The following is a 253446-nucleotide window of genomic DNA, read 5'->3' on the forward strand; positions in this document are numbered from 1 at the left end:
GCATCATATAAAAAAATGAATATGACCTTTTTTATTAAGAATTTATTAAGGATTATTTCTTTCATTGACACTTTTTTCCTAAAATATATACTTTCCTCAAAAAATGTAAAAAACTGTGAACCGGGACATATTTCATGCAAAAAGGGGGGGTTGCGTCAGGGGGAGGGGAAGGTACGCTAGTGTGCGTAAAGCACCATACCCTAAGGTATCATACTACATTCATAAAAGGCTGGCTATAATTAGTTTGTCTTCCCCATACATTAGAACACAATTTAACCGAATCATATTTCTTGTTCTTGTCTCTCGATAATTTAATCAATTTGCAACATAAGTAGAAGAATCCTCATATATCCATAAATATCAAAATATAAAAGGACATACATTTTCAGAAGATTTCCCCGCGTGCGACGTTGCCAAATGGTTTAAAGTACAACATGCTCGCAACGTTTGGAGTCAATAAGTCGACAATGAAAAATTATATTTCAAATCAATTCAAACTTGATATTTTTGACAGTAATGGGTTACTTAAATAAGAAGGCATTTTTCGCCAGGGTCTACTATGGTCAAATGGTCTAGTGGCTTTTAGCTATTGAGTATAAGTCTAACAAGTTGAACAGCATGACAGGGTTCAAACCACGAACAAAGACTCATTTCTTTTTGTATTTATTTTATTTCATCTTTTTGGTAATTTTATATGCCTTATTATAAAAGTTATTTTAAGTAAATGTGTTGTATTTGATTATTTCATGTAGGTATATCATTTCAATAAAATTTTGGAAACTTTTATTTTATACCTGGTCAAGCAAATCTTGTCAGTAAAAAAAGGCGCGAAATCCAAATGTTCTATGAACGATATCCCTTTGCGCCTACATTTTTCAAATTTGCCGCCTTTTTCTACTGACAAGATCTGCTTGACCAGCTATACTTCGTCGATAGTTGATAGTTCTTATGTACCTATTCTGCGATCCTAATTAGCCTCATGCATGACTTTTTTTAAATTATTTTAATCATTATTTATATCCTTTGAAAACCGGAAAATAAAAATACTTTTATATGTCTTGCCATAATATTATTAAAAAATAATCAAATTACTGAAAATGTTTTACTCACGTAAGTTTAGTTTCGAAGAATAACATACGCTTAAAATAATTCAAAAGAGAATGCTAAAATTCTAAAATAAAAAAAAAATGGTATTGTCGGGGTTTGAACCATGTATCTTAACTACAATCTGATTTTTTTCAAAATAGAGGCTACGGGTGCCACGAGCACATGACAGTTGATGGTCGAAAACATTAGTTGCTTCTGAATGCCTTGTAATTCTTAATCGTTGCTCAAACAAGAATTTATTTCCAATCTTTTTTCAACAATAAACATTTCATCCGCTGCGCCCTCTAGGTTACTTTACTGTAACATTACGAATCTGCTGACATTTGACACTGACTTTAAGGTGACTTTAAGTACGTAAGTGTGCGTGAATGCAAGAAATTGCAATATTTTGCAGTTGGATTCCGGTAATAACGAAATGAGACAATGTTGAGTTGAACATGTCTCGATTTGGATGTAGTATTTTTTATAGTTTTCGCACATATCAACACATCTTATGAAACTTTGTATTTTGGGAGAAATAGTGAAAATCCACAATTCGTGCACAGTGACGCCATCTTTTGGCTGATAATCGGCATCCCATCCCTAGACATCCACCTTAAATGACTGGGTGAATTTGCGCGCGATCTCACGAATTTGTATGCAGATTTAAGGAGAAAGATGTCTGAGGAGACAATGTGTTTTTTCGTTCGTGCAGACAGATTTGTTATTTATTTGCCGTGCGAGTTTGCTTTTATTTTATAAATCTTCCGCACTCACACTTATTACACGTTCTCGCGAGAGATTAACGGGCCTGTTTATTTACGATAAAATGTGTGTCTACTCCGGAAAAAATACCTAGAACAAAGTTAATTTAACGAAATTCTTTATATCCGCCTATACTTATTTAAATGTACTCATTATGCAGATAATAAAACATAAAACTAAATAACTTAGTTAAAAGCAGGTTGAAAATCAAAATTGCGAACATAAACTTGCATTGAAATCATCCTACAAAACAGTCTAAATTAACGTTAATAAAACAGATACCCATAAGCCCCATAACTTAAACTACGACACTCAGCAACCCGAATTTCCGCAACTACACATAAAATATCCTAGTAGGTACATTAGGTACAAAGTCCTTCAACAAACCTTAACTATAGTCTATGCTATGACAGACGTTGGGGAGGCAAAAGTCCGGGCCCCGTCATCCCATAAATATTAACCGTCTGAGACATTGTCAACCGTCCACCCTAATTTACTGCTAGTAATTAGGAGTTTGCACTTTGCTCGAAGCCATTTGCTTCGATCGTGTCATAAATCGACTTTAATTTCTCACGTACTGGAAATAATGATCGTCTTTGTTTAGTTTTTAAATGTTTTTTCTCTGTTTCCAATTGAAAATGTTTGATCTTAGAGAAATGGTGTTGATGTTGTTGAATATTGTAAAATGAGGTTGTTAGCGACATCTATTAGAATAGACGATCTTCAGCGATAGAGTTTTAGAATGAGGAGCCTCAAGTTGGGTAATTAGTTCGGACAGACATTGATAGATGGCGCTGTTATTTATTTGTCGTTAGTTTCTTGACGTTTTATTTATTAATTTTTTCTGCCCGTACCTACGTAAAATATTGTAAGTGTAGAGCTTACCAATATATAAATTTAAAATAAAAATAACAGTATTATTTGAATCAACAACCGCTACAGTCTGCATTAAAATGAACATGAAATGAACGCGTCTTTATTTTCCCGCGCTTGTTTCTTTGACATCTAACCTCACTGTCAAAACTGTCAAATCAAACCTGCTTTCCGGCTTTTGATAATTGTTTATTTACTTATTTTACTGATAAAATTGCAGTGTGAAAACTTGAAAGCGAGTAGACAATGGATCCTTACGAAATAGAGTTCATTGGTGAGAACCGAATAGTTAGTATCATACCAAATTTCACTTACGACAAAATCTACTTGATTTGCGGCGAATTTGGGCCTTTCCGGGCGGGCTTGCCGATGAACGTGCCCCTGTGGCTGGCTGTGATGCTCAAGCAGAAGCAGAAGTGTCGCATGGTGCCTCCTGACTGGATGGATATCGAAGTTTTAGAAGGAATTAAAGAGGCTGAGAAAACCTCCAGGTGAGTTTTATTTTTGTTAAACAAAAATATTTTGTTGAGAATGTGTCTTGTTGGCATTATAGGGTAATTGTGTCTGTTTGCCGTCCAGTGCCTGTTTCCGTCCACTTGGCGGAGTTGCTACAAAGAATTGCGGAAAATTTGAATATAAACAAGCCTTCTCACACATGTTTGGATTTGTTGCAATCCATAATGTCTAAGCAATATTTTTACCAAAATAAAAGTGTTATTTGACAAATAGCGGCTTAAATAAAAATTATGTAAGTGGCGGCATTGCACCCAGAGCTTGAAAACGTAATTTTGCAAGAAAAAAAAAGTGTTAGCGGCAAATGTTCACGGTAAGTTTATTAATTAATTTAGCTAGTTTAAGTTACGTTATTGGCACATACTGCAACTTAAAAGTATAATAAACGCAATTTTAAGTGTTTTTTATAGTTTTTTCATAATAATCTTTGATAAATTTAGTGGACGAGTACTGACATACTAATTTTGAAAAATATTTAGTTTCCGACCACACGGACGGTAACTGGAACAGCTAGGTGAGTATTTGTTATGGTCGTTTTACTTCAAAAGACTTATAAACTACTAAATATTTTCTCTTAAAATGATGTTTCTTGCTTATAAGATTATACATTTTAGTTTTCGTCCACGATTTTGTCACTGTTGCTTGATTAAAATCATATTTAAAATACGTGGTCGAAAACTAAAAATAGCTTTAAATATTGTTTCAGTTTCCGTCCATGTACTATGAGTGGTGTAGGCGAGATTTATTATTACATGATTACAGAGGGCGAAAATAGCAATTCGTGGATGAGTTTCGATTTTGTTCGACGAAATGAAAGAATTGAACTGAGTCCGACAATGAGACGATTCCACGAATTGCTATTCCCACCGGAGCATATAGTGCTTTGCTCCAAATATGCGAGGAAATAAGTTAAAATAGGCAATTAATTATTTAAGCATCAAGCATTACTCGAATCTTAATATAAAAAATGTCAAATACTTTCGATTTTCCCTCCTTAATATTAAAAAAATAAATAAAGCAATTTTAAGAACGCGTATCCAGACTAGTCAATTTTTTGCCAATCTGATTAAATTGCCCGATCGAATCAGGACGTGCGGACGCAAACGACAATTTGGCTCGCCGAATTCAACCGCCGATAATGCCCGATATTACCGATAAAATGAGATGCAAGAATACTATATAATTTGTGATGCCAGTATTTTCGTTCTGGGGTATTTTTTCAATTTAGAGGGCTCTAATATTACCATAAATCTAAAATTGGTGATTATATTGGAGATTGACGCCAATTTCATTCCTGATCAAATAGGTCGATTTTATCATCCCGTCTCGATACCGCTTGTTTCGCAAACCAGTTAACCTTAAGCCCGCTCCACACTCTTGCGCGAATCGCGGCGCGAAGCCGCGAACGCAAGCGTGGAGTCGAGATCAAGGCCTGTTCACTTCCTAAGAAAGTTATGTCCCCAAATAATTGCGCATGTGTGCGACAAAGCTTCTATGTGTGCGTTGGCCTCCGAGAAAAAGTTGCGAGTAATAAAAATAAAAACATTTTTCTACAGCAACATTGCTCCCAACTCTGATTTAAATTATCACGAATTTTATACATAATTAATCATAAAACGGGACTTAAAACGCTTAAAACTTAATTACACGCGATTAAGTTTTATAATGAATATTTGCTTCCAACTGTCTTTATCAATATTCATAAAATATATGGAGGGTAGGTACGTCTACCCACCATAATAAAAAAATATATTTGTCAATGACTCTGTCCAACTGCTGTGGTTAAAGTTCATAACGAAAATTTTATTTATTAAATATTTAAATAATAAATACAACGTAGCGGTACAACCACTTAAGACTGTAAGTCTGTACCTACATAGATTACAGCAATGCACATAGAAAATGTGCTAAATGCGGAGCAACGGCTGTTGAAGCAGCCAGAGTGAAATTTATACAGCTTTAGTGGGTTCAGAAGGAACCGAGTCATAACGCATCTGGAAAGCGTATTAATTAAACGTGAAGAAATGTATGAATGAATACAAGTTAGAAATCTGTGTAAAATGCCGTGTAAGTGTAGTGTATCTGTGTGTAAAGTGTAATAGGTAGGCCTGCCTAATGTTATTTGTATAATACTGAAAACTTTGTGAATGCGCTTTATTAATGTCTATTTTTATTAAGTTGTCAGGGTTTAATTTTCAGTGTATATTTCTATATGTAAAACATGATACAATGTTATAAACATAAATATGCCTTTTATTTAAATCAATAGATAATACCACAAACAAGGGGTAATATTTGCATCTTTCATATATTTCGTGATATGAAGATAACAAATATGTTTATCAACATAATTACTATATACCTATAATACCAATACCCGCCAGGCTAAACCGGTTGTCAACTTTAGTTCCATTGGTACACATCGAGGGCGCCAGTAGTATAAACGGTTGGGGACATTTTTTTGTATGGAGTTACCGTTCTTCTCCTAGTGAGTATTATATTCTTTGGTCGAGATCACAGATCTGTGAAATCGACTCCACACTCGCATTTGTGGCTTCGCACCGCAACTCGCGCACGAGTGTGGAGCGGGCTTTAAAATAATTGAAATGTCTATGATTATTAAGCAGTATTTACACGATGTTACAAAATAGTCCTGCAAGAACGAGACATATAAAAATAAAAATTAACTGTAACTGTGTTTCTCGTGTTTATATTTCTATGTACAATAAAGTAAATACATACATACATACATACATATTATAATTGTCTCCCTATCTCGCTCTATATCCTACAGCATGAACTGATAGCTGTACCAGGCCGTGTGGATGCTGGTTTAATAAGTATCTGTTTTTCGCTCTTACTTAAGCCCCGCATTCACACTCCTACCTTGTAGGCCGCCTCGTAGTCCGCCTCGTTGGGTAGGATTGTGTATGGGGGTTGCAAACTACGAGCCGTCCTACCGTTTAGCCGTTTGTAGGACGGTAGGAGTGTGAATGTGTGGCTTTATAAAACTGCGTCCTTAAAAGCCATCTCTTTCTCGCTCTCACTCATGGGTGCGGTTGTCTATTACACGGCTTTAATGGACGTACATACGGCGGATCACCTTACACACGATCGAACGTGCGCCGGACCGCAAAGTCGCGGTCTGGGCGTCTGTAAGGCCAAGCGCGTACCACGATTTTAATTTTTGCGACACGATTATAGAATCGCGCTGTAATTTATCGCAGAAAATTCACTGCGCGCACTGCGATGAAAAGTCGACGATTTGTTCATTCTCGACATGGATTTCGTACCAGTCGCTTGTCGTGAAACAATATGCAATCGCTGTATGACTTTGAGTATTTATACCACAAAGGTGATCTCCTTTTATTTCTATAATTAAACGGTCAACATCTAGCGTCTCATCTTGGGACTCCATTGGAGAAGCAGGTTCCGATATGTTGACTCTTGGAGAGCGAAATGCCGACTGAGGTCCGGGTGCGATTTTATTATCGCAGTGCGCGCGGGGCCATACAACTCCGTATGCTGCAATTCACTTTGTGACAATCACGTCGCGAGCAGTCGCGGAAAAATGTGACAAATCACAATTTTAAAATCGCTGCGATTTTTTTGTCGCATATGCGCGCACTGCCGTTTATATGACATACGTTACATTTCTGCGACTAAATTATCGCGCGACAAAAAGTCGTGGTGCGCGCTTGGCCTAATATTTTACATATGATTTATCATAGATTCTTTATAAGGCACCATCATACACGACACGAGCTGTTTTTCTAAAGAATTTCAGTGCCTAAATCTCTATGGGCAATTAATTAATTCAGAATGAACTCCCTCACGACTATGACCATACATAGAGATCTTTTCCTACAAAAAAATAAATTATTGAATGACCACGTATATTCAGACTCTGAATTTCTCAAATAATATAATATAAATAATATTATCTAAAGTTGATAAATAGATTGTATTAGGTTGTTAGTAATTTAAGAAAAACAAGTTAAATATCTGTTATTAATAAAATAAAAGTGGGTAGGTATTATAATTATAACTGGTGTTTATCTTAATAATGCATCTGCATTAGTTTTTCCTATACATAAATTAACACAAGAAAAGAAATAACTATCATACATTTAAGTGGGTATTTCATGATAAATTTTATTGTCCAGCTACTCTGGCAGCTCCGATAAGTTGATGAAAACTAACGCAATGACCCTATATACAACAAAACTAAGCCGGTACTAGTAACGTACATAGCTTAAAAATAAATGAATCCTTATTATATTGATATTATATATTATAAATGCGAATGTAACACTGTTTGTCGGTCTACTGAGGAAGGAAATATATATAAATATTTATCACGAAAATAACCATTCTACGCGGTCGAAGTCGCGGGCAGAAGCTAGTAACTAACTAAGAATTATCTATATAACATAAAAACAAAAAATAAAGATAGGTATAATTGATGTTCAATGCAATAATGCACCCTACAGTACTTTTTCATACAGTGGACGAAAACTGACTCATACGTGGACGAAAAGTAGCTCACAGGCGGACGGAAACTGAAATAACCCTACTTTTTCAAAATATATTTTTTATAAAATAAACCGTAAATATTATTTAAGGTCACGTAATATTAACCTAAAATAGACAATATGAGCAATACAAACAAATATAGCACATTTAAGTAAGACTACTTAAATATTTTTTTTTAGCATTTCAAAGTAGGCATCTCCTATAATTGGACGGTATCTGACACAATTACCCTATTATGTTTGTTTGATCATTATTTGCGAATAATGATTGCGAATATAGAGCTCTGTTTTTTAAATCTGTTTGGTATAAATTTCTTGTTTATTAAATAAAATTTCATTTACATTATAGTTGGAAGTTTTGCCTTCTATTTGGAGTCTGTGCATTACAATGTACTGTTTAAAAAATAGTAAACTAGTAGACACTCTATTTTGTAGTTTAAGTAGGTACTCTGTGTGTGTGTTACAAACACTACTCTTAATACCTTCTGAAAATGTTAGGACGCTCCTTTATAGTCTGATGTCAGCTTCCTAGTATTGTCATGATGTAGTAAAATAACTTGTATTTACCTTTTCCAGGTTCTTCACGAAAATGCCCAACGAACACTACATGGTAGAAGCCAAGCTCATCCTCGGAACAGCTCCAGAAGACGTCCCCCGAGCCGCAGAGATTAAGACTATAATCAAAGACATTTGGGACATCCGCATGTCGAAGCTCCGAACTTCTATGGATGCTCTGATGAAGGCGGGGGGGAGCTACGGTAGGCTAGACCACTTGACCATGATGGAGATCAACTCGGTGAAGCCACTGCTGCCGGAGGCTATGGATGAGTTACATAGGATACAGATGGTGAGTACCTACTTACACTTCTCCCCTGTCCCTAAAATAGTTCTAGAATTTTGATATTTTAAGGAGCCAAACAAATGAGTGGACTTGAAATTAGGGAATATTATCTAAGATTAAAAAACCTTCAAAACCTATATTCATCCTGTGGAAATCGTCTACACCTAGGCCAACTTGCACCATTTAACTATCCCAGGGTTATAATCGATTAAACCTGAAGTTGCCATTGTTACCAGAACAATTTGACACTAGGTTAACAATTTAACGCTTAACCCCGGGTTAGTGGGATGGCGCAAGTGGCGCTTAGAGGTGCAATTGTGCTTCTAGTCACGCCTTACCACTCAAAACCATTTAATTATTTTTTATTGGTATGTTTATACTAATCATTCTTATTATATACATTGCAGATGACATCAAAGAACATCCCCTCGTCCAGCCTCAACACCAGCTCTTTCAGCCAGTCCGGGAACTCACAGAACTTATAATCTTAAGCTTTCCTAAACAATTTCGACATATAAGTATATTTCTATGGTTATTGATAAGAATGATAAGTTAAAATACCATCTGGAATTTAGTGATCTTTGTTTATTGTTGATATGATTATAGCATTTTAAGATTTAACGCAGCAACTTTTATTTATTGGAGGAGGCCTTTTGCCAATAAGTGGCACACAGACAGGGAAAAAAAAATACACAAGACCGACACTGACCATACCCGTCGCGTGCCATGCACGGACCGGCAAAAATAGTCGGCGAGGATATTTTGCCGGTGCCGAAACGCTCCGTGCATGGCACGCAACGTTGCCAGAACGGTGCGTGCAGGCGGCGAAACGGTGGGCATACGGGTTTTAACCGCGTATGGTGACCGTTCTACGCCCGTTATAAACGCGTTGCTATATTTCTTGCTCGCTCTTACCAGTCTGATTACTATTCGCTGGCTCTTTCTGACGAGTATTGCTCTCGCGAATAAAACGCGGGTACTAAGGGTATGAAACGCGGATGCTACTGTGCTACGGGGATTATAAGCGGATGCTATGGGGATGATGCGCGGTTACTACGGGCACTAAACCCGTTATGTACAATGTGGACACGGTGTAGTGGGCATAATAGGCCGTATCGCGTTACATTCCGTGCCTGATACGTTCATGGCACGGTCAAGGTATGATACGGTGTAGTGGGCAGAGACCTTTAATCTGCCAGATAATTTGTAATTGTTTTTCAAAAGCGAGGTTGTTGATTAGTACAGTCAGCAGCAGAAGTTGCTAAGCGAGCGAGGTGTTCAAAATGATCTTAACACGACTTTATTGGTAAGAGAATAAGAGCGTGTCAAGGTGATTTTGAACACCTGCGGGCGCAGCACGGTTCCATTTTTATCGACTATCACTATGCGCGTCCCTTTCGCACTTACAAACTTGTTAGAACGTGACAGGCATGGTGACAAGGGATAAAAACGCGACCGTGCTAGGCCGCCTGGTCCACATAGCAACTTCTGCTACTGACTGTACTTTTTTGCAGTGAAGAGATAGTACATAATATTTTACTATACCAGTCCAAACATATACATAGATATAGTTGATACTATACATACATAGATATAGTTGTTGGTTGTGACTGCAGCCTGCACCTTATTAAACTTTGTCATATTTACGATTGCTAAAATGTAATTGATTCCTTTATCTACTGTCCTGCTCCAATTTTGCGTTTCTAGTTGCATGTCAACTTTCTGAGCCTAATAGATAACCTTTTATTAGTTATTGCCTATTACTGCTCGTTGTAAGTATTGTAGAGTATAGATAAACTAGTAAGATGGACAATAATGCCTTCAAAACAATATAACTTGTTATCGTTCAGTGATAGTTAATAATTATGCTAGTTGCCCAGTAAAATTTACAAAGTAGTGCAAGATGGAACTGACCGCTGAAACAGATGGCGCTGTACGGGCCTGTACAGTAACAAATTTATCAATCGTAACGTTTGACAATTCTAGGACGTATAGCGCCATTTACTTAAGCTGTCATATTTGCTGCTACATTAAAGGTCGGGTGCACCAAACCTACTGTCACCGTCAAAACGTTCGTTAAATTTCATTGTATAGGAAGTTCCATAATTTGCTGCTGAGTGATGCTGACCAGGCCGCTAATAGTGGTTGGTGCAAACCGGCCTTGGTTGGGGTCATTACCTAACCAAAGATAATGTTTATTATCTTTCCTTGGTTTTAACTGAATTCCTATATAGGGTACAACTAATGCTTGGTCCCCGCCAATTGCTGGACCTTAATGAGATCCCTAGTGAATTTTCTTAAAATAAAGACCAATGATAGTATCGAAGGACCAATGACTGCGTAGTTTACCCTAAATATGTCTGTTTCATTTTATAAGGAAAAGTAATAAAATACAAAAATATTTTAAGAAAAAAATATTATATTTTTGTCTTAATTCAAAGTCATGTACAGTCCTTAATGCTAAGCGTAGAACTTAACTTTAGCTACCTATTCTAACTTAACTACTTTGTTAGTCTTATGTTCGTTAGCTAATACATTACACTAGTATATTGCGACATGAGGAATGAAATGAAAAATAATATAACAGACCAAATTGACCAAAATAAAATTGACCATTATATATAAAAAATTATGTTATGGTATTTGTACCTATGTTTCCAGATTTTGAAATAGCCATAAAATAATTTTAGATACCTTAGTGAAAAAAACGGCCTTCCTAGTAATAGCCAATTAAATTTGTTCATGATGTAGGATGTAGGATTATTATACTATTTGAATGTTTTAGCGTAAAAAACTATTCAGAACTAAAACTTTAACTAATGGTGGGCTTTTTGATAGTTTTATGTATGTAAATACTTGTCACATTCAGGAAAGCCATTAAAATACGAGTTTATGAAACGTACGAAGTTGGGTGAATATGATCACACAAGTTTTAATGTCTTATTATGTACAGTTACTTACATATACTGCTTTCTCTGATAATAATGTAGGATTGGTTAGCTAATCAGTAAAACAAAAGTAAAAATATGTAATTTGATTTGAGAAAAAAGGAAAACTGTTGCAGAACTTATTATATGTTTTAATTGGAATGTACAATTACCATTGAGATTAGTTTAAAGCGAGCTTACAAGAGATCTGACAATTTAACAATTTAAAAAACAAAACACACTAATCATAGAGAAATACCAATTATTAGAAAATTATATACAATAATAATCATGAACGCTCAAGCATTTTTCAAATAAACATTTCTGTGTTTAAATGATTTTGATAAAGGAAACAATGATATTGATAAATGCCTAAATATACCTATACATATAATACAGCATGTCGCTGTTACATGTTGATGGACTTTGCTGTAAGAAATGTATGGCGCGCCTTCAATTTGTGTTTGCCAAGAACCAGTTCTTGCAATAAACGATATTTTTGAAGAATACGCCAATACAACTATAATTTAAGCTATTTATCCGACAAACATAAATCATTGGCGCCATTATTTCTCTCTGGCAAAGTCATCACTTTGGTCTATCTCCAGCCTTATAACACACAGATAATGAGACTTTTTAAAAAAGTAGAAAAAAAACATATTTACAATCTTTGTTCTTCGATAGTATTGTATTTACAATAAATTTCTCAACTTTTATGGATAAATTATTTTTTTGTTAAAACAGAGTTCTATGTACAAAGATCTGCCGCGGTAACGGAACTTGTCACGTTTCAAAGACAAATATTTTTAATCTGTGGGTCAGGGGTCGTCGGCGTTTTTCAAAAAGCCTTTAATATTAGTTTCAAGGCTTACAAAAACGCCTAAACGAAGCTTATTTGACAACACACTATTTTTGCAGTGTCCTATAAAAACGTGTGTCCTTTCTTATGGCACGTATAACATCCGAATTGCATTAATTTATCAAAGCGATTTAAACTATTTGCGTATAATAATAAGGTTCAATTTTCTTTGAAACAGCTCAGTTCGTTACGTCCGTCTGCCGGCTATAAAATTCAAGAGATCTTTAGTGAAAGGATAACAATGCATCAAATGTGCTTCTACCCTACGATATTTACAAATATTCACATAAATAACCTAATTATAATATAAACTTAATTAATATTTACATTAAATCTATGACTTTTAAATATTTTAATACTAAATAACGATGACTAATTTAATTTTGTGCGGTATTCTTTAATTTTCAATAATTATAATGTCAGATGTCCTACTAAAAGTACCAAAAACTTATTGACCGAAAACAAAATTAGGTACTAATTAGTATATAATAGCAAAATCATTGATTCTAAACAAAATTATTGTTCCCAAAACTATCAAATTACTGGTTTACTTAATCAAAATGTTCGACAGATCTTATTTATCTTACCCTAAACGGCGACAATTTTGCTCGGATCCACCTTAACCCTCAAAAACATGACGTCATCCTTCACAAAACTCCTCTTCTTCAGCATCTCATGCGACACGAACCTCGGAAAACCAAATCCAAGCGCGTCCGGCTCTTTCGACGGTCTTTGGAAGTTCTTCCACGTGGGGTCGGGTACGAAGGATTCCACGATATTGCAGGCTCTGTCTGGCGAGGCGCTCTGGTCGAAGAGAGTGAAAGAGACTGTGTGAGCGAAGGGCCAGCGGAGCAGGGCGTCGTACTCTCCTGGTAGGATCTTGATGTAGACCGACATGTGGGTGCCCTCGCCTGCTCCGTTGCCGTTTAGGAAGAGAGACGCCTGGAAAGAAGAAGTTAGGTAAGAAATTGTTTCATGTCACATACTTGGGTGTAAAGTTTATCTCATGGAATATGTGAATACTTGACTATTCAAACAAATTTCCATCAGAGGAAAGACCATGGGGCATCAAACGCTTCCGAAACGAAAGTCTCCATGCAAAAAGCTAGTTCACGAGCTCAAACTGTAGGTACTTACTGTTCAACAAAGAGGATAAATATTTTTTTTAGAAATGTTTTTTGTTTGTATTTTTGAATAATTGTCATGAAAGCGCAGCATTAATAATATATCATATTACAACAAATATCATATTATAACAAAGATATCGTAACAGGATTTATGAGCCAACGATATAATGTTGTTACGAGTAAGTGTGTCATCGTTCTTTGATAGTCGGTTTATATAAGGATCAGTGAGTAAGCGGTTAATTTTGTCGTGGCAACAGTGAGTCAGTGAGCGTGTTGGTAAACAAAGAGCTTTGGGGTGTCATTGCAAATTGTAATGATAAATGAATGTGGTATGAGACTGAATTATACATTGCTTAAATGTACCTACTATTTTATATAAGTATATAAAATATTGATTTACCTAACGTAAAAAATGTCTGAAGCTTAAAACAAAGCGACATCGATAGATATCAGCCCAGGCGAATTGCATAAAAGCTAAGTAACCGAGTCTGCCATCTCGACCACCCTGTCGGACGTGCCATATCGATGCTTACGAACAGGTACCTAATAGAGAGGCGGGCGAGGGGGGATAGGTACCATTAGCTCTTCAATAATAGTACATTATTGTCGAGGCTCGGAAGTAGCTACTTGCAGGCTGAGGATTCGTTTTAAACGGACGACCTTGGGAGTCCGTTTAATTGAATCCGAAGCCAGCAAGTAGCCTTCCAGCCGAGTCATATATAGTGCTTTTCTCAAAAATGGTGCAAGAAATATAAATATCATAGAAATATTTTACAAAAGCAACATTCTTACGTATATATTTTCACAGAACAAAGCCCTTGCCGCCTTGATATTTTTTTTAATAAAAAAATAGAAGTGTATTTTTCTGCCGAAAATACGCCAACCTATTTGAGACAGCTAAATAGTCGCGGTACTAATCATCTGTTTGGCTGTTTAATGGGCCTGTGCCTTCATTTGATATGGCCATTTCAACTTTTAAAAAGTTTGGAACTCGACAAATAATGGAATTTGTATGCAACATTGCAGTCCTAAAATCGAGACTGGAATGTTTTTAACTTTTTAATTTTTGACTGACCATAAACTCCGCGCTTCGCGACCTATTTTTTACACGGCAAAGTCGACTTTGACGTCCATTTTTGAGAAAATTATCTTAACAACTCACCTGTAACTTATATCCGTACTGGCTGGTGTAAAACGCGGGCGACACGAGCTCGACGCCGTCCTTGCACTTGGCGTCGGCCATCTTGGCGGCCCAGTCGGCGACGCGCCACACGAGCGCGCCCTGGCAGTGCGCGGCGCGCGCCAGCCGCGCCACCGCCCCCCGCAGCGCCTCCAGCGCGCGCGCCTGCCGCGCCGCCAGCCCGCACACCAGCGCCAGGTGCTGCGGGCACGACTCCTCCGAGTGCCGCTCCAGCGCCTGCCGAGTGCCCTGCGATCGTCACCATTTGTTAGTATGGTCACGGATAGAGATAAACTGTCGAGTTTCACCGCCTCGCGACATCTTTATGCTCGCATCGTGGATTCTCAACCTATCGGGCGTCTCTATCCTCGAATATTTAATAAACCTACTTATTTCTGGAGCTCGGATCCTGCCGGATCGACAATGGACTCACCTTAAACCGACAGCCGGCCTCCCTAAACGGGCAAGCGCCGGCGGCCGAGCAATGATCTCTGAGATGCGTCTCCAGTTCGTCCCTGGTGGCCGCCGCCGAGCACTGCGGGCACGGCACCGGCGCCCGCGCGCAGGTGGCGCCGTGCGCTGATACTGTGTCCTGGAAAGAAAAAAGTTGTTTAGTTAACAAGTTTTCGTTATCGACAACTTAGATCAGTCTCACCTTAAACGCGTCTATCTTTTTCAAAATACAGGTCTACAAAGTACAGGCTCAGTTGTGAGGCAGCATCAGCAGTGTTGCGTCGAACATTCAAGCATGCAAGTTTGAATTTTTTACATGAACGACGATGGAAAAGAGATGAAGCCAGCAATTAGGTACCTAAATTAGGTCATAATCAGGAAGACCTCATTACCTGTGTGTACCGCTGCCCGCAATGCCTGCAAGGCACGAGCCGCTTGCTGCAGTGCTGCTGGATGTGCTGCTGCGTGTGTCGGCGCTGCACCTTGGCGCCGCACTTGTTCTCGCAGTACACCGGCTCGTGGCCGCAGTTGCCTTGGTGTTCCTGGAATTAGATACAATTGATGGTTTAAAGAAAGAATGGCTGAATTTATATTATAAGAAAACTCATGAAGGACAATCTACATAGAAAGGTAATTTTATAGGTCACATAGGAACTTTTGAATAACACTGGTTGTGTTGTAGAATACTTAAAGGACAAGAGGGAATTAATATTACCCACGTTGTTGTCAGGTAGAGGACGAAAAACCTAAGAGTGTTCAAATGATATACGCAGAACCCATCAATCAAGCTATTCAGAGCAATGTCTTGAGGCTCTATCTGGTGTTTGAAATAGTGGAACAACAACCATCGAGGTGTTAAGGATTAATTACTGCACCAATGCAACAAAAAATTTACGACGTGTGCTTAGTAAATAACAGTGCCTAGGGAGGAACGGATCTTCAACAGAAGACTTTGTGTAATGACCTTCGGAACCACTAGAGAAGCATGATGATAAAAATTTCACACAAGTCACACAAGATATAGGTAATATTAAAAGATAAAAAGTCGTTACCTCAAGAGCGCTCCCGGAGAATTCCTTCCCGCAATGATCGCAGTTAGCCCGCCTGCGCGGACAGGTGTACCGGAGGTGATCTTGCATCAGCACCCGCGGTATCATGGCACCGCACTGCGCCGCGCAGAGCACCGCGTCATGCTTGCAGGTGTTCAGGTGCGCCTGGAATATGGCAAGGTTGCTTTTAAGATCGTCATCTACATATACCAAATTGTGTAGAATTTTAGCCCTGAAATAAAATTAACTTACTACTTACTGTTATTTACGAGCCCCGATGCAAATGATTTCGTCTAATTCCGCGCAACAATTTTGTTTATTTTAATAAATTTTACACATGAACATATAATGTAATGGGAACCATAATAGCAATGTTTAATGTAGTTTATTTTGATCGTATAATAAAATTGCATGAGACTTTTATTCCTGAAAAAAAGGACTTTTCAAAAACGTTGTCCAAATCATATTGTCCTCTCTTACAGCACTGCTGCATGCATGGGCTCGAAACAAAATTTTCAGTACATTGGCAGAGCCCTATTGCTTTCCCTGGTAATAGCCCTTTTCACATATGTTGTAATCCTACCCGTCAAAAAAAATATAAAAAATCGTTATTTTTTTTCTTTCAGTACAAACGGTATTTCTTGTATTTGGATTTAGTTATTGCAGAGTATTACCATATAAAATTAAATTACATTAGTATAAGCATTAAATATTAGTAATTTTTAAACAAAAACATTATTTTTGAACAAACGCGAGAACCCCAAAAAATGGGGTTACCTGACGAAAACATATGCATCGGGGCTCGTATCATTATCAATGCAAGGTAAAATAGGTACCTAGGTATATATTATGTACCTACATATGTACGGATGTGCGGTTATTCTTCATCAGGTAAATAAATGGCAAAAGAAGACGAAACAATTATAGCTTTATTAAATATGGGCTTTTCGGTCGACGGGTCTGTCGGGTCTTTTAGCAAAAGCTAACCATAATAAGTTTCTGTCCAACGCTTTAGAAAGCCAGAAGTTTTAAGATCACATGGAAAATTAAGTTAACAGATTCCAAATTTGTTGCTCTATCAACATACTGCATCCGAAAAAGGTGTTCAGGAGAATGATTCCACTCCAAAATCGGAATAGTTATCAGTTACATGACTGAGTGCGTTAGATTGTGAAGAAAGCGTCTTAATCTGCGTAAAACTTTGGAGAAACTTCACTCGTTCGTGCGTAGGACCCATTTTAAATTTCTCCAATTTGCTACTATCACAGACTCAAACTTGATAAGAAACGAAAGTAGTACTTTCTTATGTATTTTTCAAGGAGTAGGTATATTCTGTAGAACCTATTCTGCTATTTTAGTTGCTTATGTTACTTAAATGAAGCAATGTCGAGAGATAACTTTGAAAAACTCTTATTATAACCAATTAACACCTATTCTGATGGTCCACCTTGCTCTTCCGAACTTATGTTCGGAACTTGTGTCGAAGATATTTATACCATAAGGTATTACATATTTAGTTTAAAAATATATCTTGTAGTTTCACGTTGATTATTGCTGTTAGTTCCAGATTTAGGAGGTGGACCAAAGTGAGTATTCTAAATTCGAGACCATGGCATGGCTGCTAAGACACGGTCAATAAAAGCCAGGATCGGAATTCAAATCCGTAAATATTAGACATGTTCCTCAACAAATACTTCTACGCCGCGTTAGCGTAATTGACCGTCAAACTGATTTGTGTTGGAATGCTGCGATACCGTGTCTTATCGGATATTTTTGGTATAAAGCACCTTCTACTGATGGATATCAGACAGGTACAACAAATTCAGCAGAAATAAAATGATCCCTAGAGTTGCTCCTTGAGGGACTCCAAACAACCAGAAAAGAAAAATACACTAAATTTGAATTGGAATTTTTGGAGAGCGTATTCTTTGTGTTTATTGAATGGAATTCAAGTGTTACATTCTTAGATAAAATAGGTCCAATCACGGTTATACCAATAAATAGTAAAACTCAACTGAGAAAGGGTTCCCATGCATTTATCACGGAATACCGAGACTAACGAAATTAACAAACAATTTATGTCGTAACTTTTGTTTAAAGCCAAAGTCATTACCACGCCAGCCATTATCCAAATTAACATAAACATGTAAAGTAAACACGATAAAAAGTAACTTAACAATAAAGCGAGATAAGTGTGCCTAATAGTGACGTTCCTATTGATAGGTACCTACATTATGAGATTCCTCGTGATCTAATTTCACTATCACTACTGTCGCATTTAATACTTACTTCTGTATTCACTATCACAATAACAAAGCCTAGAAACCCAGTTCAATGGAACAAACCTGCCAAAGAGTGACACTAAAATACAATTCCACAAAAAATGTCACGATTTCATACAACTTTAAGTGTCACTATATCTAGGAATAAAAAGTAGCAATGAATAAAAGGAACACGTTATAAAATGATGACTTGCTTTACTGTTGCGCTGAGATGATCCAGTAAATATTATCTCCATCACCGTCGTTCTTACAGTAATTAATACTTCTATATCGAAAAAGAGAGCAGTATGGATATTCAGCCAGATATAATCTAAGTTTAAAAAAACTGACTGTTGAACTGCTGGTTCCTGAACCTACCTTCTAAGCTGTACAAGTCACTAGGTATTGAACCCATTGTCTAATGCTCACCTTGAGTTTGCGAAGCTCGTCGGACCACTGGCATCCCTCCTTGTGGTGGATGCAGTACACCACGGAGCCCATGATCGCCTTCTCCGACTCCGGATCCGGGTATATCTGGAACAAGACAAACAAACCATAAACAAATGTCGCCGACGAACGAACAAAAACTGTCATTAACAAACTCACTTTTGACAAATTAGTCACTTTTTTAATTTTAGAAACTAGTAGTTTAAACATGTTGAATGAGAATGAGAAAACACGCGTAGTGAACGTTCACGCTGAGACTGAGCGCTGGCATAATGGATTAAATAGGACAACCCGATTATAAATAAACTCATCTCAAAAAGAGAATATAAAACGAACGCTCGTACGCACCGCGCGTTCGAATATGGAACACATCGAAATGGCGGCTTGAATTTGTTTTTCGCGCGTAATATTTTCAACGCGCGCTCACTTCGGAACGCTTGTACAAAATGAATGCACGCGTACGTTTTATCTTTATGGGTGCAACGAACATCTGGTCGGAGACCACCGCTGCCTGTTTGTATAGAGATAAGCGTGATTTTTCACTTCCCAAACCAGCTGGGTAATGGAATGGGCAAATAAACTCGTTCGAGCCTTTGAACTCGGTTTCTTCACATAACTTAGCTAATTCTTTGAAGCACCAAAGCGCAACGTTTTAATATGCACTCACCCTAAAGAACTTTACGCTTTGTTTCTTTTGATTTAATATAATCTATGAACAGCGACGCGAGAAGAATTTTTCTTCAATGTTAGATTTTTTCCTTCGTGATCTATTTGCATTTGCAGATTAGGTACATTTTCATTTTTTTATTTTACGACTCTAGTTTTTATGCTCAAAAGATAGACATATCTTATCTATCAAATCAAGACATAAATGACAATCTCCATCTATTACGTATCTAGTAAACAATAAACAAAAGTTGTTTGTAAACAATCCAACTAGAGATCTGTTAACATCCGAAGCATCCCCACTAAGCGTTCGGTGTCACCGGCCAAACGCCTGCCTCGCGCTAAATCCATCACCTAACGACAACTACCTGCACTTCTACTTACACTAACGGCTTTGTTCTCGTTAGTAATATAGTCTCTAAGACGAGCAGCCGATGGACGTAATAGTACAGAGAATGAGAAGCGACCGAAATAGTCTCGCCATACGCGGGTTCTATTTACAAACATTGATGCATGTGGTCATCGGCAGGACTGCCGCATAACCATACCACCTTAAGATGCATGTTCTACAAAGTAAGCCACGCACCTGATCCTCCTAACATTGCAAACTATTATAAATCCTGTTGCTAAGTTTTAAAGGTGAGAGTTCTGTGAAAGTTTCAAGGAAAAGGCTGCTCACAAAGTTTGTGTATAAATTTTCAAATATAGAATGTTATTTGTGTCGTATTCTAAAAAGATAGAGTGCGATGTTGAACTCTCCCGCATCGCTCAATTATAGAACTCGTTGTATCGTGAAGGAAACAAGACGGGAACATCACATCTCCAACATAATGCGGCTTAGCTTATGGCCCTTTCGTGTCATTAGTCTTGGAAAGGGATAGAGGATGAAAACGAGGATGTTACGATGACATTTGTAAAACATAATTCAGTTGGAGATGTTGCTACTGGTTTATTTTGATCAAAATGGTAGGGATTTTGTGCTGGCAACTTTCCTATTCTGGAATTGTTATAGGTATGGATGGAAATCAAATTCCTAGACTATTTTAACTCGAAGATGCCATGTAAGACTACATTACTAAATGTAGTTGGATTCACAAATATCTTTACAGTACAAGGCCAACGTTCCAAAAATATATTAACACGTCTATAAGATACTGACAATAAGATCGAGTAAAATTAATATGTGTTTGGAATGTTGGCTTTTGTAAAGATGTTTGTGAACTCGACCGTACCTACTTTATGGTAACCATAGCAATGGAACACGGTAGTATTTTTTTAAGATTTTACCATTTTCCGGAATGACTGAAAAGAATCCGGTTCGAAGGACCAACCGGCCCAGAGCTGCGCCGCTGCGCGTGGGCAGCCGTAATCAATCAAATATCGACGCAGTGAATGCAAATGATTAGTGCTGCGTTTACGAAACGCAATAAGAGAAATAGTAACCTCCCGCCCACGGAGACAACTCGGCGTAGGCAACGAGACCTAATCAACGATTGTTTAAAACATATACTATATATGTACTGGTAAAACCGTTACTTGGAAATAAAAGATCGAAAACAAATATGATATGACTGGTTTTCTGTTATGTCGACTTATTCGGTATTATTTGTTAGAATTGTTCAAGAAAGAAATTGTTTACTATAGATATTACGTATTGTCAACTAGATTTCCTTTAGATCCATTTTCTTCACCTACTTATTTCATACTAGCTCTCCCACCCACTCCCTCTTATTAATCTAGTACTAAATAGTTAATTTCAATCCCATTGCTAAAGCTTTTTAATGTAAAAATAGTATCATGTCTTAAATGCCAAATCCGTTCAGTTTTTGGGTAATTGAGGAATGTCCCAACATCGAATGCTTACTTGATGTGGTCATACTTTGCTTTGTATCAAGTGACACAATTATTTTATTACTTTAATGTGTTAATCACACTCTTGACTACCCTATAAGGAATATCAACATTTGACAAGTGGCAACATTGTCTGTCAAGGCTCGGCGAAGGTCCGGCGTAGGCGCCGATGCAGAGGCGTGGGAGTCCTATAACTATGTAATTAGATACTATTTAGTACCTTCTTATTAGATAACGATCAATTCCATGTTATTTAGAAGCGTTACTGCCATTTTTGACGTACCTCTAGCAACACTCTTACCTAATTGTAACGTTTACGTGTCGGTTAAGGCTTCTACAGACCTTGCAATGAATGGCATGCGATTTTAGATAATTGCTGGCTAAGTAAGAGCAAAGAATTCAATCGAAATGCTGTAATGTATTGTAAATCGCATGCTATTATTGGGTTCGTTTGGTAAGGCAATTATTGTGCATGGTACTATGACGATTTTGAGATATTCAAATTTAAACAACAACTAAATACAAACTATTCTACTAGCTCTAAACAATGACGGAAATTAAACGTGAACATTAGAGACGTGTCTTTTATTTGCTAAAGTTAAATTAACATTAATTAGTCTTAACGGTTTCCAAGTACAGCGATGTTAATTAAACAAACACAAATAGACATTTCTAATTTTTAGTGTTCTGTCATGTTCGAATTAATTAACAACGAACATTAATCCTCGTAACCTGCCGGCGTATTATGGATAGCTTTATCCATCTTTATCCACGTGATAAAACAACTGTCACTTTTTAACACCGTGGGATAGAAAGTGACGGATACCGTTTTATCACGCTGTCACGTAGACAAGACCGACCATCATATCCGTACTGTTTTCGAAAAAAGGTATTAAAAGAACAACTTGTCATGTTCTTGTTTGCAAATTTTGAGTCAATAAAAAAGTTATTTTAGTCGTTTCAATGTATTCACATTTCACGTTGCAAGTTGCAACACTGACCGCGGGCGACAAATTACCCAACATTATAAACCACTTGACATTATTTTCAATGTTTAAATCTCAATTTCCGAATTATGTTATGCGCATTTTTTAATTTTACACACGTTCCGTTGTACGCAAATCATTTGATTGTTTCAACCTCCAGCCGCCCAGAGACCTATATCTAATTCCATATCTAATTTGAACTTTGTGTTGATAAAATAAAATTTCATTTTGCTTGGCAAGGTTTGACATATGGGCGGCTAGAGGTTAAAAGCAAATCCAGACTTGATGCATTTGGATATGGTAACTTAAATTCTCTAAAAATTGTACTAATCTATCAAAATCTATTACCAAAGGGAGCCGCTTTGAACCATAAATACGATCCAACGTAAACAACAAATTAACTTATTACTTTAGATCCCATAAACAAACTGTTTTCGAAACTTGTAAATGATTGACAAGTGACGGCGCCTGATGCACATCCACAGCCGAATTATTATCAACTTTAATCTTTAGGCGCTACAGCTTAGATTGTAATGGCAAATGAACAATCGATAGCATATCAGTGTCGATGGTGACATGGGAATGTAAACAGAGTTCCCGAAATATCTGGTCTCACACAAACCATTCTATTTTGACCTCTCACTTCGTTGCTAGCTTAAGATCTCGAAGGTCCGTGATAAATAGACGCAGTTTAAAGTATTTTCGTAGTAAACTGTGAACTGTGGAGGAACTGTTCGTAAGCCGTTATTGCGATTTGAGGATTATTCAGTATTTAGTTGAAAAATTTGTGTCGTTTTCGGTTTTTCGTGTGTTCTGGAATTTAAATGTTTATTTAATGGCAAATTATAATTCTTTCCAACAGACTTTAATAAGGAAAAGGATATCTTTTTTAAACTTCAAATTAATCCTTATTTTATTTAGGTACCTTAATACTGTCTTAAATTATACGACATGTTGCAACATGGGAATTGTTCTTTATGTATTAATATTGTTTTATCTTTATTATTTCTCTTAATCCCTTAAATCTTCAGTGTATAAGCCAGAGTTGCAATTGCCCATACAACTAATACGTAAACATAAATCACAAAATCATGAATAAACAATTTAAAACACGAGCGAAGAGTGTCAAAGACAATAGGGAATAAAGAGGTGATTATCTATGGGCACGACGGAAGTTCGTCGGCCGCGCGTGAGATTACGTGTTAATTATTGTGATCGTTACTGTTTTGTTTACATTACTTCTTAACTAACTTAAGGCCTCTACAAAGTTGCAACAAACGGCATGCGATTTAAGATAATTGCTGGCTAAGGGCCCCCCCACATCTAGCGTCTTTCGAGCGTCGGCGTCTACAACTCTATGGCCACTGCTCGACGCAACGTCGACGCAACTGCGCAGCGACGTCATTTTCCATAGCGCTGACCAGACGCCAACAGACGCCGACGCTCGAAAGACGCTAGATGTGGGGGGGGGGGGGGGGGTAAGTAGGAGCAACTAATTCAATCGATCGACGTAAAAGTAGGATAATTAGTAGTAAACTGGCATCAAATCTAAGTGTAGTATCTAATACCTATATAAAGACAAGGCAATAATTGTGACAGTAAAAATATGACTGAGACTTATCCATGCCATTTATTCATGCCAAGATTATCTGCATTTCATACTAACAAGAAACAATTGGATAATAGAAGTCGTAGGCGTAAAATAGAGTCATTACAGCGATTTGTATCAAAGACATTTAATAAGCATTTTGTTTAGAAGCAACACAACTGACAATTAGAGAGACAATAGAATTTTACAAGCACATCGTGATGTAATGAAACAAAAGAATGATGCGTCTTATTACTTATGAGTTACAACTGAAAGTTACACGATTATCCAAGTGTTTTTGAAACATTAGATATTTTGATTCAACATTAGAAATCTACATTTGATTTCTGCACTGCACAGTGTTGCTCCAAAAAAGTTAACTACGTTATGGATTCATCTTAAGTTCTTAACATATTTGGCTTTAAAATATTTATTTAGAATAATGCATAAATCGTAATAAAAGCTAGAAACATTTGCGTAAGGGTATCCGAAATCCATTATTTCATTCACGTAGCCAATAGAAAATTAAACCTTTTAGTCGACATAACGACGCATCAGACTTCAAACCGTGAAGTCAGATACGCCTCTATTCAATTAAAAAAAAACGGACATTACCGATAGGATTACTGGAGGCAACGCTAATGCATCGATTGTTTACAAACGTCATTTCAAACGTCAAAATTTATTTTCACGCTGGCAACCCAGCCGCAGCCATGTTAATTAGAAAAAAGAAATCCATTTGTTTTTTAAAGAATAAAAGGTGTTTGAAAATAGAACACTTCATTTGAATGTGGAACATGATATCAATTAAGTTGGTTGTCGTCGAGACGTCGGGTGTTCGGTTACAAGTTTTAATTTCAAGTACGAGCACCTATTTGTTCTATTCTCTAAATAAAGAGTGTTGACATGCTAGCTACCTATAGCTGTTAGGATCGAATTTATAATCCCGTTGCTTATGCCGCGGGTCGAATAATACTTTACTATACACCTGTCACTAGTCAAGATATTTATAATGTGTATTATAATTAGGTAATCAAATGTCGCTAGTCAACATTTCCCACTTCTATTAATCATATAGACCTGGAGTTTTTAAAGCATTATATGCATTATACATCTGATACTTAATATTGCAATTGTAATAATATAGTAGGTACCGTTACCAAAAAATTAGTTTTACAATAACAAACTTATTTTAGGTTACTAACCGACAAAATTAACGGTTTTTTACTTATAAAACCCAGCCTTTATTACATTAATATAATTAGCATTGTAGGTAGCTATCTTACGACCAACAAAAGTAAATATCAAAGTAAGTATTTAACCTCTTGATCCTAACCGAATTTTAGTCATCTTTTTTCTGCTCTACCTATAATGGCACAACCGTGTTTGACCCCCGAAATTTTTAAACAACCACCACAGACATATCAAAGGTTAAACGAAAAAAATACCACTGATTGTAAGTACATATTTGCTAAACAATTTTGCTACCTACGCATAAGTCATCAACTCATCATAACAGGAACCCAGCCAACCACTTCAATATGCAAAACTCAGTGAGCGCCATTGTAAATCTTTGCAAGCTTGCGAAATATATTCTTTCTTACAATTCATTCTAAATTCAAACGAGACCGTTGAAACGTTTGACAGGCCTAGGTATATAGGTAGGTATCTAGGATTAAAAAGGCGCATCTACACGAAAATAACAAGACACATACGACTTTATGCCTAGTGTTTTTTTGAAACCGCAAATATGCGCGTACGTTCGCCGCTAGGCACGTAGGTATTGTAGCGGTTCATGAAAAAATGATAGTTAATGGGTTAACCCACTTGCTTATCTGATCAAGATTATCGAACTCTATTGATAATTTAATATTTTACCGATTTAAAGATACGTTTTGGTTTTAGTTGTATTTAGTCATAAAAATCGACATTCGGATACATACTTAGTTTATTTTCAATTGTAACTACCTACCATGTTGATTATGTAGGTATATCAGTGCCCTTTGATTCCTAGATACGTTTCGAAGTAAAGTCGGAACTGAACAGCAAACAAATTAAATCACAAATGTGTTTCGAAATTTTCTTTTGTCGGCCTGACACGACCTTTCTTCCGACTTGTAATATATTTAACAATATCGATTATTGGAATCGGTAACTTTGAAGATAATATGTTGCGTAAATGTGTTTGATTTATAGGCCTTATCTGACGCGAGCTTACGAGGTGTAAGGACGTATCTGCAATGCTTTTAGGAATAATATGCGGCATTTTATTAAAAGGAAGTTGGTGGTGCGTTCTGATAACGGTTAGTGGTCAACACAAAAGTTCATTTCATGTTATTGTTCTTTCTGTACATTTATTTTAAAAAAATTAACTCACATGACATTACATATATATATACCTATCTGCTGAAAAAGTAACGGTCAGATTACTGTTATCAGCATCAGAAATAGGATAAAATGACAAATTTGTTTGTATACGTAAATAAAAATGAAAAAATAGTTAACACTGAACGGTGATATGAGAAGATCCCCCTTACTTAGCCATTTTTGCCTTGTCCTTAGTTGACAGTTATTTTCTGAAACTAAAAAATGCAAATTACTGTCCATAATGCCAGTAATCGTCAAACGCCGTAATAAAATATTACGTTACAGTAACTACAGGCTGTGTATTAGATCCGTGGTGTTATGACGACGTATTAGATTTACTGTTATTCTTACTTATAAACTTTACAAACCGACCAGCGTAACTCGCATCTTCATCTAGATATGATTTAAATAAATCCAGCGACCAATCTACACTATCAGCCGCCGAGAATGTTGCGAATATGGATTGATCGCGTAGCTGTCAATGCGTTTGCGCCGACCGCGAACCGCCATCTTTGATTTAGTTTAAACTTCCGTATGATTGGATTGATGCGTGGGAGGCGGTAGAAATACTTACGGGACTGTTTTAGAAACTTCAGATTACTTTGTACCTGCATCTTATTTAAGATCTGCATCATTTTCATCTCGTAGTTTATGGTTATCCTTGAATATGATTCGTTTCTTCTTAGTTACGCCTTTATTAGTCTCATAATCATTTTTTAAATCTGCAAGCGGAGATGCGTTCTGTTTATTTTAGACGCTGCTTCGCGTCAATATTTTCGCAATATCTGCTATTATGGTAGAAGAATCTTCACTTAGCCACGCTTCTATCTTGTTTCAAGTAATTTTTGAGTTAATTACATGAATATCGTGTTTTGTGTAAATTAAGCTTTATAAGGCCCCCCCCCCCCCCACATCTGGCGTCTTTCGAGCGTCGGCGTCTATGGCCGTTGCTCGACACAACTGCGCAGCGACGTCATTTTCCATAGCGCTGACCAGACGCCGACAGACGCCGACGCTCGAAAGACGCTAGATGTACGGGGGCCCTAAATTTACTAAAGACACAACACCAACTACAATATCATAAACTCTTTACAATTTTGAAGTTTTCATACAATGTTTTGGTCTATTCTTCATATCAACTTCAACGAAATGAGTTAAGTTGAACTTTAAAAGTTTTTTCGTCAGCCTCGACTATTACCTACAGCATTATTACGATAAAAGCAATTGCCATTAACAAACGCCATCACATCAAATCGCAGTTTGCACTTCCCTTGTTTTACGACCACTTATAATACTTTTAGGGGCGATTTTTCCCTTCAACCGCACAAATTGAATGGGGCGCAATTTTTTCACCCTCGGTGATTCCCATAAGAATAAAGGCACACCCAAGGGTGATTCAGACATTTGTATAAATCGATATTCTCCTGAGGTCTCAAACAATGGATAAATTTAGTAAGGGCGTGGAGAAAATACCTATGTAAAATAAAAATGTTTATTAATTTAACCGAATATTTTGCCTAATTTATGATATAAGTACCTATGATTCTATTGTGTTGGGTTTCTTATAAGGTATGTATTTATGTATTCATTGATTGAGCTGTGTTAACAATCAGGGATACTCATTTGTTTTTAACCTAATAAAATACACACAGTTTTTGAAAAGGTCCATGTATGAATTTCTATTTTGATGCGGAAGTGCCTGTGGTTTCCATCAGTGTCAAAAACCTTATAAAAGTGATCGAAAGCGTAATTTGCAGCCCCTACACGTAATAAAGCTTGAATTGCTCGGTAACTCGCTAAATATTTAAAATGGATCGTCATTCCGGACACAAGCGCTGGTTTCCGGCGATCGATCAATCTGCGCGGGCGACGCGCTAACTTTTGAGAGTAGAAAAGTCGCATGTGCAAATGCGACTTTGTGTCAATATTATTTGTACTGGCCGCGTAGCCAAGATGCCGATCGCTTACGCTCCGTAGCGATCGAAACGCAACTGTCACTGTCGCTCTAATATGGAAGAGTGATAGAGAGACATAATGCTTTTCGTTGTCGAAGCGATAGCGATTGTGACCTTGGCTAGGCCGGCTGAGTATTATGTAGCTACGCATACGCATGGCATGTTATTAAACTTAGCTGTAAAGGTCACGTGCAGCACTAAAATTCCAAATACATATTTTGGTGTATTTTCACCATAGATGACTGCCACTTATTCTGCCGCGCTAGTCTAAAAATTGGCCGTTTGCAATACAAAAAGTCGCATTTTAAGTAGGTACCTATGCATAAGCAACAAATTAAAAAAAAGCGGGTGGAGGAGTTTTTAAATGTGTTATTAAACAGTATACATAATTAGGTAATTAAAGACTCTACTCTTTTATGCCAGCTTCCAACTAAAACACAAAGATTTATAACACAAACTACACCCCTATGACATATATACGTCTTTTACGCCATTGTCTTTCCGCAGCGCAGATCCGACCTTTCGAACCAGAGTGTCAATTACCCTTTAGCCAGTTTAGCCCATCATCCAATTCAGCTGAGTGGTTCGAGGCTCACAAAGGTCAACAGATCGCGATTTGATTTGATCACATTTGTTCTGTGTTACTTTAGTGTGTATGCAATGTATGGTCGTTAGTTGTTGACGGATTAAACGCAAATTTTTCAAATGACAGCTATGTAGAATTGTAGATATTTTTCTTTTTTAATCGACTGATAGTTCCTCCTCAGTCGTTCACTCTTGACAGAGTGGTAGTGGTTGTATGATGAGACGTATCTATCGTGGATAACGCAGTCCTCGCAATGCGCCTCCACTTGCCACGGTCTTCAGCGTGACGGGAACATTGGACTATGGTGGTTTGTGTCGCAAATTTTATCAGGTCTGATAGTTAGTGTCTTCGAAATGTCAGTTGCGTTGTTTTCATCCTATTTCTCAAGTAAATACGGTAGGTACCTAACTGACGGACTCTAAAGTTTAGGTTATTAGTATTTTTTTGTTTTTGGTAACGTTTGACGAATTTTATATTAAAGTAAAAAATCAGGCTTGAAACTTTGGAATATAGGTAAGTACATACATTAAATGTGCCTTACTCACAATATTGCAATAACTATATGATTGATTGATACAGAAGTCTACGAGGATAAGATATGAGGTAAGTACCTACTTTCAGAACAACAATAGGAGACTGAGACGTATAAGCCTGAAATGGGCGTTTTCAGAAATAAATATTAAAAACCTGATTCTTTCTGTATACTAATACTGAGATCCAACAGAAATGTAGAAATGTTTCGACCGGTAATGTCTATTACTTTCCATTTATTTTGAAGACGAACTAGCAAGTGTTAAACCAAGCTTCAAAATCATAACAACTATCCAACTCAGCACCTATTTATAATCCACCTTACCAACCAAAACTTGCCGTTTACGATCGCTCTATAAGTAGACGAAACGCAAATAGACATCTTTATTACTTTTGAACTTGTCTTCCTTGTTTCTCATGGGCACTAGAAAGAGAAGGCAGCATTCAGATACCTATATGTGACGTCCCACGGGCAAAGGTACCTTATGGCGGGTATGGAGTTATGCATACTCCAGTAATCTACAATAAATAAGCTATCGATAACACAAAAGATCAACCTTCTAAGTTGCGTAGTTACAGAGATATGATTTTTTGAAAAAAATGATGTGAAATGAGCAACTTTACGATAGAGAAGTTTTAAGTTTAGCCGTCTAAAAAACTATGTTCCTGAAGTAAGTTACATAGTTGACTACAAATAATAATACCTTATATATCTGAGATTAAAAAAATGTTGCGACTTGTTCTGTAATGCAAATAGAAACCTTTGATATCGACTGATTTATGTGTATACTAACCAATCTCTTGAAAATAAAGTTTTATTTCATTTTCACGATTGATTGCAATGAGCTCTCAAGATTTAAATTGTATCTATTAGAAAACGACACTGACAGACAGTTTAAGCAAAAAACAATACCGATTTAGAGGTGAAAATGTATTTTCTGACTTTTTCATATAAAATCAGAAAATTGAATATTTTTACTTTTAATGTAACACACAATCAATTTTTCTGAGCACATATGAAAGAAATTCTGTTATTCAAATGAAATAAATCCTAAAACCCCAACTAAATACTATATTTAACCCCTTATGCCACTTTAAACTTACATAACAATTACAGTATTTGCTCCATACATTTACGAAAAGGTACCTTATGGAAATAAATCTAATAATACATCACTACAAAACATCAATCACATTGAAGTTTATCTTTTATGAATAGAAAATATTAATTTACATTAAACTGCCACAAATTTAATTAGTTCTTCGTCATAATAATCTTAAAAAAGACCAATAATTTGTATGTAATGAAAAGGTACCTTGTGGTTAAGTTACATGATGAGGCATGATGATGATGGAACAGTTAGGATAAACTAATAATATTTTTGGGTAAAGATGGTATAAATCGTCTATTTCTTATCAATAATATATTTTGGTTGCCATTGAAGACAAGCGGCATTGAGGTTCAATGACCTCAGATATTCCATAAGGTAATGCGTCGGGTATTGGCATTTTTCAGCAAACCAATGGCTGATTTATTGCATGCGACCAAACTAAATGAAGATTATACTAGTTAAGAAAGACTTGACGAGAGTAAATTTGGTATAATAGCAGGCTACTTGGATTTGTAATGTCGGTCGATGTACGGTTATAATATTTGCTAGGCGCCCCAACCAGAACTGAAATTATCAAATTAGTTTTGCAGAATGCTAATACAGTTCTCTACCAAACTTCTTTTCCCGTATTGACTAGTTTTTTTGGGAATTTTCAACCTTTTTTCCATAAGGTACCTTTTTACTAAACTCTGAGACGACATTACTAGGCTTATAACTAACTTATAACAAAAATAAAAACAGGTAAACAAACGTTACGCATTAAGGTTTCAGATCACACAATAAAAAAAATTGAGCATTTTTTCACCTCTTTACAAAACATTTCATATCTCCGAAACTAGAAACCCTCATAAGGTACCTTTTCCCGTGGAACGTCACATATAGATTCTTAACTTGTTTAAGAAGAACCAATATAAATAAGAACCCAAGATCACAACCAAATACGGTTGAGCATAGATCACGCTTACGCTGGTCGAGTCTAAGCTACTGAAAATATGAAGAGGTGTTAATAATATGGATTTTTCAGAGGTGTTTTTAAATTGTTAAACTTTCATCTCCTCGTTTATAAAGCTTAACTTGTCTGCAATGTAGAATGATTATAGTCTTGCTATTGCCTATAAATCAATTAAACTTATACTCTACTGCAACGCTTACCAAAGTATCTTGTTCACTGTTGCAGTTGCTATAGTAGAAACTAGAAAGTGCTTCTAGTTTAGTCGATGTTAGATTTTTTCAAAATTATCCTGTATTGAATGTTACTCCAATGAACTAAATAAAATGTTACTTAAATGTTGTTTAAACTCGTAATTTTATAGTTATCTTATAAAGATTACTGTCGCTACTTCATTACAGCTAAAGAGTTACGGAAGGTACATAGTTAATTAGTAACTCTCAACGTAACCAGTTACGTACAGTAAATATTACTCGGACGTAAAACGGTTATAATTGCCACCGGCTTGCCTTTGGCGAGACATGAACGACGTAGAGACTTCAACATTTAACTTATAACACTTAACTTGTACCTACCACTTAACTCACACGACACTAACCTAACTTATACCAGTTAACTTATAGCAGTTATAACTGCTAGTAAATTTACATATACTGTAACTGATCGTTAAATTTCGAAATATACCTAAATAGATGGATGCACAATCTTTTTTCATGTTCAATCACACCTTAAGTATTCACACCCACAAAATGTTATGCCTAAGTTAAGTTTAGCCACTGACCACATTTTAAATAAGCGGATTTCAAATTCTATTTAAATTATTTAATTTTCAAACAAATAAGTACTGATTTCTCTTTAAAATAAACGGCAAGAACACAGCTTGTAAATTTTATGCCTTGATATTTTTGATTGGTACCTGCTTAGACATATAGGTAGGTTAATTTTCGTAAGTAATTGGTTTTATAAGGCCATTATTAAAAATAACATAGGTATATCGTAGGATTACGAAATTAAACATTCTTTAGGTATCTGAGATATCATTTTTCGATTTTCCAATGTTTGCAGTAGGCCTTTAAGTTTCCTTTCAATAAAACTTTGTCAGCCAATCACATTAGCGTATTTCCTAGTTCATTGATTACTTTTGCTAAATCCACAAGAAACAATGGTGTCCTCGCACTATCATGTTTAGGAGTGGCGTCAAAAGTAGTGCTAGCTCGCTAATTCTGACGCCCGGTGAAATTCAGGTCACCTTGGTCGGATTATAGCTCAACACATTTTGAGTGCAAACAATAACACGTTTCTAGACATCTTATTGTTAGATGGTACTGTATACAAAGAAAATATGAAGTAGGTGCATATTTTCCTATTACTTGCCTAGCTACGAAGTACTCAAGCTACTGGAAGTTATAATTATTATAATAATGACAATGATTACTAGATGACTTAATTTAAAGTTAAAGCGAGTTCTAAATTTCCAATTTCTAATAGTGAATAGAATCAGGCGTTACTTTGCGGAAATCCATACCTATTAATTAAAACCAAAATATTACTTTGCTAATCCGCGTAAAAACGCGCGATTACGCGGATTAGCAAAGTAATATTTTGGTTTTAATTTCTAATAGTTTTATAAATAAAAGCTAACGATACATGTGAAGGGGGAGGCCTATATTCAGCAAGGGGGAGGCCTGTGTTCAGCAGTGGACGTCTTATGGCTGAGATGATGATACATGTATACTTACATAAAACCAAAGCATATTAGTTACAATTTTAAAATTGTAATTTATTATGTTTTGTACTCTACTTCCGTCATGACACTAAGAACACGATTTTCAAATTAAGTTCAATTAAAATAATTCAGTAGGTAAGTAATAATGTCATAAATTAAAATATATCAATAAAGTACATATTTATTTATAAAATAATAATAACAATAATTCTACATGACATTAAAGCTCTCCAAGGGGCCTCTACGTGTTGGATCTGTGTCCCCACGCAAGCCTATCAAAAAACCGGGATTATAGGCCCGTGATATCCAAGGAGATACAAACAATACAGTGACATATTTACACTGTTGAACGAAGCTAGCAACATTGTAGTGTCCGAGCTTTATCAATGAGTCAAGTGATTCACGGTCAATGAATCATTCGCAACATTCACTTGTTTTACTAGCCGCCGCCGTCTGCGCAACTTCAAGCGTTGTTTGTCATATGTTTTTGGGTTAATACTAGGTTGACGGTCAGTTAGCTAGAGCGACTACAAAAAGTTTTCGCACGGCTGTCAGTACTGGTCTATTGGCAAGAGATGGCGCCAGCAGCGTCTATCGTGTCATTCGTGTCTTTGATTACACTGACACTTGACAGTTTCAGTCTTAACATTGGCTCGTATGAGATGTATTTTTCTTGGATTTATTAATACGCGAGGAGTCATTACAGAAAAAGTGACTTAGGTTATGGGTTTATAATACATATCTATTTATCTAAACCCTGGTGGAATTAAAAGAATTGCCTATTTAAATAATCATATGCATTTGTTTGATTAGTCATAATTGCAGTGCAAAGTGCAACCCAGAAGTGAGTGACCGGACGTCGCAGCCTCACCGGAAACGGCGCCATCTTATCGCCGGATGCGCAAACGCAGCGTTATCAATTCTTATTCAAAATCATCTTCTTTTTAACCGATTTTAAAAAGGAGGTTATATTTCCACCCATATCATCAAGCAGATCTGAACAAATGTGGCTCTTAAAAGAACATTTCAACTATTTAGGTATTACACATAAAATCGAATGTGAATCAATTTGAGCCTCTTTAAATTACTGTATTATATTAACGGACAGTCTGATTTTTCTCTAGAACTTGCTTAAAGTCGAAAATTTGCTGAACACATTTTTGTTAAGGAAGTAAGAGAGTAACTTGTCATCGTACAATACATAAACAAGATATTTTTCCGACTTTTCAATTCCACACAGCTTGTACGATGGTAAAGTACATTGGTTGTCGCTTCATCTAGTTCTCACACTCTTATCTCACAGTTCATCGGTTACGTTACATAACGTTGTTGCTGTGTGCCCGTAGATGCTATCCTGACTACCGTTCGACGAAGACATAAGCAGTTTTCCCTCTCTCTTATACGTAAGATGTAGAAGGAGACAAATGCCTGCCTAATAGGTGACAAGACCCAAGTAATAAAAATTTTAAATATTAAGACACAACACATGGCAAAAATACCGAGTTTGGTTTGGTTTGTGTGTGTTACATATTTAGATGTGAATGGTTTGGTGGGGCACACAGTTTAAAAGTTGCCATAACCTGCTTGTAACATAATTTTACCAATTTAACCTCCTATTTTAATGATAACCATCATCGTTACCAACAGTGGCGCTAGTATTGCATTCCCCTACATTTTCCTATAGCCAATTAGTTCCCATTTCGGCCACCGCGCGGTTTACGTTTAATATCTTTGCGCAAACGCCTATCGAGAACGGAAGTTGGCTAATCACTGGGGCCGAGAATTCCTCGGGAAAAGTACCTGTGGCAGATTGACTGGATTCCAGGGCTTTAAAAAGTTAGGGTAATAAATGTTTATGTTGGTCAAACTGAAAACTTGAAAAATAAGATAAAGCCATAGACAATATTTTAATAAAATTATCATTTTAACGAATGAGCAATTCATCCGTTCTAGTAACTTTAAAAACCGATTAAAAAGTTGGTCACATAACTCCGGCATGTCACAACCTGCCGAGACCAGGTAACGACCAGAATCCATAATCAGTCGCAAAGCTAGCTTCACGTTTGCTGTTTACGATACAAACTTGAGTTAAATCTATTTATGCAACATTGCGTTATTTTATAGAACAAATTCTTCTTTTATTAGCTAGGAAGGCTAGTTACACTTGGTGCTTTTATAGATATGCCGATATTACATTATGTATGTCAGTCACTCGTTTTTGCCAGGTAAAATTCTGTCTGACTATAACTAATCGGTTTTTATATTTCTCACATTCTAATATTATATACTCCATTGATATAATGCTCAATAAAAGGGGTTTTGCACGTAAAACTCTGCTTCCAGTATTTCTTTTATTACATCATTACACAGTCAGCATTGAATAAATCAGATTACAAAGATCAATGTACCTATCCATCATCACCATTGGCTTGGCTTGGCTTGGCTTGTTGTAGCACTACTTAAGTATTTGTTATGACTTTCTTTATTAAGAAAAACAAAGATAAACTCAGTTTGAAGACAATAACATAGCTACCATGCCGTCATCAGCGTCACATTTAATCTCGTCCAAACACGTCATTTAATATTTATCACAAAATTCTAATTAGCCTCAGTAATTGGTGTGGGATAAAGTGCATCAAATTGCTGATTTAAAAGCCCCAAAAAGGGTAAAATTTAATTGGCCTCAACTAAGTAGTTGTCATTAAGATGTCTCCTGCATACATATTTGTCGCATTTATAGGCAAAATGCTTGACTTGAGTCTTTCTGGATTTAATATGGCAGAATTTTCTCACGCTCAGCTGACTGCTTCTCTGAAGTGTCTTTTAGACTAATTAGACTAATGAGCACTAAAAGACTTTAATAACATTTTAAAGACAAGTAAAACTAGACTGTAAAAGAATGTATTAAGGTACATTGTTGTTCGTTCAGAGATTGATGTTATGCCTAACTCCTAAGTTGTTTGTATAGGATACACTACACCTGCTGATTGGCCTGTAATATCTTATCATGTTAGAACATGTTAATTTAGTATAGTTATGGTAATATAATATAAGACAAGTACACAGAAGCCTTTTCATGTAGGTTTTTTGTATAGGTATTCAGAACAAGCTAACTCCGCACAGATTTTTCAATAACAGAGTGTGGGAGCGTCACCGTACTAGAGATGGGTAGTGAGTAAATACTCACGGCTAAATACCGAGTAAATACTCAGTATTTACTCAATATACCCGTATTTACTCGTTTATACCCAAATTGGTGGGTATAAACTATTTAGAGTGCTGAAAGGGATATATAAATTTGAAATATAGGTGTATTTTGTAAGCCGCTACTGGATTAAGTACTCAAAATTGTAAAAAATGTATTTTTAAGAGGAGCACTCCATACATGTAACTAATTGTCACAAAAAAAATCTCAGAAACCACCAACATGTTGCACGTCATTAAATGGGTCTTTAAAAATAACTGGAATGTTTTTAAGAACATTTTTGGATAAGTTGAATATTTTTGGAAAAAGACCGTTTCGAAAGGCCAAAATAATGTTTACCTCTCTATAACTTTAGAACCAAAGATCAGAAAAAATATGAAAACATACCGGGAGATTAGCCGTATAATAGAGTACAAAAAACAATATTTTGAACATCATCGATTGAGCCATTTTTGAGTTTTCTTTAAAAAACCCTTAATAAAAGGTCGTAAGTGCCGCGTAAACACGCACTTTTGGGCGACATGCACTTACCTAGAACATCGGTAGAATTTAAGTACTCATATTTTTAAAGTAAATACCTTCTTATTTAAAACAAAATCGTTAACAAAATTTGCCTCTCACTAATAATTACGTTTTTTTCCTAAATTAAGCGTCCTCTATGCTTTTTATTTTATAGATATTGTTAATACACGTTAGCACTCTTCAATAAAAGACAATTTTGTTCTTAAATCTCACTTTTTGAATATTTTATAAGCAATCGTTTTTACCCACCTAAATGAGTAAATACGGGTATTTATCGGGTGCTTTGAGTAAATACCGAGTAAATACTCAGTATTTACTCACCCCTACCCATCTCTACCGTACACGACAAATTTCTCATTCAGCTTAGACGGACTCTATCAAATACTGCTGTATAACACGCCTTTTACAAAAGAAGGTTAATTCTACAGTTTTTAGACTTTTTAGTGCCATATCACGCTTATTGCTAAGTTTTATTAGTTTTATAGTCAGTAAAAAGGTCGAATTACTTTTATTACACTGACACCAAGATCAAACAAAGAAAACTCGTTGGACCGGTTTTGGTGCGATTTGGCTCGATGTAAGTAAAATATGCAAACAAATTTGCGACGATTTTGACCCACTTTTACTAATATGAATCGGCGAGTCATTTATATACAATGAAAGTTAAAGTAATTGTCATATACTCCTAACTCTTGGCAGAGACATGGTTAGCCTATTTGTTCCAACATAATTCTAGACATATAATAAGGTATTCCAGCTATCCCAGAAAAACTAAAAATTAACTATTAACACCAACCTTCGATGGAATCGCAACAACAGGGCATTTGATTACATATGACTTGGTATAATAGCTATGGATTGGATGTTTGCTCAAGGAATTTTAGGCTGCCCTTCTCTGAAGCGAAGATGAGATGTGCGGAGATCCACCAATAGCATTAGTTATAATTCAGCGGAGAAAAGATGCTTTTGCTTGATTTCCGATTGTCTGTGCTGTGCCACTTCGTACCTTGGCATATTATGTTAAATATGATTTCTATTTCTAGTGACTTTCAATTTTATGACTTGATTGTCAGTATTGCCAATATGACTAAATAAGAAGTTGCACAGAAACCAAATAGGTACCTATATGAATAATATGAACATAACATACCTCTAAAAGTTCATATAGGAACTCCACGTAACTCGTTTTACACATTGCTGGGTAACTAAAATCGGTAAAATATTGACTTGTGCAAGAACCCTTGGGGAACTTGCAGAATAAACTTTGAATTTAGAATTAAATGTTTTGTTACTTTTCTTTTTTTAAAGATTCGTACAACGCGTTGCAACCTGACACCGACCGTCGGAAGAGTGGCGAATTGACCAATTTACCCACCTGAGCTTACGGGAGGTTATGCCTCACCCATGCGCCTACGCAAGGCCTTATAAGGCCGCTAATCAGCTTGCCGAGTGGAACGTGTTTGAATAAAGAAAATATTTACAGTTTTGACGGATTGATAGGTGTGCGGTTTGTTTGTTAATCTCTAAAGCAGAATGCGAAAAGTCATAGTCATAACTTTTACCCAAAATAATATAGTACCCTTGGAGTTTCAGGCGTCCATAGACTACAGAAACCGCTTACTACCAGAGAGTGCCGAGTGTTTAAAAAATGTTGTATAAGACCATCATTTGATTTAAATGAAAGAACAAAAAGTTCAAGGCGAGCCGCAAAACTAAAGTGAAGACAATGTTATGCATCGCCGATTAGGTAGGTACGGGATCACTATTTGATACAATAAGAGGAAAGCCTTCAACCTGTCCAGACACGTCTCCCAACAAGTTAGAACTCGGAGCAACGCGCATATTATCCAAACCATTAAATAAAACACTTTATACTTAGGTACTAATATGTTGTAAGGAAGTGTGTCCTTTCGTAATGATAGCTACAAATAGTCTAGCTCTTAAAGTGAAAGACTTAAAGCTTTGCCGAGAAGACTTGAAGAGGCAACCGGTTTATAAAGTAGGCTTGCAAAATCTCGCGGTGTTAATGTTGGTAAACAAGAAAGGCTGTTGCGAACGATCCACGTTGACCAACCACTTCAGGATTTTTCTATAGTCAGGTAGTTATTATGGACATAGAGACTCCGGTATATTGGTTCCACTGATTTAACTCGATAGGTTTTAAAAATGAGAATAGTTCAGGTAAAAAGAGCATTAAATTCTTGCTCGTATGCGTCGTTTCCCTTTCTTACGGACTTAACGCCACGTTTAGAGGAGATTGCGTCAAACTAATGTGGGTTTAAATTACTTTTCTTTGTATGATCTTGTTCGCTAAAAGCTAGGTAATATAGGTAGGTACACACTAGTAAAATATATGTGGTAAGATCTTTGGTGCATGTACTAAAATGAAACGCCTACCTGTTGTAACAGGGATTACTCAACTGAATCTAAGTATGCAAAAATGTAGTTTGTCAGTGGGATCCAACCGAATTAATAAAATAAAATAAATAAAAATAAAATAAAAATAAAATAAAAATCATTTATTTCGGACCACAAAAATCCATAACAAAAAGGTTAGTCGAACGTGTACATGCAGGAACTTGTTTAAGACTATGTTAGTACTTACTCAAACTTATTAGGTATCTAACTACTACATTTCATAAGGAGCTAAGGAACGGTGCAAGTTCGACCAGTGCTGCATATAGCGACTATCGGGCCTACCCGCTATCACACTCAGGATACTGTTGCTACTGTCAAGCACTCTGCGACGCGTCGCGGCGGCACGCTTTCTTATTGTAGCAGAGAAACTGTCTACCTGTGCGTCCGCGAACATGCCTGACGCGCTGCAGAAGCGTGGCAGACGCAACAGCACCCTGAAGGCGTTGTTGAACTGAACCCGTAGGGCGCTGATCGATCTTTGCGAGTAATTAGCCCATAAGCTGCAGCTATAAAGAGAGGTACAGTAGGCTCTAAAGAGTGTAATTTTGACCTGAGCTGTACAGCCTCTGAACCTATGTGCTATCATATTCGCTCTTATCGCCAGCGCCCTACGTTCCCTATCTATATCTGCGTCGTCACGCAAATTTTCATTGACTAAGTGGCCTAAATACTTTACACATGTCACTCGTTTAAGGGGTGTGCCATTTAGATATAGCGGTGGTACAACAGATGGACTTTTGGTCCCAGACTTAAAAACCATAAGTTCACTTTTAATAGCATTATATCTCAGGCCATGTTTACATGCATATTTCTCACATAGTTTTAACAATATTTCAAGCCCTCCTGGTGAGGGACTCAACAGCACCATGTCGTCTGCATAGCTAATATTATTCATACATACACCGCTAATATGACAGCCGACATGAATGCTGCTGAGTTCCTCGATGAGAGCATTTATGTACAGGTTGAAGAGCTTAGGAGACGTTCTCCCACCCTGTCTCACTCCGCACTCCAACCTGTATTCCTCTGACATGTCTTTTCCCCATCTGACAACATTAACTTGACACAAGTACCAACTCCTAAGTGTATGCACAATATCCATAGGGACCCCCGCCTCTTCTAACTTGGCCCACAAGAGCTCATAGTTAACCAGATCGAACGCCTTGGAGAGATCCAGGAAACATGCATATATAGGAGTCTTCCTGAGTGTATAGTATTCGACGGTGTGCTTGAGGCTCAGTATCGCGCTCTCGGTAGATAGTTTGGGCCGAAACCCAAACTGCGCATCACTGATTTGTATATATCTATCAAGAATTAAACGTAATAGTTAGTCTTAAAAAATCATGTACATACTTAACTTTATAATTTATATTGATATGATTAAGTCGTAAAAATATGGTTATGAATGACATCGAACGCTCTAAACAAGAACGTGGGACGATTTGTCGATCTGTCGAATATGGAAGACAATAAAAACTAAACGTAACAAGTGTACGGACAGACACTACTAAGCACATAATGAACGTATTGCAGTGTAAGTAGTGTGGTGCATTTATAAGAAAAAAACACTCGAATAAAAGGGTCTAATTTGAACAGAAGTTCCTACGCCATATGGACGCTGAGCAATTTGTCTAGAGCGTGATAATAAATCACGGTACTTACACACGTCAAAAAGTGCTTACGCATCTGTGGAACACGGTTAATAACACTAATGATAGACTGCCACGGGCCAACCGGCAATCAAACGACTATCAAACGAAAGCATGACGTTTTACTTTTTTAAATCGCCTCGGGCACGGATATGTTAAGTTTGAAAACAAAACAGTCGCGTGTAGGGTTCGTGGGAAAATAATCTGGGTTGCCAGTTTCGCGAAATTTAAATTGTTGTGTTGGTAGATTTAAATGTTTTTGTTTTAATGTTGGTAGTCAAGGGCGTTGTCTACGGTCAATGAACACAATGGCGGTGCGAATGCGACAGCGATTTGGCATAAAAAGTGGCGGATGTAATCAAATAAATGCGGGAGTTGGGTTTGATAAGTACATTTCTGTGTCTGATGATAAATTTATTGTCATTGCAAGGATTATTATTACAGCAACTCCTATTTATTTCTTAATAAAAGGTTAATGGTACACAAATAATCATACAAAAGTAACTCAAATATATCTAAATATTAAAATATTTTAATCTAAAAGGCCTCCATCCTTTCTTAATAAATTGCAACTGGCACATTCGCCTCTGCTATGATTAAAAGATTTACAAAACTGGGTCGGTTATCTTAAAATGTTTAGACTTATTTCCGAATTTATAGATTACCGTTATCCGTCATCATCGTATTTTAAAATTCAGTACTTAGGTACGCAATAAATAAAAAAACACATTCGATGTAACGATGTAAAGTTCAACAGAATCAATCTTTTTGCATAATGTCTCTGGTTGATTCGTTCCGAATGGGTCCCGTACAGGGTCAGTAAATTAAACCGAAGTGCGTGTGCGCATAACAACACGATGACTAAACCAGTAATGATTAATGTCCATCGACGATTTTTATCCCGAAGATCTATATCTCCTAATAATGTTATTATTTATAAAGTCACTTAAAAAAAATGAAAAATTGTGCTTAAGATAAGAAATATGTTTAAGATCTTTAAGAAGAACGGTATAAGGCGTCTTTTCCTTCTGAATAAAATAGGTATTTATAATAATGAAATACTTTTACAGGTAAGGTTTTATGGGCAAGTGCTGTTTTCTTGTTTAATTTGTACACCTATGAAGTTTATACGTTACGTCACATGACATCTAGCTTAAATCTCTAACTAAATCTAAATCATCTAGCTTAACAAACGTTAGTAAAAACCTATTAATTAACTTGAGTACTTATATATAATAATTAATCCATAGATAATATGGTTATTATCGTAATCAGTTTAGGATCAAATAAGATAAAGATGCTCTGGCGTAGAATCTGAGAAATAGATAAAGTTAGCCGTTTAACTAAAAGCCCTCTTGGTAAATGTAAATAAACCGGTACATTGCTATAGAATATACCTTAAAACCTACTAACTACTAATGACATTTGCGTAATGTGTGCACAAGTTGAAAAGAGCAGTAAAATTTCAAACCAGGAAAATAGTCACTAACTATTTATAGTAGTTTCCTTGCTTCAAGCACTCGGAAGATATCTTTGTGGTTTGATTTTTGAATGACACCATTGTTTAATCCTATCCACGTCTGTTTTTATGGAAATTCTCGGTAACTCAAGCGTAGCCAAACAGAAGAGCCATGACATTGAGAACTAAAAAACTAAACAATGAAGATATTTATTACTCGATTACTTGACCGTTAAATCGCAGCCCAAATTACCTTGACAATGAGACATATCTCAAACGTTTCAACATACTTAAAGAATAATGACGCGACAATTTCGTTCGCCTTCGAATTGATAAAATTCGACAATTTGAAACGCTCGTTACGCATCAGGCATTCTCCCACGGATTAAATAAAAACTATAGGATCCACTAATGGATAGGTACTGGCAACATTGTAGAATATAAACGAAGTAATTTGTGTTTTATTAATGTTGTTAAAAAGTCTAAATTGGATTGTGACGTTGCCGAAGGAGTGGCGAAGGACGACGGAAATCAAGTGCGTAATGCGGTACGACTTTTAAATATTACCCGACATCCGGCCAACTGAGTGTCGCGGCCATATGGATAATTGGAACCCATTTAAAAGAGCCAAGATCTCGATCAATAAAAAAATATTTGGATAGTTTTGATCGCATCTCAAATATTCGACCGCCGTTTTCGTGCGGTCTTAATGAATTTTTGACCATTTTCACTTCTGTTTATCTAATCGGGCGAATAATAAAGGGTTTTACAAATTTTATCGTTTTTGTTTCTTTCCAAATATGCACTGTACTCGTATATCTGATTGGTCACTTTATTCCTATAAGAAGTCATCAATGGTCATTGACCAGTTTGTTCTAGGTTTCACAGAGAAATAAGTTATTGGCAGATCATATGTTACTTGCGATTCAAATTTAATGTGATATAATATCATCATCATGCACCTAATGTAGCCTAACCAACAATTAAGATATCAACCGCCTACACTGCACCATGATCAAAATTTTAATTAACCTAAATGGCCCTTCATCCCTAAAAGATGTAATCGTGGAATAAGTATTCTTGTCATGCAACAAAATGTGGGTCCATCAGATAAATTAACAGTGATGCTTCCGTGCTCGGTCACAGTGAAGAGATCTAATGAAACGATAGTATTTAATAGCCCTAAATTAGATTAGCACTTAGCTTGATAACATTTTTGAAACAACTTTGATGTGAAAAGAACAGACACAACGAATGAGTCAGAACATACGAGTAGACGTAGATGTGAGTCATTATGGACTAAATTCAAAGCACGTAATATTATTGAAGAAGACAAGCAAGTAAGAAATACCTACTTGTTAAAATACATTTAAAAGAAAGAATCAAAACAACTGATGATTTAAATTGACAACATGTGTATTGAGCTAAAACAAAAAAAAAATTGTGATTTCTAAACGTTTACTGTTTCTATAATGGATGTTCATTATTAAATTCCCATGGGATCGATAAATCAACAAAAGACTGACAACTTAAGCATTGTCATGTCCAATTAAGCTGCTCAACCTGCTTAAGTAGCCGACGACTAATAGGATAAGTGTTCAGCCATTGGTTATTGACAGCCTATTAACTGCTAAAGCTTCGATACCTTAATAATGTCTGCTCGAACACTCCAGGCAGCAATCAAATAGACAAGTTTAAACAGACTGACGTCTCACGGAATAATCACATCTGCGCAAGTACGTTACCCTTTCACGCTCCAATCATCCTCCATTAACAATAAAGGCTTATGATTATTATAATCATTAACACGCCTAGCAATTACACCTAACGATACAATAATTAAATCAATTTCGTCATTATCATCGGTTACTGATCCGAATTCAAATGATGCCCTGTCAAGTATTATGTGATCGTTACAATCCTTTCCAGTGATTAAAATGTTATAAATTTAGAAACTTGCATTGGGCCCACTAATTTAAGAAAAAAAGGAAACGCTTCGACCACTTAAAGGTGATTTGAATTTTGTTCACTTTTTTGCTTGAAATGCTTTTGGTTTCCCAGACCCGTTATTAGTTTGAGGGTTTTGAACATAAAACCTATCAAAATAACAGTGGCATCCGAAAGGATCAACCTTAATGGGTTATATTAAATCAACGAACAATGTTACCAAACTTTAGCTCTTCAAAACCATCCAAATTGTTTCGAAATTCTTTTTTATAATTGCTATCTGATTTGAACGAAAAATAATATTAGGTTCCAATCAGAAATCCATCCCAAGCTATACATTTACTGCATGTAGGTTTAAGTATGCCCTCATTTTACTTATGGGCTATCTATCAGTAAACACAAGACACGCTGGAAACATCACCCACTTCTGTACAAAACAAGATTGACATTGAAGTATGTTTACAACTTAAAGGTTACAAGGGGGAAGGCTCCCTCGGACTTGGATAATAAACAGTTGGGATACGAACCAGACTTCCGACTAGAAAGGGCTTTTGTTCCTTTATAAATAAACCTCAAGTACCTTTGAGTCGCTTAATATGGCTCCATAAAAAATATAATCTAAACAAGGATGTTCTTGATTTTGTTTAGAATATTGTTTTTTACGTTATATTTAAAGCAACCTAGCTTGTTAAAGATCAGATGCCTTCCGGACTGAAATTACATTTCAACAATAATATTTCAACGATTCCCGAGTATATAATGCATTCACTTTGCAACTGCTAACTTTTTCAGGATTAAAACATTTTGACACAAAGCACATTCCTGCGTGCATCACACATTTCGCGACCTACCTATAATTTTTTGTAACAAATCAGAAAGGTTTTTAATTCGGAAACCATCTGCTCAGCTGATCGACAAGCATTGTTGATTCCTCTCAAACCAGGTACTAAATTTTTTTTTTCACCGTCAGCTGGTCTTTGGTGCGTGCGCCCAAATTTTATACATTTAAGCATGGCCTTCCTTTCATTATGCCAACATCTGCTCCCGGCAGGTGCCATTTTGGAATTTCGAATTTCGAACTCTGTTTAAATTTTAGTGTTACCACTGGACAATTATATTTTCAAGTACGCCTCTTAGCCTGTCGTAGGGTGTACTTATTGTCTTGTTGAATACACCGCATTGTTATTAACTTGTTAAGTGTGCTGGAGTACTTTCATTAAAATTAATATTCTTTATGGTAGAAAAGCTGCTGGGTAATTTTACTAATTAAACAACCAACATTAATCATATTTTTAAAGTGGTTTTTTGTATAGTTACATATTTAAGCTTAACCCTAAACGGATGATGTATTGTCAAATCTTATCAACTCCCAGCAGTTCTAACCATTTGACGTCCTTTCTTTAGGAATAAATTCCGGAACCTTTTTTTATCATTTTTTTATATCCGGCATGGAGAGGGTCATATTGATATCTTGACAAGGAATATCGGATATCGCATCCGTTACTCGCCGATGATATTTGATATCGTGAAGACGCATTATGTGTGCGATTATTTTTTGCAAGGTTTATTTGATAACTTTATGCAATACTAAGATATATATTAGGTATGTTCGCTTGTTTGTATACTTAAAAAAGTAGATACTTAAGTAGAACTTTTATGAAATATCGGCGGTATCAAGTAAAGAAACTGAAATAAATACCAAATAAAAAACTATGCGATCAATATTGATTTTATCCTGATCAACATAGGTTAATAAGTACTTAAATAGAAGTTTCGAATATACATAGTTATATCTCTATCTACGCTTTCTTCAAAAAAACATACGCGTCACAAGAATAAAGTATAAAATTGTTGCCACCCGCAAAAAAAGGCGTTCAAAATCTCTATTATGTATGCCCTTTGTAAGAGTGGGTGTCGGGTTCCGCAACACTGATGAACAGCTGACGGCACAAAAAACACCCTTCCTCGTCTATGGTTCACTGCTTCATATTGTACGGAGGTAATTACATATGATATGTGGAATGTTAGCTCAAGTTTTTGTCTTAATCGTGGTTCTTTACTCGTAATCATTCTTTTAAAAGAATTGTAAAGCAACTAATAATGGGAGTACAAATGGCGTAAGCAAAGAAAAGGAGCATAAAGATGTATGAGATACCTTATTTATGAAAACGCGCACAGTAGTCCGTTATGGGCAGATGATTATACATTAATTATATCATAATTTTGCATTAGTTTGTAAGATTTAAGAGCATTGTTACATGAGCTGGCCTACAAGTTGTCTGAAATAAGTAAGTTTTTTATTTGGCACATAATATATATCTATGAATAAAAACATTGGCTAAAATTCACTCTAATTTTACGTTTAAGCCTTCGTATAAATTACAATGGATTATAGTTAACTATAGTATTATAATAATCTTCAATTAATCTTTATCCAATTCCATCTAAAAATTATTTATCAAACTTTAAAATCTATACAAAAGACGGTTAAAAGCATAGACAAGCGAGCCCAAAACCAACAAAGCACGACGTTCCATTTTCGAATCTACATAACTTTATATTTCCAGTCATGTGTGCGCTCCGCGCTCCCACCGCTTGCACATGGCACTATGGAATTTGACACGCAGATGTTTTGCCGACTGAATAAAATACCTAATAAATATGGCCGCTGCACTTTCTGTCTTAGCGTTAAAAAGTGTTGCCATGTCGGAAATAGAACGTGTTTTACAGCGAATCATAAAATGTATGTGGATGTGTGTGGAATGGTCTATGATTTTGTTCTCGATTTTATTCTGCCGTTAAACGTATAACATTTAAGTATTTTGTAAAGGCAGTGTACGGTGTTATTATTTCGTTTAGAAAACTTCTATGATTTCGTTTAGTAGCACGTATTAGTGACCCGAATCGTGGACGATTGATCGACGCAGTGTAACACATAGTCGTGTTATTTTGCTTTAATGATGCTTGCTTTGATGAAGAAAAATGTTCTTGCATTAAAGTATTATCATTATCAACCACAAAGAATATGTCAAAGCTTTAAAACGAAACTAATGTTTCTGTTAGCAGAGGCTAAGGTCCATTAAAAAATTAAATCCATATATTTTATCAAGTTCGTGAAAGTCAAATCTAGTTGGCATAATGTGAATCACGGCGTAGCCATGTGACCGATTAAAGAAAGTGCCTGGGATGTCCATTAACGACGCGTGCTTTACCCGTAACGTATTGAACATTTGACATGTCGTTTAGAATGGTGCCTGTTGTAAAAAAATCATTTAAAGGGCTTTGACACACTAGAATCACTAGATTATGAAACTTATGAATCAAACACAAATGGAAATCAGTGTTTACGAACTGATTTGAATGAGCATTACATAGTTTGGCATTTGTGTTTAGCATATCTTAGGATAGGCAGTTTTTATTATGGAAATCATCATAATACGCAGACAGCCGAGATCAATAAAATTGATCCTTATTTTTTTTATTATTGTTTTATCTCTCGTTGTAATATTGACAATTAGGTATAAGTATTATATGAACCCTAACACTTGTGAAAGCTGTGTACAATGTCGCAGAATGTCAGTGAATGTAAGTACATATTATCGAAGAACGTCGCCTTTCCCAGCCGGAGGTTTAACGGCAGCATTATGGCAATCAAACGCATTCCACGATAAAGGAATTCGCCAGGTTATGGACACGCCGTGCACCGAGCCTCTGCTTATGAAGCTTTGCGTAACAAACTAGTACTTTAATAAAACTTGTGTAATTTTTAAACAAAAGGTACTTTCTTTCAGTAATGTGTAAGGCGTTACTGCTATAAAAGTTCGTTCGAAATTATTGACAGCCGACAATTAGCTGGGATGATCAACGATAATAGTTAAAGTTAAAGGTCAGCTTCAAAATATTACATTTATTTAATGCGGTATAGACCGATTGGTATAAAGAATTAACTTTTAGCATCCTTTACGATTTGTGCTACTAGTAGTCTTAATTTTTTGTTGACGGAACATTGATAAACATCAATAGATATCTTACACGGCACCGAATTCCAGCACTGAGCATTTTCTTATGAAGGTTTGCGAAGTTTTGTAACCTTAGACCAATTGTTGTAAAGGTCGATTAACTTATAATGTCCATTACATCAGTTGCATTTAGAGAAATGTTTTTTTTTTGTTTGTACTTATGCTGAAACTGATAATCATTTATTACTTACCTACTTGAAAAAATGTCTTAATAACTGATAGGTATAAATAATGCAGCTTAAATATCGGAAATTTTTTAGTCATAAATAATTTAGGTACTAATAATTTATTCAGGATTAGGATTCTGTTATTAAGAAGATAATAGAATTTTTTTTTTATTATGCATGGGTTTACTCATGGCCACAGACTAGCCGAGGCGTAGACGTGGCCTACGATGGAGCGAGCTCGCCCAGAAGGTGCCTGTTCACTCTTGATTTGAAGGTTGCCGGGTTATAAGAGCACGGAAATATAGACGCCGGCAAGGAATTCCATTCCTTGGCAGTGCGCATAAGGAAAGTAGAAGCAAAGCGCTTAGTGCGAATTGGCGGAATATCTACCAAGTAAGGATGGAAACCGGCCGTGCGTCTAAAAGTCCGATGGTAGAATGGGGACGGTGGAATGAGCTCGTGTAGCTCTTGGGCACACTCCCCGAAGTGCAACCTGTAGAATACCGACAGGCTGGCGACTTTCCGCCGATGGGCCAAACTGGCCAAAGTCTGAAGCTTAGCCGTTAGCTTCTTGTCGCCAATCATCCTCCTGGCTCTGCGCTCCACTGAGTCCAAAGCGGCGAGTTGGTATTTAGCTGAGCCATCCCACAGGTGGCTGCAATACTCCATACACGACCGGACTTGAGCTTTGTAAAGTGTTAGAAGCTGTCCAGGTGTGAAGTATCGCTTCACCTTATTTAGGACGCCCAGCTTTCTGGCCGCAGTTTGTGCTTTAGACTCAATGAAGCTGCCGAAGCCGAGGACTGAACTCAGCTCCATGCCGAGGAGTTCCAGGCTGTCGGTAATAGGTACAGATGCACCCCGGAAAGAAGGAGTCAGGTCGAATGGACTCCGTTTAGCGGAAAATAGACACGCCTGCGTTTTGGAGGCATTGAACGTGACCAGATTGTCATCACCCCACTGGGAAACGAGACTAAGGGTCAAGTTCATTCGCTCAACCATGGCCTCTCTCTGTGAACGTATATCCTCCCTGCTGTCCCCTGCACTAGCCAAATATCTCTCAACAACCGTACTGTCATCTGCATAACCTACAATGCTGGGTTGCAGCATGTCGTTAATGTGGAGCAGGAAAAGGGTTGCGGAGAGAACAGACCCCTGAGGAACACCGGCGTCAATGGCCATGAGGTCCGAAGAGCAGCCATCAATAACTACTCTGATCGACCGTTCACTCAAGAAATCAGATAGCCAGCTACAAAAATCAGCAGGGATGCCGTAAGCAGGAAGCTTGCTAAGGAGACTTGCGTGCCAAACCCTGTCAAAGGCCTTCGAGATGTCCAGTGAAACAGCAAGCGCTTCACCGTTCCTCTCGATGGCCTCGCCGCAGTAGTGCGTGACATACGCTAAAAGATCCCCAGTAGACCGACCTATGCGAAAGCCATATTGACGGTCACTGAGCAGATCATTTGCTTCGAGGTATGCCAGCAGTTTGCCGTTAAGTACCCTTTCCATGACTTTACAGAGCATGGAGGTAATGGCGATTGGTCGGTAATTGCAGGGATCAGCACGACTACCCTTCTTGGGTACTGGCTGCACGTTTGCAAGCTTCCAGGATTTCGGCACCGTTCTTGTTGGAGAGAGAGGCGGTACAGGCGTGTCAGTACAGGAGACAACTCAGGCGCACACTGCTTTAGTACACGTGCAGGTATACCGTCTGGTCCATTGGCCTTATTCACGTCAAGATTCAGCAGAGCTCGGCGTACCTCTTTTTGATGTATAGCAATTCTCTGCATAGAGGAACTGCAATGAGGTAGCGTAGGTGGAAGTTTTGAGCCTGCATCTAGACGTGAATTGCTCGCAAACAGAGAAGCAAACAAGTTAGCTTTCTCTGTCGCGGAGTGGGCCAGTGTCCCATCAGGTTTCTGCAGAGGTGGCAATGTGGGTCGGCAGAAGTTGGATTCGACCGCTTTCGACAGGGACCAGAACCGCTTGCTACCAGGAGGGTAGGAGGCGAGTTTGGCCCCTATTCGACTGACGTGGTCGAATCGAGCCTTTCAAAGCACCCGTTTGCAGGACTTGGCAGCTGAGTTAAAGGCTTTTTTCTTCGCGCGAACCCTCTGTGCTCCAGCTTTGGTATCGCGGGCTAGTACCCAAGCCTGGTATGCAGACTGCTTAAGAGCCTCGGCTCGAGCACAGTCCGAATTGTACCATGCTCGGGTCTTGTGATCGAGCGATAGGTCGGAGAACGGAATGAAATATTCCATTCCCTGCCGAATCACATCCGCAACAGCCTCAGCAGAACACGAGGGGTCACCCGAAGAAAAACAGACCTGCTGCCAGGGGAAAGACGCAAAGAAATGCCGCATCTCATCCCAGTCCGCTGACTCGTATCGCCATACTCTCCTCGTGCCCCTAGGGCAGAGATCAGGAGGAGAGTGGATCGACACGGATTTCACCAGACAGTGATCGGACGATCCTAGCGGAGCTGAGACCGAAACCGAGTGCCTGTCTGGATCAGTTGTCAGCAGAAGGTCAAGGCAATTGGGTGTATGGTCAGTAACATCCGGTATCCGCGTCGCAACATTTACCAGCTGGGTAAGGTTTAGGGATACAGCAAATTTGCGCGCTTCCCTCCCAGCGTGGCAAGTATTCTTGTACGGGAACAGCCACTCCTCGTGGTGGGCGTTAAAGTCCCCAAGGAATACGAGTTGAGCCGCGGGGTACCGCTGTTGGGCTTTATCTGCCATCTCAGTAAGGTGGTCAAAGAGCCTAGTTGTCTCCTGGTTTCCGCTGTGCGATCGGTAGACACAGGCATACAGAGTTTTCTCTGAGCCCGAGTCGACCATAATCCACAAAGTGGAAAACCCGGCAGCCTCAAAGCAACGGAGACGCTTGCAGCAAATGTCGTCGCGGACGTACACACAGACCCCAGCACGTGCTCTGAACTTATGTTCCAGTGAGTAGCCTGGGTAGTTGAGGTACGACGCGTCCGCTGGCGTTTTGATTTGCGTCTCCGTCAAAAAGAATAGGTGCGGTTTATCGGTTTCAAGATGGTGGTGGACCGGATCGATATTTGAGTGCAACCCCCTGATGTTGGTGAGGTGCACTTTCAATGGGAGGAAGTGCAGCCGGTGTTTAACCCTATTCTTTTTTCTTTTTGTTTTCATATTTGTGGAGTGTGGGATGGGTGAAAAAATGCCTGTCGAGGTGTTGCGTTTACCAATTGGATCACTTGAGCTAATCCGGACAATGAGGAGCTCACTTGGAGACTGCGGGGACGCCCGAGCCCCCCTGAAATAACCCACCGGGTCCTCCCGTCCAGTCGCCAACTGGCACGGTGGAGCTATTCCAGGATTTTTCGCTAGGTGGCGGGGCAGCCTCTCGCACGTGGCTGTCGTACAATTGGGCCCCCAACTTCCTGCGGTCGGCCACCGGCAAGACCGTGCCTCGGATCCCGCTACCCTCCAGCGAGAGCTGCTCGGCCCGACGTCACTCAAGGATCCAAAAACCGGCATTATGCAACACAACTGACAGCAAATCATCCCCCAAAGGCACTGGTACTCCCGCTCATAGACGAAACGCAGCAAGGCTGCTTGGCGCCTGACTCCGGCGGGAGGGTGGTAGCAAACCAGGCGGCCCCTTGCGGGACCTACCACCGCTGGTTTGGACGTAGTTTAAGGACATACCCGGGTCCAATAAGAAGAATGTTAAAGCTGGCATTCGAGTCAAGTTCAATGTACTTGCACAGCGACCTTTACAACTTTATCGTCAATAACTGAAACGTTAAACAACTTTTTAAATTTAACTTTTTTTAATTCGTTGTAGCACCGGCGTGCTATAAATCGAAATGGCGGATTATTGATGGCTTTCTTTTACGGCTTCAGTTTTATAGCTCTTATTTACGGTGTCATTTACTGTCACGAGACTTGACAAGTTATTGTAGTGCCCTGGATGATTGTTAATACTTAGTATATTTGTAAAAATAACCGCTCAAAACCAATCTCAATATATCAGCTCAAAAGCGAGAGTGACAACTTTTTAAACTCATTAAACGACTTCATGCGAAAAGTCGTAAGGGACCAAATTACTTTTAAAGCCCTTAAAAAACTTTATTAGTCTGATGATATCTTAAGATTTTATTTTAGGTACTTGGTTTGAGATATTTACTGCGATTTCTAGACTTAATACATTTGTATTAAGGCCTGGGTGCCTAGAATTTTCTAGGCATGTATTTCGGCAATATAAGAGGGGATGATTTAGACTTCACTAAATTGGATAAAGTTCCCGGTCGGTTTATTCACCATTCACTGGCTGAGTTTCTTGTTTGGAGGATGAGATGGTATTTTTTTTGGTAAACATTTATATATTTTTTAATTGACTTTATAATGAACGAAAGTATAAAATAGTATACACAATGTTTTTATATTGGGGGTAGGTTGGGATTAGGAATCCATAATCGTCATTAAAGTCAATCGATTAAAAGTTTATTTACAACATATCGTTAAAATAATTACTTAAATCTAAAGTTTAAAATAAATTAGCAACACTTATGTAAAACTTTAATTAAACGGTAGCACTTTGATCAGTATTTTATTGTGGAAACTACAACACAACGGAGTGTTTAGACAAGGGAAAGTGAATTATGTTATGTTATCTAAAATCTTCGTAATTAGTGATTCAATGGCCACAATTCACAAAGGAGTTATCTGTAGTACAATGAAAGTTACGTTCATTGTTTTATTCTACATTAAAATTGCGTAAAACCATAGTGATTACCATTGGTATTTAGGTACGTGTGCACTAGATGACTATCTAATCAAGAAGTACATCCTCGGATACTCTGCTCAGTCAAAATAAAGTTTTATAAACATTTTTTTACTATGACAACATAAAAGCAGCTAGATAAGTATCTGTATGGCTACTATGGCTATATATATTTTGTGTAGTAGCGATAAAACGGCACCCTGCTACCTTCTAGCGACTAAATGTTTTTACTTGTCTTGTAATTCATATTAGTAAGTGTAACTGGTCCATTCAAATTGACGTAAACAACATCAAAATGTATCGGTATAGGCAACTGGACTTTGAAGTACCTAACCTTTTAACTTAATGGTTGCTAGGTAGGTTATTTCTTTAAAGTAAGAGCTTTCTAACCAGATATGTACAAAATTTCATATCCCAGCAAAAGGCCTGAAACATTTAGAAAGGTGTCTCCAGCGGTGAAAGTCATGTGCTTGCAAAAACTCGCATCTCAGCGGCCTTGCCAAGGTAACTGCAAGGGGGGCATAACGGTTACACCGGCCCCGCACACCACGACACTCCATCACCATCGTTACTTAACACCAACACGTTATCCAACGCCTGTTTGACAAGGTACACCAAGCGTACCATTGAACAGACACAGCATTCTATAACGCATGAATAGATTTAGTCGCACCTGTTCCCGATTTACTTCCTTTATGGATTGCTTCGCAAATATGGAATGCATATTCGGATTTGAGACACGTAGCAAACCTTTTCAGGATGTGGATCTAACTGTGCCACAACCTTAAAGGATGTATATATAAATAACTTGTTTATTAGACGGTTGCTATGTGCCAAGAATTCAAAGTTCCATTGAAGTTTTTTGACGAAATAGAATTGTGTCAACAATAACAAAAGGTAGATTTCAATTGAATTCGGATCCTAATGATGAGTCTTTTTGCAACGTCAGAATACCTTGACGTAAACAATTGCGTTAGTCCAGTAATGCACAATGTGATGTCGCCATATGAAGAGTTAATGAGCCTGGGCATCATCATCACATCACAAATTAAGGTGAAGGATAGCAAAACACGTCGATGGAATTTTGGCACGTTCTAAAATACATTGATAAGTGAACTTGATAGTAAAGCCTTGTTTGGATGACGTAAAGGACATTTTTGGCAATATTAATCGATTATGGTGTAAGAGCCGCATTATTAAATTTTTCGCATATCGTTGGGCAATTATTGCTCAAAAAATACATTTGCAAGTAATTTTAAAACTTATTAAGCATATTTTTGTAAATAATATAAGGGTGAAGTAAAATAACCGAATTATTAAAATTTTAGTCATAAAAACAATAAACAAAAAAGTTTTAAGTCATCAAATTCGAATACAAGCGGGCAACGTGCCTATTTAGATGCAAAACGCATCGCATCAAAACCTTAATGAAAATTCTAAGAGGGTGAACCGTTCGGTAGGTATAGTAATCACTTACGATTTGGCTGATCTCCGTGATGGGGATAGGGGAAACTGTTTTATCCGATCCTTGGGGGAGCGAGGAGGCGCTCGGAGTCGGAGACACTCCAGGGGAGCCCGGCTGCACGTTGACCACACTCTCCTTGGAGGTGCGGTTGGGAGACAACCTCGCTGGGAAGCTGAGGGTCTTCGTCCACTGAGACAGAGAACGCACCATGATGGCTGTCCATGAACACTGCACTTCACAACGCGTCACGTTCGCCCGGCGCGGGGGTCGGCGGCCGAATGCCGGATACTACAACAGCCTGCAAGTTGCGACCCGACTGGAGGGGCGCGCCGCCTCCGACAGGCCGTATGTCCACTGCATCATGGAAGCACTTACGTCATTGTGTAGGGTGTAAGTGCGCGTGTGTGCGTCGGTGCAAGCCGTGCACTCGTGCAGTCTTTTGTTTATTGATATGCGTTCGCGTTTAGCCTGAGTTTAATTGGTACGGTAAAGTTCAGAGCTAATAAGGAATTCGCTTTCGCATTTCTAGCGTTTTTATGACACCTTGGATAGTTACAGCCTATCGCACAGGGTATAAATTATATGAAGCATTGTTAAATTGATAATGGACTACGACATAGGGCAAATTTTTTATTTTTAAGTTTTAGTGTTTTTGTAAAGTTGTAAAAATGTTATCAAATATTAAAGACGTTCATATAGCTAAACAAAAGCAAATGTTAGTATGAACATGTAAAACATATGTATGTGTGTGTAGTTATTTATTAAGTTTTATGCCCGACATGTGGTGAAGCAAACCTCTGTCCGGCAGCTGCTGGCGGAACGAAACAATAACCAATATAACTGGCCACATAGATCCCCACATAGACTGTAAAATGACGTAAGGGCCATTATTACCTCGTATACGTCGCAATTAGCTCCTTTAAAAGAATTCCATAATATTACTTGACATTTATCATGCCACGGGACGGTGTATTTTGTATAGAATTTCAATAACAGTAAAAATTACATAATTAATTAATCATCTGCTATATGTATTGGTACATAACTGCATTTTCTAATATAAAACATTGTAAAATATTAGAGGTAAATAAATAAGGCCATTGTTCTTACCTAACCTACAAGTAGGGTTTGCACGACGGATCCGAAATGTATGGGAAGATCCGCGGATCCGGATAATTTCATACATTTCGGATCCGGATTGCAAACCCTACCTACAAGATATTATTTCCTTATAAGTCAAAAGCCTTGAATCATCACATTCCTTATAAGCAAACTGTCAATATTGATGTTTATTGTGTTCCTTGTAAACCACCTAACAAACAATCAAATACGTCACCTAGTTATCAGTATACATACCTGCATTAAAATTCAACAAATTCATCGTGTCTAATTCAAGCCCAACCTCTAGTAATATCGATTTGCTCTTAGTATTATGAATTTTTATGATAGATAATTACATGTCACTTACAACATTTGATTCTTACACCATTTGGCTTCGACCCACATCTCGGGAATTAGCGACGGTCGTAAAGGTTCGAAATAACACTCATTTACGACGGGGTGGCACCCTTGGACTCAGTTTTAAACTTGGACATTTTGAATTTAAACGGTCAATGTATAAATAACTCGCCTCAATGGTGGAGCTGGCTGTTATTAACGTTGCATTGTATTGGACTATGCATACGATAAAAAAACAACGTAAGGGACCATAGTAATTTAATGTCATTTGCATTGATTTGTTTTAAAACAGCTTAGGCTTCATAATGTACTTATTACTCTTATTAGTGAAAAACTGGATAAATACTTTGTTTGAATTGTAGTTTTAATTATTTTCTATTGTATTTCGAAAAGATAAAGGTGTAGTATGAAAATCATTTTTTGCGTAAATTATTGGAAATCATGAAGTAGGTATATTTAAGAAGCGTAATGAGTTAGGTTTAGTTATTTTTAATGATTAAATTGATTAAGTACCTAAGCATGCACAGCACAAGGTCCTAAGTTATCATTTGTTTACTCAAATTCTCATGATCATGACAACAAATAAAGATTTTTTTTAAATAGTTTAATATTTTACTCATTGCACAAAATACAAAAAAATGGTGCAACGAGAAAATCAATTTCGCTCATTCAATCAATCAATATTTTATTGATAAAATATAAGTGCTTAAATATATTTTATATTTCGGTTAATAGGTAGGTACTTACTACAGCTAATAGGAACCACATATTATTACATTATTATTATTTTATTGGTATTGTAATATTTTTAAAAGGCAGCTTTTACTATGCTAAAAAGTGCCCCCCGGACACGGATCTTTGCGCCCGCGCAGGCCACCGTGGCAACACGCACGTGCGCGCACAGCTGCCACCCGCAGCGGCAAAGACATCAAAAAAATGTAAGATTTTTGAGGTTTAAGAGAGATCTTATGGCAGATTCCTTTCGGTAAAGGCTCTTCTTGAAAGTAAGTAGCTCTAGTGGCAAACCGCAGAACTTGAGAACTTCTGTGGACATAATTAGACTTAAGCGTATACCAAGTAGGTACATACCAACTAACGTCATCCCTTTTGTTTGCTAATAAATTAATACGAATAGGTATTATCAGATCAAACCCACGCTTTAGCAATAAAATAAGCAAAATGACACTTAAGTAGTTATTTCTGCTGCCTCTTTAGCACATTTATCTGAGTATTTAGCTATACCCACATAGTACCTAATAATACCTAATCCGACCAACGATATATTACTAACTAAACACAAAATATGACATAATCAGACAATACGGTAATGAAAATAGCATAAACGTCGAAAATTGCGCTTTACATCCCCATATCTCTATAGTCCTGCAGCGCTGGCTATATTTTGAGCCCTAACTTAAAGTAATATTAAAGTCAAATTTTTTTTTCGCTTACGAATGCTGTTTATGATGTTAATCTTACATTTTGTTTTGTGTCACAGATATTATTTGCTTTTTAAGCTATTTAATAATTTGTGGTAATTATTTTTATTTTGAATTATTTTGGAGAAAAGAATATTCGAGAGAAAACATGTAACTGTGTCGCATTTAGGATAGTTTTTTTAATGTGAAAACATAGTTTGTGTCAATTACGTCCATTGCAATCGGATACTATGTCATACTATTCAAAATGACTCAAAAAATAATTAAAGTTAAAATAAATTGCTGACGTCGCATTTAATCGTATCAATATGTACATTACATGTTTTTGTGTCTTATTGAGGCACAGCTTCATAAGATTTTTGATAATTTTGTTCTAACAGGCTATTACCATAACAAAAGAATATTAAGGTTACTAGAGTTCACACCTTATTAATATAAAAGGCGGGATAAATAAGAAATATGAATTTGTGTCAGTTTTATCCATTGCATAAACAAATAATACAAAAATAATGTTCGCGTTCATACGACGCTAGCGGGTGGCTCTTAACGGGCAACGCGGGCCATGCACGGGGAGCGGGCGCGGCGCGACCTTGGCGTGACGGCGGGTAAGGGCCTCTCTCTAAAAACCACACGTTGCGTACGCAACGCATGTTTACTTCGCCTGCGCGCCAAATTAACGCAACTTATGCAAAGTTATACTACTACAAAGAGAACTTATAGATATTGTACATGTACATTATGTCACCATTTAGCAAAATAACTGTGTGTAAGTAAGAAAGAGAATTAAGGTCTGTTTATATCTATACACATTGAGAATGTGAAATTCCTCTTTGACATTCGTTACGTAATGTTGATTAACAAATATGTGACATATCCATCCTGAGGGCCTACCGCGAACATCGCAATTCGCAAATTGCGGACATCTTTCTCTGTCACTTTTATTACGTCTAATTGGAGTAAAAGAGAAAGAGTTCGCAATTTACAAACTTTAGTGTTCACGGTTACGCATCATATACTTGTGACAATGACAGGGAAAAGGTACCACTTGAGTAAAATTTGCTTATTAATGCCGTGACTTGAGGTAACTTTCATTCTTTGATAAAAATATTACTTCTTGAATTTAATTTATATTAATGTTATTCAAGGGCCCAACGTTTTCTGTTCTCTTTCACGACGCAGCAACTAGTATCATTTCTCTCTCCTCGCTCTTTTAAAATGCCGTTATTCAAAAAAGGACAACCATACTGTTGACAAGGTGGACTTCAAATCAAGTGTTGCCTTTCTTGATGCGCCCAGGCTGTGTATGTGTGCGTAAAAGCGTATATGTGTGCTCTTTTAGGGATGTGAAAAGTCGATTTTAATCATGTTATATATCGATAAACGCTACACAGCGGAACGAAATAGCGATTAATTGAAGCTTCAATATCTTCGTTAAACATAAACATAATTGAAATGCTAATGGATAATGAATATATTATAATATAATAATATAATTCAATTATTGCGGAACACCTATTTTAGGAGGTATTTATGTATTTTAATTAAATATCTGAACTTTCCCTTGGTTCCCTGCTGGGGCGTGACTATAAAATTGTGATCTGAATTCTGATAACCACAATAAAGAATAAAAGCGTTTTTTGTCATTTTAGGTATCGTTAAGCCTTTGAAGTAAAATTAAAATTGCAAGAAATGTCGATAGTTTATCGATATGACTTTATCGACATGGCTACAGCAACGTGGGCCTCATTGTTAATCGTACACTAAACAGAAGTGGCAACAGTGACAGCTCGCTGAGACACCGTCTTTATATATTATAAGTCTATGATGTTATTAATATTTTGATTTCTATATCTAATTATCTAATCAAGTCTAACTTCAATATATCTTAATTATATGGACTAATAAATTTTAATATAAACATTTTTTTTTCATTATAAATAGCACAAACCAGTCTTTCCATACTTAACGTAAATTATGCATATTATTTTTTTAATGTATTTTTTTGTTCTTAGCATTTTTTTACAATAGATATTATTAATTACACGTATTGAGGTTATTTAAAGCCTGTTTATTCTTATGTTTTAAATACATTTACCTTAAATAATAATTACCAACACTTTTGATAGTTCAAGCTTCTTGGATAATACCTTTGGGTTAAATGGCGTAAAGGACATTTTGGCGAAAATAAGTTATATCCACTACCGTAGCCTCAAAGGGCTTAACTGACAAAACACGATTTTCCAGGAGAGCCAAAAGTCAGTTTTGTTTTGAGAAAAAAATCAGACACTTTTGTTTGTTTGAATTAACTGATGCCTGTATGTGGCTTATTCCTAATTTTTTGAGGTCTTTTAAACTGATTTCTTGAATACAATGCTTATTTACGAAAATAGCATGTTCGTTACGCCAAAAAACACGACTATTTTTAAAAAGGCGTCCCTTACGCCTCTTCTTTGCAATATTGGCAACTTGCATTTACATTTTTTTTTCCGAAAAATTATAGAGATGTATTCACTGTCAAGTTTTCCCCATTTTTGTTATTTTGGATACTTAAACGTGGAAAAGGTCGTTTATACCCACAAAAACAATGTTTTTTTTTTATTTGTTTATATTACTTCAAGTATATTAATTTAATTTAATTTGGTAGGTGACAAGAGATCTCTGCTAAAAACAATTGAAAACCGAAGGGGAAACATGTTGGGGCACATGATACGTCACGATACTTACATAAACTCTATAATTGAAGGCAGAATAGAAGAACAGAGAGGCAGATGAAGACCGAGACGTGCATATATTGACCAGGCCAAAGAGAAAATTAATGTAGTGACGTGACGCATCAGGAGCTCAAAACAGTGGCAGAGAAAAGAACGGAATGGCGAATACTCCACCAACAAGAGCTAGGCTACTATGAAGTATTTGAACAAAAATTGAAGTATTATTATTATACATTTACCCTCAATAATAATTACCAACACTTTTGATAGTTCAAGCTTCTTGGATAATAATTACCTTTGGGTTCAATTGGCGTAAAGGACATTTTGGTGAAAATGAGTTATATCGACTACCGTAGGCTCAAAGGGCTTAACTGACAAAACGCGATTTTTCAGGAGAGCCAAAAACAGTTTTGTTTGAGGAAAAAAATCAGACCTTTTTTGTTTGTTTGAATAAACTAATGCCTGTATGTGGCTTATTCCTAACTTTCTGAGGTCTTTTAAACTGATTTCTTGAACTTACAATACAATGCTTATTAACGAAAATAGCATGTCCGTTACGCCAAAAAACACGACTGTTTTTAAGAAGGGCGTCCCTTACGTCTCTTCTTTATTGTTTATCTTATTAGAAAAAGGGCGTAATGTACTAAACTTTAAACTGTTTTAGTACCATTTGGCGTAAATCCAATAATTTCGTTGCAATGTTGCCAATATTGCTACTACTTGCATTTAGGGAACACTATACTTCTAAGTACTTACTATAATTTACATTTTTGTTCCGAAAAAATATAGAGATGTAGTATTCACTGTTAAGTTTATCCACATTTTTGTTATTTTGAATACTTAAACGTGGAAAAGGTCGTTTTCTAAGCCACTAAAATAATTCTCTATTTATTTGTTTAGGTATATTACTTCAACAGAATCACTGCTGTCCTACCATTGATGTATATATACAACAATTTCTAACAAATTAATTTAACTATAGAAAGTATTATGCGTTATTTCTGTTTGTAATGTTAATTAGATTATAAATTTTACTTTTACATACTAAAATACTATTAGGTACAATAGTAGTTTAGAAATTTCATATGCCTATTCAGTAAAACTTAATGAATATGATCGCATATTTATGACATTACATTAGAGTAGAAAAAGGCCAGGCTTACGTACTTCTATGGATTTAAATGCAAACGTTAATTTAACTAAACAATAACTTTCATAAGGGTTATCCTGTAAATTAGGGTTTAAACAAAAAAGTATTAATGATACGTTTTAACCAATAGGTATTACCAATGACCCAGTCACAAACAAAACTAAAAGTTATCAGTCTTACCTTAATTAAACGCCATAATTATCATTTGAATATAGTCATGTTTTATTATTTTCATAAAACTGATGAAAAAGTACCCACTAGTTCAGTTTAAATTGTCAAAATTTTGTAACCCTATAAATAAAGCAATGAGCACATGAGCAGGTAATGCAAGTACCTACTTAATAAAAAAAATCACAAGGAAAGTATAACTAGCTCATCCCACTTAAACACAAAAAAACAACAATTATAAACCCGAAATTATACATAGTATGGGGGCGTATCTCGTACATTGAATTATCTAACACTCGTGTAAACATCCATTAGTTGTGGGCATAACGTACATTTAGCACTCAAAAGGCGTAACAGACAAAAAATTACCACATATTTATTTAATAAAATTTCCGATGCAAAAGACATCCACGCAAATCGTACACAAAGGTGGGAGTTACGCCAAAATGTCTCACAATTTTTTTTTGAATTGGCAGATACGGCCAAATGCGTTGGAGAATTGTGTTCAAGCATTGATTTTTCATAGTGCTTAACGGACATTTTTTTCAAGTTATCGAGACGTTAAATAATAATATTCGATAGAAAAAAAAATACTGAGTATAACTGCATTTTCGCAATTTTGTCCCTTACGCCCTTTGAGCCTACGGTAGTCGTTATATACAGTTTTGTTCAGAATTCCAAGCGCTTTCGTTCGATATCTCTTAAAAAGTTGCCTTTACGACCCAATTTTTGCACTATGAGCTTGCAAAAACAGCTTATCTCAATGGTAAATTACCAGTTATAAATTAGAAATATGGATATTATCGTAAAGGTTACCGCTATAAATATTGTTGTAAATGACTTACATGTGTTTTGTCGTCCTTTAAACCCTTCATTTGTCTTAATGATTTTTCATATCGTATCTCGTATGGTCAATATGGTCGTAAAGGACATATTATACTACATATTGATATTATTTTACTTGCCCTTTATTTTCGTCCCTTTTGCGGAGGAAACTGCGGGCTGCTGGGGTGCTGACGCGAAACAATTTGTGCGTGACATAGGCAAAAGGGAGAGGATCCCCACTCTGAATCTTTTCTGGTGCAGAGGCTGTCCATAGCCATCCAGCGGGGTAATGCTGTGAGTATTATGGGTACTTTTGCACCGGTAGCGATAAAGAACGGGTTTGACTAATAGTTACTCTATAATTATTTTTAAGATGTAAAATTCCTATGTATGAAAATTTTAATAAACAAAGTTCTTAGGATTTTAGATACTATACTATTATAACTCTAATCGGGATATACCTGGCATAATCAACTACCGTTTGATACATTTTTAAGCTTCGTAACAGTAAATTATGCTAAGAAAAGTTAACATGTGTACCGTGACTGGTAACTAATACACCCCGAATTTGGAATAAAATAGTCTGATAACGTCTCTTACGTCCCCCTAATAAACAAGATTCACTAAATTATCAAAAATTTCATGGGCGTAAAGGTCATTCATAGTGTTTTTGACCAATTTTAAAGGAAATTAACTTCTTTCGTATTTAATTTATAGATATGATTGCTAATTCAGGTTATACATTTTGAGTACTTTTCCAATACACATCAAAAACATAGCTCGATAAACCACAAAAATATATTATAAACATTTAAAAAAAATGCAGTTTTTCGCGTCTCCTGAAAAGTAGCATTTTGTCCTTTACGCCAATTGAACCAAAAGGTATCGTAATAATATATATTACTAAAATTAATAAAATCAGTCTTTATATTATGTATCAACTAGGTACATATTATAGTTGCACATGCAAGTGCAAATATTTTCATTGCATTCAATTCATGCTATGTTGTGGGGGGCGTGGCTAACGATAATCACCAACATTTTTTCTCATAATTATACCAACCCGGTGGAGCCCGTAATATCACCAAAATAATTAAAACAATTATATTCTGCTCCTCAAACGAACATACTTTTTTTTCAATAACTTTTATAATTTATGAAGTCTTGTATTCAATGTACATCATCATCATTATAATTGACGTTGCTTGCCAGGCTTTATTCATCACAAAATTAGCAATACATTGCGTCTTAAAATAATCTTAAAAAGTGTTCTAAATATCGAATAAAAGTTATTTTTAAAAGTCGCTGATGTGACATTCTCATTCAAAAGCTAGGGACCACTTTGTCGTTTACCATAAAGACGAAACTTTATTGTATCTTTATACAAATAACCTGTCAGAGAGTCCTTATGGCAAGGATAAAGTGGTACCTTTTGATTGCGAACTTCACGAATGTTGGTCAGTATGAGGAGCCTATGAAAAGATGCCTCCGAATGAAATAAATACACTGTAATGGCTCCTCTACACAATGGGCCAATGCCGGCCACTCCAAGGGACACATTTATGCGTTAGAGGGAGCAAGTGATATTGCTATCTCATTCTACCGCATGGCTGCGTTCCTTGGAGTGGCCGGCGTTGGCCCATCGGATAGAGAAGCCATAATGTTCATCTAACAAGCACCCTACCCGCGTAGGTAGCCTTCCCCGCGTACGCCGTTCATGCAAAGTTTTATTTTGCCAAATAGTAAAAAACCGTGGTTAAAAATGACCCAAATTATAAATGTTGTCTCGATGTGGCATTATAATAATGTGGACGTAAACTTATTAACATGAATTTTTTTTTGTGGCAGATACTTGATTTTTATAAGAAAAAAAAATATTAAAAATAGAAGCGGTGGATGAATTTGACACACATTTGTTTGAATAACATATTATAATATCCTGTGAAGTACAACACTTCACTTACCGACTATAATTTTATTTTAGGCATTTTAGGCTCACTATTAGGTATTTATTAAATGTCATTATACCCGTGGATGAAAATGACACAAAATGCGTGTGTATGTCGGAAGCCACTTCGCTTTTACAGGGAAACAAAGAATTTCATCTCGAATATTGTTTTTACCGAATGCTGTTTAAAAAAAGAAATACCTAAATTTCTACCTAAGCAAATACCTAGGATGACACAAATTATTATTATTAGGTTTAGTATGTGGTCTGGAAACTATATGTAAAAAATAAGCAACATTAATAATCTTATAACTTCAAAAGTTATTGCTACCGGACTATAGCCACGGGAGCTTAGATACAATCTCAATAGCCAAACCTTCCTAATTACTTTCTCCCCTGATGCAACTGCAAGGGACCCTCGAGAACAAAGGAGCCCGAGTGCCCGGCTCGGAGCCCTCGGGGTCCGCGCAAAGGGGTAGCGAGTGTAGCGACCCCTTTTTGTTTGAAGATGCTCTGTGTTATGATAGGTTAGAGATATTGGACGTAGCGTAAACTATATCTTAGAGAATTATCCGATATAGACACATATTTACTTAGATAATGTAATCATTCATATTTTTTACCCCTGTATAAATAATTTCACAGTATTTGGGGCATGATTGTCATGTAAGGTAAACGTACTGGTGCTCGACGCGGTTCTATATACATGTCATCTTAAAACTTAAGTCATTATCAATAGAGCTGACAACAAGGTGTCATCTATTGGGCACTAGCATGTCGAGTACTAGTACGTTTACCTTATTATTTGTTACCTATCGTGACTATTCAACACACGCATTTTATTATTTTATTACCTTTAAGTACACGAAATTGACCCACATATTGCTACCCTAGCTACATATTGTACTATCCTATTGTTTGAAATTCTAAATCAACAATACGTAAACAAATTCCTAATTATATGTTCCATCCTAACCCTCCTATATTCCAATAACCCTTCCATTACCATCCAAAACAGTACTACGTGTCAGTAGCACCTTGTCACGTTAACTAATCTGATGCAACGAAACTGTCTCGGTTCATTATTGTAGTAACAACAACTTTCTTCATTGTCCATTGATAGATCTTATTATCATTGCAACAAGGCTCAGGAAAGTCACGACTCGTCAGTGAATAGTGACGATGGCACATACGACAAAGAGCTAAAAACTCGTACTTTGTCGCTGACTACACGAGATTAGTCTTACGTCAAAAGCGTTGTAGCCGAAATGAGAAGACTATTTCTGGGCCCATAAATTAAGGAGGCAAAGCGTAAAATGCCGCGTCTGTTGCCTATGGGATAATTATTTGTGGTTCCTGATTGATTTGGAATATTTGGATAACATAGGTTAATTTAATGTACAACATCTTTGTAAAGATAATTTAGTTAATTACTTATTCTAGTTTTTTTTTACTTTTTATCAATTTTGTGAAGGCATTCCGAAACAATAAAGGTAAATTTCTTTTTTTACATAGGTCAATAGTTTTAACCATTTCAATAAAAGGACGTAAAATAAAAATAGATGACTATGGAAACTTGTCCATTACATCAATTTGATACCTAAGGAGTTGCTAAAACTTTTGTCCCTTACAACAATTGGAAACTGTGGCATCTTATAAATCTTATAATGGATGGTTCTTGAATTAATTATACTCTGCATTTATTTTGTAAATAGTTAAATACCTACTTCGTTTGGTGAAATCAAAAGGGAAAAAATATAGAGAACATACTTTTGAGTATGTCAATTTGTTTGAAGTATGTATTTAGATATTTCAAGGGCTCGTTTCGATTCTTATTATTATATATTAACAAGGTCATACTTAGTAGTTTGTCACGGTTGTTTTTAGCTATTGACATGATACTAAATATTGCCTATTGTTATACATAATTTAGTCGTTATTATTTTATAACTGTAAGAACAGTAGGTAATAAAACATAGTACAGCTTCTCGTGACTGATTATTTTGTAATTATTAGCAGTAAAACGCCGAGGTCGCTAAATACATACTGATTCATAAAAAAACTGTAAAAAATCCAGAGGAATTACGATGAGAGACATTATTGTATTTTCTAATCCGAAGACATGCATTTGAAAGTACGAAATAAAATAACTATAAAAATACCTACTTCAAAAGGCCATGGGGAAGATTTTCATTCAATCTTCCCCGTAGCATTTAATTACATTCAGTTTCCCCAGATTCTAGCCTTTTATCCTAATTACATGTTCTTCTGTACATTTAGTTACGGAAAAAATACGTCATTACTCTTAGATTAGGGATCTGAGGACAAATCCCAACAGTCATTTAGAGGAACTTAAGGAAAACAACTGAACTAAGTAGGTACATTCAAGTAATTAACTAATGACAAACCAACAATGATCTGCAACGGTTTTTGGATTCCTGCATAAATTACACTGTATGTGTTTTTTGCTGATTTTTAACTCTATTTCTTCACAATTCTAACTTTTCAAAGTTGTTTATAACAAATATGAAGAGCCCTCGATAAGGATAAGGGTATTAACACTTTATTGCACTTAACGAGGGTTAAAAATAATTTCCGGCCCAGACAATAGAAAAAAAAAACAATTTATCCTTAAAACAATTAGTAACGAAACAAAGCAACAATTGAACAATCCTAAATCAAAAAGTCATAATAACCACTAACATTTTCTTCAATTTTAAATCTTCTCGCTATTGTACTAAGGTTGATAATATAAAAAATAGAAATTATAGGTAGTTAAAATATTTTAAAATTGTTTTGTGTACCTATGGGGGTAACATGGGACTGCACACGTGTTTTTATTTTAATTATTCTGGGCTATGCCGTTAATGTGACAGTCGATAAATTCAGGAAAACAATAAAATTAATGCTTTGTGGGAAAAGCAAATATTGTTAGGGGAGATATGTATTAAATGTCGATGATGTATCGTAAATGAGTCTATTATCGTATGGGGTAGATAATCATTATCATAAACTTAACAACAAAAACCGACAATTAACTCAAATATATATTATGTTCAATTGTTCATGTGCGATTTACCTCCTGTTAAACGGATGTAAGTAAAGTCCTATTTTACGTGATTAATTAAACTAGGGTTAATCGTGATAGTAAAGCGTATAAAATGCAAATAACAAAAATGTGCAAGTAATATTAATGCCATCTACATACAACATCGACGATTTTCGCAGCACTGTATGACTTGTATGAGGGCTGTGTCTTCTTTATTCTGATGGTACATAAAAAATCAATCGAAACCACTTTCATAACCCGCAGGCCTCAATATCAACGGCCAAACGGGTCTCGACCGGAAACGTGACATTTCCATCTCTCTCCACCATTCCCACCACGCCTGTCGAGTAAAACAGACGGCAATAGTCGAATATCGGTCCGGGGTCCGGATCTGGTTAGTGAACAGCTGATCGACCTGTTCTTGTATTTATGTTGTATGTCGGTTATTATTAAGTAGGTATACTGACCTTTCGAACGTTATGTTTATATCATAGCTATTTTTGAAGAGGCGTTATGATGCGTTAGATTGGAATGTGATTGGTGCAGAGTTTCCTTCCTTGCAAAAAAATATACTTAACGTTTTTTTTAAAACCTTTTTTATTTTAACTGCGGGAATAACTTATATACTTATACATAGTTTTAGAAGTTGTTCCCGTATAAGTAAGTAAGTATATAAGTTATAAACTGAAATAGATGTTATATACCTACTAAAGACAAAGCTCTCCTCAACTTTAAGTAAACTGGCCATTATACGAAATAAAACGCCCTCTTCTATTCAAATCCCAAAAGTCCCATAAAGCAATTAATAATCATTAAGAAAAATTATTCTTTATTAATTTGTTATTAAATAAATTACCTTGTATTGTATTGTAGTACGGGCGATTTTCCGCAACTCGACGTCTTGCGCCTATTTTGCGTGATATGGGGTGGGCTAGTCTTGCCAGCCCAGCTCCTCGAGGAATCCTATCAGACCTTTGATGTTGAGTAGGACCTCGGGGAGGTCTCTCGGGGATCCGAGATGTTTTGCCCTGTATGGGGCCAATCCGCTGCACTCCAGCACCACGTGAGAGGCTGTTTCTTCTTTCTCCATGCACCCACGGCATAGGGGACTGTCTGTGACACCTGTTATAAAAAGATGTTTGTTAAAAAGTCCATGACCTGTTATGACACTGGTTACCATACTCAGTCGAACCTTTCCTAGTTGAAGGAGCGTCCTTGTGAGCTTACCGTTCATGCTAGGCATGGCTTGCTTGGCCTGTCTGCATCCAGCTTGGTTCAGCCAGTGTTCTGTGTGTAGTTTCCCTGTACGTGCCAGCAGCATTGAGCGATAAATTACCTTACATCATTAAGAAAAATTGAAAATGATGTACCTAATCCTCTGCAGTAAGAGGCAGCAACCAACGAATACAAGTAAGTACTTAAAGTAAAAGTTACTTATACAAAAGCAGCTATTTACTACATATTACTTTGTTCCGATACTACTCCACAAGCTTTCCTTGAATACGACACAGGAACTGTCATTTACCCGTGAGTGCCGTGACAGGCCACAAAACATCCAAATGGATCCATTGTCGGCCTACCGGGCCACCGCTGCGCCAGTTAAGTTAAATACAAATTTAATATCTTACATACATGCTCTAACTAAAGACTTCATTATTACGGCGTTAGAGGATCGGCACTGAATTTACTTAAGTCCTACTTAAATGGTAGAATACAAAGGGTCGATGTGAATGGACAGCGATCACCTGGGTCATTGGTCTCTATGGGTGTACCACAGGGGTCAATATTGGGGCCTTTCCTGTTCTTATACAATGTATACCTAATTCCTTTGACATGTAACATTGGTGTTATCAATAAATATTTGTATTTGTATATTTGTATTTGTTCCTTATCTACATAAATGACTTGCCATTCCTTGTTAAGACCCACCATGATATAGTATTGTTTGCAGACGACACCTCACTTATTTTCAAAGTCAAACGACAGCAACAAGCTTACAATGATGTAAACAATGCTATTTCAAAAGTAGTAAATTGGTTCAATGTTAATAATTTAATGTTAAATGAGAAAAAAACTAAATGTATTAAGTTTGTCACTAGTAGTAACGTAAGGCATGTGCAAGCAAGTGTCATTGTGAAGGATGAGGAATTGGAATTAGTTGATAGTACAGTTTTTCTTGGTATAACTTTAGATTCTAAACTCCAGTGGGGTCCCCATATTGCTACTCTTTCGAATAGACTGAGCTCTGCAGCTTTTGCAGTGAGCAAAATCCGTCAGTTAACTGATGTGAAAACAGCTCGATTAGTATATTTTAGTTACTTCCATAGCATTATGGCATATGGTATTTTACTGTGGGGGGTGCTTCAGAGATAAATACCATTTTTGTTCTGCAGAAGAGGGCTATTCGAGCAATATACAAAATGAATCATAGAGACTCACTTAGAGATAAATTTAAGAAAATTGACATAATGACAGTGCACTGTCAATACATTTATGAGAATATTCTGTATGTACATAAAAATATTGTAAATTTTAGGAAAAATTATGAAATCCATAATATTAATACTAGAAATAAACATAAGTTCGCAGTGCCCTTCACTCGGCTCCATAAAATTAAAAAATCATTCATGGGTAATTGTGTAAGATTTTATAATAAACTTCCAAACCATATTACTGAATTATCTATTAATAAATTTAAGAATTATGTAAAGCGTAAACTTATTTCCAAAGCTTATTATACCACACAGGACTACATGAATGATAATACAACGTGGGATTAATTGTTATTCGAAATGATTATTTATTTATTAGGTATATTTGATTATTATGTATGTATGTATGTATGTATTTACTTTATTGTACATAGAAATATAAACACGAGAAACACAGTTACAGAGTCAATTAAATACAACAAAGGCGAACTTATCCCTGAATGGGATCTCTTCCAGTTAACCTTTGAGGAAATGAGTAGAACAGAAGTAACGATGAATGACAAACAAAAGCAAAAGTGTACAATCCCTAAAATAAATAAAATGCACGTTTTGAATACACATTACTCCAAATATAAATAAATAGAAATATAACAATACAAGAGTACATATACATATAATATATATAGGTATAAATAAAAATAAATAAATACTCAACATATAATATAAATAGATATATAGATATTAATTCGAACCAGAAAAGTAAAGGAAATGAAAGAAATAGGTACTTAATCGGATTATTGATGAGGAAATTGATATTCCGATGTAATACTATCTACTTGTTTGTTACTTATGCTTTTTTTGACATTTAGATTTTATTCTAGAAATTCTAGACTAGTATTTTTTTATACAATTTTTTTTTTAATGTTTGACGATCCTTTTGTGAAATTCTTAGTGTTAAATTTGACATGTATAATAATCCAATTTTATTATGGAATAATATTAACATCAATAAATTGCTCTGATAATTAGATTAAGATTAATTACGATTCATAAGAGCTTGTTGCTAGGCCTACATGAATAAAGTATATTTTGATTTTGATTTTGACTCTAAAGCCTAAAGGATTACCAAAACATATTTAACACAAGTTAAGACCTTAAACTAGTAGCCATAAATAGCAAAAAAACGTGTGTCAAAATCTGAACATGGGATGTTATAATTTCAAGACAGTAAACTTAAAGTAACCGAAACCTACGTGAATATTCAACCATAAGTTGTTAAAATTAAGCATTACTTCAGCATGTGCAGCAAAGTGGACTTGGGACGTTATAGATATAAGATTATATTGAAAATATCATATAATAGACCTTAATTGGGACAAAGATTAACCTGAGATAAAATTCTTGTGATTGTCAACAATGGATTGAATATGAGGATATTTCTTTATATTGGGAGTTTGTGGTTGAAATGGAATTCCGATGGCGCGTCCATAATAGTACCTAGTCGTAAGAATGAGTAAATGTTGTTTTATGTCGCATGTTATGTTTTTACTTTTTTACTCGACTGCGGCAAATTCAATAAGTAGAAAGGATTATAAGAAGGATAAATGACATATGACTCGCTTAGGAGTTAATACCCAGTATGTATTTTAAACTTAAAATTTTGTTAGGCTAATAGGAAACAATTCCATGTACCGATTGGTGTTTCAAGGTTGTTACAGACTAGAGAGGAATCCCACATGATCGATATCGATATTATGAATGGATGTTCCCTATCAAATGATCTCTCGCAATTCGATTGCGATCTACATGCAGCCAAAACGGAGACATGGCGGAGAAGGCACACGAATAGAACAGTAACTATAGACTGTAGGTATCGTACCGTACGAAGAGGCTAATTCTGATATAAAATTTTGTCATTATAGAGCCATCTCACGCGCACCAATCAGCGTATCAAAACTAGTTCAAATCCCTTAACAAATGGTTAAATTACAATCGGCCTCCGGTAGAGAGCACCACAAGATCCAGTTTATTTACTTTGAGTGTTAATGTCAAGTTTATGTTTCCGATTTAGGCCACAAGGTGGCAGATCATCTAGTACGCACGGCCTCTATAGAGAGAGAATACTCATCTAACAAGAAATTATTCGAAAGTTAAGTAAGTAGTGTGTCAATGTTTATGTAGGTACTATTATTCTATTAAGAAGCCAATAAAAACAGTACCTAATAATTTAATTTAGTGTCAACTTAAGTGGTTTATAGCGTGGGCGTATATAATCAGTCTATTAAATACCCTCATTAACCACGTTTCCTCGTTGAAACTAATGTTATTAGCATAATATCGATCATGCTCCATTTGCGGTTTTTTTTTAATTTATGATGATATTGGTTACACGATATTAGTAAAATCATTATGTCTCGACATGCAATGCAAAACACAGGTACGTTGGCTTATTATATTATCATACTTATCTTGGGATGTCGAGTTGAACCAAATGGTGGACTTACCTGCAAATAAAAGAGTAATAATATTAATTTTGAAATATGTTTTAACTTTAAAAATCAGCCTTTATACGTCCAACTGTGCTAAAACACATCTTTTTCGATTGTCATCTTGGCTAGACCCGCCAAGATGACAATCGTACATCGACAAACGTCGAACTACAAGAAAAAATACTTAGAGCATATATATAGTAACGGAGACGCTTTACCTGTCATTTTCTGTACAAAACAGTTTGCCGACTATTTGTGCAAGGTTTTCGGGAGAGGGGTAAGCTTTTAAACCCGACTCCTTTATTTCCGATTAGCTCAGGACCGGGACAAGTGGTGTACTCGAAGAGAGGCCTATGCTCAGCAGTGGACAATAAGTGCAGGATTGAAATACTGGTGTTACGCAATGTCTAGGATTACTCGAGTCACGACCATGACAGTGACAGCGTCATATGTAACTCATGATCGCTGATCTTGGCCTTCTGTCTTGAATTACAAGACACATTACATAACACAATTTCTACGAAACAATGCAGTCGTAACAAAAATATCGGTCACAAATACCTATAGTTAATAAATTTCACTATGTCTATTGCTGTGAATAGAAGACACCTTTGAATTTGAGAAAAGTTAATAGAATTAGACATCTTAGTTGTACCTATAAATTTTAGATAAATCTTATCGTCAATATAAATACAAAAGTCGACATCGACCTACAATTCTCAAAAACTAAACAACTTTACAAAGGCCCCACTGCATTTGCTGCTTCATTGCCGGTGACCCAAGGATGCCAGAGATTCATTGTCCGGTAAGACCTCATACAGTTGACCCATAGACCCTAACATAAATTACACCCCCAACTGTCATTTTGAAATGCGAATGTCATGTCGCGTCAGCTGATTTTGCCAACAGCTGTTGCGATGTGTATTCCCATAGGTTACAGAGTAAAACGCTCGGACAGGCAGGGTACAAAAGTTACATATTTATTATGGGTATTAGGGTACAAAAGTTACATATATATTATGTAGCTTTGCAAATGCGTTGTCGGCTTTTAAGATGGGAATACGTTCTATTCTTGAAGATTTGAAGGTGACATTGGTCCGGAAATATGGCGGGCCTTAATTTCTTTCACATTTTAACTGTACGAAGAAGTTTCTAAAAAAACGCACAGGTAGATACATGATTGACATGACACAGCCACGATTTGTAAAAAATAATATGGAGCCCAGAAAAATAGCCACTTATCCACCACGCACTTGCTCATTGGCCTGAGTGCTCGACTCTTTACGCGGTTGGAATTGTAGTGTTCTGACTTCTGATCAATGGGAGACTTATTGACTTTGCAAAATGATGTAAATGTATAAGGATGGCTAAAGTGTAAGGTCATTTTGGAAGTAATGTTAGTATTGTGAGCATATGTGCACGCGCAGGAAGGGCGTTCCTTTTGTGCGCGCCCGACACCGACAGTTGTCCAAATGTTACGGTTTGGTGTTAATGAAGTGCAGGGTTGATTAGTTTTCTGCAAAATCGACGACTTGATACAAATAAAAAAATATATATTATAGGACATTCTTACACAGATTGACTAAGTCCCACAGTAAGCTCAAGAAGGCTTGTGTTGTGGGTACTCAGACAACCATATATATAATATACAAATACTTAAATACATAGAAAACATCACCAATGACTCAGGAACAAATATCTGTATCATCATACAAATAAATGCCCTTACTGGGATTCGAACCCAGGACCATCGGCTTCGCAGGCAGGGTTACTACCCACTAGGTCAGACCGGTCGTCAAATTAAGGATATTGACAACTAGAGCGGCGGCGGCGACAAGTGTTAGAGGGCCTACCGCGAACACCGAAGTTCGCAGATTGCGTGCATCTTTCTCTTTTACCACAATTAAGGCGTATTTAGAGTGACAGAGAAATATACCCGCAATTTGCGAACTTCGTCGCGCGGTCGGTATATAGGCCTTTAGAAGTGCCTTATTTGAAATAAAGAAGTCATGAATAAATAAGTTATTTCTTCATAACTTCTTTAAAAATATTCTACCTACAATTATGTAAATGTAACCCTATACCTTAATAACCTATAACTGTAGTTTTCAGGATAAGCAAGATATATTAGGTATATTACAAATAATGAAAATCAAAATCCCTTTTACTTCGACTGTTCTAGTCATATTAAGAGCTATGTAACATTATGACCCTGAGTGATTTAAGAACATTATCTTGTTTATTAAACAATTATATCAATTCTATGGCTATTGCCCAATCACTCCATTTACCGGATATTGGGCTAATCGTTCCTTCCGGTCGATTTGACCATTCGTTCACCATTCGTTTTAGTTCAATCTGCTAATGCGGATGCTGGTAATTAATATCAGAATGAACTCGTTAAAATATTTAAATAAATTATTTTTATGTCAACTTCTCTCGTTTAAAATGAATATGTAATTTTAATTATATTATTCGATTTCTAGTATTTTCATCAGCCACTTATGTGATGTAATATTTAAGTCCTTAAATTGCCCTTAATCTATTCCTTTGACAGAAAAATACAGTAAACGTTAAAAAGTAAAACATCCCAATTCGAGGGCACCCCTAATCTCACCAATTACCAACACCTTTTTGTCAAAGTTTAAAAAAAGTTTAATAGCCGGCATTATGATTGTCAGCCTGTGTCATCAGAAATAAAATATAATGACTAACTACTCTTAAATCTCTTTACTCTCCTTCGTGTTATTGCTAAAGCATTCTATGTTACATCTGAATAAAGTTCAGTTTTAAACGCAGGATGAAAGAAAATGTGACATTCGGAAAGTAATCTGAAATTAAAAAGTTACGGCGCCAACAACGCCCGCTAGGGACGTGCGTTAGCTCAATTATGATTACGGAGATTTACTCGACTGTCGACTGTCAAACGAATTAGTCGGCTAAAGATTATTCAACGTCAACTTGTTACAACAACCATTTGATTACTTATAGCCCTTAATGGAATGTAATAAGGTTCTTGTTATAATCCCGAGTTCTGGTTTAGGGAGTTTAAGCCACAAACCACGTTGTCAGCGTAATTAGTCCAGTTAACGTTTAAAAAACGTCAAACAAATAATGTTTAAAAATAGAATGTAATAGGAGGTCCTTTTCCTTTTTTACTGGAGTTTATCGAATGTCAACTGTCATCGATAATTTGAATTAAGGAGATTATTTTTAAAAGATTGGTATTTAATTTATATTTGATTGATTTATTATTGGAGTGACTTGTAATTTCATGTTGATGTTATTTTAACAATAACAGAGAATTCCTACATAATCTGCCTTTGTTTGTCACTAACGTTATTACTATTAAACATACATTATAATACGTATGTACATATCTATTTAGTATTCGTTTTCTTAAAATTACATACATACATCTACATACGTAGTTACTGAAGTAAAATTTATATAACACATTTTAATTGAGTTAAATTTTGCAATCAAGTTGTCAAATTGTTTATATGACAACGGTTTCACTCACTTGAATTTTTATATAGTCGCTATTGGCGACATGTTTCGGGCCCGTCGGGGCGTTGTCGTACAAACAATTTAAAATATGTCTCACGAAAGTTTAATATCAATCAAGTTGTCCTAAAAAATGGATTTATTTTATTTTATTTTCACTCTTGTTTAGAAACAGCTATTTCGATTCAGCCATCAATAAATTTCAAACCGAATTCCCGCCTTCACCCAGTGAAAACAATCAGAATGCCCGCCATTTCATAAATTAACTGTCACTCTCGGAACGCATTATCGACCGTTATGACGATTTGTAATACTCCCCTTTGTCTGCCGCGTAAACATTCTATTTTCAAATCTCAAAACCGTTGCGTCACTTTCTCAATTTGAAAATTCAAAACAAAGAAAGGGCAGAGAACTTTTAAACCATAGCGTGAAAAAATATAAAGCCGGTGACACATTTATTAGAAGTGTCAGTTGGCTTAGTTTGACAGCTCATAAGTTTCTACCTCTAATTTGTGATAAGCTGAATATGTGGTTTAAGTAGAATGCTGGCGCTACCGGATTATTGCTTTCACTGACCTTTATGTGGATCGAAGTATGATAAACACCATTACTTGATACACCTTTGTCTCTTACTAAGCTACTTAAGTAAGCAGGTAAATTAGATAGTTTGAAACATTATTTTTATTGCTAAGTGATGTAATGCAACATAAAACGAGATTTTTATAGCTTCACTTAAAAATTCGAAAGAGGTGTTATAAAGTACTTATAAAAGTTAGAATAGGAATGTAAAATAAAGAACATTATTAGCAAATTAGCCATTTTTAACGGAAGACAATTCCAAACTTGTCCAAACAAGAATAGTTGGGATTTATTCTAAAAAGCCGTAAATGGTTTTATTGAATGAAGGCAGGATTTAGCCTAGACGGTATCGTTTTAAATATCGTTCATTAGTTAGTTACCGAATAAGGAGCCCGTCTGTCTGTGTGGGAGGCTGCAATTGAATGCCAAATGGATTGGGCAGAACCCGGCACATATTTCTTAGTAGCTTGTTTACATACTTAATGGCGTTATTTTCTTATATATACTTGTAAATTAAGTTGTTTGGATTAATTGTATCTAACCTTAAGTAGTTGTTAGTATTAATTGAATCTAACCGAAAAAAAGTCATGAATATTCATAATAGGTAAGTTAAATAAGTCGTGGTTTGCAAATTTGCTTAAAAATAATATGTTACAAAATTACGTATAAATATTCAATGTCACACCACCGTTGTATGAACACTCACATGCAAATACCTACAAATGTACGAAAGAGGTATCTTAACAGGCATCAAGTCTAGTCCTACCGCATTTAGAGAGCTTACCGCCAAAACCTAAAAATCGCTCTTGTGTATTTCGAGCGATATTTTGAATTTCGTGTTTTGCGGTAAAGGAATCTGATTGCAGTTAAAGGAAACGATCTGCATAATCTAGCAATATTCATGTTCACGACACCATAATCGACGATGCCCCATCTCTATTTAAAACAATCGAAATTCAAATTCCAAAAACACATTAGGAAAATTTAAATCTAATTATTCCAAATTTAATATCCCAGGTTCTTTACAAAACTGTCACGTACTTACCTACTGGCGTGCAAGACGATCAAAACAATATGGCGCCTCGCAACCTCACATGGAAGGAAATTATACAATTCTGTGGGCGAGCGGCGCGTGGCCACGATTTTTCTGATTGTCGATTGTTTATTAATAATGCAAGAATAGCGGTTCCTGTCGGCTGGTACTGGGAATAGTCGTGCTTTTTGGTACCTACCTTGTTATTAGGTACAAGTTATAATCCGTTATATATTTTTTTATTTACCTACACTATTTAACATTGTCGGGTTATGCTGAAAAAATTCCCTGCAGCTACTTACAATATGCATACAATACAAAGTATTAATTCCTCAAAATCGATTTACGTTTGTGTAATTTAAATAATCCCATAGCACTTATTACTATCAAATAAGGATCTCATGTATGGAGGGAGCACTCTAAGGATCGGTTTTTCAGTTACCATTCAAGTCGTCCTATCACTGTTTTCAACGAATTATTTAAGTTACGAGAATGACACATGAAAATCGTGTTATCAGCAGCTCTTATAATTTTATGCCTCATCTGAATATAGCTGTATTTAAGGACCTACAACTACAAATGCCTTACACCGTTTTGGAAAAGAGCTTATACTCTTCAAAGTGCTGGATCGATTTTTATCAAACACAGCTAAGAACCACCTCAAGGAAACTCGCCTTCACGTTTAGATATTTCATCGAAATCGGTCCATCCGTTTGAGAGCCAAGAGCCACGAAGCCACATACAGACACACAGAGAGACAGGACAGACATTGATGGCTTCAAATGTATAACACCCTCTTTTTGCGTCGGGTGTTAAAAAAATGGCCAGCAACAGAAAAAACGCGGTAATCTTCAGCATTCATGCAGTAGGTAGGTATATGTTATACCCATGCCTTCTGGAGTTGAAGTTTTTTCCCCCAAAACTCCCAAAAGGGCAATTAGTCTGAGACCGCTGTTAAAACAATACGTCTGTCCGTTTGTTCAGGCGATGCTCTGATTTATGGGCCCATGTGTTGCTAAACTGGCCTTAAAACCGAAAAGTCTAATCTCCGTTGTCGTGAAGTCAACTACTTACTACGAACTTAGCCGCCACCATACAATCCAAGTTACGCTCTCATTGTAAAACGACATTCTGAAATAATATGAAAATTCAATAACATAATGAGTATATCTATGTCTGATACCAGTTTTCGACCTTCGTTGCTATATAGAAATGGTATTAACTACCTACAAGGAAATCAGAGCGTGTAGAAGTGTTACATATTTATGTTAAGTACATTAACTTATTTTATTTGTATGTATAACAATTTCTTGCAACGAAATTTAGTCGTACCAGTTAAAGATATATGTTTTTTCAATGTTCATGCCAAGTTTCATGTGATTCAAGCATGTAGTTTTTAAATAAGAGCGCAATTTCGATTGTATTGACTATGTGAGCGGCTTTTTTGGATTCGTACGACTGTTAGGTCTCTTTGATTTTACGGCAGGCATGCAATCGTGACACATATGGCGTTTGTGTGAATAGGCCTTATTAATGGTGTTTGGGGAGATTCTTTTACTGGTTTTGTTTTGGGAGATCAGTGGTAAATTCGACTTGTTGTAATGACTGGTTGTGACATGGCTTGCAATTAGACATTATTAGCTGTGGCAAGATAATGGAATTAACGGGTTTTAGTGTAAAATCAAGGGTTATCTAACTGTCTCAAGTTTTCGAAAGTTTGTAATATCTTGAAATGTTCAATGCCGCGAGCTGCTAGGGATAGGTTACCTACCTACATAATTAACCTGTGTAATCATAAAAATAATAGATAAATATTGAATATATTAGTTACCTAACGTAAAGTGTAAGTGTAAATTAAAACATATAGGTTATTATAGCTTTTGACTCTACTAATTTTATTCTAAACCTTAAAGTCAACGTAATAAACTCAAAGACGATCATGATATTTATTATACTACATAACATAACATAAGTACTACATTTATTATTATTTTGGGATGATGACGAGGGCCTTTCAGTGTCGCGTCGACCAGCATTGATCTATTGTGACGGCCCTTGAAAGTTCATTACTAACGTTGCATTGCATCCAGAAAATTCCAGATTCTTTGGGCTGTAATGTTCTGTACGTCATAAGCCCCCTCCAGACTATGTGCGTGAATCGCGCCGCGACGTCGCGGAGCGAACATATCGCGAAGTTGACGTATGACTCCACTAGATATGAGCGCCGATAGGCATTTAGCCGGCGGCGGCGCGCCGGTCAAAATCGGTCGGCGGCGGCGGCGAATCGGCGGCGTGGCCTTGAAACACCTTTGATTAATGAAAAAAGAATTAGAACCAAAATATTACCGAAAATACATATTTTTGCTGTAAGAAAGTTATAAAATAAGTGCATTTCCCAATTTCAAGTAATATTTTTTGAATAAAGGTACGAAATTGTTTTATATAGTACAGTGTATAAACAATATCGCGCAGCATCAGAGGCGGTCTTAATCTTGGCGAGGCCCTCGCCGGAAGATCTTTGCGTGGCCCTTATCTTTTGTGCTAAGTAAGAAGTAGCGGATTGACCGTATCAGGGAAACGTCTGGTCGACAGTCCAGAGCCGAAGTGAGGAAAATCAAGGTCCGTCATTAACCAATATCGACCCAATAAACCGATTTATGGCCAAGGCCGAGCTCCACCTAACACCGAAGACCTGATTCCGACGCCTTCGACGCCGTTACAACTGAGCTTCTGAAAGCGGGAGGCAAACCTGCACTGAAGGAGCTCCAGAACATCTTTAACGCCGGTCTCTTCGATGGGAGAACTCCAGAGGTATGGAGTAGGAGTGCTGTCGTGCTGTTCTTCAAAAAGGGAAATAAGGCCCTATTGAAGAACTACCGACCCATTTAGCTCCTAAGCCACATCTACAAGCTGTTTTCGAGGGTCATCACGAACCGCCTAGCATGAAGACTCGACGAATTTCAGCCACCGGAGCAGGCCAGATTTCGAGGAGGATACGGCACTATAGACCACATCTTCACAGTGCGGCAGATACAGAAGACTGAGGAGTATAATCGGCCCCTGTGCTTAGCATTTGTGGACTATGAGAAAGCCTTTGACTCCATTGAAATCTGGGCTGTTCTGGATTCCCTGCAGCGATGCCAAGTCGACTGGCGATATATCCAAGTGTTGAGATGTCTGTACAACGCAGCTACCATGTCTGTCCAAGTCCAAAACCAGCAGACTAAGCCTATTCCCATGCATCGTGGTGTGAGACAAGGGGATGTGATTTCCTCCAAATTGTTAACAAATGCATTGGAGGATATATTATGTTTAAAACGCTCGACTGGCAGGAACATGGTATCAACATTAATGGCGAGTACATCTCACACTTGCGATTTGCGGACGATATCGTCATCATGGCTGAGACGTTGCAGGATTTAGAGCATATGCTGACCTGTCTAGCTGATTCTTCTCAACGCAAAGGTCTCCGGATGAATTTGGACAAAACAAAAGTTATGTTCAACGAACGTGTTGCTCCGGGACCTATTGCAGTACAAGGGGCTGTTCTCGAGGTTGTTCAGGAATACGTCTACCTAGGGCAAATACTGCAGCTAAGAAGGAACAACTTCAAGAAAGAGTCGAATAGAAGGATACAGCTGGGCTGGGCAGCATATGCGAAGCTTTGTCGAGTCTTCACGTCATCAATCCCACAGAGTCTGAAGACAAAAGTCTTCAATCAGTGCGTCCTACCCGTGATAACATACGGAGCCGAAACGTGGACACTCACGGTAGGACTGGTCCATAAATTTAAAGTCACTCAGCGAGCTATGGAAAGAGGGCTATGCTCGGAGTCTCTCTGAGGGATCGTATTCGAAATGAAGTCGCGTCAGAGAACTAAAGTCGTCGACATGGCCCACCGGATTAGCAAGCTGAAGTGGCAGTAGGCAGGTCATATTAGCCGTAGAACCGATAACCGTTGGGGTAGACGAGTTCTCGAGTGGAGACCGCGCATCGGCAAACGTAGCGTAGGACGCCCGCAGACTATAGTTCGTTTTTTTTAGCATTAGAAAGAACTTGCAAGAAGGTAAGCGATTTTGGCATGTCTTTTAATTTAAAAACGCTTTTTAAAAATCAAAGACTATTACTTCTGAAAGCAGGAGAATATAAATGATCGTATTAGATTCATAATTGTTACGTATTTGCCGTAACTTATTTTTAAAATGTGTTTTTCAATTAAAAGACACATCAAGATTGTTTACCTAATTTCTAATGCTAAAAAAAACGAAGTATAGATGAAGCGATGACCTTCGCAAGGCGGCTGGCAAGAACTGGATCAGAGTTGCCGCAAATGACGCTAATCGTGCTCAATGGCGTGCTTATTGGATCTAAAATACCTTTTGAATGTCTATTCAGACTAGCCCCGTTAAAGATCTAAACTACATAAAATATATATCATCTGATTCTGAAAGTAGTAATATCTACAAGGTCACGCCGATGCCACGCCGATAGCTCAACGTCGGCGGCGGCGGCGCGAAAATTTTGTCGGCGGCGGCGGCGCGCCGGCGCGGCGCTCATATCTAGACTCCACACTCGCACACTTCACGGCGATTTCGCAGTTTGGTTTGCGGCAAGATGGCGGAAAAGCATCAACTGATCGAGTTTAACTGTTAGTTATCTATGGCATCATACGTGATTTAGCTGTTTTTCCATTTTGTTTTCTTGTGAAACCGTAAAACATAGCTGATTAATATAATATAATCATAATACTCGTATAATTATCTTGCCACAGAAGAGCCAAATAGTGTGTAATGTGGAGTCTTGCAAGTTCGCGCTTCGCGTCTCCTTTGACGCGGGCCGAAATACCGACAAAAAACGGAGAACAAGGCGCGAAGGCGTGAACAATCTGCGAAATCGACGCCACACTTGCGTTCGCGGCTTCGCCCGCGATTCACGCGCATAGTCTGGAGGGGGCTATAGGGGCATGTATATTGTATATGTAGGTACCTAACTACAAATTGAATTTAAAACATAAAGCTCCATAAGTGTCGGTAACTTCAAAAGACAGACAACATTCACTGATTGAAATCCCTGATTTCAATAAATCCTCTAAGATTATTGACAAACGCAATTCCTGACTTCTCCGAACCTCCATATTGGACAATAAAACACATGTCAACACTGATTTACCCCAGACCACACAACGGCATACCGATCGCACCAACATACAAGATCTAAACGATTATTAACTATACGATCCATTACTTCTTCACTTAGTACAATTTAAAAACACGCGCTACAGGCGCGGCAATGGAAAAGCAGCGGAAAAAAATTCAAGCATCAACAACAGTATTACAAAGACCCAATTCACTACTGGCTTTTCTGCACAAACTGACGCCTGTTAGTGTACAGAAACCAGCAATGGATCGCACGTATCAGGTATTTTCTTATACATTGTCTGTTAGAAAGGAATCCGTAGGGTAAACACCACAATAAATGGACACTAAATTTCGAGAAGTTCGGTGCCTTTTATGAGTCATTACTAATCTACTCTCAACGTAGAAAACGTTCCAACTTCATAGGTCGAAATATAGAAAGTCAACCTTATTTTCTACTAATTATAGTTTATTTTTGAATGATGGTAATGTGATGTTATGAAGATTGAATATTGAATCAGACAGATGGACGCGCAAACATATTGTTGACTGTAATAAAATGTGTTTTATTAAGTTTAACGTTTTAATAGATGACAAATATGGATTTAGCTGTATTTCAGATATGACTGTTATTATCTTAAATATACCTCATGATTTAATAGTTTTGAGAAATAGTTATTTGTTTTACAAGGGGGCCGCTCGTGCTAATATTGATACCCGAGCAGGCGAAAGATTCCATAATTGAACCACGAGCGTAGCGAGTGGTTCGAGAAATGGAATCTTGAGCGTTGCGAGGGCTTCAAAGCACGAGGGTTAAACAAAATTTGCCCCCGAGTGAAACACAAAATTTTTCACCACACCAACCCGAAGCAAATATTAAATGTAAAATATCAAACACAATCAAGCCAAATCAAATCCAAATGAATGTTATTAAATATTTATCATCCCAAATCATCATTTAAAAGTCAATTCAACCAGGAAACATAAGATAACAACTCAAAATTTGCATTTGATTACTTTGCCTCACATGTGAATAAAATGCAACTTTGCTATCAGTTTTTAAAGCGCAAAGTAAGCCTTTCGGAGCTGGTGTGGTGAAAAGATAATAAAGGTACAAGTACATGTACATGCGTATATACCTATATGTCTGAGTACAGTTTTTAATAATCATTTATTAATCCACGGTGACATGTGAAATTTAATCAACATCAATGACAATGGCTTCATGGCATAAAACTCACGTATTTCATGTTAGGTACCTGTTTTTCACTCGCGCGAGATGTTTCGGTTGGAAAATGAAATGGAAAATGAAAATGGGGACCCTAGCCATTTTCAAGCACAAATAGTGCATGAGCAGCAATCACGATAGCATTTCAATAAATGATGAGATCGAATCTAATTACAATGTGCCTTCTATACTGCGCCTACTGTATGTTGGAATTGGAACACACGAACTACAGACATATTTCTCTACAATCTCTACATACCATTTTTTTGTCATCTCAAAACCCCGTGTAGGTATTTGATAATTTTGGTAACAAGGTCTTACTCATACCTATAGGTAATTGACCATAAAGACGCAGACGGGTTCAATTTCCATAGTAAAAAAAGTTTCTCCGAACATTTCGGCCACCAAAGAGATCGTAAACCGATCACTTATTGCGATCGACAATAAATTACCCCATAGCTGTCATCGACGAGTTACTTTACCCTACCGCCACCAACTTATCTTTAAACTGTCATTCTAAAATGCACTTTAATACAAGGACAAAAGGGTTAGAGAAATGCAAACTTAGTTGTGTATTTCGACTCCGGTGGTGCAAGACACCTGTATATCACAGTTTGACACCTAAGACACCTTGTTACTATCCTAAAATAGGTAATCCATTTTTAACTCTATTACCTTAGCCATAAACTCCAAATTTCATTGAATTAGAAGATTTCAAAATTTTTGTTGAAATTGAACTTAATAATCTTAAAAATAAGGTTGGTTTTTGCTAGTATTTCAAAATGTTTGTTGTGAACGATGTAGTAGGCGGCGCGATTGAGATCCACAGTGGGTTCTAGTTAACTGATTGTGTGTTTGTTTGTTTGTTACGTGTCGGGAGGTCGGACAGTTCCCGGTAATGAAACTGTCATCTTCGGGATCTAGTTTACCGGTATTTGACTTTGTCGGTTTTTGCTTTGAGCGGGCGATTAAAAGGGAAACATAAGAACTTTGGACACAAAATAAATTAGTATTATGTTACAGAAAGTTCACTTGTCGCTTTAGCAGGCAGGCCCACTGGTCGCAGCTACATGCCACATTATGTAAGAATTTGTATTAATTAATTTTAAATACTAACCCTAGATATAAGTATTAGTGTGTTACACAACCCGTTATGGAATTCATCATTTAGATTTAGATACAAAGTTACAAAATAAATTATCCTCAACTAATCTACTTACACGCATTTATATTATGATCGTCATTAGATATAATATACATTATTTTATAAATTCAAAAAATACAATTTCAATTTTGCTAGAGCTGAAACCAGTTTTTATTTATAATTTTAGTTTCTGCAGTTAGGTAGTTGTAGTTTTATGTAATTTTTAATTATTTGTTTATACATATTACTTGTTATTGCTTTATGAATTTAATAAACTTCATAGACTACAATTTGCTAGAAATAAATTATTTTTGATTTTATTTCATACAACTGGGGGCCTAGACAAGATGACAATCGTTTGCAGAAAACGAAACGAAACGCTAAGATAAGTAAACGTGAGGAATATACTATTACCTATATGAAAATGATAGCGTTTCATTTCACTACACACTCACGCCACTATAGTCTCGATTACTCAATTTTCGACAATTTATATTTATTTGCATGTTGCTCCAAACTTTTCAATCTAAAAAGAGCGACATTGTATGTAACTCCACACCTCCACTGGATTCACGTTACGCGCAACGCAACGCAATGTTATGAAATAATACTAAATACCTAACTTAATATTATATTATCTAGAACCGTACGAGATGATATCACTACAGGCATCTAGGCAAGGCCGTCCATTCGCCTTTACCCCCAACCAAACTACCTAGACCTCCAACATTTACATAAAACAGTACAATATCATTACGCGCACACTCGTCATCCTTATCTAACACTAACCATCAGACAAAGATACGAAATGACCAGTAATTAGACATTCTTTAATTATGGTAATTGAGAGATAACATTGTGTTTTAAAAGAGTTTATGTGGATAAGGTTTATATGGGCAGGTCTCGGTAAGTGGTCGTGGAGAACAAAAAATGTGTTCGCTCGCAATGGGCAATGACATTTGGCTACGGTGGATGGAACTTGTTTTCATTATATTAATGTATCCATATTGGATGTAAGGTATAAGTAGGCACTACAAAATTATATTCTTCCATGTTAGTCAAGTCGTTGATGTCTATTACTAATAGGATTTTCTAAGATGTATCATGCTCAAGTTCGTATGCGGTAAGAATCTTTGATCAGAACAAGAATTCTTGGTCTAATAGCTTTAGTGTAATATAACTCGATTGCATGCAATAGGTATGGCTACTTCACAAAACAATTGACGTAGCTCCGATAATTGCTAATATGTACTTACTACTTACATTACCTACGAGCCTACGACGACGTAGTACCTATTACAATTTCTAGCTTATCATCTATAGGCGCTGGCGTGAACTTGGTTGTAGTCAAATCATTGGAATGGTTTTTATGGCTTGTGTCAGTTGTGTTGAATTACTTTTATTGGTATGATATCTACAAACTTAAAGTAATTTACTGTAAATCCAGTAGACTCGAAGTAGACCCGTAGATAGAGCCCGTAGACAACAGTTGCTCTTTTAGTTGAAAATTCAAATATATATCAATCATTCATTTTGAGGATTTATTTCTCTATCAAGTTACTCGATGGCACACAACTATCTTTTGCCAACAAAAAGAAAAGTTAAAGGCCTTCACATTCGATCCGACCCATAAAAGGTCTAATTGTGTTCAGAGCGCGACTTGTCGCGACATGTTGCTTACCTGTCCGACCTTGTTCGACCTCGACCGTCTGTCTGTCCGTTATAACGGCGTGAACGTGAATTGGATCTAGTAACAACTTGTGAGTGTAGAGTGTTACTGGAAAACTGGAAATGAACACCCCCGCGACTGGCCACGAGACGTGATCGTGTATTTCCATTTATACAAATAGGTGTAGGTATTCATATAAATCATTCCCATTCCCATTTGTCCCCGTCTCATGCATGGCGGCGGTTAGGTACCTACGTGAGGCGGGGACAAATGGGAATACACCGACGTGATCGAGGTTAGAGGGCGAAAACTATGAGCACGTTTATCGTGATTAGAGACTAGTAAATTTTCAAGACGAGCACCCTCCAGTAGGTACCAAATACCTCCACACGACACTACGTTCTTCGGGCACCTTTAACCTTTTTACCCTACTATAACCCTATTCCCTACCAATAATCATAATATAAATGTGAAAAAAGTAACTCCATCTTTCTGTTTGTTTGTTACCTTTTTATCACGCTTAAAACACTGAATCTATTTACATGAAATTGGGTATAGATATAATTTGACGCCCGCCGCCGCCGCCGCCCCAGCAATGACATAGGAATCCACGTAGACAAACACGCGTATTCGGGAAACGAGATAATCACAAGATCTAGAAACGATATAGAGATCAACTAGATTTACATTAGATATCGACTAGATGTGACTTGGATATCTAAGTCATAACTTGTCGAAATCGTTCAAGAGGACCTCCAGAATCGCGGAAACGTCAAATTTGACATATCTATCTTACAAATATCTTTAACTTATCCATATCGTAACTTGTTGACGTCTAGTAGAGATCTATTTAATTTTCCGAATCGAGCCGAAAATCGCGGGCAGGAGCTAGACGGCTTCGGTTATTAAATATACCTTGCTATTTATTTCACTCTTTTTAATGGTAGAAATTAATAGCTTTCTTCCTACCTACAGTACCTAACTAATACCTACCTCCTAAGTAGCATTTCCAAAAAAACAACAAAACAGTCAATAGAGACATGTTTTACAATGCTCGTGTGGCAAAACAAATGCAATCCGTTATCACGCATAATGTGCAATACTAAACCAAAATGGCCGACCTATTGTGTCAAAAATTCCAAACAACTTTATCTTTGCGCTTCTCTTCATAGTGTCATTAAGTGTAATTTTAGAAAACGTGATTTTGAGAATCGCAAATGTAACTTTGGCATGGTTACAGTATACATAAATATAGGTGAAAGAATCCGTTAGAGAAACAAAAGACGACTCCTGTAAAGGATCTTACCGTTGTTATGGTCTTTTGCACGGTGAAAAGAAATTGATGACACGGTCTTAAAACAAAACACAATGGAAGGCTTACCTCAGCAGGCTTAGTTTATGATGCCTATAATTGTAAATAATACTTGTTTAATTTGGTAATTTTGGATCTTATTACAACGGAGTAAGCTGTAGTATTTCGATGAATGATAAATGTTGAAATGCAACGGTTAGTTGGGTAAAATAGTGTGACAACGCGTGCCTACTTACAAAAGGCATAAGTTGTTGCAAATATTCGTCTGTAAAGCTCTTTCGTAGATGAAGCGCTTTGTTTTGTAAAAAAAAATGCTTTTTAGTGGACTTTTGGTTTCTGTCATTGTGTATGTAAGTACCAGGTAAGTATTGACTTTACAGTAGTGGGTGGTAATATTGGGGAAATTAAGAAAATTTAGCAATAATGTAACAATTAGTCACAGATCTTATATGATTAAAATTTATGTAATAATTGAGGGATATGGTTTTATCTGTCGTATTGTAAGAAACAATGGGCGCGATTCGGGAAATGAATTAAAGATTAACTAGATACGATATAGTAAACATATGTGACGTCCCACGGGTAAAGGTACCTTATGTCGGTTGGCGCTTACTTACGCTATTATTAACGCCGCTCCAATATTATTGCGGCGCTATGCGACGTAAGCGCCAGCCGTTATTCGGTACCTTTTTTTGTGGAACGTCACATATCTTTACTATTTCATATCTAGTGAGTCTCTAATTAAATTCCCGAATCGCGGCGCCAGTCACCATAAGGTACCTTTTGCAGTGGGACGTCACATATCTTTACTTTTTCATATCTAGTGAGTCTCTAATTCATTTCCCGAATCGAGCCGTAAGTAACACTAGTGTAAACTCTATATTACTCGTATAGGGACACTCGAGGGACCGGACGTTTTTTGACGCTATATAGTTCGTTTTTTTTAGCATTAGAAATAAGGTAAACAATCTTGGTGTGTCTTTTAATTGAAAAACACGTTTTAAAAATAAGTTACGGCAAAATGTAACAATTATGAATCTAATACGATCATTCATATTCTTCTGCTTTCATAAGTATGTAATAGTTTTTGATTTTTAAAAAGCGTTTTTAAATAAAAGACATGCCAAGATCGCTTACCTTCTTGCAAGTTCTTTCTAATGCTAAAAACAACGGACTATAGAGTGTCGCTATAATATAGAGTTTACACTAGTGTTACATTGTTTCTTCTTTAGAAAGAAAAAAGTAACTAGGCGAACAATGAGAACAAAAATAGTAGTATCTTTCTTATTATTAAAAAAAACCAATGATACCCCTTCAAAGAACTTAATTTTACCTGTTTTACGGTGAATGTTTGATTTAACGAAATTAGCCTACCTACCTACCTAGGTACCTATAGTTGCCTATAGTGCTTAGTTGGGTTGGGAAACTTATGGAATTGGAGTTCCAGACGCAACAAATAGTCTATAATGTATGTATGTGTGTATGAAATAAACATAAGTAGATTTTAAACAATTGGCTAGCTGTTATCGTCTACGATCTGTGAGCTGTGGGTCCTGTGTTAATACATAATTCAGGTGAATTTTGAGTTGGTCGGGGCTGACCTCTGTTTCTATGCGTTTATTCAATTTATTCATAGTGCCTTCAACAAAATGGGGATAGAGATTTGTATACTTAGTATCATCATAAATCAATTTCAAACGATCTGACTGATGTATGACTATGTATAATGTGATATGAACATACTTGATATTTTCAGTACCTGCGTAAGTATACCAGTTTGTATCTCGTGAGACTCCATATCGTATAATAAGTATGTATGTAAAATAAATTTAAAAAATAGCACACCATCGATATATGTACATTCATAAAAATTCCAATACTAACCACCTAGTGAAGAAAGCCCTTAAAACAAAAATAAAAACTATAGCATATCCTCAAACCACTACTTACCAACTTTACATTACACCTAAACTCCTCCAGTGTCGCACAAACTAACTGTATAAACATTGTTGTAGATTTACCAACTTATCTCACCAGTTAGATTTCTCCAGTGTTAACCAAACTAGGTGTAAAATGAAGTTGGTAATGAAGGTCTTCGCACACGTGCTAGGCCACCTTGCGCAGATGGGCACGCAGCTGCCGCCGCCGCGCCGCATGTGAAATGAGTTGAAATCTCATGTCGGTTGCACCTTTTCTTTAATGATTGTTGTAACAATCTGACGCGTGGCCAGTTCGGGAGAGATACGGTCAGAAAAGTTTCATTTTTTGTACAACATTTTTGGTCTTTTTATCGCACTGAGATATAAGTACCCACTAAGTATAGACACGTAGAGTAGACCAAGCTAAGTTGGAAGCGATTTTGATAGCCCAGACTGTGCAAGTGTTATTTTAAACGTCGAACTACTATAAAATGATGCCGTTTATTATTCACTGAACAAGGCGTTACTATGAGGTTACTAATAAGCTAGCTGCCGATTTGTTAGCCAGAGTTACACTGAATGAATTCACTTCATTTTCATGAGATTTTTCATGAGACAGAGTGAGATATGTTTCAGGACTTTCAGGTGATACATATTACGTAATATGTATTAATATCATAAGCTAAAAAACAAACTTGACCTTGTTTATACAGATAAAGTAACTATTTTCGTAAAAATACAACACAAAACAACTTAATTATTTTATGAGAAACTTATAAATGAAATCAAGAAAATATTTACCTTCATTTCTTTTATTCTCCATTGTGGATATTTATAACAAGTTCAAGAGAGTTGTTGGAAATAGCTGGCGCGTACCGAGCCGTGTCAATGTAATCAAATTAACTTTAGCTTCACTATGCCTTGCTTATCTGAATCTCTATGGTAATCATCTAGCTGTCCCTCTCTATCATGTTTAATGAGCGGGATGGAAAACGCAGGTGGCAACATGGTACAGTTGATGTAATGTTTCATGGATCAGATCATTGTTTTGTGTGTTATTTTGTTTGTCTCTGTCGGACTATTTTAATGAGATAAGGACGCGGGTAACAGGCAAATCTACCGACAATATCTGGGTAATTTTTTTACATATTTATGAGTACTGAATTGTGGATTTTTAAAAGCGTTCGTATTATAATTATATTCAAATATAAATAAGTCAAGATACCCCCAAAATCTGGCATTTTTATCTTGGAACTAAACAAGACGTTGTGTTTCAACTCGTTCACATAAACCTCACTTAATCGTAGTCTTTTGTTTTAAATGGTTTAAATTATACATTTGATACGAATACCGGACAGTTAACTTTATTTAAAGTCAAGTCATGATGAGTGAACGTTACGTATTTAAACATAATATCACACGAGATGGATCTCCCAGAGATAACCTAATAATCCCAGTTCACAGAACTCGGACAGTAACGGGCTCAGGCTTTCTCACGTAATATTTACACAATGTATTGTCATTTCTCACAGAGGCGAACGCTCAAGGAATCCATCTTATGGTCTGGTGATGCGGGTGCCCAGTGCCCATGGGCGACGGCGATTTCCTATTTAACCCTCCCAGAATAAGGATCTATTCCAACCTGCCAAATTTTATCTAAATAGGTAGGTATGTATAAGGAAAAAAAAATTCAACAAAAAAAATGAATCAGCCGAAGTAGATTACGACAGTCCGTCACTTGTTGAGCGTTTATTAACATGTCATGCGTTTGCGCAGGGTGAAAGCCCCTAATTGAGCTTTCTCACTAATAAAGGTCGTATGCGTCGTATAAACGTTCTTAAATACACGCCCTTTTATCATCTTCCCTGGCAGTGTAGATAATGTAGATACAAAAATTAAATATGGTCAACCGATACGGTGTATATTGATAAGATTAATCTAAGAAAGGGTGCACCATGAATGTGTAATCTGGGAGAACAATTATTTGTTAACTGTGGGAATCTGTCAGCTACCTCAACGGTTTTTCATTATCACTAGCTGTGATAATTGACCAAATTATTTAAATATAATGTTGATTCTCACTTATTTCAATGAATGAATGACATGATGGCTACATTTTTTTTTTGAATTTGTGTTGTTTTTAATAGTAATTGACTAGCAATAGTTATTTTATTACTCACTTAGAGGTAGCAAAGTTAACTCCCATTATGTACACATAACCCGTAATGACACCCGACCCGTTGAGACCCGTCGACTAGCATCACAAACATTACTTAATTAAATTGTTCTTATTATGTACATACTTACCAATTTTGTAAGTACTTATACCTATCCCCAATTCCAGCTTTCCAATTTAGTACCAGTATTATTTGTAGGTAGAATAATTAGGTAGGTACTATGTCCTCTTAAAGTGACATTCCATTTCCAACTGCAGCTGCAATACTGTTCATTTTCTATGGAAATTGACAATGGCAGCGACGCGTTTCCATAGTAAAATGAACAGTATTGCAGCTGCAGTTGGAAATGGAATGTCACTCTTAAGCTGTGCACGGAACCCTACGGAATGTATGAACATTGTTCTTTGACAGACACATTCCTGTCGGCTTAACTACATATCTCGTGCATCGACTGTAAATCACGCGTGACGTCATAGGTCACTTCGTGTCACATGCGGCTATTATGACACAACTAACGAACGTATTCTGCTTTCAGATTAAATAGATTTTGATGGGAAAGATAAATAACTTTTAATAATAGGACATTTACATTGTGTACCGATGTACCGATTTCCACACTGATGCTGCACTGTTAAGTTATAGGTCGACCAATTATCTCAGGTGGTCGCTAAAGAAGTTGCACGGTAATTTTTTAGTAGAAGGTAGCTGAAAGACTAAAAATTATTACATTTTCACTTTCTTGAAATAATGCAAATCAGCTTCATGCAGTTCATAGCAGACCATCGTAACGTGTTTTCGAACCGCCTCATCAGTTAAACAGTAGACCTATATATAGTAAAAACAATTTGTTCCTCAAAATTTGTCTGAAATTAGCCTGTACAAGTGTACAGGTAACAAGTTTCCTGAAATGACGTTTAATGTTAGAAAAGCTACACACTTGTATGACAATAAATAAACTCAAACACAAATGTACATTTAAAATGATCTAGATCTAAAAGTAATGCGGCTGGTACTGATAGGTACTTTTCGAAGGAATTACGGGAACCTTTGACCGGGCTCATCTAAACCTGCGATAAGCCACAGCATCAGTAAGCGGCCATGATGGATTATGATTACCTAGATAGGTAGGCTAGGGCTGTCACCACGGCACAGACCAGTATTAAGTTTTAAATTCAAGTGGCAATTAAACTGGTTCATTTGATATATTGTAAACGGTTTTATTAGATTTCATTACCTATATTAGAAAATAATGTAAAAATTAAGAAAAGCTGAAGGTCAATTAGAACGTGTACGTCTTTGATGTAAAGTCAATGCGGAAATTCCGTACATGAGCGCTTTTTTTCAAACAATATCTAGTAGGTACACGATTGTAAACTTCATCGATAAAGCAGTGATGGCTTTTATCTTCAGTTTCAGCAGTCAAAAGCAAATGGGCTCTATTTCTTAAGGTCGAAGAAAAATACGCTCATTGACTGTATTTCTCGCAGACGGATGTGTCCGCAGTGAAGAAGGAATTAAATATATATTTTTTTATCTTAATATAAAAATTGTGTATAATCGATTTAAAAAATCTATCATCATAAGTCTTTATCATTACCCTTTTGAGGGCGAAAATACGAGTATCATATATGTTAAAATTATAGTAAAATAATTGTAGAGATGGCATGAGGCAACCCTAGCGGTAGCGACAGCGGCGCGCGCGCATCTTGATTTCTTGAAGCATTATGTGACAATTTGATATATTCTCCTTAATATATTACCGCCATTGTTACACGTAATATAAAATATATCGCCCGTACCTTGAAACATCGCCATAATTACACCGTTTTAATATACCTGTGTCGATCTATTGAAATTTTCTTTACCATTAGTTGATACTTGAGAGCCATTATTCATAGCAAGGATCAAGCTTTGACGGTTTAGTTTATTTGTTAAATCTTTATCCATAAATTACCTACATGTATTATTAGATTAGAAGGCAGTGAGTTAACTTTATGAAAGGGTGATTAGTTCATACAAATGCATAGAATAGTCTGTGATAAATTAATAGATGTAGTGAGACTCGAACATTTATAATTATTTTAAAAATAGGTCACTCACAACACAACCGGGAACCGAATTGCTGTATATAACAGAACCATTCTATACAACAAACAATGCTACTACTAAAACTACTATAGTTCGTTTTTTTAGCATTAGAAATAAGGTAAACAATCTTGATGTGTCTTTTAATTGAAAACCACATTTTAAAAATAAGTTACGGCAAATATGTAACAATAATGAATCTAATACGATTATTTATATTCTTCTGCTTTCATAAGTAATAGTTTTTGATTTTTAAAAAGCGTTTTTCAATTAAAAGGCATGTCAAGATCGCTTACCTTCTTGCAAGTTCTTTCTAATGCTAAAAAAACGAACTATAGTAGAGTCTGTGCGGAAGGAGAAGAGTCATAGAATGTATCGGTTTTATGTCGCTTTCCTATGTCTTTGCGATAAGTTATACTTATGAATTAATCGTTAACTGTGATGGTACATTCACACGGATATTAAAATTTAAATCAAACTCATAGAAAAAGAAACCGATCTACGACTAGACAACTTTTGATGCACACCCCGCCCCGATGGGCAACGACGTCTTTTGTGGTGTTGTCTGTCGGCGGAGCGTGAAAACACGTCCAGAGAATATTCTAATTTGGGATTGAAAGGGGTTTTTGAGGGAACATGATATTTTGATAATCTGTTCTGGGGATGTTTTATTTATTGTTAGATTGCTTAACTGGTTTCATATCACAACTGAATTATAATAATAGACGTGAAATGAAAATGAATTGGATTAGATCATTATCTACTGTAAATTGATAAAAGCTAAGGTATTATATTTGGTGGATTATTGGAAGGACATATTTAACGTAAAGAAAATAAAATTCTATGTAGGTATGTCAAAAAACTTAAAATCCGTCTAGATCATTACGCTAAATAAATTTTATATTTTTTAAATAATAATATTAATAATTGGCGAGCTGTTGGGGAGTAACGACCCCACGGACCCGAGTGCTCCCGAGAGTCGGTCAGGGTCTCCGTCTCCGGCGTGTCTTCGTCGGTCGGAGTGGACCCCAAGGGGATCCGCAGGACTCTCAGCTCTGGCTTGCCTTCATTGGCCGTCCAGAGAGGAGTCGCTAGAGCTATATGCTCCAGGGGTGGAAGTGAAAGATGCATAAGACGCGAGTTGGCACAGTGGCTGTTAACAGTCACTGGGTAGAAAGCGGCGCACACCTCTCGACACCCCTGAGCCGCTCACACCGATGTTGCTCCTGGTCGTCTTCGCGACGGCAGTTTCAGGGGCCCATCTAGTCAGCGGCGAGTCACCGCCTGCCTCGATGACGGTATTAACATTGTTATGGCAGGTGTCCGGACTTCTTTTAAAATAGCCCAGTCTCATTGTCCACCCAAACATCAATCCATAGACCGGAATACTGTTCACTTTTTCTACAATAGTCCCAATGCCTGCTGCGACCGGTTCATGGGTGTCTATTGTTGCGCCTGTGAACGGGTTCCAGCAGGCGTTCTACATGACATTAAAGCTCTCCAAGGGGCCTCTACGTGTTGGATCTATATCCCCACGCAAGCCTATCAAAAGACCGGGATTTAAAGGCCCGTGAAATCCAAATGGAGACACAAATAATAATATTAATAGAGAATGAGCAACTTAAATGGGACATGCAGTAGAGAGTAGGGGCAGGTACTAAAGATAATGTTGATTTTAATAATCATGAAGAAAAAATTTATTGCACAGTATTTGCTAGATCTGCATGGGCTCACTTTAATATAGTGCCTATAGCAATTACTTAGACAATTGGTTTGATCAGTTTCACTCAATATTTTTTTGTGCTAGATCAGTCATCAAACAACCAATTGCAAAACCATGCTACTACCTACCGACGGAATCCGAAGCTCCTAAAAATCTTGTTCAAACACGTGTCAAATTATACAAATGTTTAGCAAACCTCAACCACCCAGTGTAATCAAAGGGCTCACATATCGTTATCTCAAGCCAAACAGAATGAACATAGTAGGTAGGTACGTATTTCATAAACAATAATCGTGTTTAATCGGAAATTAATAGCTCGGATATTAGCTCCATCAAATGTTGAGCGAGGCAATCGGCCTGTGGTATCGTTTGTCCATAAATACCGTTTATTAATAATCACTTATACAAAAATGCACCCAAATAAGCTCAGTTAGAAAATACCTATACCTAGTAAAAAACATGAAACTATAGCCCAACAAGTAAGTAAGTATACACTATAGTGTATACTTACTTACTTGTTGGGCTCTAATCTAATATATTATTGTGTGTGTTTATTGACAGTGAAATCTCTAAATCGTACAAAAGCGACTAATATAATAATATTAGTCATTACAATGTGAATGGTATCAGCCATCTTCGGACGTGGACGTGTATTCACGTCACATTCCGCCCTTTGTCACTCAAATTATAGATTAATCTGTGCTAGAGCTGCGCGCGCGCACCGCATCCTCATACTCATTCTCGTTATCCTCGCAGTCAACTTTGTATGTTACATCAATGCACTTACCTAATCATTTAATTTTCTTTATCCTATTCTCTACCTTGATAACTTACTTGATTAACATAAAATAAAATATATCATGTTTTTATACGAGTATGTGTGTAGGTAGGTTTATCCAAATAATAATTAGATCTAGGTCGTATAAATAGTAAACCTAATTTGCTTTTTTTCTAACAAAAAACACAAATATCTTAATACATATAATATTAGGTAGGTACGCAGAAACGGATTTCAACGGCATTTTACATTTTACAGACCATAGGTATGTAGATATCTAAAGGAATTTCCATATGGAGAAATTACGGTTTCTTTTCTTCTCATATTTTTGTGTGAAGATTGTAACTTTCCGTTTTCGAAATAGAAATTTCCATTAAATTGTCTACATGTTTCCCACAACAGTTCCAACTTTTATAGATTCCTATATGTAGACAGTTTATGACTAGCATCAGTCTACTCCTCATAAACCCTATCTTAGGGGTCAAAAGACAAATCTGTCCCATCCCTAGTTGAGATAGATCAGTGACCTCATCCCCAAATTAAGTATATTCAAGGCTTTATTGAACATAAAACGGGTCCTTTTTGATGCAAATATCCGTAAACAAAGACGACGTGGAGGAACGTGGAATATTGAATACCCGCGACATCTGGGCTTGTACAATATAATGGGTTTTTTACTACTGGGGTCTGAGATGGGTTTGAAGGTCTGTTGACCTTTTAGAAAAGGAAGCTGTAATAAGAATATCATATGCAGTCGAGAGGAATACATGCAAGAAAGTACCTTAACGATGCTGACGAGGTGGCCTATCTAAGAAAAAAGGATTCCATTTTAGGCGGCTATTATATAAGAATGGTGCTCTTGAGTCGAGTATTATCCGAGTCTTTTCGAAAAATTACACAAAAGGACTTATGTCACAAATAAAACCTCAGCTATCTATTTTAAAGAAATAACACAAAACATGCTTTAACCAAGAGGCTCTCTAGGATCACTTTCGGTTTGTCTTCGCTTTTTCACGATTTCCTTCTCGCTTCTACGAGTTTTTCCCGGTGTGTCCAAATCGGTAAAGAATGTTAATATTCAAGAACAAACCAAAAATATTAGGTCAGTATCATGTGGAGCTACCAACAACAGTGAACTACTTAATCCATAATATGTCCGATTGGATCAGATCCGATCCAACTCGATCAGTCACAATCAGCCAATGATCAGCCGCGCAGGTTCTCACGACCTGCGCCCGCGCCCGCGCAGCTGCCGGCCTATCGAGCAAACCGGACACTTACAAGTCTTACAACTACACTACAAAACAAAAACAATTGGTGGTTAATAGCACTCTTGCACTATAATATTTTAACGCCAAAGGCAGAATAACTAATTTTTTATGCGTATTGACTAAAGAAGATTCAAAAGAAATAAAGAAAAAACACAGCACAATCACAAATCTTGTTAGATTTAACAACCAACCTTAACTTAACCTTGTTAGGGGTCATCCATTAATTACATCACACGTTTAGGGGGAGGGAGGGTCAAGAAAATGTGACATATTGAGACATGGAGGAGGGGGGAGACACAAACTTTGTGACGTCACTTTAACTTCATCAGTAACCGAAAATTTATTTAAATTATTTTATTCGCTATACATTTAAATAACAAGTTTTTAAAACGATAATCGTTTTTATTCGTTTAATTTTCTTTCCTAAGCAGTTTTGGGTTATAAAATTACTAATATTTATATCGTCAAAAATATTTTGTTAAAATATTAATAATACTTAGGTACTTACTTAATTAGATTTGGCGATTTCGTAGAAAAAATGTGACGTCACACTAGGGGGGAGGGGTTTGCCAAATGTGACCAAGTTTGACAAGGAGGGGGGAGGGGTCAAAAAACCTAGAAATTCGTGTGACGTAATTAATGGATGACCCCTTAGGTTGTTGAAAGAGATCGCTCTTTAGCGATACTAGAGAAATTCCGCTTAATTTTATAATGTTCTGTGAAGTGTCCGTGAATTTCTAATAACTATGGGGACTTCCATTTTCATCTTTAGAGCCTGATAATATACCACCCATGTTTAGCGAATGTTGGGCCAAACTGGTATGGGAGCGGAACATCATCCTTTAAGTTTATTTTGTCATTGGTAAAACATTATAAAACAGGGTTTCCAAAGTGTGCGTCGCGACCGGCGTTGTCTTAGGAAGTCGTGGAGCCGGTATAGAGACCGTGCGTGTTCAAGGGTCTGCCATCTTGTGGCCTGAATCGGAAACATCAACTGTACATTGACGCTTCACGCCAAAGCAAGTGCAGCCCTCTACAGTTCACATACGTTTCCTTACGCATTGTAAAACCTACGCTGGCGCTATCTGTAAAATACTTCGACCAGCCAACCCCACTGTATAATTCCAAGATCATCGCACATCGACCCCTGACTAACGCCATCTACAATTCACCTGTTGAACTAACACTCCGACCTTTTTGCTCCATAGCACAAAGGTGCTCGAGCGCCATGCTACCAGACCGGTGTGCGGTCAGAGCGAGACGACGCTATGTCGACGAGATGTGTTAGAGCGGGACGGGTGCGTCGCGTGACTGGTTAGCATTGCAAGGTCGTTTCGAGAGGTGAGTGACACGAATGCGCAAACGCATTGGTCGGGTGCACGCCGACCGTATGGGGTCACACGGCGACGACATGATGCGATAAGAAAGGGTAGGGTACTATGCTATGTAAACGATCAGCAAAAAAACTAAAAATCTAACCTAACCTACACAGCATTTCAGAAAAACCGCATACTGCTGTACAAATTAGAATTTTTTAAAGGACGTTTTTTTTTTCTAGGGACGATTCGATAAGAAATAGGAAGATGGAGTCGAATCAGGCTACTACTACTTAGACATTGCACAGCACATCTATAGCATGATAATAGTCCAAGTCCTATGAAATTATGACATTTATAGTATCACATTCATACTTTATTGCTACAATGCAAAGTCGGCGCAAAAATACTAAAGATAGCCTAGATGGCATATTTTAGTAGTCTTGTGTGCATATACCTACTCATTTGTTTCTCTCGCATTTCCTTGCTTATTGCTTATCATTACCATGTTTTAACCAATCGCGATAACTTACAATAAACGCAGATAGCTCTCAATATCATATCTGTGCAAGAGCGTAGCTTCGTGCTTGACTGTCGATTGTCCGACCATGTGACGACCTTGACGACCGGTCTGGCCTAGTGGGTAGTGACCCTGCCTATGAAGCCGATGGTCCCGGGTTCGAATCCTCGTGAGGGCATTTATTTGTATGATGATACAGATATTTGTTCCTGAGTCATGGTTGTTTTCTATGTATTTAAGTATTAACTGTATAATATATATCGTTGTCTGAGTACCCACAACACAAGCCTTCTTGAGCTTACCGTGGAGCTTAGTCAATTTGTGTAAAAAAATGTCCTATAATATTTATTTATTATTATGTGACACGTAATCCGAACTATTTAATATCAATAGAACTAAACTGAACAAAAATAAGTAAACACTCTTCATCACTATATCTCTCTACATTCTTCACTCCACTCACTCACCACTTATTATTAGTATTTTTTTAGTAGTATTTTTTTAAACTGTCCATAATATATCATTATTTATTTATATAACAAATATATATCACAAATTATAAACTACCTACCTAGACAATGGTTTAGTAGTAATAAATGTATGTATATATAATTCAGATTCCAGAAGCTAATTCTGTGTGAAAGAGAAAGATGCCCGCAATTCGCGAACTTCTGTGTTCGCGATAGGCCCTCAGGCGCGGCAACCGCAGCGACAGCGACCCATGCGGTCGGTGCGCACCCGACAGCTCGCGTGCCAAATCCCCATGTTTAGGTTAACTAATCCAGTAATATTGATTTTTAATTGATGACCAATTCATAATTGCTTTTAATAGCTTCACTAGCAAAAACCGCCTAGATTTGTTTTCGTGGCTCCTTTTGTTTTATCCGGTTCGAAGGACCAAACTAAAGAAACAAACTTAGGCGTGCGGTTAATCGTGGCGCTGCTGCATTATAATGGGGTGGAGTTAGTACGGAGCGAGCTTAGTTCAGAGTTTGGACAGCTGCAGAGGTAAGTTGGTGTTGTGTAATTGCGTGTGAAATCGGTGGTACGTTTGAGAATTTACTGTAGTTGTCTGTAAAATATTGTTGCTATGCGGAATAAAAATGGAAGCTTCGGAACATGTTTAACGATACTAGGTACAAGTTTTTAAGTGTTTAAATATATAAATAAAGATCTACAAACCCACAAGAAATACAAAAGTACACGTAGGCACGTAGAGATAAATAATGATGAAAAAAAATTAAAACTAAGAAAATTAAAACTATTGCCCCACTGCCTATGACCGTTACGCCATCTTTCGAACAGTATTGACATGAATCGACGTTATGTTGAGTCTTGCAATATAGATGGCGCTATAATACAAATCGTCGGCCTAAGTCGCAAACCTCGTAACTCCTCCGGAGGAGTTACAGGGTTTGCGACTATACGTATTGTTGTCCAAGGTAGCAATTACTAATTTCCTTGAAATGGAGTTACGAGGTTTGCGATTTAGGCCGACGAAATATTTTTATTTTCCAAAGTAGGTACGTATATAATGTTATTTTCCAAAACTTCAACTAAAACAATTTGAGAACTGAAACTGATAAAGTATAAAGATCGTAAAATTCGTAAAATTTTACGTCAAACATTGAAAAAATGTTTGACCATCTCGAGTCCAAAAAAGTACTTACACTAATAAATAATATATTTTATACATTTATATGTATACATGATGAACTTAAACTTTAACGTTACGTTGGAAGAAGCTGGCTGGAAGAAGGTCATCATGATGTTTTATCTTCAATAACAGCGCCAAAAAATTAGAAGATATCGACCGAATAACAACCTTGTACGTAAAACGCTACTTACGAAAAGAGAGACCTAATCTCTCCTACGTGACTCGACGAGACGTTCAACACGGCTGGACAACTTTATTTTCACACGTGAATACCCTACTATCCAGGAGCAAGTTCAGCCTAGCCAGCTATTAATATTAGGGCGCACGAAAAACAACATCCATAATGCACAACAACTCGCTGTAATTACCAGACATCGTACATTTTCCAGTACCTATTTTTGGTGCAGCGGAATGGTGTTAACGGAATTGGTAGAAATAATTTCAACCCCAATGATTAATTAGCGTTAATTACGTTAACATTAACCTTAATTTACCATTTCAGTTGAAAGTATCTATACCAATTCCGTTAACACAACTCTGCTGCACCAAAAATGCTGGAAAATATACGATCATTGGTAATTACACCTGGAGGGGCCCACTGATTAACAGTCCACCGAACGGTATCGGCCTGTCAGTTGTTCGGAACTGTCGAAATTTTGTTCTAACTGACAGGCCGATACCGTTCGGCGGACTGTTGATCAGTGGGCCCCTCTAACATCAACGGGCCGGTTGCAGTAAGGCAAATAATCAATGATTGTATCAAGCATTGCACTAACCTCGACAATATTATTAGCTGACCATCACAAGACCCTATGTCTTTACAATAGGTTTTACAATGAATCAGCCAACTGCGCCAATGATAAACGTAGTCGTAAAAGCCGATGACACCGCCTCCATCATCCGAGAGCGGCAGCTCGGAAACGTTGCATTATTCAGGGGATTCAGATTTGGATTCCGCCGGTTCGCACGCCAGCCGGCAAAAAGCGCGCGTGTCTAGTGTACCCCTATTTGGTGATGGAATACCGTTCGTTACTCGTAATTTGTATGTTACTGTCAGTAAAAAAGCCTATCCCAAAAGCCCATATTCCTATACATAAGCCTATTCGCAAATCAAAAATGATGATCGAGGTGAAACGAGGTTAAAACGATACACCAACCTGCATATTGTTAAGCTATTTACGTCACAATTTCTTTTTTAATTAATTCTTTCACTCTTGCTACGATCATGCAAGTGCGAATGAAAAGTTTTACGACCGATACGAAATTTGTGAAAAAAAAAATACCCCGTGTCCTCCCAGCTTTTGAGGTTGTCTGTCTTGTTCTAAACAGTTATATCAATAAATGTCTGGTTCCGATTCTGACAATCTATGAAAGACTAAACTTCATGTTTATTTCATTTGCTACATACTTTAACTTCACACTCGACTCCAACAGTAACAATCATTAAACAGTGTTTACGTAATTTAAACAACGCCAACTGTATGTTTACGACCAGTAAAAGCGATTGTACTGAGAGTGGCGGTTTTGGGGGCTAAATATCACATCTCTCCATGTTGGTAGCACCAAAGAGTTCTTAGTTATTTTGGGCATAGGTATAGCCCGCAGAGAACCTGAGAACTTAGAGTAACTGGTTGGTGTTGGCGGTTGTCGGAAATGTAGATGGAAAACGACCTAACCGATCTCCCAGCCGGTGGACAGAACAGGTTGCTACACTGACTGGCCTACCAGTAACGACCACCATGAAGAAAGCTGAGGACAGGACAGAATAGAGACAACTGGTGACATAGGTCACCAAAGCGCTAAAGGACGGACACGACCTTCAGCAATGGAGAAAACGACGAATTGATTTCACAACTCTCGTTTCGCCGGACGCAACATATAACTTTCTCTGTCCTTCTAATCACAAACTGTTTTGAAAAAGGAGATATGTAATTACCCTTTTACGAGCAATAAAGCAAGTGGTACAGAAGCGGTGGTTTAGGGCGGTTATTGTAGTTGTGTTGCGCGCCATCTCGCGGCAGCTGGCGGCACCGCAAGGGCAACGGGCGACCACCCGCGCGGGCGCAATTTCGTCTACTTAATTGAATTTATCAGTTATGACATCTATCACTGTCGGTAGGTACGTAAGTTACTGTTTTTGTTAAGGGCATCGTTTTGTTTTAGTATTTCTTTGACGTCGGATTTTAATAAAATTTGTTGGTTAGATAGGTTCACCGTAAGTCCTAAGAATTTTCCTTTAAGTTACGAAAACGTATGATGTTTTCGTAACTCAACGGAAATATTACATACCTACATTTTTGCTGTCCCAAATTGGTATTTCGTGTTTAATTCGCCCAAAATGAGATCCTCTTCAAAATTTTATCAAAATCTGTAGAAATAAAATCGACAACAACAAAAAAGTTCTGAAACTTAATTTAAGTTGTATTGTATGACATTCAAAATATATGGCGAGTACTAGTTGTATGTAATTCAATAATTGTATAAAGTGACTTACCTTGGCGTAGTCGACGGGGGAGGCGTTCACGGGGCACGTGAACAGGCCCTCGCTGTAACAAACAAATATTACACCGATTAATCATTGCCCTGCAGCTAGGTAGGTACTTATATATTTCCCATCGAAAATGAAACTAATCATGTTACTCAGGGTCTTTGTGGGGTCCTATGACTTGTCTATTGATGCGCAATAAGTTTTGTTCATTTTCATGTTGAACAAGTTTTCAATATCATTTCAGTTACAATATCACTGGATCGAAAAAAATTACATTAATTATTTTCTCCGAAGCAATTATTTTTTAATGGTAAAGTCATTTCATTTCTTTTATGCAAATAATCATAGGTATATAACTTCTCTATAATTATTTTAATTGTATTTCCACATTCTCTACTATAGTAAGTAGATAGTTGTGCATTACATCCTCTAGCGAAGTGAGTAAGTATCGATGGACGTGGAAAATTAAATAGCAATAATGATTGGATCTCGGTGATCGTCGTTATCGGACGCGCAGCCGCTTGACGCACCTGACGGCATATTAATCGACGCTAGGTGGTACTGCCGCTGACATAATCAAATATTATTGGGCTCTAGCCATTTCTATAAAAACGAATCACGGTTCAATTTAAATTCATATAGTTATCCAACGAATCCTGCTCTTCTGAATCCAACAATAGTTTACTAACCGACTTTTTTTTTCTTCAATTAAACGTGTTTTCTAACACCTTTACGCCAGTTAAAGGGTTCATTATAAAGCTGCTAGAAAATAAACAATGACGCCGTTCACCCTGACTTAGGCACGGTTTAGGCTATGTAGTTATGTTAGCTTCTGTGTGACAAACAGACACATTTGAAGCGATGTCACCGCGGAGATACACCCTTTGCTCACTAAGAACGTACCTAAACAATACATCATAAAATATTGCGTAGGCACCGGTAACTTGACGGCGGCTGCTCGCGAGTACATTTTACAAGGTAAGTACCTAGCTACTGTGTTGCGTAAAGTTTTAAGGTTTTGTACTTTAATCTCTCTTTAACTTCCATCATCATATTGGCCGAGCGAGCGCAAGGCGCGAGCGAAGCGTTTACATTTCAGCTGGGGCACAACTGCTTTTGTGTTAGGTACTTACTATTCAGCAGCTGTACGGCGGTTATCTTTTCTATATTCTCGTGAAATTGTGTGAGCAGTTTCTACCTCTATGATTGTAGATGTATGTAGATTTTTTTGCCAATTAATTGTTGGAGAGTTTTCAAAATAACGGAGCCACACATTTAAATACTTAGTTTTAAATTATACACGACTACGAGCTACTCTTATTAAACTTGGGCGCTTCAGTAGCCGACGGTACCATTAATGAGTAGTAGATAACAATTACATCGGACGCAACACGCAGACAGACGGACGGGTTCCGGCATCTGCGCGTGCGCCGCTAGACTGTGGAGGCGAATACCCGTCGAGGAATGGACTTTAAATATGCGTTCGTATGATGAATGACGTTACATACATCATCATCATCTTCCTGCCTTTTCCACCGGCCTTTTGCAATGGGTCATGGAAACCTGAGGTCTGCGTGGGAACGAATAACAAGAATAAGTGTAGGCTACACTCATGCGAAAGCGACTGTCATCTGACCTTCCATCCAAAGGTATTCTATACTAGGCTTTATTGAATTGAAAACAAATAGTAGGCTATCAAAATTGCTGCCTACTTAGTTTGTTAAACTCTATGTGTGGAAACTTGTAACTCGATTACCTACTAATGTATATCGTGCAAAAAACGAATAATGTAAATAATAAAGTTATTACTTCAGAATAATTGAATTGTTCTGTCTTAGTAGTAATAAATAATAGTTACTTTAATTGCAGAAATTCATATTAATATTGATTTAATTAAAAATGTTGCCGCTATCTAACAAACGTGTGGATATGCGCGCTATGCTAATAGAAGATGGACGGCATTTGTGAAAGACGCACGAACAAAATGTTTGCTATTCCTCTTTTTATCCGCCCGCCGCTGAAAGGAGGTTAATGTATGTGAATATCTTGAATGCTTTGGACTTAAATTGGCACATAAATATATCCATCATGAAGAGATTTGGCAAGACTAATACCAGGATGTCCAGATCAACTGAGGGACAAAACTGCTACTCTATTGTAGAAAACTCCACTGACAGAAAGCCTATGGCAACGTTCCACACAATACGTTCGCAATTTGGATCAATTTTCTCAGTCATAAGGGAATAGGAAACCGCGGGCTAATACCAATTGTTTCTAATAGCGTAGCCTCTCTGGGTTGGAACTTTAGACGGCAGTAACTTTAATAAAAACCATTTATGTTATGAAAAAGCGAATCCCGAACTCCTTCAGGAAGCAACTGGAAAAACATTACTTAGATGACAATGATACGATAGGCCAAATGAACCGTATAGAAAACTATAAGTAATCTTCTTTGGACTCGATAATTGAAAAACCACAATCTTCTCCATTAGAGTCGATAAAAATGGAAAACTCTGTCACCAAATCTATCATTAAACCTCAATAAATCAGCGTTCACGATCCACTGCGTCGATTATACTGGTTATTAAACAAAACTGTTCCGGTAACGTTCGAGATGCGCAAAAACGCCCCCCAACCGTCCACACACGCATCCACTGTTAATATCAATGGTACTCTCTTTACCTAACCAGTATTGCAATATGAACTCTCGCTGTACATCGCTGTACTGGTCTTAAGATCAATGAATATTGGTTTTATTAATAAGGCTTAAGCACTGGGAAGAGCACTATATTTTCTTCGCATTGTCGACTAATTACGAATGATTGAGAAAAAATCTCCTTGCTTTATACCCACATTGTATTTATGAATTTGGTACGCGCCAATCGAGTCTAAGCTTTAAGGTAAAAGTTTAGAGTATGTTTTAGAGTGTGGGTGAGATGTTAGACTGGGTATAGACTAGCGTAAGGACAGGAATAACCAATAGGAGATTATGTTGTTGGTAATTACCCATGATAATGCGCGTGCGCTGGTTTCTAATCAAACGACAATGACTAATTGCCTATAGCCGCATAATTTAGTAGCAGTTTTTATAATCGAGCAATTAATCATATTAGTGCGTTGATTATTTAATTATCTTCGTCGCCGTGTGGAACTAAAAGTATATAAATTAATAATTCATTATTTCTATTGATTTTGATAAAAAATAAGCAGTATTATTCGTTTCCTAAATAATTAAATACCGTTCGTTTTTTTTTCAAGTTTAAACTTCTGCAAATAAGGATATTTTTCAACAGTTTCAACAGGCATTGTAAGGCAACAGGCATATTGTATACGTGTTGTATATCTTTAAGCGAGCTATTCTTGTTTATTTAACTATTTATAAATACATATGTATACAGTATGTGTCTGACCATGGGGCTTTAATTCCAGGGCTAGATTCTACTCGCTAAACTGAGCTACTTTTACTATGGGACCAACCCTAAAATCGGGGAGAATTTTTTGGCTTTTCCATAGAAAACGTCGACATCTGATCAGCCAAAATGTATGAAAAAGTAAAAAAAAATATTTGGGATTTCGGGGTTGGTGCCATAATAAAAGTAGCTCAGTTTAGCGAGTAGAATCGAGCCCTGGATTTAAAGCCCGATGGTCAGTAACACCCTGTATATATTTCGGGAATCTCGGAAATGGCTCTATTAACGATTTCGATGACATTTACTAAATGGGGGTTTTCGGGGGCGATAAATCAATCTAGCTAGATCTTATCTCTGGGGAAACACGCATTTTAGATTTTTTTTATGTTTTCCGAGCAAAGCTCAGTCTCCCAGATATTGTTGTATTACCACAAATATATATTTCTCTGAGTTATGGTTATGGAAATTTTTTACCTATATTTATCCAAGTATTTAAGTATATCGTCATCTACCTGGCATCGATAGTACAAACTTTAATTAGTTTTTGTCTAGTATAAACTAAATAATACTTGAAATTTTCACACTGGCACCGCAACCGTATAGCGTCAGTATGATAACTGCCTTCGCAAAATTACGCCATAGGTTAGAAGGCTTGTAGTGCTTAAAGTTTACGATTCCCTTTGCATTGTAATGGCCAAACTCTAAAGATAGCCGGAGCCAGCTATTTGTGCCAATGAGATACGACGCGGGGGTCAAGCGTTGCAATCGCTGCACAACACGAATCACTATTGATGGACCGTATGTCAATGCAATACGGTATATGAATTGTGAGTTAAATGTGTTCACGATGGTATAGCCAGCATCAAAAGTATCGGATCAGACGAACGCCTAAAATTTGAGGTTAGATGGGTAAGAGAAACACTTGCTGTAAAGAATCCTCATACTGTTTCTCTTGTTCGAGCAAAATATACTATTATTTCTCTTACCCCACTTGAGCTTACCATTTACCTACCTTACCCAATAACTTAACAAAAAATTTGTACGTAGAATAATTAGACTGCGACAGATTCTTTTGTTCGATTTTTCTTCAGATTCGCGAACTGTAGCAATATATCTCTATTTGGTAGAGTATAAAAGGATGACTTAGAGAGTATATATATATGTACGACGACTGTAGTAGCATATTGTCCTTTAGAAATAAACTAAAAGTGTTTTTATTAGACAATTACACAAAAACAGATTAACGTGGTGTTAACCTGTTTTTCGTTCTTAAGTTACTTCATTTAATAATCGACGTAATGTTCTGGATAACAAGATTCGGATTAAATAAGTCTGTATGAACCTATAAAGCTTACTTTACCTATAATGCTATAAAGTGCAACATAGGTACCTGATACCAGTTCCTATTGGTTAAATTTCTTTAGAATAAACATATTCTTATATAATATAGCATAGTACTAGATATAAGATTGTATTTAAGTATGTTACCTGTTAACAAATATTCCATCGGCGTCACAGTTATCTGACTTATCTGACCAGTTCTGAACTTTGTTGCAATGAGATAAAGCCTAACGACTGCTCGGGTAAGTGTACTGCCGATGGTACCTACTTATACCTTACACAGTAGATTAAGGAAGATTGTTGAGTGCTACCGTTCGCCAACAAACTGTCATGCAGTTTGGCGAAAAAATATGTGTAATGGATTACTGTGTATTTTTTATTGAGTAAAAAAAAAAATGTATGTATTACTTTTGGCGCATTGTTTTATGCGTAACTATTGATGCTGACTGTACTGACAGCAAAAGTCTTCACTGACCATGTATAATAGTTCTATATATGACTTGTGAGTAAAATGTGGTATGCTAATGCCTAAGCTGGTAATGTTAAACAACTTACACACAAATATTGTGGGCAAAATCTTTGCGTAAGAGATCCTGGTCATTTGTACTTCTATTCCTCAATTTGTCGGTTTTGTCGGGGTTTTGTCCCCAGTACTAACAGCACAACCAACTAACTCAGTGACCCAAAGAGGATCCTCATTCCTCGGCTCTATAAAAAATAATTTTTAGGTTTCATAAAAAAATAAGCTGCTTTGACTGGTTAGCAAACTAGTCGAAATAAATCAAGCAAGGTGTTAGTTTTTGTCGAAAAACAAGCTTCTCGGCGCCGGTAGTTGTAGCCCAGTGAACAGCATGTCGCATGCATATGCATGGGCTGCAGGTATGCGGTCAAGTTACGTGGACGCTAACCTCGTAGGCTCGTACACAATGGGTTCAGTTGTCATCAGATTTGTTTTGGCTGCTCTTAATATGTATGTAGTTGATGCGTTGACAGTCTGGAGACATAACAGGTACCTATGTCGCCAATGTACAGGTACATTGGCGACATAGGTACCTGTTACCACTCGCGTCGAATGATGGTTAATTTTTATATAGTGTAGCTCAGTCACGTAAATTGTTAGAGAAGACATTTTTTGGGAGATGAGCTCATACATTTATTGAAATATGTAACATTTAAGTAATAAAGACAGTTAAAGGCTATTGCCTCAATTATTTTTTTCAAATTAAGCCCTTTAAGGAACTGTCATAGGGACCATCATCCGACTCAAGAGGTGTACCTTAGTAAGGTGTCAATTTTCAACCTATACACAACCCAAAAGGATGTAAGGTAAATGGCCTAAAGGCAAAAAGGTGATTAGCCAAAACTTATTTAATGAATCAAAGTAGAACGCCTATTTAATTTAATTATGTAAAGTGCAGAGTTGACGCTTTCTCTACTCATGGCATGGGCATGAAATCAAACAGGGAGTAACGCGATATCAATACAAATAGACCATCATGCGTACGCGCACGGCACAGCGCACGCACTGCCAGTGGTTCTACAACTATACATAGTACACTCCCTTGTGGGAAAACAGTTCAGTCAGATACGGTAACCATCATCAACTTTTTGTAAGTAGGTATGTGTTTGGGTCCCCAAAACTGCCGGGAGACATTGGTGCAGGTAGAGCAGGTGAACATGATGTCTTACATGTCCCGCGTAGTTACGTCATCAAAATGGCTGCCACCGCGGTACGAAAAGTCAATATTGATAAAAATGATAAAGATAAAAGACATATATTCGTGACAGTCACAAACATGTACGAAGTACGAAAATGTACAGACAACAAAAGCAGAAGAACAGAACATTAAATGCGCATTACGAAATGGACCCAACTAACATAATATTGCACCCAATCTAAGCATTGCACATGTGGGGTAACAAATAATAGCCACATAATCAAATGTGGTTAATCTGAACATCATTTTCCAAAATGCTATTTAGATAACTTTCAGAGCAGTCCTATAAGTGTAACATCTGCTTGCGTAGCTAGTATGCGGCGTAGTTGGTTCCCAGCCGGCTCGGTTACTGCGACCGGCTCACCACACCGACTGCCAACAGCTTAACAACAACTTCTTGTACGAAAGTGTTATAGCGGAAAATTTCCAATTGAATATTTTCGGAAACTTCTGAATTTTAGTTCATTAAATTCTTTTGAAATTGTCCTGATACTATAAGAAAAGCACCTAGAGTCCTAGACCGTCTTTACAAGAACAAGGGATCAATCAGACCTAGGTTTTGTATCCCTTTTCATTCAATATACCTACTGAGATTACCTACTGAGAAATTCAGGAGAGACGACGTGGATCTAACGCACAACCGGCGGAAAGAAAAATTCAATATTCTGTGTTGCAAGAAAACTTATTGTTTACTTAATTATAATTGAAGTGTAATTGTATAATTATTATACAATACATTTTCTTGCAACACAGAAATTCATCCGTATATCCATCAACGTATGTAATTATTTTTCAGCAAAGCTTCCTAGCCAAACGTAGAATTAAAGATAAATGCAGCCGTTCCCGGAACCCACTTCCAGGCCACATCAACAGCACACGATTACACAGCAACAGCACACACACACACGGACGGAAAGGAAATACCTACAGTAATAAGCACGTAACACGTAACTCACCGTAATTAATGGATGGGTCGGTTATCACGCCAGACATATTTGCGTGATTTTTGACAAGTTAGCTAATGTTTATATTGGTTAGGTAAGGTTTGATAACTTCCATTTCACGATTTTTTTATATCGGAATCACCTGGTGGTAAGCAATTATCGTTGCCCATAGATACTTACCTGTCACACCTGCAACATCAGTGGGGTTGCAAGTGCGTTAACGGCATTTAAGATAGAAGTACGCTCTGGTGGTCTCAAACCGGAAATACCGCAGACAACAATTCATTCCAAAAAAATTGTTTTGGTATATTTTCTTACTTACAAAATGCCATTTAAAATTAAAACAACAATAATTTAAATAAAACAAAACGTATTATCTTCAAAGTATTTCTCCTTTAGCTTTGATACAGATATACAGCTGTAGTGCATAATTACTTTCCATCATATTTTCACGGAAAATTACGGGCGTGTCTTGCTATTTCAGTCAGTCTCGGTACAAAAAGTACTGACATGGACTGAACTAGCAGGACAAATACGAACGTTTCCGAGAAAATGCGATGGAAAACAATTTATACACTACATCTGTACATACCTAAGCGCAAGCGTATGTTTAAATTACCAACAATATGCCGCAGTAAAAAAATTGACAACTTGTTTTGGGCCACCCAAGCAAATAAAACAAAAAACTAATTGCAAATCCATTAGGTACAGTGGAATGGAAACTCTTAGTATTAAACATAATAATTAAAACACAACTGATGCTATACACAGGTGTAAATTTTGAATCCTAATATTTTACTGTATTAAATCATTCCATTTAATTACACTGCATAAATTGACAACTATTTCTACTTTTTTGTAAGACAGGCAGTTAAATTACGTACTACTAACCTACATAGTATAACAGCAAGTAACCAATAACTAAATAACTTAATACATTATTTATGCTTGATTTAATTTTACTGGGTTAGTTGTTACACTTGTAGCAATAACTAATCACTGGCGCCCAGAGAAGTGTGGCCGGTTTTACTGCGATTAATCGATTCAATCGATTAAAATTCGTCACGTCGCTAGTAAGTATACGTTATACTAGAAATGCTTATTAAAATGGCAAAACCACAAGCACTTACGTTCCATACTGATTGTTAACTATACCTAATTAAATTTCATTTTTAGGGTTCCGTCCCCGAAGGGTGACAAACAGAGCCATCTGTTGTAACTAGTCATAGACCGAATTTAGAATATTTCTTAGTTTCTATTGTGTCTAACTGTAACAACTAATACCTAAATAAAATTAAATAAATCAAAAGGTAAGTCTGACTCCCAAATAAAAAACGTATTGTTCTTGTATTTTTGTAAAGTTTTATAAAGTAGGTACAATGTTCAAACTAGGTGTGATAATAAAGAAAGATAATATACAAGTGTGAGTCTGTCAATAAAGGGAAAAGTTTGTAAGAAAATGTGTGAAGTCAATATGCGGTAGACGGGCATTTATACAATTTTTGGTTGGGATCATTGCCATAGGGCAAGACCTTTCGTATTTGATAACGTAGGTATATACTTCGCCCAGCCAGGCACAGTCAGATAATAAGATATTTGCTCATTCAGCTCTACCAACCTTCTGCACATAAGTGGAGTAGGTCTGTGGTAGACGAACGAACGCAAAAGTTAAAAGCGGCAAAAGAGCTTATAGACTATCTTACCTGATAGACGGTCTTCCTCACATTGACTTAATAAGTTTAGGGTTCGTGACCAGGCGCGCACTTGCCGGCTTCTAATCTAACTTACACAAGTCGTTATATCAACTATAAAGTCATCACTCGCAATCAGATATTGATCTAATGTTAGCGGATGATTAATTTCACATTTCCACGCGATGTAAGCGGCATTCTGGTTGTAATATCTGTTAATGATTTGATATTAGAAATGATACGATCGCTCGCACTGATTGATGCGCGAGATGTACTGCAAGTCGCATCATAACAATATCAAAACGAGTCTTACGAATCGGCCGCCAAAAAGCGCCTTCCATACTGTCGAAGTTACGCTCCCATTTTAAAACAATACATATGTAATACATTAATTATTTAGAGACTTGGCGTGAACATTCACGTGGATAACATATTATCTATCTCAGGTACTTACTAATTTGCGTTGCTAATAATTGTTATACCTACATAGGAAACAGATCGAATAAAACTTTTGTATGTGAAAGTTCTAAAACTCGCTCTATTTCTTTGTACTTCTTGTAATTTCTAGCAATTAAAACTTAGTAGCATCAGACATAAGTATGTATGTTACTTGAATGTCCATGTCAAATTTTCACGTTTTTTCAGAATGTCGCTGTAAAATGAGAGCGTGACTTCGATTGTATGGCGGCGGCGGCGGCGGCGACGGCGGCTACAGGTTCGTGTGAATTGACAAATTGTACAGTGCGAACATCGCTCATACAGACGACAGTCGCCACTCTCTCCACTCATACAGAGCGGCAGATTATGTAAATATTGCGGTAATTACGGACACGTACCTACCTACATCACGGTGACATTTGTGCACTTGATATCATTTATATAAAGATCAAGGCACGAACGCAATGCTACCGGCGCTACCTGGTTTAACGGACTGTAAACTAGGAAGTTTTGAATGATAAAGTTCCTATTACCATTTATTTCATATCTCTTATTAGCTTAGCTATGTGCATCAGCACAACACCTGGTATACCTTACAATAGTTACAATAATACTTATAAAGTCATATAGATGATCACAAAGCTGAACCGTTGAAATTTATAATATGAATAATCTTCAGATGTCGTATACAGGTATGTAGCTATGTAGTAAGAAAGGATGTTTACTTTAAAAGAGTTTTAGGCAGCCGACGTCGTGTGTGAAGGCTAGCTGATTGTAGTCTTTTACATTGAATTTACATGGTTTATTAGCCTTATGAAGTAACATTTTGATGCTATTGTAACAATGTTTTTTTTATACCTACGAAATATAGTCCACATATAGTGGAACCGCCATCTGCCATTGAATAACGCATAAGTTGGGTTCGATTTGAACTTTACAGATGAGATGTAAATTTATGCCGAGCTCCGACGGACATTAATCTCACTTTGTCAAGTCTGTCCGCAGTGTCCGTCCGTCCGTCTGTCCCAAAAAGCCAGTAAACTAGAGTCGACATGACTGCTTAGTTTATGACTATGTAGGTAGCTTTTATTTTAGTGTAGGTACAATAAATTAAAAGAATTGGACATTATGAAATCTCATTGCTTGTCTGTATTTTTGGGGTTCCGTACCTCAAAAGGAATAAGTTTTTGGCAAAAATTTCATTTTTGGTACATGCTTTTATCGCTGACTGTACTTTTCTTACGACAGACAACTAATACTCATCGAGACAATTCTAAAAACCCCTAACACAATTAGGTTGCGTTGTTTCATCACACAGTTCCTATGGCCACCTCCTGTCTCCATCATCAGATCAGCTCGATGGTACCAGAATATTGCATTGTCATCCGATTTATACATGCATGCAAAATTTCAGCTCAACCGGAAACCGGGAAGTGGATCAAATTTAACTTGTAAGATTTGATTACAGACAGACAGACAGACAACGGTCAGGTGAAACTAAATAAAAGCCTGTAAAAAATATTATTGAATTTAAAAAGGTTTTTGGCAAAAATTTCATTTTTCGTATAAGCTTTTATCGCCGACTGTACTTTTTTTTCCATAGGCAACTAATACTCTCTTCTTCTTTGCCTGTCCCTCTTCCCAGTTTATCTGGGGTCGGGTCTCCTTGTATGTCTGCGCCAGAGTGCTCTATTCTGGCTTGTCTGCGTACTAAGGTTCTCTTTCTGGATCTCTCTCTGCATGTCTGACCACCAGGTGTTGGGTGGTCTTCCCCTTCCTCGGGATTGGTTTGGTATATTTAGGGCCTTTTTAACAGAATGGTCATCATCACGTCTAAGGATATGGCCATACCAGCGCAATCGACTTTCCTTTACTTTTTCAACTATTGGTGCTACCTTAAACGATCCCCTAATAAGTTCATTTCTGACCCTGTCCAATCGAGTCACTCCTCCCGCCCATCTGAGCATTTTCATCTCGCTTGTGTGGAGTTTTTGTTCGTGTACTTTCTTATAGGTCCAGCACTCTGCACCGTATGTCATGGCTGGTCTAACAACCGTTTTGTACACTTTCCCTTTTACTCTGATGGGCATTTTGTGATCGCAGAGGACACTCGATAATGATCTCCATTTAAGCCATCCGGTGTTAATACGGTGATCTACGTCTTTATCAACTTTTGCATCAGAAGTAAGTACCGACCCTAGATATTTGAAACTGTTCACTTTGGGTAGTGCTTGATTGTCTATATAAATATTGCACCCAGTTACTTCAGTGCCTCCAAAGTTACATTCTAAATATTCAGTTTTACTCCGGCTTATACGTAGCCCGTGGCTTTCTATGCGTGTTACCCACTGACAGAGTATTTCCTGAAGGTCTGTTGCAGTTTTCGATAGCAAGACGATATCATCCGCGTAAAGCATACATTCCGGTGTTGACTTTTGTATATCTCTGGTGATGTAGTCCATGCACACGTTAAACAGTAGAGGACTCAAAGCTGATCCTTGATGGACCCCTACTTCTACGCAGAACGGATCGCTGAGGCCGGCAGGGCTTTTGACTTGCGTTTTGGTGTTATTATACATATCTTGGACTATAGTTATGTAGTTCTCTGGGATGTTTTGGGCTCTCATCGCCTGCCATACTAGCCTTCGGGGAACTCTATCGAAAGCCTTCTCCAAGTCGATGAAAAGGACATACAAGTTTTCTTTATTCAGACGGTGTTTTTCCATCACAATTCTGATTGTTTGGATAGCATCGATCGTTGATTTGCCAGGAGTAAAGCCATATTGGTTTTCGGTTATGGAGATGTGATTATTTAAACGAGAGGCAATTACTCTTTCGAAGAGTTTTAATGTGTGTGATGTGAGCTTTACTCCTCTATAGTTTCCACACTGTGCAATATCGCCTTTTTGTTTAAAAATAGGACATAGTGTACTATTACGCCAGTCTTCAGGGATCTTGCCATCTTTAACAATACAGTTGAAAAGTTTAGTCAGCCAGGGTAGTGCCGTTTGGTCCAGCTTCTTCCAGATGTCAGCTGGTAACTGGTCAGGCCCAGTAGCCTTGTGATACTTCATTTTTGTTAATGCCTTCTTTACTTCTTCAACTGATATACAGTGTATGGGTCCCTGGGTGGCAGGCGCATATGGCATAAGCGCACTGGGGAAAGGCAACTAATACTCATCGAGACAATTCTAAGAACCCCAAACACAATTAGGTTTCGTAGTTTTATCACAGAGTTCCTATAGCCACCTCCGGTCTCCATCATCAGATCGGCTCGATGACACCATAATATTGCATTGTCCCCCGACTTACATATGTATGCAAAATTTCAGCTCAATCGGAAACCGGGAAGTGGATCAAATTTAACTTGCAAGATTTGATTACAAACAGACAGACAGACAACGGTCAGGTGAAACTAAATAAAAGCTTGTAAAAAACGGAACCCTTATAGGATCACTCGTGCGTCTGTCTGTACGTCTGTCACAGCCTATTTTATCGAAAAGTACTGGACCAATTTTATTAAGTTGACATTTGGTACACATATAAGTAAATTTGTGACCCAAAGATGGACATATAACGTAAACAAATGAATTTTAAACATGGGGGCCACTTTTGGGGGGTAAATGAGAAAGTAAATAAAATAAAGTTTTTCAAACTTAGCTATAACATAGGTTAGAAGTTAAGAAAATAGCCAAAACTACTAGCCCTTTTATCTATGAAACTACTGGGTCTAAAATTTTGAAAAAAAATACACAAAATAGTTCTTTACCTACCTATAGATGACAGGAAAACCATAAATGTGCAGTCGCGTGAGTCGGACTCGGACTTTAATGTACGTAACCCTTCAAACGCGAGTCCGACTCGCACTTGGCTGGTGTTTTAAATGTTAATACGCCCACCGGGGCATTTGGTCATCATCAATTCATTTTATTATTTAGGTACTGGTTGTGGCTGTGGCTTCGAATCTAATTTCAATATCTAGGTACCTATAAAAATTCAAAATATCTGTATGTAAGGTGAATGGGAGATAGCATGAATAGGAATTCGTTTTTCATATTGGATCCTTTTTTGACTGACAAAGATGCCTTGCCAGAATATATTATGGAGTAAAATTCGAACAAAATTAAGTCGCTAAATACATTTTGTGATTACACCCATTCATTTTATTAATTTAGAAAATACCCTTCATTTCATTTTTTTTTTTAATATTAAACGTTTATTTTTATTCTAGAAGATGAAGCAAGGAGGATTATTATGATTCTGATATATGCAAATAAATATTCGTAAACAAGAAGAATAGAGGACCCACTAAATCTAACCTTAACATACGAAAAGCACATTCAACACGTTTGATTCATTAAAACAATAAATATTTTACCTTATAAGACGTTAAAAAATATTGATACCAATATAAGAATGATAACAATAATTCTGAAAACAAACAACCTATACGCAAACATATTCATTCTAATGCAACATCTCAACTGGCACCTATTTACTTTAACCATAACCGGCATAGAAACAAGCACGCCCATACATCTCAAACCACCATACATAGGCAAGGCATGCATACTTAGTGCACGAGTCATTAACACAGCCCTGCCAACTCACCTGTTCACTTTAAACAGAAGTCCAACTGGAGTCATGGCCACTAATAAGAAAAACCACTTAAACTTTTTAAAATGTCTAAAAGCACTGGCCGCAAACAGAAAAAAAGTTCAGTGTATTTCGCGCGTTCTATTTTAAAAACTCGAATAGGAAGAGTTGAGGGTGTATTCTCAAAGCGTTAGAATCGAATCAAGTCGAGCTCTTTATGCAGAGCGTATGATCGATTGCGTTGCGTGCTAGCCGGGCGACGGTCGACACCATTCTGCTCGACACAAACAATGTGGCGGCTACTAATTAACCATACTTAGTTCTACCAGTTTCCAGGGGACAGGTGGGATCATATTCTATATTTAAAGTAACGGAATTCAGTCAAGTTTGATAGATGTCCTTCGACTGTGAAATGCTTGAAATCCTGTTTAAGTTGTGTTCTGTAAAAAATCGGCAGTGGGGACATTTTATGGTGTTATTTCGTTGTTACCAGTTTGCAATGGTATTTGGTCGAAAATGTCGAAATAGAGACTGAAAGAAATTAACGACATTCATGGGCAAATATTACGACTTCTGCGAAATATTACGGTAGAAAATTCAAGCTAAGCCCTTAACAAGTTTTTATATCAATTAAAATAGATAGATACATAACGTATCAACTGAAACTGCAGATACATACTACCTACTTGTTGATAGGTACCAAATATTATGGATGAAAGGTCTGTGTTTATATATAACAATCAATAAATTAACATAAACTGCAAATACTGCATTAAGTATCCAAATCGGCTTTAACATACGATTAGGTAGTTAACGCCAAATACTGATCAATGAAAACTAAAAACAATTACCCGAAGCTCTGTGTCTATACTATACATCAAGTTATGTAAAACGAGTTTAAACTATTAAGGAGACTTCCTGTGTGCTTGGCGGGAATCAGTCGTAATTGTGGCGACTCGTAGTAACTCAACCTGTTCTCTTCTAGTTTTTACACGAGTCGATACTGACTGCATGCAAGAGCTCACTCGGGTTGGATTTAGTATACTGTTGACGGACGTTCACTCCCGATCCTGACATTCGTACGTAATCCCGAAGCAACTTTACGGGGTTGCAGGACTGCACTTTCTGCTGAGACGAACGTCAGACATCAGAAAGGTATCAACGACATGTTCTTTCCCTGTCCCTTTTACCAGCAAGATGACAAAAAATGACCGGCGAAAGGATAACCCATGCCTTAATCCTGTGACAGTCTAGTGCGCAGATCTAATCGAATTTCCTGTCATCTTATCATCGTGTATGTGAAAGTGGATTCAACATACCACGTAGGTACAAGAGCCAGCGGAACCCACCAGTCGATCTGTTTTTTGAATCCTAAAGGCAATCGGCTTTCGTTCATAGTTTTATTACACGACCGCATCCGCGCCACCACAGGATGTTCCCTCACCAACTTAACTTTACAGCTCACACAGCCTTAGTAGTGCAGACTTAAGCGTTATTTTCGCTTGTTTTGGTGATAGGGTGAGGTTGTCATCACGTCTCCATATTTCCTCGATATAAAGTGTATCAGTGCAGGGAATTTGATTACGGATAATCGATGTAACGGACGCTAGTTATTTGCGTTTTATATGCGTGACACTTATTGCGACCACCCCTAAAGCACAAAGATTTGATACAACGTACATAAAAATACTATTTAGTGAAGTATCTTATATCTATCTACGTATAATACAAGCGATGATCATTGTAAAATGACCGCTCCGCAGCGCTTTTCGCTCTTTTGCTTTGGTGCAAAAAAACGAGCCATAGGCTTTTGTGCGAGTTAAATATAATGAAGTGTACTGTGTATAGCTATATCGCCCTACGGCAGCCTTAAGTCCGCTATTAATTATACAGTTAAGTAATTAAAATAAATATAATAATATACAAGATAGGTACGAGAATAGTTTCTATATGAGCGGAGATTCAAACCCCCGCGAACTGAAATTCCGAGATAAATTGGTTCAACATAAACATCTTATGTCTTACGATGCTATATGTCATATCGTAACACAAGAATGATATAAATAAGAGTAACTGAAGGGTTGTTCACACAATTAATCAAGAAATGTCGCTATTCCTATCCCGCGACGGAAATCCGTAAGGCGCATAAATCGGCCGCTAAGGTTATTATTGTTATTAAAGCGCAGTGTAATGGTATAATTGTTGCCATTACCGGGTAATGTCACGTTCTGTGACTGCAACCTGTTGACGTCGAATGGGCTTGGCAGGTTGCATATCACATATGTTGGACTATTACCGGGTTGATGATGAAAACTATTACTTGTACCAATATTTAACTTTATTCATTTGTTACAAACATAATAACAATTAATTTACAATAAATTATTCAAGACGTCTTCACTCTAACTTGTCCGTACTCGAACTGGCCACTTGTCACTGAGGTACCCACCTTTTATAATAATCCAACATGGCGGGAACCAGTGACAAGTATGAGTCAATTGATACTCTTTTATAAATTAATCATAACCAGAAGTAAGAATGATCAAAATATAAGCTATTAATAAATAATGATCCTTACAGCTCGGCCATCCTGTTCGAGGCGAGACCCTTCGCCAAACCTTAATATAAAATAGTTAAAATGATAAAAACAAAAGACAAATTTATGAAAATAATGAATTAAATTAAAATGTATACATTAAAACAAACCAAGATTCACTGATCCAATATTACTATGTAAATGATATTTATACACATAATATGCATATTAAATAATAATAAGTAACAAGAGAAAATAAAATTACAAACATGTAATACTCATGTGCACTCATGATTGCACGATATTTACTATTAATAGGATTATAATTATAATGTGTATTATCGTTAATTATTAGGCATTAATAAAATGATAATTAATGATAATTAGGAAATAGGTGGCCATTACCAAAACAATACATATTATTAATCGTTCAAATTATGGTTTTCGAAGAATTTTCACAAGTCTGTTATCAAGGTTGAAGAAACTATGTCATCATAGAAACGAATAAATTTAATTAGTTCGACCTGCAGAAACATAATAAAATATTAAACAACAGAAAATTCATTATGTAATAGTAAGATTACGCAATCTAGCATTATTAAATTTTCTTTACCACTTGTTAAATTTCAATAACTATGCTCAAGAAATATAATATACGTACACAACACCATTCACCTTCACACGTAAATATTCAAACCGCTATACACGGATCACTTCACCAACAGAAGATAGTTGCGTCACCGCGGGTTGCGCCGTCTGCCTAATCGACGCCACGTTCTCATTAACTGCAATGGTGCCACCGACCACGCAAGCTCTGCCCACTGCGATAGTGCCGTCGACACATCTGAAGCTGTCCACGATGCAGATGCCACCAACCACGCTGATGCTGCGTAACATGGGGCACCGGATCTCGCGCCGCTACTAGCCACAGCTTCGCTTGCCATGATGCCAGCATTCTAAGACTCTGCGATGTAGTCAACGATCGTATTTCTGCGTAGAAGCACCTTAGTTCTGCTAAGGAACAGGAATGTCATCACCCTGGCCATCTCACCTAGGCACTCCTGGGTCGGAAGTGATTCCACACCCCGACCCTCTTACCTGGGCACTCAAACCCTGGCCCTTTCACCTGGACGCTCCTGGGTCGTTCTGAAACTTTTAAGACTTTCTTTAGATATATGAAATTAACACTTCCTTTTTTTAAAATTATTATTGAATGCATAAGACTCGTGGTTTTATTTCATTGATTTATTTTATTATTATTCATCTTTATATTTTAATCGTTATATCGATTTAAGCATGTTATGATTTTATTTTTCACGTTTCAAATATTTTAGTACATAAACGACATAACTACCAAATATTGTACCTGATTTGTATTAATTATTATAATATTTGCAATTAAAATAGTCCATAGATCACTTTATCATGTATTGCGCAGTAAAGTTTAATAATGAAAATAAGACATAAGTGTCACATCTCTATAAAGAATGCATGGTTCTGATTTTATATCTTCGGGCCCAGCCCGTAGTTGACATGAATGCAATCATAATTATGCCGAGATATAAAAACATCTTGATAAAAATAATATAAGTGACAGATTATGTTTTTTTTTTTTGTTTGGGCTACTGATTATCTGATGATATAATATGTTGATTTCAATTAACACGTTTTAATTTCATAAACGTAATAAACACAAGTGCGCACGATTAAGTGAAGTTTCAGTATAAGGTTATATGATAATTTCCATTTAATTAAACTTTTGATATTACTTCGAACGTTACCTGTTGCCAACGATTGTTTTTATTTTTAAGATATTTATGACTGAACCCGTTTGAAGAGTTTAATTGATAAGAAATTAATCTTATTTTGGAGGTAGTTTTATTGTCCTTTAACCTGCTATTATCAACAGTAAAAGTTTTATATTTTATATGAATGCGACCGACTAATCCTCATTTGAACTATTTACACGCCTTAGGTCATAAATATAGCCATTAAAGATCCATCAAGTAGGTATAAGAACATAAACTAAGTAGTCGTTAGGTTTTGTAAATTTGAATGAACGAATGAATAATTTTATCATAGAAGTTCATAACTTCATTACGAGAACAAATTCCTCATCACATAAAATGGATTTAAACATCAGACATAAACTAGTCAATTGATTATTCCATATGAATGATGAATATCTACATTGTGATTTATTTTTAAAAGTATTTGGTTATTATAACAGTCTTAGCGAATCTAGATCGAATAATATTCATGTTACCAAGTGACTAAGAAATATTATGTTTGTTTTTTCAACAGGTTTTATCTGAACCAACAAGTTTATTAATGTAGTTGATACCAAATATTTAATTTCCAGCTATAGTCGTGTTTTTTTTTCAGAAACAAGTCTAATAGGTATTACGGTGCATTTTGTCATCCTAATTCGTTATTGCTTCGGACATATCTAAAGAATTAATGATAATACTAATTAAATCATATTCGACAATTAATGCATGTAATTATGTATGTATGCTTGGAGTATGTTTATTATTAAAATTATTCTGGCTTTACGAAAATAAGACTTATTAATAAATTAATTCGTTAGTCACAAGGAAAATATTGTTATTGTTATAATTCACGTATAAAACCCTGGACACAATAAAGTGTGGGTATATTGAATACAGTTTGTCTTGCATATTATTTATAATACCATTTTACTTTACTAGATCGAGATATTCGTAAATAATTAATGTGAGACAAATTAAGAACCGTTTTCTGAAGCCTCATTAAATAAAAACTATATATTTAATTTTTGTAACTTTATAACTTATATTGAAATATGTAAATTCACATATGCATAATAATCATGTATAATTGTCAAGCAATATTGAACAGTTTGACAGTATATTAAAAGCGAAGCACCTTATCAATTATTATTTGATATATAAAAGTTCATAATAATGTTGTACTATGATGATCGAAATAATGGAAAAATGACTTCCCGTGTAAATTTAAAAGCTTTACTTATGAATTAAACATAAGAACCTTTTATTTCTTTTGCAGAGAATTTACCGTATATTCCTCATTAATAACCATTGGTTTTATATATATTTTACATTATGAATGTCTAATCTCTATGGCTCACGCGCCCAGCTAAGTTCAAGTTAAACATTAAGACAACAGGTATCATTAAACTATGCGTGTATCGATTTCCATTACATGTAATTTTATATTTATGAACGAGCGATAATCGTTATTCCCTTTTATTAATCAAGTGTCGGTATCTAATTCCTTCGTCTCTTTTTTTTGTGAATATAAAAGTATTATTACTATCTTAGGATTTTACCAACTCGTGTATAGCACACATAATATGATATTTCATACCGCTTTAATCTAAACTGCACTCAGATGAGCACTCAACATATTAGTAATAGAGGTGTGAAATTTCTTTGCTTATTATTATTACTGTTTATTATGTTTTTATGATTAAATTATACTGATATATGGTTGACTAATTATTTTAAATTGTTGTAAATATATTTATGAAAGTTGGAACAAAAGTCTAGCGCATTCATCCACGCGCGTCAAAGTCTCACACGTTCATCCACGTGCGTTAAAGTCTCGCACGTTCATCCACGTGCCTTAAAGTCTCACACGTCCGTCCACGTGCGTTGCATATTGTGTATACCTACACAAACACATCGATTATCATGGCGCTTCCTATCTACTGATACTAGCGTCTGCACATACGTCATCGATTCTTTATATGAAAACCACTCAACGTATAGCTATGTGTAGCTCTGACTACATATGACTCTACATATGACTCTACATATGACTCTACATATGACTCTACATATGACTCTACATATGACTCTACATATGACTCTACATATGACTCTACATATGACTCTACATATGACTCTACATATGACTCTACATATGACTCTACATATGACTCTACATATGACTCTACATATGACTCTACATATGACTCTACATATGACTCTACATATGACTCTACATATGACTCTACATATGACTCTACATATGACTCTACATCTGACTCTACATCTGACTCTACATCTGACTCTACATCTGACTCTACATCTGACTCTACATCTGACTCTACATCTGAATCTACATCTGACTCTACATCTGACTCTACATATTATGCATAAGCGTAGTTTTAAGTTACAAGTTTACAACTTTACTACACGCAACTTCAAAGATATCCACAGAATACACTAAATAATAAAATGTAGCAAACGTTACTGTCAGATAAAACACTGCAATTATGAATATGATTTTACTTTAACGTCATTCAAAATATTCACATCCTATAAATAAAGGGGTAAATGAGTTTCTAAATGTTTAAAGTATGCGTACCTCGCAATCAAATATTATATCAAATAGTTAAGCATATCGATTTCCCATCGACCTCTTATTTCTCCATGATCATCATGGTAACACATAGATTTATATACATTGATAAGTACTCGTGCCAAAATTACTGGCCCTTACAAGGTTGTTATGATGAAACTGATTACATTAGTTAGTCATAGAATTTAGACGTGATGACATACAGTTATACAGTCTAAACAAAAGGTGACCGGTTATCAAATTGAATCCATTGAGATTCAAAATACTTTAATGCTCAGCGCACAAAGTTACGAGTTACGTATCTTGAGGAGTGTGCAATAGAAAAACAATAAGACCATATTACATAAGTACATTCCTTAACGAGTTACTACTTGTATATTCAACAAACGACATACGCTCCATAACATGGAGATTTAATATAGATGTAGGTATGTCGATACCAGAGTTGGGCAAAATTAGTTAAATTAAAAAAATGAGAATGGTAACGTTAGTTTTAATAACGGCAACTTATTTTGTAAATTTATTATGAGTTTATCAATTAGCTTGAATTCGATATGACACACTTATGATTTTATCATCGATCACGGGTTTGAAATTATTTTAATTATTCGAGCAAATGGTTATCATGGTTATTCAAACTAATGTTTTAGTTGATACAGTTAAAATAAGGTTCGTTTTACGACCGCTACTTTACTCCTTATGAAATCATTTGACTAAGCTTTATTTTAGTTTAATCACAGATTGCAATTACAAGTGCCCAACTCTGATTCATACTATTATTACGTTTAACATCCAACATGTCATAGAGGTGTTGTATTTCCATACAAGAGGGAGATAATTATAAATACGTGTTGTAGTCATTTAGCTTCATCGAGGCTTTTATAAGTAATGCTGCGTTAGGCAGCGTCGCTGAATGAAAACCGACATCAGCATAAAACCACTAGGTTAAAAAAAACATTAATAGCTAATAGCACTAGGTACACAAGTTACATAACGTAACCCTGCATTATGGTTTCCAATTTGAACTTAGATAGACACGTCATTTTCTTTTAAATAATGTATCAATCGAATCGCAATATTATGAATAAACTTACACAGTGATCAGAATAATTTTAAAGTGGAGTTCCGAAAGGTCATATATTATAATGCCCAACATTTTAATAAAAGCAATCTCTTAGATGCATTCGTAACAACACTAAGTTATACACTGACGCAAATCGCGTTTAAAAACTTTGTACTAGAGGCATTGCTAATACAAACGTATCAGGGGTTTACTTCAGAGGTATTCAATTGGCAAGATTTTATTTTTAGTTTACTCATCGGTTTCACGGTTACAAAGCCAGTGTATTCATACAATTTTAGTAACGCAAACTGACCTCAAAAGGTGCAGCAGATCGTAAATCTTAATGTAATAAAACAATATCCTACTGTAGTCCGCTACTACAGTTGTACTATGCTATCTTGTTACGCAATAAAACTAAATAATGAGTCCTTAGCCTGAGTTTGATATAATCGATGTGGTACACCATCATAAAATTGAGTTTGATAAGATAGAAGCATTATAATGACATTTGATCTGATTTTCACTAACTCATATGTAATATTCAGAAACGCTTATATGATAACTGTAGATTTTATATTCCGTATTTTTATTATAAGCGAGATTACCCGTCATCCGTTCGTACGTTCTTTCTACACATACACATACCAAAATTGGGCAAATCATCATCATTATCTTTAATGATATATACAGTATATTTAATACAGACATGACGTTGACGGTAGGTTATCAAACCCATTTTATTTAAAATAAAAGGGAGTAAAAAAAAGAAATATAAAGAACTGACTTACCATAATCAAATACACTTTCCGGTAAACATAGTTTACTTACTGATACAAACGAAAAAGAAAAGAAAACCTTACGTTCGTGCGGCGTGGACAAAAATCCTATCGATTTTTGTTGGATCCAACTTCTGAGTTGTTGGACTATTACCGGGTTGATGATGAAAACTATTACTTGTACCAATATTTAACTTTATTCATTTGTTACAAACATAATAACAATTAATTTACAATAAATTATTCAAGACGTCTTCACTCTAACTTGTCCGTACTCGAACTGGCCACTTGTCACTGAGGTACCCACCTTTTATAATAATCCAACATGGCGGGAACCAGTGACAAGTATGAGTCAATTGATACTCTTTTATAAATTAATCATAACCAGAAGTAAGAATGATCAAAATATAAGCTATTAATAAATAATGATCCTTACACATATATGTCGTTTGTTATAAGTAAATAAATATCAGTCAGTCAATTCAATAAATTGTTCAGCATGGGTCGCTTTCACCATTAGCTCCTGAGATTATTATACAATAACCAATAAGTATTTCGAGGGCGAAATGGGTGCTTTCACCCAAGTTAACACTCAATTTTTCTTTTCGACTATGAGGGTAGTGAAACTTAGCTTACATATACTTACATTAACTCGAATAGTGTCATGCTCATGAGGCCAGCGAGCTTTGCTTGTTTACGTAACGATCTTATAAAAATAGGTATGGCAACTTAATATGTTTAAAAAACAACTAGATACTTACCCGCCTTTTCAGGTACGCGCGAAATATAGGCTTCCCAAAACAGTATGGTGATAAAATTTTAAAAATAAATTGCGCTTACAGTTTCATTGTATACAGGACGAATTATTTCGTACCTATCATCGTAGATAACATGCAGCTATCGTTTCGAAATGGTCTAACGGTGCGCACGTAAGATGTCTTCTAGCTTTTCATATTTCAAATTATACGCTAACCCGCGGATTTTATGAAACTTTTTGACAGTCAGTACAAATGTCGCACTAACTCTTATGAATCAACCTGTAACCTGTATCTGATGATTGTTTACACTCACACAACTTTTGTTTCGCATTCCTCCATCCAGAGCCTAGCAACAGTAGCCACTGTCAGCAGCGACGCCGACTTGCCTGCCCATTGTTCCACGAGCCGTTGTTGTTGCCGACCACCGACCACTCGCCTCACTATAACCTATTTGATGACTGATTTTGGGGTCGGCCTAATAGTTGCTTGGTATGATTTCCCAAGCTTTTGGTTTAAAGAGATCAGTTTAAACATAGTTATTTAACCTAATCAAAAATCTGCTGCTACGAGTATTTAAAATACTCCCATCGGGAATTTCTCAAAGACTATGTACCTACACTTGTACAGTAAACAGTTCTTCAAAAACATTGCAACTAGTCAATACGGTTTGCGGTAAACACTTAGATGGGCCATATTGCTGTTCCTGAGTCATGGGTGATTTCTACGTTATTTAGTATTTAATACATTTAATAAACCTTTTTTTGTCAGTTTGTGTGAGTAATTTACAAGCTTTTATTTAGTTTCACCTGACCGTTCGTTGTCTGCTGTAATCAAATCTTGCAAGTTTAATTTGATCCACTTCCCGGTTTCCGATTGAGCTGAAATTTTGCATACATAGTTACGTAAATCGGGTGACAATGCAATATTATGGTGTCATCGAGCTGATCTGATGATGGAGACCAGAGGTGGCCATAGGAACTCTGTGATAAAACAACGAAACCTAATTGTGTTTGGGGTTTTTAGAATTGTCTCAATGAGTATTAATTGCATGTGGAAAGAAAAGTACAGTCAGCGATAAAAGCTTGTACCAAAAATGAAATTTTTGCCAAAAACTTATTTAGGTACTGTGACGTTTAAAGCAATGAGCTTGAAGCAACTGGAGTAGTACCCCAGAGGTTGGCACACAAAAGGTGGTAAGTGACGAGATTGACGAGAGCCTTCCCGACCTTTCCCGAATGTGGTGCGATGTTGTTTACGAGTGGCGAGGAATGCAAACAGGAACCGGCGCGATAACAAGAGGTAATGCCTTCCGTGTTGCTGACCGAAATAACACATAACAAGTGCCTTTCATTTCATTACAGTTATAGGATTATCCAATCGAGGATTTTATTTTTACCACTGCATTTGTCGCCAAATCTGTCATTATATAGTCATTACAGTGAACTGACGTAAGCTTAGGTACTTAAAATAAGCGGTAAGCTTCCATGTTCCGGGTTTATAAATTACCTATCAGCTAAAGTTTTTCCAAGCACCTTAAGTATTGAGATCGCTCTAAATTCTACGTATACCTACGTCGTATTCTAATTCTACTACTGTACGTCGTATTTCAGCTGTTCTAAAGCAACCTAGAGTCCGACCAGGCTAACTGTGCAGAAGCTTTTCAGTGACGAAGTATTTCACCATACCTCCATGTCAAGATTGTCAAGTTCCTATTAAAAAAAACGTTTATAGTGGCACTGCTGCATTTTATCACATCAAAGCCGGTACAGAGTTAGCTTAAACAGACTACGAATCCACGCTTTCAGCAGGTACCTAAATGCCGTCGTTGCTTGACAACTAACAAATGAGTTTAATGCAGTGACGCCACGCCACCGCCAGTGACTCGATGGCGGCGCGGACACGGTAGGCTGCACGCCACTCATCACTTATCCTTTGTGGCGAACGGTTCAGCACTTGTGTTATAATACCAGATATTTGCACGATGTAGGTGTACCTACTCAATTAAGGTTTCTGAGTACAAACCCTGCAAATGCAATATTTTACGACGAGATCCCGGTGACCGGAATGTAAAAAATAGGAATAAGGATTTGTATTATAAAATATTCGTTTAATACGATGCAACAACAACAACAACAACAAGTCTAATAATATGTATATCTCAAACGTGTTCTAGTTTATGATCTTGAAAGAGAGAACCTTCTCTTACTTTATTCCAGTACAGGTCAAATTCATGCGGAGATTTCTACAGACCAAACCAAGCGGCATCCTTCTATATTTCGGGGATCTCGGAAACGGATCTAACGATTTCGATGAAATTTGCTATATGGGTGTTCTGCCGTGCTAACAACATATGCAGTAATCGTAGTTGTAAAGTCATGGAATTGTTTATCTTGTTCTTTTTGAATAAGTTTTGTATTTAAACGATGATTTTCATGCAAGTACTGCACATACAATAAGCAGGGCAGTGTTTTCGGGGGCGAAAAATCGATCTAGCTAGATCTTATCTCTGGGAAAACACGCGTTTGTGAGTTTTTATATGTTTTCCTAGCAAAGCTCGGTCTGCCAGATATTTCATCTAAAATCGAAAACAACTATTTAGATTCTAAAATAGTCTAGTCGAAGTAGTGTCTAGAAATAGTCGCAACGTACGTAAAAGCTAATCCACAGTAAATATGCACAGTATCCCGATTCGCGGTCACGGTTGGCTGCGCGGGAGTCATTATTTCGCCTTTGTTACGCGAAGAAACCTGCGCGTATATTATAATACCAGATAGGTACTTACATGCACTTGGCTACTGTAAGTCATGCGCATGGCCTTTGACAACCGTTGCGTGGGGATACGAGTCCTTGCCTATGCTTATTTATTACATTCCATATAGCGGTGCTATTGGGCTTGTTTGTAACATCGTCAATTTCCTACTATGGCGATTTTATATACTGCCCCACCAATTGGAAAGCAGTTCGAATTTGAAATATATTACATGATAATACGAGGTTAATCTTATGTTAATGTAATTTGTATTGTATTATACAATTTATACTTAAATACTAGTTCATTCATGGATTCAGGTTAAGATAGGTAAAGATCAATTTAACAACATTATTAAAATAATACCTACCTAATATATTTTAATACGAGTATGTAATAGAATTTATAGAATAGACGCTTTATTTTGTTCGTAGTGCGGCGTCGAAATCATTTTGCAACATTGTGATACAGGGACGCGACTGAAAAATCGTTCGTGAAGTTTTAGAAATGGTGCAGTCTACTTGAAGGTTTCTGGTTTGAACCCCATTCAAACATTATTTATTCATTAGTACCTATAGCGAGCTCGGAACATGCACCTTAACGACTTGATAGTAGAGGCTTTGTACAGATATTTGTTAATACCTCGGCCGCTCCGATATGTCTGGTGGCGACCAAGCCTAAGCCTTTTTGCGGGTGATGTAGTACGCTATGGGCGCCTCCGGCAGCAGATTTCCCCGATGTCTCATGTTAACGAACTCCGCACTTGACAATGCTCTTGATAAAGCGTCGTTTAGCGACTTCACTGTTCCCATCATTGTTAGGCCCGTTACTCGCGTTATAGGATAATTACTGTTAGACAACTATATTACCTACCAGAAATGGACTTTTTGCTTTTGGGATAAGGTTTACGACTGTCGGTAACTTTGTGGCCTTTACGTAAGGCAGTCACGGTAAAAACTGCACATTCCTAACAGCACTACACATATCATAATTGTCAATCATTAGAACCACGTACGAGTAGCATGTGTAATAGGTATTAGACAAGCAATATGACTATTAGGGTATAATAATTAATATACACATATTTTTCAACAGCCCTTCAGAAATTTCTGCTTATAGATAACTTTTTGTCACAAAAATTTATGTAAAGTTTTTAAATACAAGCATAGCTAGGTAAATAAATAGCCCTGCTGAAAGAGTTGATTTGTTCAAAGTTCCCTAAAATATTCTCAGAGATTGTAATTTAGGCGGCACGTGCTCTCTGATTGTCTATAACTACAAAACCAGTCCCGAATTTCCCGAAACTGCAAATTCCCGGTTCTCTCTATACAAATTTATTTAGTCTTGAAATCATTTCCTAATTACAATGCGTCCATATGCTAAATGCACAATTCATATAAACTTCGGGGACGTAATATTTTTATTCTCACGAAGCAATTAACTCGGCAATGTGGACTCGGAACCTACGAGCAAACCTTTGTTGTTAGAATACTTACTTAGGTAAACAAGTCAATTCTTGTGAACTTCCTATTTATAAGCACACATAAAGGACCCCATGACACGTGATTTTAACGTAATTTACCGGTCCGCCGACGCCAAGTTATGCGATGATTGTTTAAAGTTAAATTTAAATTTAGCTTGATAAACGAGCTTTGTTCTTTACTTAGATGTCTATCTAGTTTCTGGGAAGTCATTATCAGTTTGCAAACTAAGTGTAAAAACGCAAAGGATTATATAAGTAGCCATGATAATTTTATATTTTCTGCGCGAGGCGATGTTATAAAATTTTTAGTTCGGGTTACGTCTGGTGCCATTTGCCCAGTACACTGTTAACTGTACCTACATAAATAAATATAAATGTTAAGATTTTATGAAAATGTAACATAGGTACCCAAATGTTGATGTTTTAACATTTATGACTACTAATAATATAATTTCATTATTCCAATTACTAGGATCCATTGTATATCTTAACACATGATAATATATATATATATTTATAAATATTTAACACTTTAAACTCTCGCGTTTTGTACACATAATATTTATATCTAATTACACAAACGGGTCTACCATGCAACTCAACTCAACTGCAACTGGTAGCTGGTACAACTCAACTGAAACGTCGGAATTAAAGGTAAAAACCCGAAAGGTACCCAGGTTTTTGGACCCGGGTATGTCCTTAAACTACGTCCAAACCAGCGGTGGTAGGTCCCGCAAGGGGCCGCCTGGTTTGCTACCACCCTCCCGCCGGAGTCAGGCGCCAAGCAGCCTTGCTGCGTTTCGTCTATGTGCGGGAGTACCAGTGCCTTTGGGGGATGATTGGCTGTCAGTTGTGTTGCATAATGCCGGTTTTTGGATTCCTGAGTGACGTCGGGCCGAGCGGCTCACGTTGGAGGGTAGCGGGATCCGAGGCACGGTCTTGCCGGTGGCCGACCGCAGGAAGTTGGGGGCCCAATTGTACGACAGCCACGTGCGAGAGGCTGCCCCGCCACCTAGCGAAAAATCCTGGAATAGCTCCACCGTGCCAGTTGGCGACTGGACGGGAGGACCCGGTGGGTTATTTCAGGGGGGCTCGGGCGTCCCCGCAGTCTCCAAGTGAGCTCCTCATTGTCCGGATTAGCTCAAGTGATCCAAATGGTAAACGCAACACCTCGACAGGCATTTTTTCACCCATCCCACACTCCACAAATATGAAATTGAAAATAAAAAAGAATAGGGTTAAACACCGGCTGCACTTCCTCCCATTGAAAGTGCACCTCACCAACATCAGGGGGTTGCACTCAAATATCGATCCGGTCCACCACCATCTTGAAACCGAAAAACCGCACCTATTCTTTTTGACGGAGACGCAAATCAAAACCCCAGCGGACGCGTCGTACCTCAACTACCCAGGCTACTCACTGGAACATAAGTTCAGAGCACGTGCTGGGGTCTGTGTGTACGTCCGCGATGACATTTGCTGCAAGCGTCTCCGTTGCTTTGAGGCTGCCGGGTTTTCCACTTTGTGGATTATGGTTGACTCGGGCTCAGAGAAAACTCTGTATGCCTGTGTCTACCGATCGCACAGCGGAAACCAGGAGACAACTAGGCTCTTTGACCACCTTACTGAGATGGCAGATAAAGCCCAACAGCGGTACCCTGCGGCTCAACTCGTATTCCTTGGGGACTTTAACGCCCACCACGAGGAGTGGCTGTTCCCGTTCAAGAATACTTGCCACGCTGGGAGGGAAGCGCGCAAATTTGCTGTATCCCTAAACCTTACCCAGCTGGTAAATGTTGCGACGCGGATACCGGATGTTACTGACCATACACCCAATTGCCTTGACCTTCTGCTGACAACTGATCCAGACAGGCACTCGGTTTCGGTCTCAGCTCCGCTAGGATCGTCCGATCACTGTCTAGTGAAATCCGTGTCGATCCACTCTCCTCCTGATCTCTGCCCTAGGGGCACGAGGAGAGTATGGCGATACGAATCAGCGGACTGGGATGAGATGCGGCATTTCTTTGCGTCTTTCCCCTGGCGGCAGATCTGTTTTTCTTCGGGTGACCCCTCGTGTTCTGCTGAGGCTGTTGCGGATGTGATTCGGCAGGGAATGGAATATTACATTCCGTTCTCCGACCTATCGCTCGATCACAAGACCCGAGCATGGTACAATTCGGACTGTGCTCGAGCCGAGGCCCTTAAGCAGTCTGCATACCAGGCTTGGGTATTAGCCCGCGATACCAAAGCTGGAGCACAGAGGGTTCGCGCGAGGAAAAAAGCCTTTAACTCAGCTGCCAAGTCCTGCAAACGGGTGCTTCGAAAGGCTCGATTCGACCACGTCAGTCGAATAGGGGCCAAACTCGCCTCCTACCCTCCTGGTAGCAAGCGGTTCTGGTCCCTGTCGAAAGCGGTCGAATCCAACTTCTGCCGACCCACATTGCCACCTCTGCAGAAACCTGATGGGACACTGGCCCACTCCGCGACAGAGAAAGCAAACTTGTTTGCTTCTCTGTTTGCGAGCAATTCACGTCTAGACGCAGGCTCAAAACTTCCACCTACGCTACCTCAATGCAGTTCCTCTATGCAGAGAATTGCTATTCATCAAAAAGAGGTACGCCGAGCTCTGCAGAATCTTGACGTGAATAAGGCCAGTGGACCAGACGGTATACCTGCACGTGTACTAAAGCAGTGTGCGCCTGAGTTGTCTTCTGTACTGACACGCCTGTACCGCCTCTCTCTCCAAACAAGAACGGTGCCGAAATCCTGGAAGCTTGCAAACGTGCAGCCAGTACCCAAGAAGGGTAGTCGTGCTGATCCCTGCAATTACCGACCAATCGCCATTACCTCCATGCTCTGTAAAGTCATGGAAAGGGTACTTAACGGCAAGCTGCTGGCATACCTCGAAGCAAATGATCTGCTCAGTGACCGTCAATATGGCTTTCGCCGAGGTCGGTCTACTGGGGATCTTTTAGCGTATGTCACGCACTGCTGCGGCGAGGCCATCGAGAGGAACGGTGAAGCGCTTGCTGTTTCACTGGACATCTCGAAGGCCTTTGACAGGGTTTGGCACGCAAGTCTCCTTAGCAAGCTTCCTGCATACGGCATCCCTGCTGACTTTTGTAGCTGGCTATCTGATTTCTTGAGTGAACAGTCGATCAGAGTAGTTATTGATGGCTGCTCTTCAGACCTCATGGCCATTGACGCCGGTGTTCCTCAGGGGTCAGTTCTCTCCGCAACCCTTTTCCTGCTCCACATTAACGACATGCTGCAACCCAGCATTGTAGGTTATGCAGATGACAGTACGGTTGTTGAGAGATATTTGGCTAGTGCAGGGGACAGCAGGGAGGATATACGTTCACAGAGAGAGGCCATGGTTGAGCGAATGAACTTGACCCTTAGTCTCGTTTCCCAGTGGGGTGATGACAATCTGGTCACGTTCAATGCCTCCAAAACGCAGACGTGTCTATTTTCCGCAAAACGGAGTCCATTCGACCTGACTCCTTCTTTCCGGGGTGCATCTGTACCTATTGCCGACAGCCTGGAACTCCTCGGCATGGAGCTGAGTTCAGTCCTCAGCTTCGGCAGCTTCATTGAGTCTAAAGCACAAACTGCGGCCAGAAAGCTGGGCGTCCTAAATAAGGTGAAGCGATACTTCACACCTGGACAGCTTCTAACACTTTACAAAGCTCAAGTCCGGTCGTGTATGGAGTATTGCAGCCACCTGTGGGATGGCTCAGCTAAATACCAACTCGCCGCTTTGGACTCAGTGGAGCGCAGAGCCAGGAGGATGATTGGCGACAAGAAGCTAACGGCTAAGCTTCAGTCTTTGGCCCATCGGCGGAAAGTCGCCAGCCTGTCGGTATTCTACAGGTTGCACTTCGGGGAGTGTGCCCAAGAGCTACACGAGCTTATTCCACCGTCCCCATTCTACCATCGGACTTTTAGACGCACGGCCGGTTTCCATCCTTACTTGGTAGATATTCCACCAATTCGCACGAAGCGCTTTGCTTCTACTTTCCTTATGCGCACTGCCAAGGAATGGAATTCCTTGCCGGCGTCTATATTTCCGTGTTCTTATAACCCGGCAACCTTCAAATCAAGAGTGAACAGGCACCTTCTGGGCGAGCTCGCTCCATCGTAGGCCACGTCTACGCCTCGGCTAGTCTGTGGCCATGAGTAAGCCCATTCATAATAAAAAAAAAAAAAGGTACGAGTAGACCCGTTTGTGTAATTAAATACCTATTTATAAGTATTTGTCAGCAAGCTGGAACCTTTCTTGGATCTCTTTTTTTAATGTTTGTAAAAAAATTAGCTGTCACATAAATAGTCAAACTGATAAGAATCTGCAGAACTGCAGATGCTGATGATGACATCAGAACAAAGGACTTCAATCGATGCAGTTGGTTCAGTTCCCATGGTTTCTCCGTACATACATACAGTGGCGATGGCAATAAGTTTCTCTGCAATTAGCACGACGAAGACGCCATATACACACAATGCTTATTGTGCCATTCTAAATACATATATCCAAACAAGAAACGGTAGTTATTGATAAAAACGATCGATTGGTTGTGATTTGTGTGCAACCGTTAAGCCAATGCTTCTTACTTTTTGACGAGTTTAAAAAAAAGCATGTTTCCCCTTGAAGCCATAATTAATTTATGCATGTACAATGGCAATTCACGGAACACAATAATAAAGGTATTATATTTTCTGTGTTCAACTGAACATCGCGTATCGAGTTGCCATAGGATTAGGATTTCCCTTGATATATCAGAATTGTTGGTCCTTCGTACGAGAGAACTTGACTAGAAGCGAACTAAATGAGTTGGACAGAGAGGATAAGAAGTTACGAACGGTTATGCTATAGCCCTAGCACATGCAAAAAGATTTTAGATGGGATTTCATGAGCGTTTTATACTTTATCGTGATAATGGATACGAATTTTTTTTGAAAATGTCAGGATTTTAATGAGGATTATAATGATGTCCGGACTTTTGTCAGAATATCCAATTATTTCATATGACAACCCTAACCGCGTACAAGATATTCGACAATTCGTCATTATCATCATCGTTCGTCTAACATCATTACAAACTAAAGCGGGGAACACTGTAGGTACCATCATCAAACAGATAGACTATACAGGGTGGAAAGATAAGTCGAGCACTGGAGGGAAACTTCCTTAAATCCTTAAGCTGGCTCATTTTACTTAAAGGAGTCATTCCTTTATTTTAAAAAAGAAACATAACTACATTCAAAGATTTTCTAAAACTCGCTTGCCTCGCCCGGGACTCGAACCGACTAAAAATTCCAAAAAATAAAAACTCGCAATTTTATTCTACTAGTCGATAAGTTAATGTTAATGATAACATTTCTCCAAGAAACATTAGGTCTTACACTTGTTTGTCGTACGTCGTATAGATTTTATGGGTATAAAATCTAATATTTAGTACTTAAGATTTTTTTAGACAAGCCAAATTGAAGAAAAACAGAGAAATACTTTGAATGCAGTTTTGTTTCTTTTTTAAAATAAAGGAATGTCTCCTTTAAGTAAAATAAGCCAGCTTAAGGATTTAAGGTAGTTTCCCTCCAGGGCCCGACTTATCTTTCCACCCTGTATGTTACTAAAATGTACTTACGTATAGTGACTGTCAAAATGGTATTTCCAATATAGTGCAACATCTTTGTTGCCGTATTAAGGATGTTTGCTATATTTTTATTTTTGGACATTACTATGATTAATTAGGGTTTAAGTATGGATGGGGAAATAGTCTTCGATTTGAAGCAGACTGGATGAATTAAGAAAAATTACAGAACGTGATTTAAAAAAATGTAAGTACCTACCTACATGGTTGCTACCAATGTTATAAAAAGGCATTTCAGAAAGAATTAAAACATAGGTAAGTATATTTTCCATAGAAGCCATTTTACGTATCCTCCGAGAACCTTAAAATTATCTTTAATAGGGAAATCCGGCAAAACACGACCATTTAAATAATTTACATACAAGTCTTAAACATTAAAGCGGACTCTCATTTTAATACAATTTTTATGATACGAGAAATGATGCATATATGGTGTTAGGGACCTTCATTAAAGATGTTTATAATTTATTAGTTGATTGCTAATCCGGCTGACATACAAACAAAATGTATCAATGAATTAGTTATTAATTGACATATAGGTACCTACATAAATTAAATTAGCTTTTCCTGCAGTAGGCCTACGAGTTGTATATTTTTCTAGCGACCCGCCCCGGCTTCGCTAGGATTAATAAATTATACACCTAAGTAAATCTTTCTCAAGAATCACTATTGATAGGTGAAAACCGCATGAAAATCCGTTCAGTAGTTTTTGAGTTTATCGCGAACAAACATACAAACACACAAACAGATAGACGCGGCGGCGGTGTGTAGTGATGATGAAGGTGTAGTGATAGTGATTGACATTGAAAGAGACAGCCGATGACTTGATTACTACGGTCATCCTCCTTTTTCTTGGATATCGTTATTCTTAGGTTCCTGGGCTGGGGATGAGATTTTGGTTTTCAAATATATCTTAATAAGAATTTCGATTGGGATCACAAATAATTGAGTTATACTAGAGTTCTACTAAACTATCTTTGCACCGATTTGAACTGAACAAAGTGAGGTAGTGTCGTATTAAATGTCATATTTTATAAAAATTTGACATTAATGTTGTGACTGCAAATGCCATGCAGAGATATTTTGGTTCGACTCTAACATCAGAGCTGAGCATCAGTCAAAGTTAAAAGCAAAGAAGTTAGAATAATACTTGTATGGCAGCCGGCTCCTCCTGACCAGTATTGAGTGCACCGACAAGCTGCCTTACACGGAGGGGCGGCGGCGGCGGCGTGGGCGCAGCTTTTGGGCAGGGGAGGACCGGGCGGCCGGTGAGACACGCTCTTATAATCCAGCAATTGACAAAGAAAACTCTTTATCAAGCCAAGGTATTGCAAGCAAGGAAGGATGTCCTTGTTTAGACAAAGAATTCAAAGAAAACAGGCACGTGGTTTGAAGAGTTTGAAGTTTGGAGAGTGTTTTCCCTACACCCATCGTTTTCCACACATGCACATGTTTCCCGTCTGCACGTTCCGTCCCTGCTTCGCTTCCTCACTTCCGATGGGTGCTCGAACTTAACGTTCGTTAACTTATACATACGGCAAATAGTGACTTCTACTGAATATATTTTTTGTTGAATTCCGGCGTCAAAAGTTTCTGCTTTTAAATGTGATTGAGGCAATCAACCGTTAATCTACCCTACACCCCCAAATGCAGATTAACGGTATTACATGTAGGTTTGGTTGGAACTACCTAGACTTGTACCTAACCACGAACGGTATGAGAATCCTGACCACCATTGCTAATAAGAATAATTAAGATATCTCCAATCAGACAGTTCCCCACGACACAAATTACGTCCATCTTGAGTCGTAAATGTCGCTCAGAGGCCGTAAACCCAACCAAGCGCGCATCTGGCAGTGCATGCATTGTGGGTGCGATCGTAAACTTCTTTTCTATGCAAAATTTCTCACTGACTGTATGAGCATATGTAGTAGTATATAATTAAGCAAATCACTGGTATAAATAAACAGCGGAAAAGAATGCTAAATGATTACAAAGAAGACGTACCTAGGCACAGTTCGCACACGAAGTTCAAAACTAAAAATGAAGCCCTGCTTGCCTCCCGAGCCTAATGTACGATATTCAAAAAATCCAGTAACTTTGGGCAACTGTATTTCCAAACCTAGATCTAAATATGTAGACAACATTAGGGTCATTATGATGCAAATAGAGTCTGCTTAAAAAAATCTTTGGTGACTTTTTCTGCAACATACGTCTTTATATGAGTTTTAAAACTTATACTTATACTATATGAGTTTTAAAACTAGAAATAAACAATATTATTATTATTTGTATGTCTTTTCCATATCTCGGGACCATGGGGTCCCGGACCTTTAGGAGGCGTACGTGGGGCCGAAGACAACAGCGCAGAGTGCCTTTAAGACACTTTAATCTAAAAGCAAGGGATACACGTGGCGGATACTATCCCCGAACGCACAATGTGATACATCCGGAGATGGTCCCCGCCAGGTGCAAAGACTATTTCAGTGCAGCACTTTTGTGCTGCGATGGGAACTAAGGTCATTGGGCTATAGATTTGAAAGTTGGATGGACTGGACTGGAATGGGCTATGGGAGAGACTAGCGGACACCTGCCGTGACAATCAGTCTCAAAATTGTAAATAACAGGTGGTGACTCGCCAACTCATTGAGTGGGCCCCGCAATTATTATTATTATTTACTCTTTAGCAACCATGGCACGGTTAGAAGATTTTAAGCTATAGTATGGGTGGTTGTACGGTAGGTACCTATGTTAGATAGTCCATTGGGTAGGTAGGTATACTAGGTAACTTAGGGCACCGGTGCCGAGATGGACGGACGTGGGCGGCGCCCGGCGCCCGCGCACCTGCTCTAATAACAACGCAGCAGCATCCTTACTTACCAGTGGCGGCGCGTCAAACATATCCATAGGCAAGCCGGGGCTAATTTGGCTTACATATTTCCTTTACAACTGTGCTCAAACGTCAAAAAACAGGCAAGCCGGTGGGAATCGGCTTTTATGGACGCGCCGCCACTGTTACTTACTTACTTACTTACTGATGTGGCGCAACGACCCGAAGTGGATCTTTACCTCCTCTATCTTAACTTGGCCTCCGACTGCCATGTTAGTCCAAAGCCGTTTCTGTCCAGGCGACGACGCCGAGTTCGCTAAGGTCTTTCTGCACTTCGTCTCTCTAGCGTAGGGCGTCCAGACGGCCTGAGTACACCATCCAGACTGCTCGATCTTCCCCCATCCGGACTATGTGCCCGGGCACGTAGCATCCTTACTAATTATTATAAATTTATCGATTGATATCGCAGACAATCTGTTTGCATGCAATATTCTCATGTATCAATATATTATACATCGATAAACTAGAATAAAGCATTCTTTCCATTCAATATTCTAAGAATTATTAGTATGTTATCAACCGACCAAGACATCACAAGCGATATGCAACCTTATTTCAATGACGCTATATATATTTATTATATTGTTTGGCACGGTTCACGCACGGTTGTAAATAGTTCACAAATACAGCTATCACTTGTATCAATAAGTTTGTGTTTGTAACACGTGTTGTTCGATAGCCTAAACACTTTATATACGTTAAGGTTAAGGAAGCCTGACTGAGGTACAAAAGAATGTAGCTTCGGTCTGTTATTTGATCGTTATTAGATTTGTCACTTTAACTTCATATACCTAAATCAAATGCTGTCTCGTCTCGCCCTTCTCCGAGTGGGTCGGATTTTTGCGGAGACTCACGGCAGCGCGGCGGCGAGAAGCTCTCAACACTCTCAACGAGTACGTAGGTACCTGCAGCCGGCATAATAATGTGCTTTATGTGTGTAATTAATATAGTCTGTAGGAATCCGGCCTGTTTTGAAAAATGTCGTCGACATCTCTTCTAAATACCTAAAACTGGTATGGATGTGTTCCTCGTGATCTCTAGAATACGAATTGACCGGTTTTAGTTTATGGAGGGGGGGACGTAACGAAAAAAAGGGGGGCAAAGATTGCGGCCGACCATCATTGATATTTGTTCACATCTGAGTCCTATGGGACCGATCGGTTCGTGTGAGGTGTCTTTTGAAAGAGTATTAAACGTGCTATTATTGTTTCATAATGACCGTAGTCATAACTGTAGTCGTTTACAAAATATTTTATAATATTTGATTTTTTACCGTGCATGGATGGCATAAGTACTGCTTAAATATGCGTCTAACTTAATAAATTACAACTATACCGCAATTATTTTATTACAAAATATACGAGACATTTCATTAGCTTACCAAAAACATAAGTTTTATTGGTGTATGATATTATATAACCAAGTAATAACGAATTTTGTTCAGCATGGGTCACTACACAGCGTCACGTAAATGGCGGGCGACCGACGTCAACTTTTCATTATTTCTCGGGTTCTAATTTATTGATCAATTGGTGATAGACACCATTTGAAAGAATATTAAACGTACTATAATTGGTTTTCAATAACTGTAGTCATAACTTTAGTCATTTTTAAAATAATTGAAAACATATAATTTTTTACCGTGCATGCATATGAGTACTACTAAAACATGCTTCTAACTCAATAAATTATAACTTTACCGCAATTAATGTTATTACAAAATATACGAGACATTGTATAAGCTTTCCAAAAACATAAGTTTTATTGGTGTATGATATTATATAACCAGGTAATAATGAATTTTGTCCAGCATGGGTCACTGCGCACTGTCATATAAATCCCAACAGATAATTAGGCGACACTTAGCACCTATTTTCTTACCTAAATACATAGCCTGGCTAGATATCTAGAATAGCTACATATTTAGTCTTAGTTTACAGTCTACAGGCTCTGGTGACATAAAAGTGTTTTTAAAGGTTCATCTAAAGATTTAAGATCTACAGTAGCTGTTTTGGGCGCTATAATGCATGTTAAGCTGCTAGTGTTATAGCTTATAGCTCAAAGTGAATTGAACAAGCTTAACAGCTATATGAGTAATAATCTGCAATTTGCACTTAAGGCTCTAAACGTGTGATAAAGTCTTCTACTTATAGCTTTTTATATCGCAATCGCTACTTAACTCTCTTGTATGACTTACAGTCGAATAGAGAAGTTATGAGTCGCTATTATAGATCTAAGATCATGTAGTTACAGACGAGCGTTATTTAAATACCGTAGCACTCTCTAATCTCATGAATGTCAATAGAGTCATACGTATAAGCTAAAACTACAATGCCAAACGCCAATGAATCAATAGATAAGCGAAAACTATAAATTAGACCGTAAAATAAAATAGTAAATAAATATAGATATTTTATTCAATAATGACTTGTTTTTATTTACTCGCCATTAGATTTTACTTCAAGTTATCACATTGTGAGCTTACAAAAATACAACGAAAGTAGATAGTGGCAAAGGAAAATAATGTGCAATTACCTTCTTGAGTGCCTAATCGCCTATTACAAATGTTGACCATAAATGCTTATTTAACATCTAAAGCTGAAACTATCACCTATGTGGACCTACGCTGCTACTCAAATAGTAGTCACTTATTTTGCATCCTGGAGCGTGCGGCGCAAATATCCATTTAAAACGCCACAAGCCTCAGATCTCAAGACAATTTTAAATTATTAACTACGGAGTGGGTTTGAAAACGTTTTACGTGTAGACGTGAGTCAAATAACAACACAGATATTAAGTACTTTATATACAGTGGTCTTGCAATCATGAAAGCTACGAACTTAACGATGTTATAAACCTAGAACTGGGCTTTTGTCAAAACATACTTAAGTTTCCTGTGATAAAAGACAAAACAAACAAACCATCATTTTATATCGATATTTATAACATAACCTCACATTTTGGATACCTACATTATAAAATGTACTGTCTAACAATAATAGAATGCTGCTGGTAGACCAACAAGCAAACACACGGCGCGGCGAGCGCCTTCTACCAGGCGCTCGCCGCGCCGTGTGTTTGCTTGCTTGCTTGGCGAAATTGGTCCTGGCATACATATATGTTTATAGTTGTACGGTAACTAAACAATATTTTTGGAAAGTTAATCAATAGTTTGTTAATTTTATCCCAAAAATTTCTCGCTATATTTACTACATTATCTCTTTCTCAAATTATTTCAGCCACTAAGCAAACCTCTTAGGTAAAAATTAAACATCATATTTAATATTTTTTTTAATGGTTAATTTTGGGCCTGAGATTTCAAACAATCAAGTATTCACAGAAAATTTAATATGCTAATTGCACATGGTATCCACCAAGTATTAGAAAAATAGAACCGGAAATATAATGAAAACTCAACGATGGCCGGGCGGCATTTACGTGACGCTGAACAATTAATGATTACATAGTTATACAACATTATACAGCAATAAAACTTATATTTTTGGATAGCTAATAAAATTTCCCGTATATTTTGAAAACATTTATTGCGGTGATGTTATAATCTATTGAGTTAGAAGCATATTTTACCAGTACTTGGTCCATGCACGGTAAAAATCATATATTTTCAATTATTTTGTAAATGACTACAGTTATGACTACGGTTATTAGAAATCAATTATAGTACGTTTATTATTCTTTCTAAAGGTATCCATCACCAATTGATCAGTAAAATATAACCCGAGAAATAACGAACAGTTGAGGTCGGTCGCCCGCCATTTACGTGACAGCGTTTAGTGACCCATGCTGAACAAAATTCGTAATTACTTGGTTATATAATATCATACACCAATAAAACTTATATTTTTGGAAAGCTAATTAAATTTCACGTACATTTTGTACGAATATTATTGGTGTAAAGTTATAATTTATTGAGTTAGACGCATATTTTATCAGTACTTATGCCATCCATGCACGGTAAAAAAATCATATATTTTAAAATATTTTGTACATTACTAAAGTTATGACTACAGTTATTAGAAACCAATTATAGTACGTTTCATAACCTTTCAAATAGCTAATTGATCACTAATTGATCAATAAATTAGAACCCGAGAAATAATGAAAAGTTGACGTCGGTCGCCCGCCATTTACGTGACGCTGCGTAGTGACCCGTGCTGAACAAAATTCGTAATTACTTGGTTATATAAGATTATACACTAATAAAACTTATATTTTTGGAAAGCTAATGAAATTTCTCGTATATTTTGTAATAACATTAATTGCGGTAAAGTTATAATTTATTGAGTTAGACGCATGTTTTGTCAGTACTAATGCCATCCATGCAAGGTGAAAAATCGTATATTTAATTTTTTTTTGTAAACGACTACAATTATGACTACAGTTATTATGAAACAATAATAGCACGTTCAATACTCTTTCGAAAGACACCTCACATGAACCGATAGGTCCCATAGGATTCAAGATATGAACAAATATCAATGCTGGTCGGCCGCCCACTTTCCCCCCCTTTTTTTCGTTACGTCCCCCCCTCCATAAACTAAAACCGGTCAATTCGTATTCTAGAGACCACGAGGAACACATCCATATCAGTTTTAGGTATTTAGAAGAGATGTCGACGAAAATCGTGAAGGAGAGGACTTGTTTAATTTGCCTATAGACTAATAGTTCAGTACCAATGAAGCGTAAAAAAAATGGAAACCGTGATAGTGAACAATAAAACCGAATAAACACAATAAATTAACGACAGCGACTTTAATTTCCTACCATTTTACAACCACCCGACCGTTGCCGGCGAGATGAGACTCCGATCTCCAGTCTTCTCCGAACTGGCTGTTCAACTTTACTAACTATAGGGAAGCCTTATACCTTTGTAATAAGATTCACAATTGCTCAGAAGACAGTGTATACTACGGTACAACCCTCAACACATGTTCTCTCTATAGTCTTCTAAACTTACCGTGTAGACTATTGTAATTAAGTTGAGAATAACGTTCGAATGCTGGAGGTAGTGTAATGAAGTGTGAAATGAGATTTTACAACGAGGCATAGTCAGGATAATTAAATTCATTACAGATTATGATCCGAGGTAATGACCTGATTGTAATATCAATTCATTAATACACTTCATTAGTGGTTAGTACGAAATGTGTGGAAATATATAAGTGATTTTCACACCTATTACACTTGATTACTGACTTGATGCACTTACACTGCCTCTCTCGCTAAAGGTGAGGATTTTCCCTGACTTGTCAGGATTGTTTATCCTTTGTCAGGATTGCGGGGAGACTTGGCGAGTGTCATGGTTTTTTAAGAAATAAAAGCTAAAAGTTTGGAGCTAAGCAGAGGAAAGGAAAGGTTAGTAAAATATGATGGCGAGTCATGGGGCTAACGGCTCATTAGTGGCTCCTTTTTGGAGAAATGACCGTCCAAGAAACTTGAAAGACTTGAAAGTCCAAACACTTCTACTTTTGACAGGATATTCATTCCGATACCCTCACCGTTAATATCCTCTCGAGACGGGATACATAAACGCACTTTCCCAACGTAATAATTCTTCAATCTGCTGGATCGATTTTTATCAAGCAAGGACTAACTAGCGACGCGAGAAAACTCGCTTTCACGCAGAAAAACACATCGATAACGATCCATCCCCTTGAGAGCTACGGCGCCACAGACAGACATTGGCTCTAACATATATTATATAACACCCCCATACTCGTAGGTGAGGGAGCCTAAAACAATAATCGTCGTTTATGCTGTTAACTGACAATACGTAAATCTTATTGCAATAAGGCAATAATATAAGGTTCAGATGGCAAGTTAAATTTTGCTTCTAAATAAACTATCATATGAACATACATCCCAATAAAACATGTCCACAACATTTAAAAACTCCTTCCGAAAAAGGATTGCTTCCTATTACGTCGGTATTTGGCCGAGCGTGGCGTTGTTTAGGCTGCTTAGTATGTGGGAAGTGGCGGACGGACGAAATGGCAATATCACCGCTTTGGAATTAATAACTCACCGCAGCGTTAGGGTTACCACTATACCTACCGATTGTTATACTTTTTTTGCAAGCGAAACCGTCGACATAAAATGCTGAAATATTCATTCATTCGTTATTGGAGAAACTATCGAAAATTTCTTACAGTTATTATTATAATTAAATTTTATACTTACTCAAAATATCTAAAGTACGCACAGTTACGCACGAGATTCCAAAACAACAACTGCAGAAATAGGTACTTAGTTCCCTTAGTTTATTGTCTCTTTTTATGATTCTACAAAATAAATATACATACTTACATAATAGATAAAACGTTTATTCAATGTTGCAGTTTCATTTTCGAGAACAATTTTTTTCTCAATTTTTACGAAACAAATTGATATGTTTTTTTGCCAAATAAACGTCAAGTGTGAAGTGCAAATTGAACACTTGTTTCTCCTGTAGTGACGTCACTCATGAGAAGAAATGGTGGTCGGCTTTTGGGGGTCATCCATTAATTACGTCACACGTTTAGGGGGAGGGAGGGGGTCAAGAAAATGTGACATATTGTGACATGGGGGAGGGGGGAGACACAAACTTTGTGACGTCACTTTAACTTCATCAGTAACCGAAAATTATTTAAATTATTTAGTTCGCTGTACATCGATTTGGCGATTTCGTAGAAAAAATGTGACGTCACACTAGGGGGGAGGGGTTTGCCAAATGTGACTAAGTGTGACAAGGGGGGGGGGGGAGGGGTCAAAAAACCTAGAAATTGGTGTGACGTAATTAATGGATGACCCCTTGTGGCTGGTCACGTGACATGAAGATATAATAAATATTATGTTTTTATAACAAAATATGTAGGTAGTATTAAACTCGTATTTCTCACGGTAAAAAATATATAAATATAACATACTTACATAATTTAATTTTGATAGATGAAACTTGGGTATTGTCAACCCTAGAAAGTCCGACACACGTATCGGCGTTTACTTCCTAAACGGGACAGGAAGCGGTCGACGCGAACAGGGACGACCCGAGCTTAAAAGTTGAAAGCTCTACCACTACCACAATGTTATGATATGTCATACAACACTTGTGGACCTTAACAACATACAACCTTTGTCTACTAGGCAGCCGTACAGACAGACAATGTCCGAATGTACTGTTATATCGGCCAGAGGAAGCGACTCGTGTTAAGTACTCATTCTGTGTAGTTATATTATTCATTATGTACACATACTTAGTAAGTACATCCTCTAAATATGTAAAAATGTATATCGATCATGTTTTATAATTATAACCTATCGGTTTGCGGAGTTACATATCTCAATTGACAACATGGGTCTAAAACGCACCATTAAAAGTTTAAAACTTTTTTTCACAAAAGCTATAACAATAAAATTTCTTCTAAAAATGTGTGCGATCATATGGATAACTTTTTTGTTTATAAAAATTATAAATAACAATTCAGTGACAATGCCACCGGTGATGACGGCACGCACGGCCGTCCGCTCAGTGCTCGGCGCGAGATGGGTTCGGTCGGAGGAGGGCTGACCTCACTGAACCTTAAGCCACGAGCCCCTGGCTCAAGAATCTCAATCTCAAATATTGTAGGGGACAGCGCCCTGCACAAAATGTGGCGTTAGAGTAGGCACAGACAATGTTATATCGAATCTGGCACCATCTTACTTTTACCTAATACTTACTTTGCGCGTATGACTGTGTAAGACGTTACTGTACATACTTACTAGACACTATCGATGTTATTTTCGTCAATCTCATTGCTCTCTTACTTATCCCTCAAGCAGTTCATGGATATTGGACAAGGTCACGAGATGGACGCAATCCCAGTACCATCCAGGTCCCTACTAATGTAAGCACGAAACTGCATTTAATATCAAATAGTTACACCTCCATGTTAACGGTCTCTCGTAAAAATTACTAATGGGACATATCTTGTACAAATTTATATGATGCACTTATTTTTGTCGCCTCTAAACGTCGGATACGATCACTGCAAGCACCATCAAACATGATTTACTGCCTACATTATTTTTACTATCCTGTATCCCTGTATACATATGTACTGTAGGTATCCACGCGGTATTAAATCGACCACTCAACCGCATTTTCATAACTTTCGGGTATAAAAGTAACTCGTAAACTTCGTGACGCAACATCCACCTCGTAAACTGCATTAATTACAGTTGTCTTGGCATAAAAGGACGGAACCCGATAGAAAAAACAGTTTTCTACGCCGTTTCATTATTGGAGAGTAATTATTAAGTAGTAAATAAGAAGACACGTGGTGGCTGATGCGTACGACGGGGGCTGGAGGCAGTTAAAAAGCTGTTAAAGAGATATTTTGATGGATAGCTAGGACTTTCAGAAGCTTTTATTTTGGGAAATTCTGTGTGGGGTGAGGTCTGTTGACACTCGTTTAGTTGGTTCAGTACTAATAGTACCGCTCTTACCTGGCCATTTATTTAATCGTATGGCGATATACCTAGTTATAGGCAAAATATAAAACAATATTTTCACGGGGCAACATTTTGGTCAGCATCGGGGGTCAAGTCTATTAGATCCAGACTGATGGGCTTTCCGTGTGTGCATGGAGTGCGGAGTAGGCACATTAGAGTCAGACCGAGAGAAGTCTGCAGTGGATTTGATAGCCCACGCAGTGCACGTGTTATTTTAAACGTCAAACTTCCATGAAATCGTGACGTATAAATAACACTTACACTGCGCGGGCTATCAAATCCGCTGCGCTGCAGACAATTTTTGGTCCGACTCTATGTCTTTCGGAATAAAACTGTTGACTGTTGGAATGTATTACTATTGACAGATATGAAGTAGATTCAAATTATTGAATTGCACAGGAATTAACATGTTGCTCAACAGCTCAACTTACCTGCTCAGCGAGACGTATATGGGTAACGTGGCCATTCTCTCATCAAATCTGTAATCAAACAATGCCTTTTAAATTCTTATTTTTGCGAAGATCACCAAGTTATTTAATTGGTTAATGATTGTGATGTAACCTGCAATAATTATTATCTACCCATATATCATAAGCCCTCCATGATGCGTTCAAGAACAGCACATTATGACCACCATAAAAATATAATTTTTGTTAGAACAAAATTCTTATTTGTAAAAATGTTTTTTTTTTTTTATTATGAATGGGCTTACTCATGGCCACAGACTAGCCGAGGCGTAGACGTGGCCTACGATGGAGCGAGCTCGCCCAGAAGGTGCCTGTTCACTCTTGATTTGAAGGTTGCCGGGTTATAAGAACACGGAAATATAGACGCCGGCAAGGAATTCCATTCCTTGGCAGTGCGCATAAGGAAAGTAGAAGCAAAGCGCTTCGTGCGAATTGGTGGAATATCTACCAAGTAAGGATGGAAACCGGCCGTGCGTCTAAAAGTCCGATGGTAGAATGGGGACGGTGGAATAAGCTCGTGTAGCTCTTGGGCACACTCCCCGAAGTGCAACCTGTAGAATACCGACAGGCTGGCGACTTTCCGCCGATGGGCCAAAGACTGAAGCTTAGCCGTTAGCTTCTTGTCGCCAATCATCCTCCTGGCTCTGCGCTCCACTGAGTCCAAAGCGGCGAGTTGGTATTTAGCTGAGCCATCCCACAGGTGGCTGCAATACTCCATACACGACCGGACTTGAGCTTTGTAAAGTGTTAGAAGCTGTCCAGGTGTGAAGTATCGCTTCACCTTATTTAGGACGCCCAGCTTTCTGGCCGCAGTTATTGCTAAATAAGAACAGTAACATAAGTCACTGCGTTCGGTTCATAAAGCCACACTCGAGTTTTAATGCCTTTCATTAAGCATAGTCACATAAACTACTATTTTGACTCGTGGAGCTATAAGAGCTGTGTCAGATATTTTTTCTGCATTGTGCAAAATAAGCGTATTATTGCACGTCACTTTACCACCTAAAAGAAAGGGATAAATGTACATAATACATAATAGTCTGTTACCTTACCTACTTACGCTACAACAGTTTTACCAAAGTAGTCAACAATTAAGAGTCCAAGTTGGGCGGATGCGGTTTTGTTTTTGACCGCCATAGACAATAGAGTTCGATGAGCGTGTGTCTATTGTTCCGATTCGGAAAACACAATGCCATCGAGTTGAGGTGACGGTTTATTTTTAATTACATGAAACAGGGATCGTTGACGCGTAAAGGTTGACACTCTTGACTTGCTCTAGACGGTGAAACCACGCGCCACGGCCAAATCCATGTTCCTACGAAAACCATGCAGCTACGGCATCAGTGATGATTTATGTAGGTGATGCCGCATCACCTACATAAATAAGCTTACGTCTTAAATACGTCTATATACGGTTACGATTACCTATGGTTAAAATCCACATTTACAAGATTACAATGGTCAATGATTTCGACTGTCTTGGAACCAATAGAAAATCTGTGTGTGAATTTAACTATAGTGTCATTCTATGAAACTTGCTAACTATGTAAACAAACACTTTATGTCTTTTTAGATTTGGCATATCTAGAGACACGTTTTTTCTAAACGACTACATATATGTAGATGTAGGTAGAGTCACCTTCAAAATTAACTTGCACAACGAAGCGAAATGAAATGAGACGCTTTTGTCACTCTTAGTCTAGCTGGGCTCTATGAATAAAATTGTTTAAATATACATATTATTATACTTATATATTATACATTTTGGACGTTTCTTAAACATATTTATTTATAAGAACTACAAAAAGTGTATAGTAAAGATCGAAGTATTGTCTCTTCGTTTCAACTATTTCGACTGATCGTAATAAGTATATGTACATATACGTAAGTATAGACATTCTGTACTTAGATAGGGTAGAGCTTTAGCTTTATAGGGTGAAAATTTGACCTTGAAGTAAACAAAGTGATCCCTAATAATGTACATTTAGTTTAGTTTGGGGGAGTCGTTCGATCAAGTGAGGGGGCAACAGGAAGCTAACAGCTTTCTGTGCCAATGCCAATAGACGCGCCTGATTGTCAATGTTGCCAGGGCCAATGACTGGGTGGGACGCACCACCGCCTAATTTCGGCAATTAAGATTAAACTTTTAATTTTGCAAATGAAGCTTTCCTGTGTTAGGGAATTGGAAATAAAACTTTCCTGTGTTACTGTGCATGGAAACTGGATCAGATACATAATTATAGTGATCGGGGGGCCTAGCCAAGACGACAATCGTTGAAAGGAAACGCCTAACGAAACTTGAATGACGTAATAGGTAGATTCAGACCAAGAAAATTCTGCAGAGGATTTGATAACCCACGCAGTCCAAGTGTTATTTATAAGTACATCATAATTTCATAGAATTTACACGTTCCTAGGTGTACCGACAATAAGATAAAGTTGGAATTATTTTATTTTCTTTATAGTTAGGTAAAAAACTAATATTTCATCAAGATGTTGTCTCCAAGAATTTTCGTTAGTTATTTGTGAACAAAATATACTTAAGTAATTAATTTAAAAAAATTACCTGATTTTTTGTACACGCACGATTTTCTTTCGAATAGGTATAAAAACAGTCAACACAAAACACTTATGTCGCTCAACAGTCCACAACTATAGTCAATCGTCACCAAAACACCAAAAAAAGGAAAACTCGTGCCAAATATTTCCCGCGCTTTCTTACGTCACTCGCGGCGCGTCACTCCTTACTCTATGGACACAATAAAAATGGCCGCCAAGCAAGACGTGCGTTATTTTTATTAGAACTCGGCATGGGGTTGCGGTTATTATAGCGACCAACTTCGCTTTGCCGACGACCAAATCAAACATTATTGTCGCTTCTTATAAATTAGCTGGAGTAAGTTGATGAGGGCGCCGCGGTTGGCTGCAAAGTTAAGTTTGTCTGCTGTAATTTGGGGCAACAAGTGGTACGAGTATTATAGTGTTCGCGCATGCGCGGTGGTCCCGCTTCAAGCGCCGCAAATAAGTATATGGAAATAACAATTTCGCGTGGGGCAAGTACTCGTAATTACAAACGAGAAATGTGAATGGACGATGGTAATGGACGTAGTTTCTACTGGACACAGTATAAAGATTAATACCTAGGTGCATGGGAAAACGGGGTAAGCGTTTTCCTTGGCTTTCCCTCCCATGTGCTGGATGTCCATGCACTGGAAATAACACAATTGACATTTGTTGTTGACCCGGCTATTCAATAGGGAAGGGGGATAGGGGTAGGGTAGGGGTAGGTATAAATATGACTGTATAGGTAGCGTAGGATATTAGGGACTGTAAAATTATTGGCTTATGAGAGAGAGAAATGGAAAATACTCCACCGACAAGAGGATACCTCTTAAATTGAAGAAGAAAAGAAAATTATTGAGTTACTTGGTTATAGCTTCAGAAAAAGAAATCAGGAGTTTGGGTTCGTATTAGATACATACAACATAAATTTGGTTCTATAATTCCTTCTGGAAAACGAAGTCTTACTAAGGTACTAAGTTAATGGTAGGTAGGTACCGATGTAGAGTCCATAACTCTACACAGGCTTTGCCGTATTAACGACGTATAAGGGCATTTGCACTTAAAAGTGCACCATTTTTTTTTAGAAAATCTATTATAATTTTCGTAAAAAAATAGTTTTGGGTTATATCTACTCACAAGGAAGGGTACAACTTTTATTTAAAAAAGCATATTATACAATAACCGAATTTATGGAAGAAAATAAATTTTAGACATGGATCGTCCCACAATAAACCTATTGATAATAAAATTATAAGTTGCTCTAAATAGTAGGTACATACCTATACAATGATTATTGTTATTAGTGATAAGTTTGTGTTATATGTATATGTCGCAGTAAGATAGATATAGCCGTTATATAGTTATAACCCTAGGGATATAATTATATGACGTAACATAGTTATACGAAAGCGATTCATTACTATCTTACTAGGTATATAACTATAATACGGCTTTAGTTTAGTGATATAGTTATATTACTGGATTAAGTTTAGTGAAATAATTGTAAGTAGGAGTGCAGTGGTGCGGCGGAGGTATAGTTATATCCCTAGGGATATAGTTATATGCCGTATAGTACGTAACTACGTATTATAATCATATTCCTAGTAAGATAGTAATTGTAGGTATTAGGAGTGCGGCAGTGTGGCGAAGGTTTAGTTATATCCCTAGGGATATAGTTATATGCCGTATTATAATCATATCCCTAGTAAGATAACTATTATATATATTTTCATGCTGCTATTTTTAAGGGTTTATGAGGCATTGCGATCGATTCGCGAAAGCTGGCGCGAGATTTGACAGAATTTCAATGAAAATAGCTGTCACTCAGTAGAAATCTCGAGCCAGCTTTCGTGAATCGACCTATACTTTTACGTAATATTGCTAAGAAGTATTATATGGCATATAACTATATCCCTAGGGATATAACTATACCTCCGCCGCACCGCTGCACTCCTACCTACAATTATTTCACTAAACTTAATCCAGTAATATAACTATATCACTAAACTTAATCCAGTAATATAACAATATCACTAAACTAAAGCCGTATTATAGTTATATACCTAGTAAGATAGCAATGAATCGCTTTCATATATCTATGTTACGTCATATAATTATATCCCTAGGGTTATAACTATATAACGGCTTTATCTATCTTACTGCGACATATACACTGATTATATAATAATATGTTAGTTATAAGTTTGTAAGCCACTATTAGATATATTATGCTAAGTAATTAAATTATTTGTATTTGCTACAATATATTCAGGGTCCATACCTACCATAAGAAATATGTAAAACCTAAAAATGTACCATGAGAGCAAGAAATAAATGAATACTGTATACTTGAATACCCAACTGTCCGGCTCCGATTTGATTTATTTCTATATATGTTATAGGGTAGTCTAAAATAACAGACACGTATTTTTTTAGCTGCCCATACTCAACTTACTGGGAGAAATTGGCCTCCAAAATACTATGAAAAGTGACAAAACGCTCTAACTCCTGTAGAGAGTTTTGTTCAAGCAAATTGCTAGTTAATTACTGGTTGGAATATATGTTGGAGAACATGAAGAAATAAGCTGATTGGCTTATTGTGGAATAGGTACCTCCCGGTCACAGGAAGCGCGCTCCGCCGAGCGCAGCGGACCTTATGGTCCAAGCTTTTCTTTCTTACACTAAAAACGTCTGAACCTTTCGCCAACACTCCTTATACTTACACTCTATTAGATTACATTACTCAAAATCTATGGACGTAAATGGGCGCATGTCTGTTTCAATGTGGTGGGGTTGTTGTAGTTTCTTTGATTAGGAGATTTCAGATTAATATGGTCGGACAGAAAGAAAATAATTCGTTCTGGTTGGATACTCGTGACTTGGCATGTCCCACCTGGCATATGTTACTGGGAGAAATCGGTTTTGTACTATTTATTACAGCATACGGCCACGGTAAAGCAAAACTCAACCGACATAATCCGACAAACAAATTTTGCCCCCAACATTATTCGTCCTTGTCGTCTTGTCGTCCTAGGCGTAGAGTTACCGACTTGCATAATACCTCAACTCAATCGAACCATCAGTTGTTTCAGCGCAAGGGCTGTACAAGGGTTGTTTGACTAACTTACACACACCGTGCCTGTTTCCACAGCCAATAAAATATGACATTGATGCATCAAGGTGGTTTGTTAACAAGGGCCTACCGGGAAACGAGAAAATCGAAATTTAATTATCTGCCTCTTTATCGCTCGAATAAGCAAGAGGGATAGAGAGGTTTAAGATAACGAAATTTCGATTTTCTTGTTTCGCGGTAGACCCCCAGATAGTGGTAGTGGCGCCTCCTACGCAGAATTTCGCGTAACATTCCCGACATCTACCTATATGTATACAAATATAGGGCAAAGATAAACAAAACAGTGGAAATGAATAGACATGTGAAGCCGAAATGGTGTCCACTCAGCAATGCAGTTGGCACGACTAGCCTGGTCAACGGCGCTGGTTTTCTGTGATGGAGAGTGCGGGACACGTGGAATTAGTTCTTTGATTTACCACGCGTGGCGCTGCACATCAGAACTATGAAAAACGCTGGGGTGTCTATCAAATCTGGAGTTCTTGAATGGGCCCACCGCCCTGTTTCTTTAAAAAAAACATTTCCTTCACTACTTAACTAGACGGAGCCCCGGGAACGCGGGGCTCCTATTTCTGGGTGATTATTGCCCTTCGGGCACCTGAAGCTACCTAACGAACCTAACCTACCTATTGATTTAGTGTGACGTCCGTGAAAACATTACATTTTGTGGGAAAAAGCGTAGGTAGGTTAGGTTCGTTAGGTAGCTTCAGATGCCCGAAGGGCAAACCGCCCAGAGTACTAGGAGCCCCGCTTAGCGGGGCTCCGTCTAGTGTTACAAGGAAATGTTTTGGAAAAGAAACACTTATGCGGAGCGACCAAACTGGTAAAAATAAAGTACCCGTAGACCTACTGTGGTTCAAAGCAGTGGGATCGCGGTTAAAACTCGCGTGAGGATCGTGGTGTGGTATAAAAATTTATAAAACAGCTAACCATGGTCACCCTCAGACAACCATCGCGTTTACGTTGTCACTGTTGTGCGAACTAACAATTTGCCTTCGGCAATTTACAATCGTGAAGCCGTTTGTAAATTGATGACGCCGTTTGTACACCGCGGATTCTTACAATTTGCCTGCGACATACATAAACCTACATTATTCTAGTTTAAAATCTCGCTACCGCATAGCATATGCATAGCTTCTAATAACACGCTAATTAAGTACCATATTGAATTCTTCATTAGCTTCCGTAAATCAATTATGTACCACAATAACCCCAATAGAACCCCGTCAACATTCATTAAAGGCCGTTTCCACGCAGTATGTCAGGGCACGCGCCCACGCACAAAAAGCGGGCAAAAAGCCCCTCGCTTCGGGAGCGTTCACCAGAACGGTTTATGTGATTTTATTGTAGAGTCTGTGCAGAAAGAATATATGGGAACCAATACCTAATACATTCTACGACTCTTCTTCCACATCTTGTGTTCCTAGCTTTTCCCTCTATACCTTCTTATTACTTGGCCTACTAGTCCATGATATTCTGGATGTACTTAATACCCTGAAGAAAAGGTCTGGTCAATCTTGCAGTAGTTACAGTTGGCTGTTAAACTAGCTATCCTCAGACAATATGAAAACGTGATCAAAAAATTTCAAAACACCAATAACCCCAAACCTATAGGAATAAGGAACCCACAGGTTGCCGTAAACTAGCACCTTGTATATATTTCATCGACGAAGGGCTTCGCTGCCTTCAGAGAAGTCAGGTGTCCATAGAACCATGACCGACTCAACAAAACAGCTTGATCTATTGCCTGCCCCGCGCCGTGCTTGAATACTTATTATAAAGATTAATGCCATACAGTATGCCATTTAGGTATACAGTGTGGAAAGATAAGTCGGGCCCTGGAGGCAAACTACCTTAAATCCTTAAGCTGGCTCATTTTACTTAAAGGAGACATTCCTTTATTTTTAAAAAGAAACAAAACTACATTCAACGATTTTTCTTTTTTTCTTCAATTTGGCTTGTGTAAAAAAAACCTTGAGTACTAAATATTAGATTTTATGGATATTTTGTATGACAGACGAGTGTAAGACCTAATCTTTCTTTGAGAAATGTTGTCATTAACATTAACTGTATCGAGTAGTAGAATAAAATTACGAATGTTTATTTTTTTGAATTTTTAGTCAGTTCGAGTCTCGGGCGAGGCAAGCGAGTTTTAGAAAATTTTTGAATACAGTTTTGTTTCGTTTTAAAAATAAAGGAAATAAGCCAGCTTAAGGATTTAAGGTAGATTCCCTCCAGGGCTCGACTTATCTTTCCACACTGTACAATGCACAACACACTTTCTAGACTAGCATTTAATTTCTTGCTAAGAATCAACAGGAATGCGGCAGCGATTTATATATTTTGTATGTGTCGTAGTCAGATCGTATAATCCGCCGTATTACATTAAGGCTAGCCGTTTTCAAAAACAGGGGCGTTTTGAAATGCGGCGGTTCGACGATTAGCCGGATTGTCATTGCGATACGTTCTTCAATAAGGCGGCCTACGTTTAGCCGCATCGTACTACTATTTTAGATTGTAGAGTGACCAGTTCTTTCGGTCGCCTACGTAACCTAGTGCCATGCCTTATGGGAAACGGTCGCAGAGATAGTTCAGAGCCGGAAACCGCTACCAACTTTTAATATGTTGTTAGGCATGGCATTGGGTCTCCAAAACTGCCGGGAGACGGCGGCGCCGGCCATCTACTTCAGCGGAATGACGTCGTCAAAATGACTCCCGCTTCGTTGCGAATATTGCATACTGCACCCAAATTATGCATAGCACATACACGTGTGGGGTATTAAATGAAAGCCAATTAAATAAACTATATTTTATTTATACAAAGTGTATCAAAATCTGCAACAGTTTAAGAGAAATTTACAAAATAATAAAAATTACGTAAAAAAATATTCGATTATTTGGGTTTTACAACCAAACCAAAAGTCGGACGATAAAGCAATGTACTACAACATTAAAGATGACTTCTCAAGCCATACACTGATATCAATAAAATCAAAATTGGACCAAATATGTGGAAATTATGCATCAAAATGTAGATATTCGCCCATACAAATGCATAAAAGTTAAAAAAATCAAAATTGGTCATTATCAGGATAATCCGCATAAGCTTCTAGTATGTTATTGCCAATATGACATGGAGTCTAAAACTGCCGGGAGACCATCGCTGTTGTTCCTCAGTTACAAATAATGACGTCATATAAATAGTCACTGCCGAATTTCGTAAAATGTAAATTATAGCTATACCACGAGTCTCACATACACGTGAGTTACATGTAACGAAAGGTTATTAAATGTATTATGATTCACCTAAACATTGTTTGTAAAAAAATGCACGGTTTCAGAGCTAGAAACAACGAAATACCACTTTTTATGGAAAAAGTAGATATGTATCAATTTTATACCTAAACTAAAACCGTCAAAAAAATTTTGCGTATAATATTTGAAAAACTTGTTATTCAACTATATATCACAATTTAAATTTTACATTTCCGACAAAAACTGTGGAATTTGTGGAAAAAAAACTAAAGCGCCCCAACAATTCTACCTTAATGCGCTCATATTATGCAAAGAATAGTTCTATTTATCGAGTATTAAATGAATGAACATTACATAAAATACATGAAAACGACATTTTCGAATGGAACCATAATTAAAAAAATAATAATTTACTTGATAAGTAAGCAAAATACTGTTTCTTTAAGTACCTAATCTCCTCCTTTCAAAGTCGGTTAAAATGTAGCTTTTGTGACCTCGGCTACAAAGACAAATAAATTGACACCTCATTTATCAAAATCAGTTCAGTAGTTTCATGCTAACGGTACCTACACATGCACGCATAGATAGCAAATTCTGCCGTAGTCGGACAAAAAATAAAAATTCAATAATTAGACCTTTACTATTAAGGCCTGGCGTGGCTTGGCATCTAACGTTGAAACTCTCAGGCCGTAGATGTTAGCAGGCCTAGCGGGCGTCGCCTCGATGAGTTAGCAAGATGGCTTATGGAGGCTTCGAATGATCAGAGGGGTGACCTGTATTTCGGAGGATCAGAGGGAAAATTCTGCCAGCCTTCTCAGCTCAGCCTTGAAACCCTTGCACCACTCAAGATTCCACTTTTATAAGAATACCCAACTGGCGCGAAGTGGCGCAGAATAGGGCAGAGTGACGCTCTTTTGTGCCAGAGGCCAAGATCCTCTTTGCTTTGGGTCACTGAGCCAGTGATGTATGTATGTACAAGGCTAATCGAGGCTTAAATATATAATTATGTATCGCATTAAGTGAACTGATAGGTCATTTACCTCGATAAGGCATTTTGTATTAGGCATGTACCTACTTACTGGCATGTAACTTTACATTTCTCTAATAATGTAGCGTTAGGCCATGACAATAAGAGTCTATTTCATATTAATATTTACCGCAACTACAGCAGGAACTGCTATCTACGTATGTAATTATGTATTTTTTACATGAAACAACTGAACTGATTTTGATAAATGAGGTGTCAATTTATTTGTCTTTGTAGCCCAGGTCACAAAAGCCACATTTTAACCGACTTTGAAAGGAGGAGATTAGGTACTTAAAGAAACAGTATTTTGCTTACTTATCAACTAAATTATTATTTTTTTAAATAAGGTTCCATTTGAAAATGTCGTTTTCATGTATTTTATGTAATGTTCATTCATTTAATACTCGATAAATAGAACTATTCTTTGCATAATATGAGCTCATTAAGGTAGAATTGTTGGGGCGCTTTAGTTTTTTTTCCACAACTTCCACAGTTTTTGTCGGAAATGTAAAATTTAAATTGTGATATATAGTTGAATAACAAGTTTTTCAAATGTTATACGCAAATTTTTTTTGACGGTTTTAGTTTAGCTATAAAATTGATACATATCTACTTTTTCCATAAAAAGTGGTATTTCGTTGTTTCTAGCTCTGAAACCGTACATTTTTTTTACAAACAATGTTTAGGTGAATCATAATACATTTAATAACCTTTCATTACATGTAACTCACGTGTATGTGAGACTCGTGGTATAGCTATAATTTACATTTTACGAAATTCGGCAGTGATTATTTATATGACGTCATTATTTGTAACTGAGGAACAACAGCGATGGTCTCCCGGCAGTTTTAGACTCCAGGTCATATTGCTAATAACATACTAGAAGCTTATGCGGATTATCCTGAAAATGACCAATTTTGATTTTTTTAACTTTTATGCATTTGTATGGGCGAATATCTACATTTTGATGCATAATTTCCACATATTTGGTCCAATTTTGATTTTATTGATATCAGTGTATGGCTTGAGAAGTCATCTTTAATGTTGTAGTACATTGTTTTATCGTCCGACTTTTGGTTTGGTTGTAAAACCCAAATAATCGAATATTTATTTACGTGATTTTTATTATTTTGTAAATTTCTCTTAAACTGTTGCATATTTTGATACACTTTGTACAAACAAAATATAGTATATTTAACTGGCTTTCATTTAATACCCCACACGGGTATGTGCTATGCATAATTTGGGTGCAGTATGCAATATTCGCAACGAAGCGGGAGTCATTTTGATGACGTCATTCCGCTGAAGTAGATGGCCGGCGCCGCCGTCTCCCGGCAGTTTTGGAGACCCAATGCCATGCCCAACAACATACTAAAAGTTGGTAGCGGTTTCCGGCTCTGAACTATATTCCCATAAGGCATATGACTAACCGGAGTTTGACAATGTTTGCAATTTAATTTATTTTTACCATGGTCCCACCGCACTACATGTGTTTCTTTTCATATGTACACTGACGTGCTAAACTTATACTTAATTCGTTTGGGTGAATGTTTCCAAATCGCTGAGCTCTGGTGGATTTAGTATTAGGTACTTGATGTACCACAGCTATAATGAGTCCGACTTTAGGTAAATAAGTAGGTATCCCACCAAAAACATTTTCATGTAAAATGTTGCCAAGATACAATCATAAGGCTCGTACTGTCAAAAAGTTATCAGATCGCTTGTAGAGCCAAGCTTCTAACTCTACAAGCCCTAATTTCACAAACTCTACACCTTAGGCAAAATATGTGGCTAAAATAGACCCTGACAGATTGCCACGTGAAGTCATGCTCGGACAGATTGCCGAAGCTAAGAGACCGGTTGGTCGACCCGTACTGCATTTCAAGGATTCCTGTAAACGCGATATGAATGGCTTCGGCTTCCAGCTAACTGTTAGGAGGAACGCGCGAAGATGAGACCGGAGTGGCGTCGTAACCTGCGGAAAGGCATGGCAAAACATGACGAGCTCTGGTTGGACCAACTTTTAAGCAGAAACGAAATCGCAGAGCTGCTGGACCACCCCAGGAGTCAAGACACGTCTGTACCTAATCGATGCGGCAAGAAATGCCGATCGGCCATTGGTCTACATATACTACCAGAAATTTCTTTGTAGACCATTACTTTTTTATAAACTAGTTTCGGGTAGATAGTTTAGTGGTGTTTTATTTATATCTCCGTTGACATTTGCTGGGACGTCAGACTTTCCTTGACCACAGCTGGTGCAACTCAGCTGAAATGTCGGAATTTAATGTAAAAACAATGAAATTACATCGTGGTAGACCTAGGGAATATTAGACAAAGCTCTGTGTAGGTGGCACCACTAGCACACAGTAAACAAACCTCATTGACATCATCAATGACACATCATGCGTCACTAGGTCAATCACATGGCCTACCATAAAACACGACAATAGAAAGTTCGGTTTCTGCCTCTCTATCACTCCTCCTTATATTCGAACGATAGAGAGAGCTTTGATAGAGAGACAGATGACCAAATTTCGATTTTCGCGTTTCGCGGTAGACCACCTGTAAACAAACCGCCTTGGTGCATCAATGTCATAGTGAAAACTTGTCAAAAAACTGTTTAAGGACTAGTATGTACCTATAAGTTAGGTACTATATGTTTTACTAAACAAATTAGTGCTGCACTCTGGCGGCAGAACCAAAAGGCAGAACATTGCAGTAATACTCCAAGTAAAAATAAAGTTGGCTCCGCTCATTCATTCTTCCGTGATTCGCAACAGCGACACTATTGAAAAATAAATCAGCGTCAATTAGACAGCTGCCATAAAGTGACATCAAAAAAATTACGACCTGGTTTCAAAATATAGTGAAATATGTGGTTTATCATGGAATATACCAGCACTATTTGAAATAAAAAAAATCTTACTTCACTACTATGATATACACGAAGCAACAATGGTACACACCCGCCGAGGTAGGTTGACGTCAGAGTTAACTACTTACTAATAAAGCAGATATATGTAGGTTGATCATACATAGTACAATATATAACTAACAAAATATACATATCGGAGAACCACACGATCATTAAAACGCCTCGGCGACAAATGGGAAGAAGAAATCCAAAAATATGAGTTAAGTATAAGTATAACCAATGAGGCTGATATTGAAGAATTAATAGTTATTTGTTTTACAAGGGGGCAAAGTTGTTGTTTAACCGCTCGTGCTAATATTGATAGCCGAGCAAGCGAAAGATCCCAAAATTGAACCACGAGCGTAGCGAGTGGTTCGGAAAATGGAATCTTGAGCGTTGCGAGGGTTTCAAAGCACGAGGGTTAAACAAAATTTGCCCCCAAGTTTGCACACAAAATTTTTCACCACACCAACCCGAAGCAAATATTAAATGTAAAATATCAAACAAAATCAAACCAAATCAAATCCAAATGAATGTTATTAAATATTTATCATCCAAAATCATCATTTAAAAGTCAATTCTACCAGCAAATATGAGAAAACAACTCAAAATTTGCATTTGATTACTTTGAATAATATATTTCTACTTTGCCTCACATGTGAATAAAATGCAACTTTGCTATCAGTTTTTGAAGTGCAAAGTAAACCTTTCCGAGCTGGTGTGGTGAAAAACATATTATTTATATTTCAGTTATCTAAATTATGGAAAGGTACTAAGAAGTCGTATAAAAAGAATAATTTACCTATTAAACGTGTATTACATCGATAGGTACCTTATACATACATGGTTTTGAAGGTGGTGATCCACAACTCCGCGCAGGACTGCTGGGTGACGCTGAACGGCAGAGTGCTGGACATGACGGGCTGGCTGGCCGACCAGTTCCGGCTCTGCGCCTGCCGCAAGAACTGCTCCTGCGTCATCAAGAACTGGTACTGCGCCGATGACTGCGTGGAGTACTGCCCCTGCTTCAAGCAGGGGTTCCCCTACTGCGACAAGAAGAGGGTATGTACTATAGTAGCTTAGTACCTATAGGTAGGTGTAGTTACAAGAACTGCTCGTGCATCATCATCATCAAGAACTGGTACTACACCGACGACTGCGTTAAAGACTGCCGTTACGATACATACGTCGTAGGCATCATATCGCAACTTCAAAAAACGTGTGCCCTTTGCATCATTTGACTGAACACGTTTTATGAAAACCTTCATAAGTTTTGGATAAAAATGCGTTCGTTCAGAAAATGAGAATTTGGCAAACTATACATGGAACAAATAATTTGCAACTGTACATTACAAGCGTTACCTGGACAAGTAACGCTTGTAATGTAGAGGGGTTGGCAAAGCCAACGTGTATTTCAATTTGCCACACACTTCATTTTTAGTTAGAGCTTCGAGCAACACCGGCTTCCGACACATAGAATATACAAACGGCAACACTCCTAACTCTCCCATGGCTGAGATGATGATGATGATGATCAACACTCCTAACTGTACATTGGTGGATTGTACCTCATGCCTTGTGTAGTAAGGACTACACAAGGCATGAGGTCCACGATGTAATACACATCAGATAACAGTGTGGGCGATCGATCGTACTAGCTGTGTATATATAGTAGGTGTTTATAGCGAATAAACCTACATATACAGTTCTCATCAATCGGGTCAATTATATAAAGCGCACCTTAAAACTCTCTTTTTTTCCAAGAATTAAACTATATAAACGTAGTTATTAACAGTATTACTTACAAAGCGTGAATGTGATGTGGGTTAGGGTAACTCTTGCACTGTTACGAATTACGATACTTACTAATTCCATTTACGTCTCCCCAGCTTGCGATGACCATTCTGGCGTACGCAGGCAAGGACATCTCGCACTGGTTCCGTGGCAACGAATGGGTGCAGTACACGCACCCGGTGACGGGCGCGGCGGCGGCGCGGCGGCCGCACGGCCTGGGCCCGCACGAGCCACAGGTTTATTTAAACTTTGGCATTATTGTGTTATACCTGCTGCTTTGTTATTCCCCGATACCGCGATCCTAACGTGCCAGTCAATTAGATCTATCTTGACGCCACAGGTGCCCTCCACCAAGTGGCGGCCATACACCAAGCCCTGGTGGCTGGACGATAGCCTGGTTGTGGGGAAGCTGACCGCTAAGAGCCGGCCTATTAGGATTACCAATACTCTTACTAGTGAGCGGTTTACTATACTTTGTAGTTAGTTCTAATTGCTCGACTGTATCACTAAACTATCTACAACATAACGACTAAATTGGTGTTGGTGGTGGCAGATGGTGGGGAAAAACTGTTTTTTTTTCCTATGACTTTGGTTGCCTTTCCTTTAAAGCGGAGATGAAAGGAATCAACAAATACCGTTGGTTGTAATCCACATCTCTCATCACCGCCGATGTAGGTTTCCTGCTAGCCGCTTATTAAAATGTATGTACCTAAGTACTAGGTAGGCAACCTTATTATTCACTAAGTGCAAGGAATACAACAAAACAGATGCAATCTATCTATATATATAATGCAAGTGTCCTGACTGACTGACTGACTGATTCATCAACGCAGAGCCGAAACTACAAAAGCCAGAAAGTTGAAATTTGCACATCAGATTGCATTTATAAAGTGTACAAGAGATAAGAAGCGATTTTGAGAAATTCAACCCCTAAGGGGGTTAAAAAGGGGATGAAAGTTAGTATGGGGTTAAAGTTTTCTTTTAAGCCAGGAATTTGAAACTTCGTAAAAAGATATATTATTAAAATACAAGAAAACTAATTTCAGCGTTTTGTAAAATTCATCCCCTAACAGGGTTAAAAAGGGGTTGAAAATTTTAATCCATTACAAATGCTTTGAAACTTCTTAGAAAGGCATAATAGCCGATAAGAAAAAAAAGTGATTGAACGTTTTTGGAAATTCAACCCCTAAGGGGGTTAAAAAGGGGATGAAAGTTCGTCTACGGGTGCAAATTTTATTTTAAGCTAGGATGAAAGTTCGTCTACGGGTGCAAATTTTATTTTAAGCTAGGAACTTGAAACTTTGTAAAAACGTATCAAATAAAAAAAAAAGAAAACTAATTTCAGCGTTTTAGAAAATTCATCCCCTAAAGTGGTGAAAAAGGGGTTGAAAGTTTGTATGGATATCAAAAAGTTTTTCGAGCGCGGGACTTGAATCTTTGTATTTGGGAATATTATTAGAACACAATAAAAGTAATTTCAGCGTTTTGTGAAATTCATCCCCTAACAGGGTTAAAAAGGGGATGAAAGTTTGTATGGGGCTAAAGTTTCCTTTTGAGCTAGGAATTTGAAACTTCGTTAAAAGATATATTATTAAAATACAAGAAAACTAATTTCAGCGTTTTTGAAAATTCATCCTCTAAGGTGGTGAAAAAGGGGTTGAAAGTTTGTATGGATATCAAACATTTTTTCGAGTGTGGGACTTGAATCTTTGTATTTAGGGATATTATTAGAAGACAGGAAAAGTAAATTCAGCGTTTTGTAAATTTCATCCCCTAACATGGTTAAAAAGGGGTTGAAATGAAAGTTTGAATCCATTACAAATGGTTTTGAAACTTCTTAGAAAGGCATAATAGCCGATTACAAAAAAAGTGATTGCAACGTTTTTGGAATTTCAACCCCTAAGGGGGCTAAAAAGGGAATGAAAGTTCGTTTGTGAGTGCAAATTTTATTTTAAGCAAGGAACTTGAAAATATTGTAAAAACGTTTTAAATTAAAATGCAAGAAAACTAATATCAGCGTTTTTGAAAATTCATCCCCTATGGTGGTGAAAACGGGGTTGAAAGTTTGTATGGATATCATACATTTTTTCGAGCGCGGGATTTGAATCTTTGTATTTGGGGATATTATTAGATGACAATAAAAGTGATTTCAGCGATTTGTAAAATTCATCCCCTAGCAGGGTTAAAATGGGGTTCAAAGTTTGAATCCATTACAAATGCTTTGAAACTTCTTAGAAAGACATATTAGCCGATTACAAAAAAAGTATTTGCAACATTTTTGGAAATTCAAGCCCTAAGGGGGTTAAAAGGGGGATGAAAGTTCGTCTTGGGGTGTAAATTTAATTTTAAGCTAGGAAGTTGAACTTTTTGCAAAAAAAAGGTATTAAATTAAAAAAACATGAAAACTAATTCAAGCATTTTTGAAAATCATCCCCCAAGGTGGTGAGAAAGGGGTTGAAAGTTTGTATGGAGATCAGATATTTTGTAAGTGCCGAACTTGAATATTTGTATAAGGGCATAGGTACCTATTATGAGAACTAAAGATGTAAAATGTTGAAGATAAGATTCCACGCGGACGAAGTCGCGGGCAACAGCTAGTGTTACTATAAATTTTGTCGATTGGTCATCTACATATAGACACTCGTAATGATTGGTTGAGACGGTGTGGAGTAGGTAAATAAGAAGTATCTTCAGCTGGGCTGCCCTGAGTTGACGTGAGATTTTTGTAGCTTTCTTGAATAAGTACAGTTGACGCTTTGTCTATTCGTCTTCCGTCAAGGTTCGACGGTGACCCTGGAGGTGTGCTCAGAGGAGACCATCTACGAGATCATGCAGCGCTACCGGCGCCACAACACGCACCTGGCCTCCTACTCGTGGCGCCACCGCGGCCGGCGGCTCTGCCTCCACCTCACGCTGGCCGAGAACGGGATCCCGGACGAGAGGGAGCGGTTCTCGCAGGTGCTGCTGCCGGACAATATCCACGTGCCGGCCATTTTGATTTACTACAATGACGACTTGACTGAAGGTGAGTTTGGTTTAACTCTATTCGTTTCACCGAACAGTGCAGTAGGAGTCAGTGGCGGATTTCCCATAAGGCACAGTAGGCCCGGGCCTAGGGCGGCGAGATATTAGGGGCGGCAAATTGTGACAAAAAATTCGCTAATGATAACAAAAAATAACTCAAAATTAGGCCAGGCAACGATTTCTCAAAAAAAGGTACCTATAGAGAAAAAATTGAAACACTATTTTTGACTTTGTACCTAACTTTATTTGGATTATCTAGGAGGTGAACATATCAAAAGTCCCCGGCCGTAGCCCTTGAGCCGGGGAAGAGAGAGGGTTGAAAGTCACATTTTTCAGTTTTTCGCTTATATCTCAGAAACTATGCGTTCTAACGACATGATCGATCATTATACAAAATAAAAGTTGGTTAAATTTGCTACAAGCTACAATTTTTACGATATCTGGAGGGCTCTCCACACTTGTGTGCGAATTGCGGCACGAAGCCGCGAACGCGAGTGTGGCGTCGATTTCGCATATTGTTGACGCCTTCGCGCCTTGTTCCTCGTTTATAGGGTTCCGTACCTCAAAAGGAAAAAACGGAACCCTTATACTCGTGCATCTGGCTGTCCGTAGTGTCCGTCTGTCACAGCCTATTTTCTCCGAAACTGCTGGACCAATTAAGTTGAAATTTGGCACACATATGTAAGTTTGTGACCCAAAGATGGACGTGTAACGTAAATAAATGAATTTCAAATATGAAGGCCATTTTTGGGGGGTAAATGAGAAAATTTTAAAATAAAGTTTTTTAAACTACATCGTGTTACAAATCAAATCAAAGAGCTCATTGTAAGAATCTCAAATATTTTATTTATAATTTTAGGATAAATAGTTTAGCAGTTATTCAAGAAAATAAGCAAGAAAATGTTTTTCTTATGTTTTTTATTTTTTGAATGTTTTTGTAGGTACCTACATAAAAAGTTGAATGTTATTTGTCAAACTGTCACTTAAAATGAATAAGTACATATTTGCTTATTTTTTTCGTAAAACCTATGTTCCTATGATCATGTCACAAGGACGTATAGTTTCTGAGATATAATAAGCGAAAAACCGAAAAATTTAATCTTCAAACCAAACCCCCTACTTTTGATATGTTCACCTCCTAACGAGTCCAAAAAAGTTACTAAGTAAAAAATGTGTCCCAAGCATTTCCCTCTAAAATATATATTTTCGTTGCCTGATCTAAATGTAGTCAATATGATGGGTGCTGATGCTGAGAAAAGGGCGGCTACAAGGCTTGGGGCCTAGGGCGGCAAAGACTGCAAATCCGCCACTGGTAGGAGTATGGTCTAATAGTGCTACCCATGACGTGCACTATACGCAGAAACATTAGAGAAGAACGGAATCCCGGACGAAAGGGAGCGTTTTAGGCGACTTTTTCCCATTCTGATTGTGTTGTATTTAATGTAGGATGTAAAGGTTATTGTACAGTGTACAGAACCTTTTTTGTGGACAATTTTATGTTTAATATTTATGTAGAATATTATTTTGCAAAGGGCCACCGTTTACGAGTTATTTACGAAAAACTAATGAAAAGTGACCAGTGAACTGATTGTAATTAACTTTCTTCCATTAATATCGCTTTAAATATTGATCCTAGAGAAAAGTGTTCCAGATGTTTTTTGGAGAAAATTTTATGTAGGTAGATAATTTATTTTTAAAAACCTATTTTGTTATGGGACACAGTTTACGAGTTATTTACAAATAACTAAAAAGGAACTTTAAAATTATTTATAATTAACTTACCCGCTGCTTTGTCTTTTTAAATATTGATCCTAGCGAAAAGTGTTCTACAGGTTTTTTGTAGGAAATTTTATGTTTATTATTTAGGTATAAGATTTTTTTTGCTATGAGTCATATTTTTCAAATTATTAACGAATAAATAAAAACAAGGAAACTTAGAATTCATTATACTAGAACTTTCCCTCTTTATTATCTTTTTAAATATTGATCCCTGCGAAAAGTGTACTGAATCTGTTTTGTTCAAAATTTTGTGTAAATTATTATCGTTGAACAACATTTTTTGATATTGGCCACCGTTTATGAGTTATTTACGAAAAACTAAAAAAAGGGACCTTAGAAGTGATTATAATTAAATTTCCCGCGTTAATATCTCTTTGAATATTGATCCTAGCCAAAAATTGTACTGAATCTTTCTTGTAAGCAATTTTATGCAGATTACTTATGTAATAGAACATTTTTTGCTATGCGCCTCCGTTTAAGAGTTATTTATGAAAAACTAAAAAAAGGGACCTTTAATGTCAAATATCTCACTTCCGGTCATGATTTCGATCGAGCAACCGGCAAATTCGGATTCAGCGGGGTCTAATTAGGTTAAAAAACCCGGTTGCCAAAAAGTAATATGATTTGCCAGTCGAATCAAGAAGGAGAGCGATTTTGAATTTTTATGTCTAGTCTATTGGGGCCTAGGGCGGCAAAGACTGCAAATCCGCCACTGGTAGGAGTATGGTCTAATAGTGCTACCCATGACGTGCACTATACGCAGAAACATTAGAGAAGAACGGAATCCCGGACGAAAGGGAGCGTTTTAGGCGACTTTTTCCCATTCTGATTGTGTTGTATTTAATGTAGGATGTAAAGGTTATTGTACAATTGTAATTTGTGGTGATCCGCAGAGCCGCCGGTAGACGACTGCTTCTGCCGCGACACGGAGTGCATCAAGGACAAGCCTGAAACCTCCATCCCGTTTTAACAGGGACCTCAAACACGACGGGCCACATAGCGAGCACGATAGGCTTTGTTTATAACGATTTTGTTGTTTTTACGTAACGATTACACATTATGCAAAATGTTTTGTTACTTGTTAGGGTTCCGTACCCAAAGGGTAAAACGGGCCCTATTACTAAGACTCCCCTGTCCGTCCGTCCGTCTGTCAACAGGCTGTATCTCACGAACCGTGATAGCTAGACAGTTGAAATTTTCACAGATGATGTATTTCTGTTGCCGCTATACCACCAAATATTAAAAAGTACGGAACCCTCGGTGGGCGAGTCCGACTCACATTTGCCCGGTTTTTTATAAACTTCTTTTACGAAATATTTACTTATAATATGTTATTTTACCTATAACTATATACTTCCAATTCCCTTACTCCCCTAAACACGTACATATCTATTTAAAGCTTTCGGCCAACAGGACTAAGGTATATCTATTTGTTAATCGTATCTAAAAATAGAACAGGTTTCTAATAATATTATTATATTTCATTTACAATATGCATTATTAATTACATCAAGTAACTTTAGTAAAGGAGCTTGTTAACGCGCACACAAATACCTATCATCATACCTAGTGACAGCATTATACATGCATTTTTATTTAGTCGCATTACAAATATCATAGCAAGAGGACGTGTTTTAATTTCCCACTCAATAATGAACCTTACTGCATTCAACATATGGTCCAAACGATCCGGATAAGGAAAAAGTGCATCGAGCGCCCGCCATCGGACACCTGGTCGCGAGAACAAAAGAATGTGATAAACAAGGCGATAGAAACAAGTTAAAACGATACGACTTCAATGCAATTTAGTTTCAACTTAAATAATTTACTTCAAAACATTGTGTTTACTTGTGTTTTTACGTGAATAAGTGAAGATTAAAGTTACGAAAAATGGCTACGGCGGATCAATTGATGACTGTTTTGCAAGATACGGCAAGTTTACTTCAGAAAACACAAGTGAATTTAAAGAAATGCCCTAAGGCACGATTAACAAGAGGTTATGTTGAGGCGAGATTAAGTTGCTTACAACAGTACTGGGCGACGTTCAAACAAACACATCAAGAACTTATAAAGGTTATGCCACGCGAACAACGAGCTGTTACGCAATATTTTATTAACGAAGAATACTTTATTTACGAAGATTTATACCTGAACATTGAAGGCGATCTTAAGGACTTATTGAACAGCAACACAAAACAAATCAACCCCAATATAAGTAACTCGGATAACCAAGTGGGAAAATTACCTCGAATTCAACTTCCAAGTTTTACCGGTGGTTATGAACAATGGCCCACTTTTAAAGATTTGTTTTTGTCTATTGTGCATAACAATGCGTCGCTTAGTAATGTACAAAAATTGCATTATTTGAAGACCAGTGTATCCGGCGAGGCAGAGGCGATTTTAAAGCACGTCCAAATTACCGAAAGTAATTATACACAAGCGTGGGACATTCTTCAAAAGCGGTATGGAAACAAAAAGTTAATAGTGAATTCTGTATTGAAACGGTTATTTATGCAAAAGAAATTAAATACTCAGTCGGCCACTCAACTGAAATCATTATTGGATACTACAACTGAATGCTTAAATAGTTTACAAAATTTGGACATGGCCACCGATTCCTGGGATCCTATAATCATTTTTCTGGTAGTGCAGAAATTGGACCCGGAGTCACATAAGGATTGGGAGGAGTATGCTCACAAGGACGATTCTGAGGAATTACCCAAGTGGACAGACTTCGTCAAATTTCTGGAAGCTAAATTCCGAACGCTCGAGCTCATCACCGCTGCTTCATCAACTCCGCGCGAAAGAACAGTAAACAAAGAACGCACGTTCCACGCTACAGAATCACACACAGAGAAGAGTTGTGTCATGTGTAAAGGTAATCACACACTCGCTCATTGCAAAGACTTTACAAAAATGCTACCCACTGAGAGATGTGAATATACAAAAAACAATAGGCTGTGTTATAATTGTCTAGCACCAGGACATGCGGTTTTCAAGTGTCGACTGCCCATGTCATGTCGTATATGTCGCAAGCGCCATCATTCACTCGTCCATGTCTCCAAGAGTCCGGAAACAGCAGAACAAGATAGCAAGACTCAACCGACGCTCTCCAAGGTCAACGAGACTGAACCAGAAATTCAAGCTACCGTGGCAATTGCATCTCATCACACAGCTAGACATAGTGATGGCTTATTAGCAACCGCAATCGTAAACGTAAAGAGTGAGCAAGGTCACACCATTGCACTGAGAGCTCTTATCGACCCGTGCTCACAGGCATCTTTCATCAGTGAGAAAGCGGCTCAATTACTCAAACTTAAAAGAGAGTCAACAAGAGCAAGCATAACTGGATTGGGGCCTATAAAGGCGAACGCAAATCAAGTGGTTCAATTACAGGTCTCGTCGCAATATCAAACGTCGTATTCCATACAGCTTCGAGCCTATGTGATTTCTAAGCAATTGACCACTCAAATGCCCATGAAAACTATGAATACAAGCAACTGGTCTCACATACAAAATCTACACCTGGCTGACCCAAGTTATAATACACCAGGTCCAGTAGATCTTCTCCTTGGAGTGAAAGTATATGCACAGATTATCCAAGAAAATACACCAATAATCAAGGGTCCACCGGGTACACCATGTGCTCAGAAAACATACTTTGGCTGGATCTTGTTTGGAGATAATGGAGACACGGATACAAGTACACAAGAAAAATCTTTCATTACGATGCATCATCAAGTCGATGTTGATGATTTACTGAAGACTATATGGGAAGTAGAACCAGATACAAAGAGAACATTAACTGAAGAAGAACAAACATGTGAAAGAATCTACGAAAGTACCTACAAAAGAAATGAAGAAGGAAGATACATCGTCAAATTACCTTTAAAGACAGAAGTACCACGAGCATGTGAAGGAAATACACGAGAAATAGCACAGAACAGATTAATACAACTAGAGAGAAGATTTCTAAAAATGCCAAAGCTCAAAGAAGAATATGTAAAGGTGATTGACGATTACATCGAACAGAAGCACATGGAAAAGGTACCAACCGAAGAAATACATACAAAGAAGAGTGTATACTTAGCCCACCATGCAATTATTCGAGAAGAGAAGGAAACTACAAAAACGCGCGTCGTTTATGACGCGTCGTGTAAGGGTACCAATGGTTTCTCATTAAACGACGACCTTCTGGTTGGGCCAGTTCTGCAAGAAGATTTGCGAAGTTTGATAATGAGATGGCGAATGCACGCTATATGCTTCGTCTCAGACATTCACAAGATGTATCGGATGGTGCTGACAACCAAAGAAGATTCCGACTATCAAAGAATTTTATGGAGAAGTAGCAGCGACAAGGAAATAGAAGATTACCGTCTCCTTACAGTAACTTTTGGAACAGCTTCAGCTCCATATCTGGCAGTTAAAACGTTGCGACAGCTGGCTATAGATGAAGGAGACGAGTTTCCTGTTGCAGCAAAGATGATCACAGAAGACTTCTACGTCGACGACCTCATGTCGGGATGTGACACCACCGAACAAGCCATAGAAGCCAGCAACCAATTGCAAGAAGTTATGCGAAAGGGTGGCTTTCAGCTAAAAAAATGGTCATCCAATAGTGTTGAATTTATGCGAAGTTTGAAGCCCGAAGATAGATCAGCTAACGCGCATCTTGATTTAAACATGGACGGCACGATTAAGGCACTTGGTGTTCAATGGAACATGGGAACAGACCAATTCGAGTACAACCTTAACCTTCCAGAAGTAAACAATCACATCAGCAAACGAACAATTTTGTCGGATATCCAGAAACTGTTTGACCCTCTGGGCTGGATCTCACCGTGTGTCCTGATGGCTAAAATACTGATACAGAAGTTGTGGCTAGCAAAGGTGAATTGGGACGAGGCACTTAGTCAACCCTTAAAAGATGAATGGCTTCAATTAAGAGCAGACTTGAGACATGTCAATGAGATCCGTATTGATAGATGGCTTGACACTTTGAGCACTGGAGGAGCAAATATTCAGATTCACGGGTTCAGTGATGCCTCTAACTCCGCATACGGGGCAGCCGTTTACATTAGAGTAGAAAGGGCGGATGGTACAGTTAGAACAAGGTTGATTGCTTCGAGAACAAGAGTCTCTCCCGTGAAGACTGTTTCATTGCCCAGATTGGAACTGTGTGGAGCTGTTGTGTTGGCAAAATTGTTAAGACAAGTCAGCCGTGCTATGAGAATACCAGCTTCACAAATATTCGCATGGACAGACTCTTCAATTGTAATTTCATGGATTTTCGGCGAACCACAAAGATGGAAAACGTTTGTGGCAAACAGAGTTGTGGAAATAACAAACAATGTTAGTCAAAACCAATGGCATCATGTCACTTCAGAGGATAACCCCGCCGACATCGCTTCCAGAGGAATGTACTTGTCCGACTTGAAGGCTTCTAAGCTTTGGTGGGAAGGGCCAGAATGGCTATCTAGAAAGGAAATAGAATACAGAAGACCAAATGTCATTTCCACTGACATAGAAAGGAAGAATGTGATACAAACAAATTTAAACGTGCATGCAAGCGAGAAGAAGAGTAATTTGACAGACCAATTTAAAGAATTTGATAATTTACAAGAATTAATAAAAACAATCACATATTGCCGCAAATTTCTGAACATGAAAAAACTGAGCATAGACAATTTAAATCTAACTACTCACGACTTAGAACAAACGCTGCAAATATGTGTAAGACTTGTACAAAAAGAAGAATTTGGAGAAGATATAGATAGATTAACGACAAACAAACAAGTACACAAACGGAGCTCTATAAAATCTTTAAATCCCTATTTGGAAGAAGGTCTACTGAGAGTGGGAGGAAGGCTTAGACTTGCAAACATAAACAACGAAGAAAAGCATCCCTTAATATTGGGTAACAGAAATAACTTAACTCCTCTCATAATAGCCGACGCACACTTGAAGACCTTGCACGGTGGAATAACACTCACAATGAGTTATTTACGTTCTAAATTTTGGATTATAAAGGCAAAGAATATGGTAAGGGCTCACGTCAATAAATGCCTTGTATGCGTCAGACAAAACGCTGCTCCTAAACCACAGTTGATGGGAGACCTGCCAAGAGAACGAGTTACGCCTGCTAGACCGTTTTTACATAGTGGCGTCGACTTTGCAGGACCTTTCACTACCCTAATGTCTAAGGGTAGAGGAGCAAAGACCACTAAGACGTATGTAGCTATATTTATATGCTTATCAGTCAAATGCATACATCTAGAACTCGTCAGTGACCTGACTTCTGAATCTTTTATAGCTGCCTTCAAGAGATTTGTGGCCAGGAGAGGGAGATGCAACCATTTGTGGAGCGACCAAGGACGAAACTTTGTTGGCGCCAATAAGGAATTGATTAATGCATGGAAAGAGGCACAACTAGATTTCGCTGGTGAAATTTCCGATTCCTTGGCTAGAGATGGTACGCAATGGCATTTCATCCCCGCCTATAGTCCGAATTTTGGTGGTTTGTGGGAGGCTGGTGTAAAATCCCTGAAACATCACCTAAAAAGAATCATCACCTCTCACCTTACCTTCGAGGAATTTAACACGATCCTTTGCGAAATTGAGGCATGCTTAAATTCAAGGCCGTTATGTCCAATTGATAACGACGATACAGACAGCATAGAACCCCTTACACCAGGGCACTTTCTGATCGGCGAAGCACCCATAAACGTCCCATCACCCGACTTGAAAGATGTTAGAATGAGCTCACTATCACGATGGCAGCATACACAGAAATTGGTTAGAGACCTTTGGTGTAGATGGCAGCAAGAGTACCTGTCACGTTTGCAACAGCGACCAAAGTGGTTGAAAAGAGTAGAAGAGTTCAAAGAGGGACAGATTGTTCTCATTAAAACCGACAATCTTCCACCTGGAAAATGGGCTCTCGGCCGAATAGTCGCTAAACATCCAGGTCCAGATCATATTACGCGAGTGTATAGTGTTAAAAGTGGTGATAGTGTGGTGAAAAGACCTGTTACAAAACTATGCTTATTGCCAATAGAGATTAATGATTAATGTACCTATCAATCTATTTTGCATGTTTTTAATTTCTTAAATTGTATAATTGTTTTTTAAAGGACTTAGTAGTCCTTTGGCCGGCGGTATGTTAACGCGCACACAAATACCTATCATCATACCTAGTGACAGCATTATACATGCATTTTTATTTAGTCGCATTACAAATATCATAGCAAGAGGACGTGTTTTAATTTCCCACTCAATAATGAACCTTACTGCATTCATACAAAATATACAAAAAATCCAGTAGAAAATACTAGAAAAGCTGTTTCAACATTAGACAACGTACATACGATTAGGCAGTTCCCAAGCAATTTTTTAAATACGAATACTTGTAGAGTAAATAGATACAGATCAGATCCACATTTACCTAATATGTTAACAAACATTTACTACCACCTACAGCTCATTTGACTTAGCTCTCGGGATGGAGAAGTTGACTTTTATCGTAAACATAATTATGAAGTCGTTTCACAATATTCAGTTATGAACGTTTATTTTAGAAGAAGGATCTTCTTACAGGCTACTTTTCACGAAGAGTCAAATGAAGACAGAGAGCATGTCAAACGAAGACATCCTAATAGCGCAGTGTAACTTGTTTACAAATGGAAATTATTAAATCTGAAAATACCAGATGATATATTTTATATTACCGATACCGGCCATATGTGGGAACTTTAATCAAACGCATCGCTAAGCTCACATCATAACATAATAATCCTAAGAGGTGTTCGGGGACGCCCCCTAGGTCCGCTAGCGTCTCGCGGCGGGTCCCGGGCGGGTCACGCGGTGGGCGTGTGCGCGTGCGGGACCTGCGAGAGGTGTTTGACGATGTCGACCCAGTCCCAGCCGCGCGGCCGCTCGCCCGCGCGGCCCATCTCGGCGCGGTCCCACGCGCGCCGCTTCTGCGCCTTCGTCAGCTGCTCCTTCTTCTCCACCTGCCTCGACTCCGACTGTGGGGAGACGCGCGCCCGTTACTTATGAGGTACCTCGAGGAGGAGGTTCGGCTCCTACCCTGTTCCTTAATTAAAATGATTTTTGCAATTGGGACATTTCGGGACGATACGCGCCGGTGGCCTAGCGGTGCGAGCGTGCGACTTGCGATCTGGAGGTCGCGGGTTCGTAGTCCGGCTCGTACCGATGAGTTTTTCGGAACTTATGTACGAAATATCATTTGATATTTACCGGTCGCTTTTCGGTGAAGGAAAACATCGTGAGGAAACCGGACTAATCCCGATAAGACCTAGTTTACCCTCCGGGTTGGAAGGTCGGATGGCAGTCGCTTTCGTAAAAACTAGTGCTTACGTCAAATCATGGGATTAGTTGTCGAGCGGACCCCGGGCTCTCATGAGCCGTGGCGATATGCCGGGATAACGCGAGGAAGAAGAAGAAGGACATTTCAGGACGAATACTGTTATACATACGCACTGCACTAAGGTGCACGTCTAGGGCATGCTCCCGGGAATTCCCGGTTCTCTAATTCCCGGGAATTCCAGGGAATTTTATGGTATCAAAAGAACCGGTACTGAAGACCCGGTACCGGTACTTCCCGGTTCTCATCATATGACTATTTATTCCCATTTCAATAGTAGTAATGTATTAGTACTTTAGCTCGGGACATTATATAACATTTAATAATGGTGCTATGAAACGGGGGACCCAAATAACCCGATAAATTAACCTAGTAAAGTAGGCATTCGTGAAGGCAGGCCGTGCCGTCATATAGTGTTGAGTGCATCGACTACGCTACGGCCGTGGGGCTCGGCCCAGGCGGAGCCTATGTGTGCCGGTTAATTTTGTAAAATAGGTTGGAACGCCAATTAAGTGTTTGTTTATAATAAAATAAATCATTTATTAATTCTTATGCAATTATTTATATGAAAATAAGTCATTCATAAAGATTGTACGCTAACAGAAACAATTTCTTAAAAGTAATCAAAAGATGCCTTGAGAACCGGGAAGAACCGGGAATCCCGGTTCCGGCCATGCCCAGAACCGGGAAATGAAATTCTTGGTACCGGGACCGGTACTGCATGCCCTAGAGACGGGTATATTTACCTAAAATATTTAAAACTCAGCTCCTGTTTTGTCTTAACAAACAAATAATCAGGGCTCTCACCTCCTGGTCCTCAATAACTATCTTCTCGACCCTCGCCACTATCGCCTCCTCTGACTGCTCGGACAGGATCTCCGCCGCCCGCTCCTTCAGACACTCGAACAAGGTATACGTCATGGCGCAGCCCAGCCATTGCTCTGCTTCCTCGTTTACTATTGACAGGATTTTGTCCTTCACTGCTGGTAATCTACAATGAAATTTATATATATTATAATATATATATAATATAACATTATCTTCAGTATAAAATAGGCAAAACACTTTATTTCATTGTGCTTTAAAGGTATAGTACTAAGCAGCGGAGATAACTGACCCCCCCCTGCAAACAAGTTTCCATGCAGTTGGGGGGGTCAGTTATCTCCGCTGCTTACTGTACTTTGACAACCTTTATATTTAAATGACTTAAATTAATGTAATGTAGTTATAAATATAATTACAGTTAAATTATTGAGATAACAAATATACTTACAAGTGTTGATTATAAAAGATTTCTAGATTAAAGTTAGGCTTCTCTGTGGGGTATGTGTCCCCCCAGGATATTTCTAATATAAATGACTTCTCACCATCAATGTACTGGAAATTAAAGATAGAAAAATAAGAAACATTCGCTAACTAACAAACAACAACACAGAACACTAATGAGAAGGGAAATAGAAACAGAGCAAAATCAAATAAAATTTAAAACAATCACTAGACTTAATATAAATTGACTGCATTATAGTCAACACATTTGCAGGTCCACAAACCATAAAGCTCTGGCAGCATCTGTCCCAGCTCTAAGAAAAGGTTCAGATTTCAAATTACTAATACTCATAATTTGTTAACACATTCACTGCCCCCAACGCACATGTGCATTCACCATCATACAAGTTTGTTCCTAGGCCACGCCCCCTGGCAGCGAATGCGTTAAACCTTTGTATTCAGGGAATCATACCAAATGCATGTATTGATACCATGTATACCCTTATCTGAGATGATTTAAATGGAAAGTACTTAACCGAAAAGTCCTACAACTTGATTTTCCAACCTGCTATACTATAACACTACCGGCTACTATACTATATCTTGGTTACTGTTGCTGTAGTAGAAAGTGCTTCTAGTTCTGTAGGAGTCAAGAATACCCTATTTTTGTAGTTACCACAATGCACCTTAGTTTTCTTTGATACTATTAGGAGTATTAGGCTATGGCGATCCTGTAAAGTTTACCTTATACTGATATGTTTTAGGATTGACTTGCTTAAAGTTCTCGTCGCCGTCGTATATAGACTTCAACACTTCGACCTCCTCGGCTTGCTGCTCCGCATCGTCAGACATTCTGACCGGACTCAACAAACTGCAATCTATTTATAAAATCTTAAAATATGACCAGTAAACAAGTCATAAAACATTAAATTAAGCTTTACAATAAAAATTGCATGTCCAAGAGTGTTTTACGATATTACTAAGTAGATTATGTTTATTTATAACCTATAAATAAGACTAATGAACTAAAAAGGCCTGCTTCTTAAAAATAATGGTTGGCATTTGTAATACCGCTTGAAGAGATTTTAACAGGGAACAAGTATTATGATATTAAATACTACTTTGCCAACAATTATACAAATAAAACGAAAAATGAAACAGACTACATCGTATTACTTACATTTAGGTTTATATGATGTAGCTCCCAAGAACAATAAACCAAGCATTTAAATACAATTAAATTTAACAAAATTCACTGCCATTTCCTAAAAACAAGCAGTAATAAACGTATTAATTTCTAAATTCAGGTTTTGTCTTGGTTTCTACTCTGAACACGAAATGTCAATTTGACAAACAGCTGGCCACCAGGTCAATGACATGTCAATCACCAAACCAAACCGTCTCACAGACCAAATTACACAAATGAACTACAATATGAAACAAACGACGTTAGTTTATTTTATTTAGAAAGCATGAGACGATATTTATATCTAAGTGCAAATTATCCTAGTCCACTAAACAGAAAAAGCTTTGCATTTTGCGATATTTTAGTATCCATTGGACCATTTGGGCGCATAGCCTATTTTTTTTATTAGTACAGTGTTATTAAAAATCAATGGTATTTTCCATGTTTTGTCCCATTATCCATTCACGAATATTATAACAGTTATAATATTGTACCAGTAAATATACCTATTATTTGTACAAAGAAATGCGTTTAAAATTGAGTTTGCTTAGGATTCACTTCAGGCGATATTTGTATATTATTCTCTAAAAGTATGCATAGTATGGCAATACTTTTTTGACTGCTGACATTCACGATTCATTCAATTCAAATCGCTGCAGATAGCAAAATACGTTATTTATTTGAAACTAATTTCACTGCCGAGTTTCCCAAAAATCTCACGAAATAATATTTTGTCAATTATTATTAATTATTTACGGTTACTGAATGTTCATGTAGTGTTAACTTATAAAATGCTCGCGTGACAAAACACATCTTGAAAGCTTCTCACTGTGCTTGCATTGTTACAAAGATGGAGAACAAGAAACCCGCTGGTGATAATTTCAAAGTGCCAACGTTGCCCGTAGGCCGCCCCCTGCAGTCGAGCACCAAAGCGAACATCCCAGACACGAAGGAATCCACTTCAGCGGGCCTGAAGAGTGCGCACGAGAAGAAAAGTTCCTGGGCGCTGACAGACTTCGACCTCGGGCGGGCACTGGGCAAAGGTAAATTTGGAAATGTATATTTGGCGCGCGAGAAAGAGTCCCGATACGTGGTGGCGCTGAAAGTGCTGTTCAAGAGCCAAATCCTGGACGCGGACATCGAGCACCAGGTGCGGCGCGAGGTGGAGATCCAGTGCCGGCTGCGGCACCCCAACATCCTGCGCATGTACGGCTACTTCCACGACGAGAAGCGCATCTACCTCATCCTGGAGTACGCCAAGCACGGCGCGCTCTACGTGCTGCTCAAGCAGCGCGGCCGCTTCGACGAGAGGACTGCCGCCATCTACATCCGCGACCTCACCAAGGCTCTCATCTACTGCCACGCCAAGAAAGTGATTCACCGCGACATCAAACCTGAGAATATACTTATAGGACACAATGGAGAGCTGAAAATAGCTGACTTTGGATGGTCCGTGCACTCCCCGTCCTCTAGAAGAATGACGCTCTGTGGAACCTTGGACTACTTATCACCGGAGATGATTGAGGGGAAGCCCCACAGCTACGCTGTTGACATTTGGAGCCTCGGTGTGTTATGCTATGAGTTACTTGTAGGATTACCTCCATTTGACGCCAAGCACTCAAATCAGACTTATTTGAAAATTAGGTATGTAATAATTAAGTATCCGGAGTATGTGTCTGAAAAGGCAAAGGATCTCATGGGCAAGCTGCTGGTGGTGAACCCGGAGAACCGCCTGCCCCTCGCCAGTGTGCTGCAGCATCCCTGGATTGTAGAGAATGCCCCGCCAGGGGCGCTGCCACCTGCCTTCAACCCTGACCCTAATGTGAAAGTAGAGAATAAACAATAATTACCTACGCTGCAGGCTAATGTTAATTATTAGTGGTTGTTTAAATTATGACAATAGCATTACAAGTTTCATTCATTGATTACAATATTCTTTATAATACCAACAAAATTAAAAACAACATTAAAATAAAACTAAAATTTAACATAACTTAAATTTCATTGATTTGAAAATAAAATCATTATAATGTAATTTAAAGTTCAATGAATGATCCCTCATTGCTGGGGCTGGTTTTTTACTGTGAAAATTAAATTGTTTATCTGCTAGTCCTGAATGTAGTCTTTTGTGATATAAGACAAGTAAAAACACAAACATATTTGAGACTTTCTGCTATTTCTTCAGTTGTGTATTTATTTCTCGGTGACTGTACTAGCTGTAGTCAGTCTTAATATGAACACACATTTAGCATATTTTTCATTAAAATATAGGACTATGTGTAAAATAATAATGCCATTTCATTAGGAATACTGTTTGTAGTTGTAGTAGCTTAATTTGTATTTTAATTTTATGAAATGTAACTAGATGGTGAATTATCTGTATAATTATGGTATCTATTTTGCAAGGGGGTTGGGAAATAATTGTAGTCAATTTCATAATCCCTGCATTTATTTGGACTTCACTTGGTATGTTCATTCTAAAGACTAATTATGACTGAACTAGATATAAAAAAACTTAAATCATGATCTTATTGTATAGTTTAAATACATAATACATTTAATACAAATAAATAATTTACTTTATAAAACCAAGATATTATTTTTTCTTCATATAATAGAGGTCCATAGCGTACTTGTCAAAACTAGGATCTTTTTTAACAATGCAATTCCAGTATATGAGTTCCCCAAATAGACATATGAAGCTCAAAAAATATCCAATTGCTAGGGCTACGAAAGCTCCGTACAGCTTTTTTAAGTTCATGAGAGCTTTTACTTCATTGTCAAATGTGTCGAGCGCTCTGATAGGGTACATGGCGTCATTCAGCCACTTCTCGACCAAGCCCACTTCCACCGTGCGGCGCATGTAAACGTCGGCTAGGGGCTTCAACGGGGAGTTCTTGTGGAAACCTATAGATATCGGTATGTTGACCACACAGTCCGTCATTATATGCAACTCTCTATCAGAAGCTAGTTTCATATTAGTAGTAGTGTTCGTTGAGTTCTGCGTTTCCATGCTCACATTCCAGTTCTTCCTTTTAACGCTTAAATACTTCAAGTAATACTTGTTTTCGTAATACGCGTAGACTCCTTGAGCGACTTTAGCGGCGGCCTCGTCCGGATCGTCTATCGTTTGGAACCTCTCGCCGATCTTCTGTCCCATTTCGTCTAAAGATTGTTGAAAGAAGCGCTTGGTTTCCGTGCCCCACCCGCCGCAGGGGAGCTTGCTGTCGACGAGCTCCTTGAGCGTGTCGATGGTGACCCGCGGGGCGGGGTTGGCGAGGATGGCGGTCATGCTGGCGCGGTACGACACCACGAGCAGGATGCAGTACAGCCAGTACCAGCCCGTCAGCAGCCGCACGGCCCAGCCCGAGGGCAGCTTGGGCAGCGACACCACCAGCAGCATCCCGTACGTGTACAGGATGCTGTTGATCACTTCGCTGAACAGGTATACGCCGACTGGTTTAGAGTCTGCAAATAATTATAATTAATTCTCTTTGGTGTAATAAAAGCCTCGGACCGAGGTGCTATTTTTAGTTCGTTCAGAGGTCAGTGGCTCGACTATACTTATATGGTAAAACGCCAGAGGAGAGAGGAGACGATCAAACATAGTTTTGTTACCTATATCCCTTGAAGGCTTGAACTTAACTCTTTTTGCGTCGGGGTTAAAATGTTATTTATTAATCTTTAAATAAAAAATAAATAAAACCGACTTCAAGTCTTCATCAGCAGTTCCACTTTATCAAATGGCACTTTTTTAATTAAGTGGGGGGGGGGGGACTCGAGCCTGAGGAAGGACCCCCGACGGGCCCGAAACATGTCGCCAATAGCGACTAAAAATTCAAGTGAGTGAAACCGTTGTCGTATAAACAGTTTGGGGGAAACTCACTAGATGGCATTTAAATTAAAAAAAACCGGGCAAGTGCGAGTCGGACTCGCGCACGAAGGGTTCCGTACCATAATGCAAAAAAAACAAAAAAAAGCAAAACAAAAAAAACGGTCACCCATCCAAGTACTGACCACTCCCGACGTTGCTTAACTTTGGTCAAAAATCACGTTTGTTGTATGGGAGCCCCATTTAAATCTTTATTTTATTCTGTTTTTAGTATTTGTTGTTATAGCGGCAACAGAAATACATCATCTGTGAAAATTTCAACTGTCTAGCTATCACGGTTCGTGAGATACAGCCTGGTGACAGACAGACGGACGGACGGACGGACAGCGAAGTCTTAGTAATAGGGTCCCGTTTTACCCTTTGGGTACGGAACCCTAAAAACAATGACATTGTCCGTCACACATGACGTCACGCAAGCGCCCTGTGCCGCCTAAACGAAACAGCAGCCTCAGGCATACATTTTCGCCTTATTACGCTGTCTCGAGTTTAACATTTTTTCCTCACCTCAAAAAGTGCACAGCGCCGCTAAAGAAGTTGTCACTTCAAAAACTTTTCCGAGAGGACATGGTGAAAAGGTGATAGCTATACATACACTAGCTAGGTATAGATCGTTTGCAAAGACATTGGAGTTGAGATTAACGTAGTGGTAACGTACCCTGATCCTCGTGTTTGTCTGTAATTATCTTGTGCTCGTTCTGGTACTCCAGTAGGTGCAGGTAGTAGCGCGCGAGCCCGTGGAATATGGCGCCCGTCATCAGCAGGACCAGCAGCACAGCTACCCACATGTATAGTCTGCCAAATTACCGTATTGAATAGACATCAAGCCATAGGTACGAATTAGGTCTTGTATAGTGACAGTAATGGTTTTTACAATGAGCATTGCTATAAATTCTTACTCAATGGATATATGCGTCAAATGATGAATTTCCAGCAAATTAATTTTGCGGTTCTCATGTTGCGGTTTCTGCGCAGGAATGAAAGGGGTTTTCCATTAATTACGTGACACCGGTCACGCTTAGGGAGAGGGAGGAGGTCAAAAATCTTAAAATGGTGTGACGTTGGATGAGCCCAAAGTCGTGTGATGAGAAAGGTGTAATCAATACCTACTATAAGATATGGTAAAAAAAATGGGACAAGGACAAGCGAATGTAGATAGTTTCTAAGCTGCACTCACTTCAAGGGCAAGAGATAAAGCGACTTTCAGGAGTTGTCGGTGAGCCTCTGGAGGAAAGAAGCGTTGTGGTGTATAGCTAACGTGGAATACTGCCACCCATCGGTCACTCACTTGAAGGGCAAGATGAGTGTCTTCCAGGAGTTGTCGGTGAGCGCCTCCGGTGTGAGGAACGTGAAGCATTGTGCCGTGTACGGGATGCTGAGGTCCATGAGCTCGAGGTGGTAGGGCGTGTACTGCAGGTTGCCCAGCGCCGCGTCCGCGCCGCTCACCATCTCGCCGATCAGGCCTCACAGAAATAACAAGCAGTCATTTAGGATTCGTAAAGCTTCTCTTAGGCTTAAGAAGTAGGGATAGCGGTAGCGGCAGGCTGCTCGTTGACTAGAGAGGGTTCCGTAGGTGCCTGCACCCGTTCAAGAAGTTACCTGAGAATGAGCCATTGGCTTGCTTCTGTCCCCACTTGTGGTACTCGGCGTTCACCGACTGGTATAGATTAGGCTTGAAATTCATCTTCTCCGCGAGTGTGTTCAGGATCTGTGGAAACATGCGAGTGCAAAAGTACCTAAATTCCCAGTTTTGAACCGTAGTCGAAAAGTCAAAAATAATAGGAAAGTTACTTAGGCGACAACCCGGGCCCGGATAGGTAATAGAATCCATCTAATCTAAGCGAACTCAGCGCAGATTTATTGTTATTGACAAAATATAGAACACATCAATTTTTTAAAGGAATTAAGTTGTTGGTGGAAAATTGAAATTCCCGTCCGTCCCCGCCTCGTGTATGACGGCGGCGGCGGTGACGTGGGACAGGACAGAGGCTAATGGGAATAACATCGCTTGCCAAGGCGGTGTCAATTCACTTGATAGCTTACTTCGATCTCGACGCCTCCGATCTTGTTGGTGTCGTTGTTGTTCGCGACGACCACGGAGGGCACGTGGTCCAGGTACACCACGTTCAGCACCTCCGCGTTCAGATTCCTAGTCTTGTCTGCAAACAACGGCCTGCAATATTAGGTAATATATAATGAAGTCCTCATCAGTATTCATGAACATCCCTTACTATAGACCTAGCACATGATTGGCGTGACAGTATCTCGCGGCGAGATAAACTACCCGTCTTTTTCTATGTTCATTAAAGAGGGACGGGTAGTCTATCTCGCCTGAGTTTAACTGTAGGGTCATCAGTCTTTAGTTATGTAACTTAGTAATACTACAATATATTATGGTAGTGTTTTAAAAAAACTTGCTAAAACATAGGTTTATTATTTTCATCAGGCAAACCCTTTATAATAGATTGCCTACTGAACTAAAAATCATTACGGATCACTCGCTCTTCATAGGGATGTGTGATGATCAGACCTCGGACAGAGTGAGCCATTTTTACGTCATTAATGTCAAGTGTAGATGTTAATATAGATATACCTCAAGATGAAATATTAAAAAGAATTCATGAATAATAATTAAACAAAAATGACAGTGCATTATGTACAAAACGAGTAAGTATTATTTATTTATTCAAATTTTTCTTTGTTATTGGTTATTGTAATAAAGAACTATAATTTTTCTAGATTTTCAATTTTCAACGCACTTCTTCTTGAGTTTAATATCCACTTATAGATGGAAAAAGACCTTTCTACTTCCACTGAAGTGAGCGGAGTGAAGTTGTACATTAAAATACCGTCCACATCTGTTCCTTCCGAAATTTTTTCAGCATAGTCCCTAAACAGATCTAAGTCTGGGTTTCTAGCTATGACGTCTTCTAATTTCTGACTGACAGAAGCAGACGAAGACCAGCTTATAACAGCTCTCACTTGGTCCAACGTTAAAAATGTATCTACGACGGATATTTTAGATTCCTGTAATTTTTTTAAGGCATATTCAATTATATGGAAATTCTCAACAATATATTTTAGATTATTTCGTAAATTTTCAGTTTGTATAATTCTTTTCGCCACTCTTATCGACATTGCGTCTGACGATCTCAATGCCCATAGGACTACTTTTATTTCGTCAAAATATTTTTCGTAATATGCTGCTGCCGCTAGCCAAGTTCCCCATCTCGTAATCACTGGTTTTGGAGGCAGGGGCATATTAGGATATTTATCCTTTAATATGCGGATTCTATTAGGAGCCTTTAAAAATACTTTTTTAACGTTTGAAAGAGCAAATCCACATCTGGATACAGGGAACGTATTTTTTCGGCTACGCGGTTTAGCCCATGTGCCAAACATGTAACGTGTTTCAAATTAGGCAGATAAGTTTTCAAAATTCGGCCAGCCAGCAACATGTATGCAACACCATCAGTACTTAGCACCAGAAAATTTCCAATTTTGTAGTCATAAGATTCGCCCCACATATTTTTCAGAGTGTCCATCACGAATACAGATATTGTTTGACCATTAACTTTTGATAATATTTTGCAGGCTATTAAATATGGTCTGTTAAATGAATTCAATGGCTTCACTAAAAAATGCACTATATATCTCCCTAAAGAGTCGGTTGTTTCATCAAGAGAAATCCATATTTTTTCATTCGAAAGATTATCGTGTATTGAACTGATTTGCTTCTGATACAATTTATCCAAATAAACTTTCCTCAGCCATGATTCACTCGGGAGTGTAGGTTGGTTTGCACACTGGCAGCATAAATACTTAGAAAAAAACTGTTTGAAAGCCGGGTTCTTCATTTGTGACCATGGTATGTTACACAAAATGAGGAATCGAATTAAATTGAGATTGAAATCCTCATCAAACTTTCGATAATTGCCATTGTGCATTGGTCCCTTGATGTGTCTTTGCATATTACTTTTTTTAGTTGTCACTTTGGTTTTACATTTTGCACAAAAAATACTTTTATTACCGTCATATGTCATGTCAGGTTCATTTTCAATCCACTTAAGAACTGTTTTTGCTTTATATTTCGGCATACTCAAATTCGGAATAATCTCTCTTCTTAATTATTTATTTTTTATTAGCAAACTCAAATTGCTCACAAATTAAAATAACACAACAGAACATTAGAATGACATTAATGACTTTGTCATGATATTTCAATGTTAAATATGGCATCGTTAAATAGAGTTATTGTCTATCTAAAGAGGTATGATATCAAATCAGTTATATTACTTTCATATGGATATATGTAATAATATGCTTATCATTTAAAGAGGCTTGCTATACAATTAATTTGTTTTGCTAGTTATGTAAAGATCTAAATAGAATAATTTAATTCGTTATTCAATTACATCACATCTGCCATTGAATGACTACGTAGGTATGTCCATATTATGCAAACTCTTAAAACAGCTCACCCTGTCCGAGGTCTGGTGATGATGATTAACATTTAGGATACCTACATTATTATCTTTACATTTTATTAAGTGTCTTTTAATAATTTTGTCTTTAAGCCATGTATCTCAAACACAATACGTGTATTGTTTTTTTGAATAAATATATGACTATGATTATTAAATAAGCATGGAATTCTTTTCCTAGGGGTTCTATCCCAGTAGTAGGTAGTTATATTAATTCTAGGAACGGATATAGTAGTGGACCCTATAATGGACGTGGAACCAGTAATGGGACAAAAAAACATAATTCCTCTAAAATAAGTATCTAAAAGTAGTTTATAAACACTGGCTGTATATTATCATAAATAAGAGTCCTAGAGCTGTTTCAGTTTGAAGTTTCATTAAATTTGGTTGCTTTTTAAGAAATTGGCGTCAACCCAAAAGTTGTCGTGTCACTGAAAAAAAATACCACTACGAATTCTAAACAACTTCGCTAAGAGAGGTGAGTTAATTTATTAAATTTTAATTAATTAATACTTGATGAAAACTAGAATGTGTTTTGCTAATTGCATTTACCATGAGATAAGGTATACAACACAGTATGTTGTGACTCCACAGATGTAAAAAAATAGTGGTATTTGGCCCAATCCCATTATAGGAGCTGTAAAACTGCATACCTTCTATAATGGGACAGTTGACAGAATGATGCTTGCCATGCCATAATTTCATGTTTAAACAATACAGAAGTAAAATGTAGTTACGAAATATGTGAATCAGGAGGTATTCTCGGACTTCGGATAAATTAATATCGTTTTTCCAAACTTTTATTTAACTTGCCCTGTTAGTTAGTGTGGGTCCAATCTTGGTAGCTGAATTTGAGCCACTTTTCGATTTCAGATTCAGTTGAAGTTTTGTGTAAGTACGTAATTAAGTATGCAAATCGGATGATAATGCAATATTATGATAACATGGACTTAATCTGATGATGGAGACAGGAGAAGGCCATGGGAATTTTATCGCAATAACCCTAACTAATTGTGTTTGGGTATATTAGAATTGTCTCGATGGATCTAATACAGTAATAATTGGCTGTGGAAAGAAAAATACATTCAGCGACAAAAGCTTATACCAAAAATTGATTTTTTTGCCGTAACTTATTCCCTATTTCAATATTTTATACTGATAGAGCAATGTCCATTATAGGGGGCCCATTACTGGATCCACGTCCATTACCGGGGGTCCATTACTGGAGCTTTGGTGTCCATGACTGGAGAAAAAAAAGCATAGTTTTAATTTGTTAAATATGTGGAAACTAGGGATGTACCGACTAGTCGCCGACTAGTCGGGAAAGCCGACTATCCGGCCACATTTGTAGTCGGCGATTAGTCGGCGACTAGTCGGCAAAAATGGCCGATTAGTCGGCACTTTATTAGTGAAAGAAAAACAGAAAAAAAGAAACCAACAGTCAATATTTACCATATGTTTTATGTCAATTTTACCAAAATACCTATTTAGGGTGTGAAAACTTTTGTTCATATAAATGACCGTTTGATCGTTATTGTATGGTGGTGGGCTGGTGTTTTCCTCTACAGGTCGATCTCAATTGATTCTCGTGTAATTTCATGGCCAAGTTCTATACTTAAAGGATTTTATTATAATTCAGTTTTTGTTTTTTTAATGGTGGAGCCATGGGGAACTATTAATGTTATTGCAAAATTTAGAGACTTATAAACAGGGCACGTTGCTCGTAAAGACGCTGACTACAGGGGATAGGTTCTTAACTGGCGGCTACATACGGGAAATAGAGCCTTGGAAATATGTACCTCCTACAAGTTGTACCTACTGACGGTCTGCTCAGGATCGCAAAATAAAATAAAGACAGAAATTGAACGAGGATTCTTATGATATACGTAGGTCTTTGAACCCGTAAAGAACACCTTTCAGCCAAGCTAATATATGAATAGCGCAACCAAAAGAGCAAAACTATTGTTTTTCACCTGAACTTATACGAAACTAATGATCTGGCCGACTAGCCGACTAGTCGGCCGACTAATCGGCCATTCGAGCGCCGATTAGTCGGCTAGTCGGCCAAATCAATAGTCGGTACATCACTAGTGGAAACTAATTGCAGTATCTTTGATACAACACGCCTAAAACATGAAAGACGGCTATCCGACTTTCATCTTTTAACACGCTAAGCGGTAGACCATTAACATGTATAAGGGAAATATCATAAATACTCCAAATTTCCTCTTAAATGTCCCATGACTGGTGCTGTTACTATAGTTGGTCGTTAATGGATAGTTTGTTACGTAAACCATGGTCTTTTGGGCTTCCAACCTGTTGTAGTGAAACCTTCCATTCCTCCAAATATCCACCCTCCTGGACACGAAGACTGCCTTGATCGGGTTGGGGAAGGGCACGGTGGAGAGGTCGAACCAGGCCTTGCTTTTGCTGAACCCGACCGCCTTCTTGTGGTAGCGCAGGAACAGCACGTTGACGATGCGCTTCCACAGGTAGTGCAGCTCGCTGTGGAACAGCCGGAAGTCGTGCAGCATGATGTACTTGGCGCGCGTGTCCAGGATGCGGTGCCTGCGACACGCATACAGGGCAATCAAGGTTAATCTTGAACATCGGGGTGAAACCCCGAATAATTCTCAAGGGCGTTATTATCTGTGGGTTAATTACTTACTTCAGACAGCATATTTATTTTATTTTCGTGCTAAGTTTGGTTACGTTACGCGCCGGTCCACCGAAAATTGCTCGAGCCATTAGACAGTAACATATTCTACTTAATCTATGCATTAAACTACTAATGCCTAACAATTACCACTCTTGCCCAACTTACACAGTACAACAACTGTGGACGCCATCGCCATCATGCAGTTTAATTAAAACCAAAATATTACTTTGCGAATCCGCGAAAAGACAGGTAACGTGCAAGTCGATCAGTGCTATTTAACCCGTTATACTTACTTGCGTAAGTGATTGTATTGTTTCGACTTGACTAGTTGTTGGAGAGGTAAATGACAGAGTAGAGAAGCCCTCGTACCTGTCCCCGAAGCGCAGCAGCCTGGCGGCCTGCAGCCCGTTGGCCAGCAGGATGACGTACACGTTGCAGCCGTCCTTGCGCGCGCGCCGCAGCGACTCCAGCGTGTCGAAGTTCGGCGACAGCAGGTCCTCGTACTCCTCCACCACTATCTACAACACCACCCGCCACCCGACACGTTACACGTACGTATATTAAGGAACATTATGGAAGAGATCAATGTACAATAAACCTATCGGAGCACGTTCACGAGGTGAGGTTCTATGTCTAGAGTTAGTCACGTTTTCACGATAGTACATCTACTATCGGACGTCTAGTAACCATAAAACATTTACCACCAGTTAGTTTTCTAGGGTTTCTAAAATTCCCCGGTGTATAAGGCGATACACGGCTGCAATCCGCCGGCGGGCAGATGAGTGCACCTGAGGGCTCACCATGAGCAGGGGCAGCGGGGCGGCGCGGCGCCACAGCGCGCCGCCCCACACGCCGAGGTGCGCGGCGTCGCACACGGCCGCCACGCACGTGACGTCACGCGACACGCCCCGCAGCAGCTCCACCAGCACCCGCTCCACTCACCATGAGGAGGGGCAGCGGGGCGGCGCGGCGCCACAGCGCTGTAGTGTAGTCAGATCATACACAGCTGCTATCAGCTGATACAGCTGATACTTGATGCCTATCTCCCACATATGTATTTTACTACTTTATAGAACATTAAGTTAGCGATGCCATAAACCTTGACTTACTGTAATTTACTATACAATGGTTAATGACCATTGCCATAACTTCCACTCGATTAAACCTGTTAAAACCTTAGTATATAAGGCCAGCGCTTTCTACTAATATATTCAGTATTTACTCGACTCTTGTGTTATCATTATATCCCCTGAACGCCGAACACTTCATGGCGACCCTGCCAGTCGGGCTGCTCGAGGCAGCCACAGCTTAGACACCGCCCAGCCAGCCAGCCAGTAAGCCAGCCAGCCAGCCAACCAGCCAGCCAGCTAGCCCAGCACCAGGCCCGCCGCCACTACCAACACCGCCTGTGCCTAACAGCAACCACCAGATGACTACAGGGCAGGACGAGTGCGGCATGCGCGCGCCGCCCGCCGGCGCCAGCGTCTAGGAAGAGCATCAGCCCCACCGCCGCTACCCAGCACCTGCAGCGTGTCACCAGCACCAGAGCCGTCGCTACGACCACCCCCAGTGTCCAACAACGACCATACGATGTTAAGAGGTACAATTTAAGCATTACTGTGTTTAACCAATTTCAATTATTGTTGTAAGCAATGTGAATATTTCCGTACCACCTAAATTCATAACAATATTATGACCAATATTCAAAAGTTATATGACCAATTAAAATCACTACAGGAAGATATTAGAAAATTAGGACCAAAACGCCGAAAAGAGGCTAATGGTCAAAGTAAATTTCAGCAAGTAAAACTATTATATAATCAGTACGAAGAATATATAGAGCTACATAGTTCTAAAGTAGAAAAATCTGAAATTTCTATACAGGACAGTGAGTTAATCCAGTCTTATTTCCTAAAAATAGAAGAAATTTACAGTAAAATTATAACTCAATACGACCAAGACAACAAATATCAGGTCACAATGACGTCGAATGACAACTTTAACCTGAAAACAGCAGTAGCATTGCTACCAGCTATGGACGGTTCGGAGGCCGTCACTAGACAACTTATAGACGCCATAGAGTTGTACTCTACAATGATAAAAGATTCAGATTCACAATTATTGATGAATTTCATTATTAAGACTCGATTAACACAAAGTGCTAAACTTAGAATATCCGAAAAACATACCAGTGTAAGCGATTTAGTTGATGAGATGAAACTCCGTCTTTTACCGACTAAATCAGCTACCGCGATACAAACCAAGCTATTTACGGCAAAACAGGGAAATAGGTCAATCGAGCGATACGGACAGGAGTTGGAGGATTTATTTGTAAACCTCACAGTAACACAGGCCAATGGGAAACCAGAGGCATATGCGGTCTTACAATCGTTGAATGAGAAAATGGCAATAAATAAATTCGCGGAAGGCCTGCGAAATGACAAACTAAGTACCATTATAGCTTCACGAGGATACACCTCGCTAAAAGATGCCATACAAGGTGCAAAAGACCAAGAGGTGTCCATATCATCTACGCCCGCTCCGGAGCAAGTTTTATACTTCCGGAACAAAGGGTATAATAACCACAGACAATACAGGTCTAATTACAATAATAAACCAGTGGGTAAATACCCACAGCGTACATACCCTACTAGGGGTAATACGTCAAACAAGCCACCAAGGGTGCACACCCAGATGAAAAACACTCGACCTATACAAATCGCGAAAAACTATAATACGCGTACATATACAAATTATAACCGTCCTCGTCAAAATATACCAAACAAACGATATCAAGTTAATACGGCGATACAAAATACACCAGATGACAGCAATTCGCCTCAGCTGTTACAATTTTTTCGTGAATAACAACTATATCCTAACTTATTGTCATATGAATTCAGTTCAATTTGCGATAAACGGTACAACGCACAAATGGCTTATTGACACAGGCGCGAGTCTAAGCGCGATAACGAACGACGCAGCATTAATATCTCGCGGACACATGGTACCAAAGATGACTCATATCAACGGAGTCGGAGGGAAAATAACGTCATACAATACAATTACTCTACACTTGCAAAGTGAAAACCAATCATTTGAGCATGAATTTCATGTATTCCAAAAATTACCATTACAGGTCGACGGAATAATTGGGCAAGATTTTCTGATAAAATACAAATGTGTCATAAATTACGAAAAAGGAGCAATCACATTAAACAATAACAACGAATTAATTACAATACCATTGACATTACAAAATGACAACAACAGAACCATTAGTTCAAATCAAATACAATTACCCGCAAGAAGTGAATCTATTGTAAAATTACCCACAAATTATACAGGGGATTACGTCGTATTATCAAGCGAAATTGGGGAAGGAATTTTTTTGGCCAATACCTTAACACATAGCAAGAATGGGAAGATAACTGTTAAAATATTAAACACACGTGAAGAAGACGTAACTTTAAACAATATCACACCAGAAATAAAACCATTGCGTGATTATAATTGTTTCACATATGAGAAAAGTAAAAATAACGCAGACCGAGTAAAATTACTTTATTCTCTTTTAAAATTCAACAACTTAAACAATGAAGAAAGCAACTCCATTGCCAGCATTTGCGCAAAATATGCCGACATTTTTCAGCTGCCGGGTGACTTGTTAAATACTACAAACCTATATGAACAGAAAATACATTTAAAACCCAACGTATCACCCGTATATACTAAACCCTACCGATTACCTCAGTCACAGCAATCAGAAATAAATAGACAAATAAAACAAATGTTGGAAAATGACATCATAGAAGAGTCGCAGTCGGAATGGGCAAGTCCGTTACTACTCGTTCCCAAGAAACCAGACTCAAATGGAGATAAGAAATGGAGATTGGTAATAGATTACAGGAAAGTAAATGAGGTAATAGAAAACGATAAATTCCCTTTACCCAACATCACGGAAATCTTAGATTCTTTAACCGGCGCTATGTATTTTAGCACCTTAGACTTAAACCAGGGTTATTATCAAATAAAACTTGATCCCGAGAGCAGGAAATACACCGCGTTCATAGCAGATAAACACTATCAAATGAAACGCCTACCTATGGGATTAAAAAATTCACCAAATGCTTTTAGCAGAGCAATGACCATAGCTATGTCAGGACTAAACTACGTACAATGTATAGTTTATTTAGATGACATCATTGTCATGGGTCGAAGCTTGCAACAACATAATAAAAACTTAACAGATATTTTTGAGAGATTAAGACAAGTAAATTTTAAACTAAATCCACTAAAATGTAATTTTTTTCAAAAAGAAATATTGTACCTAGGACATGTAGTAACCTCGGAAGGGATAAAACCCGATCCAAAAAAGATTTCAATAGTTCAAAACTATCCAGTACCGAAAAACTCAGACGAGGTCAGACGTTTTGTAGCTTTTGTAAATTATTACAGGAAATTTATTAGGAAATTCTCCGAAATAACACAACCACTAAACAATTTATTAAAGAAAAATGTAGAATTTAGTTGGACGAAACAATGCGACGACGCATTTAAAAAGTTAAAAATAGCCATCAGTACCCCACCATTACTACAATATCCGGATTTCTCAAATGACAACACGTTTACGATACACACAGACGCATCGGGCATAGCTTTAGGATGTGTCTTATCCAATGAAAATGGATTACCAGTAGCATATGCAAGCAGACCTCTAAACAAAGCAGAGAAAAATTATCCCACGACAGAAAAAGAATTACTAGCTATAGTATGGGCAGTGAAATATTTTAGACCATACTTATATGGACGAAAATTTAAAATTGTCACCGATCACCGCCCACTCATTTATTTATTCAAAATGAATAATCCCTCGAGTCGACTCACCAAGTTTCGATTGTGCCTAGAAGAATACGATTTCACTGTAGAATATTTGAAAGGTAAAGATAACGTAGCTGCAGACGCGTTATCTAGGATTGAAATTTCCAGTGAAGAATTAAAGAACATGACAAAGCAAGTGGTATCAGTAATGACTAGAGCACAGAGGAAACGCATGGAAGAGCAAGAAAACAATAATAAGTCACAAGACAAGGGTTCCAACTGCGACTGGCCTGCGCAACCAGACATAGTTGAACTTCTCAAAAAACCTCAGGAAATAACCGGAATTAAGTTTCCATAAACGCGACTACTACAAAATACTAAAACAATCAGATCGCGTCATGAGTAAAAATAATGAAATCATATACTCGCCATCCTTGGCGACATTGTGTGTCAGGCCTATTACTCCATCGCGTACGAAACGAGCTTTCTTCGCGAGAGAATTAGGTGCATTTTGCAAGGCACAACAAATAAAAGAGGTATGCATATTATATAATGATGACACCGCATTTATCATAAAGGAGCTAGCTCAATACATGCATACACACAATACCGGGTCCGGACCCCGATTATGTATTATTAAGGGTGTCACAAAGATAACAAATAAAGATGACCAACGCGTCATATTAAACGATTTTCATTTATTACCTACTAGCGGTCACGCAGGAATTCAAAGAATGACCAATAACGTAAAGCGGTACTACTACTGGCCCGGAATGAATAACGACATTAAGAAATTCGTAAAAAAATGTGATAAATGTCAAAAACAAAAATTCCATAAAAACGTTAAACAACCGCTATGTATTACTAGCACGGCAACAGCGTCATTCGATAAGGTATTCCTAGACTTATGCGGACCCCTAACTAAAGATACAAATGGATATTGCTATATACTTACGTTACAGTGCGAGCTCACAAAGTATGTAGAGGCATATCCACTGCTAAATAAGGAGACAGACACAGTCGCGAGAGCTTTAGTTGATAATTTTATATTACGATATGGTATTCCCAAAGAAATAGGAACAGATAGAGGAAGTGAATTCATCTCATCAACTATGCGCGAAATTTGTAACATTTTAGGTATAAAACAATTGCAATCAACCGCGTACCACCACGAAAGCCTTGGTTCCTTGGAAAATTCACATAAAGCTCTAGGAGCATTTTTAAGAATACAAACAGACAACCAGGCTCACCAGTGGTCAGATTGGTTACAATATTGGTGTTTTTCCTATAATACGACAGTGCATTCAGCAACTAAATATACACCGTATGAATTAGTATTCGGTAAATTATGTCGTATACCAAGTAATATTGTTAATCAAGTAGATCCAATGTATAATTTTGATTCATATCCAATAGAATTTAAGTATAGATTACAAAAATCCCAAGAGGATGCTAGAAATAATTTAATTAAGACAAAATTATCTAGAAAACTAAGTTATGATTTAAAAACAAATCCAATAACGTATACAATAGGAGATTTGGTATTAGTTAAAAAGGAAGATAGAGATAAAATGGACCCAGTGTATAAGGGACCATATACAGTTATTGAAGATCAAGGTACAAATGTAAAAATATTAGTTTTAGGTAAAGAACACATTGTACATAAAAACAGAACAAAACCTTACTATGCATCAATAGAACAACAAACACATTAAATACACGTATAATATAATATATATATATAACAAAAAAAAAAAAACAGACCCATCCCATTGCATACCACCATCCATATAAGGAACCACTATCTCCATGACACAGAAAATTAATCAATAATGCCTAACAAATAAATATCATATTAACAGATTCAATAAAAGTAAACACATGTTAATGTAACAATGTATTCCATAACCATATAAGGAACATGTAATCTTAGAAATAAGCATGTAAGCAAATTGTATATCCAAATAGCATTAAGTTTTTATTACATTCATAATTTTAAGAACCAATATGTATACCATAGATATAAGTTCACTTAAGCAAAAAAAAAATAATACTTGTTATATATTTTTTGTCTAAAAAAAAAAAAAAACGGGAAAGCTGTAGTGTAGTCAGATCATACACAGCTGCTATCAGCTGATACAGCTGATACTTGATGCCTATCTCCCACATATGTATTTTACTACTTTATAGAACATTAAGTTAACGATGCCATAAACCTTGACTTACTGTAATTTACTATACAATGGTTAATGACCATTGCCATAACTTCCACTCGATTAAACCTGTTAAAACCTTAGTATATAAGGCCAGCGCTTTCTACTAATATATTCAGTATTTACTCGACTCTTGTGTTATCATTATAACCCCTGAACGCCGAACACTTCAGCGCGCCGCCCCACACGCCGAGGTGCGCGGCGTCGCACACGGCCGCCACGCACGTGACGTCACGCGACACGCCCCGCAACAGCTCCACCAGCACCCGCTCCACTCACCATGAGGAGGGGCAGCGGGGCGGCGCGGCGCCACAGCGCGCCGCCCCACACGCCGAGGTGCGCGGCGTCGCACACGGCCGCCACGCACGTGACGTCACGCGACACGCCCCGCAACAGCTCCACCAGCACCCGCTCCACTCACCATGAGGAGGGGCAGCGGGGCGGCGCGGCGCCACAGCGCGCCGCCCCACACGCCGAGGTGCGCGGCGTCGCACACGGCCGCCACGCACGTGACGTCACGCGACACGCCCCGCAACAGCTCCACCAGCACCCGCTCCACTCACCATGAGGAGGGGCAGCGGGGCGGCGCGGCGCCACAGCGCGCCGCCCCACACGCCGAGGTGCGCGGCGTCGCACACGGCCGCCACGCACGTGACGTCACGCGACACGCCCCGCAACAGCTCCACCAGCACCCGCTCCACTCACCATGAGGAGGGGCAGCGGGGCGGCGCGGCGCCACAGCGCGCCGCCCCACACGCCGAGGTGCGCGGCGTCGCACACGGCCGCCACGCACGTGACGTCACGCGACACGCCCCGCAACAGCTCCACCAGCACCCGCTCCACTCACCATGAGGAGGGGCAGCGGGGCGGCGCGGCGCCACAGCGCGCCGCCCCACACGCCGAGGTGCGCGGCGTCGCACACGGCCGCCACGCACGTGACGTCACGCGACACGCCCCGCAACAGCTCCACCAGCACCCGCTCCACTCACCATGAGGAGGGGCAGCGGGGCGGCGCGGCGCCACAGCGCGCCGCCCCACACGCCGAGGTGCGCGGCGTCGCACACGGCCGCCACGCACGTGACGTCACGCGACACGCCCCGCAACAGCTCCACCAGCACCCGCTCCACTCACCATGAGGAGGGGCAGCGGGGCGGCGCGGAGCCACAGCGCGCCGCCCCACACGCCGAGGTGCGCGGCGTCGCACACGGCCGCCACACACGTGACGTCACGCGACACGCCCCGCAGCAGCTCCACCAGCACCCGCTCCACTCACCATGAGGAGGGGCAGCGGGGCGGCGCGGCGCCACAGCGCGCCGCCCCACACGCCGAGGTGCGCGGCGTCGCACACGGCCGCCACACACGTGACGTCACGCGACACGCCCCGCAACAGCTCCACCAGCACCCGCTCCACTCACCATGAGGAGGGGAAGCGGGGCGGCGCGGCGCCACAGCGCGCCGCCCCACACGCCGAGGTGCGCGGCGTCGCACACGGCCGCCACGCACGTGACGTCACGCGACACGCCCCGCAGCAGCTCCACCAGCACCCGCTCCACTCACCATGAGGAGGGGCAGCGGGGCGGCGCGGCGCCACAGCGCGCCGCCCCACACGCCGAGGTGCGCGGCGTCGCACACGGCCGCCACGCACGTGACGTCACGCGACACGCCCCGCAACAGCTCCACCAGCACCCGCTCCACTCACCATGAGGAGGGGCAGCGGGGCGGCGCGGCGCCACAGCGCGCCGCCCCACACGCCGAGGTGCGCGGCGTCGCACACGGCCGCCACGCACGTGACGTCACGCGACACGCCCCGCAACAGCTCCACCAGCACCCGCTCCACTCACCATGAGGAGGGGCAGCGGGGCGGCGCGGCGCCACAGCGCGCCGCCCCACACGCCGAGGTGCGCGGCGTCGCACACGGCCGCCACACACGTGACGTCACGCGACACGCCCCGCAACAGCTCCACCAGCACCCGCTCCACTCACCATGAGGAGGGGCAGCGGGGCGGCGCGGCGCCACAGCGCGCCGCCCCACACGCCGAGGTGCGCGGCGTCGCACACGGCCGCCACGCACGTGACGTCACGCGACACGCCCCGCAGCAGCTCCACCAGCACCCGTTCCACTCACCATGAGGAGGGGCAGCGGGGCGGCGCGGCGCCACAGCGCGCCGCCCCACACGCCGAGGTGCGCGGCGTCGCACGGCCGCCACGCACGTGACGTCACGCGACACGCCCCGCAACAGCTCCACCAGCACCCGCTCCACTCACCATGAGGAGGGGCAGCGGGGCGGCGCGGCGCCACAGCGCGCCGCCCCACACGCCGAGGTGCGCGGCGTCGCACACGGCCGCCACACACGTGACGTCACGCGACACGCCCCGCAACAGCTCCACCAGCACCCGCTCCACTCACCATGAGGAGGGGCAGCGAGGCGGCGCGGCGCCACAGCGCGCCGCCCCACACGCCGAGGTGCGCGGCGTCGCACACGGCCGCCACACACGTGACGTCACGCGACACGCCCCGCAACAGCTCCACCAGCACCCGCTCCACTCACCATGAGGAGGGGCAGCGAGGCGGCGCGGCGCCACAGCGCGCCGCCCCACACGCCGAGGTGCGCGGCGTCGCACACGGCCGCCACGCACGTGACGTCACGCGACACGCCCCGCAACAGCTCCACCAGCACCCGCTCCACTCACCATGAGGAGGGGCAGCGGGGCGGCGCGGCGCCACAGCGCGCCGCCCCACACGCCGAGGTGCGCGGCGTCGCACACGGCCGCCACGCACGTGACGTCACGCGACACGCCCCGCAGCAGCTCCACCAGCACCCGCTCCACTCACCATGAGGAGGGGCAGCGGGGCGGCGCGGCGCCACAGCGCGCCGCCCCACACGCCGAGGTGCGCGGCGTCGCACACGGCCGCCACGCACGTGACGTCACGCGACACGCCCCGCAACAGCTCCACCAGCACCCGCTCCACTCACCATGAGGAGGGGCAGCGGGGCGGCGCGGCGCCACAGCGCGCCGCCCCACACGCCGAGGTGCGCGGCGTCGCACACGGCCGCCACGCACGTGACGTCACGCGACACGCCCCGCAGCAGCTCCACCAGCACCCGCTCCACTCACCATGAGGAGGGGCAGCGGGGCGGCGCGGCGCCACAGCGCGCCGCCCCACACGCCGAGGTGCGCGGCGTCGCACACGGCCGCCACGCACGTGACGTCACGCGACACGCCCCGCAACAGCTCCACCAGCACCCGCTCCACTCACCATGAGGGGCAGCGGGGCGGCGCGGCGCCACAGCGCGCCGCCCCACACGCCGAGGTGCGCGGCGTCGCACACGGCCGCCACGCACGTGACGTCACGCGACACGCCCCGCAACAGCTCCACCAGCACCCGCTCCACTCACCATGAGGAGGGGCAGCGGGGCGGCGCGGCGCCACAGCGCGCCGCCCCACACGCCGAGGTGCGCGGCGTCGCACACGGCCGCCACGCACGTGACGTCACGCGACACGCCCCGCAACAGCTCCACCAGCACCCGCTCCACTCACCATGAGGAGGGGCAGCGGGGCGGCGCGGCGCCACAGCGCGCCGCCCCACACGCCGAGGTGCGCGGCGTCGCACACGGCCGCCACGCACGTGACGTCACGCGACACGCCCCGCAACAGCTCCACCAGCACCCGCTCCACTCACCATGAGGAGGGGCAGCGGGGCGGCGCGGCGCCACAGCGCGCCGCCCCACACGCCGAGGTGCGCGGCGTCGCACACGGCCGCCACACACGTGACGTCACGTGACACGCCCCGCAACAGCTCCACCAGCACCCGCTCCACTCACCATGAGGAGGGGCAGCGGGGCGGCGCGGCGCCACAGCGCGCCGCCCCACACGCCGAGGTGCGCGGCGTCGCACACGGCCGCCACGCACGTGACGTCACGCGACACGCCCCGCAGCAGCTCCACCAGCACCCGCTCCACTCACCATGAGGAGGGGCAGCGGGGCGGCGCGGCGCCACAGCGCGCCGCCCCACACGCCGAGGTGCGCGGCGTCGCACACGGCCGCCACGCACGTGACGTCACGCGACACGCCCCGCAACAGCTCCACCAGCACCCGCTCCACTCACCATGAGGAGGGGCAGCGGGGCGGCGCGGCGCCACAGCGCGCCGCCCCACACGCCGAGGTGCGCGGCGTCGCACACGGCCGCCACGCACGTGACGTCACGCGACACGCCCCGCAGCAGCTCCACCAGCACCCGCTCCACTCACCATGAGGAGGGGCAGCGGGGCGGCGCGGCGCCACAGCGCGCCGCCCCACACGCCGAGGTGCGCGGCGTCGCACACGGCCGCCACGCACGTGACGTCACGCGACACGCCCCGCAACAGCTCCACCAGCACCCGCTCCACTCACCATGAGGGGCAGCGGGGCGGCGCGGCGCCACAGCGCGCCGCCCCACACGCCGAGGTGCGCGGCGTCGCACACGGCCGCCACGCACGTGACGTCACGCGACACGCCCCGCAACAGCTCCACCAGCACCCGCTCCACTCACCATGAGGAGGGGCAGCGGGGCGGCGCGGCGCCACAGCGCGCCGCCCCACACGCCGAGGTGCGCGGCGTCGCACACGGCCGCCACGCACGTGACGTCACGCGACACGCCCCGCAACAGCTCCACCAGCACCCGCTCCACTCACCATGAGGAGGGGCAGCGGGGCGGCGCGGCGCCACAGCGCGCCGCCCCACACGCCGAGGTGCGCGGCGTCGCACACGGCCGCCACGCACGTGACGTCACGCGACACGCCCCGCAACAGCTCCACCAGCACCCGCTCCACTCACCATGAGGAGGGGCAGCGGGGCGGCGCGGCGCCACAGCGCGCCGCCCCACACGCCGAGGTGCGCGGCGTCGCACACGGCCGCCACACACGTGACGTCACGTGACACGCCCCGCAACAGCTCCACCAGCACCCGCTCCACTCACCATGAGGAGGGGCAGCGGGGCGGCGCGGCGCCACAGCGCGCCGCCCCACACGCCGAGGTGCGCGGCGTCGCACACGGCCGCCACGCACGTGACGTCACGCGACACGCCCCGCAACAGCTCCACCAGCACCCGCTCCACTCACCATGAGGAGGGGCAGCGGGGCGGCGCGGCGCCACAGCGCGCCGCCCCACACGCCGAGGTGCGCGGCGTCGCACACGGCCGCCACGCACGTGACGTCACGCGACACGCCCCGCAACAGCTCCACCAGCACCCGCTCCACTCACCATGAGGAGGGGCAGCGGGGCGGCGCGGCGCCACAGCGCGCCGCCCCACACGCCGAGGTGCGCGGCGTCGCACACGGCCGCCACGCACGTGACGTCACGCGACACGCCCCGCAACAGCTCCACCAGCACCCGCTCCACTCACCATGAGGAGGGGCAGCGGGGCGGCGCGGCGCCACAGCGCGCCGCCCCACACGCCGAGGTGCGCGGCGTCGCACACGGCCGCCACGCACGTGACGTCACGCGACACGCCCCGCAGCAGCTCCACCAGCACCCGCTCCAGCTCCCGGCTCTCCTCCACGCCTCTCAGTATGGGGGAGAGCGCCGCCTGCGCGCTGGAACATTAACGTCCATTTAGAGTAGGTTCTTATAACACGGATCGTGTGTCGGTTTGTCCTTTATGAAATTTACTCGAATAACGATATAAAAAATATTTAAAAACGTGAAGTTCGATTTCATAATTCGTAATTTTTAGACCCGGTCTCGTTTCATCGAAATTAAGTAGACGGTTGAGGTGTTTATAATGCAGGGTTCTCTATAAATATGTTGAATTATCACTGCAATACTTGCCTTGAAATTACGATGAGCCCAAAAAGCACACATTTCAACATATCTCCACCGGAAATAGGACTGGACTAGATTTCTTCAGCTTAACAGAAAAAACCGATTACGTACCTACCTATACCTTACCCTTAGCCTATACGCTCTCGTCGGTGATTGACAGCGCCGCTTCCGTATGCACGTCCAATTACAAACTTCGAGAGCGGACGACTTACAAATTAGTTACATGCATTTGTAATGGGACCGTAGTGCCCTCTGGATATAACTCTACAGGAAATAATTTAATGGAATAAAATGTAACCCTTGTATAAAACATTTATTAGGTAACCATAACCGTGTATAATTGTATATCTTGGTGGATTAATTAGTAACAAAAATGTATTCCGATTGTAAAATTATTACTTATACGTACCTACTTATTATAACTATATAGTAAAGTTATTATAACAAAGAAAATATTGAGCATCATTCTGAATATTTTAAAAGCATCTGTCTTTTTAATAACAAATAAAAATAGTAGTTATAATTCAGTATTGAACAGAATCAGTAAAATAAGTAATTTAAGGCGCCATTGTCGTATTCCCAATTATAACGTCTGTCCCCGCACCACGTGGCCGAGGCGGGGACAGATAGGAATACAACAGGGATTTTATTACCTTTAGTTTTTTATTATTCTTTCGTTTTATCATAAAATATATAAATAAATAACAATGGAATGCATCATACATCGTTTGTCAGTAGCTAATGTGATAATTATTACATACCTACGTATTATATTGGACTTAAAGTAGTAACAGACTCGCACCGGACCGCGACCTTGGTGCGGTGCGGCGCATTTATCGATAGTGTGTAAGCTTCCAACGCACATAATTATTATTAATAGCGGTGCGGTGGGTATGCACGTCGCACCAACTGACAGGTAATAATAATACTGGTGCGCTCCGCACCAATTTCCCTAGTGTGTAAGCTGCATCGCACCGATTGACAGCTGTCATTTTCAAATTATGACAGTGGAATAATAATACTGGTGCGCTCCGCACCAATTTCGCTAGTGTGTAAGCTGCATCGCACCGATTGACAGCTGTCATTTTCAAATTATGACAGTGGAATAATAATACTGGTGCGCTCCGCACCAATTTCGCTAGTGTGTAAGCTCCATCGCACCGATTGACAGCTGTCATTTTCAAATTATGACAGTGGACGGCAATGTAGCCAATCGATGAAATAACAAAAATGCGGAAGCAGTGCTTTAAAAAGACACAGATTTTTTAAGATTTTCATGGATCAAGGTGCATTATATTAACTCACGCTCTTCATCTATCTCTACAAAAGCGGAACCACATTAATTTAAATTCAATCTTAAAGGATTCCATTGCAATAATTCGTTGAAAAACACGGAAATATGGGACACTTGGCAACACTGGCGCACGTGTTCGGCAGTCTGTAAGCTAGGATCGCACCGTTTTGACGGTTCGGTGCGATAGTGTGAAAGCCCACGCCAGTACGAGCTATTCCTAGAATCGCTCCAAGCTCGCGGTGCGGTGCGATAGTCTGTTATGGCCTTTAGAAGGTAAAGATTGTTCAATAGAAGAAAGGTTTCTAATGGAGTATTTTTGTTCATTTAAGGTATTACAATTGTTGTACATTTTTATTAAGTCCGAGCACCCGGAAAGTATTAATTTATAAATTGTGATGTCTCCTTGTATTTTATGGACTATACCAAGGGGCCGATTTTTGAATTTCGACCGCTCCATTTCGTGTATTTCGTTCAATTAATATCTCCAGTACCCGGCATTTAAATTGTACTAGGTAATAGAATTGAAAACGAGTGGGTCAATACCACTCTATTCCCAATTTCTATCGCTCGTATTTCAAAAAGTTGCATTTTGCTGTTTTCCACCGATTTTCGAGTGTCTTCCAAAAATCGGCCCCCAGCTGTTTGTGTGTGTGTGTGTGTGTGTCTACAGCTTGGCGGGGACGTAGGTGTCCCAGTGCACGACGTCGCGCCACCACTGCGGCCGCGCCAGCGCTCCGGGGTACGTGAGGATGCCGTCCTGGATGTGCTTGTACACCTGCCGACAGGTGTTTGGGTTTTAATGTTATACGACAATAGCGCAGTTACTCGAGTAAGTATATGCGTATATGGAAAGGAATCATCTCTATAATTTGTCTCTTACGGAAGTTACGGTCGGATATAGTTTCATATCTGTGGATGCCGCGAAGGACAAGTGGGAAAGGTTCCCATCTGCCTTTAGGGAACGGCTATTTTGATTAAATGGTTACAAAAAATTTCGAGGCATATCTGCTCGCACACAACATGGTACGCACCTCGCCGTCGGCATATCCGAGCACAGAGTTGAGGCACCAGTCGGGCGGCGCGAGCGTGTCGGCCAGAGACACCGCCTCGGAGGACAGCTCCGCGCACAGCGACAGGATCCCCTCCCGCAGGAGCAAGCCCTGATTCGCGGAGAAGAACCCACCCTACAAATAATACAACTATAACTAATGTTACCATCTAGAGATAAATTCGATTCGGGCAATGACAATCTGTTTTTATACCAGTGCCATTGTATGATACCTATGCTATGTCCAACCCGGTTGTTATTTTAGTGCAGTTTATTCAAATGCACTGGATGATTCGGTAATAAATTAGCTAATACGACACAGCCAATTTTAGTATTTCTACATGCTATTTGAGATATAAAACACAGCTTAGTTCCCGAAAGTCCTTTAAATGTAAAACCTGACTAGGTAATATGATAATTGTCAAGAGGGCGCTGTTGTTCTCATGTATATTAGGGTGACAGTTCAGTATAGTATGGAAAAATGTATTCCATTGAAATTCCGCAACATGGCACGTGATCATATATTCCTGGTCAAGCTTTAAGTAAATATTATTTAGTGGATTTTATTTCAAATTCTTTAGCACATCATTTTTTGCATTTTCTTTGTTTATTAATAGTTTTTCCGAATAAAATAAATACAAACAAAATTCTTGTCCGTGTTCTTATTACTTACAATGTGTAAATTATTACAGGAAATTTATTAGGAAATTCTCCGAAATAACACAACCACTAAACAATTTATTAAAGAAAAATGTAGAATTTAGTTGGACGAAACAATGCGACGACGCATTTAAAAAGTTAAAAATAGCCATCAGTACCCCACCATTACTACAATATCCGGATTTCTCAAATGACAACACGTTTACGATACACACAGACGCATCGGGCATAGCTTTAGGATGTGTCTTATCCAATGAAAATGGATTACCAGTAGCATATGCAAGCAGACCTCTAAACAAAGCAGAGAAAAATTATCCCACGACAGAAAAAGAATTACTAGCTATAGTATGGGCAGTGAAATATTTTAGACCATACTTATATGGACGAAAATTTAAAATTGTCACCGATCACCGCCCACTCATTTATTTATTCAAAATGAATAATCCCTCGAGTCGACTCACCAAGTTTCGATTGTGCCTAGAAGAATACGATTTCACTGTAGAATATTTGAAAGGTAAAGATAACGTAGCTGCAGACGCGTTATCTAGGATTGAAATTTCCAGTGAAGAATTAAAGAACATGACAAAGCAAGTGGTATCAGTAATGACTAGAGCACAGAGGAAACGCATGGAAGAGCAAGAAAACAATAATAAGTCACAAGACAAGGGTTCCAACTGCGACTGGCCTGCGCAACCAGACATAGTTGAACTTCTCAAAAAACCTCAGGAATTACCGGAATTAAGTTTCCATAAACGCGACTACTACAAAATACTAAAACAATCAGATCGCGTCATGAGTAAAAATAATGAAATCATATACTCGCCATCCTTGGCGACATTGTGTGTCAGGCCTATTACTCCATCGCGTACGAAACGAGCTTTCTTCGCGAGAGAATTAGGTGCATTTTGCAAGGCACAACAAATAAAAGAGGTATGCATATTATATAATGATGACACCGCATTTATCATAAAGGAGCTAGCTCAATACATGCATACACACAATACCGGGTCCGGACCCCGATTATGTATTATTAAGGGTGTCACAAAGATAACAAATAAAGATGACCAACGCGTCATATTAAACGATTTTCATTTATTACCTACTAGCGGTCACGCAGGAATTCAAAGAATGACCAATAACGTAAAGCGGTACTACTACTGGCCCGGAATGAATAACGACATTAAGAAATTCGTAAAAAAATGTGATAAATGTCAAAAACAAAAATTCCATAAAAACGTTAAACAACCGCTATGTATTACTAGCACGGCAACAGCGTCATTCGATAAGGTATTCCTAGACTTATGCGGACCCCTAACTAAAGATACAAATGGATATTGCTATATACTTACGTTACAGTGCGAGCTCACAAAGTATGTAGAGGCATATCCACTGCTAAATAAGGAGACAGACACAGTCGCGAGAGCTTTAGTTGATAATTTTATATTACGATATGGTATTCCCAAAGAAATAGGAACAGATAGAGGAAGTGAATTCATCTCATCAACTATGCGCGAAATTTGTAACATTTTAGGTATAAAACAATTGCAATCAACCGCGTACCACCACGAAAGCCTTGGTTCCTTGGAAAATTCACATAAAGCTCTAGGAGCATTTTTAAGAATACAAACAGACAACCAGGCTCACCAGTGGTCAGATTGGTTACAATATTGGTGTTTTTCCTATAATACGACAGTGCATTCAGCAACTAAATATACACCGTATGAATTAGTATTCGGTAAATTATGTCGTATACCAAGTAATATTGTTAATCAAGTAGATCCAATGTATAATTTTGATTCATATCCAATAGAATTTAAGTATAGATTACAAAAATCCCAAGAGGATGCTAGAAATAATTTAATTAAGACAAAATTATCTAGAAAACTAAGTTATGATTTAAAAACAAATCCAATAACGTATACAATAGGAGATTTGGTATTAGTTAAAAAGGAAGATAGAGATAAAATGGACCCAGTGTATAAGGGACCATATACAGTTATTGAAGATCAAGGTACAAATGTAAAAATATTAGTTTTAGGTAAAGAACACATTGTACATAAAAACAGAACAAAACCTTACTATGCATCAATAGAACAACAAACACATTAAATACACGTATAATATAATATATATATATAACAAAAAAAAAAAAACAGACCCATCCCATTGCATACCACCATCCATATAAGGAACCACTATCTCCATGACACAGAAAATTAATCAATAATGCCTAACAAATAAATATCATATTAACAGATTCAATAAAAGTAAACACATGTTAATGTAACAATGTATTCCATAACCATATAAGGAACATGTAATCTTAGAAATAAGCATGTAAGCAAATTGTATATCCAAATAGCATTAAGTTTTTATTACATTCATAATTTTAAGAACCAATATGTATACCATAGATATAAGTTCACTTAAGCAAAAAAAAAATAATACTTGTTATATATTTTTTGTCTAAAAAAAAAAAAAAAACGGGAAAGCTGTAGTGTAGTCAGATCATACACAGCTGCTATCAGCTGATACAGCTGATACTTGATGCCTATCTCCCACATATGTATTTTACTACTTTATAGAACATTAAGTTAACGATGCCATAAACCTTGACTTACTGTAATTTACTATACAATGGTTAATGACCATTGCCATAACTTCCACTCGATTAAACCTGTTAAAACCTTAGTATATAAGGCCAGCGCTTTCTACTAATATATTCAGTATTTACTCGACTCTTGTGTTATCATTATAACCCCTGAACGCCGAACACTTCAGCGCGCCGCCCCACACGCCGAGGTGCGCGGCGTCGCACACGGCCGCCACGCACGTGACGTCACGCGACACGCCCCGCAACAGCTCCACCAGCACCCGCTCCACTCACCATGAGGAGGGGCAGCGGGGCGGCGCGGCGCCACAGCGCGCCGCCCCACACGCCGAGGTGCGCGGCGTCGCACACGGCCGCCACGCACGTGACGTCACGCGACACGCCCCGCAACAGCTCCACCAGCACCCGCTCCACTCACCATGAGGAGGGGCAGCGGGGCGGCGCGGCGCCACAGCGCGCCGCCCCACACGCCGAGGTGCGCGGCGTCGCACACGGCCGCCACGCACGTGACGTCACGCGACACGCCCCGCAACAGCTCCACCAGCACCCGCTCCACTCACCATGAGGAGGGGCAGCGGGGCGGCGCGGCGCCACAGCGCGCCGCCCCACACGCCGAGGTGCGCGGCGTCGCACACGGCCGCCACGCACGTGACGTCACGCGACACGCCCCGCAACAGCTCCACCAGCACCCGCTCCACTCACCATGAGGAGGGGCAGCGGGGCGGCGCGGCGCCACAGCGCGCCGCCCCACACGCCGAGGTGCGCGGCGTCGCACACGGCCGCCACGCACGTGACGTCACGCGACACGCCCCGCAACAGCTCCACCAGCACCCGCTCCACTCACCATGAGGAGGGGCAGCGGGGCGGCGCGGCGCCACAGCGCGCCGCCCCACACGCCGAGGTGCGCGGCGTCGCACACGGCCGCCACGCACGTGACGTCACGCGACACGCCCCGCAACAGCTCCACCAGCACCCGCTCCACTCACCATGAGGAGGGGCAGCGGGGCGGCGCGGCGCCACAGCGCGCCGCCCCACACGCCGAGGTGCGCGGCGTCGCACACGGCCGCCACGCACGTGACGTCACGCGACACGCCCCGCAACAGCTCCACCAGCACCCGCTCCACTCACCATGAGGAGGGGCAGCGGGGCGGCGCGGAGCCACAGCGCGCCGCCCCACACGCCGAGGTGCGCGGCGTCGCACACGGCCGCCACACACGTGACGTCACGCGACACGCCCCGCAGCAGCTCCACCAGCACCCGCTCCACTCACCATGAGGAGGGGCAGCGGGGCGGCGCGGCGCCACAGCGCGCCGCCCCACACGCCGAGGTGCGCGGCGTCGCACACGGCCGCCACACACGTGACGTCACGCGACACGCCCCGCAACAGCTCCACCAGCACCCGCTCCACTCACCATGAGGAGGGGCAGCGGGGCGGCGCGGCGCCACAGCGCGCCGCCCCACACGCCGAGGTGCGCGGCGTCGCACACGGCCGCCACGCACGTGACGTCACGCGACACGCCCCGCAACAGCTCCACCAGCACCCGCTCCACTCACCATGAGGAGGGGCAGCGGGGCGGCGCGGCGCCACAGCGCGCCGCCCCACACGCCGAGGTGCGCGGCGTCGCACACGGCCGCCACACACGTGACGTCACGTGACACGCCCCGCAACAGCTCCACCAGCACCCGCTCCACTCACCATGAGGAGGGGCAGCGGGGCGGCGCGGCGCCACAGCGCGCCGCCCCACACGCCGAGGTGCGCGGCGTCGCACACGGCCACCACGCACGTGACGTCACGCGACACGCCCCGCAACAGCTCCACCAGCACCCGCTCCACTCACCATGAGGAGGGGCAGCGGGGCGGCGCGGCGCCGCAGCGCGCCGCCCCACACGCCGAGGTGCGCGGCGTCGCACACGGCCGCCACGCACGTGACGTCACGCGACACGCCCCGCAACAGCTCCACCAGCACCCGCTCCACTCACCATGAGGAGGGGCAGCGGGGCGGCGCGGCGCCACAGCGCGCCGCCCCACACGCCGAGGTGCGCGGCGTCGCACACGGCCGCCACGCACGTGACGTCACGCGACACGCCCCGCAACAGCTCCACCAGCACCCGCTCCACTCACCATGAGGAGGGGCAGCGGGGCGGCGCGGCGCCACAGCGCGCCGCCCCACACGCCGAGGTGCGCGGCGTCGCACACGGCCGCCACGCACGTGACGTCACGCGACACGCCCCGCAGCAGCTCCACCAGCACCCGCTCCAGCTCCCGGCTCTCCTCCACGCCTCTCAGTATGGGGGAGAGCGCCGCCTGCGCGCTGGAACATTAACGTCCATTTAGAGTAGGTTCTTATAACACGGATCGTGTGTCGGTTTGTCCTTTATGAAATTTACTCGAATAACGATATAAAAAATATTTAAAAACGTGAAGTTCGATTTCATAATTCGTAATTTTTAGACCCGGTCTCGTTTCATCGAAATTAAGTAGACGGTTGAGGTGTTTATAATGCAGGGTTCTCTATAAATATGTTGAATTATCACTGCAATACTTGCCTTGAAATTACGATGAGCCCAAAAAGCACACATTTCAACATATCTCCACCGGAAATAGGACTGGACTAGATTTCTTCAGCTTAACAGAAAAAACCGATTACGTACCTACCTATACCTTACCCTTAGCCTATACGCTCTCGTCGGTGATTGACAGCGCCGCTTCCGTATGCACGTCCAATTACAAACTTCGAGAGCGGACGACTTACAAATTAGTTACATGCATTTGTAATGGGACCGTAGTGCCCTCTGGATATAACTCTACAGGAAATAATTTAATGGAATAAAATGTAACCCTTGTATAAAACATTTATTAGGTAACCATAACCGTGTATAATTGTATATCTTGGTGGATTAATTAGTAACAAAAATGTATTCCGATTGTAAAATTATTACTTATACGTACCTACTTATTATAACTATATAGTAAAGTTATTATAACAAAGAAAATATTGAGCATCATTCTGAATATTTTAAAAGCATCTGTCTTTTTAATAACAAATAAAAATAGTAGTTATAATTCAGTATTGAACAGAATCAGTAAAATAAGTAATTTAAGGCGCCATTGTCGTATTCCCAATTATAACGTCTGTCCCCGCACCACGTGGCCGAGGCGGGGACAGATAGGAATACAACAGGGATTTTATTACCTTTAGTTTTTTATTATTCTTTCGTTTTATCATAAAATATATAAATAAATAACAATGGAATGCATCATACATCGTTTGTCAGTAGCTAATGTGATAATTATTACATACCTACGTATTATATTGGACTTAAAGTAGTAACAGACTCGCACCGGACCGCGACCTTGGTGCGGTGCGGCGCATTTATCGATAGTGTGTAAGCTTCCAACGCACATAATTATTATTAATAGCGGTGCGGTGGGTATGCACGTCGCACCAACTGACAGGTAATAATAATACTGGTGCGCTCCGCACCAATTTCCCTAGTGTGTAAGCTGCATCGCACCGATTGACAGCTGTCATTTTCAAATTATGACAGTGGAATAATAATACTGGTGCGCTCCGCACCAATTTCGCTAGTGTGTAAGCTGCATCGCACCGATTGACAGCTGTCATTTTCAAATTATGACAGTGGAATAATAATACTGGTGCGCTCCGCACCAATTTCGCTAGTGTGTAAGCTCCATCGCACCGATTGACAGCTGTCATTTTCAAATTATGACAGTGGACGGCAATGTAGCCAATCGATGAAATAACAAAAATGCGGAAGCAGTGCTTTAAAAAGACACAGATTTTTTAAGATTTTCATGGATCAAGGTGCATTATATTAACTCACGCTCTTCATCTATCTCTACAAAAGCGGAACCACATTAATTTAAATTCAATCTTAAAGGATTCCATTGCAATAATTCGTTGAAAAACACGGAAATATGGGACACTTGGCAACACTGGCGCACGTGTTCGGCAGTCTGTAAGCTAGGATCGCACCGTTTTGACGGTTCGGTGCGATAGTGTGAAAGCCCACGCCAGTACGAGCTATTCCTAGAATCGCTCCAAGCTCGCGGTGCGGTGCGATAGTCTGTTATGGCCTTTAGAAGGTAAAGATTGTTCAATAGAAGAAAGGTTTCTAATGGAGTATTTTTGTTCATTTAAGGTATTACAATTGTTGTACATTTTTATTAAGTCCGAGCACCCGGAAAGTATTAATTTATAAATTGTGATGTCTCCTTGTATTTTATGGACTATACCAAGGGGCCGATTTTTGAATTTCGACCGCTCCATTTCGTGTATTTCGTTCAATTAATATCTCCAGTACCCGGCATTTAAATTGTACTAGGTAATAGAATTGAAAACGAGTGGGTCAATACCACTCTATTCCCAATTTCTATCGCTCGTATTTCAAAAAGTTGCATTTTGCTGTTTTCCACCGATTTTCGAGTGTCTTCCAAAAATCGGCCCCCAGCTGTTTGTGTGTGTGTGTGTGTGTGTCTACAGCTTGGCGGGGACGTAGGTGTCCCAGTGCACGACGTCGCGCCACCACTGCGGCCGCGCCAGCGCTCCGGGGTACGTGAGGATGCCGTCCTGGATGTGCTTGTACACCTGCCGACAGGTGTTTGGGTTTTAATGTTATACGACAATAGCGCAGTTACTCGAGTAAGTATATGCGTATATGGAAAGGAATCATCTCTATAATTTGTCTCTTACGGAAGTTACGGTCGGATATAGTTTCATATCTGTGGATGCCGCGAAGGACAAGTGGGAAAGGTTCCCATCTGCCTTTAGGGAACGGCTATTTTGATTAAATGGTTACAAAAAATTTCGAGGCATATCTGCTCGCACACAACATGGTACGCACCTCGCCGTCGGCATATCCGAGCACAGAGTTGAGGCACCAGTCGGGCGGCGCGAGCGTGTCGGCCAGAGACACCGCCTCGGAGGACAGCTCCGCGCACAGCGACAGGATCCCCTCCCGCAGGAGCAAGCCCTGATTCGCGGAGAAGAACCCACCCTACAAATAATACAACTATAACTAATGTTACCATCTAGAGATAAATTCGATTCGGGCAATGACAATCTGTTTTTATACCAGTGCCATTGTATGATACCTATGCTATGTCCAACCCGGTTGTTATTTTAGTGCAGTTTATTCAAATGCACTGGATGATTCGGTAATAAATTAGCTAATACGACACAGCCAATTTTAGTATTTCTACATGCTATTTGAGATATAAAACACAGCTTAGTTCCCGAAAGTCCTTTAAATGTAAAACCTGACTAGGTAATATGATAATTGTCAAGAGGGCGCTGTTGTTCTCATGTATATTAGGGTGACAGTTCAGTATAGTATGGAAAAATGTATTCCATTGAAATTCCGCAACATGGCACGTGATCATATATTCCTGGTCAAGCTTTAAGTAAATATTATTTAGTGGATTTTATTTCAAATTCTTTAGCACATCATTTTTTGCATTTTCTTTGTTTATTAATAGTTTTTCCGAATAAAATAAATACAAACAAAATTCTTGTCCGTGTTCTTATTACTTACAATGTATAAAGTGGCCATGTGCCTCTCGAGCATGAAGGCGCCGTACAACGCCACCAGTTTCAGCAGCACGGCCTTACACGCCGCATCTTCGAACGCGAGCGCCGTTTTGTAAAAGTGATTCAAGATGAAATGCTGAAAATAACGTCGATACTAAATTACTAGCTTAAATTAATTACTCATTCACAGTAACAACATCAACCATCTGCGGTCGCCAAGAACTAGCGGGAATAGTGCCCTTAACATTTATGAGACATTTTCCCGTCCCGTCCAACCCGCCTGGGCCGCCTGGCCCACGTCACAAATGGAAACCAAACTATTCCTACCTGTCCCCAGCGAGCCCAAATAGGAATACACCGATAGAAGGTGTATTCCCATTTGTCCCCGCCGGGCACAGATCGGAATGGATGCACTCATATGAATAATTCTCATCTCTCCCTACTTCATTTACAAAACACCCGATTTATGGCGGCGGTCACATGGGGCGTTTACAGATGTCACATATGATATCCCCATTTCCTCGACAAATCGAAAGGTGTCAGTGCCATATGCCCAATCATAACAACAATAGTAGATTGTTAACCAAGGGTGGAAAGTGATCCATTTCACCTAAGATATTTTTGCCCAAGATAGTTCGAGGGTGAGATGGTTACTTTTACCCGAGTTAAACACTCTACTTTTCACTTCGACTATGAGGAAAGTCAAACACGAGAAATGTAGGTCGATTATTGGTAATATTATCATTACATTACATTCATTCATTCAGTTTTACTTTTTTTAAGGCGCGTATACATTAAAGCCGTTTCAGATACATCCCAATTTAACATCGGATTGTCTATGGTTTTCGATTTTTTTTCGATCAAAATGTAAACGGCGGCGGAAGCTAATATGAGAGCTTTTAACTGAATATTATGGCATATATGGCTATTAGCTGTTGCTCGAAGTAAAAATTACTTTCCACCCTAAGGGTGGGAAATGAAATTTTCCACCCGGCGATCAGCCTACGAAAGGTGAACTTTCCGGACAGGAGAGATGAAAATATTTATTTAATACTGTTTGCATCTAATATTATGTGAGTTAGAGTACTATCTAGTTAAACTGGTCGCAAAGCTAAAAATATCAATGTAACATGAATTTGTACCTCTCCGTAGACCACCGACAATGTGACGGCGGTGTAGGACTGCGAGTCGTTCCTCACTTTACGTACCTCCCCGTAGACCACTGACAATGTGACGGCGGTGTAGGACTGCGAGTCGTTCCTCACTTGGTAGCTGCTCTTGCCCTGACCCTTGAGCCATGACACCTTCTCTTTGTACGTACCTCCCCGTAGACCACTGACAATGTGACGGCGGTGTAGGACTGCGAGTCGTTCCTCACTTGGTAGCTGCTCTTGCCCTGACCCTTGAGTCGCGACACCTTCTCTTTGTACGTACCTCCCCGTAGACCACTGACAATGTGACGGCGGTGTAGGACTGCGAGTCGTTCCTCACTTGATAGCTGCTCTTGCCCTGACCCTTGAGCCGTGACACCTTCTCTTTGTACGTACCTCCCCGTAGACCACTGACAATGTGACGGCGGTGTAGGACTGCGAGTCGTTCCTCACTTGGTAGCTGCTCTTGCCCTGACCCTTGAGCCGTGACACCTTCTCTTTGTACGTACCTCCCCGTAGACCACTGACAATGTGACGGCGGTGTAGGACTGCGAGTCATTCCTCACTTGGTAGCTGCTCTTGCCCTGACCCTTGAGCCATGACACCTTCTCTTTGTACGTACCTCCCCAGACCACTGACAATGTGACGGCGGTGTAGGACTGCGAGTCGTTCCTCACTTGGTAGCTGCTCTTGCCCTGACCCTTGAGCCGTGACACCTTCTCTTTGTACGTACCTCCCCGTAGACCACTGACAATGTGACGGCGGTGTAGGACTGCGAGTCGTTCCTCACTTGGTAGCTGCTCTTGCCCTGACCCTTGAGCCGTGACACCTTCTCTTTGTACGTACCTCCCCAGACCACTGACAATGTGACGGCGGTGTAGGACTGCGAGTCGTTCCTCACTTGGTAGCTGCTCTTGCCCTGACCCTTGAGCCATGACACCTTCTCTTTGTACGTACATACCTCCCCAGACCACTGACAATGTGACGGCGGTGTAGGACTGCGAGTCGTTCCTCACTTGGTAGCTGCTCTTGCCCTGACCCTTGAGCCGTGACACCTTCTCTTTGTACGTACCTCCCCGTAGACCACTGACAATGTGACGGCGGTGTAGGACTGCGAGTCGTTCCTCACTTGGTAGCTGCTCTTGCCCTGACCCTTGAGCCATGACACCTTCTCTTTGTACGTACATACCTCCCCAGACCACTGACAATGTGACGGCGGTGTAGGACTGCGAGTCGTTCCTCACTTGGTAGCTGCTCTTGCCCTGACCCTTGAGTCGCGACACCTTCTCTTTGTACGTACCTCCCCGTAGACCACTGACAATGTGACGGCGGTGTAGGACTGCGAGTCGTTCCTCACTTGATAGCTGCTCTTGCCCTGACCCTTGAGCCGTGACACCTTCTCTTTGTACGTACCTCCCCGTAGACCACTGACAATGTGACGGCGGTGTAGGACTGCGAGTCGTTCCTCACTTGGTAGCTGCTCTTGCCCTGACCCTTGAGCCGTGACACCTTCTCTTTGTACGTACCTCCCCGTAGACCACTGACAATGTGACGGCGGTGTAGGACTGCGAGTCGTTCCTCACTTGGTAGCTGCTCTTGCCCTGACCCTTGAGTCGCGACACCTTCTCTTTGTACGTACCTCCCCGTAGACCACTGACAATGTGACGGCGGTGTAGGACTGCGAGTCGTTCCTCACTTGATAGCTGCTCTTGCCCTGACCCTTGAGCCGTGACACCTTCTCTTTGTACGTACCTCCCCGTAGACCACTGACAATGTGACGGCGGTGTAGGACTGCGAGTCGTTCCTCACTTGGTAGCTGCTCTTGCCCTGACCCTTGAGCCGTGACACCTTCTCTTTGTACGTACCTCCCCGTAGACCACTGACAATGTGACGGCGGTGTAGGACTGCGAGTCGTTCCTCACTTGGTAGCTGCTCTTGCCCTGACCCTTGAGCCGTGACACCTTCTCTTTGTACGTACCTCCCCAGACCACTGACAATGTGACGGCGGTGTAGGACTGCGAGTCGTTCCTCACTTGGTAGCTGCTCTTGCCCTGACCCTTGAGTCGCGACACCTTCTCTTTGTACGTACCTCCCCGTAGACCACTGACAATGTGACGGCGGTGTAGGACTGCGAGTCGTTCCTCACTTGGTAGCTGCTCTTGCCCTGACCCTTGAGTCGTGACACCTTCTCTTTGTACGTACCTCCCCGTAGACCACTGACAATGTGACGGCGGTGTAGGACTGCGAGTCGTTCCTCACTTGGTAGCTGCTCTTGTCCTGACCCTTGAGCCGTGACACCTTCTCTTTGTACGTACCTCCCCGTAGACCACTGACAATGTGACGGCGGTGTAGGACTGCGAGTCGTTCCTCACTTGGTAGCTGCTCTTGCCCTGACCCTTGAGCCGTGACACCTTCTCTTTGTACGTACCTCCCCGTAGACCACTGACAATGTGACGGCGGTGTAGGACTGCGAGTCGTTCCTCACTTGGTAGCTGCTCTTGCCCTGACCCTTGAGCCGTGACACCTTCTCTTTGTACGTACCTCCCCAGACCACTGACAATGTGACGGCGGTGTAGGACTGCGAGTCGTTCCTCACTTGGTAGCTGCTCTTGCCCTGACCCTTGAGTCGCGACACCTTCTCTTTGTACGTACCTCCCCGTAGACCACTGACAATGTGACGGCGGTGTAGGACTGCGAGTCGTTCCTCACTTGGTAGCTGCTCTTGCCCTGACCCTTGAGCCGTGACACCTTCTCTTTGTACGTACCTCCCCGTAGACCACTGACAATGTGACGGCGGTGTAGGACTGCGAGTCGTTCCTCACTTGGTAGCTGCTCTTGCCCTGACCCTTGAGCCGTGACACCTTCTCTTTGTACGTACCTCCCCGTAGACCACTGACAATGTGACGGCGGTGTAGGACTGCGAGTCGTTCCTCACTTGGTAGCTGCTCTTGCCCTGACCCTTGAGCCGTGACACCTTCTCTTTGTACGTACCTCCCCGTAGACCACTGACAATGTGACGGCGGTGTAGGACTGCGAGTCGTTCCTCACTTGGTAGCTGCTCTTGCCCTGACCCTTGAGCCGTGACACCTTCTCTTTGTACGTACCTCCCCGTAGACCACTGACAATGTGACGGCGGTGTAGGACTGCGAGTCGTTCCTCACTTGGTAGCTGCTCTTGCCCTGACCCTTGAGCCGTGACACCTTCTCTTTGTACGTACCTCCCCCGACCACTGACAATGTGACGGCGGTGTAGGACTGCGAGTCGTTCCTCACTTGGTAGCTGCTCTTGCCCTGACCCTTGAGTCGCGACACCTTCTCTTTGTACGTACCTCCCCGTAGACCACTGACAATGTGACGGCGGTGTAGGACTGCGAGTCGTTCCTCACTTGGTAGCTGCTCTTGCCCTGACCCTTGAGCCGTGACACCTTCTCTTTGTACGTACCTCCCCGTAGACCACTGACAATGTGACGGCGGTGTAGGACTGCGAGTCGTTCCTCACTTGGTAGCTGCTCTTGCCCTGACCCTTGAGCCGTGACACCTTCTCTTTGTACGTACCTCCCCAGACCACTGACAATGTGACGGCGGTGTAGGACTGCGAGTCGTTCCTCACTTGGTAGCTGCTCTTGCCCTGACCCTTGAGTCGCGACACCTTCTCTTTGTACGTACCTCCCCGTAGACCACTGACAATGTGACGGCGGTGTAGGACTGCAAGTCGTTCCTCACTTGGTAGCTGCTCTTGCCCTGACCCTTGAGCCGTGACACCTTCTCTTTGTACGTACCTCCCCGTAGACCACTGACAATGTGACGGCGGTGTAGGACTGCGAGTCGTTCCTCACTTGGTAGCTGCTCTTGCCCTGACCCTTGAGCCGTGACACCTTCTCTTTGTACGTACCTCCCCGTAGACCACTGACAATGTGACGGCGGTGTAGGACTGCGAGTCGTTCCTCACTTGGTAGCTGCTCTTGCCCTGACCCTTGAGCCGTGACACCTTCTCTTTGTACGTACCTCCCCGTAGACCACTGACAATGTGACGGCGGTGTAGGACTGCGAGTCGTTCCTCACTTGGTAGCTGCTCTTGCCCTGACCCTTGAGTCGTGACACCTTCTCCGCGGTCAGCTTCAGCATGTAGGTCGTTAGCCACGCGTACATGTGCACCACGTCTGAACACAAATATGTACACTATTGAATAGCTGGGACAAACGGTAATACATTCAGATGTGTAATATCATCAGCATGTACTAACTGGCCGGTTGCACGATCTCCGTGCCGGTCCACTTGCAGGTCTCGGCCAGTAAACCCTGAGCCCCGGCGAGGAACCGTACGGAGCCGAACGGCGTGTCGGCGAAGCCCGGTCGTTCTTTGTCGGCCCAAACACTGAGGAGCCAGTTGCTGGTCTGCTGCAGCAGCATGCTGTTCTCGCCCTCGTACGTGCAATTGGCGTCGTTGTCGTCGCGAAGCGCGCCGATGCCGGCGGCTGCAAATGAACTCCCGTCTAACTTTGTAGTCGTAATAAAGTCAAGTATAACAATTCGCACACCCGGTATATAGCAGTGTTTAAAAGGAATATGTTAGATCGAAATGTTAGTCTATGATAAATGTCCAACCTTTAAGGTACCCGTGTCCGCCCGTGCACTCGCGGCAGTTCTGTATGCCGTCGCGCGCCGCCCAGCCGCACGCGGGCTTCGCGGCGCACGACAGCGCGTGCATCTCCACCCCCCGCGCCGCCGCCAGCGCAGCCGACTCCGAACCTTACCGATAACAAGGGGCGCTTTCAAACATTTACACCGTTTTCACAATGTCCGATCCGATATCGAATGTAGGATCCTACATCCGAGTGCCGACATTAGCGGTCACGCACACTACGACGAGCATTAAGGCTTGGCCACATACAGAGCGCGACGCAGCCGCGGCCCGCCGCGTCGCGCAAGGTCACATCAGTAGGATCGGACGTTAGGCAGCGAGCGGTGCGCCGCGTTCCCGCGCGGCCGCGCCGCGTTCACGCGCGCCTTGAGGGCGTGTTGAGAGCGTGAGGCCGGCGCGATCGGCGCGCGCCCTGTTTGACCAGGCTTCGCGTCGGCATCACGCGGCGCGGACGCGGCGCTGCGTCGCGCTCTGTGTGTGGCCAAGCCTTTATGCATACACATACGCACACGACCAAATATTATCGGTCCGACAGCTGACGGGGGGCTCCGACATGGCGACATGGCTGATAAAAATAAAAGAAAAAAAAAATGTTTATTCAAGTAGGCATATTACAATGCGCTTATGAACGTCAAATGTCTGAATTTATCGGAAGCGCCTTTCCGATATCGGATGTCGGAAGATGCCTATTGTTAGCGCCTCATTGGTGCGTCGCGTACCTACGTGCTGGCCGCTTCGCCTAATGAATTCGGAATTCAGTTTTATTGACTTTGACGACATATTTATGATTTTGTTCATTCTAAAAAAATATTGATTCTTGACTAGAAGAAGATTTGTTATTTTAATTTATAAAAATGTTATAATATTAATAAAGTGATATGTTTTAATGAGTTGTATATTCTCAAACATTTATTGGTGACCCCGACGTGATCACATTCGCAATATTTGTATGAAGATTGCGCCGAGTAGAAATGAAGACTATCCTTCGGAGAATGTCCCAATTTATCCAATAACGATTACCAGATGTTGTGAGTTTAAGCCGGTGAGAACACGGATGGCTATTGCTGGTACTTACCCATCAACTATCAATCGCTATTAAAATATCGTAAGTAATTGATGGATAATTCTACGAAGCGCGGGATTATTACTGTAAGTACCTCTCTGTACCTAAATTTGCTTTAATGCGTATGCAAGTACTAGCTGTTGCCCGCGACTTCGTCCGCGTGGAATCTTAACCTTATACTAAGATTCCAGTTCCGTACTCTAAAAATATTTGATCTCCATACAAATTTTCAACCCCTTTCTCACCACCTTGGGAGATGAATTTTCAAAAATGCTTTAATTTGTTTTCATGTTTTTATAATTTAATACCTTTTTACAAAGTTTCCAGTTCCAAGCTTAAAATAAAATTTGCACCCGAAGACGAACTTTCATCCCCTTTTTAACCCCCTTAGAGGTTGAATTTCCAAAAACGTTGCAATTACTTTTTTTTGTAATCGGCTATTATGCCTTTCTAAAAAGTTTCAAAGCATTTGTAATGGATTCAAACTTTGAACCCCATTTTAACCCTGTTAGGGGATGAATTTTACAAAACGCTGAAATTACTTTTCCTGTCTTCTAATAATATCCCTAAATACAAAGATTCAAGTCCCACACTCGAAATAATCTTTGATATCCATACAAACTTTCAACCCCTTTTTCACCACCTTAGGGGATGAATTTTCCAAAACTCTGAAATTAGTTTTCTTGTTTTTTAATAATATATCTTTTAACGAAGTTTCAAATTCCTAGCTCAAAAGAAAACTTTAACCCCATACAAATTTTCATCCCCTTTTTAACCCTGTTAGGGGATGAATATTACAAAACGCTGAAATTACTTTTATTGTCTTCTAATAATATCCCCAAATACAAAGATTCAAGTCCCGCGTTCCAAAAAATTTTTTATATATGTACATACAAACTTTCAACCCCTTTTTCACCACCTTGGGGGATGAATTTTCTAAAACGCTGAAATTAGTTTTCTTGTATTTAAATTTGATACTTTTTTACAAAGTTTCAAGTTCCTAGCTTAAAATAAAATTTGCACCCGAAGACGAACTTTCATCCCCATTTTAACCCCCTTCGGGGTTGAATTTCCAAAAACGTTGCAGTCACTTTTTAGGGTTCCGTACCCAAAGGGTAAAAGGGACCCTATTACTAAGACTTCGCTGTCCGTCCGTCAGTCCGTCCGTCTGTCTGTCACCAGGCTGTATCTCACGAACCGTGATAGCTAGACAGTTGAAATTTTCACAGATGATGTATTTCTGTTTCCGCTATAACAACAAATACTAAAAACAGAATAAAATAAAGATTTAAATGGGGCTCCCATACAACAAACGTGATTTTTGACCAAAGTTAAGCAACGTCGGGCGTGGTCAGTACTTGGATGGGTGACCGTTTTTTTTTTCGTTTTTTTTTTGCATTATGGTACGGAACCCTTCGTGCGCGAGTCCGACTCGCACTTGCCCGGTTTTTTTTGTAATCGGCTATTATGCCTTTCTAAGAAGTTTCAAAGCATTTGTAATGGATTAATATTTTCAACCCCTTTTTAACCCTGTTAGGGGATGAATTTTACAAAACGCTGAAATTACTTTTCCTGTCTTCTAATGATATCCCTAAATATAAAGATTCAACTCCACCACTCGCAAAAAGTTATGATATCCATACAAACTTTCAACCCCTTTTTCACCACCTTAGGGGATGAATTTTCAAAAACGCTGAAAAGTTTTCTCGTATTTTAATAATATATCTTTTTACGAAGTTTCAAATTCCTAGCTTAAAAGAAAACTTTAACCCCATACAAACTTTCATCCCCTTTTTAACCCCCTTAGGGGTTGAATTTCTCAAAATCGCTTCTTATCTCTTGTACACTTTATAAATGCAATCTGGTGTGCAAATTTCAACTTTCTGGCTTTTGTAGTTTCGGCTCTGCGTTGATGAATCAGTCAGTCAGTCAGTCAGTCAGGACACTTGCATTATATATATAGATAGATAGATAGAATTACCAGTTTAAATTAATCTCGCACCCTCAAAATGGAGGAACTCAAACGACGTGGAAAATCTTATTATTTTGCTTTAAATTATAAAATCAGTGGATACAATAAAGGTAGGTGTGAATGAGGGTAATAAGATAATAATAAGCAGGTGTCGTGTTACCCATAATATTATCGATGGACATCCGGACGTGCGCCTCCCCGAACCAGTTGCAGAACACGCGCATCGCGAACGTGGCCGCCAGGTACGGCAGCAGCCGGATTTGCTGCACGCAACATATATAACACACATTTATTATTACATTACCAGTACCTCCCTAGCCACTTTATTACAGGAGGTACCAAATAACAGCATAAACGTAAACTTGACGCTTACTCTGACATTTATTCCTTGGCAATTATTCTATTCTTACGGATATAGATGGCGAGGGTAATATATATGTATTATGTATTCTGTCACTGAAAGGTTAGATAAAAATAAAATGAATACTCACGCCTAGGTCACATGAAGTGGATAAAAATGATTATGGAGTTATATGTAGGTATGGAAATAGTCCCAACTATCCCTTGGTGTGAGCGGGACGGACACAAATGGGAATGAGTGAAGCCTACCTGCTGCTGGTAGAGCAGCACTGGAGTCTCCTCGGCGGCGCCCTCCTCCCCGAACTGCCTCCTCGCGGCGGAGTAGCGCACGGCGATCACCACGGCCTTCTGCAGGTAGTTCGTCGAGATCGATGTTATGTGCACGCGCCCACCTACACATACAAATTAATGCAATAATCATACACGTCATTACATTTAGTTGTCACCAAAATAGGTTGATCTGTGTCAGATGTCCCCAATATTTACTTATTTATTTAATTATTCATATTTCAAAAAAATATGTTATAGCACTGACGTAATTTTTAGATCCCAGTAACCCACCAATTAAATTTGAACTTACGTTAAATTTAAATCAGTTAACAGAATAGAAAATCAGACAAATAGCACCTATTTTATAACTAAGATGAAATAACACATAAACCCGAAACACGTTTCATATTGGCGAATGTTTTAGGCTAATAAATGAACGGGACATCTTCATCAAAAGCATGTCATTATTGGCTGGAACACCGTCATAAACGTATTGTATATCCTTACCCGAAAGGATACCGAGCGAAGCCCCAAACCGCTTGGCGGGGTCCCGGAAGGGCGTGCGGTAGGCGCCGCTCTCGTCCACGCCGCCCAGCTTGTCCAGCGCGGCCTCGCGCGGCACCCGGTACTTATTGAACATCACGAATCTGACACGAAATATGTACTATCATTGATAGGGTCACTTTCCGTTCACATGTTTAACTGATTCATATAGAGAAGGAGATCAGTCTTCCGGCTTTAATTTAGGTACCTATCGTTGACGGGTGGGTATTATACGTAGCGGATTATTAGACAGAATTTCTAAAATGTAAACGTCGTAAAAGATAAAACATCTCATGGATTATCGACGTCCTCACCCGTTGTCGACGCCGTTGAGGCCGAGCTTCTCGCCGAGGTCGCCCACGGTGACCCCCGCGAGCGGCCGCAGCGTGCGCGCGTCGCGGATGGGCACCACGAACGAGTGCAGCCCGTGGTTCTTGCCCTTCGACACCAGCATCGCGTACACGATCGCGTGCGTCGCGCACTTACCTATACATAAATATGTACTCTTATTAAAGTTGCACTTTTTCCTCACACCTTTTAAAATATAAAAGCTCGTGTCGGAAATGGAGGTACAAGTGTACCTGTGGCTATTTCTTCAGTTACGTGATGAGAACGCCGAAATAAAAATATAGTGTTTCTCAATAACCGAGTGATACACTTCTTAAAGATCTATCTAGAATCTAGAACGTATCTAGCTAGAACGTATTCCTATGTTAATTTTTAACAAGCAGAAACGTCTGCTAACGATGCCACTAAGCATAGAATAAATTTAAAAGTGGAAAAAAGTCTTTGGTGAGACTTGAGCTCACGGCCTCTGGATCGATACTCCAGCGCTCTGCCATCTGAGCCATCAAGACCTCATCCATAGCCAGAAAATCTTGGCACCTATCGATCGTATACCTATGTGTTTTGATTGTGTCAATGTTAACTTTAACAATAAGAAAAATATAAATACATATCTATAGCGAAGAAATAAAATTAAAAATGTTTATATCACGCATGCAAGCAGCATTTCAGAAGTATAAATCGTTTAAACAAATTTTCCTTGCAATATCCCGACCTGGCCCTGCCGCGCCGCGGCCATGCCCAATTATTCCCATATGTCCCCGGAAGGTCATGACAATGACTACTCTCGTCTGTCCCTGCCTTGGTTACAAGTATTACTTGGTTACTTGGTATTATTAAGTACATATGTATTATTTATATTCCACTTATAAGAAAAAATGTTTATTCAATGCACTCGTTAAATATTAGGTACCGTTCGTTCTGCACTTCATAAACCGAATAAGACCAATGGTTCCGTAAGTTTTCAACCTCACCTCATTCAATGGCTCTGCTGGCAAACATGTTATCATCGACTCTCTTCCAAAAAAATCGGCCAAGTGCAAGTCAAATGTAGTGGTCGGATCAAAAACTAAGTAATTAGTCCGACTCACGCTTGACTACACATTTCTAATAGGTTTTCCTGTCATCTATAGGCAAACATCTATTTTCTAGTTGTACTTCTAAACAATTTATTTTAAAATTACAAAAAATATATATTTGAGGTTCTCAAAATGAGCCCTTTAATTTGATATGTAACACGATATAGTTTAAAAAACATAATTTATTAATTTTCTCATGTACTTGTACAACCATTTTTCCTATTGAGGTACGGGACCCTAAAAATCATGAGAATCGGTTGACAAATGTGACGTGTCGAGGAAAACAGCAGGTCATGTTAAAGCATTTGTGCCCACGTTGAAACTAAGACACATTTCTCTGCACACTTGCTCGGTGATTATTAAATTTATTAATACATGAAGGCTCACCCAGCGAGCCGACCCAGCACTTGGCGGCCTCGAAGTCGGGCGAATGCAGTATGAAGCATTGCTGGTCCGGATCGTAGGTGGCTGTCGTCCGCATGCCCCTCGCGTTGGAGCCGTGCGCGATCTCCGTCAGCGCGAAGCACCCGCCGATCCTGCCCTCGTCGCACGCCTGAGTGCAAGTTTTACTTGCCCTTCATTAGGTTGCCTTTCTCCAAACTTAATAGTCTAATAAAATTAATACTTTTAATTTTGACATTGCCCAACACAGTTTACCCAGATGAGTAATTTTTACCCAGATGTATGTAATAAGTGTAATAACACTAATAACTTTAACCGCTTAAGAGACATTTGACATTTAATATAAGCAGATACATTTTTGAGAAATTATCAAAGATTAACATAGTACTTTATATTTTAGGTACTTGCAAAGAATTTTAAAGTGTTTGGAGAACCATAGTGAGGATGTTAAGTGCAACAACCTTTTTTTGTTTGATTAAAGCATGAAACTTGGCACAGCAGTTCCTTATATCAAAATAAGCCGATTTAGATCGGTAGCCCGAAGGACCCCCCCCCCCCTCTGGGGCCAGGGAGGGGGGGTCAAAGAACCGCTCCGCCCGGCTTCATTCTAAAAAATCTAACAGGCCCCGTTTAGGTAATAGGTCATATTTGGTATCAATTTCGGATAAATCAATAACGTAGAATTCATTTCTGTTATTAAAAAATTGCAATTTGTCGAACAAAATTAAAAAAAATTAAAAATAATCTAATTTTTCAAGTGTAATTTTTATGTTTTATTTGGTGTCAAAATTAAACTGCCTGGTTTTTCTACATATAAAAAATATGACAATAAAGCCTATTTAATGCAGATTTTATAAACATAACTTTTGTTTACCTTTATTAAAAGAAAATTGCATAAAAAAACTTATACCGTCTCGCGCCGGTGAATATCTTTTTACCGACATCGGCATCGTTATAGACAACATCCGAAGTACACACTCTGGAGACCGATTAAATGTATTGTTTATTGTTGTAGATCCTATTATAAAGATAGAAAAGCGTACATATATTATTATTATGTGTCGTTCAGTGAAAAAAGGGACCTAGGAAAAAATTATCACAGAGCCTCGCGTTTGTATAGAAGCATACTCGTATTTAATTAGTGCCAACCACTCCAAGGACTCCATGGTCGCTGTTCTCAATGAATAAGAAGTAAACTGTAAGTATATATGTCAGTTTCAATCATATTCTGGCCACAGTAGGGTTGTCAGAACAGTTTGGAAACAGTCATTTGCTTTTTGCTTCCATTCCCAAGAAGACAGACTGAGCGTTGAGGGGGCTTTTGACACAGCAACCTTCGAGGCCGTAGAGGAAAGTCTGAAGAGTGAGGGCATCTGACCGGCAATAGCGCAATGGATAGGGAAAATGCTAAGAGGTAGATCCATTACGGCGGAGCTGGGAGGAGTAACAAAGACGATTAGTCCAAGAAGAGGGTTCCCACAAGGGGGATGCCTGTCCCCCCTGATGTGGTGCCCACTTCTAAACTCAATGGTAAAAGAGCTCAACAGAGGAGGCATGTACATGCAGGCTTACTCTGATGATGGAGTGCTGTTAGAGAGAGGAATGGTTGTCACTGCGATAAGAGATATAATGATAAGAGGTCTCAGACAGGTACTGAGATGGTGTAGAGAGAGAGGGTTGGATCTCAATCCATCGAAAACAAAGCTGGTGCTATTCACTAATAGAAGAATAAAGGAGATGAAACCCATAAAGATACAAGGTATAGAACTAGACATGGTGGAGGAGTTGAAATATCTGGGCGTTACTTTAGACAGTAAACTCAGGCACAAAACTCACATCAAGGAGCAGACGGCTAAAGCTATAAGAACACTGTTCCAATGCAAAAGGGCAGTAGGAAAGAACTGGGGACTGAAGCCAGGAATGATCCACTGGATCTACAAGGCGATAATACTACCCAAGGTGCTATATGGAGCCGTGACATGGTGGTATAGAGCACATATTAAAGAAAACCAAAGAGACCTAAGACCTAACCAAAGTCCAGAGATTAGCGTGCCTCATGATGACGGGGGCTATGAGAATGACCCCGACACACGCAATGGATGGAGGTAATGCTAGGCTTGAAGCCACTCTGGATTGAGGTAGAGAAAAGAGCCACCGAACAGTGGTACAGAACGAAAGCATGCAACGAATGGAGAGGAAGCTGCGTAGGCAAGAGACACGCGCTGATACAAAGAGAGGCACTATCAAAACTTGAAATGTTGATGGCCAATAATGACGTTATAAAGAGGCAGGAGATATTTGACAAGAAATATAGAATACACATAGGAGACAAAGATAACTGGAAGGTGGAAGTCGGACACCCGACGACCATCTGCTTCACGGATGGCTCAAGAAGAAGCTCGATGAAACTAGCAGGAGCGGGCATAGTGATCCTCAAACTGGGAGAGCATCAGTACCACTGGGTAGATATGCTAGCGTGTTCCAAGCCGAGGTATGTGCTATAACGCGCTGCGCAAGCATAATCAAGAAGAGCGTAAAACAAGAGGGTACTGTCGTAATATACACAGACAGCCAGGCAGCACTAAAGGCACTAAAGAAAATATCAGTTACCTCCTCTCTCGTGAGAGAATATCGAGAGGAGCTCAACTTGATAGGCAAGCAAAGAAGTGTCACGGAGGCATGGGTTCCAGGACACCAGGGAGTAACGGGAAACGAGAAAGCTGACGAGCTGGCGAGGATAAGGGCGGAGACGGAATACATAGGTCCGGAACCGGCTCTGCCTATGTCAGCGGATGTCACGAAGGGAGTCATAGAGAAGGTAAAAGAGATGGAAGCACAGAGAGAATGGGAAGAAGAGACTGGATGCAGACAGTCGAAGATGATGATCAAAGGTATAGACCACAGGAGAACCAGGTATCTTCTGAAACTAGGTAAGAGCAGTCTGAGACTATTGACAGGTATCATTACAGGTCACAATACTCTAACAGACACCTCAAGATAATGGAAATTAGTAGAGACGCCTCCTATCCACATTGTGGTAAGGAGGAGACTAGCTTACACTTACTAGCAGAATGTACTATGTACGCGGCACCGCGATATAATACATGCGGTAGAGACACACTAAAAGAAAACGAACTAAAGGACGTCGAACTCAAAGATGTCCTTTTATTCTGCAGGAAAACAAGAAGATTTGAGGAGAATAGTGTGGGAATGCCGCCGGGACAGTAACCTGAAGCTCCAACTCCAGGGAACTGGGCTGAATGAACGCGACAAGCGATCGACAGCCCGCCTGCTTCTGATCGGGCGTCCCTACACTACATCTACATCTACATGTATAAGTTAGTCTATGAATTTACTAGAGTCGGTAGTGCTGCACTCTGGCGGCAGAACATTGCAGTAATATCCCATATTGAGAACAGCGACCATGGAGTCCATGGAGTGGTTGGCACTAACTAAATACGAGTAAGTATGCTTCTATACAAACGCGAGGCTCTGTGATAATTTGTTCCAAGGTCCCTTTTTTCACTGAACGACACATAAAATAATATTTGTACGCTTTTCTATCTCTATAATAGGATCTACAACAATAAACAATACTTTTAATCGGTCTCCAGAGTGTGTACTTCGGATGTTGTCTATATCGATGCCGATGTCAGTAGAAAGATATTCACCGGCGCGAGACGATATAAGTTTTTTTTATGCGATTTCCTCTAAATAAAGGTATGTAAAAGTTATGTTTTTAAAATCTGCATTAAATAGGCTTTATCATCATATTTTTTTAATGTAGAAAAACCAGGCAGTTTAATTTTGACAATAAATAAGAAACAAAAATTACACTTGAAAAATTAGATACTATGAGTTTTTTTTTATTTTTTTCTACAAATCGCTAAATTTTTATACCAGAAATGAATTCTACGTTATTGATTTATCCGAAATTGATACCAAATATGACTTATTAGCTAAACGGGGCCTGTTAGAATTTTAAGAATGAAGCCGGGCGGAGCGGTACTTTGACCCCCCCCTCTCGGGCCCCAGAGGGGAGGCTCCTGCGGGCTACCGATCGAAATCGGCTTGTTTTGATGTAAGGAACAACTGTGCCAAGTTTCATGCTTTAATCAAGAAAAAAAAGGTTCGACCTTTTTTTGTCACTTAGAACCCTAGCTACCACTGGTACACCACATTATGTGTAATAGTGAGTACAAACAGCAACACTCCTACCTGTACATTGGTGGACCCTATTACAAGAGGCATAAGGTGCACCAATGTATACAATTAACAGTGTGGGCAATAGTACCTATACAGTTGTCATACCTCAATGAGCGGGAAGTGGTGGTCCCGGCCGCTGCCACGGATAGTGTTGGAGAACATGCGGAAGGTGAGGGACAGCTTGATGGCCAGCGAGCTGTCAAACATGAACATGGCCTCTGTGAAGGATTGGAACAACCGTGGATGCATGGCTATCTGTAAACAAAACATGATTCCTATTTTAGGTGAAAGCTGCAAATACACATGTAATCCCAGCAGAAATCATTCAAGCAAAGCTTACAATTCTTTATCGGTATCCGGCCGGATAGTAGGCCACTATCCGGTATCTGGCCAGATGATAAAATAATGTCCAGATAAAAAAGTCTGATAGTAAAAATCAGAATAGGCTTATTTATGCAACATATTAGTCAAATTGAACTTAAAAATTTGATACTAACCTCTTCCAAGGGCACTAGGTCTGCGTTGTGGATAACATACATGCGCTTGGTGGTGATGTGTCTCTGCTCGTCCAGCGTTGGTGTGGCCTCCGCGTGTTTGAACAGGGGGTGCGCCTCCATAAAACTCCATATTTTATTCTGTAAACCAGTTTAATATCTAGGCTGATGTCAATCAACTTTGTTTTATACCCCAGAGAATATACTTGTCTAATTGAGAATATAATTGAGCACAAAATTCATACAGCAGAACCAAAATGATTGGTCAATCAAACTCTCATTTTACTATCTGGGATATAAATCACAGCTTAAATAGATATTAATAATATGTTTGTTCATCAATCAATACTGATAATTAAACCACACAACAACAGTTAAAACAAAACTTGCCATCCAGCGCGGTAATGCCGCTAGCATCTTTGGCACTTTTGGGCTGGGTGGGGGTCGGAATGGGGCTGATAGTGTAAGTAGGATAGTATATTAGTAATATGTTTAGATTTTAAGAAATAAAACAAAACTTAACTGATAAGTTTTTGCTATAAAAACCTCCATACTTACTTATAATGGTACCAAAATTGTAATTATATTGTTCATCATAAAGTAGGCCAGAATATTGCTTCAACAATTTTGAACAGTCAAGAATACCTTTGTTCTAATAGCTTGTATGGAGTCATAGGCGAGTTTCATGCGGCGCCAGTCAAAGGAGGCCTTCTTCCTGAAGGGCTCGAGCGGCCCGCGCGGCGGCTCCGGGAAGCACGCCCGCAGCTCCGCCTCGCTCACCGGCTGCGCCTCCCTAACTTCCAGCATTCTTCTTCACTCAACGATTTTAAAACAAATTACTCAAGAAAGTCACTTCCTACTTTACCAAAGTTGACTGAACTTTTGAACTTTGGACGACGTAATAAAACTAATAACTGATACGAGCACAACAACTGTATAATCAACTTTTCAACTTGTCCTGTCACGGTGGTCTTGAACAACTTTGTAAGTTAATTATTCTGAAAACTTGCAATTCATTGTAGAATAATAAACGGACTTATTAGTATGTATTTTATTAAAGACTAGGCCTTATTATTGCATACACAAAATGCAAAAAAAGTAAAACATATGCTAATCATACCAGTCTTATAAATATTCAAGGTAAAAAACTAACTTCAGTAACTCTAACTTCACTTGTAGCTGTCACTGTCAATGTCAACAGTCAACACAAACTTGACATTAGGTCTATGCTTTTTTTTTTCGTCCATCTGGACAGGCTAAAGCTCTAAGCCATACTGCCTTGTCATAAGTAGATTTTTTGTCTTTTCAGTAAGTTCAATCCGGTAAATGTCTTCAGTAAATATACTGGGTCAAGCAAATCTTGTCGGTAGCAATGTAAAGCAAACTAAAGTAGGGCAACACTTTAAGAGTAGTATTGCGCTAAGAAAAGCAGCAATGTACAATGTACATCGAACCTAAACTTTTTTTCCGCTGAGCGCGCCCGTCAATTCAAATTGTCACTCGCGGATTCTCTATTGAAAATGTTTGAAATTGTTATTAATAGAGTCTGGCTAGCCAAAAATTGTTGACAGATATTTCGTTGTTGTATCACCAATTGTCTATGATTAAAAAAAAAGCTAAAAGTCAGTTGTCAATTTATGTCATTCATTCAAATTTTTTGCGGTTTATAAAGGGTTTATTTTAAATAATATTAATAATTTCTATACTGAGTGAGTTCGCAAACTATTATTTAAGCTCGTAAATAATTACGACAATGTGCGAAGTCGACGTGAAGCGTTGTTTAACGAAAAACTGCAATGTTTACTTTACATCTAGGGAATGCAATACCGGGATACCAGGATCCCGAAATACAGGGATCCCGCATGCAATTTGCGGGATTAATCCCGCTCGTAAATTAAGCGGGATCCCGCGGGATTTGCGGGATCGAAGAGCGACGTGGTTCTTACGTGTTACTACAAGGAACACAGGCTCGGGCACGAGCCTACTGGCGAAAATTCTTCACGGAGCACCTTTACACACGTTCTTAAATTCTTGATTACTGTCATTATACCGTATTCTTTTAATACAAAATGTACTATTTCTAATTTTAGTTTACTTTTTGTTTTCAACCTTCATATTTAGTACTAATTCGTAAAACTGTATACTAACTTGCGGGATCCCGCAAATACCGGGATCCCGCGGGACTTAAAATGGCAATCCCGCGGAATATCGGGATTGAGTTCCTCATGCGGGATTGCATTCCCTATTTACATCTCCTAACCAAATGTAAACAAATTAGGAGGTTGGTGCTCTATAAATATTTTGATACTTTAAGTACTAGTTCTAACATTTGCCTATTACTTTGTTTAAGTACGTGAATTTATTAATGCCTGAATCTCATAAACAGGAAAAGTTTATAAAGAAACGGATAAACTAAAAGTTCTGAAAAATATCTATAAAATCTAAAGATTGGAACGTAAACATATGTGTTTGTCGTTGACTGTACTTTAAATAGTGGTAGAAATTATGTGAGCTGACTTTGAGTGCACGTAAACGCTCATTTAACTTATTTCCTTAGGTACCTTACTTGTGCACAGAAAAACAAAAATATTGTCCAGTATCAAAACTAAAATTCCTACAACTCAAAGTGTGACCAGCCCAAGATTTTTTGAATTTCCCGCCAAACATTTGTGTAAAATTTCAGTAGCCAGACTCTAGAGTCTGTGCGGAAAGAGAAGAGTCGTGGGATTTGAGGGCGCGCCAGTGCTATTTTATGGTTTTTGCTATGCTGACAACACTGGTCACGTGATTATAGTACGACACTAAAGGTCATGATACTTGAATCCCTTTTGTTCCGGTTTTTTACCACGGCTTACTAAACGGAGCCTGGTGGTGGTGTCGGCTCATCAACTCAATCCCCTGATTTAGCGCAGGCACTAGTTTTCTTTTTAAAACACACTTGTTTTTATGTCTCAGATACTAAAAAGTGACAGTGCGATTGACAAAACTGCTAAAAGTGCTAAAACTAGTTAAGAATCTGCCCAATACAACTGTAATTTTAGTACCAAACAAGATAGAGTCTCATTTATGTACTGCCTAATCTGTGCAGTCCAACAGTTATTAAAACCGGGTAAATCGGGTAGAAATTGGGCAATAGAACTGTAATTTTATCTGGGATATATTTCACCCATTGTAAACTTGACTTGTAATGTATGTGTACATTATTAATAATAAATATGGATATGAATAAAAATAGTGCATAAGGAATCATCCATTAATTACGTCTCACGAATTTCTAGGTTTTTTGACCCCTCCCCCCCTCCTTGTCACACTTGGTCACATTTTGCAAATCCCTCCCCACCTTGTGTGACGTCACATTTAGGCAATTTTGTTTTCAACGAAATCGGCAATACTAACTCGGCTGTATTTTTTTTATAAAAAAATATTTTTTGTAAAAGAAATATTAGTAATTTTATAACGCAAAACCAATTAGGAACGAAAATTACATTCCTACCTACATCATTATTTTAAATGTACAGCGATTAAAAAAATATAAATTAATTTTCGGTTACTGATGAATATTGATGAAGTTAAAGTGACGTCACAATGTTTGTGACTCCCCCCTCCCCTATGTCACAACACTGCTAAATATGAAATATAATTTCGTAACTAACAGAACCTACAAATAAAGAAATATTTTATTAGAAAAAGTTTTATTCTTTGTAATCGAAGTCTGAATTAAAATATTCAATGTCACTTATGTTTGAGCTAGCTTCAGAACAACCAGGGACACTCATAGAACTATCTTCATCTGAACTGGATGTGCTTGAATCCGGCACGTAGATTACGAATTCTTGCATATCACCTACTTAGCGGTCTTTTATTCGAGATGCCGTAGGTACTTTTACACAATCCTGAAAAAAAAAATTACATATAAATATGCATAAAATGGCAAGTATCAAGACTATTTGTCAGTTATTTTAAAGACCATGAATGACCTGCATATTTATGAATTATGAAAATTAATATATTTTGAATGAATATACTTACCGATTATGTACCGGAGACAAGTTACTTAGGGGCCTTATTAAATAGGTAATTATTTAATATTAAATACAACATCAATACCCGCGAATAGCGGAAACACGTTCCGCGACTTTTTGTAAGTCGATAGTCGGCTTTTAGCCGTTTTCTTCCCGCTGACAAAACCGAACAATGTTAAATATAATTTTCCTTGTGGTTTTATGTACGGTTTTATCGTGTTTTGAAAATATATTATACACTAGCTGTGCCCGCGGCTCCGCCCGCGTGGAATTCGGTTTGTGTCAGTAAGCTGCTAAATATATAAAATAGTAAATTACATTACGCTGTATTTTTTTATTCAAAAAATTATAACGTTTATAATTTCCTGCATGATAATTTCTTAAAATAATTGTTATTGTAATGAATCTTATTGTTTCATACTTTTTAGAGCGCGATTTGTAATAGTCCGACTACGCCCGACTCTTTTAGTATGAGAAAGTCGAAGTCGCCTAGTTTTGGAACGCATTCAGCGCGCCACGTGCGTCGGGCTTAGCCCGACGCTTTGAGTATGAGGGTGCCTTCTTCTCCCAACTTTGGCAAGCGTACAGCGTATCACGTACGTCGGGTTACGCCCGACGCTTTGAGTATGAGGGAGGCGCCCGGCTTTGGAACGCGTACAGCGTATCACGTACGTCGGTCTACGCCCGACACTTTTAATATGAGGGCGCGGAAGGCGCCCGGCTTTGGAACGCGTACAGCGTGCCACGTGCGTCGGGCGTAGCCCGACGCTTTGAGTATGAGGGTACGTGCCTTCTGCGCCCAACTTTGGCAAGCTTACAGCGTGTCACGTACGTCGGTCTACGCCCGACTCTTTTAGTATGAGGGGTCCGAAGACGCCCAGCTTTGAAACGCGTACGTTACGCCCGACGCTCTGAGTATGAGGGCGCCGGAGGCGCCCGGCTTTGGAATGCGTACAGCGTGTCACGTACGTCGGTCTACGTCCGACACTTTTAGCATGAGGGTGCCGTAGGCGCCCGGCTTTGGAACACGTACAGCGCTCCACGTACGTCGGGCTACTCCCGACGCTTGGAGTATGAGGGCGCCGAAGGCGCCCGGCTTTGGAACGCGTACAGCGCGACACGTACGTCGGGTTAAGTCCGAAGCAGTGCCGGATTAAGATATTTTGATGCCCTAAGCATTTCTAGACCATGGTGCCTCCTCTCCCTAGGGTCATTAAGATTACCAATTTTTTTTGGTAAATTGAGTGAAGTTCATTGCAACATTACAGCTGAGAATGGAAATCAGTCACATCATTTTATCACGAAAATTGACAGTGCCGCAGCAGTAATGCAACAGAGTACCTAATGCAGCTGCATTCGCCACCCGAATGTCACCTTTATTATATCTTGGGTGAGAATGTAATTGAAAACGCGAGCGAAGCGAGCGGGAAAAATTTTCGATATGAAAACGCAATTTGATAGACAGTTGTACATTTTTACTTTTAGTATGGAAATTAGTGACATAATTTTACACGAAAATTGACAGTGCTGCAGCAGTAACGTTGTAACAGAGTAATGCTGCTACAGTCGCCACCCGAATGTCACCTTTATCATATCTTAGAAAGTGATTGAAAACGCGAGCGAAGCGAGCGCGAAAATTTTTCGATATAAAAACGCAATATGATAGACAGTTGTACATTTTTACTTTTAGTATGGAAATCAGTCACATCATTTTATGACGAAAATTGACAGTACCGCAGCAGTAACGTTCCAACAGAGTAAATGCTGCTGCAGTCGCCACCCGAATGTCACCTTTATCACACCTTAGAAATTAATTAAAACCGCGAGCGAAGCGAGCTCGAAAATTTTTCGATATAAAAAACGCAATTTTACTTTTAGTCCCAACCAGGCGCGAATCCAAGATTTCATACAAAGAAGGGATGGGACAGTTTTCTATCAGCCTAGCTTCGCATAAAATTGGCCCGCCAAGACCCGTCCAGCTTTGATAAGCTCGTTGGCTACGGCTTTGGTAAGCGTACAGCGTGTCACGTACGTCGGGCTAAGGTTAAGGCATTCAGAAGTTAAGGTGTAATAAAGAAACTCGGATAAATAAATATCAGTGGCGGCGCGTCAAACATATCCATAGGCAAGCCGGGGCTAATTTTGCTTACATATTTCCTTTACATCTCTGCTCAAATGTCCAAAAACAGGCAAGCCGGTGGGAATCGGCTTTTGTGGACGCGCCGCCACTGATAAATATATACCTACATACAAACACGAACGCTGAAAACACAATACACTCTCTCTCTCTCTCTTTTTCGGGTAGCCGTGAAAAAGATGGTACTGTTCAATGAGGGGTAATTAATAGAGGGCGGAGTACCGGTGGCAAATTTCACACTAAATGTATGGAGTCGCCTAAGTATTCTTATGATTAAATAAATAACGAATAAATGATTAATTTTGCATAATAATTTTTAGGAACTTATAGAAATTATCTTACGAGCATACAAATATAATGTAATATGTTGTTAATATCTATAATACATAATAATATGTTTTCTTATCAAAACATTATCATTAGGTACTAAATACTAGACTAAGAAGTTATACCTGCCAAACGATATATTATTTTCAAGACCATTCAATTACAATTGAGGACTGGAATTATGTGTTCGAGGTCCTCCTCACAATCTACACTTAAGTGCGTATCCATGTTATAAAATGACTGGACTATGGCTACATGTTCCTGGTTTTTCGGAGTGAATCGGTTTCTTAATTTATTGAAGATCCATTTAAGAGTGGAAAACGATCGCTCTACATCTACCGATGTCATGGTTGCATGTTTAAGGACTTGTTTATAATTTTCCATTGTAATCAAATTCCTCAATTCGTCAGCATCTGGGTTTCTATCTAGAACCAATTTGAGTTTATTTCGCACGGTTTCACTTCCTTGGAGGCTTAAAATAGTCCTAACTATATCTATTACCAGAAAACTTTCTTCTATCGGAATTTTAGTGCATAGTGTTAAGTACTTACTTCCAATTTACGAGTAGGTACCATACTAAGTACATTAAGTAAATGAATAATTTTATTATTCAAGCCTAAAATAATAATTATAAAAACGACTCCATACCTTTTGTGTGAAATTTGCCACCGGTACTCCGCCCTCTAGTAATTAATTTACTGTCGTTTAATGTTGTTGTATATTATTAAATCGACATAATTATTCAATTAAATTTGTTGATGTCCGTACCCCCTCATCTAAACTTAAGAGTTAATTTGGCAAAAACCTTCCTCGGTGGCTATTCATGTCACTACGTATTAAATTCAGCGCCATCTGTTAGTTTACCAGGGTACTCAATAGTGGTAGCACATATTTGAAAAAAGTTTGCCCCTCCTTCCTAAGTAGCGCCATAAGATTCAGGGGCAAACTTAAATCAAGCGAGTGTTGTGGCTACCCCCCTTTTTAAGGGTTGAATTTTTATAGCCTATAACCTGGCCGGAGATTTTCTCGACAGATTAGTAAAGTTTGCATTAAAATCCGTTCAGCCGTTTTCACGTGATGCGCGTTCAAATAAACAGACAAACAGATAAACAGATAAACAGAAAAACAGACAAAAATTCTAAAAACTGTTGGAACGTGTTCTGTTATCGATTCTAAGTATCCCCAGCCAACTTTTTTTCAAATATCTTCCATGTACAGACTTTCGACCCTCTACAGCTTTATTATATGTATAGATAAAACTTGCGGTTTTTGTTAATAAATATACAATGACCTTCGAGCAACACGGAAGGGAGGCGGCATTCGCACTATTTCCCCTCTGCCGAGGTACAAGATTAGCGCGTCAATAAAATCTAGCGCGAGTAATAAAACTAGTTGCACTTGGATTTTTCACTAGACTGAGTCCAGACGCGCGCGTGAACACTGCTGCACAAAAATGCCTGTTTGCTCGGTTTTTTGTTATAAAAAGAGGTCGGGGACATCAAATTTACAAAAAGAAAGTGTTACATTTCACATGTAATATTTTTTTTTTACATATCATACGTTTAATTACATTTAAATACAATTATTATATTTTAGTCTCAAGTAATTGTTGGATTTATCGATTTTACTCGCTCAGTACAAATTGCGGATCGGTAGAGCGACAAATCCGACTTCTCATCTCTCAGAATACAATGACATACTTCAAAGAAAATGTGTTAGTGTGCGTGTTGTGACACTAGTCACTCGTCCGTACACAAAAAGAGATCGAGGTTTGCAAGATTTGTCTTTGACGTGTGTCATTTTCTATGTATTTGTGTCGTCATTACAGAGGGCCTACCGCAAACCACGTTCGACGTGTTGCCTCCCTGTCACACTTACGTATGAATTTACAAGTGCCATAGAGAGGCAACACGTTGAACGTGGTTCGCGGTAGGGCCTTTGATTGGATTTTGTATGTAAGTGTGTGAGAAGTGCGACTGTGTGGACCTTCCCCCCGCGAAAAATGGCAGAATGATTTGTACGGTGAGATATCGCTTGGGCCCCTCCCTTCCGACGTGTCGGAAGCCGGTGTTGCTCGAAGACAATGACAGAAGTTTGTTTACTTTTTACATGACAAGGTGTCAAAGGTTTGATTGCCATATAAAATTTAAAATGTTAGTTCCCGTTTCTGCCACGACTCTTCTCTTTCCGCACAGACTCTAGCTATTCATATTAGGTCAATTCCGATATTAATGTCTTCAGTAGTTTTCATTTTCATAGTACTTTAAGTAAAAGCGTCTCTTCCAGTTAGGGGTCATCCATTAATTACGTCACACGAATTTCTAGGTTTTTTGACCCCTCCCCCCCTCCTTGTCACACTTGGTCACATTTGGCAAAGCCCTCCCCCCTAGTGTGACGTCACATTTTTTCTACGAAATCGCCGAATCGAATTAAGTAAGTACCTAAGTATTATTATTATTAATATTTTATCAAAATATTTTTGACGGTATAAATATTAGTAATTTTAAAACCCAAAACTGCTTAGGAAAGAAAATTAAACGAATAAAAACGATTATCGTTTAAAAAACTTGTTATTTAAATGTATAGCGAATAAAATAATTTAAATTTCGGTTACTGATGAAGTTAAAGTGACGTCACAAAGTTTGTGTCTCTCTCCTCCCCCATGTCACAATATGTCACATTTTCTTGACTCCCTCCCTCCCCCTAAACGTGTGATGTAATTAATGGATGACCCCTTATTTCGTCATATCCATTAAACGGGCGTTTTCACAAATCGTTGTTCAGTCAGCATCAGATATACCTGAGCGGGTAAGGTGTCCAAGAAAACATATACACTTCAATCGTCACAAAAATAAGGACATCTAAGTTGTCATTTTAGCATTGGCTTTCAGTTCGTCACATATATCTTAACTTCTGAGTTTTTCTTTAACACATACACCCTTATTTAATCCCAATGACAATAACGGTTAGAAACTCAGTGGTAACTAAGCACTCAAATTCAAGCTGCTGTCATTAATACCTACACGCACTGCCAATCACCAGAGAGCGCAACTTTGGTGCCGATGACAGACGTATGACGTGAAGCTAAATACAGAGTGTTGTTATCTAGATTATAGATACTTAAACAAATAACAACTTATTAGCCTCTTTAGTTTACTGATATTGAAACTTGAGTTGAGAGTTTTTATACGTACCGGCCACGTATAAAAACATAACTGTCTTTGTCATGTTAAAAACAAAATTGTTGGAAATGACAACCAATTATTGTTTACTTATTTTTGTATTAGTAAAATATAACCGAAATATTATTGTTTGAAGTCGCTATGGAGTCTATGCACCCGTATTTGCAGAAATTTCCTTTTCTGATTGTAAAAAATGAAAAAATGTGACCAAAATTTAACAGCAAAAGCAAGCAATATAGAGAAACATTTGAAAACAACAAAGCATATTAAACGAGAAGGAGATCGTTTCGTATCGTTTTTTAATGTTTACATTATTTTTTGTGTAAATTACCAAGCATTTTTATAAATAAACAATTATATATATATTATCATTATTAAGAATCATTAAGGTGTTACAATGTTGTTTAAAAAAAACATCCTATATGCGACTTAACGTCATAATGACGTCATCGGCACCAAAGTTGCGCTCTCTGCCAATCACGTACGTCAGCAGCCAGGGTGCCATCAGTTGCTAAGCAGTTGTTATTTCAATGGTAACTATTAAGCATCAACATTTTATCTGTTTAACTTTTAAAAAAATACTGTAGCAGCTACGAATTGACACCTCCTTTCTTAAAGAAGTATTTTATCGTCAAGTGTCAAACTTAGACAGTAAATAAGTAGGTTTTACGAGAATGATAGGTTTTTTATTTTAACTGTCATAGGCGGCCGTTCTTCCAAATCGTAGAGCATATTATATGTTAATATATTCATTTAGCCCGCTTATTGTACTAAAATATACTATATAGTACTAAAATACGATGCTCCGAATCGATCAAAGAACGAAGGAGAAAATAATAGAATTGAAACTTAACACGTTCTCTGTCCCAATCTGACATGTAAACCTTATGGCTTTGTAATAGAGGCTAGCCGTTAAAACCATCACTGCCATGCATATACACCTACGTAATATGCTAACTGTTGACCATAGAAATGACGAATCCCACCAAAAACATAAATGTAAAAAAGGAGAGCCAAGTTCAATACAAAAATTATGCTTGGCTGTGGGGCTCGCCGCAAAAAGAATGGAGATCTAAATGAGTGCCACTGCCAAGTTCTATGCAAAATCCAAATATGTATTTATAGGAACAAAATAACATTATAAACAAGTATTAAACTCTATTTCTTTGCTTTATTGGATACCTATAACAATTGCTGTTATTTAAAAAAATGTGAGATCTTAAAGTAGGTTAGATTTGACTTGGCCAGTTTTCATTACATCAATCATTTTATATATATTGTAATTCTGATAAAATCTGGCCAAACCAAATCTAACCTACTTTAAGATCTCACATTTTTTTAAATAACAGCAATTGTTATAGGTATCCAATAAAGCAAAGAAATAGAGTTTAATACTTGTTTATAATGTTATTTTGTTCCTATAAATACATATTTGGATTTTGCATAGAACTTGGCAGTGGCACTCATTTAGATCTCCATTCTTTTTGCGGCGAGCCCCACAGCCAAGCATAATTTTTGTATTGAACTTGGCTCTCCTTTTTTACATTTATGTTTTTGGTGGGATATCAATACTTTTTGTGAATAAAACTAGGCAGGTATTGAGATTTAATGTTTTTTCTTGTGTTTCCGCTGTATGGTTTTTACTTCTGTTCTTTGTATAATTATGTGGTGCCGCGCGCCGCCGACGACACACCGTTGGCCGGTTGTTTAGAGCGTATTAAAAGTTTTTTGTATGGGGACACCACTTATTTTTTGACTAAACTTTATTTTAATATAGCAAATATAATAATACATATATTGGAGTAGTTTCAAATATCTGCTTGTAACGGTTCCAACGGTACAATAAAAAAATATTTTTTTTGTATGGGGACCCCCCCTATTTTTTAACTTTTTTTTATTTTTAGATTTTTTCCTACGCTTACACACAATAACCGAGCTGGATTCCAAATTTTATCCTTCTAGGTCATCTTGAAGTAGGTTAGGTTTAGGTACTTATATGTCAGTCCCAATAAAAAATGGTTTTTTGTATGGGGACTCCCCCTATTTTTAAACTTTATTTTATTTTTTGATTTTTTCCTACGGTTACACACAATAACCGAGCTGGATTCCAAATTTCATCCTTCTAGGTCATCTGGAAGTAGGTTAGGTTTAGGTACTTATATGTCAGTCCCAATAAAAAATGGTTTTTTTGTATGGGGACCCCCCCTATTTTTTAACTTTATTTTATTTTTAGATTTTTTCCTACGGTTACACACAATAACCAAGCTGGATTCCAAATTTCATCCTTCTAGGTCATCTGGAAGTAGGTTAGGTTTAGGTACTATAAGTCATAAGTCAGTCTTAAAATTTACGACTTTTTGACCTTCATATCTTTATAACCGTTTGAGCTAGCTTCATGAAATTTGGGCTTCTAGATATCCTTATGGATATAATTAAACACACGTAGTTTTATGTGTTTACGTCAAAGATGTTTTAAGTTATAGAAGGGTCAAAAGTGGCACCAAGTGGTTCGTGTAATATTACACTCGGCGCTGGCTAGCCAGTTCCTTTGCTTGAACTTGGCTTGACACGCTGCCGCGTGTCTAGATTTTGTTTTTACAACTTAGCAGAGAAGATAGAGTATATGGAGTTATATACAGTATGTATCAGAAAGAAAGGCCAAGAAAGAGACCCATTAATGTTTAGGTCATACTGAGCAACTTTTACTATGGGACCAACCCCGAAACCCCGGAAAAAAATTACTCTCCCATAGAAAATATCAACATCAGACCAGCAAAATGTATGAAACTTCCAAGTATTTTTCCGCGTTTTCGGGGTTGGTCCCATAGTAAAAGTTGTTCAGTATGACCTAAACATTAATGGGTCTCTTTCTTGGCCTTTCGTTCAAACTAACGTTCGTACTAACAATAAGTTCAAAGATATACAGTATGTTGATACATACTAACCAGTATAACCTAGCAGTAAACATCAAATGGCATTCCGCACAGGAGTAATCTAAGGAACGCTTACTGCGGGTTCAAACCTACAACGTCCTGTTAGAAAGTCGTATATACTCTACATGTGACATATCTTCAAACTTCAAACTTATGCGAAATTAATATAAAACTACAAATTAATAATAGAAATGAAACCCAAAAAAAGAAACTGTAATCTCTAGGTGCGTCCGACTGAGATTTGAACCCGCGGTCTCTGCTTTGAAAAGCAAACGCCTTTAGTCACAAGACCACAACGTGCCTTGACAATTGGCTCTAAATTCGGCTTCAGTTAGCTTTCGCTATGTGTCACTCATTCGTTTTGATGATTCTATTCAATAAAAGAAATAGTTTTCAGTAAGCTGACTGACAGGCCTCTGTCAATGGTTGAAGGGCAAAACGTGAGATAGATGTATGTGATGACAAGACTGTACTGCTTTCGATGATTGTCAAAACGCTTTACCTGAAATTAGCATAGCTATTATTCATTCAATATACGACCATACATGTATGCTTTAAACGTCTATTTTTCCATATTGTTCAGATATATTTGACACGTTGACCGCTTAGATACCAATGGTTTTTTGACAGCTAAGGTATCAATGATTTGTTGTAAGTGTAGAAATTAATGAATAGCGACTGTTAAGATATTTGTGACATGTTGAGCGCTCACAAGTAAATGCTACCATGACAGTCAACAACTTTTTGACAGTTTAAACGTTTACCTCTCTTTGAGCACCTGGAGTGTATAGCGACTTCTGCTGCTGACTGTTCATATGAAAAAGTCGTGTCCCATGACTTCCTTAGCTATTTTCTTGAATATTACCCAGACCTATGATAAAATGTTATACATTTCAATTAAACAACTCATTAGGCTTTTTATTGGTCCTAAAATAACGCATTTAGCATTGCAAAATTTTAAATAAAACCGAAAAACCTTAAAAAAGTAGTCCAATTTTGACGTGCCCATACTACCCAGGCAAAGATCAGAGTAAGAAAAAAAATATTATTCCAAGACTATTTCAAAGTAACGGCTATTTTTCTGATCAAAAATAAACTAATCCTCAATTCTAAACCTTAAACTCGAGTAGTACAGTACAAATTTAATTAAAAACAACGTATTTTGTCCTGTCCTGCAGAATAGCGTACAGCGGAATTTCCATACTACGCCACCGCAGTTTTAAAGGCTTGGCAACATTTTTTTAAACAAATACGATCTGATTTTGAATTAAGGCAACATTTCAAGGCAATAGCAGCCGCCATTTTGTTGAAAACTACGGCAGTTGATGCGCATTATGAGTTTAGAGTGGTCGCGTGGCATTCAGTCAAAAACAAAACTTCCAATACGACGCCTGATTTTAATAAGATAAGATAATCCTCTACTTAAAACTTTTTAATTTGTTGAACTTGTTATTTATTCGTTATTCCGAATAAATAACACATTCAATTGAAGATCTAATAGATAATTTGCAATTTACATTTTAATGTTGCGTTGTCGTTAATACGTTACCTCCATTACGCCACCATAGCGTGAATGGAAATAAAAAGTGACGTAATGGAATTCTTAGGGTCGTTTCATAACGAATCTAATTTGCTAAAGGTAATAAATTTATATATTGTGTGCGTATTATAACCTCGTCAGACCCACTGTACAATGTAAAATTACAAGATGTACAGTCACCATCATAACATCGGAGCTGTGGAGGTGGTCACAAATAAAATAATTCTGGTAGTTTACTTTATTTTTTGAAAATGCAAAGCAGTATGAACATTGCCTTATAGTTCCTAAACGCCATTTTGTGTTCTAGCTTACGCCACTGGGCCGACTGGCCTAATATGTCCTGCTATGGCTGTGATGTATTTCTTAAGATATTATATACAATATTCTAACGATTTTAAGATGTTAATTTGTACATAATAGTGACTCCACATTTCATTAAAATATTAGTCATTTGTCAAGCTGTAGACAATAATATATAGTAAAAAGTACTGAAAAGTAGCGTAAGGGAAAGTTTTTTGATAAAAACGGGGTTGTTTTGTTTTATTTAGAAGACCTTTATATTTTTTTTTTGAAAGATTCTATTGTTTATATTTTGATGAATAAAAATTAAAACACTTCAACCCTTCCTGTATTTTTTTTATCAATCGCAAAATCAGTGACGTAATGGAACCTTGACCTAGCCTGACACGAGATTAATTGCGATTATTTACTGGAATTGTTAATATATCTCAATAAATTTAGTATTTTTATGCACCTCAAACAATAAACTATCTAATTAGCTACACCATAAAATAATTTAAAATATTTCCCAAAGTGGAATTCCATATACGTCACCAACAACGATTTGTGAAAACGCTCAAACATCCATTCTCATAATTCTTTTTCAATAATATCTTTTTACCAAATAGACAAATCCTGTAATATTCTCATAACAATATTAATATTAGTTTCAATACAAGTACAACACTTAAAACTTAAATTATAAAAATAGTAGGAAGGTACCACTGTAGGTACACTATTTATAGATTAACAACATATTTACAGAATTATATACAAATTTATACAAAGACATATAAGTTGTAGTCTCCTTTAACAAGTCTGTTACTGTAGACGGGATTAAATTAGGTGCTCCATAAATATTAAGCAGCTCATCCATTAGCAGTTAGCAAAAGGCGCTGAATGCCAAAGGTCGGGCAATAGAAGATGATGTGATCCAAAGACAGCTTCTTGCATTTGACAACGATCACAATAAGGAGAGGGAACTATATTTTTACGATGAAGATGAAAATTTAAGCAATAATGACCAATGCGCATTCGAGTAATTGTAGTGTAAAACTTTCTATGTACTTACAAACTTTTTAAATTTGCAGAACCACGGGGTACTATTAACAGGAACATCTAACAAAGAATATGTATGAGCTTTATTTTCAACTAGCTGTGCCCGCGGCTCCGCCCGCGTGGAAATCGATCTGTGTCAGTAAGCGGCTAATTTCTAATCCTAATTTCTCTCCCTCTCCCCTGGAGGCGGAACTTGAAGTAAAGATGACAGATGGATATGCTAGATGGATATGCAGTCCAGATACAATATTTTACAATTAGGTAGGTACTTACTACTAAATAAAACTACAATCCAAAATCAATAATTTTCGATATAAAAAAAATTCGATATAAAACCGCAATTTGATAGACATTTGTACATTTTTACTTTTAGTATGGAAATCAGTAACATCATTTTATCACGAAAATCAACAGTACTACAGCAGTAACGTTGCAACAGAGTAATGCTGCCGCAGTCGACATAATTATAAAGTCATTGAAAACGCGAGAGAAGCGAGCGCGAAAATTTTTCGATATAAAAACGCAATTTGATAGATAGTTGTACATTTTTACTTTTAATATGGGAATCAGTCACATCATTTTATCACGAAAATCGACAGTGCTACAGCAGTAACGTTGCGACAGAGTAATGCTGCCGCAGTCGCCAACGCCCCCGCGCCCCGCGCTCCGTGTCGCCCCCCCGCCCCCGCGCCCCGCGCTCCGTGTCGCCCCCCGCCCCCGCGCCCCGCGCTCCGTGTCGCCCCCCGCCCCCGAGCCCCGCGCTCCGTGTCGCCCCCCGCCCCCGCGCCCCGCGCTCCGTGTCGCCCCCCGCCCCCGCGCCCCGCGCTCCGTGTCGCCCCCCCGCCCCCGCGCCCCGCGCTCCGTGTCGCCCCCCGCCCCCGCGCCCCGCGCTCCGTGTCGCCCCCCGCCCCCGCCCCCGCGCCCCGCGCTCCGTGTCGCCCCCCGCCCCCGCGCCCCGCGCTCCGTGTCGCCCCCCGCCCCCGCCCCCGCGCCCCGCGCTCCGTGTCGCCCCCCGCCCCCGCGCCCCGCGCTCCGTGTCGCCCCCCGCCCCCGCCCCCGCGCCCCGCGCTCCGTGTCGCCCCCCGCCCCCGCGCCCCGCGCTCCGTGTCGCCCCCCGCCCCCCGCGCCCCGCGCTCCGTGTCGCCCCCCGCCCCCGCCCCCGCGCCCCGCGCTCCGTGTCGCCCCCCGCCCCCGCCCCCGCGCCCCGCGCTCCGTGTCGCCCCCCGCCCCCGCGCCCCGCGCTCCGTGTCGCCCCCCGCCCCCGCGCCCCGCGCTCCGTGTCGCCCCCCGCCCCCGCCCCCGCGCCCCGCGCTCCGTGTCGCCCCCCGCCCCCGCCCCCGCGCCCCGCGCTCCGTGTCGCCCCCCGCCCCCGCGCCCCGCGCTCCGTGTCGCCCCCCGCCCCCGCGCCCCGCGCTCCGTGTCGCCCCCCGCCCCCGCGCCCCGCGCTCCGTGTCGCCCCCCGCCCCCGCGCCCCGCGCTCCGTGTCGCCCCCCGCCCCCGCGCCCCGCGCTCCGTGTCGCCCCCCGCCCCCGCGCCCCGCGCTCCGTGTCGCCCCCCGCCCCCGCGCCCCGCGCTCCGTGTCGCCCCCCGCCCCCGCGCCCCGCGCTCCGTGTCGCCCCCCGCCCCCGCGCCCCGCGCTCCGTGTCGCCCCCCGCCCCCGCCCCCGCGCCCCGCGCTCCGTGTCGCCCCCCGCCCCCGCGCCCCGCGCTCCGTGTCGCCCCCCGCCCCCGCGCCCCGCGCTCCGTGTCGCCCCCCGCCCCCGCCCCCGCGCCCCGCGCTCCGTGTCGCCCCCCGCCCCCGCCCCCGCGCCCCGCGCTCCGTGTCGCCCCCCGCCCCCGCGCCCCGCGCTCCGTGTCGCCCCCCGCCCCCGCGCCCCGCGCTCCGTGTCGCCCCCCGCCCCCGCGCCCCGCGCTCCGTGTCGCCCCCCGCCCCCGCGCCCCGCGCTCCGTGTCGCCCCCCGCCCCCGCGCCCCGCGCTCCGTGTCGCCCCCCGCCCCCGCCCCCGCGCCCCGCGCTCCGTGTCGCCCCCCGCCCCCGCGCCCCGCGCTCCGTGTCGCCCCCCGCCCCCGCGCCCCGCGCTCCGTGTCGCCCCCCGCCCCCGCCCCCGCGCCCCGCGCTCCGTGTCGCCCCCCGCCCCCGCGCCCCGCGCTCCGTGTCGCCCCCCGCCCCCGCGCCCCGCGCTCCGTGTCGCCCCCCGCCCCCGCCCCCGCGCCCCGCGCTCCGTGTCGCCCCCCGCCCCCGCGCCCCGCGCTCCGTGTCGCCCCCCGCCCCCGCGCCCCGCGCTCCGTGTCGCCCCCCGCCCCCGCGCCCCGCGCTCCCCCAAGTAGCACAGATAGCTCTATAACTACTCACTTTTAGTTCTATCTAACGCTCTGTGCGTATTAAGACACTTATAACAGCACACTCGTGGTCCTACAGCTGTATAATAGATTTCAGTGATATTTATATAGCTTAGGGCTGATTAAAAGCTGCATTACGGCTCTGAAAACTACCATTAATACGCAAACAGTGATATAAAGGTATATTTGCTACGAACCTATACAGCTTTAAGGGTTATCAAATGCTTTAACCGTTATAAGGTCTGTTTAGTGGATAAAATTACGCCATGTGCTGTATAAGGAGGTAATTGTGGACTTTTATTACGTTGACTTATTAAGGGAGCACAAGTGAACTATTATGAAGCTAATAGATGTATAATGGAAAACATGTGGCACATTATACAGCTTTTCACTTAACATGTTTACCGCTAAGCAGCTTTTATTACGCTGACTTTTAAGGGACCACGAGTGAACTAATATGAAGCCAATAGACGCATAATGGAACACCTGTGGCGCATAATACAGCTTATCGCTGAACGTGTTTACCGCTAAGCAGCTTTTATTACGCTGACTTTTTAAGGAAGCACGAATGAACTATTATGAAGCCAATAGACGTATAATGGAACATACGTGGCGCATAATACAGCTTATCGCTGAACATGTTTACCGCTAAGCAGCTTTTATTACGCTGACTTTTAAGGCAGCACGAGTGAACTAATATGAAGCCAATAGACCTATAAATGAAACACATGTGGCGCATAATACTGCTTATGACTGAAGATGTTTACCGCTAAAGCAGCTTTTATTTTGCTGACTTATTATAAGGGAGAACGAGTGAACTGTTATGAAACCAATAGACGTATAATCGAACACATGTGGCGCATAATACGGCTTAGCGCTGAACATGTTTACCGCTAAGCAGCCTATTTTACTACCATTGAGACTGTGTGTATAGCGGCTATTTAAACGTTCACAAGATGCCTTATAACTGTTTAGAGGTTCACTAGTGTATCGAAAGAACGACTTGGACTTTATAGTGGTTCACTTAAGTATCTTAATCAGATATATAACAGTCGTATGATGCATATTAGAATTTTAACGGTTCACGTTGCTTTTTAACATTGACCGCCATTTTATTGTATATAACCTACAAAATTTAAATTACTTTTCCAACTTTTAAGGGCAACAATAACGTTTTGTGCATGAGTTCTTAACCTAAATCACTAGTTTAGCACTTCCTATAACGTATTATTAACTTTTTATCTCATAATTCCGTCCAAACCACTAAAGTAGTTTTTACACAATAGCTTATTTATATCATTAATTTAAATAAATCCTGATTATTCTCGAGGCGCATTGAAATTTTCTTAGATAATGTATATATATAATGTCAATAAACTTGCATTCCCAAACATCTTTCTCACATTAATATATAAAAGATCATGTACTAACATTTAACTAAACACTTTAACAAAATGACTTATGGTGTTGTTGCGCTAAAGGTTTTTGCTTCAATATAAATATGTTTTTTAAGGCAGAGGTGTAAAAGTATGTTAATAATTATCTTTTATTCAGCCCAACGTCAATGTTTCCCGGTATTAGAGCGCACATGTGACATATTAACTGAATAAAGGGTAACTGGTGGTCTCTTACCCAGTCAATATACACCTCTTATAACTCCTGTTACCCCTTATAATTCCATTAAATTGCTGCTACAATGCTCTTAAACAGCTATGTGAACTTAAGGCTGCATAATTTGTGCCCATTTAAGAGTTATAAAAGCTGAAAAGAGGCTTATACAGCTCTTATGCAGCTTTTTTATTCCAGCTTCAAGCGTATTCGTACTTCATTATGCGGCTGCTATATAGCTAATCTGTGCTACTTGGGCCGTGTCGCCCCCCGCCCCCGCGCCCCGCGCTCCGTGTCGCCCCCCGCCCCCGCGCCCCGCGCTCCGTGTCGCCCCCCGCCCCCGCCCCCGCGCCCCGCGCTCCGTGTCGCCCCCCGCCCCCGCGCCCCGCGCTCCGTGTCGCCCCCCGCCCCCGCCCCCGCGCCCCGCGCTCCGTGTCGCCCCCCGCCCCCGCGCCCCGCGCTCCGTGTCGCCCCCCGCCCCCGCCCCCGCGCCCCGCGCTCCGTGTCGCCCCCCGCCCCCGCGCCCCGCGCTCCGTGTCGCCCCCCGCCCCCGCCCCCGCGCCCCGCGCTCCGTGTCGCCCCCCGCCCCCGCCCCCGCGCCCCGCGCTCCGTGTCGCCCCCCGCCCCCGCGCCCCGCGCTCCGTGTCGCCCCCCGCCCCCGCGCCCCGCGCTCCGTGTCGCCCCCCGCCCCCGCGCCCCGCGCTCCGTGTCGCCCCCCGCCCCCGCCCCCGCGCCCCGCGCTCCGTGTCGCCCCCCGCCCCCGCCCCCGCGCCCCGCGCTCCGTGTCGCCCCCCGCCCCCGCGCCCCGCGCTCCGTGTCGCCCCCCGCCCCCGCGCCCCGCGCTCCGTGTCGCCCCCCGCCCCCGCCCCCGCGCCCCGCGCTCCGTGTCGCCCCCCGCCCCCGCGCCCCGCGCTCCGTGTCGCCCCCCGCCCCCGCGCCCCGCGCTCCGTGTCGCCCCCCGCCCCCGCGCCCCGCGCTCCGTGTCGCCCCCCGCCCCCGCGCCCCGCGCTCCGTGTCGCGGCGCCCGCTCATTACCTTCACAGATTTTATTCTGAACGCTATTGTAACGTAGTACATTTTTCTAAATTTAAAATAAATATTTTGGGTCGATTGATAATTAAAAGAAAAATACCTCTTCTAATTTCAACGTTTTTAACGGTGTCCAAAACAAACCACATTGATTGCATTTCTATGCATAATCTGTTGCATTCAGATGCACCTCTCGATGCTTATCTGTTGTCGGGGTTGTCATATGACTAAAAATAATTAAAACTTGAGATATTTATGTTGTCACTCCAGGAAAACTTTGTATGAATTAGGTATGATTTATTAGATAAAAAACAATTTTGATGTAAAACAAAACATAGAAATTACAGACTTACAAAGTGGCTCTGGAATGAAACAATATTAGATTAAATGGTAAAAATATATTTCTTAGGCTCAGGAGTGATATTGTCTAAATAATTCAGACAAAATTTTCGTGGGATTTGTGTCTTCAAGGGACTACCACCCTATTACCTTTTGTTAGGGCTCTCAGGGACTCCATATTGGAGATCATTAGAGAATGATATGCACATTTGATTTGGGAACCCCTCTGGGGACACTCGCTCGCAAGAGCCCAATTTGTGGGAAGACCACACTTTCGGCATGGTGGTCTGAAAGATGGAAACGGCTTGAGTCCTTCGGAAGCTCCACTGAGTGAGTAGAAATTAAATTTCGTGGTGATCAACTCCACAATGGCGCGAAACGTTGTGGGTTTGTTCTTAACCAGATTTTGGTTCTTTGCAGAGAGACTATCCTGCTCGAGGGAAGGGAGCGCTCCGCCAGAAGTCTTAGCAGCTTCCAGTGCGGTGAGCCAAATTTCCAATTGTTTCATCTCTTTTCTAGCGGCCATAAAGGGCGTCGGTTAATATAACCTTTTTCTCGGTTTTCAGGAGCCGGGATTTATTCATTTATTATTTCCATCATTGAGAAATTTATCTCAAAAGCTTCAAAAATCTTACAAGTCAATTTAGTTTTGGAGACCTCCTGGAGCGAGGAATTTAAGCACGCCATCTGCCTCTGCCACGTCATTTTGGGACCACGTGCGTGGCCCCTGAGCTCTACGTCTCCGCTCAGCATCTAGCTTCACCGGGGAAAGCAGCCTGTCACCCCGCTGCATCTGAGGAACGTTTAAATTCTGAGGTCGGTCCTTTCCATGATTTAATTTAGTAGGGCATCAGCGCCAGCTGCAAAGTTTAGAGTAAATTTAGAATTTTGAGCAACCACTAAAGTAAGATAAATACATTTGAAAATCCTGGTACATAGTATTTAGTATTAAAATAAATTAGTTCTTAAATAAGTAGAATTCTGTGTGAAGCTTTAGTCTGGACCTGTTAAGCGGCCCGGCTTTCCACTGAGCTAAGTTCTAAAATTAGGTGTCGTCAAATCAAATTCAAGGTTCACACAGGAGTCGCAGGTTAGGATTAAATCACAAACTTACCACTGGCAAGATCTTAGGTTTAATAAAGTTTCTATAATATAATTTGTGTTCACCTTTTTCATCTCCCAAAGTAGGTTCCTCTGGCAAGTTTATTCCCAGGGCGCCATGTTAAACGTGCTATTTTAAAGGGGTTAAAAAAAATTGCAAAGCTCCGGCTTGTTCAAAGAAAGCTATAGCACGTTAGCACAACAAAAATGAAATTAAATACTTAGAAAAAATGTAGTGTCT

At 39.7% G+C, this 253446-nt stretch overlaps 8 protein-coding genes across 10 annotated transcripts; 4 read left to right on the plus strand and 4 right to left on the minus strand.

The window, feature by feature from the left end:
• Positions 1-2873: 2873 nt before the first annotated feature.
• On the plus strand, positions 2874-9128 carry LOC134665636 (probable DNA replication complex GINS protein PSF2). The gene is made up of 3 exons (XM_063522593.1): positions 2874-3215; positions 8349-8619; positions 9021-9128. Exons 1-3 carry the CDS (start codon positions 2971-2973, stop codon positions 9096-9098), a joined length of 594 nt encoding a protein of 197 aa, XP_063378663.1. The 5' UTR covers positions 2874-2970; the 3' UTR covers positions 9099-9128.
• Positions 9129-11012: 1884 nt separating this feature from the next.
• On the minus strand, positions 11013-118531 carry LOC134665418 (TNF receptor-associated factor 4). Of its 3 annotated transcripts, XM_063522378.1 has the most exons (8): positions 118209-118531; positions 104062-104113; positions 18899-19003; positions 16212-16373; positions 15552-15701; positions 15140-15298; positions 14689-14955; positions 11013-13341 (listed from the first exon to the last, which is right to left on the minus strand). In XM_063522378.1, exons 1-8 carry the CDS (start codon positions 118241-118243, stop codon positions 12988-12990), a joined length of 1284 nt encoding a protein of 427 aa, XP_063378448.1. In that variant the 5' UTR covers positions 118244-118531; the 3' UTR covers positions 11013-12987. The 3 variants fall into 3 exon arrangements, with proteins under 3 accessions (XP_063378448.1, XP_063378447.1, XP_063378449.1); XM_063522377.1 differs by lacking the exons at positions 104062-104113; positions 118209-118531 and adding an exon at positions 54858-55402; XM_063522379.1 differs by lacking the exons at positions 104062-104113; positions 118209-118531 and adding an exon at positions 19265-19557.
• A 43724-nt stretch (positions 118532-162255) lies between these two features.
• Positions 162256-170150, plus strand: LOC134665388 (cytochrome b5 domain-containing protein 1). Its single transcript, XM_063522319.1, has 6 exons — positions 162256-162378; positions 163174-163380; positions 164208-164348; positions 164453-164567; positions 166892-167137; positions 169809-170150. The coding sequence occupies exons 1-6, from the start codon at positions 162340-162342 to the stop codon at positions 169883-169885; spliced, it is 825 nt and encodes a 274-aa protein (XP_063378389.1). The 5' UTR covers positions 162256-162339; the 3' UTR covers positions 169886-170150.
• Positions 170151-170374: 224 nt separating this feature from the next.
• Positions 170375-179922, minus strand: LOC134665389 (RWD domain-containing protein 4). Its single transcript, XM_063522320.1, has 6 exons — positions 179748-179922; positions 179312-179445; positions 178575-178678; positions 178109-178292; positions 176206-176942; positions 170375-170446 (listed from the first exon to the last, which is right to left on the minus strand). The coding sequence occupies exons 1-5, from the start codon at positions 179791-179793 to the stop codon at positions 176772-176774; spliced, it is 639 nt and encodes a 212-aa protein (XP_063378390.1). The 5' UTR covers positions 179794-179922; the 3' UTR covers positions 170375-170446; positions 176206-176771.
• On the plus strand, positions 170495-176153 carry LOC134665387 (uncharacterized). The gene has a single exon (XM_063522318.1). The coding sequence runs from the start codon at positions 170806-170808 to the stop codon at positions 175984-175986; it is 5181 nt and encodes a 1726-aa protein (XP_063378388.1). The 5' UTR covers positions 170495-170805; the 3' UTR covers positions 175987-176153.
• Positions 179923-180479: 557 nt separating the features above from the next.
• On the plus strand, positions 180480-181631 carry LOC134665391 (uncharacterized). The gene has a single exon (XM_063522322.1). It carries the CDS (start codon positions 180604-180606, stop codon positions 181597-181599), a length of 996 nt encoding a protein of 331 aa, XP_063378392.1. The 5' UTR covers positions 180480-180603; the 3' UTR covers positions 181600-181631.
• Positions 181632-182184: 553 nt separating this feature from the next.
• On the minus strand, positions 182185-206186 carry LOC134665537 (glutamate receptor 1). Its single transcript, XM_063522512.1, has 11 exons — positions 206178-206186; positions 205947-206099; positions 205584-205690; positions 203203-203392; positions 191155-191303; positions 190443-190694; positions 185686-185815; positions 185242-185350; positions 184931-185105; positions 184301-184437; positions 182185-183221 (listed from the first exon to the last, which is right to left on the minus strand). The coding sequence occupies exons 1-11, from the start codon at positions 206184-206186 to the stop codon at positions 182350-182352; spliced, it is 2283 nt and encodes a 760-aa protein (XP_063378582.1). The 3' UTR covers positions 182185-182349.
• A 5889-nt stretch (positions 206187-212075) lies between these two features.
• LOC134665454 (peroxisomal acyl-coenzyme A oxidase 3) lies at positions 212076-232480 on the minus strand. Its single transcript, XM_063522429.1, has 14 exons — positions 231957-232480; positions 231315-231452; positions 230923-231072; positions 226597-226762; positions 225100-225271; positions 224750-224889; positions 224222-224364; positions 223773-223875; positions 220541-220684; positions 220180-220410; positions 219942-220096; positions 214791-214922; positions 214101-214253; positions 212076-213844 (listed from the first exon to the last, which is right to left on the minus strand). Exons 1-14 carry the CDS (start codon positions 232116-232118, stop codon positions 213734-213736), a joined length of 2100 nt encoding a protein of 699 aa, XP_063378499.1. The 5' UTR covers positions 232119-232480; the 3' UTR covers positions 212076-213733.
• Positions 232481-253446: the final 20966 nt, after the last annotated feature.

This window comes from Cydia fagiglandana, chromosome 6, assembly GCF_963556715.1.
Source record: "Cydia fagiglandana chromosome 6, ilCydFagi1.1, whole genome shotgun sequence".
In the NCBI taxonomy this organism is placed as follows: Eukaryota; Metazoa; Arthropoda; class Insecta; order Lepidoptera; family Tortricidae; genus Cydia; species Cydia fagiglandana.

Bases quoted from the DNA above. Each gene is read 5' to 3' on its own strand.
- LOC134665636 (XM_063522593.1), top strand. From the start codon at position 2,971: ATGGATCCTTACGAAATAGAGTTCATTGGTGAGAACCGAATAGTTAGT. The intron at 3,216-8,348 runs GTGAGTTTTATT...TACCTTTTCCAG, and splicing joins GAGGCTGAGAAAACCTCCAG to GTTCTTCACGAAAATGCCCA. The intron at 8,620-9,020 runs GTGAGTACCTAC...TATACATTGCAG, and splicing joins AGTTACATAGGATACAGATG to ATGACATCAAAGAACATCCC.
- LOC134665418 (XM_063522377.1), bottom strand. From the start codon at position 55,055: ATGGTGCGTTCTCTGTCTCAGTGGACGAAGACCCTCAGCTTCCCAGCG. The intron at 15,702-16,211 runs GTAACGACTTTT...ATCTAATTCCAG, and splicing joins TCTCCGGGAGCGCTCTTGAG to GAACACCAAGGCAACTGCGG. The intron at 15,299-15,551 runs GTAATGAGGTCT...TTTTCTTTCCAG, and splicing joins GCGGGCAGCGGTACACACAG to GACACAGTATCAGCGCACGG.
- LOC134665388 (XM_063522319.1), top strand. From the start codon at position 162,340: ATGATATACACGAAGCAACAATGGTACACACCCGCCGAG. The intron at 164,349-164,452 runs GTTTATTTAAAC...TTGACGCCACAG, and splicing joins TGGGCCCGCACGAGCCACAG to GTGCCCTCCACCAAGTGGCG. The intron at 164,568-166,891 runs GTGAGCGGTTTA...TCTTCCGTCAAG, and splicing joins GATTACCAATACTCTTACTA to GTTCGACGGTGACCCTGGAG.
- LOC134665387 (XM_063522318.1), top strand. From the start codon at position 170,806: ATGGCTACGGCGGATCAATTGATGACTGTTTTGCAAGATACGGCAAGT.
- LOC134665389 (XM_063522320.1), bottom strand. From the start codon at position 179,793: ATGCTTGGTTTATTGTTCTTGGGAGCTACATCATATAAACCTAAAT. The intron at 178,293-178,574 runs GTAAGTATATTT...ATTTCATTGTAG, and splicing joins ATCTTTTATAATCAACACTT to ATTACCAGCAGTGAAGGACA. The intron at 176,943-178,108 runs GTGAGAGCCCTG...GTCTCCCCACAG, and splicing joins TAGTTATTGAGGACCAGGAG to TCGGAGTCGAGGCAGGTGGA.
- LOC134665391 (XM_063522322.1), top strand. From the start codon at position 180,604: ATGGAGAACAAGAAACCCGCTGGTGATAATTTCAAAGTGCCAACGTTG.
- LOC134665537 (XM_063522512.1), bottom strand. The intron at 185,816-190,442 runs GTTGGAAGCCCA...CTAATATTGCAG, and splicing joins GGAAGGTTTCACTACAACAG to GCCGTTGTTTGCAGACAAGA. The intron at 184,438-184,930 runs GTGAGTGACCGA...GTAATTTGGCAG, and splicing joins ACACTCATCTTGCCCTTCAA to ACTATACATGTGGGTAGCTG.
- LOC134665454 (XM_063522429.1), bottom strand. From the start codon at position 232,118: ATGCTGGAAGTTAGGGAGGCGCAGCCGGTGAGCGAGGCGGAGCTGCGG. The intron at 220,685-223,772 runs GTAACACGACAC...GTTATCGGTAAG, and splicing joins GTCCATCGATAATATTATGG to GTTCGGAGTCGGCTGCGCTG. The intron at 214,254-214,790 runs GTAAGTAATAAG...TATTATTTGTAG, and splicing joins ACATGGCCACTTTATACATT to GGTGGGTTCTTCTCCGCGAA.